Source organism: Microtus pennsylvanicus, chromosome 2 (assembly GCF_037038515.1).
Source record: "Microtus pennsylvanicus isolate mMicPen1 chromosome 2, mMicPen1.hap1, whole genome shotgun sequence".
In the NCBI taxonomy this organism is placed as follows: Eukaryota; Metazoa; Chordata; class Mammalia; order Rodentia; family Cricetidae; genus Microtus; species Microtus pennsylvanicus.
This window is the reverse complement of record NC_134580.1, coordinates 71,679,953-71,968,310: the sequence shown is the minus strand read 5'-3', so window position 1 is coordinate 71,968,310 and position 288,358 is coordinate 71,679,953. Positions and strand designations below refer to the sequence as shown.

Sequence of the window (288,358 nt, the reverse complement as noted above, 5' to 3'; positions counted from 1 at the left end):
AGGTACACTGGATGAGCCTCTGTCTCATGAAACTTTAGCTCCACTCACTGGCTGGCTGTAAATTAAACTCTAAGAAAGCTTAGTGAAGCCTTCAGGAAGCCTCAAAGTTCTTGTCTGGCCTCATATGAAGTTCAGAAAGAGAAAGGCCCCTTTCCCACCTCCCACTGCAGTGGTTCCTGGCTCAGTGTGCTCACAGCTGCCTATCCCGTCTACTCCTGAAACTTCACCTGTCTAAAGAAAAGACAGCTCCCTGCTGAGCTGCGCCTACTCTCAGGCTGGGCTTGGGCTTTCAGGTGACCTCTTCAGACATTCAGCTGTGGGGACTGGGGTGATGCCGCAGTGGGGAACGTTCTACCCCGCAAGCACACAGGCCTGATTTTGCTCTCCTAAGAACCCACATAAAAAGTGTTGGGCAGGTAATGTTTTTTAAAAAGTGTACTCATGAAATCAGAAGGAAAGATGGCGGAACTGAGCTGTGCACCTGATGTTCAGTGTCCTGGAGCTCCTGCAGAAATAGGGTATTACTGAATTGGGCCTGGGAGACGGAGAGCAGGGAGCAGCAATGCTGCCTTCAGGCTGCAAGCACAACAGTCAGGCCCAACCAAAGATAGGGTGGGTGATGGGTGGTGGCCTAGAGCTCCCGTAGAAACTTGTCAGTACTGAATAGGGTTAGTCCAAGGCCAGCTGGTGACTACAAGCTTGAGCCACTGCTCCCTGCTGGGAAACAGAGAGTGTGGGACAGCAGTGTGGGTGTGGCTACAAGAACAAAGATCATGCCTCTCAAGCCTGGGGCAGCTGACAATGAGGGCAGGGAAGTGTGCAGAAGCCCAGAGCTCAGAGCTCATGCTCTGGAGAACAGAAGGATATCTGAGACCAGTCTCAGTGATGGTCCAATATTTAAGATGCTTCAGAAACCAGAAACCAACGACTCATTGCAATGAATGTTTGCTTGTAAAGATGTTTGGGAGGAAACATACTGTGTGACACATTATAGTTTCTAATGCCATGGAGACGAATGAGTAAGCAATGGAGAGGGAGGAGGGAAGATGGACAGATGGAATGGCACATGCTCTGTGAGAATGCAGGTGTAAGGAATGGTTCCCGTCGACAGGGGAGTACTTTATTTTCTTCTGAGTAAGGCCATCAGGGTGGTGGGCAGCAGCCTGGAAGTAGTGCAGACTCAGCCCTTAAACACACTGCCCAGCCAAACAATTGTCCTGGCTCTGAGCAATGGCAGGATGTCTGAGATGACGGTTGGACCTCCTAGAAGGACCTCCGTGGTCTGTGCCACCCCCAGAGCCATACTGGTAACTGTGGTCTACGCTGCTGTCCTAAGCCAAGTTGAGCCTGAGGTCTGTGTTGATGTCCATGGTTTGGGCTGCTCCTGGAGGCCACATCCATGTAGAAAACCTGAGCTGCCACCAGAGACCATGATGATGTGCATGGCCTATACTGCCACCTAAGGCCATGTCTGTGGTCCATACTGCTGCTGAGGCCCTTGTTGGGGTTCTGTTGCATCAGAAGCCATGTGATTCTGTGACCTATGTTACCACTGAAAGCCATGTGGGTATCCGTGGCCTGTGCTGCCACTGGAAGCTAAGTTTATGTTCGTGGTTCTGGCTGCCACGAGGGATCATATTAGTATCTGAGGTCCATGTTGCCCTGGAAGCCATGTTGATTTTGCCCCATGCTGTGGCAGAGGGCTGTGTTGATGTCTGTGGTCTGTACTGGCACTGGAGACCATTCTGAGGTCTGTGGCACATGTTGATGCCCGATGTCATGTGGATATCTGTGGTCCATGTTGTCACCAGAAACCATGTGTAAATCCATGATCCTTGTTTCTGCTGACTGTAGCAAGCAAGCCTCTTTTAAAGTGGTATGGCTGACTGCAGTTGAGAAAGAGGGACATAGAAAGCTTCTATGACAACCCCAACCCCACCCCACCCCTCAAAAAGCATCAACCTAGACAGAAAGCTACTGGAGAGAACTCTTTAAAATTGTGATAAAGATGCTGAAGTGTAGCTCTCCACAACTGGTGGCTTTTGGATGGGGAAGGACTCAGTTTTCTTTAAGGGGTTGGCTATTAGGAGTTTGACCATGCTCCTATGAGTATATGGCAACACAGATTGGACTTGTCTGGCATTTTTAGGGGTTAACAAGGTCCAGGGGTGATGACTTGGAGGACTAGACAGTATGATCAGGGTGCATTATATCAAATTCCCAAATAATCAATAAAATTATTATGTTAGGGGGAAAGATGCTGGGTAAGATGTCATGTGCTTTAAACCCAGAGCTGGGAGGTGAGAGACAGACTTGTGGGACTCTTTAGTATGTTTTAGGACAGTGAGAAACCCTGTGTCAAAAATAAAGTAGAGGGTATTTGAGAAACTGCAGCCAGGATTGTTCTCCAGATTGTGAATGTGCACACACTACTCTAACCCATCTATCTGGACTTTCCTGTTCTTCAATCTGAGTGAATGAACCTACTCAACCCTTACCGATTAGCTATATTGATTAAAGGAAAATAGATCTTTAATGATGGATGGAAATAAGGGAACACCTTTGACAGATTGTGACAGGCTGAGTACTTAAGATTTGCTATCTTCTATGCTAAGCCTTGTTGTCCTCACTTTGTAGATGAGGAAACTGAGGCTAAAAGATGCCAAGCACTCTATTCTGAATCACAAAACATCAACCAGAAATCTCTTCTAATTCAGGCCTTTTGCTCTACAATCCACACTGTAGCAACTGCTCTACCTCATATCTTCTGTAACTGAAAACTCCCATTTCCATTAAACAATGGTTGTGATTTTTGAGGAGGTATCCCTCCTCAAAAAATAAATAAATAAAAATAAATAGATTGCAAAAATACCCTAGCCATTTTTCTATTTATTTGTGTGTTTATAAAAACTAACACACTTTGATACACACCATCTCCTTGGCAGTCACACAAATTAAAAAGAAAAAGGAAATAAAGCCTTGTCCATCATGCAAATTTTCCTGTTTGGAAAATAGAGCAGAAGTGATTCAAGTGAAAGCTCCTGGACTGGAAGAATTACCCCCAAAGGACACTACCACATTGTGGCAGGGCTGCAGGACCAAAGTTCTCTAGTCAGTGCTTGTTTTGATGCATACATTTCTGAAAAGCATAGTTACAAACACTATAAACCAAGCCTGATTTCCAGCAATACAGGACAGTAAAGAATGTCTTGAGTTTGGAAACAACACAATGTGTTCAAGTTCTTAACTAGTTGGGCTGTTTGGATTAAGGAAGTGGTGTGTGTGTGTGTGTGTGTGTGTGTGTGTGTGTGTGTGTGTGTGTGTGTCCCTCATGTCTCTACCTCCCCAGAACTGAGATTATGGCATACATCACCACACCCTGCTTTTATGCAGATTCTTATAATCCAAATCCAGATCCTCATGCTTACGCTAAGACACTTTACCAAGTAAACCATGTTCCAAACCCCAAGAAAGAGACCTCCCTTTGCTCATCTATAAATTGGAAAAAATACTAATTTCTCTGTCCCAGGACTCAATGTAAAGGAAAGTATAAACCCCATTCTATAAGTTGCCGATCCTTAATGCCTATAAGAATCTAGAGCAGTTTCTTCTTGCTAGGGGTGCATGTATTTTAAATGAGAAAGCTCAAAGGTGATAATGTTATGGGTGTGTGTTAGTACACACAGATTTATTTCAGCACTTAAACTGTAGTGATTGGGCAACATCTGAGGGTTGTCTCTGCACACCATAGATCACAGTGACAAGTGCATCACTTACGGTTTTATTTCTGTAACCAGATACTTAGCAAAAGCAAGTTTTAAAAGGTGAGTTTGGGGAGGGTCACTGTTTAAGAAGCTGCTGTTTGTCATGGTGGCTGGAGTAGCTCTGTCCTTAGTTGTAGCAACTTGTAGCACCATTTTATTCTATAATGCTGGCCAGAAGGCAGGAAGCCTGGCAGCAATCCAGACCAGGCTATCACCCCCAAAGTTCTATCCTCAGTTATCCACCTCTTCCACCTGGGCCAAGGAACCACAATTCCCCCCATAACCAGAGCACACGTTGAAGGCCAAATATTCAGCTCTATGAACCTGTGAAGGATGTTTCACACTGAAAGCAACAGAGATAGTTACTGATCAAGATGAGCTTTAAGTATGTGTGAAGTCACTGCCATAGTCACACAGCCATGGGCCTGTGCACTTGCTTGTAGCACCATTCATAGGAACTATCACACTATGCTACTTGCTGGGCTTGGGCAGTGAACAACTTTCACAAGCAATGACTGCAGATCTGGCCAAGCTTGTTAACACCAAATTAAAATGGATTTCCCTGTGACTGCTCATGATAAAGTATCGTTGTTGAAGGCAGGAAATGGATCATTTTCCAGTCTACTTGTGTGAACCCCTCTTCTAAGTAGAACAGAAAGCTGTCTGCCTTTATGCAGAGCTAGGAAAGAATTGGTTTTGTGAAATGGAGTCAATAATCATTGACCTCACAGGGCTTTTGTTTAAAACAAAATCAACAGCATCGAGACAGCACAAAATCTATCCACAGGTAAAAACTTGTCATTACTAAGGGGAAGAGACTTATAGAGGGCCTCTCAGAGGTTTATAGTTATGGACCCAGCCCCAGTAGACAGGTAGAACACATGAAAACATAGCTTCCCTTCACCTCATGTCCTAGAAGAGCAAAATATGACAAAGACAACAAGAGTAAGAAATCACCAGGGTCGTGCATGGCTCTCAGACTTCCTGTACATGAGAATATCTATAAAACTTAAAGAAAGCAGTGAGACAGCCATGGTACATACTCCCAGATACTTCAGGAATGGGGATACGGGTATCATTTGACTTTGTGAATTTGGTACCAGTCCTAATAACACACCTTAAAATAAATGCATCTAGAAAACAGTGACAAACATTCTCCCTCAAAGATTCTCTCCAATCATCTGGGGATAATGCGCAGATAGTAGTTTTTAAAACTGTCCAGTGGGTTTAATGTGAAGACAATACTAAAAGGTTGTTTTCCTAGTTCTCACTTTCATCTGAGCCATGTTTATACCATCTTATTCAAATTGGAGCCCATCACAGTCCCGCCACCGGAGTAACAAACGCAAAGTTCTTCTGACATCAATGGAGAGCATCTCAGTCACCAGACATTTGCAGTTCAGCATCATTTGGTTTTCACAAGAGGGATTCTCTTATTTCCCTTTTGAAAATGAGAAAATGATCCAAGTTCTACATGTCCAATTTCATCAGATAATTCGCCTGAATAAGCAATGTAGACCATGCTTCCAGTGATAGGGATACCTCTGGGATGGGGAAAAGTCTCTAAGGAATGGATGGAAAAGAGTTCCAGAAAGAGTATGAAGACCTGAGTTTCCAAATCTAGCACTCTATTCTCAAACATACCACATGGCCACTGTGAGACATTTTGACCTGTTGATGAAATACAGAATCGACTGCCTGTACTCTACAACCTTCTATAGTAGTAGTTTCTCAGTACCACCAGCCAGCTTCCAAATAATGACATGGAGACTTCCTATTAATTAGGAAAGTTTGGCTTTAGCTTAGGCTTGGCCCACTAACTCTGATACCTTAACCCACTTACACTAATCTATGTTCTTTCGAGAGGCTTGTTACCTCGTCTTTCTGTGCCGCCCATTCTGCTTCCTCCACATCTAGGTGATGACTCTGTCCTTCTTCCCAGAGTTTTGTCAGCCCCTGCAAATCTTACCTAACCACTTTCTAGCTATTGTCCACTCAGCTTCTTACTGCACCAATCACAGCAATATATTTTTACACAGTGTACAAATAGCCCACATTTCCCCTTTCCATCTAAATAGTATGAAAGGTTTTCACTCTAAAACAGTAAAATTAGATACAATAATAACAATTATCAAGTAAGAATTACATTTACAATGCCCAGTCCAATTTTATTTGACAATTAGAGAATTGCTCTATTACCTATCCTATTCTGATGAGTCAAAAGCTTTATACCTAAGTCATTTCTATTATAACTTGTATTACCATCCTAAAAATATCTTTATTAACCTTATAATATCTTCTTAGATAAACAACTTAAGTATTTTTTGTTTCTCAATCTTATAAACTTATGTAAGTTTTTTTAATTGGCTAAAATAATCTACAAAACTCTAGTCTTTAGCTCCGTCAAAGACTCTAGAAGAATATAATATTACCTGAGTAAACAGGAAGTGTAGAACAAACAACTTCCAAAACTACAGAAATAACAGAAGCAGCAGGCTTACTGAACAGTAACAAGGTTCCTCTGAAACATGGAGATATCTGTCTTCAGCCTACAGGCCTAGACTATCTGATAGACTATTCTGTGAAGCAGGAATTTTTAAAGGATTTCTATCTTTTCTGGGAAAAGTTTGGCAGTCTTTTACTTTTAAGTCATGGTTGTTCAATTTGAACAGCATACTGTCAACAGTCAAGGCAAGGGCAGTTTCTTACCTAGTGGCTAACTTTGCCATAATAAAATCAAATTCTATATGGAGGTTTTTCGATGCCCATCAACCTTTTTTGAAGTAAATTGGTGTTGCCAAGAGCAGATGTGTATTACTGTCAGGGAAAGCCTTATGCTATTAAAACATCTTAAATGGCCGGGCGGTGGTGGCACATGCCTTTAATCCCAGCACTGGGGAGGCAGAAGCAGGCGGATCTCTGAGTTTGAGGCCAGCCTGGTCTAGAAGAGCTAGTTCTAGGACAGGAACCAAAAGCTACGGAGAAACCCTGTCTCGAAAATCAAAAAAAAAAAAAAAATTTTAAATGCCCTATTTTTTAGGTCTCTGACATGTTCAAAGACCATCTATTTAAACTATTTCTATGTTTGACCTTGAAAACATATCTAACATGACTATAAGTTTGATTGTTATAGATGACTAATTACTGACCTGTCTTTATTATCCTAAATCATTTTCAAGGACTAAAACTTTATGTTATGTTTTAAATAAGCCACATAGATACAAACCTTAAACAAGAGTAGAAACATATAGACTTTATAATAAAAATATCCTTAAATTTGTACCAAATTACATATATTTATATACCAATGTAAAATATTCGAGACTAGTGGTTGTTCAAAAGTAGAACCATCCTTTTATTCTATCATTTTTATACTATAGTTCCCCGTTTTTCCCTTCAGAAAGAGAACCCTGAGTCTAATCTTTGTTCATCTTTTTCTTGGCCTTGACCAATAACAGCTTGTAACCACCACCCCTCAAATGATGACAAACATCCATAACTCTCTGAATGACCAGAAATCACCCACATCACCTCTTGGGAATATGGGGTTTTTGTTCTCTAGACTCTTCCTATAGTCTGAGGATGATGGTTTCTTTAGGGGACCCTGAGAAAATTGGTATAATGGTCAAACCCTAGAAGAGGTAGCTGTATTTTTTGTTTGTTTGTTTAGTCTCTGTGTGACGGGAAATTGCACAACTTATCTGAAGTCTTGGCTGATGTAGTCTGTAAGACTAGACCGTCTCAGCTAGCAGCTTCAAAGTTGTTCTGGATGCAGAATTTTGAAGAAACTGTAACAGGCATTCTGGAAGACTGGATCACTTGAGCTCTTGCCTTTATTGGTGTTTAGTCCTTTTTTCTTTCTGAAAACACAATTTTTTTTAAATTTTTATTTTATGTGCATTGGTGTTTTAGCTGCATGTATGTCTGTGTGAAAGTGTTAGATGTCCTGAAACTGAAGTTACAGACAGTTGCAAGCTGCTATGTGGGTGTTGGGAATTGTACCAGAGTCCTCTGGAAGAGCAAACAGTGTTCTTAACCTTTGAACCATTTCTCCAGCTCCAATACACAAACTTTTATTGATAGCATATATATCTGCATTAACACATGTATGGAATGTGTGATGTGCACAAATCAGTTCAAGATGTGTTTTGTTCTATAGTTAAGCAGGTGAAAGGCATCTGTTAACTTTATAAGTCCATTTGGACTATAGAATCAAACCTCTGTCCAAGCTATATAAAAGGAGGCATGTAGTAATAAGTCATTAGGACTCTTAGTAAACCAGATTTATCATGTCTCATTCAGTCTCAGAGATGTTCCCATGTAGAGGATTAACACATACGTCACATGTCCTGTCATCTTTCTTGGTTCTGTTTTAATGTCTATGGCCAAGATTTTCAGGTCTCCCATGATCAAATTTCATTTTCATTAATTTTGAACAGAACCATAATTTTTTGTCTCCTGTGGAAACAAAGACATAACCTTTTTTCCAATGCAACATATTTTGACTTTCACTTTAAAGTTAAGATATTCTTAAAATGCATAGGTTGATTTAATTTAACAGCTTTCATAACCCAATGTCTCACAGCAGCTATTGTCTTTTGTACATTAGCATTTAAAAAATTCAAAGTCAAAAAACACCATACAGGATCTATGCACTGTGTATTTCCCATCTTTGTGTGACTTTTTTGTTTTCTATTACTTTACTCTCTCTTTAGAGACTATTATATTTAAACTATTTATTTTTTCTACGAATGTCTGTACCCATTTTCACTGTATCTATTTGAAGGTTTACTTGGTCTGGAATGCTTCACTGTGCACCTGCAGCATTCTCAGACTACATGTACCAAATCTTAAGCTGCTATCCGCATGGTTCCCATGGCATGCTGGCAACTGGCTCTGCCCCCTCAGTTCTGTGAGAACCTAGCCTCATGCCAGCTAGTACCAGCTCCAGAGCTGGGAATTTGCTGCATCTGCCTGTGGCACGTGTTTGTAGACAATGCAGGCTGCTCAAGTGCTCAGCTGCACAGTAGGGCCTCTTAAAAGAGCCATGCCCCTGCATACTGAGCCTATCTGAGAGACCGCTTTCTCAGACCCTATGTGGGTATTCAAGCCTACACATTGAACACCATATATAGTAGTAGCTTCTCTCTCTCACACCAGCCAGCTCCCAAATAATACCATGGGGACTTCTTATTACTTGTGAAAGCTTGGTCTTAGCTTAGGTTTGTCCCACTAGCTCTTATAACTTAAATTAACCGATTTATATTAATCTACAATTTTCACATGACTGATTATCTCATCTCCCTATACTGCCCATCCTTCTTCCTCTGCATCTCGCTGACAACTCTGCCTTTCTTCTTCCCAGAGTCCTCTCTGTCCCTGGAAGTCCCACTTAACCTCTTTCTAGCTATTAGCCATTCAATTTTTATGACACCAATCATAGCAATACATTTTACATGGTCTATAAATATGCCAGAACAGCCTTCCTCCAGAAGAGTTTAGGCCAGAGTTTGTCATCAAAGGCTGACTTTCGAAATGTCAAATCCAGAGGTGGAAATGGACTAAAAAGTGCAAAATCAAACTTTCTAATGAAAATTGTGTGTTCCCTCTCCCTGTGTCTTTGTCAGTTAATAAGCCACTTTCCAAGCATGTTTGGCGGACACTATTGCCCACCCCAACTCCACTGGCTTCTCCACAGATGAGATCTGAATCATACAGCACAGGACGTGGTAACAAACAGTTAGTCTTCTGTATTAGTTACTCTTCTGCTGCTGTAACGAAACTCAGTGACCAAAGGCAACCTAACAACTAGAAGTTTATTTTGGCATACTATTCCAGACAGATAAGTGTCCATCATACCAGGAAGGCATAGAAGCCAGAAGGTATGATAGCCAAAGCAGGAAGCTGACAGATCATTTTCTCATCTGATAAAAAAAATGTAGCAGAAAATTGGAGTGGAATGAGACTATTAACTCTCTAAGCCTATTCCGGTGACAAACTTCTTATGCCAAGGCCATACCTCCTAAACCCCCCAGACAGCACCAGGACTTGGAGACCAAGTGTTGAAATGTCTGAGCCTATGGGAGACATTCTCATTCAAACCTCCAAAGCACATTTCACACACCCTCATTTGAGGGATGTGAATGTTCTATACATCCCTTGAACTGAAGAATCTTTTTCTCCTTCATTCTCTATATTCAAGTTGTGCAAGGTGACTGCCTTTCTCATAGACTCAAACTTTTTCAAATGCAGGTCCTAACACCAAGCTCCAACAGAGATGTTGGCAGAGTGTGAACGAAGAGATTTAGCCAGAGATCTAGCATGACATCAAGTCCAAGCAATAAACTTGAAATAGGAATCCCTGACTACACTATATATTTTCCTAATGATACAATATTTCAAAGATGAAGAGATCTAATTAGCCACTGTAGTCCTAAGTCAAATTTTCCCCACTATATCTCCAAAGGGTTGTAAAATATGCCATTTATAAAAGGAGGCATGAAAATCAGAGGATGCTTGAGTAGTTCCAGTAAGGAAGGGAGGATGAAAAAGGGGAAGGGGACATAAATGACTAAAATTCATTATATAAATGTATGAAACTTTCAAGCAATTAAAAACTATCTTTAAAAATCTGAAGAGGTAATCTGAAGAACAAATGAAAAGTTCTGCCTTCTCATCATTCCTCCAATGAGAATGTCTTCAGCACTGTCCCCACCATGCACCAAGACAGAAATGAAGAAAGAGATAAGTTCCGGGAGTTTTCATATGTAGGCAACTTTATGTTTTAAACATGAGTGTCAAGAATTGCATAATTATCATGGCATTCTACCTCCCTCCTGCCATTACTGTGTGCCCAGATTGATAATTCTAAGGAGAATTTCTCTTTCCAGCTGCTTCACTCTTGGCCTCTCAAGAAGATGTTTGAAATGGTTTGGGTATTCACTCTAATTCATGGTAAAGCAAGAAAGAGGTGTAGGAGAAATGTAGGGGCCAGATTATATAGGCCCATATTTTTACATTGTATGGCAGTTAGAATTTTGAGTGAACTGTAAGGCACAATTTTTCCACATAGGTGGTTGTTTAGCCTTTTGATAGTGAGGCAACATGATGACACCCTAAGCAAGTGGTCAGGATATGTTAATGTTATTTTTATTTTAATTTAGGAGGTCACCAAGGGAAGAGGTAGTTTTTTTAGTCTACATAACAAAATGAGCATGGGTACCGATGTGAAAACAAACATACCTATGGATGTGATCTAAGTCATTTTTTTTTTTGCTTATTATGATTTCTCATTTTTACTTTTTTGTTTTTGTTTTTTTTACTTATTTATTTATTTATATTTTTTTATTATTGAGAAAAAAAATTTCCACCTCCTCCCAGCCTCCCACTCCTCCCCCCTCCCCCCATCCCTCCCCCCATTCCTCCTCCCTCCCCCCTCCCCCCACTCTTCTCCCCCTCCCCCTACTCCTCTCCCCCTCCCTCTCCAGTCTGAAGAGCAGTCAGGTCCAAAGTCCTCCCCCCTCCATCCTGGTCTAGGAAGGAGAACATCCAAACTGGCTAGGCTCCCACAAAGCCAGGACATGAGGTAGGATCAAAACCCAGTGCCATTGCCCTTGGCTTCTCAGCAGCCCTCATTGTCCACCATATTCAGAGAGTCCGGTTTTATTCCATGCTTTTTCAGTCACAGTCCAGCTGGCCTTGGTGAGCTCCAATAGATCAGCCCCACTGTCTCAGTGGGTGGGTGCACCCCTTGTGGTCCTGACTTCTTTGCTCATGATCTCCCTCCTTCTGTTCCTCATTGGGACCTTGGGAGCTCAGTCCAGTGCTCCAGTGTGGGTCTCTGTCTCTATCTCCATCCATCGCCAGATGAAGGTTCTATGGTGATATGCAAAATATTCATCAGTATGGCTATAGGATAGGATCATTTCAGGTTCCCTATCCTCAGCTGCCCAAGGAACTAACTGGGGACCTCGCCTTGGGCACCTGGAAGACCCTCTAGGTCCAAGTCTCTTGCAACCCTAAGATGTCTCCCTTAATTAAGATATGTGCTTCCCTGCTCCCCTATCCAAACTTCCTTTATCCCAATCATCCCATTGCCCCAAGTTCTCCCCATCCTACCCTTCTCACTTTTCTCTCCCCATCTCCCCTTACCCCCTCCCACCCTACCCTTAAGATCCCGATTTTTGCCTGGCAATCTAGTCTACTTCCCATACCCAAGAGGATAGCTATATGTTTTTCTTTGGGTTCACCTTCTTATCTAGCTTCTTTAGGATAACAAATTATAGACTCACTGACCTTTATTTATGGCTAGAACCCAATTATGAGTGAGTATATCCCTTGTTCATCTTTTTGGGTCTGGGTTACCTCACTCAGGATACTATTTTCTATTTCCATCCATTTACATGCAAAATTTGAGAAGTCATTGTTTTTTACCGCTGAGTAGTACTCTAATGTGTATATATTCCACACTTTCTTCATCCATTCTTCCATTGAAGGACATCTAGGTTGTTTCCAGGTTCTGGCTATTACAAATAATGCTGCTATGAACATAGTTGAACAAATGCCCTTGTCATATGATCGGGCATCTCTTGGGTATATTCCCAAGAGTGGTATTGCTGGGTCCAGGGGTAGGTTGATCCCGAATTTCCTGAGAAACCAAAACCATCCCTGACTTCAAACTCTACTACAGAGCTACAGTATTGAAAACAGCTTGGTATTGGTATAAAAACAGAGAAGTCGACCAATGGAATCGTATAGAAGACCCAGACTTTAACCCACAAACCTATGAACACCTCATTTTCGATAAAGGAGCTAAAAGTATACAATGGAAGAAAGAAAGCATCTTTAACAAATGGTGCTGGCACAACTGGATGTCAACCTGTAGAAGAATGAAAATAGACCCATATCTATCATCATGCACAAAACTCAAGTCCAAATGGATCAAAGACCTCAATATCAGTCCGAACACACTGAACCTGATAGAAGAGAAAACGGGAGGCACCCTACAACAGATGGGCACAGGCGATCGCTTCCTAAGTCATTTTTTTTGCTACCTAGGAAACAAAATGTTAATAATGTTTTTAATTTATATTTTGAAATAAAAGATGTTTGGATAATTAACAAGGGTGATTTTTAGGATGTAAATTTAGGATTTTATAAAGGATCCCCAAAAACTCCCTTCTGATATAGTAGTGTGAGTTGTGTTTTTATTTTACACCTCCACTCTGATACGAGAAATGGTTTGTGTCCAGGCTGGTCCCTGACATATTGGTGCCCAACATGGGGCAGATTGGTAAACCTAAAAAACACAAAAAAAGCGATCAGACATATGGAGGATAACATAAAAAACCCACAAAAAAAATGACACCACAGGTAAAAAGGTAAATAATAGGCTGTGTGGTGGTAGCACCTGCCTTCAATTCCAGCTCTCTTGGGAGTCAGAGGCAGGTGGATCTCTGTGAGTTCAAGGCCAGCCTGGTCTACAAGAGCTAGTACCGGGACAGGCTCCAAAAGCTACAGAGAAACCCTGTCTTGAAAAACCAAAAAAAAAAAAGGTAAATAATAAATGCTCAAAAATAAGGAGTAAAATTTTAAAAACATAGAAAAGCAAAAAAAAAAAAAACCAAAAGTAAAAACTTATAAATAATAGGTTATATATAAAGGACAAGGAAACAGTATTCAGTTATATATGTTAATAACTAAAAAACTTAAAGTAAAACAAAAACAAAGCCAAAAATATTTGAAGACTATAGACATTATTATGGTCACAAAAATGCAACTTTTATCACTGCTAAATGGGTAGGAAAAGTGACAGAAATACAGCATTTGGTCCAAGAGTTGCCTATATGAACATCAGAGACAGAATGAGACTGTGGATAACACAGCAGTGTGAGAAGGAGGGTAGCATTAGCTTTGGATGCAAGCAGGCTGGGCCTGAATCATTGCTCAGCATGAACTGATTGACTCTAGCAATGTGTTTCATTCCCAAGTCCTCTCTTTTCTTAGACCTAGCATGAAGATAAGAATAGTACATCTCTTCCTCAACAGTTGAAAGCCTCCATAAGACACCATGTACCTAGCATCTGGTACAACACCTAGAAGATGTTACCAAGCAATGGGCTTAGCCACTGTTGGAGTTTCCACTTGGGTATCCACTCATATTGGGCAATATGTTTATCCTTTTTGAGAATCAGTTTCCTCTTTTAAAAATAATGATAATAATGTACTTTACCTTAGGAAGCAAAAAAAAAAAATGAAAGACCTGTGCAGAATATAATGAGGTGGAGACTGTATGAATCAAATGGTTCTTTGAAACGACAACATGATTGAAAAATCCCCTAACCAAACCAACCAAAAGAACAAGAGAGAAGACCAATGTAATGAAATCAGAAATAAATATTACAACAGATATTGGGCAAATCTAGACCATCTTTAGTAAAAATTTTTTAAATTATATTTAAAAACACTGGAAATCTATAATAAATGGATATATTCTAAATATGCATGACCTAAAAAAATTAAATAAAGAATGTATAAACAAGCATTAAGATTGAAACAGTTTAGTTCTGACCTCAGTTCTCTAAATATATGTAAATATGTTATGATTGTGTAGCCTAGTGTTCTTCTGGGGCTCTTAATGGTGGGAGTGTGTAGGGTAGGTGTCTCTGACTCTTTTGCCTGCTCTTGGGACCCTTTTCCTCTTACTGGGCTGCCTTGCCCAGCCTTGATATGAGGGTTTGTGCTTAGTCTTATTGTAAATTGTTACGCCATGTTCAGTCGATATCCCTAGGAGGACTGCTCTTTTCTGAAGGAAAATGGAGGAGTAGTGGATCTCAGGGAGAGCAGAAGTGAGGGGGCTTAGGAGGAGTCGAGGGAGGGGAAACTGGAGTTGGGCTTAACATTACTTAAGAATAAATAAAATTTATTTTAAAAATATTATAACAGTATGAAAAGATTTCCTACAAAGAAAAGCCCAGGAAAGGATTCACTGTTAATTTTCACCAAAATTTTAAGGAAAAGCTAACACTAATACATCTCAATACTCCACAATACACAAAAGGAAAGAAAATGCCATACTCATTCAATGAAGCCAGCAGTGCCTGACACCAAAACCAGAAAAAGATACAACCAAAAACAAAAAGAACTACTAACCAGCTTCCCTGATGAGCACAGATGCAAAATTTCTTAATAAAAATACCTAAACTCGAGAACCATAATCAAGCTGATTTTATCCCAGAGGGGCAAGGATAATTCAATATACACAAATCAATAAATGTAATGCAGCATATAAATAGACTTAAGGACAAAAAAGTCACTAGATAAAGAAGACGCCATTAGCAGAGCTCAGCATTTCTTCATTATAAATGCACTGAGCAAACTAGAAATGGAAGGAACTTATCCCAACTTAATAAAGGCTCTATGCAGCAAATCTACAGCCAGCATCATACTATGTGTGGTGGGGGAGTTGAAAGCCTTGTCTCTAACATCAGGAGTGAAACAAGTTTGCCAACTCCCTCTGGTCTATTCAGTATAGTGCTCACGGTCTTTGCTAGGGCAGTGGCAAGGACAAAAGTAAAAGAGATACAATTAGGAAAGAAAGAAAAATTGTCTCTCCTTGCAGATAATGTGATCCTGTGCTTAAAAGATCCTAAAAACACCACCAGAAAGCATTTAAGATGTATAAAGTACTTTCTTCAATAAATACAGCAGAATGAGAAATCAACATACAAAAACAATCCTTTCTACACACAATGGATATGCCGAGGAAGGAAACCCCAGTTATAACAGCTTAAAAAATAAATAGAACATCTAAGGAGGTAAGTGATCTCTATAATGAAAACTTGAAAACTAAGGAAAGAAATTGAGGAAGACAGTAGAAGATGGAAAGACCTCCCATGCTCCTGGGTTGACAGGATTAGCATTGCAAAAATGTCTATTTACCAAAAGTGATGCCGTTCCCATCAGAATTTCAAGAATGGTTTCCACAGAACTAGAACAAACAATCCTAAAATTGCTGTGAAGGCACAGAAGACCCTGAATAGGCAAGGTCAGTTCTGAGCAGAAACACAGTACTGAGGCTGACGAGATGGCTTAATGGGTAAGGGTGCTTCTGCTAGGACTGAAAGATGTGTGATCCCTGAGACCCTGAGCAGAAGAAAACCAATGAGAACTTTTGAAGACTACTTTTATTAGCTCATGAAATAATGCCGAAAATCTGACAAATGTGATTTCATTAAATTAAAACTTTTCTGCCCAAAGTAAACACCAGAGTAAACAATCTACAGAATGGAGGGAAGGAATTTTGGTAAAATGTACTTCAGAATGGACACAAAGAAGCATATAAATTAAATATCCAAAATCTCAAATTACCCAATCAATAAACGGGTTAATGAACTAAATAGGCAATTCTCAAATGTAAGAATAAGTGACTGATGTATACTTCAAAAATCATTCAACATCATTGGTTATCAGGGAAATGCAAATGAAAACAGCCTTCAGATTCCATCTGGCCCCAGTCCAAACAGTTATCATAAAAAAGGTAAATGACATCAAATGTTGGTGAGGATGCTGGAAAGAACCTTATTGACTGTTTGTGGGAGTGTAAACGTTTTGAGCACTGTAGAAGTTAGTATGAGGGTTTCTCAAAAGAACTGAAAAGAGAACATGATCCAGCTGTATTATTCATGGATATATAAAACTCTAATTCAACATGCCACTGAGATTCATATATCCATTGGTTGCTTCTCTGTTCACAATATCTGGGAAGCAGAATCAGCCTAGATGTCCAGGTACAAATGGATAAGGAAATGTGGTGCATTTAGAGAGTGAAATTTTATTCAGCCATGAAGTGAAATGAAATGTCATTTGTAGGAATATGGGTGGAACTGGAAATCATTAAACCAGGCAAAATACGCCAGACTTAGAAAGACAAATAGTGCATGTTTTCTGGATGTGTGTGTGTGTGAGAGAGAGAGGGGGGGATGGGAGAGAAAGAAAAATAGTACATGTTTTCTTCCGAGAGAGAGAGAGAGAGAGAGAGAGAGAGAGAGAGAGAGAGAGAGAACTACATGGGGGACCAGGGGTAGGGAGGGAGGGCATTGAGAAAGAGGACAAACTAAAACAAACTATATTGACATATATGTATGAAAATAACATAAAGGGGGCCTGAGGAGGTGGGTCAGTCAGTACAGTTCTCCCACTGGAAGCATGACAGTCTGTGTTTGATTCCCAGAATTCACAATAAAAGACAAAAACAAAAAAAGCAGGAGGGTGGTGGTACACCCACATTCGTAATCCCAGTGCTAGGAGGCTGAGACAGGAAGATCCCTGGGGCATGCAGGCCAGCCAGCCTCTCCTACTAAGCAAGTTTCAGGTAAGAGAGAAATCAACAGTATCTCACCACTCTAAGTGGATGGCATCTCCTGTGTTTCCACCCTGCAGATAGAGGAACTTGACTTCTACCCTCATGTGAGCAAATTCCTCAAGGGTCAAGTGAAAACCGATCACAAGGGAACCTCCCAGGAATCCACAAGGATGATCCCAGCTAAGACTCCTGGCAATAGTGGACACATAGCCTAGCCATCTCCTGTGACCAGGAAAGACTTCAAGTGGAGGGAGTGGAAAACTAACTCAAACACATAACCTTTGTCTACAGTCTGTCTTGCCTATACCACGTGCTGGGGTAAGGGTGGATGAGAGATTGAGGGAATGGTCACCAATTACTGGTCTAGGTTAAAACCCATGCCAGGAGAATAAGCCCACCCCTGCCACTGCCCAGAGCACCAGGACCCAAGGGCTGAATGATCCAGAGACCTAAATAGAACTAAACGTGACTGCAAGAAAGTAACATCAATGTAATAATGCCTAATGCTATCCATCTATACACATAGATTGGTGGCTAGCCCAGTAGTCATTAGAGAGGTTTTGTCCAGCAGCTGATGGAAACAGATGCAGAGACCCACAGCCAAGCGTTAGGTGGAGCTCAGGTAATCCTGCAGAAGAGGGGGAGAAAGGACTGTAGGAGCCAGGGGGGGTCATGACACCACAAGAAAATGCACAGAATCAACTAACCTGGACTCATAGAGGTTCACAGAAAAGGAACTGGCAACCAAGGAGCCTGCAAGGGACTAACTCAGGTACTCTGCAGGTAAGTTACAGTTGTGTAGCTTGGTCCTCTTATAGGATTCCTAACAGTAGGAACAGGGACTGTTTGACTCTCTTATTGATTTTTGAGACCCTACTCCTCATAGTGGTTCACCTTACCTAGCCTTAATACATGTGGAGATGCTTAGTCACACTTGATATGCCATAATTTGTTGATAGTCATGGGAGACCTGATCTTTTCTAAATAGAAATGGGGGAGGAATGGATTGGGAGTTGGAAGAGAGGGATGGGGAAAGGGACTGAGAAAGAGGAGGGAAGGGAAACTGTAGCCAGGATATAAAATAATAAGTAAATTTTAATAAGAAAAAAAGATTCATTTTATTCTCTCCTCTCTTCTTCTCTCCTCTCTCTCTCTCTCTCTCTCTCTCTCTCTCTCTCTCTCTCTCTCTCTCTCTCTCTCTCTCTCTCTTTCTCTCTCGATATGAGAGTGTCTTTTGACTATCTGTTGCTTTCATTGGTCAATTAATAAAGAAAACTGTTTGGCCTGATAGGTCAGAACATAGGTAGGTGGAGAAGACAGAACAGAATACTGGGAGAAAGAAAGCAGAGTCCAGAAGATGCCATGATTCTTTGACCCAAGACAGATATAGGCTAGAATCTTTCCCTGTAAGCCACCACCTCATGGTGTTACACAGATTATTAGAAATGGGTTAATCAAGATGTGAGAATTAGCCGGTAAGAGATGGAAACTAATGGGCCAAGCAGTGTTTAAAAGAATACAATTTGTGTGTTGTTATTTTGGGGCATAAGTTAGCCAGGCGGCCGGGAGCCGGGAGAGAAGAAAAGCAAGCCTGCCCGCAGCTCCTTCAACTCTCTCTCTCTCTCCCTCCCTCCCTCCCTCCCCTCCTCCATCTTCTTCCATCCTTTCCCTGACTGCATCTTTTCCCCTCTCTCCCCTCTCCATCCTGCTACTCTGGACAACCATGACTAATTCAAATGTGGCTAAAGATGAGGTGGTTTTATCTTGCAGCATGTGGACAAGGAAAGTAAGTCAGTAAGCTCACAGCTATCCTCTCTCTAAAATCATTCCCTTCCTATCTCCTGCCTGACCACATAAACATCTTGGTTACTGGATCTCCATGGGATCATGGTGCCTAAGCCCAGGTAACCAACTCTGTCATCCACCGCATTACTTCATCTGACCACACAGACGTCCATCATCTTACATCAGCCTCATAAGAACAGCAATACTACGTAATGAGATACTTTGTGAGAGAGAGAAAGCATAGCCAAAAATTTCTCTCTTTTATGGTACTAACCTCCTACTACATCTAATCCGTAAGCTAAGAGCTATCACAGGTATGTATGTATGCCACGTATGCATGTGGAGAATAACATACACATGTATGAATTTAGTACTATCAGCACTTTTAAAAAGATTTGTTTTATTTAGTTTATGTTGATGTGTGTGTGCCTGGGTATGTATGTACATCACGTTTGTGCAAGTGTTCACAGATGACAGAGTGATTAGAGCCCCCTGGAGCTGGAGCTGTCTGAGACCGGTGCTGGGAATTGAACTTGTGTCCTCTAGAAGAATAGCAATTGCTCCCAGTCGCTGAGCTGTCTCCAGCTACTTGCCAGCACTTTTAGACATCTACTCAGGGTCTTTAAGTATCTGGACTACTGTATTTTAATTACCTAAGGGCAATTATTCACCAAGTACAACGATGTCCTCTGTCAATGCACCTGGAAAGAGCTCACCCACATTGGCTTGAACAAAAAACACAACAAAAAATCCACCCCTATGAAATGTAGTCCAAACCTACTCCTAGTCACTTCTTTAGGAAATTTACATTTGGGATGCATGAGATGGCTCAGCAGGTACAAGCACTGCCCTGCAAGCCTAGTAAACTGAGTTCAATCCCTGAAATCCCATGTAAAGGCAGAAAGAGAGAATCAGCTCCACAAAGATAACCCTTGACCTCTACTGGTGAGCCAGGGCACAGAGACCCCCAAACCTCCCTCTTTCTCTCTTAATAATATATATGTATATGTATATATGCATATATATACAAAACACATATATTAGCATGTGTATATATACATAAGTCTATGTTATTGCATATGTGTGTGTGTGTGCAATATATAATCTTGCATTTGGTCCAGGTCTATCTCTCTGTAGCATCTATTCTTTTCTTTTTTGTAGATTTGTCTTTTTCAAACCCACAGTACAGACTGCTGCTCCCCCCAGCACCGCAGATGCTAACTTTAACTCACCGCGCCCGAGTGTCCTCTTACCACAGTCAGATTAGGAGCTTCTAGCAGGCAGTCTCCTCTCTAATGTCCTTTATGCCCAGTAGATACTTAATGAACACATGCTAAATAAAGGCTGGAAACACCTCTTTGCTGTGCGGCCTACTTTCCCTTGGTCAGGCTCATCCCTCTGGGGGCATCATAAACAATCCCTTTCTCCCCACAGGTGCTTAGCAGCAGAGTCACGTACTGCTGAGTAAATGGGAAGAGAAAAGGAAGGCGGCAGAAACATTTCTTTAAAATTCCATCTTCGGTGCACTGGGAGGCAATTTTCTTGCACAGACACACAATCTGCAAGCTTGACAGTCACATATCAAAGTAAAGACCAGGCTAAGTGCTGTCCATTTCCCTCCCGATGTGCAAGAGGGCTCGCACTGTGTTCCATGGAGCTGGGGACAAATGCTGAGACAAAGAATATATCCCTGATTGCTGTTTGCCTGGGTTGTTTTGAAAGTGGTCACAGAGCCTTCCGCTTTGCTGAGCACTCTGTACAACACATCCAAATTTTCACTGAATATTTAAATGTTTGGTCCGCATTCAAGCACTTGACAGCTGTTTGAGTTTTCATTTTAAAAAAAGAAAGAAAGAAAGAAAGAAAGAAAGAAAGAAAGAAAGAAAGAAAGAAAGAAAGAAAGAAAAGAGTCCCATGTTTCCTGGAGACTACTGAGAAAGGAGCTGTGTCACTAACTTGATGCTGCCCAAAGCAAAGGAACTTAAACCAGGTTAGATCTTAAGACAGTCTGACCTTTTTAATATAATGACAAATTATTATTTTGTATGGCGCTGGGGAAGTAATAAGACTGGAGACTGTATTCATTAAGATTATGCAAATAAGGGCATCTGGTCACATCACTTTTCAAGAGAATATTAAAACGGTGCTTCTCTTAGAGTTTCATTAAGAACCGTGGATACCAGCAACATCAGCCCTATAAAGCCAGGTACTGAGTTTGCAGAATCCAAGTCCAACCTTGCACATCTTAGTTTCTGGGTTGCAAGTGGAGGCCTGACTAGGAAACCGCCGGTGAGTTCTCAGGCATGTCCGTGTCCAAGGCAGCTTTACAGGAAACGGTTCTAAGCTTGTTCACTGAGCCTTGAAATGTGGAAGAATGCGAAATGGGACCTGAAAAAAAGGGCATCTAAAAGTCAGAGTTTTGCCAGCATAATGACAGAGTGAATAACTTGAGGCTGTGTCGAAAACCAGTGCCTTATTGAAATTTGGTGAGAATTCTAGTCATCTGCCTCCTCCTGCAATCTGCTTCCTCCCACAGCCCCAAGCTTCCTTGGGAATAATTTCATCCAAAAATGGCCCTTTGGGTAGAAGGTGAGCCCACCAGAAAGAGGCTACACATGAACTGACTGTGTACGGGGGAGTCCTCAAAGCCCAGCAGAGGTGACCTACTGGCCATAAGGGGGCTGTGAATGCATCAAGGCAATCTCCCAAGAATGAGACAAACTCATCTCTCCCTTGCAACCCAGAACATTCAGTGGGCAAAGAGGAGACAAGAGTCAGTATTCAGAAACAATTGGCCTCTCCCTCCCCTCCTCAAAGGGATGTGAAAAGACTTAAAGGAAGGAGAACTGTTTGGGGTGCTATGGATGGACTGCAAGGCCGCCAGCAATCCTAGGCAAGCAGTAACCACTCAGCTACTTCTCCAAGCCCAACATAGAATGTTTAGTCAGCTGAAATGTGTACACTTTTAGTGTTCGCCTGAGCTAGATATTTCATAACCTTAAAGGGAGAGAGATTCATTTACCTCTATAAGAAGAAACAAAAAAGAATGTGGCCCAGCTAAGAGCTCGTGTAGAATTTAGGGAGAAATGACTCTGTAGGAAGAGAAGACGTGTTAAGAGAGAATAAAGCTGATTTCCATGGTGCCCCACTGAGTCCAGCTTTAACATGTGCCAATAACAAATGTCCCACTTAAAAACATAACAGAAACAGAGCACTGCCCTAAGATAAAGCCCACGGTCCTCACATACCAGGTACATGTATTCCTGGTCCCTGCCGGTCTTCCCTGTTCCCTCCTTCTTTAACTCCAGCTATGCTGCTCTGAACAGAAGTTCCCAGGAATAAACTCAGATTCCACTAAGCCTTCCACAGGAACTGTTTAGAACTCACCAGCATGGAGAGGTTGATATTGTGCAGGTCCAGAGCCAAATTATCTTGGACAACCTTTAATTTTCTTAGTAGCCATTATTGCAAGCCTCTGTGTGTGACCTAATGTTCCTGTGAATATTGGGTAAGTCCTTGTGGAATGTATGGACGGACCAACTCAAGAGAGGACTATGAGCCAGATAACATTGAAAATCCCAGCAGGGACTGCTCCACCTTATTGTAACATGCCTACCTGATGCATGAACAAGTCTATTCGAAAGGTGTCTTGATTTATGATTCTTTTTCTTTGCAACTATAAAAACTTTATGAAACAGTTACCACATGGGAACATGAAATTTAGGGTAACCCAGTTTTGTGTTTTCCGGCCATGGCAACTCATATTTGGTTCCAGGACAATCTCTTATCCCCTTTGAGGTGAGGACTCTGTTTCTTCTGTCAGTGTGGCTCTTTGGCATCTCTTAAAAAATATGAACTGTCTTTCACCAGAGGCACAGACTTCGCCCTCTGCCTTGAGTGGCTCAGCTCCTCACGGCATTGCCTGGCTAACCCCTGCTGGTTCTGAGAGTGCTTTGATCATTAGACAGACATCAGCAGAAACTTCATCAGAGCAAGAAGGCATTGGGAGGACAAATAGCTCATGCAAACACGGTGAAGAAAATAATTACTTAAAAATGGATTTTGGTAAAAACAGAGGCCAAGAGAGCTCATAGAGTTAAAATTACAGGATACAGGGGGCTCTTCCAGAGGGCAGGCCAGCCTCAGTGTTTTGTTTTACTTTGCTTGCTCACTGGCAGACAGTGGATTCACAGTCAGGTTCCATGTCCACTCCTTGCTGGGAAGAGACTTCGAATTTGGGTGCCACAAGGAAGTAAAACTTTCCCCCAGAAAAGTCAAAAACACAATTAACATCATAATGGAAGGCTTGTAAAACAGTCCAGACCTACTAGCTTGAGGATTCCATTCAAAGTTTCTTCCTTTGCAGGTTAGTAACCACAGCCCTCGAACAGGTTGCTGACAATATCTGTGCTTTGACTCTTTCATTTTAAGACAGTAAAGGTAGCTTCCTCTTAGGATGGTGGTGGGATTAAACCAATGAATGCCTTAACTCACTGTGCACAGTGCACACTGAGCCTACAGAGAATCAATGCTACCATACTCTGCTGTAAGACATTTCCCATGACTTTCCTGACTGTACAGACAGATACATCAACTCAAGCCACAGTGGCTAGAGTTTCTTAAGAGCTATAAAACACAAAGGTTAAAAAAGTTAGCACTGAGCATGGGTAGGAGGCTGCCATCCCGCTCAGACACTAAGTGGGCACAGGGAAGATTACCTAAATGCTGGGAGGAAGGGAGGATTGAAGTGGGGAGGAACAAGAGATGACTGCATGCTGCTGCCATCATAGCCAAAGGTTACAGTGAGCTCACTTCCAAGCACCCGAATTCACAGAATTAGAATGTGTAGTCATGGATCTAATGACCTCCTGTGTTCAATCACTTCTAAATTCAAATTAAAGCAGGTAACTGAATATGGAAGCTGTTGAGATTAAATATGTTCTTGAAAATCTCTAGATGTAATGAAAAATCCCCCAAGGAAAGGAAGAAGGGGAGAGAGATGTGAGTGTTTTATATTTGAGTATAATATGTGCAGGATGTGCGTGCTTTAAATTTGTGTATACATACGTACAGGATGTGAGTGCTTTAAATTTGTGTATACATACGTACAGGATGTGAGTGCTTTAAATTTGTGTATATATACGTGCAGGATGTGTGTGTTTTATATGTGTGTATAATAAGTGCAGGATGTGCGTGTTTTATATGTGTGTATAATAAGTGCAGGATGTGCGTGTTTTATGTGTGTGTATATATACGTGCAGGATGTGTGTGTTTTATATGTGTGTATAATAAGTGCAGGATGTGCGTGTTTTATATGTGTGTATAATAAGTGCAGGATGTGCGTGTTTTATGTGTGTGTATATATACATGCAGGATGTGCGTGTTTTATGTGTGTGTATAATATGTGCAGGATGTGCGTGTTTTATGTGTGTGTATAATAAGTGGAGGATGTGCGTGTTTTATATGTGTGTATAATAAGTGCAGGATGTGTGTGTTTTATATGTGTGTATAATATGTGCAGGATGTGCGTGTTTTATGTGTGTGTATAATATGTGCAGGATGTGAGTGTTTTAAATTTGTGTATATATACGTGCAGGATGTGTGTGTTTTATATGTGTGTATAATATGTGCAGGATGTGCGTGTTTTATATGTGTGTATAATAAGTGCAGGATGTGAGTGTTTTATGTGTGTGTATAATATGTTCAGGATGTGGGTGTTTTATATGTGTGTATAATATGTGCAGGATGTGCGTGTTTTATATGTGTGGATAATATGTGCAGGATGTGCGTGTTTTATATGTGTGTATAATATGTGCAGGATGTGCGTGTTTTATATGTGTGTAATATGTGCAGGATGTGCGTGTTTTATATGTGTGTATAATAAGTGCAGGATGTGCGTGTTTTATGTGTGTGTATAATATGTGCAGGATGTGCGTGTTTTATATGTGTGTATAATATGTGCAGGATGTGTGTGTTTTATATCTGTGTATAATATGTTCAGGATGTGCGTGTTTTATATGTGTGTATAATATGTGCAGGATGTGGGTGTTTTATATGTGTGTATAATAAGTGCAGGATGTGCGTGTTTTATGTGTGTATAATATGTGCAGGATGTGTGTGTTTTATATGTGTGTATAATATGTGCAGGATGTGAGTGTTTTATATGTGTGTATAATATGTGCAGGATGTGCGTGTTTTATATGTGTGTATAATAAGTGCAGGATGTGCGTGTTTTATGTGTGTGTATATATACGTGCAGGATGTGTGTGTTTTATATGTGTGTATAATATGTGCAGGATGTGCGTGTTTTATGTGTGTGTATATATACGTGCAGGATGTGTGTGTTTTATATGTGTGTATAATATGTGCAGGATGTGAGTGTTTTATATGTGTGTGTATAATATGTGCAGGATGTGTGTGTTTTATATGTGTGTATAATAAGTGCAGGATGTGCGTGTTTTATGTGTGTGTATAATAAGTGCAGGATGTGTGTGTTTTATATCTGTGTATAATATGTTCAGGATGTGCGTGTTTTATATGTGTGTATAATATGTGCAGGATGTGGGTGTTTTATATCTGTGTATAATAAGTGCAGGATGTGCATGTTTTATATGTGTGTATAATATGTGCAGGATGTGGGTGTTTTATATGTGTGTATAATATGTGCAGGATGTGTGTGTTTTATATCTGTGTATAATATGTGCAGGATGTGGGTGTTTTATATCTGTGTATAGTATGTGTAGGATATGCATGTTTTATATTTGTGTATAATATGTATGTACAGGATGTGCGTGCTTTAAATTTGTGTATACATACATGCAGGATGTGAGTATTTCATATTTGTGTATAATATGTGCAGGATGTGCGTGTTTTATATGTGTGTATAATATGTTCAGGATGTGTGTTTTAAATTTGTGTATACATATGTGCAGGATGTGAGTGTCCTATATTTGTGTATAATATGTGTAAGATGAGCATGTTTTATATGTGTGCATACATATGTGCAGGTGTGCGTGTTTTATATGTATGTATACATATGTGCAGGGGTTTTCTCTCTTGCCTGTGGTTTTGGAGGGCAGGCGTTCCCATTTTCTCTATCACTCTCCATCTTACTTGTTGAGATGGCGTAGGATCTTACTCTAAATCTGAAGCTCACAGTGTCAGCTAAACTGACTGGCCAGAGAGCACCTGAACCCGCCTGTCTTCGCCTCTGCAAGACTAGGGTTACAGGCTATGCAGCGTTCAGCTTTCATGCAGATGCTACGGATCTAAACTCAAGTCTTCCTAATTTTGCAACAAGCACTTTGCCCACGAGCCATCTTCTCAGATACACTTACCTTAGAAATTTTAAAGATGGATTTTTAAATCGAATTTTAAATGACATGATCAACAAAGAAATGCCTGCTTTTGTTTCCTTTCTGCACTGTCTTATTGGACTAAGTTAAACCAATATTAGCTGCTTGTCAAAATAATAAAAATATTCTCATATTGAGGCAATCAAATGTCTAAGATAATGGTCGCTATTGTAATGGATTTGCAGCTGCCTGGCAGGCAGGGGGCATTGGGTCCCGAGAGCAGCCAGTCTCAGGCAGGGCCCGGGCGCACCACACAGCAGATCTCCAAAGGTGGCTGGTCCCTGGGCGTCCCCAGTGGCTAGTCATGTGGGCAGCAGGTGAGCAAGGGGCAGACAGATGGGTTTGCTGCAACCTGCCGGGGTCCTGAAAGCAGCCAGTCCCAGGCAGAGAGAGCACACGAGACCATGCAGCAGATCTCTATGTGACTGCAGCAGGCAGGTGAGAGAGACAGATAAAAATACCATACAGAGTAAAGTTAGACATTTATTAGGTGGGTTATGGAGGGGAAGGAAAAGGGGAGAGAGAGAGAGAGAGAGAGAGAGAGAGAGAGAGAGAGAGAGAGAGAGAGAGGAGAGAAAAGGAGAAAGAGCGAGAGAGGGAGAAAGGCTGCCTCTCCGAGAGAGGGGACAGGAAGAAGAGAAAGTGGGGGTCTGAGGCTGCAAGCAGGAAGGGAGTGGGCATGGCTTGTCTCTTAAAGAGACAGAACAATCATTACAGCTATAATAAAGGAAGTTTAAAAAATCCAAGGTTGGAAATGTCTCTGAGCTATCAAGGATTCAAATGCCTCTGGGATATCAAAGATTTGCCTAAAAATAGCTATAATTAACATTTTTCCTTTTCTCTATATCAAGCAATGTGTTAAGAACTGAGGGGTTTGGGGGTATTGGGTTTTTTGGGGGTTTTTTTTGCTTTTTGCTTTTTTTTAGGTGTTTTTGAGACAGAGTTTCTCTATGTAGCAGCCCTAGCTATCCTGAAACTAGCTCTGCAGACCCAGCTGGCCTCAAACTCACAGAGATCCACCAGCCTCTGACTCTGAGTGCTCAGATTAAAGACAAGCACCATCACAACCCAGCCAAGAACTGAGGTTTTTATATATTATTAAAAAGATCTTCCAAACTGCCTAGGCTCCCCCAAAGCCAGTACGTGCAGTAGGATCAAAAACCCACTGCCATTGTTCTTGAGTTCTCAGTAGTCCTCATTGTCCACTATGTTCAGCTAGTCTGGTTTTATCCCATGCTTTTTCAGACCCAGGACAGCTGGCCTTGGTGAGTTCCCAATAGAATATCCCCATTGTCTCAGTGTGTGGGTGCACCCCTTGTGGTCAGTCCTTGGGCTTCCCACAGGTCAGGGAACCCTGATTGCTCTTCTAGCTGATGAGGGAGGGGGACTTGATCGGGGGAGGGGGAGGGAAATGGGAGGTGGTGGCGGGGAGGAGGCAGAAATCCTTAAATAAATAAATAAATTAAAAAAAAAATAAAATAAAAAAAGATCTTCCTTCTTTAGAGTTTGAGCCAGCCTCATCTACAGGGCAAGTTCCAGGATAGCTAGGACTACCTAGAGAAACCTTATCTCAAAAAAAAAAAAGAAGGAGGAGAAGAGAAGAAGAAAGGAGGAAGGAGGAGGAGAAGGAGGAGGAGGTCTTCCTTGGAAGACTTCATATTCTACCTAGGGGTACTGCAGGAAGCTGGCTCAAAATAAAAAATACAAGATGTATCTGGTGCTTAAGTAAATTTATTATAGCTTGGACTGTGTCTGTTCCTCATTCTTCTATTGAAATCTAATCCCAGAACTTCAGACTTTGTTCTTATTGGAAGTAGGTTCAACTGAAAATGTCATTCAGGTAAGGTCAGATGGGAGTGGGAGCATGGGTGAATGGACCTCCTCATCCAAGAGACTAAAGTCCTAATTAAAAGAATGGCATCCCTGCTATATAGGAATGTGACTGTAATCCCAGCACTTGGAAGGTGGAGGCAGAAGGATCATGAAGGAGCTCTAAACCAGCCTCAGCTACAAATCAGTGTGACAGTAGCCTGGGTTACGTGAGATTTCTTCTCAAAGCAACAACAAAAGGAGCACCATGTGAAGAGACAGAGCCACACACGAACATGAGGGTGGAGACCTGGTACCATAATCCAGGTCTCTAAGGAGCTATGAGAAAGACCTGGAGAAGACCCTCCCTGGCACCTCCAGAGTGAGAATATCACTGCCAACACCTTGGATTCTGAGCCCCAGAACCAGGAGAATAAATATCCACTTCTCTGAGCCACTCAGCATGTGATACTTTCTAGTGGAGGCCCTAGAAAAATGATACAAATACACAGGTTAAATGCTCTCTTACTACAATGAAATGAAGAATTCATTATGCCTGGGACTGTAAGGAGGTGAGCCCAGAGAAGGGCACTATCGGTGGCATGTATGAAAGTGCAAAGGCTTTAGAGTGGTAGGGAACTACAACCCAAGCAAACACACCTCTCCGGAGGGAAAAGATGAAGGAAAATTTTCCAGAGAAAACCTCTTGAAAACCAATTTAAGATCCATTGTAGATGTCATGCATGTAACTGTTCTCCATGACCTAAAAAAACCTAATATAATGAAGAATCCTTCACATCTGATAAATACATAATTTAATGTATGACATAGAAACTGAAATGTGGAACAGGAATAAACACAAACAAAAGAGGACATAGTCCAAGTACTTATACCAGAGAATATTATCAGTCGTGAACAGAATTATATTAAATTTTCTCTTCCTGAAAAGATTCTACATTTTTTATTTCTTTTCTCTGTGGGGCAGTATGTGCACAGGTGCAGCATGCGTGCAAAGGGCAGAGGGCAGTGGTCAAGAATGAGCTCTCTCCTTTTGCCATGTGGGTCCTGGGGACTGACCAGAGTCTTTATCCACTCAACCATCTCAAGAAGGAAACTTTCATGATAACAAACCCCAAGCATCTAACATCTGAAGACATGGTCCATCATTTTCAGCAACAGTAGAAATGACAACGAACCACTGAGGGAGCTGAGGCAGGAGGGTTACTGTGAGTTTGAGATCACAGAATGAATTCCAGACCAGCATGGTCTGGAGAATGAGACTCCATTTCAGAGTGAAAAAATATTAGCATGAGCCATAACAAAGGAGCATATAAAACACAAAATGTTTTGGTTTTAATCATTATGATCTAAGCATTCTTGTGCTGAAACTAGAGCTTCACACCAAATCATGAAGGGTGTTTTTAAAATTTGGAAATTTTATAGCAAATGAAGTTCACAGAAACACATTCTGAGCTGGAGAGCATCTGAAAGTATCCACAGATGCTCTGTGCACTAACTACACAAATGGTTAGTAAGAGATGCTGGCATTAAGTGTTGGTCATGACAACAGACAGCTTTACATTAAAGTGTGGTAAAGTAATGGAGATAGATTAGTTATACATTAGCTGGAAATCTTTATGCATTTAAACTGCTAAGAAAACACCTGATTCACTTTAACTTTAAAGAGTTAGCTGTGGGAACAGTGAAATGGCTGATCAGTAAAGAACTATTTACTGCTTTTGCAGACGATTCAGTTTCCAGGACCCATATCAGGTCAAAATGACCTGTAATTCCAGTTCTAGAGGACCCATTGCCGTCTTCTGACCTCCATGAAATAAAGCATGCATGTATTGCATAAACATATATTCAGACAGAGACGCGGTGGACACCTGCGCACAGACGCGGCAGACACCAGCACGCAGACGCTGCGGACACCAGTTTGCAGACATGGCGGATGCAGGATAGTCCAAGCATGAAACAGTGAAGCCCACACTGAGAGCAGATCGCCACATGACAACTAAATTAAGTAGGTTTTTGGGGGCCTGGCCTGCAGAGTGGTAGACCTTTTATTGGCGAGGTCCACAGGCGAACGGGGAGCCTGGTCCTGTCCCTGAAGACCACCCTGAGTCGGGAGAGTGTTCTTCACCCGCAGTGGGACACAGGAAATGGAGCGGGGCATTCCCCAACCCCCTTGACCCCCCAGTTAGCCTGCGAGGGCTGGTACCCTCTTCTGGGGCTGCTCCTCCTCTGCTGTGACCTCTCTCTCCCTGGCATATTCCAGCTTGCGCCCAGGGGCCTCCTTCACTCCCTCTCCCTTCCACGGGGCCACAGGATCATCCGGTCTAGCCTGTTTGGGCTCTGGATAGGGAGCTCAGGGCAGAGGGCAGCGGGAGTTCCTCTGTTTTGGTGGCTGGCCTGCAGAGGGGTAGGCCTTTTGTTGGTGAGGTGTCTGGCGAACGGGGAGTTTGGTCCTGGTCCTGAAGACCCTTCTGAGTGGTGAAAGCGATCTTGGCCAGCGGCTGGACACAGGAAACGGAAAGAAGGCATTTTGAAAGCAGGGCCCCTGGCCAGCAGGAAAACCTGTTCCTGTTTAAAAGACCCATTAGATAGCATCGATAGGAGGAGATGGGGAGGCGCCAAGGCAAGAATTTACCCAACAATCTGAAAAACAACATGAAAACACCAGAACCCAATCATCTTACAACAGAAGGACTTGAACACCCTAACACAGAAGAAGTGGAAAAAAATTGACTTTATGAAAGCAATAGAGTCCCTTAAACAACATGTAAAAAATGCCCTTATAGAAATGGATGAGAAGTATAACAAAAAGTTTGAAGAAGTGAGTAAATGCATAAATGATACCCAGGAAAACCAGAAAAAATGATCAAACAGGTAATGGATACAGTTCAAGAATTGAAAACTGAAATGGAAGCAAGGAAGAAAACACAAACTGAGGACCAGCTGGATATGGAAAATCTAGGTCAACGAGCAGAGACTAAAGAAACAAGCATAATCAATAGAATACAAGAGATAGAAGAAAGAATCTTAGATTCTGAAGACACCATAGAGAAAGTAAATGCACTGATCAAAGAAAACAGCAAAGCCAACAAATTCTCATCACAAAACATTCAGGAAATGTGGGACACAATAAAAAGACCAAACCTAAGAATAACAGGGATAGAAGAAGGAGAAGAGTCACAGCTCAAAGGCCCAGAAAATATTGTTAACAAAATTATGGAAGAAAACTTTCCCAACATAAAGAAAGATATTCCTTTGAATATTCAAGAAGCATACAGAACACCAAAGAGACTGAATCAAAAAAAAAACCATCCCCTCGGCATATAATAATAAAAACACAAGATATACAGATTAAAGAAAGAATATTAAGAGCTGCAAAGGAAAAAGGCCAAGTAACTTATAAAGGTAAACCAATCAGACTTACACCTGACTTCTCTATGGAAACCATGAAAGCCAGAAAGTCCTGGATGGAGGTACTGCAGAAACTAAGAGACCATGGATGCAAACCCAAACTACTATACCCAGCCAAGCTATCATTCACTATCAGTGGAGAAAACAAGACATTCTAGGATAAGAACAAATTTAAACAATACATAGCCACAAATCCAGCACTACAGAAAGTAATAGAAGGAAAATCGCAACCCAAGGAATCCAACATAGCCAACACTGCCTACAATAACTCAGGCATCTAGCGACCCTTCACCAGCACAACTCAAAGAAGGGAGACACACAAACTCTACTATCAAAAACAATAAGAATAACCAGAGTAAACCAACCACTGGTCATTAATATCACTTAATATTAATGGTCTCAATTCACTTATAAAAAGGCACAGGCTAAGAGATTGGATATAAAAACAGGATCCAACATTCTGCTGTTTGCAAGAAACACATCTCAACCACAACGACAGGCATCTACTCAGAGTAAAGGGTTGGGAAAAGGTTTTTCAAGCAAATAGTCCTAAGAAAAAAGCAGGTGTGGCCATACTAATTTCTAACAAAACTGACTTCAAACTAAAATCAATCAGAAGAGATCAAGATGGACACTTTATACTCATAACAGGAACATTTCATCAGGATGAAGTCTCAATCCTGAATATCTATGCCCCAATACAAAAGCACCCACTTATGTAAAAGAAATATTACTAAAACTCAAAGCAGACATCAAACCACACAAATTAGTAGTAGGAGACTTCAACACACCTCTATCTCCAATGGACAGGTCAATCAGACAGAAACCTAATAGAGAATTAAGAGAATTGTTGGAGGTAATGAATCAAACAGACTTAACAGACATCTATAGAACACTCCACCCAAATAGGAAAGAATATATCTTCTTCTCTGCAGCTCATGGAACCTTCTCAAAAATTGACCACATACTCGGAAACAAAGAAAACCTCTACAGAAACAAAAAAATATCAGTGTCCACCTTTGTCTTTTCGGATCACCATGGACTAAAGTTAGAAGGCAACACCAATGCTAACCCCAGAAAGCTGACAAACTCATGGAAACTGAACAGTCAACTACTTAACCACACCTGGGTCAAGGAAGAAATTAAGAAAGAAATTAAAGTTTTCCTTGAATTTAATGAAAACAAAGAGACAACATACTCAAACCTATGGGACACGATGAAATCAGTGCTAAGAAAAAAGTTCATAGCACTAAGTGCCCACTTAAAGAAAACGGAGAAAGCATACATTGGGGACTTAACAGCACACCTGAAAGCTCTAGAAAAAAAAAAAAGAAGCAGACGTTCCCAGAAGGAGCAGAAGACTGGAAATAATCAAACTGAGGGTGAAATCAAAAAATAGAAACACAGAAAACAGTCCAAAGAATCAATGAAACAAAAAGTTGGTTCTTGGAGAAAATCAACAAGATTGACAAACCCCTATCCAAACTAATTAAACGACAGAGAGAGAACACGCAAATAAATAAGATCAGAAATGAAAATGGGGACATAACCACAGACACAGAGTAAATTCAGAGAATCATTAGATCTTATTACAAAAGCCTGTATGCCACAAAACTGGAAAATGCAAAAGAAATGGACATTTTTTTTAAATAAGTACCATATACCAGAGCTAAACCAAGACCAGATGAACGATCTAAATAGACCTGTTAGTTGCGAAGAACTAGAAACTGTTACCAAAAATCTCCCTTCCAAAAAAAGCCCAGGACCAGATGGTTTCAATGCAGAATTCTACCAGAACTTCCAAAAACAGCTAATACCTATACTCCTTAATGTATTTCACAATATAGAAACGGAAGAGTCATTGCTAAATTCCTTTTATGAAGGTACAGTTACCCTGATACCAAAACCTCACAAAGACCCAACCAAGAAAGAGAATTACAGGCCTATCTCACTCATGAATATAGACGCAAATATTCTCAATAAAATACTGGCAAACCGAATCCAAGAACACATTAGAAAAATTATCCATTATGATCAAGTAGGCTTCATCCCAGAGATGCAGGGCTGGTTCAACATACGCAAATCTATCAATGTAATCCACCATATAAATAAACTGAAAGGAAAAAAACATATGATCATTTCATTAGATGCTGAAAAAGCATTTGACAAAATTCAACACCCCTTTATGATAAAGGTCTTGGAGAGATTAGGGATACAAGGGTCATACCTAAATATAATAAAAGCTATATACAGCAAGCCGACAGCTAACATTAAATTAAACGGAGAAAAACTCAAAGCCATCCCACTAAAATCAGGAACACGACAAGGATGTCCACTCTCTCCATACCTCTTCAATATAGTGCTTGAAGTTCTAGCAATAGCAATAAGACAACATAAGGGGATCAAGGGGATTCGTATTGGAAAGGAAGAAGTTAAGCTTTCGTTATTTGCAGATGATATGATAGTATACATAAGCGACCTCAAAATCTCTACCAAAGAACTCCTACAGCTGATAAACACCTTTAGTAATGTGTTACAAGATCAACTCCAAAAAATCAGTTGCCTTCCTATACACTAAGGATAAGGAAGCACAGAGGGAAATCAGAGAAGCATCACCTTTCACGATAGTCACAAATAGCATAAAATATCTTGGGGTAACTCTGACCAAGGAAGTGAAAGATCTATTTGACAAGAACTTTAAGTCTTTGAAGAAAGAAATTGAAGAGGACACCAGAAAATGGAAGGATCTCCCTTGCTCTTGGATTGGGAGGATCAACATAGTAAAAATGGCAGTTCTACCAAAAGCAATCTATAGATTCAATGCAATCCCCATCAAAATCGCATTCTTCACAGATCTGGAGAAGACAATAATCAACTTTATATGGAAAAACAAAAAACCCAGGATAGCCAAAACAATCTTATTCAATAAAGGATCGTCTGGAAGCATTACCATCCCTGACTTCAAACTCTATTACAGAGCTACAGTATTGAAAACAGCTTGGTATTGGCATAAAAACAGAGAAGTCGACCAATGGAATTGAATAGAAGACCCTGACTTTAACCCACAAACCTATGAACACCTCATTTTCGATAAAGGAGCTGAAAGTATACAATGGAAAAAAGACAGCATCTTCAACAAATTGTGCTGGCAAAACTGGATGTCAATCTGTAGAAAAATGAAAATAGATCCATATCTATCACCATGCACAAAACTCAAGTCCAAATGGATTAAAGACCTCAATATCAGCCCGAACACACTGAACCTGATAGAAGAGAAAGTGGGAAGTACTCTACAACAAATGGGCACAGGTGACCACTTCCTACGTATAACCCCAGGAGCACAGACATTAAGGGCCTCAATGAATAAATGGGACCTCCTGAGACTGAGAAGCTTCTGTAAAGCCAAAGACACTGTCACTAAGACAAAAAAGCAATACACTGACTGGGTGAAGATCTTCACCAACCCCGCAACTGACAAAGGTCTGATCTCCAAAATATATAAAGATCTCAAGAAACTAGACCGTAAAAGGCTAATCAACCCAATTATAAAATGGGGCACTGAGCTGAACAGAGAATTCTCAAAAGAAGAAGTTCAAATGGCCAAAAGACACTTAAGGTCATGCTCAACTTCCTTAGCGATCGGGGAAATGCAAATCAGACAAAATATTTATACACATAAAAATAAACCTTAAAAAAAGAGTTACTTGGACTATACCTCAAATTAAAATAACCAATTAAGCCAAATAAAAACTATTTCTCCATTAAGTCACTTTTGTCAGGTTATTTTCACAGTAACAGAAGAGACTCCACTAATCAAAATCTCAATATAATTTTTCACTAAACTTATAAATCAAGTCTCAAATTGGCATTTAAACAAAAAAGACTAAGAAAAGCCAAGATGATTCTAAGAGTGAAAAATAAAGACAGGAGGTTTGCCTTTCTGGAAATTAAGATATACAAAGCAGTAGCAATTAGGACAGTATAGTTTTGCTTCAAAGAGCAATGCAGCAAAAGCATGCTGTCTTAATTACTGTGGTGTTACATATCTTCATGGAACAGAATGAAGATGTCAGAAACAGATCAGCCACATATGGGAACTTGACAAAACCTGCATGTTTGATTCCTGGAGAAAACACAGATTTGTCAGTACATTGTGGAGATCTTTGGCTTTCTATGAAAAAAAAAAAGTCCCTTTATCAGATTTTAGACAGATAGCTAGAAATTCCAGAACAGATGAGAGTCTGTTCAGTAAGCAAACTTTTGAGGAAATAATATAGGAGGATGTCCTTATTAGCTGAGGGTTAAAACAATGCGACTTTAAGCAACATGGACTTGTTCATTGCATCAAAATTAACTTAATGTGGGGCCTGCAGAATAAGCTCAGTCAGTGAGGTGCTTTCACACAAGAACAAAGACCTGAGTTCAGACATCCAGTATGAAAAACACATCAGTAATCCAATCACTGGGTAAAAGGCAGAGACAGGTGGATCTCTGGGGCTCACTGAATCAGCCTAGCCAATGGGAAGTCTCAGGTTCGATGACAAACCCTGTCTCAAAAGATAAGGTAAACAACGGCTGAAGAAGACACTCAATGTTGACAAAAGACAACGATAGTGGTTTGAATGAGAATAACCCCATAGGCTTATAGATTTGAATGCTTGTGCACCAGAGAATGGCATTATTTGAAAGGATTAGTAGGTGTGGTTTTGTTGGAGGAAGGATGACACTGGAAGTAGGCTTTGAGGTTTTAAGAGCCCAGCCAGGCCCAGTGTCTCTCTCTTTTGCTGTTGCCTCTGAGTCCAGATACAGAACTCTCAGCTACTTCTTTAGCACCATGTCTGCTTGCAAGCCATCAGGCTCCCCCACCATGATAAAAATGGGCCAAACCTCTGAAACTGTAAGCAAGGTCTAATTAAATGCTTTTTAAGAACTGCCTTGATCACAGTGTCTCTTCACAGCAACAGAACACTGGCTAAGACAGTCACCACACACACATATACACATAAACATTCCCACACACTAGTAAATGCATGTGCTCACATATGAATAAACATGCATGGGCGTGATAAATGTGTGTATGCATGCACAAACACACAGGCACACACATTCACGTATGCACACACAATTAACCTAATATGCAAGACCAAAGCCAAAACAAGCAAAATTGAAGCAAAGCAACCGATGGGTAATAGAGTCATGCAACATAAACAAGAAAGAATCAATTATTTGAGAAGACACTCATAGAAAAACCATAGCTTGGCTAAGAAAATCTGACTCAACGACTACACATTATGATCAACTGTCTGGGCTGCTCACTCCCTTAAGAACTTGCTGAGAGGGCTTTTCAGCAGATTTAGCACTAAAATCACCCGAGCCTCAAATAGATTGCTTTTTGTTTGTAAGTCGGGTTATTTCCTTCCTATCCTCTCTACATGAAAGAAAGAAAGAATGAGAGGTTCCCTCTTCTTCAAAAACTGAGGGAATTTAGGACTCAAGACAATGATTAGTAAACTTTAAAGATGTGCTCATACTGTTCCAAGAAGACAAGGATTATTTACTAAAAATAACGATAATGCAAGGCATAGGATGCCTCTCTGGGAGTAAATGGTGAGGGATATTTCCAAGGTCTCTGAAACAACACAAGCCATTGCCATTGGCCTTAGTTGCTTACTGTAACTACTTAAGACTCTACTGCTGAGGACACCACACACTTTGGCTGCAGGACATAGAAGATTCCATCTCAAAGCATTCAGAAGTTGTCTTCCCTGCTGCAGAGATTTCATAGTGCCAGAAAGGGCTGTGCAGGCTTCAGGGGGATTTTTTGGATTGGAAATCTGCTTCAGAGAAGGGAATTTTATTCCTGGTACTATAGTCCTGGTCAAATGCCCATGGATGGTGAGGTCCTGTGCTGCCAGGGAGAACTTGCTATTATTTTTAACTAAATGGCCAATTGTCAAGTTGTTTTTCAAATACTTGTGTTTATACTCAGACCTGGGCTGATCTCAGCCTTAGTCAGAGTGAACAACAGTCAATGCTGAGATACATAACTGGTCAAAATGCTGAGAATAAGGAACAGGGTGTTCAGTCCTAAAAAGAACCTCTTTCTCAACTCTCCCTTCCCACTACTACCAAGGCTCAAGGACTGTGATGGTTCGAAAGAAAATTGTTCTGAAAAGGAGTGGCACTATTAAGAGGTGTAATTTGTTGGAGGAAGTATGTCATGGTGCGGGTAAGCTTTGAGGTCTCCTGTGCTCAAACTATGCCCAGTGTCAGAGTTTAATTCCTGTTGCCTGTGAATCAATATATAGAATTCTCTGTTCCTTCTTTAGCAACATGCCTGCCTGCATGCCACCATGTTTCCCGTCATGATGATAATGGATTGAACCTCTGAAACTGTTAGCCACCCAAATAAAATGCTTTCCTTTATAAAAGTTTCTGTGGTTATGGTATCTCTTCACAGCAACTGAAACCCTAAACAGAAGTTGGTACCAGGCACTGGGGTATTGCTGTGATAGGCCTGAGCATGCTTTTGTTTGAAGGAATATGGACCTTAGGACCATGGATTTAAAAAGCAATTCAATGCTTTAAGTGCTGCTTATTGGGCCACACTAATAGGAGTGTGGAAGACAATGGTGCTGAGTGTGATCTGATGACCTGTGGGAGCCTGGACAAGAGGTTTCAAAGAAGACCTAGTGCGTTGTATAGAAATCATACTTGTGATATTTTGGTGAAGAATATGGCTGTTCTTTGCTATTGGCCAAAGCATCTGTCTGAAGCTAAAATGAAAAGGAAATTTTTATTAAGTCCATTAGCAGAAGAAATCTCAAAACAGCCTAGTATAGATTCTGTCCTTTGTTTTTTAGTGGTAACTCTAATGGAGATTTGTAATGAAAAGGAGCAAGCTGAGCAAGGAAAAGTACAAAGTGTAAAATCTGAAGAGGAAAGGAGTACCAGGAAGTGGAATGGAGCTAATCCTGTGTTCATGGAACCAAACAGATTAAGAAATGGAATAAAGGAAGAGGTGACCTAAGGACGAGATCCCACCCAGCTAAGTTTCCAACTTGTGAAAAGGAACTTTAAAAAGCTTAGAGCCAGGTATGGTAGTGCATGTTTTTAATGGCAGCACAGGGAAGGCAGGGGCAGGAAGATCTTTAAGTTTCTGGCCAGCCTGGTTGACAGATTCAGTTTTAGGATAGCAAAGTTTAGGCAGTAAAAGAAACCATCAAAAACAGAAAGTTGGTGAAGATGTAGTTGAATAAGGGAGCCATGTTCCAGCCCCAGCAAGGAGCAGAAATTGGCAGATTTTGCCATGGGATTCTGGCTGCAGAATCAAGAACAGAAGAAAAGGATTATGGAATATTCATCTGCAACTAAAAAAATCCACTGAGGCAAGGCATATGCCAGCGGTGTCCTTGAATGGAGGCCTAGACAGGCCATTGTGTGAAGCTGTGAGATTGAAGCCTAGATTTCCTTGGAGAACCCAAGATGTTGGGATATCTGCCAAGGAGAGCTACTAATAAGGAATGGAACCAACCCAGGAGAAAACAGTGTGTCAACAAAGCTGAAAGGAGTTGGAGATCTGAGAGCTTTTAACATCAGACATAGAGATGCAGAGTTTGGAGTTTGCCCAGGTGGTTTTCAGTCTTGCTTTGGTCCAGAATTTCTTCACTATGCTCCCTTCCCTATGTTTTGAAATGGTAATGCATATCCTGTGACATTATATGTTAGAAGTATATGATATGCTTTTGTATTTTGATTTTACAGGTTATTACAGTTAAAAGATTGTATGAACCTCAGAAGAGACTTTGCACTTAGGACTTTTAAACATTGTTAAGACTGTGAGACTGTGGGGACTTTTAAAGTTAGACTAAATGTATTTTTGCATTATAATATGGCTATGAGCCTTTGGGGGTCAGGGAGTGAAATGTGATGGTTTGGGGGGAAAAAATGTCACCCAAAGGGAATGGCAGTATTAGGAGCTGTGACTTGGTGGAGGGAATGTGTCACTATGGGAATGGACTTTGAGGTCTCCTATGCTCAAGCTATGCCCAGTGTCAAAATTCACTTCCTGATACCTGTTGATCAAGATGTAGAACTCCAAGTTCCTTCTCCAGCAACATGCCTGCCTGTATGCCAGCATGTGTCCCACCATGATGGTGACAAACTAAACCTCAGAAACTGTAAGCGACCCAAATTAAATGTTTTTCTTTATAAAAGTTGCTGTGGTCCCAGCAGCAACACTCAGGACAGCAGGCCCTGCACCTCACCTGGACAACATAATAGAGCCAATCCTGTTGGCAGAGGTGTGTGTACACCAGCCCTGGAGTTGTGAGCATGGGAGGGCTGTCCCCATTATGTATCTGTCATGTGGTGGAATAGGCACGAAGAGATTCCCCCTCCCCAGACAAAGCCACCCAACCCCCACCCATCAATGCCTGAGGCAGGTGGGAAACCTCTCCTGAGATCATAAGAGCTGTCCCTGGCCCTCACCAGTTGTAGCACTTAGGAGAGTAGCCCCTATGCCATATCTGGGCAAAATTATAGAGCTGGCCCTGGAGGTGTAGGTATGGGAGAACCGACCCTGAGGACACGAAAGCAGGAGAACTGGCCCCGCCCCTTGCTCATGGCTGCAAGGGGTGAACTCGCCAGGTAATGCAGGAAACCTGGTGATGAGCACAGTGGAAAGCTGGTGGGCTGACCAGCCCTGCAACTACGCAGGCCCAGAACCAGCATTATAGGCCCACCCCATCTATGATCTGCTGGAGCACATGAAGGGACCAGTCCTGCAGACCCAAAGCTGCAGGATCTCCATGACAAAGGGCAATGACAGGATAACCAAGAGAAGCATCAATGGTGTAGCAAAAACCAGAGGCCTTGAATCAAACCAATGACTCTCTGCAATAAACAGTTGCAAGAGAGCATACATGTATAAAAGGGTTTACTATATGAGTCACTGGGTCACACTATAACTTCCATGACAAGATTCTTTATTTTCCTCTTTTTTCTTTCTTCTTTTTTCTTTTAGATTTATTTTATTTTATTTTGGAGAATGAGGAGTATAGATAGAGGCTGCTCATTCATTACTGGCTGCCCAGACCCAAAATAATCACACAGAAACTATATTAATTAAAACACTGCTTGGCTAGCCACATAGGCGTTTGCTAGCTAATTCTTATAGATTAAATTAACCCATCTCTACTAATCTGTGCATTACCACAAGGTCATGGCTACCAGCAAGATACCAGTGAGTTCCCTGGGGCGTCTTTCTCCTTCAGCAGCTACATGGCATCTCTCTGACTCTGCCTTTTTTCCTCCTCTATCTACTTGGAGTTCCTGCCTTACTCTAGTCTGCCCTGCTGTAGGTCAAAGCAGATTTATTCACTAATCAATAAAAGCAACACCTATACAGAAGGACTTCCCACACCAGAGGAGGTTGCAAGGGCAGAGGGCAGATATGAAGGGACAGGAAAATGAGCAAGATGGAGATGCATGATGTGAAAGACACAAAGAATAAATTAAAAAGAAAGCTAAAAATAATAATAAAGTGATGTAGTTTCAAAAGTCATATTTTCTTTTAATTTCTTTAAATGATATATTGCTTTAAAAGCAGTGATATTTTGATGAGGCAGAAAAAATGTAGAGGAGTGCTGGGAAATGCTTTCTGAACCTGAGAAGGTCACCTGTACCAGACCTGAGCAAGACCAACTAGCCAAACTCTATCATAGAGAGGAGTTCACTAGAGCCCACACCCTTCTGAGGAGCTGTTTGTAGCTGATAGCTGCTGAGGGTGAACTATACCTTTTTGAATGTGAGGCTACTAGAATTTTCCAGTGACTGGTCCCACAAATGTACATATAAACATACAGGATGCTTATATACTTATATGCATACAGGATGTACATATATTTATAGACACACATACTTATATACATATATAATGCAGCAATTGGACTTGGTGAGTTATCAAAAAAAGAATATAGAAGTCAGAAAGGGGTTGTATTCAGGAAAATCTGAAGAGAGTTAGGGGATTAGAAAGTGGATATGATCATGTTTCATTGTGTACATGTATAAAATTCTCAAAAATAAAGAAAAAATAATGTTAAAAGAAGTTATGTGTTGGGCCAAAATTATCTCAGGGCCTATACCTTGAGGCCTGTAGGACAGAGAAAAGCCTGGCTTGAGTTTGAGTGAGGATGAGACAGCAAAATCTAGGTAGATTGTCCTCCAGCCAGAGCAGGGGCTTGGCTGTCTGTCTCTTATTGACTGGAGGCACCCCCACATCACAGGATGTCACTTAACATATATAAGCTGACACTCACAGTAATAAACTGACTTTCTAACTTGACTTGACTCCCTATCGCGTTTGATTGCCCTGCGTGGTGGGGTTGCAGAATGGATGGATAACATACTCATCTTTCCCCCTGGAATAAAGAGGCTTAGGAAGCCTAGCACTCTGGATAACCAATTTGGGTGCTTTTGCCTAGGGAAGACTATTTCTCCTGCTCTCAGCTCTCCTTAGCTGTCCATAGTTCTTTTTGTAGGGTTGAGACCTCATGAGTTTTACCCTTTCCACATTAGCATGTTGGTGTTAGCCCTGACATCATATATACATAACTAACATTATACTGACTGAGTCGGTTGTATTTATATATTTAGGAATATACATACACAAATATGTAATACATATATATTTTAATGTACATATGTATATATGTAACAAAAACTTAAAAAACATAGAGGCCATGAATCTGAGAAAGAGAAAAGTGAATGCATGAAAAAGGCTAGAGAGAGGAAAGCGAAGGGAAAATGATGTAATTGTATTTCAATCTTAAAAAGTTAAAAAATTAAAAAGTAACATAAAAAGCACCTGAGGAAAGTACCCAATATCCACCTCTAGCCCTCTCGTGTGCTTGTACAAACACTCACACAGAAGTTAATGTTTAAATATTAGATATTTACACATGTATGAATGTACCTCATGTATTAATGTATCTCATGGTACCCCATTAATACACACAAATCACCTAAAATGAATCAAACTTAAAAATATAAAAATGGCATCTGTAATTCATACTGATTTTTTTTATTCCTGGTAGCCAGTGAATTTGATGGTTCAGTTGGTACTATTGCAAATAGGAAAGCAGAGCCAAGTCAGTCAAGATGTGCTCAGAGACAGTAAGGCAATAGAAGAAAAGGGCTCTTCTATCCTATCCATAACTCAGATTTGTGGTTGCAGTCTTGCTGGTAACACTAGCATGATGAGACAAAGAAATATGTATATCAAAGACATCCTCCCTGAAGCTGCCCACTAAGGGCCAATAGAAGATGTAGCCAACCACCCAAGAGCACCCACTGTCTCTACTGTTTGTTATTTTTAATCAGTGTGCTCAGTATTAAGTTCAATTAAAATCTGTTGTGTTGATTCTCCTCCTCACCTCTTGTCTGCCATCCCTTTGACCTTCCTGGTTTATACCTTTCCACCAACCCCTTAGACTCCTTCCCACTTCTATGTCTCATGTGTCCTATTAGCCTCCTGACTTCCTCAGCACCTCTTTTTCTGCTTCCCATGGTTTCTCTTCTGCTTTCAAAGCCCATAAATTATACCCACACTCCCTCCCATTTACATACACACACATAAGCATGAACTTGGATCTATATATGAGAGTACACATGACTTTTGTCCTTTTTCACATGATGCAAGTGAGTGAGTCTGTCACCAGCTGAACTTGTTGGAGCCATGCCCCATCCTCTGAAGCTTATAGGCATCCATCTCAACAGTCATTAGGGCCAACTGAGGAAAATCCTAAGCTAGACCCCTCAGGAGCATGGAACCGGTCAGGCATTGGTTATCATCCCTTCCTGCCCTGGCATCCTGTGATGGTGACATTAGAGAGGAACACACACACACACACACACACACCACTCCAAATCCCCAGACCTGTCCGTAGTTCCTATTGAGAAAGGCTATCCAGGGTTTTTTTCAATCAAATATGAATTAGGTTTTAAGAAACACCGGATTGTGCCTCAGAAAAGTTATGGAGACAAGCTTGATAATGGAGGCTGGCAAAAAAATAACGGAGATGCAAGGTGCTGTCCTGGTGGGAAAAGAGCTTTTAATGCAGTTCAGATAAAGGGAAAAAGCAAAAACCTTTGGAGTTTACAGATTAATTGAGTAATATTATCTACTACATAAACAGTATTTTCACCTAGTGTGGTGGCTCCTGCCTGCAATTCTAGCACTCAGGAGATTGAGACAGAAAATCACCATGAGTTCAAGGTCATCCTGGGCTAGAAAGTGAGACTTTGTCTCAAATGAATTTTTTAAAAGTTCTATAACTAGCACACTTCAAAAAAGTCTTTTAGAAAAACTTAATTGTCTAAACTTAGTAGGATGAAAGTAATAATAATTTCTTACTTTTGACTCTAATTCTGAGTTCTGCAAAGCCATGTGGAAACAAGATGTCCATGCTCCATGTGATACTTGTTTGATGCCCAAGATGGCTTCTCGTGTGTGTGTGTGTGTGTGTGTGTGTGTGTGTGTGTGTTTCTGCTCCTCATAGTCTTTCCACATGGCTAGCTTATGCTTCCTCACAGCGTGGCACTTCCGAAGCAGTGGGCTCTCTTGCCGGTCTCCTCCAAAGAACAGAAATAGGACTCACATTAATTTCCTGGGTTCTTACTGCTTTGGTGTCAATTCTGCTGCATTCTTTTATTGTGCATCCAAGGAATGGCAAAGCTCTTCACAGCATCGTAACATCAAAACACTGGAAATCACCTCTATTTAATCAGTACATATATTCAATAGTGTTTAGTGTTTAGATGATTCAAAATGGATGAGAAATATAAGAATGCAACAAAAACATTTTTGAATAAAAATATAGCTTAAAATACATATACTATGAAATAAATTATGTTATAGGCTTGCTTTTGGTTTTTTAATTTTTTCTTATGTTTTGTAGTGTGTGTGTGTGTGTGTGTGTGTGTGTGTGTGTAACAGAGGACAACTTGCACTAGGTGGATCTCTCCTTCTACTATGTTGGACCCCAGGAATAGAATTCAGGATATTGGGGTTGGTAGCAAACACCTTTACCTAGTGAGACATCTCACTGGCCTGATATAATGTTTTAAAATATAAACTAGAAATAAATGCTTTTGAGAGTACATATAATGAAGGCATTATACTATAGATGATAATGCTTTTGACACATATGAAAATCATGGTAGTAACTGCTCCAGTAAGAGCAGTGGGAGTATTCTAGAAAAAGACAAAGCAAAATCTAACTTCATATCTCATATTCAAGGTATTTTAGTTTTTAAGTTGATAAGAATGTGATAAAACTTTATCCTGCATTGCTGTTTTTTATTATATTTGTTACTGAAATTTCTAAAGCTTAAATCTTTAAAATTTAAAAAGCTAACAATTAGCTTATCTTAGGACAAGTAATTTTAGTAATGGATCAAAGCAGTTTGGCTTGGGAGTTATTAAATCTATGAAGGGCCTAGCATTTTGTCTTCTTTGAAGCTAGCCATGCATGCTCATGTGGTTTCACGAATGCTGACAGCAGACATAAACCCTGGGTCAGGGGCAAATGCTTTATTATTCACGTCACTATTAGCAGCCGCATCTCTACCAGTTCTCTGCCTAAGTCTCAGAAGGCAATAAAGGGGAAGGGGGTGACTCCTGGAACAGTCATGCTAAGTTGATGGAATCTAAATCTTTGGAATGGGCAGTAAGACTGCTAGGCCTACAGTCTGACACTGACCTTGTCCCTCATGGCTGTAAGCCAATGTTCTCTTTGCTCCGGGGACACTACAGCTGTCCTCCCAGTCAGATCACAGAATGGAAAGCATGCTTGAAAGATGGTCCAGAATAAAGGTGGCAAGCACTTTGTTCATATGAGTTTCCAAAGCAGAGGCCTTTGGACAGTCCTCTCCAAACACAAACAATATATGAAGAGGGGCCAGTGTTGGAGTAATGTCACAGACCAATTACTTATATTCTAAGTAATCATTGGTCCTTTGGTATTATTGTGGCAATGTAAAGGTCTATATTTAAAGCTTTTTCATTTACCTTATGACTTTGCTTTTTCCTGACCACATACTTCTATGAGCTCAAACCATAAAATCAAAGAATGAAACTTTAGGACAAGCCAGGTCAGTAACAACTATGGGGGTGGGGTCTAACCTGTAACAGAAACAATAAAACAGCTTGCACCTCAAGTACAATGTTTCTTAAGATATTAAATGTCATTTTAAAATTTTATCAGCTAAGAAAACACAGCTCTGTAAGACCAGAATATTTAAAAGCATTCTAGCCCATAAATACACTACACCATAAACAAGATGCCACGATATAAAATAAAATGAGCTATAGATATGCTTTAGGATTAACTTCAGTGCACATTATGATGTATAATAGCCACTGGAATCTTTCAACAACTCATAATGTATGTTTTACTTCTTTATGCTAATACAGAGAAATTTCAAAACTCCATACAAAGGTTTTTTTTAAGCCTTGCATTGAAATTCCAAGGAAGCCAACCTGAATTCTGATATAAGGATAATGATAGGCAGCACCCGGGAACAGCCCGCCTACACTTCCTGGTCATCCTACAGGGGCTATACTGCCCGATACCCCCTCTTTCTTCCTATCCCATCCAGCTTACATCCAGATCCCCCCACCCCCAGTCTCCCTCCCTCCCTCCCTTCTTTGGCAGCATAGCACCTTTCTGGTCAGCCTGCTTGGGCGCTGGGACCGAACCCGAAGCGGAGGGCAAAGGGGAAGGCGGTAGCTCCTTTGTCTCCATAGCCTGCCTGCAGCAAGCAGGGTGGGCCTGTTGTTTGCGAGCTAACCAAGCAGCAAGAAGATCCGATCTGGACACCAGGAGAAACATCACTGGGGAGTGACATCACTGGGAAGGTACATCAGTGGGCAAGGAGACCTGATCCTGTAAAAGAAGATCCATAGGGAAGAATTCGGAGGAAGAGATGGGCAAGTGCCAATGCAAGAATTCACCCAACAACCTGAAAAACAACACAAAACCACCAGAAGCCAGCAACCTCACAACAGGAGGACATGAACACCTTAATCAAGAAGAAGTAGAAAAAACTGACTTCATGAAAGTGATTGACACCCTTAAACAGCATATAAAAAACGCCCTTATAGAAATGGATGAGAAGTATAACAGAAAGTTCGAGGAATTGAGTAAATCAGTGAATGATACCCTAGGAAACCAAGGAAATACAATCAAGCAGATAATGGAAACAGTTCATGACTTGAAAACTGAAATGGAGGCAAAGAAGAAACACAAACAGAGGGCCGGCTGGACATGGAAAATCTAGGTAAACGAATAGAGACTAGAGAAACAAGCATAACCAGCAGAATACAAGAGATAGAAGAAAGAATCTCAGATTCTGAGGATAACATAGAGAAAATAAACGCACTGATCAAAGAAAACAGCAAGTCCAACAAACTCTCATCACAAAACATTCAGGAAATATGGGACACAATAAAAAGACCAAACCTAAGAATAATTGGAGTAGAAGAAGGAAAAGAAGTGCAGCTCAAGGGTCCAGAAAATATACTTAATAAAATTATAAAAGAAAACTTTCCCAACCTGAAGAAGGATGTACCTATGAAGGTTCAAGAAGCATACAGAACACCAAATAGGCTGGATCAAAAAAAAACATCTCCTCGCCATATAATATTCAAAACACAAAATATACAGAATAAAGAAAGAATATTAAGAGCCGCAAAGGAAAAAGGCCAAGTTACTTATAAAGGTAAACCTATCAGACTTACACCTGACTTCTCTATGGAAACCATGAAAGCCAGAAGGTCCTGGATAGATGTACTGCAAAAACTAAGAGATCATGGATGCAAGCATAAACTACAATATCCAGCCAAGCTTTCGTTCACTATAAATGGAGAAAACAAAATTTTCCAGGATAAAAACAAATTTAAGCAATACGTAGCCACAAATCCAGCCTTACAGAAAATAATGGAAGGAAAATCACTAACCAAGGAGTCCAACAATGACCACAATAACTCAGACATCTAGAGGCCCTTCACCAGCGCAACTCAAAGAAGGGAAACACACAAACCCTACTACTAAAAAAGTGACCGAAGTTAACAACCACTGGTCATTAATATCACTCAATGTCAATGGGCTCAACTCACCTATAAAAAGGCACAGGCTAAGAGATTGGATACGAAAACAGGATCCAACATTCTGCTCTCTACAAGAAAGACACCTCAACCACAAAGACAGGCAGGTACCTACTCAGAGTAAAGGGCTGGGAAAAGGCTTATCAAGCAAATGGACCTAAGAAACAAGCAGGTGTGGCCATACTAATTTCTAACAAAGTTGACTTCAAACTTAAATCAATCAGAAGAGATGGAGAGGGACATTGTATACACATAACAGGAACAATTCATCAGGAAGAAGTCTCAATCCTGAATATCTATGCCCCTAATATAAAAGCACCCACGTACATAAAAGAAACATTGCTAAAATTCAAGGCAGCCATCAAACCGCACAAACTAATAGTAGGAGACTTCAACACTCCTCTCTCACCAATGGACATGTCAATCAGACAGAAACCTAACAGAGAAATTAGAGAATTAATGAAGGTAATGAAGCAAAGAGCTTAACAGACATCTATAGATTATTCCACCCAAAGAGGAAAGAATATACCTTCTTCTCTGCAGCTCATGGAACCTTCTCGAAAATTGACCACATACTCGGTAACAAAGCTAACTTACACAGTTATAAAAAAAATATTACTAAAAACCTGTGTCTTATCAGATCACCATGGATTAAAGTTAGAATTCAACAACAATGCTACCCCCAGAAAGCCTACAAACTCATGGAAACTGAACAGTCAACTACTGAACCATACCTGGATTAAGGAAGAAATAAAGAAAGAAATTAAAGTCTTCCTTGAATTCAATGAAAATAAAGAAACAACATACTCGAACTTATGGGACACTATGAAAGTAGTCCTAAGAGGAAAGTTCATAGCGCTAAGTGCCCACTTAAAGAAAACAGAGAAAGCACATATTGGAGACTTAACAGCCCACCTGAAAGCTCTATAAAAAAAAGAAGCAGACACACTTAGGAGGAGTAGAAGACTGGAAATAATCAAACTGAGGGCTGAAATCAACAAAATAGAAACACAGAAAACAATCCAAAGAATCAATGAATCAAAAAGCTGGTTCCTGGAGAAAATCAACAAGATTGACAAACCCCTATCCAAACTAGTCAAACGGCAGAGAGAAAATTTGCAAATTAATAAGATCAGAAATAAAAAGGGGGACATAACCACAAACACAGAGGAAATTCAAAGAGTCATTAGATCTTACTACAAAAGCCTGTATGCCACTAAACTGGAAAATGTAAAAGAAATGGACACTTTTTTAGATAAATACCATTTACCAAAATTAAACCAGGACCAGGTGAACAATCTAAACAGACCTGTCAGTCGCGAAGAATTAGAAGCTGTTATCAAAAATCTCCCTACCAAAAAAAGCCCAGGGCCAGATGGTTTCAATGCGGAATTCTACCAGAACTTCCAAGAAGACCTAATACCTATACTCCTTAATGTATTCCACAATATAGAAACAGAAGGGGCATTACCAAATTCCTTTAATGAAGCTACAGTTACTCTGATACCAAAACCACACAAAGACTCAACCAGGAAAGAGAATTACAGGCCGATCTCACTCATGAATATCGACGCAAAAATCATCAACAAAATACTGGCAAACCGAATCCAAGAACACATCTGAAAAATTATCCATTATGATCAAGTAGGCTTCATTCCTGAGATGCAGGGCTGGTTCAACATACGCAAATCTATCAATGTAATCCAGCATATAAATAAACTGAAAGAAAAAAAACATATGATCATTTCATTAGATGCTGAAAAAGCATTTGACAAAATTCAACATCCATTTATGTTAAAAGTCTTGGAGAGATTAGGGATACAAGGGTCATACCTAAATATATAAAAGCTATATACAGCAAGCCGACAGCTAACATCAAATTAAACGGAGAGAAACTCAAAGCCATCCCACTTAACTCAGGAACACGACAAGGCTGTCCACTCTCTCCATACCTCTTCAATATAGTGCTTGAAGTTCTAGCAATAGCAATAAGACAACATAATGGGATCAAGGGGATTCGAATTGGAAAGGAAGAAGTTAAACTTTCGTTATTTGCAGATGATATGATAGTGTACATAAGCGACCCCCAAAACTCCACCAAAGAACTTATACAGCTGATAAACAGCTTTAGTAATGTGGCAGGATACAAGATCAACTCCAAAAAATCAGTCGCCCTCTTATACACAAAGGATATGGAAGCAGAGAGGGAAATCAGAGAAGCTTCTCCATTCACGATAGCCACAAACAGCATAAAGTATCTTGGGGTAAATCTAACCAAGGAAGTAAAAGATCTATTTGACAAGAACTTTAAGGCATTGAAGAAAGAAATTGAAGAGGATACCAAAAAATGGATGGATATCCCTGCTCTTGGATTGGGAGGATCAACATAGTAAAAATGGCAATTCTACCAAAGGCAATTTATAGATTCAATGCAATCCCCATCAAGATCCCATCAAAATTCTTCACGGATCTGGAGAGGACAATAATCAACTTTATATGGAAAAACAAAAAACCCAGGATAGCCAAAACAATCCTATACAATAAAGGATCTTATGGAGGCATTACCATCCCTGACTTCAAACTCTATTACAGAGCTACAGTAATGAAAACAGGGTGGTACTGGCATAAAAACAGAGATGTCGACCAATGGAATCGTATAGAAGACCCGGATTTTATTCCACAAACCTATGAACACCTCGTTTTCGATAAAGGAGCTAAAAGTATACAATGGAAGAAAGAAAGTATCTTCAGCAAATGGTGCTGGCACAACTGGATGTCAACCTGTAGAAGAATGAAAATAGACCCATATCTATCACCGTGCACAAAACTCAAGTCCAAATGGATTAAAGAGCTCAATATCAGCCCGAAAACACTGAACCTGATAGAAGAGAAAGTGGGAAATACCCTACAACAGATGGGCACAGGTGACCGCTTCTTAGGTATAACCCCAGAAGCACAAACATTAAGGGCAACATTGAATAAATGGGACCTACTTAAACTAAGAAGCTTCTGTAAAGCAAAGGACACTGTCACTAAGACACAAAGGCAACCTACTGAATGGGAGATCTTCACCAACCCCGCAACAGACAAAGGTCTGATCTCCAAAATATATAGAGAACTCAAGAAACTAGACTTTAAAATGCTAATTAACCCAATTAAAAAATGGGGCACTGAACTGAACAGAGAATTCTCAACAGAAGAAGTTCAAATGGCCAAAAGACACTTAAGGTTGTGCTCAATTTCCTTAGCAATCAGGGAAATGCAAATCAAAACAACTTTGAGATATCATCTTACACCTGTCAGAATGGCTAAAGTCAAAAACACCAAGGATAGCCTTTGCTGGAGAGGCTGTGGAGGAAGGGGTACCCTCATCCATTGCTGGTGGGAATGCTATCTTGTGCAACCACTGTGGAAGTCAGTGTTTCGGTTTCTCAGGAAATTCGGGATCAACCTACCCCTGGACCCACCAATACCACTCTTGGGAATATACCCAAGAGATGCTCTATCATATGACAAAAGCATTTGTTCAACTATGTTCATAGCAGTATTATTTGTAATAGCCAGAACCTGGAAACAACCTAGATGCCCTTCAATGGAAGAATGGATGAAGAAAGTATGGAATATATACACACTAGAGTACTACGCTGCAGTAAAAAACAATGACTTCTCAAATTTTGCATGCAAATGGATGGAAATAGAAAACACTATCCTGAGTGAGGTATCCCAGACCCAAAAAGATGAACATGGGATGTACTCACTCATAATTGGTTTCTAGCCATAATTAGGGGTCACGGAGTCTACAATAGGTGAACCTAAAGAAGCTAAGTAAGAAGGTAAACCCAAGGAAAAACATATAGTTATCCTCTTTGCTAAGGGAAGTAGACAAAATTGCCGGGGAGAAAATTGGGATCTTGGGGGTGGGGTGGGGTGGGATGGGGGTAAGGGGAGATGGGGAGAGAAAAGGTAGAAGGGAAGGAGGGGGGGCTTGGGGAAACAGGAAAATCGGGATAAAGGAAGGTTGGATAGGGGAGCAGGGAAGCACAAATCTTAGTTAAGGGAGCCACTTTAGGGTGGGCAAGAGACTTGACCCTAGAGGGGCTCCCAGGTGCCCAAGCTGAGGTCCCCAGTTAGTTCCTTGGGCAGCTGAGGATAGGGAACCTGAAATGACCCTATCCTAGAGCAATACTGACGAATATCTTGCATATCATCCTAGAGCCTTCATCTGGTGATGGATGGAGATGGAGACAGGGACCCACACTGGAGCACTGGACTGAGCTCCCAAGGTCCCAATGAGGAGCAGAAGGAGGGAGAACATGAGCAAAGAAGTCGGGACCACGAGGGTTGCACCCACCCACTGAGACAGTGGAGCTGATCTACTGGGAGCTCACCAAGGCCAGCTGGACTGTTACCGAAAAAGCATGGGATAAAACTGGACTCTCTGAACATGGCGAACAATGAGGGCTGATGAGACGCCAAGGACAATGGCACGGGGTTTTGATCCAATGCAATGTACTGGCTTGGTGGGAGCCTAGCCAGTTTGGATGTTCACCTTCCTAGATATGGACGGAGGGGGGAGGACCTAGGACTTACCACAGGGCAGGGAACCCTGACTGCTCTTTGGACTGGAGAGGGAGGGGGAGAGGAGTGGGGAGAGGGGGAGAGAGGTGGGAGGAGGGGGAGAAGAGTGGGAGGAAGGGGAGAAGAGTGGGAGGAAGGGGAGGGAAATGGGAGGCTGGGAGGTGGTGGAAATTTGGGGTTTTTTTTATTCTCCTTTTATCAATAAAAAAATGAAAAGAAAAGAAAGAAAAGAAAGGGTGGGGGGAGGAAAAACTCCCTGTTTGGTTCGGTATCCGGTACAATTTAAAGAGAGGTTTTTGAAGCTCTGAAAGACCAGCATTCAGCTTCTGATTAGGGCATTCCTTCAGCATAATTCGACAACAATACCTTACTGAGCACTATGTTTAGATACTATACTTGGCACTAGAGACACACAGGAACATAGCAGGGGCATGGTTGCGAGGCTACACCAGCAGAAATGAAGTCACGTGGCTTCTTGTGCTCTTGAGATACAGCGGATGAGGAGAGCATGAAAGGGAAGCAAATTTGGGGCCTGGGAAGAGTTCCTTAGAGTAGTAACGTCGGGGGCTGGTTCCGAAGGGATTCCCTGGGCAAAAACAGAATGAAATCAATGAGGAATGAGACTGATGTGGAAGGATGTCAGGGATGAAACCTAGGAAAGTGGAGGGAAAATACCTGCTTAGGCAGCTGAGGGATAACAAAACATTCAAAGGGAAGTTATGTGAAGGGAAGTTCAATGCATCGAGACAATGAAAGATTATTCAGCACTAAGATGATAAGCTAATTAGCCACGAAAAGAAGGGTAGGATTGAAATAGCTGGAATTGCCACAAAACAGATGAGGCAAGTTCAGTAATTCTAACCAATGCTCCACTCTGACTGGGCCCTCCCACATCAAACACTGACCACGATCACCTCACACATGCCCACAAGTCCACCTCACAGAAGCAATTCCTCTCTTGAAGCTTCCTCTTCCCAGATGACTCTAGTTTGTGGCAAGCTGACAAAAACTAACCATGAAAGTCACTAGTAAGTTGTTCTCATAACTTCAACATCAGACAGGCGCATACAGTTTTCAGAACCTGCATAAGTGCACCATGTTTCTGAGCTGGTGTTGATCTGTAGGCTATGGGTGGGAAATGGAAGCTACAAGGGCACCGTGGGCTTAATGTGTTTCCAACTGAGAAAAAAATTTAAACTTCTTTACTGAATCTTTGGCGGTTTCACATCATGCACCCCTATTCTATCCACCTCCCAGTCCCCCATGTTCCCCCTCATTGCTGCATCCCCCCTCACAAAAGAAAACAAAATAAAGTAAGCGAACAAACAAATAAAAGCAAGAACAAAAAACAAGGAACAAAAACCGCTAAACCATAAGAGAACCAAATTTATATGCGAAACAGAAAACGCTCTGCTTCTCCTCCTCTCCTGCCTCCCCATCACCTCTTCATTCATCCCAATGTCACTGGAGGCTCCGGTGTGTCATACATATAGTATAAGGTATAACTTTAGCCTCGTTTTGGTGCTCTGAGAATAGTCGCTACCTCCTTTAGCGACTATGGCCTTTAGATCTCACACTAGGAACAAACTAGCATGAGTAGCCTTTGATGGAGGTTAGAGGAAGAGGCTGAGACTGGTCTCGATCGGCAACTGTTCATTGCAATGAGTCACTGGTCTGTCTCAAGGCCTCAGGTTTTTAATACACCATCCTCACTGGATCTTCATCAGAGCTCTTCTGGGGTATCCTGTAGCTTGGAGATCTTGTGGGTATCATTCTACGGAACCAGATCCTTCATGAGTTTCAGCAGGACCTAGATGGGGTAGATGCTAGTCCTCATGAAAACCCAACACATACAGGTGATGTGTGCTCAGACTTCACACAGAACACACACATAGTAGCCTAGACCAAGTTATATGACAAGGGTTTACAGTGTGCTGGGCCAATTAAAGTTGAGTTTAGAATCAGGGTAACAGATCCAGGTCAACATTAGGGGCTCAGATTGCAAAACCGAGGTGCTGCCTGTACCCAGGGAGCAGTAGAATAGGAAGCACCTTTGTATCTGTGTCAAGTAGTGCACCTGGGGGGGGGGGGGGCCTAGGAGACTTTTGGGAAAGCTCTGTGTGAGAAGACTCAAGCAAGGGGACTCCAGGAGTGACCTCACTTCCTTAAGAATGACATCACAATGCAGAACCCTGCAACCAGGCAGCCAACTGCCTAGAGACAGCCAAGTAGGCTCACTTGTCGTCAGACAGGAGAGAAAGCAGGATGTTCTCCTGTTGTTTTCCAATTTGTGGAGCCTCAGACGTCAAGAACGAGAAAATTAAAGGTCACGATGGAGACCATGATGGTGCCTGGAGAAGCCGGGTTTGCTCCTGGCTCCACTGCCTCTGGCCATTTGGCCAGAAAGAAAAAACCTTGAGTCAGGACAGCCAGGACCAGGACAGCTCAGACCAGGTAATCACTCTGAAATCTCCGTTTTTCCAAATTTCACTCTTGGAATTTGGCAGTGTAAAGGATCAGGAAAACGTGGAATGATAATAACCATAACATTGCAGTCCTGTGCCTGTTTGAATCATCCTCTTTGGTCTCTCCTCAGGTGGAGAAGGAGCCTGCACCAAAGGAGTCTGCCCCAATTGTCCTGAAGAAGACTGCCCCAGAGGAGAGGAAGGAGTCTGTTCCAATTGTCCTGAAGAAGACTGCCCCAGAGGAGAGGAAGGAGTCTGTCCCAATTGTCCTGAAGAAGACTGCCCCAGAGGAGAGGAAGGAGTCTGTCCCAATTGTCCTGAAGAAGACTGCTCCAGAGGAGAGGAAGGAGTCTGTCCCAAATGACCTTGTAGAGTCTGGTCTAAGGGATGCGAAGGAGCATGGTCCAAAGGAGCCGGGGGTGTTTGCCCCAAATGAGCCAAAGGAGTTCTGCTTCAACACGCTGGATGTGCTGGTGGATAACATGTTGACTGCTGTGCAGGACGGGGACCGTAATTCTCTGATAGCCTTCCTGTGCGTATACCCGATGTGTGCCACCATCCAGCAGATACTCAACGTAGTCTTCAGGCGGTATGCATACTTCCGCCCTGAATGTGAAGAGGATGAAAAAGTAAAGAACGTCATCTGTACCCTCCTGCGCACATGGATGGACGAGTTCCCTGGGGATTTTTCAAATACCACAGACCTGTCCCTTCTTAAGAAGGTGAAGACCTACCTGATGTTGAACATGCCATACTCAGACCTTCTTGTTCGTTTCCATGAGATCCATATGAATTTGGAAGCAGAAGTGGACAGTGACTCAGAAGATAGTGAATGAGTAAGCCCAGATCCGCAGAGCTGCAGGGAGAGCCACACATGGACAGATCTAGACCTCCAGGCTGTTAACCAACATCAAAGCCTGTTAACCAGCTACTTTCAAGCCTGAACCACCTTGTGCACTAAGCCGGAGAGCGGAAAACCCATGAGAAACATCTGTGCCACGTGTGAAGCTGGAGCAGCAGTTGGGTCCCCACTCCTGCCATCAACCATGGATGCTGCAGCTGCTCAGCCTCTCACCCTGTCAGCAGACAGTGCAAGTTCTTCTGGGGGAGTTAACTCCCCCAGGAGCAGCCCAGCCCCCTTGCTCCTCTCGGCATCCCTCATCTCTCTGCTCTGCAGACAGCACCAGTCCTGTTGTTCCCCCACAGAATCTCCCCTGATTTCAGCCCAGCTGCACTCCCAGACACCCCAGCCAGCTTCCCCTCCCCTGAGTCATTGTTTTCTTATTCTTAAGGATGTTTTCTATTTGTGTTAGTTTTAATATTGGTTTTAATAAATGGTTCTTGTTTGTTGTTCATTGTAAAAAAAAGGATAATGATAACACATAGTTATACAAAACTTTTTGTCTATAAAAATGTGTAAACACTTTTACAAGCAAAATATTAAAATGCTAATTCACAATCTCTAATAAAACATTATTCAGACATATACAATGCTGCTTTCTAACTGTTAAGGGCTTCTTAGAATCATGGTGGGTGTTTACTGAAGTACCAAGATTAGGCTGCCCTAACCCTGACAGGAATTTGAGCTAAAAGCACAAATTTTGAAGTTCATCTTTGCCAGGTGTGAATTTCAGCACAGTCACCATAAAATTCTATGTCCCTGAGAAAGTCTCAATTTGTATTACCCTCTATTTTCTTAAATGCAAAATGAAAACATTAAATCTGAGGCATGTGTCAAATTGTTGGTGCCTTGCCTTGACATCCCTGTGTTTGGAACCACTCCATGTCATAGCTAATAATTCCAACGAATAAGAGAGTCTCCCAAGATCAGGGTGGGTTTGTCTGTCATTTTACCCATAATTGTGGCTAACTAAATCAAGGATCACGGTTGAAACATGAAAGGCATCTCCCTTACTAAGCCTGAAGCTAAATCTCCAAAGCCTAGGAAATGAGTCGGTCTATCTAGACATAGGTTACAGGAAATAAGTCAGGGTGTGGTTTTGCTAACAGGACGAACTCTAGGTTGGAGTGTAACACAGATTAGTTTAGGTCCATTTATCTCCTAACCAGCTGTGTGACCTTGAGAAAAATCAAATTTTTTTATCTCTCTCTAGACCTAAGTATATCTATCAAAGAGAGTTTCACTCATTTTCAAGTTTATAGATTGTGTGTGTGTGTGTGTGTGTGTGTGTGTGTGTGTGTGTGTGTGTGTGGTGAAGCTCTGAGATTTTTCAAAGACTAAGACACAATTCCTACCCATAACCAGCATTATTAATTTCTTTTCCTGTAGATTGTTCCTGAAATTTTTCAGATTTCACACACACACACACACCTCTACCTATTCTGATCAAACTTGAATGTGTTCAGATATACAAGATAAATCCTGATTTCACTGAATCAACTAGGAACATTTCCTTTTCCTCTGCCAAATACTCTCTTTCCAGCTCAGCTGTGGTCAGTAAGACACAGAAAACACCTGATGGACTTGGGGCAGAACTGCTCACGTCCTCCCTACTCAGAGGCTATGGGAGACTCCGTTCCTAGAACTATAGCAGTCATCTTTTGAGCATAAGGTTACAAACGCACAAGGAAGACGAATCAATCCATTTGTGGCTATGGAAATGCTAATAGGTCTTCAATAATATCATCCAGTCACTCGCTGCTACCTTGGAACTTTTTCCTCGATAATGGATGTCATTATGATTAAACTGCTATTACTTAGGTAGCTATTACCCCCAGGTAACTATTCCAAACTTACACACTGCACTCATGGGAGGTTTCCATCTGGTAAGAGGAGGCAGACAGAAGTGCTGTAGAATTAAATAATTACTATAATAGAGGTGGAGATAATTATTTCTGTTTTAGCTAGCTGACAGGTTACTGCAAGGACAAAGCAGAAAACGGCTATGAAAATGCCACTGAAGAGCACGCAGTAGAGTGTAGGAAGTCATACTGGCATTAAAATGTGGATTATTTCAAATACCCAGAATACCAAGGCCCCATAATTATTGGAAATAGCCCTCACTGACTGCTTCCTCTGACCTGAGTCCTATTCCAAAATCACCACATCTATTAATCCCTTGATTCTTCCAAACAACCCTGGGAAGTCAGGGCTCCAATCGCCCACTACTTGCTGTGGAAGAAAGTAACACACTGGAAGCAGAACTTGCAGGCAGTAAAGTAGCTAGTATTTGAAGCCAGCAGCTGAATCAGACCTAATGCCCCAAATGTCAAATTGCACTACACTCTGTTCAGCTTCTAGAAAAATCAATCATCATACTTATTCTTTATTAGCATTCAAAGTAATGTGTCATCTTTACACATGCATGTAACATGCATTTGCTCATGGTCACACCCAGCGGCCTTTGTTTCTCCACACTCCTTCCTCCAAATTTTCTCCCTTTTGCTTTCTGTTTATGTTTTTTCTAAATCTGGGAGGAAGCATGTGATGTTGGCCTTTCCCAGTCTGCTTTGCCATGCTCATTTCTCAAAATGATGCAAATTAGCTCTAGAGGACAAGAATCTCCCGGTCATCTGATGTTAATTATGGGACATTCTTGACCCTCTCATGTGTTTGTAAAATTGTTCTGGATTAAATTATAAAGAGTAAATCATTCTGCCTTTTATTAATCTGGAATAATACACATTCTATATGTCTCACAAAGAACTTATTCACTGCAGGAGAAAGAAAAAAAATCAATGAACATAAACCATGTGTGTAAGGAGGTGAAAGAGAGAGTAGATGAATGGGTAGAGGAGGGAGGGAGAGAAGGGGGAGGGAGGGAGGGAGGGAGGGAGGGAGGGAGGGAGGGAGGGAAAGAGGGAGAGGAAAAGAAAGAAAGAAAGAAAGAAAGAAAGAAAGAAAGAAAGAAAGAAAGAAAGAAAGAAAGAAAGAAAGGAGAAACAGAAAGGAAGGGAGGGAGGAAAAAAGGAAGGGAGGAAAGAAGGAAGGAAGGAAGGAAGGAAGGAAGGAAGGAAGGAAGGAAGGAAGGAAAGGAAGGTAGGCAGTCAGATTCTTAACTTGGTCATCAAGTGTTTCCAACAGTACTCTAGAACAGTGAGGCACACCCACTGCTGTTCAATGAAGAAAAGAGGCTATCATTAATTAAGCATCACACACAATATAATCTATTATTTCACATTATACTCAGAATAACCTGATGATATGGGAACCGCTTAACCCTCAACTGACAGACGAGCAAGAGAAAGCCACTTTAAGCAATAGCCTTTGGGTGACCTCGACTGTAAACTGCAGAACCAGAGCTGGAGAGTGTTTTCATCAGAGTGTGACCTATGTGGAAAAGGCCAGGAGCACTCTCAGCCATCCCATCAGACTTGTCTATTTAAGCATCTTCATTGGATCTTAGCTCCAGGCTTTGATGTCATTTTATTCAAAGATGGTGCCTGGCTTGCCCTGCCAACCCTTTGGCATGGTGCATTGGTAAAGGGGGGAAGCACACTATGAAGTTAGATATGACTATTGTAAAAGATTTAATAATAGTCATGACTGCAGAGAAAGAAGGAATCCTAGTCATTTCTACCTTAAAGAAAGTGTGGGTCAGGAAATAGCTAAGGTTAAGCTAAGTCTGGGGCTCATCATAATTCAGCACCATGGGCAGCAAAAGAGGAGTTGTAAAACTGAAATATGAGACAGACAAGAGATAACGGGGAAAGAAAGAAAATGCTTAACTCCCAGGTTCCTCCACAGGAATTTGAAACTGTCGAGCGTTTTATTCTCCCTTTCATTCATGGATATTTATCTTCCTCCTGCCATCTGGACTCCTCCTGCAGAAAAGCCATTCTCGCTCATACTTGGCAGTGCCAGCCACTGCCTCCAAGGGATTCAAACCTGTTTGTTTAGCTTCTATTGTCGCATCTATATGTCACACCACTTCTCTGAGAAGCATTTGACAGGCATGACCACTTCTTTCTGGCAGAGGAAGCCACACCTTGGACCTAGAGAAGACAGCGCCAGGCTCAACTGCATTAGAATTATGTAAGGAGACAGTATTTCACACTTCCCATCTGTGAAGTGGGGACTCTGAAGAAAGCTCTTAGGAATCTACATTCCTCATGAAGTTATCAAAAGAGCCAGGGAATGACTAACTCTGAGAAAGCGGAGTTAAGAGCAAAAGACTTGTGAATCAGGGTACCTTACAATCAGACAATGGTGTACTTTGTGCAAAAATACACCTTGGAGGCAAACATGAAAATGTCACAGTATGGAAAAGTGTAATATCAATTCTCTAAGTACTTTATAAATACATTCAATCTATTGTTAAGCTAAGCTAAATACTTGTAAGAATATACTCATCCACATACTAGAAGCACTCATTGAATTCAAAGGGGTTTTTAAAAATACATGAAGTTGAGAGGGAAGGTATCTGAAAAGATAGGGAACTGGGAATCAGGGTATGATCTGTATATGAATTCATATATGAAGCAGAGTATATATACATATTTATATGAAACATTCAAAGGATAAATAAAAAAATTAAAGCATATAGGTATATCCATTTAGAAGTTTCTTGAGCATGCCCATGCCAATAGATTCCCACATTCTCCATGACTGGGCCACTCTGTGGCCTTCAGCTCTGCAACTTTTGCCATGTCACCTTGCCCTGTGCTTACACTATTCTTTAAGAAAATTAATTTTACTGGGAAAGGGTACTACAACCTCACATTTCTAAGAAACTTGGAGAAGTATTTCAGAATCAAATCCTTATTTCCCAAAGGTGATAGTATATTTGAATATTATTAGGAAAAGAGAACAATCTGTCCACTATTTCCAAAGAAAAGGCTTTCTCTTTTTTCAGAAAGTCATTCTCCTCAAGGAATAGAAAGGAATAATGAGGAACTAAAGAAGCAGGTCCATGGTTAAGAGCATTGGCTTCTTCCACAAAAGACCCAGGTTTGATTCCCAGCACCCACTTGGTGGTTCACAACTTGCAGTTCACAACTGCAGAGAACTCAATGCGCTCTTCTGGCTTCTCTGGGCACCAAGAATACATCTGGTGCACAGACATATATGCAAGTTAAAAAAGAAACCCGAAAGCCATAAAACAAAATAATAGTAGACATTTTTTAAAGTTCCATCTAAGTACATACAAAGAACAGACTGCTTTCTAAACTCTCAGATAAGTAAAGTAGCCACTATGGTTATCATGGGGTGGCGGCCATCACAGTTGACAGGTACCTTCACCCCTACCAAATCTCAAGGCGATTTATGAAGACTGGGAGAACCTATATTGAATAGCATCCTACTGAAAATGTTCAAAAGTCATCTAAGCTGGGGAAATTTTAAGCTAAGAAAGAAAATAAATAGCTCTTCAGGGGAGTTCTTCCAAGACACTTTGGCCTGTTTGTATATGTTATGGACTATTGGTGAATGTTACGGACTTCCCAGAGTACTAAGAAAACAGGCACAACTTTCCAAATGTAACAGCTTAGAGGCTGTTAACACAGAGACATTTTTCAGATGAGTTTCCTGGAGATGAATGCCCATGATCCAAAAAGAATATGTCTTCTTGAAGCTTGCACTTCACAATAGATATAATAGCAGTTGATGTACAATATTCATTGGCAAATACATTTATATGAAAAGATAGGAGCTAAGAGTACTTTTATCCCTATAATCTCTGTGGTTGATAATATTTGTTGATGTGTCAGGTGAAAATAGTATAATATTTGAACGAAAGATAGTTTAACTGTAAGAAAAGCTTCAAAGACTGTAACTATAATTTGGAATCATCTGAAATTGACTAAAAGGTACAGAAATTACAGCCTTTAATACAGAAGATAAATTGGGCCACTTTTGTAAAACCTGCTAGACTGAAGGCTTTGACGAGATACTGCTACATGCATTCAAAGATGGAAAGACATGGTTCATGATAGAGTTATTTTAAGCAAATTATTCTTTTCAGGAGATCAAATAAAATACAACTATGCCTTAAGGTCCCATTCTTCTTCCCTAACTTTGCTTCAAAATTATGGTTTAAACTTTTAAACCTGAATTACATATCCACCTATGGAAATGAACAAGTGTTGTGTTTGAATGTGTCTCCCAAAAGGTCACAATAGAAATTTAATCCTTAACTTTATATGTTGATGGTATTTGGAGGTGGGATCCATAAAGAGTAATTAAAATTAGCTTAGGTATTGTGTGTTTAGACTTAAAATGTTTTTCAAGAATCACGAGCTGAAGATTTGGTACCAATACAAAAATACTTAGTATCTTAGGGTTTATAATGCTATCATAAAACAGCATCACCAAAAACAACTTGGGTAAGAAATTCTTCATTTTGTATTAGAAGGAGTCAAGGCAGGAATCTAGAGGCAGGAACTGATGCAAAGTTCATGGCTTAATGCTGCTTACTAATTTGCTTAATAACTTGTTCATTCTGCTTTCTTATCCCATCCAAGACCGCCCACCCAGAGGTGACACTACCCACAACTGACTGTATCCTCCTGCATCGATCACTGGTTTAGAAAATGCCCTACAGGTTTGCTTACAAGCCAGTCTTATAGAGGCATATTCTCTATTATAGTTTCCTCTTCTCTGATAAATATAGCTTTGTTAACTTGATTTAAAAAATGAAAATAAAACGTGGCACTCAAAGACGAGGCTTTGTGAGAGTGATTGGATTGTAAGGACTCTAACCTCACCAATTGATTAACCAATCAATGGGTTCATAGTTTCGAGGCTACAGGGAGGTGATAGAAATTAAAGAGGTGAGAAAAGTAAGCACTGGGAAGAGTTCCCTTGCAGCCCGTACCTTGACCCTGGCCCCTTCTCCATTCTCCCCTCTTAGTCTTACAGCCAAGTACTTCCATAGTCGTGATGTTCTGCCTCATCACAGGTCTAAAAGCTGTGAAGCCCACTAGCAATGACCTGAAACCATGTATATAGTTCTTCCTTTAAACTGGTTTTCTCATGAGACCGGTGAGATGGGGCCCTCCTGATAAGGATGGTGGTCTTTTAAGAAGAAACAGCATCCAGGATTGCATGCTATCCTAATTAGCTTTGACTGTCAGGTTGACACTAGTTAATGCCACTTAAGAAGGGAGTCTCCGTTGAAAAACTGTCTAGATCAGATTGGCCTGTGGGCATGTCTGCAGGAGGTGGATTGATTGTTAGATAGCTGTAGGATGGCTTAGCACACTGTGGGCATTGCTGCTCCCTGGGAAGGTGTTCCTGGACTGTATAAGAAAGCTAAAAACAAGTCAGCAAAGCAGATTTGCTCCATGTTCTCTACTAGAGCCTCCTTCTTGAGTTACTGCCATAACTTCCCTCAAGGATAGACTAGAACCCAAAAGTATAAGCCAAATAAAGCCCTCCCTCTCCTGTGTTGCTTTTGGTCAGAGTGTTTTATCACACAACAGAAACAAACGCATGCTTGCACTTCTTGTCATGTCATGCCTTATGACGTAATGATTCAGTATGAAGGCTCTCACCAGAGCCATGTCCTGTCTTTGGACTTTCCAGTCATGAGAACTGTGAGCCAAATCCATCTATTGTTCATATATGACTCGGTATGGTGGGTTCTGTGATAGTAATGTAAAATGAACTAAGACATCAAGCTGAGGCAATGCACGTCATTGTTAGCAGAGAACTACTGTTTATTCAGATAGCCAACTCAGATTATCACCTAGAAAAAAGGGAAATCAAATAGCACCAGTACTTGCAAAGCATTTCGCTAAGTGTGTTGCATGTGCACACTATTAATTTTTTAAAGGAGAAGAAAAATTTCCCATAAACCAATTTGGATTGTGTCACATAACACACACATACCTTCTCTGATTCAAGTGAAATTCTTCCATAATAATTCCCTCATAGAAATATATCAGTTCTGATGTGACTTCTTTCTAATGTTCTTTTCTCTGATATGCTTAAATACATATTAAATATGGCAATGTGGACTCTTTGATGAAGAATTGCTGGACACCTGAGAGTATTATAGAATAATGACATAGCACCTATGCTGAGAGTGTTATAGAATAATGACACGGCCCCTAATGCCTTCCTATTTGGAAAAGGCTTTGGGGGCATTATGTGATGCTCTGTGGTGACCAGAATGAAATGACCATGAAATGAATCAGGTGAGGTCCCACAAAGATCTCTGCTTCACAGACCTCATCGTCCTTAAATCATAACTAGTAACTGACTTTAACATCATCCTCACGGACAGAAACAGCATGTTTCACCTCCACGTTAAAAGCTCTTCTACCCCCTGCAGATTGCCTTTGCTCTAGTCTGAAAGAAGTTCTGTGGCTATAAGCCCCCACTGATGCTCATCTAGATCTCCAAATCTAACTCCACTTTCCTCTTGTTGTTCTGAAGCAGAGTCTCACATAACCCAGGTGGGCCTTGAGCTGGCTGAAGCTGAGGATGAGAGTGGGATCCTGCTCTTCCAGCTTCTGAAACCTCCTGGGGTAACCAGCACTGCTGTGTGTGTGTGTGTGTGTGTGTGTGTGTGTGTGCGCGCACGCGCATGCGTGCGTGTGTGTATGCCTCCACAAGATCATCTTGGGTGATGCTGGCATTGAAACACAGGGTCCTGGATGTGCCTCCTGAGGCACATTCACAGCGCCAAAACTACAAATCTAAATCTTTTGACTACATTTAGAAGACATCTTCAGAACTCAACAGTCCGAATTTTGTGTGCTGTAGATTGATTATGGCACCTTGTGTAGTGCTTTGCATGTAGCATTAAGTATAAGTTTTCAGAATGAAGGACAATACCAGAAAAGGGAGTAGTGCCACCAAGGATAACTAGGTTCTTCTTTATTCATATACTTAAGGAATGTTTATTGACCAGAGCACTGTATCAGGCTTTAGAAACAGAGCCATGAGTAAAACACAGTACCTGCTAAACTACCACTTTTAAAGAACTAAAACATGGCAACATGGAGACGATGAGCTCAGTGAACTGATACACACCTGCAATCCCAGAGCTCAAGAGGAAACCAGATTATCAAAGGTTCAAGATCATTCTCCTCCACCGTGTAGCGAGCTTGTGGCCAGCTGGAGCAACTTAAGACTCTCTCAAAAGAGTACAAAGAAATAACAAGGGGATGGGAATGCCAGATACAAATATTTGCTCATTACACAAAAATATACATACATTAAAACAATACACTGTGCCCCAAAAGTATATGCATGTGTTAATTGGAATGAAAATAAATAAAATAGCCAGGAAAATAAAGGTGAGGAGCATTCCAAACAAACATGAACATATCAAACACTGCCATATTAAATTGCAATGCCTGTTTCTAGGGATGTGAGTTGTGACTCAATGTTTCTTACAAATAAGATGGAAAGAAAGAAGTAAGGGAAGGGTGGTGAGCAGGAGGAAGGAAAATAGAAAAGAAAGCAGGCAGGCCACTATATTTGGGCTGGAAATAATAATGGGGACACAGATGTCTTGTGATTACAAACCCTCAAAACTGTGTCAATCCTGGGCCTTTGTCTTGATGTTTAAAAAGTCTATTAAATGTTTTTTTTTAAATAAAGGAAAGAAATATATGACTTAATTTGTATTTTATTATATATTATAATTTGTATAACTTAATTTGTAATCATTGTGACAAACTTTGAATTTGGAGGGGAAGAAAAGGTTGTCAGTCTGAGTCCTCTAGGTTCTGTGTCCAAAGTGCACAAATCCACATGGCATGAACCCTACACAAAGAACTACAAAAACAACTAAGCAACGCTGGGAGTGGGAGGAATACTCCTTCCCAGGGAATAACACACCAAATACTTATCCAACACCAAATGGTCAACCCAAAAACATACACATACAATTAACATTATATGGACTGAGCAGGCTGAATTTTTAAACTTAATTTGTGAGTATATAGCAGAAGTTAATGGAAAAAGAGGTCAGAAATGTGAGAGAGAACAAGGCGGGTAACATGGGAAGTTTTGGAAGGAGGAAAGGGAAGGAGAAATTATATAATCATTATAATTGCAAAAAAAATTAATGTGCTCTTTTAAATGTGCCAACTTCCAGCCATTGCTGATCTTTTCCACTGAGCAGGGACTCGGGGAGTTCTATGTCACCACTGACAGGCTCTTTGAAAGTCTACTGAGTGATTTCATGGGCACCAGGCTAAAACCTCCTCTTCTACAGTGTCTGTAATCATATTAAACACAAAGGGCTTGTCATTTTGTGACTTGACATAAAGTTCCTCTTCAAACATTCATGGGAAAATGGTTTGAGAAAGGAGGGAGAAATAAGGAATTGGTATTTCACAGGTGGAAAGAAAAAAAATGAATGAAGTGGAGGGTGCTCTATAGGTGTAAAGAAAAGATGTGAAGTGGAGGGTGCTCCATGGGTGGGAAGAAAAGATGAATGGAGGGTGCTCCATGGGTGGGAAGAAAAGGTGAATGGAGGGTGCTCCATGGGTGGGAAGAAAAGGTGAATGGAGGGTGCTCCATGGGTGGGAAGAAAAGGTGAATGGAGGGTGCTCCATGGGTGGGAAGAAAAGGTGAATGGAGGGTGCTCCATGGGTGGGAAGAAAAGGTGAATGGAGGGTGCTCCATGGGTGGGAAGAAAAGGTGAATGGAGGGTGCTCCATGGGTGGGAAGAAAAGGTGAATGGAGGGTGCTCCATGGGTGGGAAGAAAAGATAAATGGAGGCTGCTCCATGTGTGGGAAGAAAAGATGAGTGAAGTGGAGGGTGCTCGGTGGGTGGGAAGAAAAGATGAGTAAAGTGGAGGGTGCTCCACAGGTGGGAAGAAAAGATGAGTGAACAAGAACAATGACAATGGGTTTTTGATCCTACTGCACTTACTGGCTTTGTGGGAGCCTAGGCAGTTTGGATGCTCACCTTACTAGACCTGGATGGAGGTGGGTGGTCCTTGGACTTCCCACAGGGCAGGGAACCCTTATTGCTCTTTGGGCTGACGAGGGAGGGAGACTTGATTGGGGGAGGGCAAGAGAAATGGGAGGCGGTGGTGGGGAGGAGGCAGAAATATTTAATAAACAAATAAATAGAAACAGAAAAAAATTTAGACATGCACAAACCTGCATTAGAACCCAGCCAAAATCCCACATGAATTGGGAAAGGACTCATGAAGCCTCATCCCTATCTGAGGAGCTATGGGCAGCTAATGGCTGCTGACCGAAGAAGGGTCAGTTTACCTCAGCTCCATGTTACAGTAGATGGTCTCACTGACATGCACATACAGGCACCTTTTGATGGACTCTGCATTTATCTGGAGGTAAATAAAACATATGAAAATTGGAGAGAAAGGTGGGAAGGAATGGGGCAGAATTGCAAGGGAGGATGGATTTAGTCACAACACATGTATGAAATTCCCAAAGAATAAAAAGCAGATACATAGCTTTTATTTTGAGATGTACTTCTATTGCCTATCAATAAAACTATTCTAACAAAAAAAAAGAAAAGAAAAGAAAAGAAAAGATGAGTGAAGTGGAGAGTGCCCCGTGGGTGGGAAGAAAAGATGAGTCAGGTGGAGGTTTGACAACACTGCCTCCAGTTTTACACAAATCCTGCCCTGGTTCCTTCAGCCATATAGACTTCTGTAGCTTTGAAGAAAGAAATAATAGTAGTAGTACAAGAACCAAAAATACCTTGGCAGGCCAAAGTCCTCATTTCTTCAAACCCCCAGCATATGTTTTTTTTTCATCTCTTTTCTGTTTGATTACTTTTGTGAGTTGAGACACTTTCATTGCCTATGAAATCACATTGTTCTAAACACTATAAAATACATTTATGCCCAAAGCAAAATTAATAAACCAACTTTCATGGATATTAATTCGTTGGAGTTCTTCTTCAGCTTTTCATTGTTTCTAATGCATACATAAATATAATGTAGAGATCCCTCCAAAGGAAAATTAAATAAGTCACTTTAGATTTTTTCCAGTTATCATGTACCATACAAAACAATTTCTCTTTAATAGGCTGTGACTTATGACTTATGTGGTGAGCATGCGTCGGGACCCCTGCAAGTTCCCTAGAAGTGTGAAACAACAAAATAGTCTCTCAGTACAGGGTGACCTATCTGATATGGGATCCATTAAACTTGGGTTTTGTTTTAAATGAGCTAGAGGCACTTCAAGCAATCAATTATTTGTTCTATTGCAGTTGAGCCAGTGGCATTTGGATTTGGCAATAGACTGCAGTTGCTTCAGCACCGTGGACAGAGCCTTGCTTTCGCCTTTGGTTTCATGCACCCTATACTCCAAGGTAGGCTCTAAGAAGAGTGAGACTAATTAGCATGTATGTGAATGAGTAGCGAATAATTAAGAAACTAACTGACCTGTCTTTGTAAGTAATAAATCCTGATTTATTTTGTTTCAGAAAAGAATCCACAACTTCACTGAAGCCTACTAAAACAGGATGAAAAATGTATGCTCCTCTGACAGCACATCTAATATCTTTATGGATATTAGGATGTTCATAGATGCTGTAAGCCTACGGAGTTTCTTTTCTCCACCTACTGCCACACTGACATCATATTTATGTATATTGGTTTACCTTTTTAATATGTGTGAAAGCAGGTGAACAAATAAATGTGTCTGTCTGTCGTCTGTGTGCCTGTGTCTGTTTGTGTTTGCATATGGAGACCAGAAAACAACTTCGGGTGTCATCATCAGAATGTCATCCACCTTCTTTGAGATGGAATTTATCAGTGGCCTGGATCTCACCAATTAGACAAGACTAACAGGTCTGTACTCCCAGGGATCTTATATCCATCTCCAGAGGGCTGGGATTACAGATGTGTGCAACCATGCCCAGCATTTTTACGTGGGTTCTGGGGATTGCACTGTAGTGACTGTTCATGTGTATTTTAATAAATAAAGCTTGCTTGAGGATCGGAAAAGTAAAACAGCCACACAGATCAGGCAGCAATGGCACACACCTTCAATCCCAGTAGCCACACTAGTTGCCATAAAAACTGGTCAGTGGTGTTATAATCCCAGAACTAGAGGTGATTATAAAACATGAGGTGACAACTCTCAGACACAATCTCATTCTGAGATTCCTGGAGACAAGATCGTCATGTTCAAACTGAGGTCAAGGTAAGACCCTTAGGTTGAACCCCAATTTCTGTCTCTGGGGTTTTATTAATAGTGTTTCTTTGGACCTATAAATTAATGCTTGTGAGGCAAAGATTTTGCCATTTGGGCTATTTCTCCAGTCCATTCATTAAAACTCACTGAGTTCTAGGTTTCAAGACCTTTGCCAAAAACTCTAGTAGTGAGGTGGCTCGACAGGTAAAAGTACCTGCTATGAGGCCTCATGACCCGAGTGAGTTCATGGTGAAGAGAAGCATTGACTCTCACAAGATGTCCTTTGACTTCCATATATGTGCTATGTCATGCATGCCCACACATATGAACACACAGGCACATGAAATAAACAAGTAAAAATAAAATTTAAAAGAAATTAAAAACTCTAAGGCAAATCCCAGGTTACTCTCATAAATCTATAATTCATGTGAAAATAGATCCTAGTTGAGAATCTGCTGCTGTTATCCTACTAAATGGGCATAGTGGTAAACTGACTCCTGGTAACTTGTTGCTATGCATTAGTGCATTACTCAGCTCTCATCAGAGAGGATTCATTTTGCAGTAGAGGGTGCTTAGCACAGAGACCCACAACTGGTCAGCTGGGTCCTCTGGAAAAGAAGCAAGTGCTCTTAGTCACAGAGCTATCTCTCCAACCCTAAGAAAACAATCTTTAGGACTTTTCTTTTGTCTTTGTTTTTATTTCCTTATTCTCAAACTTAGAATAAGAGATCAGAGTGCTCAGTCTCAAATGGAATATTTGTATCACACTCCTTCCACCCAAGGCCCAGGGGTCATTGTGGAAAAGGTGATAAAAAGCTTGGAAGAGCCAGAAGCAGGAAATGATTACATGGGAATGGTGTTTCCAGACACAACAAAGAAGATGCACATAGAAACTCACAGTGTTTGTCACATCATCATACAGAAAACCCATACAGGCTCAGGCCATGGAGACCCCCAGCATAAGCGGAGAAGGTGAGCATGAAGTTTCACCCTTAGCTGAGGAGCAATCAGTAACTGAGAGCTAAAGGAAGAGGGAAAGTCAGTTTTCCTTAAGGAAATGACTTCTGGACGGACAATCACATTCCAACAGATGGCTCCACACCTAGGAGAGTATAGACAGCCCTAATTGGTTATTTTTTAAAAGAATACATTTGTTTTAGAAGTAGAGATATGAAGGGATCTGGGATCTGGGAGGAGTTAGGGGAACAGAGGAAGTAAATATCAAAATATATTGCATGAAATTCTCAAACAATTAATTAAAATATTTTTTAGGAAATAAAAACAAAAACAAAAGAAAATTCCTAAACATTGTTTTCTTAGGGCTGGAGAGATGGCTCTGTGGCTAAGAGCACTTGCTGCTCTTCCAGAGGACCCAGGTCAGCTCCCAGCACCAAAGCTCCGCAACTCACAATAACCTATAACTCCAGCTCCAGAGGTATCCTTTGACTCTGACATCCACGGGCACTCACATGCACAAAAACACATGCAGACACTTGCACATATATTTAGCTAAGGACAATAAAAAAACAAGCATTTATTTTAAAGACATATTTCCCACTGGCTCCCTATGATATTAAGGGAATAAACCAATACAAAAATACTTTCATATTCACCCATTCTGAAAGAAGGAAAGAATATAGGCTTAAAATCCTTACCAAAAAAAATCAATGATCTAATTCTCAGAATTCAGAATAGTTTTCTATTTTTTGAAAAGGTGTCATATAACCTAGGCTGGTATAGAGCTCACTATTAACTGAGGCTAGCTTTGAGAGTCTTATTTTTCCACATCCTAAGTTATGACAGAAAGGTGTGCAGAATCATGTCTCATTTATGCTGGGAGGATTGAACCCAGTGTTTCATGTGTGCTAGGGCAAGCCCTCTCCCAAACAAGCTATCTCCCAAGCCACTGTTCCACACTTTAGAAAAAATCAAATTGTGCATTATATAGCATTGGGCTACCACAAATAATTGAATACATGCCTATTTATGAACCAAGTTCTACTAAAATACACACAGACTGGGAAAAAGACTATGAGCAGCTTCACAATATCGGGAAAAATTTCACATGAGGTCACATCATAAAGAAAGTTTCAGGGAACCAGGTATGTCCCAGGAAACCGTTTTCCTGGTCTTTGGATTCCCAGATTTTGAATATGAAACTGTGAAACTGGATTTATTGAACAGGCAGCATTCTGCATACATTAAAATTTAATCTTTACACTAAAGCTCTGAGGAATGTTTTATTAGTTCCATTTTATACATGAACAAATGTAAGCTCAAAGAAATTAAGGAACATGAGTACAGTTATGCATCAGCGAGGGTGTAACCAAGGGTTGAATCAAGACTTTCTACTTCTGCCTGCCTGTGGCTCTAACTAACATTGCTTCTTCCCAAAGAAACACCACCGTGGCATGACTTCTGTCCCTATTCCATCCAGGTTCATAGATTAGAGAAAACAAATGTAATATTATTCTCAAACCCAAAATAACTGGTAGCTGGAGAATGCTGAATCTTCCAGAATGTGGTTATGGCGGGGGATTTGACCTTATTCTATTATAGGCATGACCAATAAGCCCCGCCCCTTACAGCAGGACACCCTGATGCCTCTGGTAAAAAGCAGCTTCCTTTCTGCTTCTAGCCTGTCCTGACTGTTAACTTGCAGTTATCAATTTATTAAGATCATAAACTTCCACTGGCTGCAACTGGCAAAAAAAGAATTAACAATATTTCTAGGACTAGGCCTCCTTTCAATTTTTCCCATTGTTTTGAATGATGGAGGGTTTTTAAGAATTTGAGAGATGAAACAGGCTTTGTCTAGCATCTAACCAATTCTAAGTTCATAAAGGTTTAAAGATCTGATTCATGTATTACTTTGTAGGCCTTCAATTACATTTCATTTATAACTAAAAATAATAATAAACCAGGAAAATAAAATAGGTCTTAAAAACAGTAAACAACCCCCACGGGCAGGGACAGAATCTGGGAAACTACAAGAAAAATGGGAGGTAACCTGGACTCTACCCCGCCAAGCAATATGCAAACTTGTCAGTCTGAAACAATATGATTCCATTGTCATTAGGCTTTACAAATCTACATGACCTTACAGATCACTGAGCATTCTCTCCAAAAAGCCAATTTTCTGGGTATAGTGGTACATATCTGTCATCCCATGTCTCAAGAGACTGAGGCATGAGGATTACCACAAGTTCATGGCCAGCTGGAGCTACATAGCAAGACCTTGTCTCAAACCCTTATTTAGTAGGAGCCAATATGCCATGTATAGACATCAATTCTATTTGCAGCACAGGCTTATCCAGTGACATTTTTATCCTGAGAATGATTCTATCCCCAAAATTGGCTGCATGTTTGGCCAAGATAAGTTCCATACTGTTAACCTATGTTAAAGACAGATGGAACTATGCAAAACAAACAAAAGCCCTGCACTGAAATGTGCCAGTGTGTTAAACAGTAATGAATCTGACCCCATGGGTGAGTCAGCCAAAAGAGACTTGATTAGGACAAACAGCGGTCGAGAGCCTTAACTTTGCCATTTATCAAATCAGCATGACCTTGGGCAACCTATTTATCTATTATTACAAAATTGTGTATATTGAGTACGTATTACTCTCATGGTGAGAAAAAAATCTTGGCGGATTTCTTTAAATGCCTTTATATCTGAGGTTGAGTTATGCACTATACACATATAAGAATATCCAGAGGTCATGGAAAACCAATGCTTAGGGGGAAACTATCCCAGAGAAAGGGCATAAGCTAGCATTGCCCTTACAAATTTGTCATTACTGTTTGGTGCAGTTTCTTCATATTTCCTCATCAGAATGCCTGCCAGAAAGGTGAATATGAGATGTGTATTGTTTATTAATTCAACCTTGTGCTTAGTGCCAAATACATACTTATAAATAATAGCTATTGTTTTTATTATATGTATAGTGACTTTACGTTTTCTTTAAATCTGAATCCAAATCAGTTTATAATGGTAAGTAGAAACAACATTTTATTTTTCTGCAATCTATGGCTTTACTTTCCTGAAGACATTAAGTTCCAATTCTCTACTGTAGAACATGCCATCTGTTAACTTTGGATTCAACAGAATTGAAACAGCCTGTATGCAGGTGAAATCCAGGATGTCTACTCAGGAGGAACCCAGACACCAAAAAAAAAAAAAGCCCAATCTGGTGCTTGAGAATAACTTGGCAGGTTAAAATTATATAGGGTAGGAAAGAACTGCAGACAAAAAAAAGACTTTAGTGCCTGGCTGTATGATAAAGTCATAAAAGGAATAGGGACAGAATGAAATGATGATAACAGTGGTAAGGATAATGTTGTTGATGACACTGATGATGCTGGTAGGGGTGGTTATGGTGCTGAGGATGGCTGTGATGCCTATGATAGTGGTACTTATAATGCTGACGATGGCAGTGTTGATGGTAGTGGTGGTGATGGTAATAACACTGATAAAACCAATACTGTTGGCAGTAATTTAGATAAAGAACTTATTGGAGGAAAGATGACCTGATAAGACCATCTGCTGTCCACCATTAAAACAGAAGTGTGAATCAACCTATTTTACTCAGTGATAGTCTCTCATTCTAAAGTGTTTGGTTCAGGGACATCCTTGACTTGTTTTCAGGGTAATTACAGTCCTCAGCTCCAGTGAAGCAAAAGCTGAGGATAAGATAATGTTTTGTTAACGATAGACAATGAGCATATATGTGCATGATGCCATAAAAACTGATAGACATGCCTGTCCCTGTCTGTAGAAAGACAGAGAAGACAGGTTTACTTCGAAAGTCCATCACTTATCATATCAAGGATTACTGCAAGCCCTGAATTTCTATTGCATGAGAAATGGGTTCATTTAGAGGAATTGCACCCACAAAGGAATGCTGGTAGAGTAGCATCAGTTACCTGGGAGTAAATTAGGAAAGAACTTCTGTCTATACAGATGAAGACAACTTTATGACAGGGTACATGGCTCTGTGAGTGAGGCACAGAGTTAGTTCTCTCTTGACTCTTGGTTAGGTGCCCTCGTTGAAGGCAAAATCTAAAAAGTGCATGCAGTGATCCCAGCTGCGATATCCAGTTGCCTTGGGGATTAGTCATCCTGGATGGCATGGTGCTCTGTAACACAGTGCTAAGAGAGGAAATGCTGACAAAACCACCCTGAGATACAAGCTCTCAGCCCTTCATTTGGTGTCAGAGACAGTGACTACCCAAAGTTCATGAGGAAAATGAGACCCAGAAGAAAAAAGGATAGCATCTCAAAAATATTGGAAGTCAGTTCAACATAGGCAGATGTATTTAGTTATAACCCTAATGTGTGTCATTATAATTTTTTGTAGGAACCTGGGAGTGTTATTAAAACTACAGGGAACCAAAGAAAGCCAAGAACTAGCCCAGTTTCTAAGGTCTAAGAAGGCATTACATATAAAACAATTAGGAGTATTAAAAATAATCTCTCCCTCTTTCTTTCTCTCTTTGTGTGTCTGTCACTGTCTATCTCTCTGTCTCTCTCTCTCTCTCTCTCTCTCTCTCTGTGTGTGTGTGTGTGTGTGTGTGTGTGTGTGTGTATGTGTGTGTGTGTGTGTGATGATAATGATCAAAGATCAAATTTCTTCTGGCATACTACAATATTCCCTTGGCTTTTTAAAACAGTCTTCCCCCTGGCTGTCATCTCTAAGGAACAGAGGCTTCGCTGTTTTAAGTTATGACTCCAAAACCCTCTCCTGGATTGGCCTTTTCTGAAATGTGGATAGCAACTTCCATGACATGATTCACAGGATCCCACTAGGTCTTGTCACCAAAAGCAATCTTAATTGCCATGTAAAATGTCATTATTAAATTTTATTTCTTCTAGGTGAATAGCTTTTTCTGCCCTGTGTTCTGGCAAAGATCATACATCATATTCCCCTTAAATGACTGCACACAATGTCTTCTTCAAGGCTCCTAAAATTTGCTCAAATGTCAACAATTAATTCTGCCCAAAGTCAAACAATTGGGTATCTACAATGAAGTACTGCAGTGCTGCAGTGTGCCTTTTGTAGATCAGAATGGGGTAATTTCCAAACATTTCCCATACATGGTCTAAAACTAACACCCTTGGAAAGTACTGTATTGGAACCAACAGTCTGTAAAGCAACATCTATGTTTTCAGCAAGAACTGAACTAATAGATGCGGTTGGCCTGCCCTGCAGGTAAGGTACACAGAGAAGCACAAACATAGTGGAGGAAGATGGGCTGCCTGCAGACAGCTGCTTTCAAAGTAACTGACTTCAATTTGAAAAACACATAGCAAAGAGACTCTTTCCCATGTCCCTGACTCTGTCAATGTCTTTCCCCTAGGTTTCTACAATGTCTGCCATTCCTATCCCATTCAAGATTTTAAAAGTTGGCTTCGACTTTGTAGCTCTATCATAAAACTATAGAGATGGGAACATGGTGAGACTGAGTCCTCTAGGAGGTAACAAACACATTGCTACAGAATGGTGCTGGTACTGCAGTAAAAAGTTATCAGCATTAAGAACTCTATTTTAGTCATAAAAAAAGCAGATGATTGAGTCATGAGCTGAGCTGACTTTGGTTTTTAGTCTGGCTTGTGACCTAGTAGTTCTATGCTCTTCTGAACAAGTTACTTAACTTCTCAGAGTCTTCATTTCCTCAGATAAAAATAAGAGTCCATCACCAAATATAAACTGAATGGTGATGGTGAGAATTATTCACACATTTGAAGTACCTAAGCAGCACCTGTCTCATAAGAGGATCTTATTAATAGATCAGCTCTCAGACCGCACAGAGTGCTTGCCAGGCATTTCCATTTTAACATTTACTACATGTTTGAGTCCTGTAGGAAACTGCCTTCCAAAAAAGAAGAGAATATTTATGATGTGAATATATTAGAGTTTTATAAAGCAGAATGAAGCATGCAAGGGTTTCTATCAAGAACTATAAATAAGCCACCACACATGTATTATGCAGTCAATTCTCAATTATTTATGTAAGGCAGGAAAGCAGATCGGGATAGCCCAAATGAGAGAATGATTCAAAAAAGATCTTTTAGATTTGCCTTGACACTTGCCCTGAACTCAGATGCATATGACATCTGGGGAGTTTGTAATGTATTCTCTATGAGGAATTCTGACTTAGGACAAAAGCATTCCTATACAAGCACTAAGCAGCACTTCAATGGACTCTGGTCCAAGGAACAGTGCAAGCCAAGCTTCACACACACAAAGGGACAGCGTTGGTGCTGTCATGTTTATTTTATTTATTTATCCGTACTTTCTGTGTTGTCGTGCACAGTAGGTACAAATAAAGAGTCTATAAACAAGAATTGCCACGGATAAATCAAAACTTGGGTAATTAGATAATGGAGTTTGAGTGCATTGACCTCTTGGCAGTAGTTCACAATATAACTTTGAGGATGGCAGAAAGCCTAGTGGTAGATGGGACTTGTGTAGGATCTAGGAACACAGCTCTACAAAGCACTCGAGATGAGAACTGAGCTGATAACCAGAGATCAATAAAGTGTTTCACTCAGTCCTGTGGAGACTAACTCTAGAGCTGTGTATTGAAGCTCCTAAAAAAAATCAGCATAGTATTTTCTTTGGGTCTACAGATAATAAAGCTAAGCCTTTGCTGACTTAAAAGGGGACCTCAAAAAGAAAAAAGAAGAAATATTTGAAATAATAATGGCTGTGAATTTCCATCTAAATCATGCTGGACAGCAAGCTTGGAGAAAAAGGTAAGAGGATTCATGCTGTAAGGAGGAAGAAGGAAGAATGGTTGTTTTCAGGAGAATGGATGCAACTTCAGTCAGCATGTTAGGGAAATCAAGCCAGACTCCAGATACCGTCACTGCTTCTCTCTTCTGTGGTTAGGATACATGCATGCATATATGTATAATATATGCATATATGACATAATAGAAATAAAACTCTTTAGAGGAACAAATAGGTGTTGACACAGGTTTCTGTCCTGCCCAGTCCCACAGCCATTCACTCCCAACAAAACACACAGAGGTCTACATTAATCATAACCTGGTTTACCTATTAGCTCAGGCTTCTTATTAACCAATTCTTACATCTTAAATTAGTCCATTATTCTTGTCTGTGTTAGCCACATGGCTTAGTACCTTTCATCAGCGGATATTCTCTTCTTGCTTCCTCTCTGTCTGGGTGACAACTGCAGACTGAATCTTTCCTCTTCCCAGAATTCTCCTGTTCTCATTGCCCTGCCTCTACTTCCTGCCTGGTTGCCCCACCTATACTTCCTGCCTGGCTTCTTGCCAATCAGCATTTTATTAAGCAAGTACAGGAAACAAATCTTTACATGGTGAAACCATTGTCCCACAGCAAATAGGGATTAATGGTGGGGAATGCAGAGGAAATATGTTCAACAAAACATATGTCAATTGTATAAAAACATCTCCTCATATAAAAGAGTACCACACAAATAATATATATAATGAAACTTCAAAAATGAATTTTAAAAGAAATACTAAAAGTGCTCTTAATTGTTTCATCCTTCTGTCTGTACACATTGACATGTAATTTTATAGTTCCCCCCACAAGAGATGGGGCATATTCTCTATCCCACCAACCAAACTGACACTAGCCTCACTTTGAAAAACAGGGTGTGGCAGCAGAGTTGGAGCCAAAAGAAGGTTAGCAGCTTCCACTCCTGCTCAGAATCTTGTCCAGTGGCCATGTGAAAAGGCCTGGATAATCTGAGTAGGATAAAAATCCATGCAGCATAAAGGTGCTTCTATCAAAACAATCCTGACTAATCAGCTGCAGCACTGCCTGGCAGTTGACTTAAGAAAAATGAATTTGATGTAGACTAAAAACATCAACTAGTTATAATAAGCACAAATTTCCAACCAACAGAATTAAAAGGCAAATAAATGATGGTGATGCTACCATGTTTTGGAATGATTTGACTTAGAAGAACTGGTTAATATGCACCATCTCAAGAAAGGATATTTGGAAAACAAACTTCAACGCGCAGCAGAAAGAATCTTGAGTATTTGAGAATTTGTGAAGGTGGGTTAAGCAATGTCTAGGAGTAGTGGCATTTTCATTGTATTTTAATAAATAAAGTTTGCCTGGGATTAGGAAAGTTACTCTGGCCAGCCTTACAGACCAAGCAGCTATGACATGCACCTTTAATCCCAGTGGTGCACGCCTTTAATCCCAGCCCTAGGGAGGATTATAAAACGGGAGGAAATAGCTCTCAGACACAGTCTCATTCTGAGATTCCTGGAGGCAGGATCGCCATTTTGGACTGAGGTTGGGGTAAGAGCCAATGGTTGACTGTTTTGTTTTTTGGATCTTCATGCTGAACCTTAATTTCTCACTTTGAGTGTTAATTTATTGTGCATCACCAAGACCTCATCTCATGAACCTTCCATAGTGTTTCTCCTCACCATCCAGCAACCCTTAGATTTCTGAAGTCCCTATACGCCTCCTAAATGTCTCAGTGAACCACTGTTGTGACTTAAAAAGAGATGGGGTGTAATTCTACCATCTCCGGGAAAGTGATTGCAGCTGACTCAATTATGCTGATGGCTTGGGCAGGTCTGATGGGAGGCCCGAGTTGTGCACACTGAGACCTGCCTTAGGTTCGACAATTTCTGGGAAATATTTAAGTCCCGAATTTGGGAACTGATCTAAACTGTTTCCAAACTTCAGTCCTCATCTGTGGATTTCCCCACAAGAGAAAGAAACTGAGTTTGACAGCAGCAGCATTTCGCAAAGCCATATGTAAAAGCAATTGAATTCTAGATTTTAGTGACAATTTTAAAAAGCGCCCTCATAAGATTGACCACCTTTTAGAGGTGACAGCTGCACAAATTACATCACAGTGTCTCTGGTCTTTAAATGTCACTCTGGATTCATAGAGGAGTCAGACAAAGACTAGACAGACGGGTTTTTGCAAGTGGGGGACATGAGTAGGATGGGAGGAAAATGAAAAGTTCATTTTTGCTGGGACAGTTCTGAAGGTAGCAGGAGCTCAAAAGGGCTAGTCTGGGGCCAAGAATACAGGTGCCTACAGATGAGGCAGGATCCTTGTGGCAGTTATAGGTTGACCGTTTTTCTTTCTTAAAATTGAAAAGAAAGGTGAAAGTGGCTGAAGAGACATAAAACTCTTTAGTTCTGGGGTGGGGATATCGCTGTAAGCCTTCCCACCACAACAGGACTCAGGCCCTTGCTCCCCTGCTGGGACACCTTACAGAGTGACAGAAGCAGCCTTTCTGATGGTGGCTGCAACCTCCTAGCCCCGTCTGGTCCTTCCCAGAGAAGAAGCACTCAAGCTGGTAGCTCTCAAATAGAAGCAGTGTGATGGGAAGGGAAATCACTGGAGAAGCTGTGCAGTCGATATCAGGCTCTCTAAGGCAGGGGGACAATGGGCATTTGACCTTGCAGCAGCTTGCTCACTGAGCATCTCCCATCTGAGCATCAGGTCTCGCCTGCTCTCTGTGAGTTAATGTATCGTAAGAGCTCTCTGCTCAGCAAACAGAACAAAAACAGCCATCTTCTCTTGACAGCCATTCTTCTCTGCCTCACAAGCCTCTGCCACTGTTCTTTCTGCAGCTGCTTCCTCTGATGCACGTGGACTTGACTTGTAGGAGGAATGGAGAATTGCCATGTTATGAAATGTCGCTCATACATGCAGAATCCCGGAACGAAATAACATATCATAGCTAGACAATTCTGTTGGTTAGCTCGCCTCTGTGGTTAGATCCCAGAGAAAATACAGTGGAGAGATTGACAGTGGTTCCTCCATCTGGCATCCTACCATAGCAGAAGCATAGTACCATTCCAAACAAGTACTGAGGATGAACAGAATGCCCGTGGGAAGTCACCTTAAAGATCATTGTTACAAAGCATCTCACCTGTTCCTCCATTCAGAAGTCACACCCTTCTCTGGGGCTAGGATGTAGTTCAGTAGTAAGAGCTCTTGCCTAGCATGCATGAGACTCTGAATTCAATCCCCAGCACTGAAAAGGGAGGGACAGAGGGAGAGATGGGAAATTCCCCAGTGGAAATGTTATGGAGATACCCTGCTAGAGTCCTGGATTCCCTTTGCTGAATTTTCACCTACAAGACTTGAGAATGTGTCACCACATAAAGCAAACCTTCAAAACAGCAAAAGAGGAGCTGCTCTCTCACTTGCAAGCTTTTCTGAATGCAGCAGGAAAGGCCCCTGGAAACAGGCGTTCTTAGGAACATTTTCTCAGTGGTGAAACTGAAGACAGTAATTCGAGCCTGTGCCTGCCTCCTGAGGTAAGCCGTCTGGGCACAGTAACTGAACTGTATGTGGTGGGTGTGGACTTTGTGCTGGAAAAGAAATTCTGCCAGAGTGGCGGGCATTTTCTTTTAAATCCCAATCCTGTCCCTTGACTACGTGTCTTAAAGTCTCCTTGCTGGTATCCCATACTGCAAATGTCAGTAACAGTTCTCTTGAGCACCTCTCCTTGTGTAGTGGCTGCTACCTGCCCTCTGCCCTCTACTCGGCAGCTGCTGCTATCCAGCCCTTGCTGTATACCTGCTGCTTTCAGAGGCTTTATGTGTCGTTTCTCATTCAATCAAAAGTTCCGTCTAGTCTCCATCCAAAGCCCCCCCTCTGTTTCCATCCTCATTCCCCCTTCCAGGTTTAGGCTGTTACAGTTGGGTAACTTGGTCTTCGTGTGGGACTCTTAACAGTGAGAGTAAGGGATGTATGTCTCTGATTCTGTTGCCCACTTTGGGGACCCATTCTGTCTACCAGATTGCCTCATCCAGCCTTAATAGAAGAGAAGGCGCCTAGTCTCACTGCAACTTGGCTGGCTGTTATTCACGGGATGCCCAGCAGTGACCGAAAGCCATGGAAGAGAGGATGGAAGGAGGCTGGAGAAGAACTGGGAAGAGAGGAGGGAGGGTAACTTTGGTTGGGATGTAAAAACAATTTTTTTAATTTCACCTAAAAAGAACAAAAACAAAACAAATCAGCTAGCATGTAGAATGGCGCAGCTATATTCTTTGGATCTTGATTCACTTCCCATAGACCCTAAGGAGCACAAAAATAGCTGTAGCTTGCCTAAGACCACAAGAAATAGCAGAAATCAGGACTCAAAATGTGGTCAAAGTGGTTCTAGAGCCTACATTCTCCTTGACTATGCTACGCCATCTCTTTGCCCTTGCCCTCATGACTGACTCTACCAGAGGCCCTGGGGTACAAAGCCTACCTCTATTTAAACCAGCCATTCTCATACCAACCACAACAACACCATTTTCTGAAATGCCTAATCTTTTCTTTTCAAAGCTCTATAAGCTATTCTAAGCAGAAAGTGTGATGACCGAATTCAAGTGTGTCCTATCTTCACAGTTCTCACTACGTTCCCATGAAACCAGAAGCAACAGGTGCTCCGGGTGCAGTCTGAATCCTTCTCTGATTAGAAGCTCCATTCTTTATTATAATTTGGCTCAGGCAGGTTCCTTTACATCACTAACCTCATTTTATCCGTAGGTCAAAAAAGCGAAAGAAAAATATGCAGTGTCCCATCTTCTCTTATGTGGTATGGATGGTACAAGGAAACAACACAAATGTTGGTGTTTGGTGGCCAGCCCTATCACTGCATGAAAGCCTGGCTAATTACTCAGAACTAAGGAAGTTGATGTGAGGAGTCAAAGTCACCATTTTTACACAGAGAAAATCAGATATGCAGAGAAAACATCAGTGTTCTTTTATTTGGTAGTTTCATTCAGGTAGCTTCATGCCATCAATGATTATGGAAATATGAAATGAAAGAGTGTTTTTCCCCATGAGTCTCTGAGAGCAGAGCTTCTAGTTGCCCTGTCTTCTGAGATCACACCTTCCTTCATCCTTGCTTGGCAGATATAGCTCCACACAGCCCCTGGCCTCTTGTCTCATGTGGCACTGGAGTGGCAGAACCAAAGAGAGAGACAGACAAAAAGAAAAAAAAAGGCTTCGTAATGAAGCTCTTCAAGTCAAAATGTCTTTCATAAACAACTTTCTTAAGAAATTCTGTTTAACACTAGTAATGAGCTCCCTTTTATGCTTATTAAACTGCACCATTTCACAGTCTGGGTGAAAGGAGTATTATAAAGGAGGAGCTGTGGGACAGCCTTCACATGGATGAAAAGTACAAGTCAGTTATAATCACCTTCAAGAGTGACCCGCCAGCACACAACGCTGGCCCACCTCTCCAACCCTACCTGAGAATTGCTCTTCGCTGTGCTTAGAATGTCCCTGCAGCTATTCATTACCACTATACCTAATTTTTAAATGAGAATCCATTGTAATTTGCATATTTGATTTTTAACATATAAAACCATTAGCCTTTTTAGAAGTTACTTCTAATACAAATGAAGATTGAAAGTACATAAAATAATATCTTAATGCAATACCTGTATTTTTCATAAAATAACTTACATCTATAAGAAACCACACAAGGCCTATAAAGAAGACTCAGAAGTTAAGAGCCCTTACTGCTCTCCCAGAGGACCCAAGCCAGCACTCATGTCTGGAAGTCCACAACCTGTAAAACAGCTCCATCACACACACACACACACACACACAAATAAAAATGAATCTTTTATGAAAAGAGAAAGTCGGGCATGCGTGGTGACACACTCACAACTCTGTAAGCACCCTTAACAAAGCTTGATTCCCTTTCACATTTAAAAGCAGGGGACTCTTTCGCTTGAGCATGCTCACAAATGACCCTTCAACAAATTCTCACCTACTTTTTGATTGTTGCGGTAGGGTTGAGCCTAGGGCTCTGTGCATGCTAAGCACGCATTCTGCTTTCTGTATTCCTACCCCTCCACTTTGCTCTGTAGTGAACATTAAGCTAAGCAATCCTCTCAGGGTAGCCATGGCTTGCTGTGTTTAAAACAGAGCTTGTGTAGTTGGCAGGGTGATATCACATCATCCTCTCCCAAACTCAAGGGGCCTGGGAAGGGAATTAAGATTCAGCATAAAATGACTAAAAGGATAAATAGCACAGTGTCTCCCACACTGGGGGTTGGAGTCAGGTGGCTTGTGTTTGAGATCTGACTATACCACTAACTAGCTTTGAAACATTAAGTGAGATAATCTTCATGGGCCTCAGTTTCTCCAAATGATAGTAATGGCACTTGCCCCAGGATCATTGTGAGTATTAAATAAGATAGCTGTGGAAAGAAGCAAGAGCTCTGGCTAACACCCAACAACTGTAGCTACTTTTATTATACTTTCCTCCACCTGTATGACAGTATGAACCAGGCTGGTCCCCAGTCAAAGTCTCTATAAGCGCTCGCTTAGAAAAGACTTGGGAAATATGTAATTAAATATAAATAAGCTCATACATCATTGAATGCTTTGTTGTATATGTATATATACCAAACATATGCATAGATTAACAACTAAAGTCTAGAGAATGCAAAATTCTGGAATATGACCCATTTTACCTAACTCTAAGACTGTGTTCCAGACGACTGGCTAGTGTAGTCAGAATGGAAAGATCAACTAGGCTCAAGAAATTAACAGTATTGTTCTAGATCTATTAACTCCTCTATGAAGTAAAACATTTCAACTCCTGGAATCTCCAAAGGCATGTTTAGAACACAGGAATAACAGTAGCACAATATACTATATATAGTTGTGGTATAGATAAGAAAGAGCATTGTGCAAAGAAGTTTAATACTTTGTAAAATGCTATGTAAATTTTAGTCAATCATTGTTATGACTCTGAGTACTTCTTTACTTGAGATACTCCATTAAAATGATATATACACGTATATATAATTATATATTATATGTGTGTGTATATATTCTATTTGGAAACATCATCACTGGATGGAGAAAGGGTCAAGGGACAGGGAGTATGGAATAGGAAATAATAGATGGATGGCCAACACAGAATAAAGCTACATGTCTGGCCAGCATTGTAGGTAACTGATTTCTGGGGACCTTTCTGGACATTTACCAAGTAAAAATAAAAACCGTAAAAATAAAGAGGAGATCTTTAATTTATCTGTTTCTATCTTCTGTGTGTGACACATGGGGCACTGATTTATTGGCATTTGAGGGTTGTAAATTCTCCCATAGGTGGCCAGCATGATGATGTCAGGCAGGTACATGAAGGGGAGCCTTTGATTGCTTGACTTGAGCTAGTAGATCTAAGACTACACTGAATTGGTGCAGTGTATCTGGACTGAAGGACCCTTCAGGATAAAAGTGGTTAGTGATCGTGGCATGTTCTGCGGAATATCTATTGAGAACCCAGCAAATCTTCATTATCCTCTCTGAATAAAACAGCCATTCCTGTTTGCAGATGATTCCAAATCCTTCTTGTTGGTCTAGGTATGTAGCTCAATGGCAGAGCACTTGCCTGGCATGTGCAGGACCCTTGGCTCTTGATGTAGCTTAAAAATAAGTATGTTTGTTTGAAATCAGATGGCAACCTGAGCCTATTTTAACAAATTTTTTAGTCCTGCTTTCTTTCTTGATCTCCCCATTGCCTTAGTTTGAGCTCTAAGGGAAATTTAAGGTGACACCCACAATTAAAACACCTCATAAAAACATATCAGGCTGCTTTTCTTTTCTCTCTGTGTGTGTTTGTGCATGTGTGTGTGTGTGTGTGTACAGATGCCCTCACCTGTACATGTGTATGTTGTGTGTATGTGTAGATGCCCTCGTGTATGTGTGTATGTGCATGTGTGTATGTTCATGTGTGTGCAAATGCCCTTGCCTGTGTGTATGTGATGCCTTCATCTGTGTGTGTACATATGGCCGTGTGTGTGTGTGTGTGTGCGCGCATGTGTTTGTGTCAACACCAGGAGTTTTCTTCTATCTCTTCACTTACTTTCAAAAGGGTCTCTAACTGAACCTGGAGCTCTCTGTTTCAGAAAATTTGGTATGGGCGAGAGTCCCCAAGTTTCTGGTATCCGCCTCTTTCATCCCAGCACCTGTTGGTGACCCAAATTCAGGCTTCATACTTGTGTGGCCAGCACTTTCTCCACTGAGCCATCTTTCCAGCCCCAGGGTTCTATTTCTTGTTGTGGCACATGCATCTGAGTGATTTTAACCCATAGGAGCTTACATTTTCTCATCCATAAAATGAAAGTGTAGAAACCTTTGTCACAGTTGTTTGATTTGAAATTAGAAATGATGCGTGTTCTCACGGAAAGCAATGCTTGGGAAATGGGAGGCATTCAGTTAACAGACACTTTTACTGTCAAAAATGCTATTGTTATTAATATATAAACTTCTAAATGCTTTGTGCAGAAATTGCAAGGTGCTGTTGCAGCTCAAGATTTGAAAGCAAATAGAAGTTGGAAAGGAAGGTTATATTCACAAAACAGGAGCTCTTTCAGTTCAGTAGCATAGTTCTCAGGCCTGTGAACTCAGAAAAACATTTCTTCTGCACACTATGTGCCAGGCATTATACTAGGGGTCACAAATGACACCAGTGTGACTGAGGACCTTAATTCAATAAACAGACACACAAATAAAACCAGGATTCCTAAAGTATAAAAAAAATGAATAGCGTTTATATCAAGTGCAAAGTGTTACTTAAAGAAATTTTGATGTTATGTGCAGCAGGAAGTCATTAAAGAGACAGGATCAAGCCAAAGAGAACTTTTTTAACACACCAGAGCCTCATAGTTATTCTCCAGTTTACAATTTCAGGCCTGATATGAAAGAACACTATACACTTTCTGCCTTCCAGCTACTTTTAAACAAAAGAACCCTTGCGTTAAAAGGGGTATGAAAATCTGTCTTTCAGGATGTGTGTCTTGCGTCACTGTAACAAGTACCAGAGAAAAGCAGTTTGAAGAGAGGACATGTTTATTTTTAGCAACAGTGGCAAAAAGGTTTCCGAAGCTGGAGGGCAAATATTTGTAATCAGTCCTATACTAACAGGCAATCCTATTGCTATGAGCCACTTCCTGCCCCTCATCAAAGGCCCCCTTACATGTTCTCTAGTCTATTCCTGTTTGGTCTTTTCTCTTACTCTTATGATAGAAAACTTTTAGGTCAAATATACCAGGATGTGGACTTGACCTCACTTGCTAAATAGCTTACCAAAACCATCTTGACTTTATAAAGCTTGGCTTGACATTACCATTGGATGATTAAAAATATCTACCTGGTAGGGATATTGCAAAACAAATATAAAAAATGGACTTATGCTGGGATCTCCATTTGTTCCAGTTATCCTCCAACATCATCATCACTTTTAGTAATCTAGATGAGGAGTCAACAAACATTCCGGTTTTGTGAAATCCAGCATCACCCAATTCTTTAGTGGTTAAATTTGCACTAAAACATGTAATTGAATATTTACTCTCAATGAAAATATGGCAAGCAAAGTTGCCCTGGATTTGTTTCTGCTTCTTTGACGACCACTCAGACACAAGGCAATATAGAGGCAGAAAGGGTATGCTCGGCTTGTGACTGCAGGTTGCAGACCATCATTTTGGTGATGTGAAGGCAGGTGGCACCTGCAGCGCCTCATCTACAAGAATAGCAAAGAAAATAAATGACTGGAGCTTTGCTTCCATGCTACTCAGCTCGCTTCCTCTGTTCGTAGACAGTTCAAGGCCCAGCCTTTGCATGGTGCTGACCATGTCATGTTGGTTGGTTCCTACTCCATCAGTTGACAGTCAAGACAACCCTGTAAAGAAAATTCCACCATCCAAGCCAATCTAGACAATTCCTCAGTTGAGATTGTCTTTGCAGATGATTTTAGTTTGTTCAAGGTTGATAGGCAGCACAAAAGCCTAAAATATCTTCTATCTAGCCCTTCATAGAAGTTTTCCAATCCCTGAAACAGTCATTGTAACAAGTATATCTGTGCCCATTGCCCATGGCTTTCTAATCCCAGTCATGTACCTGTCTAGGCTAAATTACCAAGAAATGGCTAGCCCAGCTTTAGCAGCAGACTTTATAATAAACAACAAATCTTCTGGAATAGAAATGTCATCTTCAAGTACTGCATTGATAATTAATTGATTCTATATACACCCACTCATTGTACAACACACATAGCACACATGCACACACACAAACACACACACACAGACAGAGAGAGAGAGAGAGAGAGAGAGAGAGAGAGAGAGAGAGAGAGAGAGAGAGAGCTGTAAAGAAGTTAGATGTTATATCAACAGTACAGCATAAGGGAAGCAACTACTGAAATAAAATATATTTACCTCCTCAATGGTTTTCAATCAGGGCTATTCTCCTCTACCAGGAGACACTTGGTGATGACTAGAGAGATATTTGGTGCTGCTATAGGTGAAAGAGGTACAGCTGGCATCTGATTCTTCTCCTAGACCACCCTTGACACATAGGTTAGCTTTCCATAGCAAAGACTCGGTACCCTAGCCAGTTTTATGTCAACTTGACACAAGCTAGAGTCATCTGAAGGGAGGGAAACACAACTAAGAAAAATGTATCATAAGATCTAGCTGTAGGAATTTTCCTAATTAGTGGTAAATGGGGAGGTCTAGCCCATTGTGGATAGTGCTATTCATGGACTTGTGGTCCCGAGTTCTATAAGAAAGCAGGCTGGGAAATTCATGTGAACAAGCCAGTAAGCAGCATCCCTCCATGGCCTCTACATCAGTTCCTGCCTCCTGATTCCTGTTCTGTTTAAGTTCCTGCCCTGGCATCCTTCAATGATGGACTACAATGTGGAACTTTAAGACAAATAAACTCTTTCCTTTCCAACTTGCATTGCAGTCATAGTAATCCTAACAAGGACATATGACTAACCCCAATGTCAATCAGTAGTGTCAAGACTAGGAGTCCTGTCTTAGGTCAAAGTGATGTTGGAGCTTTCCAAAGGATTACCAAAAGAGAGGGGTGGGGAACTTTAAAACCACCTATGCTCAGAGAGCAGACAGCTAAGTAGACACAACCAGATCAAAGTATTTTTAGCCTCTTTGACGCTCCTGCCTGCCTGTTTCCACCATCTGTCCTCAGCACTGCCGTGCCACGGTAGACTGACTCTGAAAGCCCAGCAAGACAGGAAGGTGGGAAGGATTTATATAAAGAACACAACACTTTTCCTACTGAAAAGTAAATATTATTAAAGATGTCTGAAATTTACAATATTCTACAGGAGTGGACATTAGAACATTCCCTGTAATAACCTTAGGACTCCCTGACGTGACCTGAAATGACTTGGGATATACATGTCGAGAGCATTTCAAAAAAATTGAGGTGAACCTTAAAATAAAGTTGCTGATTTTATTCCCCGGGTCCTGTTTGCTTTATAGTCTCATTACCTCCACAGATCCAAAATAGCCAATGTAAAAACTAGGAGCTATCCTATATGTCATCTCATTTAATCATCAGAATTCTGGGGCTAAACCTTGGCCTCTCAGTGTTTGAAGCAGTATGCTTGTTTTTACTTTGCAGGGAAGCAGTCTGGGTTAAGAGACGTGAAGCAACCTTGATTGTACGTCAAGAGGAGTTTGGATGGTGGCCTCTGCTGGGGAGGTGCAGGGGTGGTTTCCATAATGTCTGTCTTGTTAATAGCCCAACATGAATCTCATCTCAGCTGGTTGAGCCAATCAGACAGGTGTGCATCTTCCTGCCCAGAGGGCCAATTGAAAGGCTTCACCAAGGTGCTCCATACCAACCTGGGATACAGACCCCATCACACTGTTTCATAATCATTATTTTTCATGGTCTTTTTCTTGCCTCGTAGATAAGCTCATAAAATCTGAGACTTTTTTTTACTTGGTTCATTTTATATCTGATAGCACCTGATACATAATAGATACTAAATAAGCATGGAATGAATAATTTGTTGAAACTAACTTCCCTGCCTGGAAGGAGTTTCATTGTTGCATATGATTGATTTCTAAATGAGTCAGCATGCAGCAAGCACAATAGGGTTTCAGGTGAAGCTCCAGGCGGTGGATTGGGGATGGGGAAGGTGCCAGAAGAAGGGCTTTGAATTTTACTCATTATTAGGGGCTCTGAACTCAATTTCCAAAAGTCCTGACCATCCCATTTGATCTCAGGATCTCGTTGCATTTGGAAAAGTCAGCACCATCTGGTTTTTTTTTTTTTTGGAAGTTGGCACCCATACACAGCTGCTAATTTGGACTCCTAAACCACTTTAAAAATTAATGGCTTTATAAAAGGTCTGCAACTCCCTCTTAAGAGTTTAATATCATATTTATAAACTCAGTCGTGTTGAGTTCCAGCATATTGCAAATAATTTACAGTGTTGTCCTGCTCAGAGCATAACTAATGCAGCTCCGCAGCTGGGAAGATAACTTTTCCTATCAACAGATGATAAACCAGAAGTGGCTCCGTGTGGATGTGGGGAAATGGTCCAGATTTTTAAAACTGGGAGGGAAATTTGACAGCAATGACTTCCCTTACCTGGAAGTCATTTCACGGGTGATGAACGCAGTCTACCTCTTCCCTGCTCATTCATACCTAGGAAGAAGGGCTGCTCATGGAGTCTACGACTCTTCTGCGTGCTTGCTTGAACACTGTTCCAACCAGCTCATAGGTAGTTTGGAAAGTGGGCCAGCCAGCTTGGAGGCTCTGAAATCAAAAGGAACACAATGGAATAGCTGAGCAGCATACTCAGGCCTTAGATTCAAATCTGGTCCCTAAGAATGAACTGCAGTTAAGGGTACTACTGACCTTTTCTATACCACACGGCTTCAGTGATCCCTGGAAAGCAGCTCCTCTTCCCCCCTTCATCTCTCTCCCTCTCTCCCTTCCTTCCCTCTTCCTTTCTCTCTTCTTCTTTCTCTCCCCCCACCGTCCCCCTTCCTCCCTCCTCCTGCCCCTCTCCCATTTCAACAAACCAGGTATGAAGTTCCACCTCTAAAGCTATGGTCCCTGCACAAAATTACAGGATTCAAGCTATTTCTGCATCAAAAGCTCTTGTTCCCTTGACTCCATTGATGTCTTTTGGGGGGAAGACTAAAAGGAAGTTTGTGATTAAACTAGAAATGACCATGAAAATTTTACCCAGCATTCTACTTGGCCAAGGCACTGTTAAATCTTGTTTTCACTATGATCTTTAAATTATTTTTTTATTTCTATTGTATGTGTATGTAGCTATGGTATGTGCATATGTATACGCTAGTGTATGTGTAAACTTGTGCATGTGGGTGCGTACATGCGTATGTACACAGGCATAAAGAGGTCAGAGGTCAATATGGAACATCTTTCTCAATTGATCGCCACTTTGTTTCTTTGATGCAGTCTCTCACTGAACCAAGAACTTCCTGGTTTGACAAAAGTAGCTGGTCAGGGAGCTCTAGCACCTCATTCCTATGAGTCCAGGTGCATAGTATTGCAGCGCTGGGGAGGCCCACATGCCTTCATAAGGGACACTTTACTGACAGAGGCCCCCCTCCTTCATTCACATTTTCAAGCACGAATTAATAAATACGTGTGTGTGTGTGTATGTGTGTGTGTGTGTGTGTGTGTGTGTGTGTGTTGAACCAAAAATAAAAATCTTTTTAAGCAAATTTTTTAACCTAGGATTTCCTCCCCACTGGTTCTTTGGCATATCCAGGACAAACATAAGCACTTGTTTTTACTATAAAAGTATGTCCTTCAGGGCTTTAAGTGCCCCCAGAAATGCACAGGAAGCAGGCTAGAAAACTAGGGTGGTTTGTTGCAAGTTTCAACTCAGGCAGCTGCAGTTCTCCTATCTCATGTGTGGATTCTCTGATTGATTAGGTTATTCAGAAGCCAGTACTCATTCCTTTCCTTCACCCACCTCCGTGGGAGAACATTTCCCCATACACAATGCAATCTTAGCCGTTGTTTTCCTTTGGTAGTGGAATGTGCACACATGTGACAAAATTCCATTTTTTGACCTTTGACTCTAAAGAGACAATGCTGTTTCTACTATTCCTTCTGGGAGCTTCTGAACACAGTCATGAGGCTAGGTCATTGCTGATCCTCCAACCTGATCCCTGGTGTGGGACAATGGTCTGAATTATGTCAATTATATTTTAAATAAACGCTGATTGGCCAGTAGCAAGGCAGGAAGTACAGGTGGGAAAACCAGACAGGAAGTAGAGTGGGTCAATGAGAACAGGAGAATGCTGGGAAGAAGGAAGTCCCATCTGCAGTTCTGATCCAGCCATAGAAGAAACAAGATATGATTGCCTCACTGAATAAGGTACCGAGCCACGTGGCTAACACAGACAAGAATAATGGGCTAATATAAGTTATAAGAGTTAATAAGAAGCCTGAGCTAATGGGCCAATCAGTTTATAACCAATATAGACCTCTGTGTGATTTCTTTGGGACTTAATGACTGTTGGAACAGGGCAGGACAGAAACCTCCCAGTCAACAGATCTCTAGAGTGGGTTCCTTTGGGCAGACACGTGCTAAGAAGCACTTGCTGTATCACATGGAAATACTTGATCCTGTGGAAAGTATACCTGTTGGTTGATATGACTTACAACTAGGATCATTTAAACTGAGATTTGCTCACTCAATCATTCATAAAACAACACCTATAATCTCAGCACTTAGAAGCTGAGGCGGGAGGATTGTGATGAATTTGAGGTTAGTTTGGGCTACAAAGATTTTGTCCCACAACAAACCAACTATCTACTCAACCAGCCAACAAACCAAACAGTTACCTGCCCTACTATATACTGGATAGGGAGAAAGACAGAGTCTTAGAATTTATACTCTTAACATGTACTTCTTACATTTTTAGATAGTCTTGTTCTATTGCCCAGACTGGCCCTGAGCTCATAATAGTCCTTCTGCCTCAACCTTCTGAGTTTTCAAATTATAGGCATAAGCCACCATGCCAGTTATATTTGATGTAAAGATATTTGTATTCTTTTACAATATACAGTCTGATTCTTGTACCTTCTCTTGGGTTCTTTCCCTTTTGCTTGTCTCATTATATTTTATTTTGTTACATTTTATTATTATCTCTTGCAAACTTGTTTGTTTCCTAATGAGATACAGAAAAGGAGTGTATTCAAATGGGAGGGGAGGGGAGGAGGAGCTGGGAGTAGTCGAAGAGGAAACTGTAATCAGGATATAGTGTATAAAAAATAGTTTTAATGAAAGAAACTTTCTTAAAGAAAAGAGGTTAAGATATACAATGCACAGAGGAAAAAATGTACTAAAACATCAATTTGAACAGTGATGAAGAATTCAGAGTAAATAGCAGTTTAACAAGAATATAAGCAAACCATATGTGCATGGAATTACTTGAAATTCATTTGCAGACAAGATGTCCCAGGATCAGAGGGCTGGATTTCAAGGTTTGGGGAAGCCCTGAGAGACTTGGGACAAAGGCAGGCTGATATCACAAAACCAGGCTTTCCTTTGTCCTGCATGAATAGCGCCTATTTTTCAGACCCGGGGAAGGTGCCAGGGCTGATCAGAATGTTTTTTAAATGAATCTTCTTAACGAGCTGTCAAGTTCAGTGGAATTGCCAGACGTGGCTTTAAAAACTTCCTGGGTTTTAGTACCTGAGCCTATAAAGATGATATACAAGCCACAGTGGATGCAGAATGGTCAGGGATGGGTGAAAATTCGGAGAGGGGGAAGTTGGGCATGCAACAGAATTGGTGGAACAGGTGAAGCCTTCCATCTGGGTCTCTTGGTTACACACCTGTCATTGCAACTGGAAACAAAGGGATGGAGTGGAGAGAGGAGAAGCCACGAGGAAAGAAGCTAGGAGCACAGCAGAGCTCAGTTACAGAGCCCCCAGCCTTCTACTTTTATAAACCCGGATCCTGCCTCTCTTGCCTTCATCCTAACACCATCCCCCGCCTCTTCTGCATATCTGGTTCCCTTTTCTCAATAGTCACTGCTCTCCCAATTGCCTTTTAAGTCAGTGTTTTAGGACTCTGTGGTGTCATAAACAGTACTGAGGCAGCAGCGTTATTTCATAAGAATTTGAGACCGAAAGCAGAACTGACTTCAATATATTGCCCTGCTGGTCAGTGGCAGACCCGACTGAGTGTCTCAGCTTCAAATGACATGCTTCCCAGCTCAGGAGGAAAGTAATGCTTGCCAAAAGTTTGAAATACCATCATCACCTTGATTATTGAAAAGCAAAACATAATAGATTCCAAATACATAGATCAACACAACCCAATAAAAATATAATTTGAGCCATATGTGTGACTTAAAGTTTTCTAAGAGTTACATTAGCAATGGCGAAAGCAGACGGATGAAATTAACTTTAATTTTAATAAAACCTTCACTACAACCTAATATACTCAAGATGTTATGATATTAAATTTAGTTTTTCACTAATTTTAGTGGGAAATTGAAATAGAAATTAAATTAAAAGTAATGCCTCTAGAATATCTGGATATCTGCTTTGCAATCGATGCCAGTTCATTCTTATTCCCCTCGTCTCTGTAATTTATCTGTAAGCTCTACTTTTTAAGGCATCATTTTCTTTGACCTCCCTAGTTCCAATCTTAGAACACAGATGGCTTTTTTTGTCACTAAATATCTTTCTCTTATAACTTTATGAGAATCACTGAACACAGGGTAGAGATGGTATCTTGCGGATGGAGAGGGTAATAAGCAATTAATCTTATCCACTTAGTGTCCTGGCCAGCGCAGTAGCCTTGTGACCCATGAGTCGGAATTTCCTGAGTGGCCTTAAGACTGATTCCACTTTATATCTAGTAATGTTCAGAGTCTATTGAGCGAGTCAGCCCCCAGATTTCTATACATTCCCCAATCCCTTCAAAGCGAAGAAAATCAAGATTTCACTGAATGTTTACATGCAGTTCCTTTTCTTGGCCAAGATGTTCTCATCCCTACAGGGACAAGTTTCATATTGCTAATGTATCCTAAAGAAACCATCAATACATTAAAAAAAAAAAAAAGATCTCGGCACAGTTCACCTTCAACTGTAAACCCAGCTCTTCTGGAGCTTTGGGTTGACTTTTCTCCATTGAAGGGAGAAGAATCACCTGGTTTGTTTATAGAAATCAAGGCTTAACATTGGACGGTGAACCAGTTCAGCTTAATAGTGTCCTTGACCCTGGTAAAATTCAGAGTTGAATCAATGTACAGATAAGTATACATTATTTCTTAGATATAATATTAAGGGCAATGTAGAAAGTCCTAAGATAGAACAAATATTTTTTTTAAATTTTTAATTGATCCACCTATTGTGTGTTTGTGTGTGTGTGAGTGTGTATGTGTGCGCATATCACAATAGCACGTGTGGCAGTCAGAGGACAGTTTGTAGGAATCGGTTCTCTCTGTATGTTGATTCCAGGGACCTAACTCAAGTAATCAGACTTGGAGTAAGTGCTTTTACTTTCTGAGCCATCTTGTTAGCCGAAAAATATGGAACAAATACAAATCAACGTGTTAACTAGTACACTGAACAGGACACTTAGATATTGACCAGATGCTGTGTTCCATGTCTACTTGTTTATTTAAAAATCTTGAAAATAGCCGGAATGCATTTGATATCATCTTCACATTTACTGACAACTCTGTACTTCAGGCAAGTCTCCTTCCTTAGATGGGTGGTTTTTTAAGGATTCTGTAGGATCTCTCCTACCTTTGAAGGATCTCTGGTTATCAACAGATCAAGTCTCTTAGGAATGGCCATTCATTCTTCTTGTTGGCTGGTCAACAGGCAAGGGGCTGCTGCAGATGAAACAAAGTTCCCTTTCTTTTTGAAACTACCTTTGATACCAGTACTCCTGTGATAAAAGGTCTTTATTGAGTCAGAGGAAGGTGGTTGCTCAGCAAAGACTTCTATCCAGCATAGCTCCTGGGATCACACATCACAAACTTACATCTTTGCAGAACTTTGCTTTGAGTGGTGGGGATGAAAGGAGGGCACATTGAATGGTCCAATACCAGATTAAGCACTGCAGACCACCCTAGATGCACAGTGCTCCTGCTCTTCCCCCCAAGCCAGCATCGTGCTCCCAGCAGAAACACACACACACGCACACACGTGCGCGCGCGCATGTACACTTTTCCAGTTTAATGCGTAGCTGTGAATACCTGGCATCATTAGCACCTGAAGAAAATGCCTCAGTGTTAAAACAAGCAAATAATAAAATATTAAGAATTACTTGCATTCCTGGAGAAACATCTTTTTTTTAAGAGAGGATGAGCAGCTGTGGGAAGAATGGGTGATCCTCCCTTGGATGGGCCCTTGTTTGCCCCTTTCATAGAGCTGAAACTGAAGCTTATATAGCATTATTCCTCACAAATGGAGAAAATGATAAAATGCAGATTAAAATGTGATCTTCTGATTTTACAGTCACACTATTTCCAGTGGACCAGGGCAAATGGCTCTTTGGTCTGCCCTTCACTAATGAATGCACATTTGTGAGCAAAGAAGAGAAAAGGAGGCCATTTTAATTTAACTTGAAATGCAAGGGTATAAATGGCATGGGGTACTCACGCAGGAGAAGTCAGAGTGCTCTCCCGGCTTCCTATTGTCCTTCTCCTCCCCTCACATGACTGCCAGGCCCAGAACCCAACCATGGTTGAACTTGGAAGAGTAGGGGATGCAAGCCACATGGTCAAGGCAGAGATGGTTTCCAGCTCCATTAGAGCGCACATAAAAGCACGTTACAAACTTCGAGGGAATCAGAATCAAGTGAAAGGCAGTTGCCAGGTCCTTTGCTTATTTCTTGAAAGCCAGTGTCCCATGAGGGAAGGAATGCGGGTGCTTCCACAATTACAGATGCTGCTGAGGAAGATTCCTGAGCTGCAGTCTGTGACCACATATGTCTCCTTTTAATCACCTTGTTTGGGGTCTGGAGAGATGACTCAGTTAAGAGAGTGCCTGTGGCACCAGGATGAGATCCCTAGTCTATTGACTGGATTTGTGTGTCAGCTTGACACAACTAGAGTCCTCAGAGAAGAAGGAGCCTCAGTTGAGAAAATGCCTCCATGAAATCCAGCTGTAAGGCATTTTCTCAATTCATCATCAATGGGAGAGGTGGTGTCTATGGGGGTTGCCACCCCTGGGCTGCTGGTCCTGGATTCTAAGGAAGCAGGCTGAGCAAGCCATGGGAAGCGTTCCAGTGATTAATACCCTCCAAGGCCTCTGGATTAGCTCTGTCTCCAGTTTCCTACCCAACTTGAGTTCCTGCCCTGACTTTCTTTGATGATAAACACCAATGTGGAAATTAGTGCGGAATAAACCCTCTCTTCCCCATCTTACTTTTTGGTCATGGTATTTTTGCTGCAGCAATAGAAACCATAAGGCACACCACCTGTTGAGGTATTTGGGAGGGAAACAAGAAGACCCTGGGGCTCACTGATCAGTCATTCTAGCTGATCCAAGAACTCTGGATTCAGTGAAAAATCCTGCTTCAAAAAGCAAAGTGAAGAGCAATAGAGGAAGGCCCAACATACTGTATTGCCTCCATCTACACATACACGCACACACACACGCACACACACACACACACACACACACACACAAATAAACTTTGGAAGCTGCCAAATACATTGTTTTCTTCATCTCAATTCAAATTTAGCTGTGGGATTAAATGATCGCTTAATTTAATAAACAATAATTATCTCAGGAAAGAACTTTAAAAGTTAATCCGAGACCCAACAATCATCCCAATGGCTCCTACAGGAGTGACTGATAGATATTTAATCATCCACTTGCTGTCTTGTTTTCCAATGGACAAATCTGTGCCCTTGGCAATGAGGTACTAGGTCAGTGTCTCCAAAAAGTTGTTGCTCTACCTCTGTGAGTGCCGCAGCTGAGGGTTTGACTGATGTACTACCTAGGTCTGGGGATTGACTGTACCGAACATATACAAATTTTCCTTGTCACTATTTCCTAAACAATACAACCAGCTACATAACATTTACATTGTATTGGGTACAACCAATAAGAGGCGGGTCAGGTATTAAGGGAGGGAGCATACAAGCCGTATGTGAACACTGGATCATCCTGAAGTGGCACTGAGCGTTTTGGGGTTTGGGTATGGTGTTGGTATCATGGGACAAGAGGCAGTTGTATGTGGTTCGTATTCCCCTGCCTCCTTTTGTCACTCTCAGATAACACAAGGCTGAACAATTTTAACAGGGTTTTAACTGTGTTAGAAATTAAATAGAAGAGATTCTATAATAGAGAGAATAAACCATCACATCAGATTCATAGTTCCTTATCACTTCCTAAAATTGGATAAAATCAAATTTATAGAAACTAGTAGTTATGGTCCTAGCCATTCTGATGGGTATAAAATGAATCTCAAAGTAATTTTAGTTTGCATTTTCCTGATGACGTCAAGGTGATGATCATTTCCTGTTTCTCGGCCACTTGAATTCCCTCTTTTGAAAATTCTGTTTCGATCTGTGCCCCTTATTAACTGGACTATTTGTTTACTTGATACCCTGTTTTTTATTTATATACTTTGGCTACTAGTCCTCTATCAAATGTATATTTGATAAAAACCTTTTCCCATTCTCTATGCTGCTGCTTTGTCCAAATGACAGTGTCATTTGCCATACAGAAGCTTCTCAATTTCATGAAGTCCCAATTATTAATTGTTGTTAATCCTTGGGCCAATGGTGTTATATTCAGAAAGTCTTTTCCTGTGCCTTGAGTTAACAGCCATCCCCTACTTTCTCTTCTATTAATTTCAGTGTACATGTTTTTTTAATATAATTTTTTATTGAATCTTTGGGAATTTTACATTATACACCCTGATCCCACTCATTTCCCATCCCTCCACTCTTGTAACACCCCCACACCAAAAGGAAAACTTAAAGAAATAATAAAAATAAAATAACTTTCATTTAAAATTAAAAACACAAATAAGCATGTTAATTAAGAAACAAGAAAAATGACAAAAACAAAATACTTTAGTCAAAAGAACTAAAAAAAAAAAAAAAAACACTTGGCTGCTTTATCTTTCCCGCCTCTCCAACGGCATTGGGAGCTGCTGTGTATCATCTCCTTTTGTCCAGGCTGTTTTCCTTGCAAATGTCCACCTATGACCTGCTGGTCCTGCAGTACCATAGCTACAGGATCTCAGTGACTCAGGCCAGCAGCAGGACATCTGAGAACTGAGTTGAATCTGTAGGTTGCTTTGTGTAGAATGGCCATTTTGACTATATTAATTCTATCAACCCATGAGCATGGGAGATCTTTCCATCTTCTTATCTCTTCAGTTTCTTTCTTCAGGGTCTTAAAGTTTTTATCATTGTAGTAATAGGAGCAGCGGGCTGAGTTCCCGCCACCCGGCTAGCTTTACACCAGAAATAACAACACACAAACTGTATTCTTTTAAACACTGCTTGGCCCATTAGCTCTATCTTCTTACTGGCTAATTCTCACATCTTGATTAACCCATTTCTATTAATGTGTGTAGCACCACGAGGTTTACCAGAAAGATCCTAACCTGCATCCATCTCGGAGAGGAGAGCTATGGCGTCTGCCTGGAGAGGAGAGGCATGGCATCTGGCTCACTTCCTTCTTCCTCCCAGAATTCTGTTCTGTCTACTCTGCCTATCTAAGCTGCTGTCCTATCAAAGGCCAAGCAGTTTCTTTATTAATTAACCGATGAAAGCAACCAATAGATAGATGACACTCCCACATCATATCATACATGTTTTTCATTTGCTTTCTTAGAATTATCCTCAAGATATTTCATATTTTTGAGGCTATGATGAAAGGCATGTTTTTTCTCTGATTTATTTCTCAGTTTGTCATTTGTTCATAGAAAACTACTGGGTTTTGCAACTTAATTTTGTATCCTGCTATTTTATTGAAAGCATTTATCAGCTGTAGGAATTTCTTGGTGAAATTTTAGGATCACTTATGTACAGTATCATATCATTTTCAAATAAAGATACTTTAACTTTTTCCTTTTCAGCTTGTAGCCCCTCAATTTCCTTCAGTGGTCTTACTGCTCTACCCAAGACTTGGAGTACTATATTGAATAGATGTGGACAGAGTGGACAACCTTGTCTTGTTCCTGGTTTGAGTGGAGCTGCTTTGAGTTTCTCTCCATTTAAGTTGGTGCTGGCTAAGGGCTCGCTGTAAACTGCCTTTACTATGTTGAGAGTTGAACCTGTTTCCCTAATCTTTCCAGGACTTTTATCATGAAGAGGTAGTGGATATTGACAAAGATATTTTTGAATCTAATGAGATAATTATGTGATTCTATCTTTCAGTTTGTTTATATGGTGGATTACATTTATTGATTTATGTATGTTGAACTACCCCTGTATCTCTGGGAGGAATCCTGCTTGATCATGGTATATGATCTTTTTGATATGTTCTTGGATTCAATTTGCAAGTATTATTTATTATATTTTTATTATTTAAAATTATTTTTAATATAAATATATTTTGATCGTATTCTTCCCACATCAAGTCCTTTCAGATCCTCTCCCACTCCCTACCCATCTTACTTCAAGTTCTTTCTCAAAAAAAAAAAAAAAACAAAACCTTAATGTAACAACAAAACTCCACAAACAATGAAAGCAATAAAACTACACCCAAAAATAGAAAAAAAACACCAAACTGTAGTCAAATAAAAGCACATTTAAAAAATTAAAAGACCTGTGGCATCCATTATATGTTGGTCAACTACTCCTGAAGATGAGGCCTGTCCTGAGGGAACTCAGTGTCGCTCTGCTGAAGAAAACTGATTTTCCCTCTCCTGGCAAGTATGAGTTCAGTTGTTAGCCTTTCCCTTTGTGACCGAATTTTCATTCATTTATTTATTATTTTTAATATGGTGAAATAAAATTTAATAAAATAAAACAAAGCCTATCACTTCAGAGTTGGACAAGACAAACCAACAGAAGGAAAAGAGCCAAAGAGAAGGGACAAGAATAAGAGATCCATTTATTTGATCACCCATAAGAACACTAAGCTAGAAGCCATAATACATACATACATACATACATACATACATACATATAAGCAGAGGACCCAGTGCAGACCCAGGCAGGCGCTGTGCATGCTACTTCAGTCTCTGTGCGTTATAGCTGCATTACTGAGATGACTTGCAGGGTGAGGGCCTTGTTTTCTTGGTGTCCTCCTTTCCTCTGGCTCTTACACTCTTTCTGCCTCCTCTTCCTCCCCACACTCTGAAGGGAGGGAATTTGATGGAGACATCCAATTTAAGGCTGAGTGTTCCAAGGTCTTTCACTCTCTACATAATGCTTGGCTATGGGTCTTTATATTTGCCCCCATCTTCTGTAAGAGGAAACTTCTCTGATGGTAACTGAACAAGGCACTGACCAATGAGTATAGCAGAATATCATTAGAAGTCATTTTATCACTATTTTTTTAAATCAATATTATCTGATTTTCCCCTACACTCCTTGGGAAATCTGGTCTCAGGCTCTTGGTCACCCAAGCAGTGCCAGTATGAGTTCCATCTAATGGAGTGGACTTTTAGTCAGATCAGTTATTGGTTGGTGCTTCCACAAGCTTTGTTCCACCATTACTCTGGCATATCTTGTAGGCAGTTCACCACTGTAGATAAAGTGTTTGGGGCAAGCATTTAATTGAGAAATTTTTGCATCTATATTTATAAGTGGTATTAATTTGTAATTCTCTTTCCTTGTTGGGTCTTTATGTGGCTTAGGTATTAAGGTAACTGTGGCCTCATAAAAAAAATGGGTACTATTCCTTCTGTTTCTATTTTATGGAATAACTTGAAGAGTATTGACATTAACTCTTCTTTGAAAGTCTGGTGGAATTTTACAATAAAACCGTCTGGCCCTGACTTTTATTTGGTTGGTAGACTTTTAATCACTGCTTTAATTTTACAAGGTTTTATAGGTCCATTTAAATTGCTTATCTGATATAGAGTAAGGTGCTACAGGGTGGGGGGACAGATAAATTTCCCTTGGAAAGTAAAATAGAACTGATAGTTATGAACAGGCAGGGTAGGGGTGAACTGCAATGGGAGGACCAAGCAGTGAGAGGAAGAGAAGAAAGAAGAAACTTGGGAAAAGACAGACCTAATACAAGAAAAACTTTCTAATGTGTGTGTGTGTGTGCGGGCGCGCGCGTGTGTGTGTGTGTGTGTGTGTGTGTGTGTGTGTGTGTGTGTGTGTGTGTGTGTATGAAGGTTATCTAAATAAAGTTGCAAAATAACAGAGGAGACAAAGTCCCAACTTGGCATGTCTTGTCACCAAATGAAGCTTCCAGTATGAGAAATGTATTACATCTAATAGGATTGTTGACCAACAGGAAAATCTTTGGAGGTTCTTTTCATAATGACGTGATTGGTTTTTTTTCCTTTTGTCTTCTTTCTTTTCTGTCTTTTTCTTAATTTCATAATTTTTCGCTTTTGGATTTTATTTTTCCTTTTTGGGTTTTATTTTTTTCAGCTTTGGTTTTGGTTTTGGTTTGGTTTTACCTAACAGGTCCTTTGCATATATGTTATGTCTCCCAGTTTTGTGTTTTGGGGAATCCTGGGTGTGCCAACAAGTGGGTCTCTGCATCTGTATCTGATTCTTGTGCCTTTTCCTGGACTCTTCTGTTGGTTTGTTTGTTTTGTTTAGTCCTATTCCGATGTGTTTGTTTTTGTTTTATCTTATTATATTATTACCCTTTAGAAACTTCTTTGTTTTCTAATGAGCGACAGAAAGAGAGTGAATCTGGATGAGAGGGGAGGTGCGAAGAAACTGGGAGAGTAGAGGGAGGGAAACTACGATAAGGACAAATTATATGGAAAAATCTACTGTCTGCAAAAGAAAATAGCAGAGATGAGATTTAGCTATATCAAAAACTTCTAAGATGGATTGTGAAGGGCCACTCTCAAGGACTGGCCTTGACAAAAATACCTCTAGCCAGGGTAGGGGCATAGAAATTTAGAAATATTAGTAAAGAATATGAAGACAGATGAAAAATAACAGAACAGAACTATGTCTAGCTGAAGGAAGTAGAATGCTAAGGAAGTAGTTTTGAAGGGTGTTTTGTATTTGTTTTTCTGGGGTTTGTTTGTTTGTTTGTTTGTTCTCACCAGACAGGGTCCAATCAGTCCTTCCTACAGGGGTATTGACTTCCTACAGGGATGTTGACTTCCTACAGGGGTATCTTGTGCAGGTAACAACAGCTTCCGTGAGTTCAGAAGTGCTGTGATCATGTTCAGAAGACAGCAATTCCCAGCATGTCTCCATATCCTCTAGCTCACTCACCCTCTACCCCTCTTCTGTGACGTTCCCCGAGTGTTGGCATGGGGTAGGGGTTAATACAAATGTCCCATTTAGGGCTGAACACTCAGCGGCCACTTATTCTAAGCACTTCAGCCAGTTCTGAGTCCCATATTCACTGACACTCACTGCAGGAAGAAGCCTCTCTGAGCAAGGCTGAGAGCAGCACTAATCTACAGCTGTGAACGACATTTTGAAAGCTGTTTGACAGCATAACTTCCCGCTGCTAGGGCCTATGACCTATTGAATCATGGGCTTCTGAGTGAGTTTATGATACCAGGCATGAACTCCCACCTCACAGTCAATCGGTAGGACTCAAACCCAATCAGAAAGCAATTTATTACCCTCATAACCTCCATGCCAATATTACACCATGTCTTCTAGGAGAGAAACTGACTTATGTCTAAATTCTTAAAGTCTATCTTGACTTCCTGTCTCCTTTCTGCTTTCTGGCCACTATGACATAAGCAACTTTTCTCCCACAAACCCCAGTGTTCCACTGTGATAATCTGACTTACAACAACTGGGAAATGATGGTTCTGGCTCTTCATAAACTAAAACCGTGAGCCAAGAGTAACCTTTTCTCCTCTTAAATTGTTTCTCTAGATTACTAGCTAAAACATAAGATGAAATCTTTATTATCTCATTGCCTCAATGTAACAAACTTTTATCTTTGTACCATTTTCTTTCAATATTTTATGTGTGTGTGTTAAATATATATATATATATTTAACAACTTAATTGAATCTTTGGAACTTTCATATCATACACCCCAATTCTGTTCACCTCCCATAATGCCTCATAAGCTCTAGATCCCACTTTTCCCTTTCCCAGACCTGGACCCTGTCTTTCTTCCCAGTACTGGCATCAACTCTCTTCCGTGATTTTGTTCCTGTTCCAAAGCTAGAATGGTACCTGGCTTGATCCTGCGGTCTTGATCTGTGCTGTGAGTTTGCAAGGGCAGTGTTCCATTATGTTTGGTACTCCCCCACTTCTAGTGTTTACAGTCCTTTCTATTCAGCCCCTCTCCCAAGATAAGTCTCTGAGCCTTGGGGCAAGAATGCTATAAATTCCCATTTGTGAGTGAATTCTCCACTGACAATCCTTTTCAGTTTGATCAGTTGTGAGTTTCTTCCACTGCACAGACCCTTCTCTGATGAGTTCTGAACGCTTCATTAATCAATGGACCTGGATATATAGATTTAGAGGATGGTTTAACAGTAGGTCCATTTAGCAAAATAAGTTAATAATGCATTCACCCCATGGCATTAAGTCAGTAAACCATGTCCACAGAAGTGTGTATCTGGGACTCCTGATGCCACATCTTGGCAGAACCAAGAACATGAAGTGGATAGAAAGTGAGGCTAGGCTGTGCCATCTCCAGTCAGAACCCCAGTGATACACTTCCTCCAACGAGGTTCCCTCTCCTAAAGAATCAACAACCTTTTGAAAACCGTGCTACCAGCTGAGGACCAAGGATTCAAATACATGAGCCTATTGGAAGACATTTCAGAAAGACATTTCACTGTGAAACAACACTGACCCCTCCATCATCAATCATTCTTTCTCCTACATGTTAAGTATATGCATCACATGTGTGCCTGGTGTCTACAGAGGTCAGAGAGGGGATTGAATCCCCTAGAACTGGAATTAACAGGCAGTTGTGAACCACCATATGGGTCCTGCAGACTGAATCTGGGTCCTCTTAAGCACTGAGACTTTCCTCCTCCTGAGTAGCTGGAATCACAGGCCTGACCCACCAGACCCAGCCCGGAACTGTGGCAGAATGCGTAGCACTGAGAAGGCTGAATTTCTTTGTCACACCTGTTTCCTCACCAGCAAGAAAAGGGACTGAACTTGCTGGGCCACGACTTAACCTCAGGTTGTCAGGACTGGCAGCAAGCACCCTTGTCCACTGAGCCATGTGACATCCTGACACTGCTTGTTTATTTATTTATTTATTCATTTATTTTTAATAATCAGTCATCCCAGGGTCTGTGGCCTTGCTGAGGATGTTCTCCCTGGTGATGTTTTCATACACTGGAGTTTCCCAAAAGTGTCTCACCCTCTACTTCTCCCCAGGGAAAGCTTTACTGATTTCCTCTCTCCTTGAAATAGCTTGAGGGTTTTTCCAAGTCATGCATCTCCTTTAGATTGGAGTTAAGAAGCCTGGGTGCAAGTTAACTTACTATTGCCAGAGCCTAATGGAGAAGTCTGAATTTGCCAACTCTGCAGAGATCAATAAAAGCCTCTCAGGGTAAGGCTGGGGAGATGGTTCAGGTGTAGGGTTTGACACACAAGCACGAGGGGTCAAGATTCCATGTGACAAGGCAAGAGTGCGACCATTGTGATCTCAGATCTAGGAAGTGACGAGAGGCAGATTTGGGGCACCTGATAGCCAGCAAGCCTAGTTGGATCAGCAAGTCCCAGGCTCATGAGAGCTGCCTCAAAAATAAGGTGAATGGCTCCTTAGGAATGATGCCTGAAGTTGTCCTGTGACCTCCACACTTCCGTGTACACACATACACGCATGCACATACACATATACACACACAGCCTCCCAAAAGAGACTTAATATGAGTAGTGAAAACTCATTTGGAAAGGTAAGACCAATCAGTCCTCCTGAAGCCATGAATCCCCCAGCTCATTAATGGAGTCTGTGTCCACCAATGGTAAACTAAATTTTACTAGCCAGGGCTTCAAGGCAGAGGTCTGTACTGATGTCTTCAGACATGATTCTGTTCTGTTCCTCATCTACTCTGTTCTAGTTTCCCCATCACATAAATGAGATGCATTTAGGTTACAAGGATATCAATCAGAAAGGACACATGCACACTGTATGTCTATATGATACAATGAAATAATCAGAGCTATTATAACCTTACAAACCCATCAGGGTCTCCAAACCACTTGGGAAAAGCATTTTGTATGTGAATATAAATCAGCCATCTGCTGCTCTCCCTTCTTTTTAAATCAGATTACTGCCAGAGTCAGACAGCAAAGATACGACCATTTTCAGCTTTACCGTAACTTTGGGTGTCTTCACCTCACAGTTACTCAGTTGATAGCCCTCAAACACACTTCGTAGGGACAAGAGGTGGCTCGGGAGCTCTAAGCATTTGCTGCTCTTGCAGAGGATCCAAGTTCGGTTCCCAGAACTTACATTGGGTCATTCACAACTGCCTCTAATTCCAACTTCAGGGGATCTAATGACTTCCTATGACTTACACACAGCACGCAAGCATGCACACACACGTGCGTGCTCACACACACACACACACACACACATCTTAAACTCAGATACATTTCAAAATTGACTGACTTAAAAACTCTCTCTCTCTCTCCCTCCCTCCATCCCTCCCTCCCTTTCTTTCTCCCCACATGCTAAAATTGTCTGGAAATAAGATTTGGATTCTCTAGCAGGAAAGCAGGTAGATTTACAGAAATTTAGTTCTGAAGAAGCTGGTGAAATAAACAAGAAAATAAAGGGCTGTCCTCTTGCACAAATATGGGTAGCCATCTCTCTCCCCCTTTCTTAGGCTAGTACTGGAAGGCAATGGGAGGCAGTGGACAGAGGAACTGTAAAGTACCCATCTCTGCTACTGTCAAGCTCTATGCCTGTAGGCCAGTGGCTCATCACTCTGATCCTTAGCTTCTCATCTGGTAAATGGGATCATGTCACTCTAGAGAAATGTTCTCGGCAATCAATGGAAACATCTGTAAAGTACCTATCCCATTCTCTGTCATGTGGGAGCACAGGATATGCATTAGCTCTTCTCACTCTGCCCATGTGTGACAGTGAGAGGAGAAATGGACAGACACAGCCTGTCCTCACAGGGCTCCCCACCTGGCAGAGAGAGTTCCCTCTCAAGTTTTCTTTAAGGAGTGAGATCAGGGATATCAATGCCTTATCTGCTTCCAGATGACAGACACAGCTGAACTGCACAGAACAGAGGATCTGAGGGCTGCCGAGGAAGACGAGGCCAGCCCTGAAACGCAAAATAGCATTACACCAATTATCCCTGCTCTGAGCTGAGGTGCCCGGGTGCAGTGGTAATTAGCGGCTGCCCCAGTCTCCGCACTGACATGACTAGTGCTGTTTAATGTAATTACATTACAGCCAAATGCTGACTCGTCTCCTGATTGGTAGTTACAGCGTAATTGTGACTACACAGAATATTAACACCCTAATTGCTGGAACCTTCCAAAAGCGTCAGCTAAGGAAATAGTTCTCTTGTCTCTGGTCAGCAGAATGACAAAACCTCTCACCTCTGCCCTTGTTCGCCATCTTTCAGTCCGCTCACGTCTTTCAAGGATTTCCACTTTAACTGTAGGACTATCTCTCGTAGTTTCCACCGTCTTTTCCTGTTAAAATGTGCTCAGCAAGACAGAAAACATATATTATCATTTCATTTGCAGGTGTTCTAGAGAGGCCTTGCTCTGAGGGAGATGGGCCGAAGCTGAAGTCAGGTTTGCCCAGCCATTTCTACGTGATTCTATGAGTTCATTTTCTATTGTTGTGATAAAGCACCATGAACAAAAGCAACTAAGAGGAGGAAGAGCTTATCTGGACCCAGGGTTCCAGAGGGAGAAGACTCCATCATAGCCGGAAGGCAGGAAAGCAGGCAGGCGTGGTGGCTAGAGCAGGAAGCAGAGAGACTACATCTCTCAATCATGAGCATGAAGTGTGCACTCCCTCTAGCCAACCCCCATAACTTTTCAAAACAGTGTCACCCACTGGGAACCACGTGTCTGAATACCTGAGCCTCTGTGAGAGGCTTCTCATTCCAACCCTCCCAGTGACCTTGACCAAGCCACTGACCACATCAAAGCTTAGGTTTTTTTCATCTTTATAGTGAAGATTATAGCAGCCACTCCTTGCGTTAATATGCTGCCTAACATGGCCACAGAAGTAGTGTTAGTTACATTCTAGGATGAACAAAATTAGGTATCATTCCCAGAATGATTTTTATTTTTACTGTGCAGATGGAAATTTTGAATTAAGTCAACCAAGGTTATCATTCAACAGGCAGGTAAAGTGTTTGAGAAAGAAGGGGTTTATGCAAATATGCTGTCATATTGAAATCTTTGGCTGCATCACGTTGGTCACTGGCGCTGAGATAAAGCATTACAACAGAAGGTGGTGGATGGAGGAATTTGGCTTACAGTTCCAAAGGAAGAGTCCATAGTGACAGGGGAGGCATGGCAGCTGGCAGCTGGAGCAGGAAATGTCACATCTTAACCCAAGCAGGAAGCAGAGAGGGAACTGGAAGTAGGGTGGAGCTGTAAATCCTCAAAGCCCACCTCCAGTGATGCACTTTCTCCAGCAAGGGTGCACCAAGCTCTCCAAACAGTACCACCGACAGGGGCCAAGTGTCCAAGTGCCCACACCTGTGTGGGGCATTTGTAAGCCAAACCACCACATGCGTACACAGCAAACTCAGACAATCCAGATCCAAATTCCAATTTCGACACTTTCTAGTCACATGACCTTAGGCAAGCAAATGTACTTGTGAATATCATGGTCTCCATCTACAAAATGGAATCACAATAAACTGCACTTAAGCTAAATCCTATGAAGACAACAGCAGAAGGTGTGTTGAAAGCACCCAGTCAGTGTTGGTGTTATCACAATTATTGTTTCTATCTTCTACTAATCTGTCTTCACAAAAGAAGCAGAGGACAAAATCACTGGGTGGAGGTCCATCCCATTGCTTCTGAAAAGCCACAACTGCAAACCTGTAGGGAAAAAAAATGGAAGGTTTGCCACCTTAGGGAGACAATTTCTAAAAATCATTATGAAAAGAAAAAAAGAACAGCATTCCAAAATCTCACCAGTGGTATAAAAGTGTTAATAATGTCTGTTTGAAGCCTTTGGCCATTTTGTAGGGTAGACCATTTCCAGAGATGGACTCAGCTCCAGAAATGGAAAACCAGGACATGAGCCATGAAGAAGCTCAGCAGGAAGAAAGATGAAACAATTTTGAAACTCGAGGATTGGAAGAGTAGTTGAACTGTACCAGGGCAAGGCTCCTTTGCAGATGGGACCAATCCAGTGAAATGCTCCCAACAAGACTGTACTGCCTTATGTTTAGGTAAGTGGCTGAATTTGGAAAGCCACCATTTCCCTCCTAAGTTGTCTCAGAGGTAAGTAAGTATCATTTGAGACAAAATGTGTTAGATGAGAAGGGGCTGGGTCACTCGCAATGTCCCATCACTTTCTTCATCTAGCAGCCATTTTTTTGGTGAGCATATTACTCCCCTGCTTCTCTCCACATATGAAGTCCAACCGTGGGGTCTATGTGAAGGGAGCTAAGCTTTGGTGCTTACCTCGGGTGATTGACTGGTCCTAGACTGAGTTCCAGAATCAAATAATGCCAACGATAGTATCCCATCCTCCAGACTCAAATGATTGCCTCAGAGGAGGCCGCTTGAATCCTCCCATCATATCTAGGCAACCAGAAAATTCCCAGGGATTGAGGACATAAAGTGATCACAGGACCAAGTCTAACCTGGGCCATGTAGCAAGATCCTGTCTGAAACAAAATAGAAAAGGAAGGGGGTAGGGAAAAAGAAGAGAGGGGGAAAGGAAGGAAGGGGCTATAGACATTTCAGTACTTGTTCTAGTCCAGATTTGTATGATCCAGTTAGCCAACTTTCCTGAAATCATACCATCAGAAATTCTTCCTAACAAATTGTACTTTTGATTCCTGTAAGCAAAAGAATCAGGATTGAGATTTCCCTAAATCTGAGTATGCCAATATCTTTAAAAGTTGTATGAAGCTGACGTTGGAACAATGGCTCAGTAGTGAAGAGCACTGGCTGCTCTTGGGGAGGATTCAGATCGGGTTTCCAGCACCAAAATGGCAGCTCAAAATCAGTAACTCCAGTTCTAGGAAATCTGACACCCTCTTCTGGCCTCCACAGGCACAACATACAGGTGATACACACACATACACACAGACAAAACACTCCTACACATAAAACAAAATTTTTGGTCTTTTTTATTTTGTACATACATAAGCACTGGTACCACCATCAAAACCCTTGTTGGGGAGGTGAGATGATTAAGTAAATAAAGATACTTGTCTACAAGTCTGATGACCAAGAGACCCACTTGGCAAAAGGAAAGAGCTGACTTCCACAAAATGTCCTTTGATTTCACACATTCACCATAGCATACTCATCAAACACACACACACACACACCAAAATAAATAAATAAATAGAATGTAATATAAACGTCAGAACTTCTTAACTGCTTTTGCAAAAGAAGAAATGACCAACCATGGCTACAGTAAAGCCACTAGGAACCAGAAGAGTCCCGGACTTTCTCTACAGTCCCTGGTTAGTTACTAGAACAGCCCCTTCAGTCTCTTTAACTCAAACTCTGCCCATTTATAAAATAAAAGGATTCGATGACAGTGCTTCAGAGACCTATTTAAACCAGAAAATTCTGGTTTTAAGTTTCGCTTTCACAAAATCAATTGCTTCTGAGCTATCGAGATTCACTGGTATTTGTCTGGCGAGAATTGTTTTCCAAAATCTTCTCTTCTAGTCTCTTTCATTTAAGACTGGAAGCTGACAAACACTGTGCTGGCTGTGGAGTCTGGGCTGCTCTCAACCTTTCTTCAATTAAACCAGCACTTCCTGGAAACTAGCCTAGGAGGCAGAGAGGATTAGCAAGTGTTGCTCCAAGCCTTGAGACTACTGAAGGAATAGTGGGGGGGGGGGGGGGGCTTCTCTAGTAGAGAAGAGTTTAATGGGGGAGGAGTAAGATACCAGGATGGCTGGACGTGATGCCTATGGGAAGGGCTGCAGAAACTAGCCTGGGGTTCACACTCACTGATGGAGAGTCTTTGGTAAAGGCACTTGGAATGTGTTCATACCAATCTGTGGGGAGCAGATGTCACCAGGAGCTTGGAGCTGGGATATGATCCAAGGTTGAAGAAAGAGTCAGGAAAAACCTAGTGACAAATCAGTGGAGCCAGCAGCCCTGTCAGTGCTAAGACACCATGCCTGCATCCTGCCTTTGCAGCCAGCTTTGCCATGTTTGAAACGAGTTGGAAGGGAGGAGAAAGGATGAAGGTGCCAAGCGAGGAGACAGCGGCTGGCCCGCCATGGTGGAAAAGCGTGTTTAATCACAGCGACATACTTTCTCTTAGATGGTGGAGGGAGGTGCCTAATGAAGTCACTGCTCTACTGACTGAATTTTTGATTTCCTGGTACCAGGTTTGTCAATACACCATGCTGAGCGCTCTGTTTACTGAAGCTGCACAGTGGACACTGACTACCCAAGGTGAATGGGCTGTGGTTGTATGAACCCCAGGCCAGAGAGAGTATTCATACATTAAAAGAAAAAACAGTCAGGTAGTGGAAGCACATGCCTTTAATCCCAGCACTCAGGAAGCAGAGGCAGGCAGATCTCTGTGAGTCCGGAGGCCAGCCTGATCTACAAGAGCTAGTTCCAGGACAGGCTCCAAAGCTACAGAAAAACCCTGTCTCGAAAAACCAAAACCAACAACAACAACAACAAAACAATGGTGAGCACACAAGAGTGAAGAAGATGAGAAGTGTCTAAAGCAGGAAAGAAAGTAGCAACAGACAGATAAAGCCACTCGTGTCCCAACCCACAGCCTCCATCATCCCATATCCCGTGTCACACCCCATCCTGATCCTTCTCGCCTTCAGACCCGCTCCCATCACAAATCACAAACTTTAAAGTTACACTTAATGGGTTCAGCCAGTGGTGCAGCTCCAACAGTGATGGGGTCCCAGAATGCCTTGCTTCCTGTCACTCACAAAGGTCAGGGAGACCAGGTGGGAATTGAAACTGCTTTATTCCAAGGGCTGGCAATCTGAGAAAACAATGGATTAAGAGCCTGAAAAACCTGTCTTCCATCTCATCTGCAGCTGACAGACTATATAGGGAGTGAGATTAGAGAGGGACAAGGCAGTCACTCATTCCAGAGCTGCCACCCCCATGTTCTGGTGGTCAGCCATCAATTTGAGACATCTGTGCCTCTCTGGCTATCATCCATCGCGCTTCCCCTTCACTCTGTGGATGTCTGGGCTTGGGCACAGAGTCAACCTTGTACTCCTCCGGGGGCGTCTGGGTTGGGAGGGGGAAACGCAGAACAAACAGACCACCAGCAATGTATGCACTGAGCTAGTGTGACTTATGTATGAAAGTGTGTCTTTATGAGCGTGCCCATCAATACCATGATCAAATACGTTAGAGAAATGTGCTGTTTGGTTTTATTTTTCCAGAAGTGTCTTTGAAGAGCAGATACTCCCTTAGCAGACAAGCTCGCCTGTGTACTCAGAGTCATAGCTGCACCCCACTTCCAGAAGCTTCAGCTGCTGCCATCCGCATCTGAGTCAGTTGGAGAAGTACGGGCTTCAGGCGGTGAGGGAGCCTGGCTGCCAAATTACAGAGCAAGGAGCGCTTTAGGGCGGTAGGAGTGGGGAGAGAGGAGAAAGCTAACTAATAGCTCACGAGTGCGCCTTCAAAAGAGTGTGTTAACCAAACAAGCTGCCGTCTCCTAAGCCCTCCCACTCCTGCCTGAATGTACACTAATTGAAAATTAAGTTTTCAATTTGAAACCATTTTCTAATTCTGTCTCATTCAGGAGCAGTTAGAGCCCCGGTGTTCTGTTGAATTCCCAACATGCTTTTCCTGAACTCCCTCAGGAAACCAAGCTGAGACTCGTCAACACATAACTGAGAGCAGCAGGTGGGGTGGCAAGAGTCATGGTGAAAGCAGAAGACAAGAGGCCTGACCCTCCTCAGGGTTCCGCTGACCTGGACTGGACAAGGATGTGCTTCCTTGTCCTCAATCCACCTAGCTCATCAGAGTTGCGATACAGGAAATGGAATTCTCCCACCACCACCTTGTGTCCTACAGGCTCGGACAGCCCCAGGGCAATAAGAAGAATTTCCTTGTGGGCAGATTAATGAAGGAGCCCTGACCTCTAAGGCTCACTAGCTCTGGTAAATGACCTAGTTAAACAGAAGTAAAATATCTTAATGGTTGATAAGAAGTAAGCTTTTTTGGGGGGGGGGATTCCTTAGTTATTTTTGTCATTGCTATGACCAAATGCTTCATTAAAGGCACCTCAGTGGAGGAAAAGTGTGCTTTGGTTTACAGTTCCAGAAAGGCTAGGGCCCATCATGGCAGGGAAGCCACAGTAGCAAGAGCTTGCGATGACATACATCTCAAGTCAGGGGGCAGAAGCAGAGCTTAATCCAGAAACGGGGCTCCACAGTGGCCTCATCACTCCAGTGAAGCTCCACCTCCAAAACGTTTTCCTGACCACCAGTGTTGTAAGGAGGCCTCTTGTCGGCTCATCCATTCTGCCCATTACAAGGCAGTGTATGAGGACTGTGGTCATGGCAGAGGCTACTCAGTCTATTGAGTAGGGAAGAAAGAGGAAGAAAAGTGGGAAGGCCTGGGACAACACCCATCCTCTCCTCAGGCAAGCCCCACAAAGGCCCCTATCTAGGCCTCGTCTCCTAAAATGTTCAGAGTCTCCTAAAACATTGCTATCATATTCCACACACAACTGTGGGGATCTCATCACAAAACCGTAACAGGTATTCCTCATTCCACATCTTTCTCAGGGAGAGTAAACAAGAGATTTACTTCAGGTGCTATTCAAGGGTTCCTTGGTGTCCCCAAAGGCCTCCCTCCAGCATCTGATAGTTGCATCATTATCTCAGGCCTCCGCTTCCTCTTCTACCCCTGCAGTTCCCGGTTGCTTTCTCAAGGACCCACAGTCTTCCATCGTCCACTGACTTTAATTCTACTCCTCTTTGGTCTTTCCCATTTCTCTTTGCCTTGAGTTTGCCTTGCATGGTTAGATTCTCACTCCTCGTGAGCTTTCCAAAGCCTAGCACTCACCCACAGAGTCACTGGACACAGGACAGGACTGACATCAGAGCTGTTGTAAGTGACAAGTGGGTGTTTTCATTTGCAAAGCTTTTTGTACAAAATGTCATAGCACCCCCCCTCCAAATTTGTTCTTATTAATTTCAGTATCGACCACAGGTTGCTACCAAGTGGTGATTTCCAAATACTCAGTTCTAATCAGTGGGCGGGCTACTGGGAAGGAGAAGGAAGGAGGCTGTTTGGGAAGCTTAATTAATGAAGTCTTCCCAAGCATCACCGTAAATAAGCTATGATAAATGGCACAGCTACCCCTTTCCCAGTATCTGGGACAAACAAGAATCGTGCATGCCTTAATTTAAATGTAGGCCTGAAGATGCAAATTTTGTAATGAATCAGAACTTGAGTGGCAGAAACTTGAATGAAACTGGAGAAGCTGCCATCTCTGTGACAGACGGAAAGGATGCATCCTTCCTGGGAGCCCGCCTGGGGCTTGAAGAGCTGGAGGAGGAGCAGAGGCACAGAGATTAAGTAAAGCCCACTTCAGGTGGCAGGTAGAAGGGAAAAGATCTGAGGAAATCTTAGGCTTTGCTGGACAGGACAGACTCAAGGCTTCAGAGGTCAGTTCATCTTGCTGGGAAAAGCCAAGGACACCTGCTGTGAAAGGCACTACTTACCAGTGGAAATCAATGCCCCGTGGTTTGAGTGCTTAGACAGAATTCAGTTGCACATGAAACATGGCTGGTTACTTTTGGTCACCTTCTTCCTCCAGATAACTCTAGTTCTTTTAGTTCAAGTCGGCCTCAACTACTGCATGACCACAGTAAAGGACCTGTTTCTCTGACCTCTGGATCTTTATTAACAGCAACAACAAAAAAGTCCCTCTCTATCTCTTGAGTTTTGGCATTTTGAGGCTTGCGCTAAGAATCATGTTAATATATATAGTGTCCATACCTGGCACCTAGTAGTCAGTTGTTAATTGGCAGTGGATGGAGGAAGAGAAAGGGAGTATAAGTGAGGCTAAGGTATAGCTCAACAGAGCTGGAATCAGGCAGGGTGGGAATGCTAGCTGGTTTAACAGTAGTTACTCAGCCCAGATCCTGCTACTAAACATTCTTGGTTCCTATACAAGCAACTGTGGGGGGGGGGGGGTTTCACTGAGAAGCCAGACGTATAAAAGAAGCAAGGTGAAGAAGGGCAGCATGGTCAGGGGAGGGCTACTCCAGCACTCACACCTATCAGAGGTGGCCAGCGGTGGTGATGAAGACAGCTTCCTATGGCTGACCTTGCCCAGAGACCGTTGATGTGTATGGAGAAACCTTTACAGTTACTGACGTTAGAGGGCACATAAAGGAACGCTGAAACATAATGGCGGTACCAAACGGTGGGGAGGCAGAGGGTTAGGGAGGCAAACCCCCAAACAACTGAGAATGTCAACCATCTGAACCGTCACCGGGGGCCTTCTCTCAGGTTAGGTCCCCTGGAAGCAGGGCCACAGGCTGGAACTCAGCATGCGTTGCTTATGGATGCAGGGCTTCCAGGAGAAATCTCTGAAGCAGAGAGATAAGGGGACCATGCTCAGCAGGAACTTGGTCTCTGATCAAGCTGGACATTGGTCTCGACACTGGGAAGGGGAAATCCTGTTTCTTTACAAAGTAACTCACCTTAGGCAACGTGACAGCCATTGTGAGCTGTCAGCCATGCGGTGAACCAGAAGGTCAAGGAATCAGGGAACAAGCAGCTTCCACTACAAAATTCCTTTGGGTGTTCTATGCACATCAAAACAATCCACCCAGGTATAGCATGAGAAGCAGAGGCAGGGGGATCACAAGTACAAGGCCAGCAGGGCCCACATCAGTGTGGTAATGTGAGCTTCGGGTCAGCAGGGGTACAGCAAAAACTCTTCTCAAAATCAGAAAAACAAATCTGCGAAGCTTGGGTCTCTTGCCCTGAGTCATTAGATGGCAGAGCCAGGGCTCCAACCCTGGCATATGGACTCTCTCACCATGTATCTAGCCTATGTGCTGCCTTTTGGATGGATAGGATTATGGATGTCGACCCCCCAACAGCCACACACACACAGAGACACATGCACACACACATAAGAAAACATATAGTGGAGTTAGGACTATGAGACTGTGATGGTGTGTAAAAATCACTCATAATTAGCAAAGTTAGATAAGGTCATAGTGGAGTATGAACCCTTAATCAATGCAACTGGTAACAATATTGAGAAAATGGGACACAAGAGAAAACCCCATAGAAGACAGAAGCTGAGACTGGGAACTCCTGCTCTGAGGCGAGGACATGAACGACGGCCAGCATCCCCAGGATCCAGGAGGAGGCTGGAGAAGATGTAGATACCTACATCTTCAGAGACCAGTCCCGCTTATGTCTCCGTTTGTCATGACTCTGCTGTTTTCAGCAACCCAGTCGATCCATTATAGCTATTCAGGAAATTAGACACATACTCAGAGAAGGGACTAAGTGTTGAGCATGATTATTAACTTAATGCTGAGAATACTTACTCAAAAGTACATTGTAACTATATACAAGTGTCTCAAAATGCATGTGTGAGGAGTTGACCTGACCTTTCGGGGTTAACGCCGGGTCATAATTTTTGGTCAGTCATTTGTTCAGCATCCTTGTGGCCCTGACCAAGCAGCCTGATGTCTCTATCCTCCCGTTTCTTCTTTTATTTTATACGTATGAATGTTCTGCTTGCACATATGTGTGTGCATCGTGTGTGTCTGGGAGTATCAGATCCTCTTGAAATGGAGTCACGGATGGCTGTGAGCCACTGTGTGGATGCTAGGAAACGAGCCCCGGTCCCCAGCAGGAAAAGCAAGTCCCTTTAAACCACGGGGTCTCTCTCCAGCTCCAGTTTTCTCATTTTTGAAGGGAGAACAATGATATTTCATCCTCCAAGAGAATTAGATAAAATACAATACATTCCATGACTTCTATAGCACCTGACACACAGTAAGCACCGAGTGACTGTTGACCTGACACACAGTAAGCACCGAGTGACTGTTGACCTGACACACGGTAAGCACCGAGTGACTGTTGACCTGACACACGGTAAGCACCAAGTGACTGTTGACCTGACACACGGTAAGCACTGGGTGACTGTTGACCTGACACACGGTACGCACCGAGTGACTGTTGACCTGACACATGGTAAGCACCGAGTGACTGTTGACCTGACACACGGTAAGCACCGAGTGACTGTTGACCTGACACACGGTAAGCACCGAGTGGCTGTTGACCTGACACACAGTATGCACCGAGTGACTGTTGACCTGACACACGGTAAGCACCGAGTGACTGTTGACCTGACACACGGTAAGCACTGGGTGACTGTTGACCTGACACACGGTACGCACCGAGTGACTGTTGACCTGACACACGGTACGCACCGAGTGACTGTTGACCTGACACACGGTACGCACCGAGTGACTGTTGACCTGACACACGGTAAGCACCGAGTGACTGTTGACCTGACACACGGTAAGCACTGGGTGACTGTTGACCTGACACACGGTAAGCACCGAGTGACTGTTGACCTGACACACGGTAAGCACCGAGTGACTGTTGACCTGACACACGGTAAGCACTGGGTGACTGTTGACCTGACACACGGTAAGCACCGAGTGACTGTTGACCTGACACACGGTAAGCACCGAGTGACTGTTGACCTGACACACGGTAAGCACTGGGTGACTGTTGACCTGACACATGGTAAGCACCGAGTGACTGTTGACCTGACACATGGTAAGCACCGAGTGGCTGTTGACCTGACACACAGTATGCACCGAGTGACTGTTGACCTGACACACGGTAAGCACCGAGTGACTGTTGACCTGACACACGGTAAGCACCGAGTGACTGTTGACCTGATACACAGTAAGCACCGAGTGACTGTTGACCTGATACACAGTAAGCACCGAGTGGCTGTTGACCTGACACACAGTAAGCACCGAGTGACTGTTGACCTGACACACGGTACGCACCGAGTGACTGTTGACCTGACACACGGTAAGCACCGAGTGACTGTTGACCTGATACACAGTAAGCACCGAGTGACTGTTGACCTGACACACGGTAAGCACCGAGTGACTGTTGACCTGACACATGGTAAGCACCGAGTGACTGTTGACCTGACACACGGTAAGCACTGGGTGACTGTTGACCTGACACACGGTACGCACCGAGTGACTGTTGACCTGACACACGGTAAGCACCGAGTGACTGTTGACCTGACACACGGTAAGCACCGAGTGACTGTTGACCTGACACACGGTAAGCACCGAGTGACTGTTGACCTGACACATGGTACGCACCGAGTGACTGTTGTCCTGACACACGGTAAGCACTGGGTGACTGTTGACCTGACACACGGTAAGCACTGGGTGACTGTTGTCCTGACACACGGTAAGCACTGGGTGACTGTTGACCTGACACACGGTAAGCACTGGGTGACTGTTGACCTGACACACGGTAAGCACCGGGTGACTGTTGACCTGACACACGGTAAGCACCGAGTGGCTGTTGACCTGACACATGGTAAGCACCGAGTGACTGTTGACCTGACACACAGTAAGCACCGAGTGGCTGTTGACCTGACACACGGTAAGCACTGGGTGACTGTTGACCTGACACACGGTAAGCACCGAGTGACTGTTGACCTGACACATGGTAAGCACCGAGTGACTGTTGACCTGACACATGGTAAGCACCGAGTGACTGTTGACCTGACACACGGTAAGCACTGGGTGACTGTTGACCTGACACATGGTAAGCACTGGGTGACTGTTGACCTGACACACGGTAAGCACCGAGTGACTGTTGACCTGACACATGGTAAGCACCGAGTGGCTGTTGACCTGACACACAGTATGCACTGAGTGACTGTTGACCTGACACACGGTAAGCACCGAGTGACTGTTGACCTGACACACGGTAAGCACTGGGTGACTGTTGACCTGACACACGGTACGCACCGAGTGACTGTTGACCTGACACACGGTAAGCACCGAGTGACTGTTGACCTGACACACAGTAAGCACCGAGTGACTGTTGACCTGACACACAGTAAGCACCGAGTGACTGTTGACCTGACACACGGTAAGCACCGAGTGACTGTTGACCTGACACACGGTAAGCACCGAGTGACTGTTGACCTGACACACGGTAAGCACCGGGTGACTGTTGACCTGACACACGGTAAGCACTGGGTGACTGTTGACCTGACACACGGTATGCACCGAGTGACTGTTGACCTGACACACGGTAAGCACCGAGTGACTGTTGACCTGACACACGGTAAGCACTGGGTGACTGTTGACCTGACACACGGTAAGCACCGAGTGACTGTTGACCTGACACACAGTAAGCACCGGGTGACTGTTGACCTGACACATGGTACGCACCGAGTGGCTGTTGACCTGACACACGGTAAGCACTGGGTGACTGTTGACCTGACACGCGGTAAGCACTGGGTGACTGTTGACCTGACACACGGTAAGCACCGGGTGACTGTTGACCTGACACACGGTAAGCACCGAGTGACTGTTGACCTGACACACGGTAAGCACCGAGTGACTGTTGACCTGACACACGGTAAGCACCGAGTGACTGTTGACCTGACACACAGTAAGCACCGAGTGACTGTTGACCTGACACACGGTAAGCACTGGGTGACTGTTGACCTGACACACGGTAAGCACTGGGTGACTGTTGACCTGACACACGGTAAGCACCGAGTGACTGTTGACCTGACACATGGTAAGCACCGAGTGACTGTTGACCTGACACACGGTAAGCACTGGGTGACTGTTGACCTGACACATGGTACGCACCGAGTGGCTGTTGACCTAGTGCACAGTAAGCACTGAGCGGCTGTTGGCCGTTGCTTGCATGACTGCCTTGAAGTCTTATCCCTGTGGGTCCAGAAATCTGAGCTCACTTCTCAGCTCTGCCCTTGAACAATTGTGTCCCTGTGAGTTCCACTTCTTCAGCTGCACACGGCTGTATGCTAAAGGGGTCAGAGTAACCAACAAATAGGGCGATAGAGTAAAAATATCGATGACACACGACATCAAACCTAGCGTAACCTCCACTGACTTTGAGAATTAAAAACAGGGTGGTGGGAAGCATGGACCTCCTTGATCCCAAAGACCAACGTTATCAAATTTTAATGAGAGCGGCGGTCACCTGTGGAGACAATTGGCAGTGCAGGTTCTTCCTCATCTGGTCCAGGATAGGCCCTGACAGTCTGTTTCCAAGGGCTGACGGGTGATGCTCACACAGTGGATTCAGTGTTTATAGAGGCATACAACAAACACCATGAGTACCCACCATGGTGAGGCTAGCTTCCTAGTCATTAGGGCTCTGCCCCTCTGGGGGATTTAGCAATGATGTATCCTTGTTTGCGGAACAAAAAAAAATGAAGGTTTTTATTATAAATGTAAATTCTGAGTTTGTGCATCAGAGACAGCACCGCTGGTAGGACCGGAGGATATCCCTCGTGGGTGCTAATGGATGCCTATTTGTGCCCTGGGGGGATTCTTAGTGCTCTCCCAAAGAGTCCCCTCAGTCTGAATAGCTTAAATGGCTCCCAGTGGTCCAGTCACAACAGTGCCAGCTCTAGAGCTGAAGAGTAAATGGCTGATAAACAGTAATGGTGGAGAGTTGTCGCCACCTAGTGGAATAAGAAAGAAACGCATAGGGATGCCTGCAATAAAAAAACAGCCCATTGATTCCTGCTCTTAAATCTCAGAGGGCCAGAGAGATGGGCTGTGGAATTATAAAGGACATAGGAGGACAATATACTCCATTCTCTGGTCCCACAGTTCACCTATGAAACATAAATCATCTAATTCTTCTCCTGATTTACTGTCTCTGGCAGAAGTCATAATACAGTATTGGCGTAAGGTATGCAGGGGTATTTATTTCTATAATGTCATTAGATTGTTACAAACTTCAAGTTAAAACTGTCTTTGTGGGAAACTGAGGCCTATAGAACTCAAATAATTTAAGTTTGTCCAGGTAGCAGATTGAGGCATGAATAGAAACCTGGATCTATTTGCTCCCAAGGCCCGGACTTACTTTGTTGAAGGGGCCCTCTCTGTCATGTGCACAAGTGTGTGCACGGTGCAATTGTGTGTGCGCATCATGTAAAGGGGCCAGATACCAAAGCCAGCTAACTTCCACGGTGTTTCTGAGGCAAGGTCTCTCACCCAACCTGAAGCACCAATTGCCTACAATGGCTAGACTCCACCCCACTTCTGGTACTGGGAATACAGAAACACCCACACTGTGCTAAGAATCCCAGCTCAGGTCCTCAGGCTCCAATGGCAAGTACTTTTCCACTGAGTCATCTCCCCAGCCCCCTTTGAGTTTTGTTTTGTTTGTTGTTTCTTGTTTTTGAGACAACTCACTATGTAGCCCAAGCTGGTCTTGAATTCGAGTCAATCCTCCTTAAGCAGTATCCTAGAGGCAAGTATGGTGTGCTCATTCCCCGCAAACTGGCAGGGGCGGGGGGAGGGGAATAGTTCCTAAAGTGGGGAGTCAGCCCTCTCTTCCCCTTGTCCATCAGTCATCATCACGGATCAGCATCGGTCTTGATTTGGGGAGCAATTCCAGTGTTAACTTTGTGCTAAGCAAGACTAGGAGGCAGTCATTCCCCTCATCCCCGCCCCCATATGGATACCACTGCCTTTGCGTCAGGGTTCCTGTGAACAAGGCAGCATAAAACCGGAAATCACTGTCTCTCAGCTCTGGGGCAGGGCTTAGGCTAAAACTAGGAACCAGACTTGATGGGATTCTAATCCTGCCTTCATTGCCTGCTGGTCTGTGGTTACAGGAGGGTTACTGCACCTCTCCAGGTCGTACACACACTTTTCATAAGTAGAAGCGCAGTAACCTACTGGTGGGAAGATTATGACATTTTAGAGTTAGCTCAACTGTTGGTGTAAGACTTTAAGACAATCCTGAAGCCATTTTTGACAATTCTAAATCCTCTCAGCCTCTGTGCCATAGTGCTTCCCCTCCTCCCCTGGGAACCAAGGACCTAACAGCTACACTCGCACATACTCAGTTCCTGAACAATTACCCATATACGTATGTTTTGGTTCAGTCCCCTGGGAAACGGGGTCAAAATGACCTCTTACCTCATCTGATCTGGCAACAGCTCTCCAGTCAATTATTGGTAATAGCCCTTTTGAATAAGCCAATCAGAATAGTCTAAGAACAACCCCCCTTGCTTCTGTGGCCCCTTTAAAAGTAGACTGTACCCGCTATTCGAGGTCTCTCAGCTTCCCGAATGCTGGGGGACCCTGTCATGACAGAATAAAATCCTCATGCATTTGCATCGGCTGTGGTGTGTGAGATGGTCTCTGGGGGCAACTCCTTCTTGGTGTTTGGAGGCTAGAGTCCAACATTGGTAAGTAATAAATGCTTTTAAAATGTTGCTGAAGATCATCTGCCTTCAAGCTCTTGGGAAGAATTAAATGATGTAATCCTTTCATTCCCTTTGCCTTACCACGAGCTCAATCAATCAAATGTTTATTATCGTTATACCACAGTGCATTTTCACACTAGGCTTGTGGCAGGTGGGGTGGAAAGAGCCAGTGTTCTTCAAAGAAGCATCTGAAGTCACACTTAGTGACCTAAGTAGGGCGCTCCAGACCGAGCCTCCCAGGGCAACATTCATATTCTCCTTCCTCACTCAGAAGCCTATGGACCCAGCATCTTGGGGACACCCATTCAGTCCCCAGAGTCTGACCCCAGAGGTCTCTCTGTCCCCCAGAGTCTGTCCCCGGAGGTCTCTCTGTCCCCCAGAGTCTGTCCCCGGAGCTCTCTCTGTTCCCCAGAGTCCATCCCCAGAGGTCTCTCTGTTCCCCAGAGTCCGTCCCCGGAGGTCTCTGTGTCCCCCAGAGTCTGTCCCCAGAGGTCTCTTTGAACCCCAGAGTCTGCCCTGGGAGGTTTCTCCATATCCCCAGACTCTACTTTGAGGAAGGTGACTATCTCTGCAGAGTCCCTTCCTTTAGTCCCCTCCTCTTGAAGACTTGAAACTGATCGCTGTGAGGAAAATAAAACATGGGCCAGTGAGACGTTCCTCAGAGAAAAGCTTTTTTCTCCAAGTCACGTGATTTGAGTTCAGTCCCTGGGTCATATATGGTAGCAACTGCTGAGAGTCATCCCCTGACCTCCCTCCTGTGCTCTGGCAGGCACACACACAAGCAAACAGATAACCTGGGAAAGTGGCTGGTGTGACTTAGTTAAGTACTAGCACTTTATTCTGGGCTCATTTTTGGTCTGTTACTTTGGGTTCCCTGCTTCTGGGGATGCCCAAAAGTGTGATGTTGTCTTCCTCTCTTTCTTCTCTGAAATGCTGTGAGCTGACTGAGTCTGGCTGCCCCAAACCCCAAGCCTCCCTCCAAGCACACACAGCTTCCTGCATAGGCATTGAACAGAAGACACACATGAATAACTGACATTTGCTCATTCAGCCTAGAGAGTCAACAAATGTCAGGACAGAGTCAGGGAGGGAAAGGCTGTCTCTCACATGCTGTTCCCTGCCTGGACTCTGGACTTACAGCAGCAACAGGACAAGATTAAAAGCACAGACCTGCCAGACTCTGAGGCGGAAGCCTTGCTGTCCCTGAGCTTTGCCATGGGAGCAGACAGCTACTACATTTGAATTTATAGGACCTAAAATCAAATGAAAGCTAAACGTAGTTCCTTGGTTACACTGGCCACATTTCAAGTACTTGACACCTACATGTGAGTCTTGGCCACCACACTGGACAAGACAGATAAAAAGCCCTTCTAGCCTGGCAGAAAGTTCTGTGGTGGGCATAGGCGTAGACACAGACAGAGGTGCTGGGCAAGGCTGCAAATGTGCTGATTAGCTGCTTCCCCCAGCCCCTCCGAAAGGATGCTGCCAATCTTCAGAGTCCTCTGACCCACTCTGCCAAAGTCTTGCCCAGCCTCGAGTTACAGCTGTAAACTTGAGAGAAGGGAAGGGAAATGTAGTTTCTTAAGGGCTGCTCCCTGCCCAGACCCTGGACTTATACCAACACTTATATACAACACCATTCGCTGTATTCCTCCAGCCAAGGGAGCAGATGCCCAGAGAAGCCGAGCTGGAGAGAGGCTTAGCTGAAGTTACACTGAGCCAATACGGGTAGAGCCAAATTTGAGTCTGGAGCTGCCCCAAAACCTGGGCTTTCTCCAGCAGGCTAAGCTCACTGAGAGCTCTCAACCACAAAGCAGAAGCTCTCACAGAGAATCTTAGAGTGGATCCAGAACCTTCGGGCCCCACCATGGCTAAGTGGACCAGTACTCATCCTTTTGGTCCTCTGTCAGGAGCTAGGCTATGAAAGTACATAGCTATTATTGGCTTGGTGGTGATTCCATCCCTCTATCTTCTCACTTTTAAAATGGGCAAGAATACTTACCTCGCAGGGTCTTAGAAGTGCTAAATGAAGAATTTATAAACCCTTCACACCAAGCCTTCTATGTAATAAGTGGTCAACTGCCTTCTTCATGAAATTGTCTCACTGAGCTTTCTGTTTCTATAACCCAACACCACAGACTGGACATTTTATAAAGAAGGATGGTGCCAAGGATTAACCATGGTTCATGGTTAATTTTCATTGTTGATTTGATGGGTTTTAGAATCACCATGGAAACATATCTCTGGGGATGTCCCTAAGTGTGTTTCTAGAGCAAAGAAGACCCACCCTGGTAATGGAAGGTACCATCCCACAGGCTAAGTGAGGTCCTGCACTACACAAAAAGAAAAAAGCTATCTCATTCTCTCCCCACCTTCATGGCTGTGCATACAATGTGACCAGCTGGCCACCTCATGCTCCCACCGCAGTCCTCTCTGTGATGAACAATACCTTCCATCTTGCTTACTTTCCTGTTGCTCTGACAAAAACCACTAAAGAGGGAATGGTTTCACTGGGGCTCACAGTCTCAGATACAGTCCATCATGGGGGGCAGGGAAGTCCTGGAAGCAGGTCCTTGAGGCAGCTGGTTGCATCACACCCACAGTCCGGAAGGAGAGGGTGATGGGTATCCATGCTCAGTTCCCTTTCTCCCTTTTATTCGGTCCGGGGCCCAGGAGCAAGACCCAAGTTTAAGGTGGATCCCACCTGAGTTAACCCAGTCAGGATAATTTCTCGCCGGTGATATTAACCATTGCACCCCTCCAACTGTGAGCCAAAGCATCCCCCCTCCTCCCTTCCCTCCCCCACTCCTTCCCCCCCTTCCCTCCCCCATTTCTTCCCCCCTCCCTCCCCCACTCCTTCTGGCATCTGCTTTGGCCACATATTTTGTGACAGGAGTGAGGAAAGTCATTAGAGTGAGCAAGCAGTTTATCTCTCGTGCGTCTGGAAGCAGGGAGGTCCAAGAGTGTCTGGTGCTGGCATCCACCAAGGACTTTCTTTCTGGATCAAGTAAGTGCTCACCAAACAGAGAGTCTGTTTTTGTAGTAAAATCCTGCCAGGACAATCCCTTGATCGCTTAGTCCATTCAGATAAATGGAATGGCCCATTCGAAGAGAGGCCTCACAAGCCAAACACCAACAGGTCTCACCTCCAGTGCTGCCTATCAGTTGGCTTTTGGGGCTAAGTTTCCAGAATATGAAAGTTTGAAGACACATTCAAGCCATAGAAATAATGGCAAAGGAAGTGGTCAAAGGCAGACGTCAAAAACCCAAAGTCAGGGGCTAGAGAAATGGCTCAGAAGTTAAGAGCACTTTCTGCTCGTCCAGAGGATCTGAATTCAGTTCCCAGCATCCACACGGTGGCTCACAACTATCTGTAACTCCAGTTCCAGGAGATTTGATGCCCCTTCTGACTTCCACCAGTACCAGACACACAGTGGTACACAGACATACTTGCAGGTAAAACATCTACAAACATTTTTTAAAAATCCAAAATAAAATACTTATATGAAAGAAAGAAAGAAAGGAAGGAAGGAAGGAAGGAAGGAAGGAAGGAAGGAAGGAAGGAAGGAAGGAAGGAAGGAAGGAAGAAACCAAACAACCAGGCTGGAATAATCCTGGAATCCTGATGCATTTCAGCTAATTTAGCTTTGTTAATTCAGGGAATTTACTTAACCTCTTTGTAAATGAAGGAAACAAGAACCTACCTTAAAAGACTGTGGCAAGGATTAAATGAGATAATTTATGTAAAGTGCTTAACGTAGTAATTTGCTAAGCAAACAATGACTTCTCAATAACTACTGTATTCGCTATTAATAATATTATTACAGTGCAGAAAGCGCCAACAGGACACTCAAGAGTAGATGGTGAGCGCCATCTAGTGTCTGCCAAGCACAGTACATAGCACAGCCCAAGGAACCAGATTTTATTTTTAGATTTTATATTCCCAAAAAGACTCCAGTCCAGGCCCCCCACAGCCTTTAGAGGTTGATCCAAGAGCAAAACAAAAAGGAAAGAAGGAGTGGAAAAAGCAAAACAGAAAAGCAGCTTTCTAAAGACCTTGCTGCATCCATAGTGAAACACGGAAGTCGGACAGACCGCAACTGTGGGGATGTGTCTTAAAGCCCTGAAAATGCTTCAGGGCCAAGGTAACCAAGCTCAGAGACGGTAAGCTCCTTACTAAGCTGGCTTCTGTTGGCTCACCACATCGTGGCCTCTCTCATCTCTCCCGGTCTACAGTTTTCCTCATTTCGGCAAAGTAGCATGCTACCTAAGAAGGACTTGCGTTCAAGCCCCAGCTCTGTCTTCCTAGACTTTACCATCAGCCAAGTTCTTTGTTTACAGTCTCACACTCACTGCCCTCCCATCCCCCTCACTCCCCCACCTCCCACCCTTGGACTCCCTGGTGGGGAGCAGCAGCTCTGTCGGGATCAGGTCCCAAGGGCTAACTTAGCTTTCTAATCTTCTAGTTTCTCTCCGAAGCCTGCAGAGAGCTATGTCACCCATCTTCCCTTTGGACTGACATCAGTGTCCGTGATGCTTGTCAGTCAAAAATAAATTGGTGCAAATAAATAAGACAGAAATATGAGGACAGTTTAGAAGACTAGTCATGTACAGGAGGCTGAGGCAGGAGCAGCCCGAGTTCAAGAACAGCCTAGGGCACCTAGCAAATTCATGCCCATGCGTGAGTTTCACAGAGTGGCCCTATATGGAGGAACGATTATAACTAATATATTAGGCAACTCTATTGAAACGACTGACAAGGAGTTTATAATTACGATCACCACAATTTAGTGAATATTTGATATATTTGATCCTGCAATAAATACATGGATATTGTTTGTCACCAAAACACAAACATAAATACCACACGCATCACTGTTTTATAAAAGCAGAAGCTTAGGCTTGGAGTAGGAAATGATTTGTCTAAAGCCACAGGGTCCCTCAAGGAAGAACTGAAGGACTGTGGTTCCACCGCCAGCCTCAGGCAGCCAGGGTTAGGGCTCGCTCTTTCCTGACGATTACCTAGTTGTTGTGCCCTGGTTCTGGTTGGTTTTTGTTTTTAATTTACTCCTGAGAATTCTGAGAGTCTTAGCAGGAAATGTGAGCTGTTCGGCAACGAGTGAGCTGGTGGGGTTATAGTTGTCACAGGGACAACTGATGACTTCCAACGATAGAATGGGGCCGGGAGACTTAGTCTTCTGTGTCCTACAGACTCTCATGCCTCTGGAGCAGAAGAAGAGAGCCTCTACCACAATTTGGAACTTGGGAACTGTCTTAGTCACTGTTTTATTGCTATGATGAGGCACCAAGAAAACCTTTAACTGAGTGCTTGCTTACAGTTTCAGAAACATGGGCTTTTGAACCACAAAGCACGCCCCCAATGACAGGACACATCTCCTCCAACAAGGCCACACCTCTGCATCCTTTCCAAATGGTGCAATTCAAACATAGGAGCTTATGAGGGCCATTCTCATTCAAACCGCCACAAGGACTGGCACCCTCCCTACTGGAGGAAGGAGCATAACTATTTTTCCCTCTAGGAACCTTCTGACAGGACAGCTAAAAACATCCGCTGCTGACTTTTTAATTTTCCTGAGGCCAGGCTTGAGAAATGAGGGCATTCCACACCAGGGAGTCATCAGGAATGAAGTCATATCTGTGGAGTGTCCTCTGGAATGAGGACACCTTGAATAATGACGAGGAGACGGCAGGTTGTTTCAGTTATCTGTTCCCACACGTTAGTGGCTAAAACAGAGCTGTTCAACCACAGTCTGTGGGCCGAATTAGGGTTGCCACCTATTTTATGAAAATAAGTTTTCTAAATAAGACTGCCACATGTACCCGTTTATAAAGAATCTGTGTGTGTGCATGTGTGCGTGTGTGCGTGCGTGCGTGTGTGTGTGTGTGTGTGTGTGTGTGTGTGTGTGTGTGCTTTCATGCAAATATGATCTAGGGGGTTGTCTATGTAGGGGTGTGTGTATGCGTGTGCACATATATGTGTGAGTGTGTGTATTCATGCAGATGTGATAGAGGAGGCTGTCTGTGTAGGTGTGTATATGTATGAGTGTGTGTATTCCTGCAAATGTGATAGAGGGGGCTGTCTGTGTAGGGCTGTGTGTGCACATGTGTGTGTATTCATGCAAATGTGATAGAGGGGGCTGTCTGTGAAGGAGTGTGTGAACGTGTGTGTGTGTGTGTGTGTGTTCATGCAGTTGTGATAGAGGGGGTGCACATTTGCATGCAGGCAGAAGCCAGAGATCAATATTTCCTGTCTTTCTCGGTCATTTCTCCACCTTATTTTTTGAGGCAGGGTGGCCAGCAAGCCCCAGGGATTGCCCTGTCCCTGCCTCTCTAGCACTGGATTATGAATATGCTCTTCCACTTCTGGTTTTCCATGAATGCTGGGAATCCAAACTCAGGTCTCCTCAACCCCTACAGCTGTTTTAATGGCAGGAGTCATTATAAACCTACAATATGTTTATTGTCTGGCCCTTCAAAGAAAAAGGTTGCTGACCTCTGCCTTACACCAAGATTCCCCATATCTTACAGTTCTGTGGTCTGGCTGGCTCACATCACTGATTTATCCCAGGTTTACTCTGGTACCTACACTCGTCTCAGGTGATATATGGATCAACTAAGCGTCTCCCTTTCTGGGATCTTTTCTCCTCAAAGAGTCTAAATGTGTGTACAGCTGCTAATTGCATTACACTTGCTGCTGGTCCCATGGCCAAAGCCACTCATATAAGAACAGACCCGGGATTCACGGTGGACAGTCATTCATAGACTGTGACTACCAAGAGGTATGAGAGACGGCGATCCACCAAGAACAGAACTCAATTTTGTGTTGTATAAACATGTGACTGGAACTGACTGGAGAACATTGTCTCATCCAACAAATATTTAACAAGCCCCAACCATGGGTAAGACCTGATTCTATGTACTCAGATTTTTGTCTACAAAATCGGTGATCTGGTTTTCACAAGAGCCAAAGTTGTGTTGATTCATTTCCCAGGGGATATATTGAACTTTGTGTTTTACATATGTAAGTATTTAATGCTTGCTAAGACTTTTCAGCTCAATGGAGTTAAAACTCTTCTGAAAAGATAAACATGATATGATTGTGCCTTTACTGTGTCCAATTTATTAAATGAAGCTACTCTTGTGTGACTAGAGAGAAAGCATTGCCCCTCGCTATCATGAGACATACTCTGGGCCCATGTTGATGTGCCCTTGCTTCAAACCTCAGAGTCTTCGCAAGTGTCTGGTTGGTAAACCCTGTGTGTTAGGAGGGTTTCTGTTACTGAGTTAATCAGCTGATGGACAGAAATGTCTATCTGGACCACCTGTCCAGGGCTGACATCACCCACAATGGGATGAGCCCTCCCACATCAGTCATTAATCAAAGAGATGCTCTCACAGACAGACCTCAGGCCAGTCTGACAGAGGCAATTTCTCAACTGTGTTTCCTCTCCCTAAGTGACTGTAGTTTGTTGATAAAAACTTGGTAAAATAAAAAACTAACCAGTGCAGATAAAGAAAAAAGTAGTTGGAAAGTCCAGAGATGAAAACAAATCATTTGTTCTAAGAATTAAATGACAGAAAAGGAACCATTTACCTCCCGATGTCTCTGTTTCCTTATCTGTTAAAACAAGATAACAATAGACCCTACACTGAAGGCAGTGATGAGAGGATTAAACGGAAAGGCCATTGGTTGGCACTAGTAACTACTTCACGAGTGGGTCTAGTGGTGGTCAGCAATGTTCTCAAGCATTTTTTTGACTCCACAACTTCCTCTGCCTCCAGTTCCTGTGACTCGCAGCATGAGCTCCCTCTCTCCTCCCCCTCCTCCCCTTCCCCCTTCCTCCCACCCATGTCAGAGCATGCCTTGAAACTCCACCCCTTCACTGGCTTCTACCCAATTTAAAAACAAAACCTCTAAGCAAACAAATGAACAATAAACACAAGCATATTAATAAATGATAGAACAATTATCTTCTTACTAGGTATTCATAAATGTTTCAGGACTCTGCTTCTGGGGACTGACAAGATGGTAATGAGGGATTATATTAGCATACAGACAACCATAGTCTCACTCATTTCCATTTTGCTTCCTTTTCTTGATCTCCCTGTCTGGCACAAAATGGTTTTTCTCGTCTTATACATAAATATGTTTAGGTTCCGTTTGGTTGGTCAAGCATGTCAGAGAGTCTTGTTTGTTGCGCCAGAGAGAGATGCTATGCCTATGCTGGCTTTCCTCACAACATCTCCTAAGGCTTGGAGACTTAAAGCAAGGAAGGTTGGTTTCCCACATGCACAAATGCTCCAGTGGCTTGGAGTGACTTCTGAGGGCAGCCACCCTTCAAATGACAGCTCAGTGTAGTTCTCCTTATTATGTGTCCAGATCATCTCAATAGCTGAGTGACACAGGGAATTAGCAGCAGCCACAAGTACTTCCAACAGAAGTGACCAGTCACTTTCTCTCATAATTTACTGGCTAATGCCATGGCTGAAGAATAAATGTCCCTGCCCCGAAGGCACTTGTTTGGAAGGCTTGTTTATTGATATTCAGAGGTGGGGTTTGGAGAGGTGATTGGATCATGAGGATGCTGGATTCATAAGCTGATGACATCATCAGGAGGTGGGACATAGCTGGAGGAAGTCATCACTGAGTATGCCCTTGAAGGGTATGCCTTGTCCTGGTTCCTTTTGTCTCTTCATCCCAGTCACTATGATGTCCAGCTTTGCCTCAGACCCAAAGAAATGGCGCCAGCAGAACTAAACTAAAACCTGATGTGGTACAATAGTTTTACCCTATAAAGATTTGTTTCTTGTACTTCTTTAATAAAATGTTGATTGGCCAGTAACCAGGCAGGAAGTAGAGGCAGGGCAACCAGGAAGGAAGTAGAGGCGAGGCAATGAGAACAGGAGGATTCTGGGAAGAGGAAAGAATTAGTCTGCAGCCATCACACAGATACAGAGGAATTAAGATGTGACTGCGTTGGTGAAAAAGGTACCAAGCCACGTGGCTAACATAGACAAGAATTATGGGTTAATATAAGTTATAAGAGTTAATAAGAAGCCTGAGCTAATTAGGCCAATCAGTTTATGATTAATGTAGACCTCTGTGTGTTTCTTTGGGACTGAACAGCTGTGGGACTGAATGGGACAGAGACCTCCGTCAACAAAAACCTCAGAGCCATGAGCCTAAATCCTCCAGCCCCTTATTGGCTAACATATTAGTTTAACCCATCTCCATTAATGTGTATTGCCACTTGACTGTGGCTTACCAGTATGAGTCTAACCAGCACTCATCTCAGGCAGGAAAACCATGGTATCTGCCACACTACCCTTCTTCCCAGCATTCAGTTCTGTCTACTCCACCTACCTAAGTCTGCCCTATCAAAAGGCCAAGGCAGTTTCTTTATTCAACCAATGAAAGTAGCACAAATACAGAAGGACCTACTACACCAGCTAGGCTTCCCTACCCTTATCTGCCCAGACTTTCTAGCTGCCCCAGAAACAGTGAACAGATACATAGAGTAGTTGCCCCACAACACTGACTAGATGTGTCAATAGCTCTGGGAGAAAGGTCCTCTTGGAGTCCACACTGGCAAGAATGTGGAGCAACAGGAACATTCCTCCACTGATGGTGCAAGTGCAAGCTTGTATAGCCACTTTGGAAATCTATATGGCAGTTTCTTGGAAAATTGAGAATTGATCTCCCTCAAGACCTAGCTATACCACTCCTGGGCATATACCCAAAGAATACTCCATCCTATCAAATGGACACTTGCTCAACTATGTTCAAAGCATCTTTATTTATGAAAACCCAAAAACTGGAAACAACTTAGATGTCTCTCAACAGAGGAATGGATAAAGAAAATGTGGTACATTTACACGACAGAGTGTTACTCAGCTGTTAAAAACTATGGCATCATAAAATTTGCAGACAAATAGATGGAACTAGAAAAAAAATCACCCCGAGTGAAGCAACCCAGACCTAGAAAGACAAACATGTTTGCCCTACCCACAGAGTGTTCTGGGACTAGAACCTAACAGAATCTTCATCAGAGAGACCAGAGAGACTTCATCCCACAGTTGATGGCAGCAGGTGCAGAGTCCACAGTTGTTAAACATTAGGCAGAGCTCAGTGAGTTCTGGGGAGGAGGCGGAAGAGGAAGAGAAGGGGGACGAGGGGGTGGAGGAATTTGAGGGACCAGAGAGGTCAGGGACAGACACCAGGAGAACACAGCTCACAGAATCAGTTGACCAGGACTCATGGGGACTTGCAGAGATCAGGGACCCTATAGGAGTCTGACCAAGTCTTATATATATGTTATGACTGAGTTACTTGGTGTTCTTGTGGGATTCCTAACAATGTAAGCAGTTGTTGTTGCTGACTCTTTTGCCTGTTTGTGTGACCCTTCTACTACTACTGGGTTATCTTCTCCTCTGCCCTGGTCTTATTGCAACATGTTATACCACATTTGATTGGTGTCCCTGGGAGGCCTGCTCTTTTCTGAGGGGAGACAGGGGTGGGGGGAAAGTAGATCTAGAGGAAGTGGGAGACTGGGGGAGAGAATGGGGGAGGAGGAGAAATTTTGGTCAGGGTGTAGTATATGAGAAAAGAATAAAATTAAAAGAGGGAAGGTCTCTTTAGAGTACCTTTTCAGCATCACCAGGAAGTATTTCTCTTTTGCAAGGTTGCCTGTCTGGAGGTTATCACCAACTTAGTCACTGTGTTTTTCACACTCCTAATGAATGTCTAGGAACCCAAGCTGGGTTCCTGAGTTTTATGAATTAGTAGTCTCTGCACTGGTGTTTCCAGAATCAGGTGCTGACCTCTGTACCAGCTGATTTTCTGTATCATTTGACTGGGCCATGTGGAGTTGCCCAAATATGTGATTGAATACTATTGTAGTTACTAGTCACATTTAGACTATAACAAATATCTGAGTGTTGTGGGGTTTTTATTTGTTTGTTTCCTTGTTCCTTTTGTTCTTTTGGTTTTGAGATGGGGCTTTTCAGTAGTTCTGGAACTCACTTTGTAGTGGTGTGGGAGGTCCTTCTGTCTATGTGTTGCTTTTATTTGTTAATGAGTAAAGAATCTGCCTTGAGCTGTTGATAGGGCAGAACTTAGGCAGGAAAGATGGAACTGAATGCTGGAAAAAAGAAGGGTGAAGTCAGGGGAATACCATGGATCCAGAGATGGACATGCTGAAACTTTGCTGGTAGGCCACGACCTCGTGGTGATGCACAGATTAATGGAGATGGGTTAAATTAATATGTAAGAGTTAGCCAATAAGAATATAGAGCTAATGAGCCATGCAGTGATTTAACGAATATAGTTTCTGTGTGATTATTTTGGGTCTAAGCTAGCTGGGTGACCAGGAACCAAACAAGTGACCTCCTTACTACACTGTAGAACAGGCTGGCCTCCAACTCACAGAGTTCTGCCTGTCTCTTTTTCCCAGAGTGCTGGGATTAAAGGTGTGCACTGCCAGCTCTGAGTATTGTTTTCAACAAAATCTCAATTGTACAAATTTATAAATAAAAACTTGGGAGCCAGATTCTGGGGTGAAACCCTACTAGCTCAGAGGGGTAGAAAAAACATTTGGCTGACCTTCCTCCTCCTGCAAAGTCAGAGAAAGAGAGCTTGTTCCTATGCTCATACAAAAGTCTTCAAAATGTCTCTCCCTTCTGCTTCCGGCCTGTCTCTCCATCCATTCCTGACTCCCTCTTACTCTCCATGGTTTTTTCCAACCTACTGGTTACTTGCTTGCTCCCCCTCTTAACCTATAGTTGATTTTAGTTAATTCTGTTTACAATATTCAAGCAGCAAGCTCTTGAATTAAAGATGGGTGCTAGGACTGAGTCACACCACAACTAGAAACAGGTTGTTCCAGTAAGTAATGCAATCTTGTGGTTCATAGTGTGATCAAATATCCTGCAAAATCTGAGGTAATCTACTTAAAAAGACCAACTGTGTGGCATAATTTGCAGTCTGTAGAACTAGTGCTAGTGCTGGGAAAAGGAATAAGTAGAGGGCCAGGGGATCCCTTGGCTTTGCTGTCTAGATGAGCTAATGAGTTCCAGGCTCAGTGAGAGACCTACCCTGTCTCAAGAAATAAGGAAGAGAACAATTGATAGATGCCTAAAGTCAACCTCTAGCCTTCAGTCATACATATATACACATACACACTCATGCACACAAAAAGAAAGGATTCCATCAGCCCTTCAAGTGCATCCCACTGGTGACACAAAGACTTCTCATTAGACCCCCAATTCTTAAATTAGATTCTCAACAGCATGGCTCTGGATCCCCAAGTCTTTTCCCTGAAAGCACAATATTGAAACCACAGCTCTGTTTCTGCACAGGTATTTTTGGATGGCAGAAACATGATAATAGGTGTGATAAGAGAGTTTCCTGACATGGTGTGGCTGTAATCATCCTCTGAAGATGGAGGACGCTTAAAAGAAATCCCACACTAGCTCATAATTGAGAAAAATAGACAGTTATTTAATTAGGGGAGACTCCCAAGTCAGAATCATCTGCTGGAATGGAGAAAAAAAAAACAAATCCCACAGCCAGAAAAAAAGACTGCACACATGCTCTACACTGTCAGAAATAGTATAAGAGGCCACGCTCTAGTGGGCGGGTAACCACTGGCTGAAGACTTCCTACAGCACCTCCCCCTTTTGTTTAAATAAGAGAGTTCTAAGTCTAATACAAAATTATATGCAAAAAGAACAATATTCAGTAATTATCCTATCCTACTAGTTTAAGTCTTGTATAATAAATAATTTGGCCAAGTCATGAGAGGAAAGTAACTGTAACTATCCAGTCTTCAACCCCATCAAAGACCCGAGAAGGGAAATAATATTACTTGAATAAGCAGGAGGTGCAATCAAGCAACTTCCAAAATGTGCAACAAATGACAGAGACAACTGGCTACCTGGGCAATCACCCACAGTCTCATTTGCAATGTTGAAGCAGCCAACTTTGGCAAAGGCCTATAATAACTGACAGACCATTTTCGGAGGTAGGAAATTTTTCAAAACCATCTTACAGTCCTTCCTATTCATTTCTGGATACCATGTACCTTGTCAGTGGTTGAGGTGTCAGCAGTTCTTTGCCAAAAGCCAATTTTGCCAAGAAGAAAACAACCTCCAAGTGGAGTGTCTTCGGTACTCAACATTCTCTCAGGAATAGACCAGTGCTGCCAGGAGCAATTGTGTCTCATTTCAACAGAACCTTAATTATTTAAATGCCATACTCTACACCTCTTTGAAGTGGTTGAAGATTACCTATCTACGCAGAATATAATCTCTATATACCTAAAGAACCTGATTAGTCTAATTATAAGTATGACAAACATAGATGACTATTGATCTATAATTCTTAATACTTATATAACTTAAAGGTACCTCTCTCCCTTTGCTTTCTTCCTCCCAGAATTTAGTTCTGTCTACTCCACCTACCTAAGTGCTGCCCTATCAAAAGGCCAAGGCAGTTTCTTTATTTTACCAATGAAAGCAACACATAGACAGAAGAACCTCCTACACCATATATCAATGTATAAAAATGTTTAAAGCAGAGGTAGAAGCATGCATGAATACAATATTTAATGTAATTTAACTTTGTATCAATATACAAGAATTTATACTAATGTAATTGCCTATAAAAAATAACTCACAAGTATTCACTCTATTACTCACTATTATTATTAGTGTGAGTAAGCTCACACTAATCTATTATCCCATCCAATATTCCCTTTTTTTTTTCAAAGAGATCCCTGAGCCTATAAAATTTTCCTGTAACCCCCAACCCTATACCAATTATAATCAACCCCTAAATGATGTCCCTAACCCTGAGGTCAAACTTTGTTGGGAGAGGGGATGTCGTTTTCTAGAATTACTTCCAGCTGTCATGGGGGCAATGTTTTTTGTGTGAAAGTAAAATGATGGTTAAGTTCCAAGATTATTGTCTGGTATAATTGCACATAGTCTCTGAGTATTTGGTAGGGTTTTTCTGAGGTTCCTATTTGGAGGTCTGGCCAGAACGTTGTAAAAATGTATAACATTTCTGCTAACCAAGTTGGAACCATCTTGAGCAGCTGGTACCCAAAACAGGTCTTATAGTAGCACTATCAACATCATGGAATTATATTAACCAGGTGGAGTTGTTGTTGTGGGACCCCATTTTCTTCCTGGAAACTTCAAAGCTAACTGCAGGAAAATTCATTGTTCATTGTGAAAAACTTAAACATTATTAATATAGACATATACAGGCATATATATTCAATGAAAGGTACAATAGAGATAAAAATAGATATGAAGAAAAGTAAAATTTTTCTAAATTCTTTTTTCTTTCTGTCCCATATCATGGCTCCTAACATGAGACCGAAACTCTGAATTTTTGTTTTAACAACATGCTTGAATTTAGAGAAGGACAGAGCCAGTGTCCAACGCCACAGTCAGCTCTATATATTCATATATAAACATATATATATATATATATATATATATATATATGTTTAAATGTGTGTATCAATTACCTGACATCAAAAATTGTGATCCTTTTTCTCAATGATCCTTAGTGGATAGTTATTTTTCCATCTATCAGCATTCAAACATCCAAGGTTTATTGAATTTTTGAAAATGAGTATTTTTTTGCAAAGACAAGAACAGAACCCTGCCCCAACCCTTATGGGGTTTCCTTACCATCTATATGGTTGTAACCATTGTAGATGAGCTATCATTTCTCTTTTTCATGAGGTTTCTCCTTCTCAAACTGAACCTTTATTAATTTTGATTGTATCCATAGTTTTCTTTTCCTGTGGAAACAAGAACAAAACCTCTTCCCCAATGCAGCACATCTCCTGGCTTCCATTGTGAGGTTAGCACATTTTTGAAATAAACCAGCTGATTTATTTCAGAAGACTTTTCTACTATCCAATGTCTCTCTGCTGCTGTTGTTCCTTTCTCATTAGCGTTAAGAAAATTCAAGGTTAATAAAGCATTATGTAATCTATTTCTGGGGGCATTTCCAACCTTTTCTGTTTGTTTAACATATCCTTTATAGTTCGATTTGATCTTTCTATAACTGTCTGACCTATAGGATTGTGTGGTATGCCTGGAATATACTTAATATTAAAATAAGCAAAAAACTGTTTCACTTTATTAGAGACATATGCTGGACCATTATCTGTCTTTATTTGTGCAGGTATACCAATGGTGGCCATAACTTCTAATAAATGTGTGATTACTGAATCAGCCTTTTCTGAGATTAAAGCAGTTGCCCACTGAAAACCTGAATAAGTGTCAATGGTGTGGTGTACATATTTTAATTTTCCAAATTCTGCAAAGTGGAACACATCCATCACCAGATTTCACTCCTTTTACAGGTAGCAGTGTTTGGTGATAGAAAGAGCAAGTAGGGCATCTCTTTATAATCTCTTTAGCCTATTTACATGTAATAGAAAACTCTTTAAACCTTTGCTATTGGCATGATGTTTTTATGAAATTCTGAGGCCTGCAACACGCTTTCAATCAATAATTGATCAATTTCTGCATTACCTTGTGCTAGATGACCTGGCAAACCTGTATGGGATTAGATGTATGTTATGTATATAGGACAAAGCCTATTCCTGATTATGTCTTGCACTAGGATAAATAATGAAGTCAATTCTGTATCATCTGGTATAAATTCAGCAGTTTCAATATGCAAGACAACTCTTTCTGCATATTGTGAATCAGTAACTATATTAAGAGGTTCTTTAAGAAGACAGAATTATAAGGGTCTTGTTCCTCCTTACTTAATTCTTCTGATTTGTAACCTGCCTTCCCTGATTTATTTGTACCAGTATAAAAGGTATGGGCTTCAGTTATTGGAGCATCATGTACAGTTCGGGGAAGAATCCAAGAAGTTCTCTTTATAAGGGTAAGTCTATCACTTTGGGGATAATTCCTGTTAATTTCTCCCCCCAAAAAAATAGCACAAGCTCTTTGCCATGATTCATTTTCTTCTCATAACTTTTTTATTTCATCAGTAGTGAAAGGCACTATAATCTCTGCTAGGTCTATACCTGTTAATTGACGAAGTCTCAATTTACCTTTTATAATTAATTAAGAGACTTTTTCCACATACATTTTCAATTTTTTACTTGGTTTATGTAGTTAAAAAAAAGATCCATTCTAATAAAATATCATCCTTCTTCTTTAAAATTTCTGTAGAAGAAATTCTCAAAGGCAATATAACTAGAATACAATTAAAATTTGGATTCACCCTATCTACTGGGCCACTTTTGGCTTGGGGACCTTCAAGAGGCCCGTCAACAAGTTTCCCAGTGGTATTGGGTTGTCTTGTCTGTCTTTTGTTGATCTGCATTCATTGATCCAGTGTCGGCCTTTATCAACTTCCTACATATACCTGAAGGCTGAGTCCTCCTATTCTTGCCATTCCCAGAGGAGATATTATTCCTAGGAATTTCTTGTCTACAATTTCTTCTCAGATGTCATATTCTACCACAATTAAAACATTTGGCATTTTGATGTCTCCTCATTCCTTTGAAAACTGCTTCTACCCAAGATTCAGTATTATACTCAAATGTCTCAATGTTTAGTGTATGCAGGATCCATTCTTCCGTAGGTGCTGATCTAACTTTTAAAGGCCCAAGTATCTTTTTGCATTCTAAGTTGGCATTTTTAAAAGCCAGAGATTCAATAAGTACTCATCTAGCATCTGGGTCTGTTACTCCTATTTCTACAGCCTTAGTTAATCTTTGTAAAAAGTCAGTAAATGGTTCTCTCTGGCTCTGTTTAACCCTGGTATATGATTCAATTTATTTTCCTAATTCTTGAATCCTATCGTAAGCATTTAAGGCTGCTTTGTGGCATGGAGACAAGATTTGTTCATTGTAAAGAGCTTGAGCCTGTGAGTCAGCATAGGTGCCCTCACCAAGAATTTGATCTTGAAAAGTCTCAAGGCCTTTTGCTTTTCCCTGTTGTTCCAAAATTTTTGACTCTTCTCTGAAATAAATTCTAAACATTAATTGAGGCCCATCATCCAGGACTGCTGAAACTAACTGAATCCAGTCTTGTGGTGTTGCTTTTATGCTAGAAGACCATGTCTTTACCATCTCCCTAACAAATACAGAATGTAAACCATAAGTTATAATAGCTTGTTTAATTCCTTTTAGATAATTCATTCCTATAGGTATACATCTATCTTCTTTGGATCCTTTGGATCCTTTAGACCTTGATGCTTTGTCAGAGTAGATTACAGGGTAGGAAGCTAAAACCTTGGGCCAGTCATTTCTGAAAGCTACTGGCAATGTTGAATTCTGTCTCTGTGCGTTCTTTCTCTGTTCATCAGCTCCAACAATTTCCTCAATTATTCCAAATCTTTTTACTATTGTCTTTTGTAAAGCCTGAATCTCCTGGCCTATATATATTTCTAGTGATTTCATTGAGGCACCTGTTCCTCATTCTGCACATGTGATTCCAAGGTCTGAAGTTTCTCCTTAAAGATAACATCTTATCCTTGGACATGGCTTGAATAGTGTGCAGATTGCCATCTTAGAGAGAAACTCTATCTGCTAACTTATCATAAATTTTTAACAAATTTTGATTGTCAAATTCAACAGTATTAATTCTTTCAAATAACTTCTTAGTACCCTTATATATAGATTCAATTTTGTCTGTCAAACTAATTTATTCTTTTTAGTAGTATTACTTTTTCAGGTAACTTCTGATTTTCGATGGTATTAATCCTGTCAACTAGCTGTTTATTATTAGTCTGTAAAGATGGTACCATTCCTAAAAGTGCCATATTGTTTCTGAATAATAGAATATGGAAAATAAAACTGAGTCCCAATAGCCAATAAACTGAAGTATCATCATAACCATATAAGCCTCGCATAATACAATCCATAGTATTAGCAAAAAAGTTACTGAAAGTTTCGATATTAATGTCGTCTGCCGTACTGATTTATTAATTACCTGTTATGTGATCCTGTAAACTGTAATCTCTATTGTCCAGCAGATGTCATGGTTGTTGAGTTGCTACTAGAAGCAATGCAACCAGTGGCGACAGGAATGGTCCTGGACCGCTTTAGTTTTCCACCTTGGTACTGGTGAAATACTGAGAAATATGCTCGTTTGACACATTAAGAGCAATTAAATCAATTCCATAGATGGAGCAAGAAACCCAGAACTCACAGACAGGGAGCAGAAACCGGAAGCTGCACAAGTCACCACCCGGCAAGGAGCCATGCCAGGGAATGCAGCAGTCATGAGTGTGCTTGGGAAATTTCCAAGTTGCCACAGTAAGCTCTGCTGTGACGGGGGGTTCTATGAAAAACCACATAGGCAAAAGCAAGCCAAGCAGGCAGGGGTGGGAGACTGCCTGGGCCGTGGACCAGCTAGGCTGTTAGGCCATCCATCCAGTAGGCATGGAGTCCAAATTCACATGGGCACTAGGTGAAGATGAAGGATGCTTAAAAGAAATCCCACACTAGCTTAGAATTAAGAAAAATAGACATTTATTTAGGGGTAGACTCACAAATCAGAATCATCTGCTAGAACAGAGAACAGGAACTGAATCCCACAGCCAGAAAAGAGGCTGGACGCATGCTCTACATCGGCATAAATAGTATAAGAGGCCATGCCCCAGTGGGCGGGTAACCACTGGCTGTAAGACTTCCTACAGCCATTCTCATAGTCAAAAGCATGAATAAATTAAGACTGGACCTCCTCTGAGCTATAAAACCTCCTTCAGAAGACTGCCTAGGGTTCCACCTACAACACTGTCTCTCCTTGGTCAAACGATCTGGCTTTCATTGTCTGGGATATAAACTGGCCTTCAAAAACCAACGTGCAATGATCAAGAATAATATATTCGTGATATTTAATTTATCTGAGAATGGTAAAAAGAAAGAGAGCAAACACTGACTGAGTATTGGTGCGAACTGTCTGTCCTGGGCACTTCTACAATTCTACTTAATGTACAGTAACTAATTCTATAAGGAGACACAAAGAGCATGTGTGTGAAGTTCCCCTGACAGGGCCCAGGTCAGACTAGGAGGTTGGTAGTACTTTGATAAGGAATTGAAGGACTCTGGCCTGATTTATCAGAAATAAGCACACTAACCAAGAGGCAGTGTAATACAGGAGTTAGGGTTGCCACCATCAGGGGCTGAATAGACAGAAGGTTCTGTCCCACCTGGTCCCATAGTCATTCAGTCCCAAAGAAACACACAGAGGCTTATATAAACTATAAACTGTTTGGCCTATTAGTTCAGGCTTATTATTAACTAGCTCTTACAACTTAAATAAATGCTGGTACACATGGGTGGTGGCAGATATCAGGAAACCAAATATGGAAAACAGGAAAAAGCCTGGCAGGAAAAAAAATCATTCCATGAGATTTAGCCATTATTCTAACACACACATTATCAAGCATACAGTAAACACCTAAGGAATGTTTGCTATTATTATAATTTATCCAATTAAGACCCAGGTAGAGGACCAGCAAGATGGCTCCATGAGTAAGTAAGGGTATCTAAAACAAGTCTGACAGCCTGAATTTTAAGCCTGGACCCACACGGTGGAAGATAAGAATTTACTCCCTCAACTTGTTCTCTGACCTCTGCATATGTATTATGATACACACATACACACTACAATAAATTTTTAAAAAGTAAAAAGTCAGCTAAACCTTAATTTGGAAGTCCTTATGATAGACTTTTTAAAAAAATTGTAAAGACCCAACTAGACCACAATTTGAAAAACTTTTTCTAATTTCTTATTGGGGTCATGGAACTTTTTCCCCATTGGATTTTAGAAAGAGACATCAGACTAAAATAAGACCTCTTACAAAGCCAGAACATGAAGTAGGATCAAAACCCCGTGCCATTTTTGTGGGAGGCTCCCACAAAGCCAGAACATGAAGTAGGATCAAAACCCCGTGCCATTTTTGTGGGAGCCTAGTCAGTTTGGATGTTCACCTTCCTAGATATTGACGGAGCGGGGAGGACCTTGGACTTTCCACAGGGCAGGGAACCCTGACTGCCCTTTGGACTGGAGAGGGAGGGGGAGAGGAGTGGGAGGAGGGGGAGAAGGGTGGGAGGAAGAGGAGGGAAATGGGAGGCTGGGAGGAGGCGGAAACTTTTTTTTTCTTTTTCTCAATAAAAAATTAAAAAAAAAAGAAGTAAACTGAGAACCTGGGGTGAGGGAGGTCGCTTCAGTGGCACAGTGTTGACCTACAATACACAAGGTCCAGGATTCAATCTTAGCAAATACAGAAAGTCAAGGTTGAGTGAAACTAGAAATGGGAGGTGTGACAATTTATATTAGTCAAGACTCTGGAGAGCCACAGAGCTCTGTCTCTCTGTCTCTGTCTCTCTGTCTCTGTCTCTCTCTCTCTCTCTCTCTCTCTCTCTTTCTCATATGAAAAGTCCAATATACATATAAATAAATTCCAATAAATATATGGAATTTATTGGAACGACTTGCAGACTGCAGTCCAACTACTCCAACAGTGGCTACATATGAGTGGAAAGACCAGTCTAGTAGTTGTTCAGTCCCTCGAGGCTAGATATCTCACTCAGCTGGTCTTCTGTGTATGCTGGAATCCCAAAAACATGGGCTCTAATGCCCGTGAAGGAGTGGATGTGCTGGCAAGGCAAGGGCAAGCAGGCGAAGAGCAAAAGCTTCCTTCTTCTAAGTCCCCACATTGGCTCCCAGCAGAGGGTGTGGCTAAGATTGGAGGTGTCTCTTTCTGCCTCAAGGTCTGGATTAAAGGTGTGTCTTTGCCTCAAGATTCGTGTCAGAGTTGTGTATTATCCCTCCTCAAGATCCGAATTACAGGCCAGTGTTTTCCGGTCTCAAGATCCGGATCAATTTCAGTTGGTTCTCTTTTTCCGTGCAGGTTCCAGGGACTGAACTCAGGTTGTCAGGCTTACATGGCAAGCACATTTACCCTCCGGACTATGGCCTCATAACCTTAGATTTTGAGGCAGGTCTTTTAATGAATTTGGAATTGCCTGATTTGAGCTAGGCTGGCTCTCCAGCCAGTTCCAGCAATCCATCAGTCTGCACCTTGCAGGTGCTAAGATCTCAGACCCACGCGCCGCCCCATGCAACTTTTTACTGGGTTCTGGGGAATCTAACTCAGGTCTTCAGCTTGTCCCACAAGCTGAGTCATCTCCCCGGAACCCCTCTCTCTTTTTAATCGCATTTGAATGTTTTCCCTTATTGCGACCCTCCTGGATGAAAAAGAAATGGAGCGTGTGAATTCTCAAACATCGTGTGCTTTCAACTTCTCTCTGTATCTTCTTATTTCTGGTAAATGTAAGAACTTTGCGGAGCAGAAAAAAACAATTCCCACCAACGGGTGCCAGCTCCTTTAGTCCTTGTTTCTTTTCGCACCGCCGAGCGGTAGGGGGCGATAGATCCCGGGACGATGCTCGGCTGCCGCCGCGGGCCCCTCCCGACGCGTCTGTGTCTGCGTAGACGTTGGGGGCGGGGCCGTGCTGTGCGCGGTGACTGGTGGCGGCCCCGGCGGCAGCTACCGGCGTAATAGTGCGGTCGACGGCTTAGATAAGTTCCGTGGAGGCGGCGGTGGCGCCGACTACGTGTTGGGCGGCGGGAGCGGGCCCGGAACTTGGCGCTCAGCATGCCGACGGTGGAGGAGCTGTACCGCAACTACGGCATCCTCGCCGATGCCACGGAGCAAGTGGGCCAGGTGAGTCCGCGGCCTGGAGGGCCCGCCGCTCGGGGAGTTGGGCTCCCGCCGCACTGGGCCGCGTCGCGGGGCGCGCACTCGGGGCGGGAACGCGGCCTCGGCCTGCTCGGGAGCGCGCGGTCCCGCAGTCCGGCCTTCCCCCGGTCTCCCGGGACCCGCGTCTAACCGCGCCGCCTTTCGCATTTCCTGGACTGTGATGAAATGGAAAGTTTTCCTCAAGAGACCGAAATTGTCGGTTCTGGAGGCAGAAGTTGTGAATGATGTAGAAAGAGTAGGATACAGGGCCGGTGCAACGCGCCGGCGGGTCCCTGCTGCCCGGACTTGGATAGGAGCTCGCGGCGGCGGCGGCGGCGGCATTCGTTCCCTGCGCGTTCGGGCGCCTGGCGGGCACCCAGCTGAGGCGGGCGTTGGAGGCGCGGTGGCAGCTTCGTGCTCCCCCGGCGACTAGTGATGCGCGAGGAAAGGACAAGCATTTTGTGTTGTTTCTCACTGGAAGAATTTTGTGAAGAAAGTCGCAGGCAGGGCTGTGGAGAGGGAGGCGATCAAGCCCCAAAAAGAATGTTCTATGAAGTGCTCTCCGCTCATTTTCCCCCAGGCATAGTTTTCAGTACTCTGCTGAATTCCCCGTCTAGGCCTTGAAGCTTTGTTTTGAACTTGAGTTGTTAAGGTCAAGTGCTTGTCCTCTGGGAAAAAGAAGCCAGGCTGGCAAGACGTTTTAGAAGTCCACGTTTTCAGTGCGTAGACGCCTTAGTGATTTCTCAGCGTCCTCATCCCGTACCAAAGAAAGCGTAGCGTCCTTGAGCTGAGCCTTGGAGGAGTCCTTCCTGTCCCGTGGGATGGCTGCAGTTCTAGTAGAACCTTACTAAGTTTGCGGGGAAGAGGGGCGTGTTAGAACTTAACTCAGTATTGCGAACGTACCAATTTCAAGTGGTTTTGTTATGCCCAAATCCGCGGGGCCCCCACAAAAGCCAACAAAGGAGACCGAGTCCCATATGTAAAAGCAAAGAGCCTTTATTTTAATCAAGTTTGCAAACTCTGTCTCTCCGCACGTCCAGCGTATTGGAATACCCGGAGAGCCCCGAGCTCAATTAATTAGAATAGGGTTTTTATAGTAGTAGAGATGGGGGTGAGGGGTTTCTGAGGTTTAGGGCCCCTGATTGGCTGACATTTGTCTTGGGGTGTCCTGTTGAGATACGCTGGCAGGTGTCTCTATCTATACAGCTCTTTGAGTGACCTGCCCAGACTTAGTTTATCATTGCTGGCCCCCACTGTTTTCCTTCCCTACTTTCATGTCTGTGGGGGCTTCATTGTCAGAATGTGAAGGTTCACCCTGACAGATGTGTATACACTGTTAGGCCCCTTGTAAAGCAGACTTTTTCTGCCTCCTACATAAGATGCAAAATACAATGGTCAGTCATAGAGGAATTCGTTGTTCCTAGGAAAAGTGATATGGCAGCTTGGCCAGCGTGCTTTTTTGTTGGTGTTTGTAACTGAGTTAGGGAGGAGTGTAGTGATACTTCATTTGTATTTTAATGAATAACGCTTGCATGAAGACCAGAGAGTAAGGCAGCCTCACTGGTCAGCCTCACAGACCAGGCAGTAGGGACACACACCTTTAATCCCAGTAGCCACACTAGTTTGCCATGGAAACTGGTGGGCAGTGCTGTTGCATGCCTTAAATCCCAGCACTAGAAAGGAATATCAAGACGGAGGAGTCAGCTCTCAGTCTCATCCTGAGGAATCCTGGAGTCAGGATCTCCAATTTCAGACTGAGGTAGAGGTAAGAGCCAGTGGCTGGCTTTTTTTGCTTTTCTGACTTTAAGATTGAACCCCAGTATCTGTCTCTGAATTTTTATTAATCGTGCTACAGAGGCGTGTAGCTGACTGTTCTACCAAAAGTTAAATTTGTCACACATCAGCAAGAGGGGCCAGGGATCGAGCCTAGAATAGGGATTCGTTTCTGGTTCTAGAATGGTGCTCTTCTTTTTTAGATTTTAGGGGTTTTTGTTGTTGTTGTTTGTCTGTTTTGGGTTTGTTGTTTAGCTGTTTGAGACAGGGTTTATTTCTGTAGTCTTGGTTGTGCTGGAACTTGCTCTGTAGAGCAGGCTGGTCTCGAACTCACAGAGATCCACCTGCATCTGCCTCTGTGCTGGGATTAAAGGTGTGTACCACCACTGCTACGTCCAAGAATGGTGCTCTCCTAAAGAGATAAATTGGGAATTTTCCAGGGAAAACTTAGAGACTGTGTACTTGCTGCTGTCCCATTCCCCACTGATTTTTGCTGAAGTAGGGAAAGTATTTTTTGACAACCACCTATTAGAGTACATTAGGGCAGATGGAAGCCAAATTCAGTTTGTGTGGAGAGGGGAGGTATCCTTTTCTGAAATGCCTGAAACCACACATATGTAAGTTGTTCCTTAACTTTCCATTTGACTTTGGAATACTGTAGACGGTATAGGTTGATGAAGTGCCAGGCCCCAGTGTGACCTGGGTTTGAGAAGTGAGAGTTGCATAGATCTCTGTTATCATTTAATTTTTCTATTTCATTTTTGCTGGGTGTGTGTGTGTGTGTGTGTGTGTGTGTGTGTGTGTGTGTGTGTAGATATTCGTGTGTTTATACCTGTGCACACACAATGTGGCAGCCAATGTTAAGATCAGGTGTTCTCCTTATTTACCATTCACCCTATTTTTTGTGACAGATTCTGACTGAATCTGGAGTTCACCCCTTCTGCCAGTCTGGCTATCTAACAAGCCCAGAAATCTTCTTGTTTCTGCCACCCTAGTGCTGGGATTGCAGGTGCACAGTGTGAGCCAAACTTTAATGTAGGTTCTGGGGTTTGAACTCAGGTCCTCATCATACATATCGTAAGCATTTTACCTGCTGAGTCACCTCCCCAGCCCCCCTATGTTATCTTTATGATAAAAAAAATGTTGAATTGATAACAGGAGAGCAAAAATGGCTTTCTCGAGAAAAACCTGCTGTTTGGGAAGAGGGGAAGAGTGCTTAAGAACCAGAAAGTGAAAAGGAAGAGTTTCTCTGGCTCAGGTGAGTGCTGGCGATTTCAAGGATGCTGTATTGTTTTTGAGCATCTGCCAGGTTCTAAGCACTGGGCCTTGGGACCCAACATGAGGGCTGTAGATAGTGGGTAGTCAACCCTTCACGACACTGTAGTGACCACAGTTAAGACACGGACCACTGCATAACCAATACAGTGAGTTCTGTCTGTCTGGTACTTCTTCCCTTTTAGAGAAGATGCCTGGAAAGGCTCTCCAAAAAACATACTGGGCTTAGGATGTTGCTGCAGTTTTAACTAACAAAAGCCAAGTGCTAGCTGAGACACATAAACCATTGCAGAAAGAGAAAATACCTGTTGTGTTTAGTAAAATAAAGTTTCATGTTACATTCTCTAGCAGATTGCTATGTGGACCGTTATGAAACCGACTTTGACAGTTTTTGATCTGTTGTCTTTAATTTGATTTTTTCAGCTCTGCTACTGCAAACCACTCTTTCCCTCTCTAGGTCTCTCTTTCAGGGCAGAACCCCCAAATACAAGGATACACACAAGTCCTCTCAGGCCTAGAAGGACACAGTGGGCACATATGTGTGTACGTGCATATAGAGGCTAGAGGTCACGTCTGTGTTCCTCAGGAGCTCTCCACCTTGTTTGATGAACTAGTCTCGCTGGGACCTGGAGCAGCAAGCTCCAGGGATCCTCCTGCCTCCACTTCCATGGGGGTTACAAGCAGTACCATCATGCCTAGTCCCCAGACATCCTGGGTTTTGCACTAGAAAGTGGCAGTCACTTTCTAGGCAGCAGTCTCCGCAGACACCAGCCTCCCCCAGATCTTATTAGCTAGTTCCCCTCAAGCAACAGATCCTTTCTTTCTCTCTCTCTCTCTCTTGAAGTTTTTTTTTCCATGAAATTTTTATTATTTTGTGCGAGTTTTTCCAGAAGAGGGTATCAGATTGCCTGGAACTGGAACTATAAGAAGTTATGATCCGCCACGTGGATGCTAGGAATCCATCTCCTCTCTGGAAGAGCAGCCAGTGTCTTAACCACCGAGCCATCTCTCCAGCCCAGATTCTTTGTCACTCTTTCTTCATTTATTAATAGTACTTCATGTTTGCATTTTATTTTATGTATAGATTTTTCTTATTCCTTTATTGAATTATAAAGTTGTGGGGATAAATGTTAAATCCTTGCACTGTATCTTCTAGGAAATAATTTCTTAAAGTTAAATAGATACAAAAAAGGAAAAAAATTTACAAGGTCTAACTGATAAATGAAGAGAGCTTTACTTTATAGACAGGTGAGAATCTGTATTTCTAATAAGCAGATTGCAGGTGATAAATTCTAAATAACTTTTATTGTCTCAGAATCTATCATTCTCCTGTCACTGCAGGTACTACACGTGCCTCCCCCATTCCAACTCCACTCCTTCAGGTCCTCTCCTCTGGCTCTCCTCACTGCATTCTGACTCCAGCCTCCGAGTAACCATGATAGAACAATGTGTAACCCACCTTTATTTCACATTTTAACTTAATTTTAAAATGTAAATACTTGTCTAGTGGAAACCTCCATATTCCCAGCACTCTGGAAGGAGAGGGAGAAGGAGGAGCGCTAAGCCAGCCTAGACTGTATAGCAAGTTTTGGGCTAGCCTGAACTACATGTGATATTCTACCCTGTAAAAACTTATTATCTAGCGTGGAGAGATGTCACCTGTCATCAAGCCTGATGACCAGAGTATAGTTTCTAATACCTACATGGAAGAAGGAAAGAACCAACTACCTCAGGTTTTCTTTTGACCTTCCTAAGCTGCCTTGGCACATGTGTCAAGACAGCGGTTAGAGACTGGCAGCAGGCCGATCTGAGGTGCTGTATAAATCCCAAAGCTCTGATTTGTGCATTGCCTCCTGGGGTGGAAGAGGCTTGACTTGCTGACTTGTGATCATGAAATACCACTCTTTTAGTAGCTTTATTCTGTATGATTAAACTACATTCAAGGACCAAGTTCAAATTCTGAAAAGTATATGAAAATACTAGCAACCTAAGTGGTATAAATGCAAACACTCTTGAGTCAAGGAAGAAAGCAGTAATAAGGCTGGGGAGATGGCTCAGTGGTTAAGAGCATTGCCTGCTCTTCCAAAGGTCCTGAGTTCAATTACTGGCAACCACATGGTGGCTCACAACCATCTGTAATGAGGTCTGGTGCCCTCTTCTGACCTGCAGACAGACTATTGTATATGTAATAAATAAATAAATGTTTAAATTTTTTTAAAAATAAAAAATTTTTTAAAAAGCAGTAATATAGTTTAGCTGAAACCCTTTTTTCTTTCAGTGTTTAGTTGCATTTGAGGTTATTTTGCACTGCTAGGCATGGAACCCAGTGCTTACTGTGTGCTAGGCAAGGGTGGCGCCGCTGAGCTGCACCCCAGCCCCTTCATCCTTTTCTTTACTCAAAAAATATATTTATGTGAAAGTCCCATCTTTCACATAGTCTCTGACCAGTTCATGCATACTGCCTATGTTTTAAACATCGCTGCTGCAGCTAATTTTGTTTTATTGGTATATTTTACATAGTGGTTTCATTATATTTTTATATATGTACATAATGTATTTTTCTCATACCCTGTTCACTCTCTCTACTGACCCCTTCCTTTTTCCAGATAGTCCTACTTTCATGTTTTAATTTTGTTGTTTATGACCCAGGGAGTTTGATCCGGATTACACAGGAGCATAGATGAGGGGTTATTTACAGAGCGTGGGTACTTTGCTAGTGCCTCCACCACTGAAGAAAATGTTTTTCCCTCCCCTGGCAGCTAGTAAATACTTAGAGATCTCGGGGAGGGGGTGCAGGGAGGGCTACGGTCTCATGAGTTCCTCCCACTCTGTCAGGACGTTGGCTGGCCCAGTCTTGGGCAAGTATCACAGCTGCTGTAAATTGAGGATGCCGCAACACTGCTCTCCATCCTCGGAATCTGCTGTTCTTCTGTCTTCCTTTCTGGGTGTTCCCTGAGCCTGGAGAGGGATGGCCTATGTCCCACTTTGGCTGTGTTTGCAAGTCACTTATTCTCAGTACTTCGACGTCTTAAGAGTCTCTGACATTCCTTTCTCCACTGCAAACAAGTTTCTCTGAGCAGTGCTGGCAGCAGCACTAACCTAGGAGATAAGTATAATTATTTAGATGACAGTTTGATGAACACATGTCCAATTTAGCAAAATAACAGCTGTAGTTTCCCCACTTGCCCCTATGACCTTTCTGGCCGCAGGCTTCTGACCATATTTACAGTACCAGCTGTGAATTCCTTCATATGGATTGAGCCTCAGTTCCAGTCAGAAAGCAGTTGCCTACTTAACATAACAGAATCACCACTGTTTCTCCATATCTTGCCTCATGTCAGAGTGCATAGCTGAGTAAGACTGTTGCTGACAAGGCCCCCCTGCAGCCTGCAGAGTACCTCAGACATTCTGGCCATCAGGAATGAAGCGTCCAGCTTATTTTCAGCCTGATTTCTCTGTGTCCCACAACCAGAGCATGTAGTATCTTTGTCAGTAAGGTCTTACTACCTAGTTCTGATGGGCAGCCAACCACAATGGCATTACCTGTTTTGTTTGGTGATAGAGGCGTCTATCACCAAGAATGCATAGGGAAGGAGCCCACTTCTGGCACTTGGGTTTTTACTTAATAACCTACACATTCTGGAAATGCCCAGAAGGCACCTCTGTTCAAACTCTTATTCTTAAATTAGCTTATCAATGGCCGGGCTTCCTTAGGCTTTCCTACTTGTATTCTACACTCACACACACACACACACACCTCGCCCATGCACACAATTCTTTTCAGTAGAATACATTGATGAAAATGATTCAAATTGTACCTTATATTTTTCTTGAAGGAACACCTTTAGAGTTCTGTTTTATTATTGTTGAAAACATACCAAAACATGGTTTTAGAAAAGCATCAAAAATATTTACAGTTGGGCTGGTCAGGTGCCTCAGTGACTAAAAGCTCTTGTTGCTCTTGCCAAGTGAGGACCCAGGTTCAATTCCCAGCACCCACATGATGGCTCACAACTGTCTTGTTGCTGTAGTTCAGAGGGTCTGCTCTTCTGGCCACTGTGGTCACTGAATATACAAAGTTCTTAAGTTAATGCTTCTGTTGTTTTGAGACAGTGTCTCACTATGGAACTGTCTGGCCTGGAACTCACCTTGTAGACACCAGGCTGGCCTCGAACTCACATGGAACCCATAGCCATGCTGGGAGAGAGGTGGATAGAGCTGTGCACTATTTGGAATATTTTATGCTGCTGGCAGTCCAAAGTACCACTAAATAATAAGTCACTGATTCCTGGAGATGCTGCTTTATTTTCTATATTAGTAATTACTGAATTTCAGAAATGGATTTCTTTCAACTTCCTCAAGATGCTAATTAGAACCCATGTAGGTGGGAGGCAGGGTAAGACAAGGTCTTGCTATGTAACTTAGGCTGTCTCAAACTTACCACCTTCTTTCTTCAGCCTCCTGAATGCTAGCTAGCATTACTCTATGCCTAGCCAAGGCATCTTTTAGTAAATGTAACACCGCTGTGAGACTTGTCTAATATCTTTCTCCATTTTTAAAAGCATGACAGAATCAAAAGGCCTGGTGATACCTAAATGACGGGATGTTGAGCTATTGAGCAACTTACTTGCTTTTTTCTACTTAAAATTAGGGTCATATTTCTCTCTTTCCTAATTGACAAATAAAACAGACTCGGCAGTAGGGAATGGGGAAATAGAGTAAAAAAGGTCATGTCCAATTTAAGCACTAGTTTTGGAACTAGTGTAAAACTCTAGTGTTTCTAAATATTGGAAGCATCTGTGCATGTGTGGTAAATCTTCCTGTTGCTTCTAGTTCTTAAGTATTGTTTCTTTTTTGTCTTCCTTCCAGCATAAAGATGCCTACCAAGTGATCCTGGATGGTGTGAAAGGCGGCACCAAGGAAAAGCGATTAGCAGCTCAGTTTATTCCAAAATTCTTTAAGCATTTCCCAGAACTGGCTGATTCTGCAATCAATGCACAATTAGACCTCTGTGAGGATGAAGATGTGTCAGTAAGTTTATGACTGACACCTCATTAAGCTTTCTAGTATTTGTGTTTGTAAGAGTAACATGATCAAAGTAGTGATCAGTCCATAATCTGCTATCATAATATGGTTACATTATACCAGACCCAAAAAATACTAAGTTTATTATCTTGTATTTATAAAAAATGCATGGAATAACAATTTTTTGTTTTGCTTTTTCATTATCCACTGATAAAAATGGAATGTAGCTCACATCTTAAATTGTTACTCATATTTTGTATATTAGACTGTTAATGGAATTTTTGTACAGATAGATGTAGTATATGTGTCACAAAACAATAGTTGGTTGCTGTAATACTTGTAACTGATTACCAGATTAAGCATTGACCCTTTTCTCATGGTTCATAATTTACCATTAGCATTTCTAGTTAATGGTGTAGGCTTCTAAAACTTTTTCGGCTATTAGCTCTTAACTTTCTAAATGAAATCAATCAATCACTAGCATTTCATGCAGCAAATGACAGGTATAAACTCTGAATCATTTTTGATGGAAGAGCTAGTAAATTGGAATCTTTTTTAATTCAAATTAAGTAGTCATTATAGAAGGCCCTAAAATAATTCTTGATGAGGACTCCATCATGGTTGCTGTTCTAAAGGAGCAGTATATTAACATACCTAAAAGTCACAGCCCATCAGTTGTATATACAAGTGCCATACAAGCATGTTTGTTACCAATGAACTCTCTGCTGCAGTCCAGTATTTAATATCCCTTCCAGCTGCATTTGTCTTATTTATTCTGTGAAACCTGAATAGTAAACTGAGCCAGTGGCATGTATCTTAGTCCCAGCTACTCAGGAGGCTGAGACAGGAGGATCCATTAAGCCAAGAAGTTTATGGCCAGTCTTGGCAACATAGCAGTATCATGTCTCAAAAACAAACAGGGCAAATTTTGTTCAAACTGTTAGAAACAGGAAGATGGATCAGCAATTAAGAACACCCGTTGCCCTTCTAAAGACCCTATCGCAACACCCACTGGTGCTCACAGTGGCCTCTAACTTCTGTTCCATTGGATCCAGTGTCCTCTTCTTTCATTCTGTCCTTTCTGTGTAGTAGCGCACGCACACACACACACGGGGGCGGGGGGAGTAAAGTAAAAATCTCCCCCTGCCCCACCAAAAATTTTTTTTAGCCTGGCAGTGGCAGGCAGATCTCTGTGAGTTCGAGGCCAGTCTGGTCTACAGAGTAAGTTCCAGGACAGGCCCCAAAGTTACAGAGAAACCCTGTTTTGAAAAAAAAGAAAGAAAATAAAAAACTCATCTTTATGGCTGGTGAGATGGCTTTATACATAAGCCTAACCTAAGTTCGGTCCTCAGATCAGAACCCATGTAAAGGTGGAAAGAATGAACCAACTTCACAAAGTTGTCTTCTGACCTCCACGTGTGCATTTGGGCCATATGTACTTCCCTCCCCATCCTCCACAAAGGTACACACTAATTAAAGTATTTTAAGAAAAAGCATCTTGCATTTTATGATTCATGTGCTCCTTAATATGGTTTCTTAATATGGTTTCAGTTGTCTTAAACAATGAGTTTGTCATTGCTTTTTTATGATGAAGCCATTTTAGTTAATTTTTGTTTGTTTGAAATCATGCTCAGATACGACGCCAAGCCATTAAAGAGCTGCCTCAGTTTGCCACAGGAGAGAATCTTCCAAGAGTAGCAGATATACTGACCCAGCTTCTGCAGACAGGTGAGAGGTTCCTTTGTCACCTTTGCATCTCAATATCCTCTGGAATAGTTGCTGTTCTTGACTCTGCCATGCATGGGCAATGAGCACAGAGGCCCCGCCTCAGCCAGATGACTTGGAACTTCTTTCTTTCATTCAGTGTTATGAAACTCACTGACTTCTGAGTCCGTGACTTGTCTTGTTTAAAATTGTGTTTATAAAGGCATAATGGTAGGCTTCTCTTCAGACTTGTAACATTATCATTTCACCTGTTTCCTGTGGTGCTGTCCCAGGCATGCCCCGTGATGTTCTCTGCCGCTGTAAAGGACTGATGTGTTCCCGATCCTCTGAAAGAGTTGCTTAGTGGCCGTAGGTTGTTTGTTCCATCACCTGTGTGAAACTTTGTTGAATCTTAATTTTGAAAATGAAGGTGTTATTTTAAGTTTATCCTTTATTCATCATGTTACTGTTCTCTCCCCAGATGACTCTGCAGAATTTAACTTGGTGAACAATGCGCTATTAAGTATATTTAAGATGGATGCAAAAGGTAAAGCCAGTTCTATTTCTGAATCATGCTTGGAGTCTTAGGAAACCAGGAAGGAGGCCTGGGCTTTACTCGGGTCTTTTTCATAAAAGTGATGACTGTTCTGAAAAGGGGCCTCCCAGCTTAGATGTTTGGGACTAAATACTAAGTACTACTTAAAATTACTAAGAAGTAATTATAAAATAAATAAATAAAACAGTTCAAATTTCCCCTCAAAATGTGTTAGAAAAGTTCCTTTGGCAACTTTAAAGAATTTTCCCAAAACACTTGGACTTTATGGATATAGTTGGAACGAAATGCCAGTCATACTCAAGCTGATGCCCTGGGAGCCAAGCATGTGGCCTTCTGGTTTGAGCTGTAAAGATTTCAGACTGACTTTGGCCAGCATTGATAGTATCGGGGTGTTTATTCCTCATTTGAACAATGATGAGATAAATGTAAACGCTTCACACTGTACAGTTGCTCTTTTGCTTTACAGGAACATTAGGTGGTTTATTTAGCCAGATTCTTCAAGGAGAAGACATTGTTAGAGAAAGAGCAATTAAATTCCTGTCCACGAAACTTAAGACGCTCCCAGATGAAGTGCTAACTAAAGAAGTTGAAGAGCTCATACTCACTGAATCAAAAAAGGTCTGTTGTAGTCCCCTTGAGATTCACTGGTAATTGTCAGTGTTGGGTGTGCATGAGAGACGTGTCTCACTGCAAAAGTGTTCTTTACCTGCTTTTACCAAAACTCCTTCACACACTTTAATGACTCAGACTAATCTAAAGGGTGTAATCACATTGAAATCCTTGGTGGTGCTATACTAATGGCTCCTTATTCTTCTTTCCCATCTTGAGATGGTAAGAGTATTCTGGAGCATTTTAAAATGAAATAGCATAGTGAAATAATGGAAACAGATTTTTTCCTTGCTGCCTGTAAAATCTTTCAAAAGTATAAAAGCATTTGTATGAGCTGCTTAATTTTTGTTGTGGCAGTAAACAGACTTCCACCATGTTGGTCTATATGAAGCAAGTAGGCAGTGCCTTACATACCCTAGTAATGCCGTGGCTTAAGTTCTTAAGACGTGCTTAGCATTTTAATGAGCACTCCTGGACAGTAGAGACTTACAAATACACAATAGGACAGAATTGCTTAATCATTTCTATCACTCCCCACCCTCACCAGGAACATTTTTATGTATTTTTCTTACTCATTTTGGAAATTTTAATCTGAGTTATACTGTAAAACTGTGGAGTTCTATGTGTTTGTGGTGCTTTATATGTCAAAAAAGAAAATTTTTCTTTAGAATAATTTTGGTCCTCTTAGAGAATACAGCTTCCCCTTCCTCTGAACTTAAAACTTATCCTTTTGTCATACAGAAGCATTAGGATGTAACTGAAATAATGCCACTCTTGCTATTAAGCTCTCTCCCTTCCTCCCTCCCTCCCTCTCTCTCTCTCCATTCCTCCTTCCTTCTCCCTCCCCTCCCTCTGCCCCTCCTACTAATAAAAATGCTGTTCTTCTGAATGACTTTTTTTTTCAGGTCCTGGAAGATGTGACTGGTGAAGAATTTGTTCTGTTCATGAAGATACTGTCCGGGTTAAAAAGCTTACAGACAGTGAGCGGAAGACAGCAGCTGGTAGAGCTGGTAGCAGAACAGGCTGACCTGGAGCAGACCTTCAGCCCCTCAGACCCCGACTGTGTGGACAGGCTCCTGCAGTGCACCCGGCAGGCCGTGCCTCTCTTCTCTGTGAGCTTTGTTCCACATAGCTGATACTTGGGTTACTCTTAACTCTGTCCATATTTACTTAAACATTCCCCAGACTTTTGCACGAAAGCATTCTTAGTGTAGTGGAGCACGTAGAAGCAAAGTGACACTGTCGGAACCCAGAGCAGCAAGAAGTAGCTCTGAGGGGTTGCTTAGAAACTTTGAGAGGTGTGAGAACTTACATTCTGTCTCCAGCTTTGTTTCCCTTGGATGAGTTTTCTGAGATGTGTATGCCTTACTTTGAAAACCATAAAGGATCTGTCCTTATTGGAAGACAATAAGGACAGTATGTAATACTACTATGTGGTGTGTAAATCCAGCACTAAAGCACTAGAGAGTGAAAAGGGAGATCCAAGATATATCCACGTCCCAATGTTCCAGGAGACCTTGCAAGGAAGGTCACATAATGGTGGGATACTTAGTTCACACTTTTAAATGGCAGTCTACTTACTATTATAATCTTTGAAAAAGAGACTTTTTGTTTGTTTTGTGACTTTTGTTTTTGCATTGTTTTTACAGAAAAATGTCCATTCTACGAGGTTTGTGACATATTTCTGTGAGCAAGTGCTCCCTAATCTCAGTACCCTAACTACCCCAGTGGAGGGTCTTGATATACAGTTGGAGGTAAGAGAATATTGCTGCTTTCAGCACCAAAAAGCTTTCCCATATTTCAGTAGAAATGTGACTCACTGGCTTAGATCTAATTTCCAAGGGGGTAATTGAAATGTCTGGCAGTGCTAGCCAGTAATCTCCTAGGTCAGAATTAATTGCATAGGAGTGATTTATGGATCCCATTATAGCTGCTGCGGTGGGACAGCACTGAACGGAGTTTATGCCTTTGAAGCCTAAATATTTTTAAATAAGGTACTTAATTCATGACAGTTTGCCAGACAGTTAACCTATATTGGGCCAGTGGGATGGTTCAAGCAGATAAAGGTTTTTGCTACCAAGCCTGTCCTCCAGGGGAGCAAGCAGCCTCCTGCTTTGGATCTCAATTGTACAGACACAGTTCTGTGGCATCTGTTGTTTCGTGTGTTTACTGTGTCACTCCTCCAGCATTTCTTTGTACTCCTGTGTCACACTGTGTGGCACAGAGCCAGACTCTGAACAGCCATAATGGTGGTGAATTGACTGAAACCTGGGAATGCATGCCATTTCCTTCAACATCCTCTAGAACAGGGAATATGGGTATATATTGCTTCAGATGTCCTAGGCTAAGCTGGTCAATCTGAGATTGGAGGGAACAGGATGAACTTCCAGATACTGGCAGTTACTAGCATTTTCAGATAGTACTAAAGTCTAACTTCAGTAATTAGTAAGAATCCACCTTAATTAAATTTGAGAGACTGGCTGCTGTTACACATTTTAAGTGATGCTTGGTGGTTTAATGTATTTATCAATTTTCAGTATACTTAACACTGTTACTATGAGCCTATAGTAGAAAGGGTCATGGGTATTCTCCTTGCTTCCCACAGATGTATTGGGAATTAGGGGTCCTGGGTTTGCTCAGAAACGGACCTCATGACTGTACTAAGGGCCTTCATTTTCTTGAATGTTTAATTGTAACATTTCATCTCTAGGGACATTTCCAGTTCTAACATGATTCTGAAAAGCATAATTGAAAATAAGCACAGTCTTTTAAAGGTGTACAGAATCACTCTCATTCCATAGCCCTTGCTCATTTAAAAATAGTTCTAATGGGAAATTTGTATGTTTTAGGTATTAAAATTGTTAGCCGAGATGAGTTCATTTTGTGGTGACATGGAAAAACTAGAAACAAATTTAAGAAAACTATTTGATAAATTACTGGTAAGAGCTTTCTTCTTTCCTTGTGGGGTGGTCCGTTTATAGCCTTAAAGACTTCATTTACTGTTCATTTTGACATGGTGAGAACTTGGCTTTTGAAATGTACTTTGAACACTAATTCTAATGAGTGCTCAGACCTCATGTTTCCTCCTGTAAGGAAGTCTCTTTCCTGATGTTGATGCTTTGTGTAAAGATCACCCATGATTTAGAAACTAGATCATCCCCTTGCTCCCAAATCAAAATGATAGGTCCATGAAAAAGAATCACTGGTTCTTCTGATTGTGCTAAATAGTCTACAAACTCTAGCTGTAGCTGGCATGGGAAGGTCATTTGTTCCAGGCCGCCAACTAGGTAGCTGCCTTAGGCCAAGTAGCTTTAGCAACCAGGAAATAGTCTGTCAGTTAAGTTGTAATTGTGGAGAAAATAGGCCATCTGATAAAAATCATTGTCAGCATCATTGAGTGACTCTTGTATTTGATGTGGGCAGTTACATAAATGACCAGAGGTAAGCCTTAGGCCCTTGGCATATATGGAGACATTGAACATCTGCTATTTCCAGACTTTGTGGGGTAGACCGGTTGATGTAAGGCTGATATTGAATGTCTGTGTCACACTCTCAGTGTAAAGAGTATGGACTTCAGGAAATACTTTTTTTAATTCATTAAGATTATAAAGTCTTGGTGTACATTGAATCTTATCTCTGAGCTTTGGTGCCTAGTGCCTAAAGTTATCTATTTCCACTTTTGTTATTAATAATAGCAGCTGTAACATAGGTTAATAATGATAGCTGATGTGCCAGAGCGTTGGTCCAATAGGTCCTAGCTCAATTCTAGTCTGTTTTTAGTGTTCCATGTCTTAGAGCCACGCCTTAGGATTACATGGGTATTTATAACAAGAGGCTTTAGAACATCCTGCAAACATCTGGTCTCTCCTGTCTTAGGAGTATATGCCTCTTCCTCCAGAAGAAGCAGAAAATGGAGAGAACGCTGGCAATGAAGAACCCAAGCTGCAGTTCAGTTATGTGGAATGTTTATTATACAGTTTTCACCAATTGGGCCGAAAACTTCCAGATTTCTTAACAGCCAAACTGAATGCAGAAAAGCTCAAAGATTTCAAAATCAGGTACTATATGATAGAAGTAGTTTAGTCCTTGGCAAAGATGAAAAAATCTTCAAGCTCCTTTAGTTTTGATTGTGTTTTATAATATCTGATTCTCCCCATTCTTTATATAGTGGAATAGGATGAGAGTCCAGAAGACACATGTTTGTAGCATTTCACAGATGTGACATTACAGATGTCTGGTGGGAAGGGAACTTTCAAACAAATGAACTCTGATTCTTCTCACTTGCCCCAATTCCTTGGGCAACCACTCTACTCCTTAGATTTTTCTCATCTGTTATATTTGAATGACTGTAGCAATGTGAGTAAGCTAGTCCAATGCCCAGCACCTAGGAGGTGTCGGATACCTGTGTCTGCAGCGGATGATGTGCAGCAGTGGTGGAGCAGCAGTGCTAGGAAAGTTAGTGCCTGGTTTTCATAGGACACTTTCAATAGAATCATTCCATTAACAAACCTGCATCTTACATTTTGCAGTGTTTGAGCCTCACTGTCACCTGCTAACTCTAATTTTTCCCTGGGAGTGGTTTACTATGATCGTACGGGCATCATGGCTCACAGACTCGATAGTCAAGAAGCTAAGGTTTAATAATCACTTGGGCACAGTAGAGGCCAGCCTGGACAGCATAGTGAGTATCCATCTCAGCATCAAATGCTTGATGAGATACTTGATCAGAAACAAACTACTTAAGAAAGTGCCTTTTTTGTTTGTTTGTTTCATGTAGCCATTTTTTTTTTTGCACTGTGGATTGTTCTGCGACAGTAGATTATTTAAGAACAAAATTGAAGTGATGAATTACTGATTAAATACTTTGTCATTTAGGTTGCAATACTTTGCTCGAGGCCTTCAGGTTTATATCAGACAACTTCGATTGGCTCTCCAGGGTAAAACAGGCGAGGCCTTAAAAACCGAGGAGGTAAGAATGCTGGTAGCTGATGACACAAAAGTTGTCAGTCCTATGACAGACTTTGTGGGTCCTTGCTGGGATTTGGGTCTCTCTGATCTTCATAATAAAAGCCAGCTTCATTGCACTCCTAACAACACTTTCCTGTTTTCATTAAACTTCCTATAGTTTATACTGGTTTCCTTTAAGATGATTCTTAGAAACTATATGCCCTGTGTGTTTATCATATGAATTGCAGGTCGTCCTTTGTCTAGCCTGCCAAAGAAGCATGGTTGATTTGCTTAGTATAAGAAATGGGGAAGGAAGAAAAACAAAAACACATTCTGTAGATTTAAACCTCTGCCTAGAAATTCTCTACCTAGCGATGTGAATCTGGTTGCATGCAGAATGGGATGTATACATAGAACTTACTGATTTTTAATTTTCTGCTCCCTTTACATACAGAACAAGATAAAAGTCGTTGCCTTGAAAATAACAAATAATATCAATGTTTTGATCAAGGTAAGTCCCTTTCTCCCTGACCTGCCAGCTAACTAGAGTCAGTGCAAAAGGTTTTCTGTGTGTCTGCAATGGGGAGATGTCATTTCCTTCCTAATATTTGCCTTCTGATTTTAAAAACTTTATACTTCTTTGTAATACTAACTGATATTTCTTGAGCTAACCTGAATTTAAAAGGTTGGAAAAGATGAGTGAGCCATGCAAAGCAGTCAGCAAATAGAGATAGACTTAGAAATTTCAGTAGCTTAAAGTTCTGGTGTGTTATTTTTGTTTTGTTTTGAAGACTTGACTTTTTTTTTAAGAATGATGTATTCATATTTTGTGCACGTTGGCTTTTTGCCTACATGGTGTCTGGGTGAGGGTGTTTGCATGATCTGAAACTGGAGTTACAGACAGTTGTGAGCTGCCATGTGGGGGCTGGGAATTGAACCCAGGTCCTCTGGCAAAGTAACCAGTGCTTTTTACCAGTGAGCCATCTCTGCAGCCCCCAGTTCTGGTGATCTTAATGTTATTGGATCCTTTTGAAGTCAGTGAAACTTGGCATTGCCTGTTGTAATAATGGGCAGTGCTGTGCAGCACATGAAATGTTTTCCTGTGGCCTTCCTTATCTGTGTAATTCATTTGATTTTTCTGTGCTGCAGGCTAGTGGTACCTTGCCTTTAAGTTATAATTACTCTCCTGTTCTTTTTCCTAAATAAAGCCAGAGCATAAAGCCTGACAGTGAGGACAAGTATGCTGTCAACTAATGTATAAGAAAGTGCTTTTTATCTAGAACACAGCATTCCAGAGAAAACAATAGTGTCATTAGACATGAAGGATGAGTGTCACATTGCTAGGATAAGAAGTGAAAAGGCATTCAGAGCAGAGTCAGTGAATGTGTGGTGTGCTTTATAATTCTACCACTCAAAAGGTAGAGGCAGGAGAATGGCTACAAGTTCAAGATAGACCTGCCCAACGAAGTGAAACCATTCCTCCTCAACACCCAGCCCTAACCTACTCCTTTCAAAGCTTTATAATATATAAAGCTACTATTTATTACCTGGGTTCAATCAGTGCCCATGTAAAAAGTCAAGCAAAGTGTGTGCATGTAATGCTAGCACTGGGGAGGCAGAGACAGGAACCCTTGGAACTTGTTGGCCAACCAGTCTAGTAGATTCTCTGAGCCCCACCCAGCTCACATTTTCTCTTTCATTGTTATGTATTATACCCAGGGCCTCACACAAAACCATTATTTAAAATGTGATGTGTCTTCCTAGCCAGGAGGTGGTGACACATGCCTTTAATCCCAGCACTTAGAAGGCAAAGGCCTGTGTGTAGATCTCTAAGTTTGAGGCTAGCCTGGTCTACAAAGTGAGTTCCAGGACAGCCAGGGCTACACAGAGAAGTCTCAAAAAACCAAAATCTTCCTGCCCCCTTCCTCGCCCAGTATTTTCTAACGTTAGCACATCCATTAGAAGTCTTGACTGATTCTTGTTTTGTCTCTCCAGGATCTCTTCCACATTCCTCCTTCTTATAAGAGCACAGTAACATTGTCCTGGAAACCTGTACAGAAAGTTGAGATTGGGTAAGAAATGGGTTTTAAAGAGATTCAAGAGTAAACAAATCCTGAGTACACTGATAGTGAAATGATTCTCAAGAAATTGTTAAAATATGATGTTCAGAAAGAGGATTTAAAGTACAAGTCTTATGCCAGGGCTTTACAAGAGAGGGTGGTAGTGACAGCCCTGGAGTGCTTGGTTATGTTTCCTGTCACATTACTAGACTTTGTTGGTAGGTTTGCACGGTCAACACTGCATATGTCTTTGAAACCACGTTTCAAGTAATGTGAATGCTCTTTGGTAATTCCCGTATAACTGTATAACCCAACAGTTACTCTGATGGTATGGAACTTTGTTTACTTTCTTATGTGACTGTCCTCTTTAGCTCACAGAATAATTTAGGACTGTGTTGTAGCTTTTGGCATAATACAGTGCTTTTTAACTATTGCTTTTCCCACTGTTATAGGCAAAAGAGAGCCAGTGAAGACACAAGTTCAGGTTCACCACCCAAGAAATCTCCAGGTGGACCAAAAAGGGATGCCAGACAGATTTATAATCCTCCCAGTGGGAAGTACAGCAGCAATTTGGGCAACTTTAATTATGGTGAGCGTTTTCGTTTGGGTACAAGCAGTCCAAGAGATTAGGTAGAAAGTGGTACGTGCTTTTAATTGTGAATTATATATAGTTCTGTTAGGTTGCTTTTCTTGAGTTAGCCTGGAAAAGGGAGCCACTGGAGAAATAATCCCATTTCTCTATAACTCTTGTGGGCTCACTGAACCAACATGTGACACCTAAGCACTTGAAAAGGAAAATATGCCTGCTGTAGTTATAGGAACCAGGAAGTTGTCATGAGCCATCATGTCCACTCTCCATGAATGGAAAGATACAACTCTGGCAAATGTGGTGTAGAGGGTCTCTGGACTTGTCAGCCTGTTGCTGAAAATACTCAGGTTTTCTGTTGCTAGTTGGAAGAGAAGCCATAGAAATGGGGGCAGGAGGTAGAACATTGTGTGGCTGTGAGGCTGCTGTTATACTGCCTTCTTTTGCCCAAAATGCAAATTTCCTGCCACTACTTTATACTCCCCCTTGGCTAGGAGAACTTCCCACCTGTCCATTCTCTCTGAAGGCTTATTGAATCAGTAATGAAGTCTGTCTCTTACTGGCTTTTCCCCATATAAGTCCTTTTTTGAAAGAATGAATAACAGGCCGGGTGGTGGTGGTGGCACACACCTTTAATCCCAGCACTTGGGAGGCAGAGGCAGGTGGATCTCTGAGTTCAAGGCCAACCTGGTCTACAAGAGCTTATTCCGGGACAGCCAGGACTGTAAAACAGAGAAACTCTCGTCTTGAAAAACCAAGAAAAAACAGAATGAAGAACACATGGGGCATAATGACATATACCTATAATCCCAGTGCTCAGGAGGGTGAGATAGAAGGATCATAAGTTCAAGGCAAGCCAGAGTCAAAATGAGCAGAAGTAGCCCACCCAGCCCCGTTTTTGTTTAGGAAAAGCTTAATACTAGAAACCCCAACTCTAGAGAGGCAGTCAAGGTCATCATCTGGATAGAAGGTTTGAGGTCAGCCTGAGCCACTAGAGCGTGTCTCAATGATAACAGTATCAGCAACATCATAACAATAGCAACCAAACATTAATGTGATTGATTTTGATTGCTAAATATAATTAATTCTGCAGTATTGTTTTTTTAAGTATATTCTGAGCCATATTTTACTTTATATTCTATTTCTGTTTCCAAGTGACATAATGGTGACATTAAATAAATTCCTCTATTGAAGAAAGCCAGCTTTATAGTCTGAGAAAAGAACTCTTCTATGTAAATGAGCTCTTGTTTGTTTGGTTGTTTTTTTTATTTTCGAGACAAGGTTTCTCTGTGTAACAGCCCTGGCTGTCCTGGAACTCACTTTGTACACCAAGCTGGCCTTGAACTTGGAGATCCACCTGCCTTTGCCTCCAGAGTTTAAAGACTTGCACCACTACTTCATGGCATTAAGTGACCTCTTAAAGACTTATTTAGGTGCTATATTGAATGGTATTTATCTAACTGGATATAAATATGCATCTCTTTGCTTCTTATCTGAAAAATAGGGACAGCAGAACTCTTAGGAGCCTCAGATAATATTTTTGAGAGCATTTTGCAAACAGAAAAGAGTCTCCATTGTTTTATTACATTGGATATTATCTTCTGATAATTTGGCTTAATGTGTTATCTGTACTAATCAGAAAATCAGCAGTTAGATGATATGAGGGTGTATATAGCATGAATGAAAGTAGCCATGAGCTTTTTTGCACAGTACATTAAAAAGTTTCTCTTTACTTGGGCAGTCACGTGCCTACTATGAGTTTCCACAAAGATTTTTGTCTCATAGAACTCTCTGTGTGCCTGATAAAAGTTCGAGAAGAAATGCAGAAAATGTAACACCTTAGCTTGTTTGCCAGTAAACCAGGATGTGATTATATTTTAATTTTAAAATCTGCAAAAAATAAAATCCGGTCTCAATAAATAAAAGTGGGGTATGGTGGTAAACACCTTTAATTAATTCTAGCACTTAGGAGGCAGGGACAGACAGATCTCTTGAGTTCAAGACCAGCTTGATATATATATATATATATTACAAGTTCCAGAACATCCAAAGCTGAGATAGACAGAGACAGACAGAGAGATACAGAGGGGGAGGGAGGGAGGGAGGGAGGGAGGGAGGGAGGGAGGGAGGGAGGGAGGGAGGGAGGGAGGGAGGGGAAGGAGAGAGGTATTGACTAGATTGGAGAAGTCTAGTTAGTTTTCTGTCTCAGATTGAATTACTTTTTCTTCTTGGGAAAAGGAGAGATTTCATCAGAAAACCATCTGATAAGCAATACTGTCAAAAATTTTAAAATGGATTGTAAAATTGACCTAAAAGGTATTTTTCAAGACACCAAAATTGTGGATCAGAAAGATAAATGCCAGCCTTTATTGCTGCAGTGAAGAAGTTCAACACAGACTGATTTCATTTGCCCACGATGAACAGACAGTTTCTTCACTGGAGAGAGTCTTTTGAGCTAATTCTTCATGATCTTGTTCTCCTGTGTGCCTTGACTTTCAGCAAAAGATGTACTATGCTCACTCAGAATATATGTGTGTGTAACACACAGCTTTCTGACAGTTCTGGGGAGCTCATAGAGCCCATGAAAGAATGAAAAGGCTCAGCACTAAACCTGCACTTACCGTGAATGCCAGTGCTGTGTAGATAGTGAAGTCACAAGGAAGGACACTGCCTTTGTGTCACATACAAAAGGGCAGCCTTGTAGTAATAAGAGCGGCGGGGCTGCGTCTCCAGCTCCCCAGCTGCCTCACTAGCTTATGCCCCGAAATAATTACACGGACACTGTATTCTTTTAAACACTGCTTGGCCCATTCTGCTCTAGCCCTTACTGGCCAATTCTGATATCCCAATCAACCCATCCTTTCCGGGAAGATTCTAGCCTACGTCCATCCTGGGTTGGAGCTTCATCGCGTGTGTCTGCCTGGGAGTAGGGCATGGCATCTCTCTGAGGCGTCTGCTCCCGAGAGGAGAGCTGTCGAGTCTGAGCTCACTTCCTCTTCCTCCCAGCATTCTGTTCTGTTTACTCCTCCCACCTATGTTTTAACCTATGAGGGCCAGCCAAGCAGTTTCTTTATTTTTTTAACCAATGACCTTCCTCCATCACAACCTCATTGTCCAAATCGATAGTTTAAGATACTTCTCGTATATAAAGATCAAAGATGTTTTTGTTGCATTGTTAATTCTTTAGTAAGTGCAGGCATTTTAATAGTTTTATTCTTTGATAGTAATGGCACCAAAATAAAAACTTACAAGTATGATTATCCTAGCATTGTCGCTTTGCAACAACTTTGCTATGAGAAGCATTTAACCAAACTGTCTGGCACTCTGCTTGCTGTTTACCTCTCTGTTTCTGTAAATGTTGTCCTGGTTTGATGGACAGTGAATTTGAAGACAGTAGGAGAACACCACTTTAGCTTTTATAAGGCCTGCTGCAGTTTTCAGAACTACAAGCTGTATTTTTTCTACTTGCTGAACCATGAAATTCTGAGCAAGACCTAAACCATTGTTCGCTTTTTCGTAGAGCAGAGAGGAGCCTTCAGGGGAAGTAGAGGAGGCCGTGGTTGGGGAACACGAGGAAATCGTAGTCGAGGAAGACTCTACTGAGTGCAACATCACATTCTTCAGCATTGTCATGAGCTTAATATTCTTAAATCTACTACTCATTGGATTGCCGGGGATGTCCCTTTAACAGGACTGCTGCCTTCAGCTGAAAACGTAATGTTCTTTCTACCTTTGTATGTATGATCTACTTTTGTAACAGACCATGGTTGTGTCCAAGGTAAAACCACAACAATATTTTTGGATGCTTTATCTGCAGCTTTGACTTCTTTTCAAAATAGCCTCATTATTAGATTTCATTTTGTGAATCTTGCTTTTAAACATCTTCATAATTTGTTATTAAGAACTGAATCTAATGAAAAATTTCAGTCTAGCTCGTGATCTGGTAAAGCCAATCACTTTTGAAAGGTTACTTATTTTCCTCCCCAGTCTGTTCCAGTTTTTTGCCCAATACATGGAGAAGAGTAATGATCAATCTTAACCTTTTGCTAATGAAGCTGCTAGGCAGTGTGTAGCATTCCTACTAAGACTCGTAGAAATTAAACACTTCTTACAGTGTACAAGTGACATTAAGTTTTTAGGAAGCAGTAAGTTTTGCATTGCTTCCTTCACTCTTCTCCATTTTTGGGGATATAGCTTTTGAACACAGGGTCTTATTTGAATAGGAGTACATATGCATAATATACATATAAACATAAGCATATGTTGTGTGTGTATATGTGCGTGCCATGGAACTTGAGTGTACAACAAATCACAATTTAAATTCTAGGAATGGGTCATCTGACACAGTGATTATCCTTTTGAGGCTGAAATGAATCCATTACTAACTTGGTATCCAGGTTTTCAATCCAGTAGGGAGGAATTTGAGTCATACTTACATGATTAAAATTGTTTAAAACTGAAAACAGAGGTCGTATTTTCAGTGACAAATTTGAAGATCTTGTTGGTGAAATATAGCCAGATCTGGTGTACATACAGGTTCTCACAGGATGGATAGTATAATTTAGGGTTTGGAAACTTAACCAGGGCTACCCAGGAAAGTGACTTGATGACATACTATCATTAAATAAGAGATGCTCACTCCGTTTGCTTTTGCCACTTTCAAAATTTAACTTCTCAGGTTATTAATCAGATTATTGTATAAGTTAGCCAGTAGTCTTTAGATTAAAACAACAGATGGGAGGTCTGTGGAGTGCCTCATATCGTGGACATTTTTAGTGGCTCAGACCCTTTGTTTTTCATTTGAATGTTTCATATATTTTTGTTCCAGTTAATCTTCCTTCCCTAAATTTGCTATTCAAATCAAATATCCAGATGTCATTGCTAGTAGTTTTGTTGTTTGTTGGGTTTTTTTGTTTTGTTTTGAGGTTTCGATTCCTACACAGGTGTCCTCGTTACCATTACTTCTACACTGGGAAAAAAGCAAAACCCCTTTGTGAGAATTACTGCATATAATTTATGGAGGAAATATTCTAGAAGTCTAGATGATACAAGTGAGCACAACAAGTTGGTCAGCTTGACTATGGAGTGCTGGCAATAATCTCTGAACATTCCACATGATTGAGCTGAACCTAGGCTCCCTTGGAATCTGAACAGATGTAGGAACATGGGATTGCCAGTTGAAAACTGACCATCTAGTATGGACCTCAGATACATCAGCCATGGTCTAACACCATTTTGAGTACAAAAATGAATTGGACTACAGCAATATAATTTTGAACATGGTGTAATTTTTCCTTTCTCTTGTCTGAGTGTATTTGTAAACTCAGCAGAAATAACTTGACCTCATGTCTGATGCAGAGCTCACTGCATTCCTCCCTCTTCCCTTTGTTCCCTTTCCCTTGCCTAGGCAATAGTGCATAACTTACTGTTCTTTTGCTTCAGAGATTTGAATGAAAATCTTCATGCCATAAATATGTTTTTTCTTCTTCAAGACACCTGTTTATCCCCTTGTTTAAATGTAAATGTTCCCTTATGCTTTTGAAATAAATTTCCTTTTGTAATTTTGTTTTGTGTCTTAGTGTTATAATTATAACATAAGATTCTTGGATATTATTAGCATTTATTGATTGCTAATGGTGAACTGATAGATCTTAAATATAAAGATGAAAAACGTGCTCTGTCGTCAAGGTCAATTTTGATTCAGTCTTGCAAGCCATCTGTTTTTATTATATTTTTATAAGTAAATACAATCTTCCAAAAAAAGATTTGTTTCTTTTTGTTGAAACAGTGTCAGCAGAGTTGTAACATGGTCCCTTGCCTGTAATCCCATCAGGAAGCTGAGACATGAGAATCACAAGTTCTAGTTTAGGCTGCATAGTAAGACTCTTCTAGTATTTGAGGATGGAAAAATATCAGCCAGGTTCCATGACAAACACCTGTAATCCCAGCAAACGGGAGCCCGAAGCAGGAGGATCACAAGTTTGAAGCAAGTCTAAGCTAAAGAGATCTATTCTTTAAAATAAAAACCTGGTCCAGCCAATGAAGGAGCTTCCTTCCAAGCTGGACAACCTAAGTTCAATCCCCTAGCTGGTGGAGAGAACCAACTCAGTGAAAGTTGTCCTATTACCGACCACAAACTCACACTTAATATAATAAAATTTTAATAAAAACCCGCATCAAATTCTTAAGAAATCATCATAAAATCTGTCCTGACTGCTCTTATAGAGAACCCCAGTTTAGTTCCCAGCATCCTCATTAGGCAGTTATGCCTGTTCCTCCTCAATAAGCATCTGTGTTCATGTGTACATACCCACATTCAGAGATAAATGCATAATTTTTTTAAAAAATAAACTTTTAACAGTTACTGTTACATACTATACATTTACTGTTACATACTGACCTAAGAATTGATTCACAGTGTGAGGTATTGTCAGTTCTCCCATTAGCACTTTATATTTTCTCTAAGGAAAGAAACACATGTAGAATGGAAAAGAAAAAAATAAGTGCATTGAACAGGATTTTTTAAAAGTAACATGACTACCTGGATATAGAAACTCAAAACAATATTTTAGAGCCATGGTTTGAATATGAAAAGTCTCTTAAAGGCTTGTGTGTTGAAGGCTTGGTCTCAAATACAGTATTCAGGGGTGGGCTTCAGTGATGTGGTCGAATCATGAGTTTGCAATGGAATGAAATTGAAGGTGTAGAAAACTGCAGGTCTATTGTGTCCCTAGTCAACTTTCTCTCCTCTGATTGACCCTCCACTGTCACATTCTCAGCACTATGGGGCCAGCATGAGCTGAAACCCCTGCAACTGGGAACCACAATAAGCCCTCCCTTTAAAGTGCTTGTCTCACGTAATTAGGGAAGAGAAGTAAATAGCACATTTAGGTTGAGATTTATAATTATTTTACTCACTTTAAGTGGGGAAAGCTACTTTTGGGAATTGAAAAACCCAGCCAAAAGTTAAGTACGGCTACTCAAGAAGACTATATATGTAATATGTATAAATATTAATACATAAGAAATTCCTCCCATTTTTATCTAGGTTAAATAAGCAAAGAATTTTAGGACAGACCCCTTAGATGGCCTTAGTCAGCCCAACTTCTTCCAGTCCTGCTTGTACTTCTCAGAACATGCCAAGAAAGAACTGATCTAAGCTGGGGACAGAAACCTTCATAAGGGTTGTGTCCTTGTTCTTTCTAGAGAAGTATGTTGTACATGTTTATGCTCAGTGATACCAGTTTTACCTAGAATACAATACCCAGAGTGCTTTGGGATCTTTCAGATGTGGTATTACATAGGATATTGCCATCTGCTCTGGGCAGCTTCCCTTACCTAGGAGAGAGTTTATTCGCTCTGCTTGTCTTTGCTGACTACCTGTATTGTATTTTCTTTTCCTAGTTTTACTGTGTATTGTGTCTCACTAGAATAGACATAAGAACCTTTACAGAAATTACTAAAGTGTTTCAGTGCTCAAAATGTAGAAAGTATATCACAAAGTAGTATGGTGTGTCATTAATGCTACAAAATTTAGACCTAGCAAGAAAGTTGACATTTTTATTTTTACAAACTAGGATTTGAGCTATACCTTAAACTGGAGAAAAGGAAGCATAAGTAAAGGTTGGGAAGAAATAAGCAAACACTCTTCTCTGCATTAAGAAAGCCTAAAGCAGGAATGGTGTTCATAGACATCCTTGTACACTAAATATATACAGTTTTTTTACACTTGAATAAAGACTGGGATTTAAGAAGATCCACCTGGACTATGGAAAACACATGTAGCTATGTGAAATTTCCTGAAATACTATGTTATTTGGCCAAAGGTATTTTTGCAAATGTCATAGTCACAAACTAATTTGGGGTTAAGTAAAAAAGATTATTCACTTGGAAAATCTTATCAAAAATTCATTAAATCTAGACTAGAGATGTAGTGAGTCAATTTCAAACACTGAAGACATTCTCTTGCTGACCTTAAAAGTAATGGCCATGTTGAGAGTTACATAGCAAGATATAGTGGGTGTTTTGCATATTAATGGCTTGTCAGCAGCCAGCAAGAAAACTGACCTCAGTCCTGTAACAGCAAAGAACTAAAACCTGCAGGAAGTTGAATGAGCTCGAAGAGGACACCTCACCCAACCCTACCACCAAGCTTCAGAGTGTAGCCCTGATACCAGTTGTGTGAGACAGTAGGTTTTTTCCTTAGAAACTACGTTTGTGAACATTAGTTACACAACAGAAAACCATGGAGAGCTCTCACTATCTTGTCTCAAAGGACAAGGATTATTTATGATCTATGAAAAACAAATGGATGATCCATTGAGTTCACAGAAGCTAATTTTGCCTCCTTTCCAAAGGATAAATGCCAAAGAAATTGCTAATAGTTAAAACGTGATATTAGGGGTTCTGAAGCCAAGTAGGTGTATTAAACACAAGTTATTAAATGATGGGCTAGAGATACATAACTCATTAGTAGTGTGTTTGGCTAGGTATGCAGGGTTCTGGATTCATTCGTTAGCACTGTAAAGAAAAAAATGATACCACCTTATTTTACAGTAGATGACAATACCTAAAAATAAGGTGTCACTACTTTAAAACTCAGTTATACTCCTTATTGTCTACATTAAACTCAATGACACACGAGACCCTAACAATTGGACACCAGCATCACCTTTACCACACTTTACCTGAATCATTTGTGCCAAGCCTTTTTTCACCTGGTTGTAGCACTCTTTTACACACACACCCATTATCTATATTTTAATTAACTAGTCAAACATCCTGACTTATTGCTCAATGTTCATGTTTATATGCCTAGTCTCCACTGTCATGCAAAAGGCAGATATGTGTATGGTGTATGTGTGTTTGTATATGAGAATTGTGCCACATACATAAAGATGGATTCCCCCAGAGCTGGAGTTACAGGTGAGTCCAACATTGGTTCTCTGGAACAGGAAGAAATGCTCTTCAGCCCTGAATCATCTCTACCCCCAAGTTGTACCTTTTTAGTAAAATGAATGTTACAGTACTTTAAGAAAAGCTGCCCTTGGGGCTAGGCCTGATGGTTCATGACAGCAATACCAGCATCAAGAGGCTGACAAAGGAGGACTTCAAGGCCAGCCTGGGCTAAATAATAAATCTCAGACAACTTGGGCTGCATATGGGGACTCCATTTCAAAAACAACGACCTGCTGTCAGAATTAAACAATGTCATGGCCCCAGTGCTCGTAGCATGAGGCAGATGTTTGTTTTTCTGCAATACAATAAAATAGGGAGGTGCCAGGGCACTATTCTTATCCTTTTCCCAACAGAAAAAAGAAGCATAACAGCGACATAATAAAATGATACGTCATATTATTGGCAGTCGTGAAATATCTGTAAGAGGGGTGGTGGTGGCACATGCCTTTAATCCCAGCACTCGGGAGGCAGAGGCAGGCGGATCTCTGTGAGTTCGAGGCCAGCCTGGTCTACAGAGCTAGTTCCAGGACAGGCACCAAAGCTACAGAGAAACCCTGTCTCGAAAATCAAAAAAAAAAAAAAAAAAAATCAAAAGAAAAGAAATATCTGTAAGAACATAAGCTGGTAGAAACTGGAACCTAAGCTAGTTCATTACTCGGCTACCTGTTGGTAGTAAGCCTCCAACTTGAATTTGCAAATCAGTCATCTGAGACTTTCCTTAAAACCCAGCAGGGCGTGGGGGAGGGAGGCCACAAGTGCTGAAAACTTGCGTATTTAATACAATCCTTGGAGATGCCAATATCTGGGCTCTACACCTAGACCTTTAGATTGGAGCTGCCCACCAAGGTCCTTCTGGGCCTTAACAGAGGTGCCTGATCTGTAAGTACACATCGCTTTCCAAATTTCGGAAGACACTAAGTATCTACACCGGACATATATGCAGATCTTGAACTGCTATTTTATATTTGGTAAGTTAACCAGAGCGATTTTTTAATTCCTTACGTCACGCGCATTACATTAGGAGTGGGCCGCTTGACACTCCATTACGAACCTGGTAAAAACAATGCCTCTCTTAGGTAGTTCGAAAGCACATCTTTTATTGCACTGCCGGAAATAATACTTACTTTTTAAAAAGAACCACCAGCCAGTCTTCTCACTTCTGCTCAAGCTCCACATAGTCTACTATCACTATCTCTGCTCTGGTTCCCACGCTTGGAGATCACGGAGATCACGTAGCCTAGAGGACAACTGAAGGCAGTTTCCAGCTCCGAGGCATAGCGGGACCAATTGCCCCAAGCGACGCTGAAGGGAACGGTGGGGAGCCCGCTACACCCTGCGGGCTCCTCCTCCTGCTCCAGAGGCGACCTCCCCAAGATGGCGGACGGCGACGAGTAGCTTCCGCTTCCGGTGTGAGCGACCCGGCTGGGGGGGCAAGATGGCGGCGGCAGTAGGGGTCCGCGGCCGGTTCGAGCTGCCGCCTCGCTCTGGCCCAGGGTGGCTTCTCAGCCTTTCCGCTTTGCTGAGCGTGGTGGCTCGAGGGGCCTTGGCCACCACGCACTGGGTCGTCACGGAGGACGGGAAGATCCAGCAGCAGGTAGCGGCCAGGGTGCCCCTCTCTCCCCGTCAGGGGCATCCCCGAGCCGGGCCCCTGGGAGGCTCCGCGCGGTTCCGCCCCCAGCTCGCCTCCCCGTGGTCCCCGCGGGCCGCTCGACCCCGCGCCGCCCCCTCCCCCCGGGTCTCCCTGCCCCGGCTCTGCCGAGGGAAACTTCTCAGCCTTCCACCGTGGGGCCGCGCGCCGTCCCGGAACCGACCCTGGGGAACCTGGACTTGAGCTGGGGGGTTTAGGAATCACATAGGCATCGTTAGTTCTGCGTTGGGAGCCTGTGGGCCGGGTCCCGCGCGCCCCCCGCTCTTCCCGAGGAAGTAGAGAGCAGGTGGCAGTGCCGGGGAGTGCGCGAGTCCCAGGCCGGTGACAGCCAGGGTAGCTTTAGTGAATGGATCAATCACTTAAAGCGACTCCTCCAGTCTTCTCTCCCACCTGGTGGGATTTGTTTCAGGATATGGTGGTTTTAGGCTTTGCCGTTAGCCTGGTCTCAGGCTCATTAAAGACAACCCATTCTTGCACCTTCCGAAGGAATGCCAGAAGATGCCTCTGGTGGCATTGTCTGCATCATTCAGCTCTTAAGTGCCCTCATTTCATTGCGTCTTTATTTTTCATTGCTTCTTTACCCAGTTCCTGTGACCCAGCCCTGCACGCAGCATATGCAGTTAGTTTACTAGATTATTGTATGCTTGAACTGATTTCTCAAAGGGCACACTGCTTTTCTTATGTAACTTTCTAATGCCCGCAGTTGCGCTTATACTGCTGATGCTTAGAGTACGTGTGTGCGCGCGCGCGTGCTCACGTTCCACCACAGACTCTTGTAAACTTAATGACTTTCAATGCTTGACAACAATCGGAAAACGTCCAGCAGACGTTTAAAAAGTGAAGTGTATACTCCGTGCAATTGAAGCATAGTAACTCTAATGTTTTAACTAAAGTCGCGTGAAATTAGTGATCCTTCGGGTTAACTGTAGAAACACTAAATCTAAACAAATAATTTTAAAAAGTCAGCCCGTCTTTCTATTCTGCTGTTTACTCGCGTGTATTTATAGCTGTCTCCCATTTTAAAAGGTTTCTTTTCATGAATATTAAGCTCCAGCTTAATTTTTATTGAGCTCCAGCTGAGGCTTAAAAAGGTTCTCAGAAACCCTAGAAGATACAGTAAGGCAGTCTTTTCGACATAAGATTAGAAATCTTGTATCCATTTGTTGTTTCATCTTTTGTCTGCTGTTGCTGGTTTTCTCTGAGGCCCTCATGAAGGGAGACATTGAATGAGTACTTACACTGCAATTTGGGGAGCTCTTCTCCTATTGGCTCTTTCGCTATATTGTTTCTGGCCACAGCTATTTATACTCTATGACATTGACTTCTCCTTCCCATTTTGGTGTCCTGCCACTTGGCTGAAAAAGTAGCCCATCTGAAAAGTGAAGGCTCATTGATGGATATGGATTGTTTATGTGCTGAAAATGCAATGGAAAAGTTAAATTGGATTTGGCTTTGTTAACAAATGCTGTCTTTGCACACTGGATCTACGTTTTAGAAGGGAAATCGAGGTTTTAGTAACTTGCCTCAGAAAAGGGCCAAATCTTCTGACTGCCTAGTCATCCCTTCAGTAAGTAGTTAGGCTTAAAGTTAAAAAAGCAAGTCTTTTTTACTTGTGTCTTTTTAAATGACCCCCTTTCATTGACTTTTCCAGTTCTTCTCTGCACATTAAAAGTTGCAGCATTGAATTCTGGCAGCCATGAAATTTTATTCTATAAAAAATAAAGTTGCACACAACAGTGTAATAACTGGAGGGTAGGGATAGAGAGAATGGAGTTAATCTAAAGGGAAATCAGTACAAATCAATAAAATAGAAATTGAATATGGTGGGCAGCTTTTGTTTTGCCTAACTCCTGTGTCCTTTCCTGGCAATAAACTTAATTCAGGCAAAACCTAATAAACATAGTTTAGATTACAGTCAGTGGTCACATTGGGTATATATTAGTACACAGATTTGGGGATACTGTAGTTCTGTTCGTAATTCGAAACATAGTTAGGCCTCAGTATATATACTGTACCCTAAACAGCATATGTAATTCCCACTGCTTGGTTCTTGCTTCTGTCACTCAGCCGAGAGCAGAAGTGTGGTTTCAGTTTTAAAATGGCCTACTATCAAGAAGGAGCTATGGGCAAACTGAAGTAGAAAATTAGAGTGGCAAATCCCTCTCGGATTATTTGAATTCTTATATTTAAACTTTTTCTAGTTATATGTAAGTCCATATTTTTTACAGCATAGTCATTTTTTTCACAGCAAATGTGAAGATGTTTATATGAATTAATAATCAGAACTGGAGCCAACTATGGTGGCACACAACTTTAATCCCAGCACTAGGGAGGCAATGGCAGGTGGATCTGAGTTTGAAGCCAGCCTGGTTTACTTATTTAGCAAGTTCTAGGCCAGCCAGATCTGCATAATGAGATCCTGTCTCTCAGGGGGAAAAAAAAATCAGACTTGCCCAAAGCGTATATTTAATTAAGGGCATTTCCATCATTGCAGTTAGTTTTAAGTACAGCATGGAGTCTTTACCGGGAGAAGTGCATATTCATTGGGTTTATATCTCAAGCCTTAGCAGACCCTAAAGATCAATACCCACCAGTTCAACACTGCAGGCTTGTGACTGGGCAAGTGTAAAAATCCTCTTAGGTGGGTTGAGTTGGGGCTTCAGTCAGGCAGATCTACATTCCTGCAGTCAGCCTCTTCACAATAAAAACGGGTTGCTGCTGGCTACAGCAAGTGCCCAGTGCATGCCATGGAAAATCAGAGTGTTTCTTTTCTACAATCCCTGCATTAGCTAAGAAGCATACTTTCCTACCACTGAACTCCAGGAACGTACTCGAGGGAGTCATGGAGTTGGATTGTGAAGCGAATGCTCCATTTGCTATGTTTCTTCCCACCATAGACAGACAAAGATTAAGAAAAAGGCTGACCACAATTGCGAGCTTTTTCTCAACTTTGGGTTCTGGGATACCTTTTATCATTCATTGCCCCCGTGCCTAGAAAAGAGAAAGACCATCTATCTGTCTTCATTGTCCTTCCTGCTGCTCTGACCAAATACCCTTACAAAAACACCTTAAGGGAGTTCACCACACCATGTTACAGTCCCTCATAGGAACATGCAGAGATGTCGGGGTAGCAGGAACTTAAGGCAACCACTTTGAAGCAGTTATTCACATTACAGCCATAGACAGCAGTGAGTTAACACATATAGGCCAGTGTTCCCCTCACTTTCTCCACCTTTTTACAGTCCAGGCCCCAAACCCAGGGAATACTGTTACCCACAGAGGATGGGTCTTCCCATCTCAATTAATAAAACCAAGACAATTCCCACTGGCTAATTTAATCTAGAAGTCCCTCATTGAGACACGCCAGTGGTTCTAGATTGTGTCAGACTGACAAAACTGATGATCCTACTTTATATCTCTTATTTAAGCAAGGGTCCGTAACTTGAACTCAGTCTGTGGATTAGATGAGTGTGTGCTATTCACCAGTTAGTGTGAGGATCTACTGTGGTTTCTTTTTTTTTTTTAGGCAATTAGGTTAAAAAAAAAAACACCCCTTACATCATCCTAAAGTGTTTAAATGGGCTTCAGAGTTAGGTTTAGTGGTGCACATCTGTAATGCCAGCACTTGGATATGGAGGCAGGATGGTCAGTAGTTTGTTATCCTTGTCAGTAGGTTATAGCAAGGTAATGGCCAGCCTGGGCTATGTAAGATCATGTCTCTAACACAGACTTGCGCTTGTGACACACAGGCACACACATTCACTTGGAAGAAGGAAAGCAAGCATGCTTCAGCTAGAAAATGTAGGCAACTTCTTTGTAATCATAACTGGGGCTGTTGCTGGGTGGTTTTGTGAAGAATAAGCTTCTAGACAATATTTTCAAGTATTTCTTATTTTTTAATTAAAATATAATTACATCATTTTCCCTTTCCTTTCTTCAACCCTTCCCATATAACCCTCTGCTCTCTCTCAAATCCATGGCCCCTACTTCTTTAATTTCAGTTAAATACTTTTGCTGTTTGCTGTTAATTTTGATGTTCTTTGCTTAACCATAATGTAGCAGCTTTTCTTTCCCCTCCCTTCTTCTCCTCCTTCCTTTTTCTTGTTCTTTGTTTGTTTGTTTCTTGAGACAAAGTCTCATGTAGCCTAGGCTTGCCTCAATATAAAAGTCTCATGTCAGTAGACTTACCTCAAAGTAACTGTGTAACAGAGGCTTGTCTTGAACTCTTTGATCATTCTGTTACCACCTTTCAAGTGTTGAGATTATAAGAATACCCATCAGGCCAAGGTTTTTCTCCCCCCCCCCCCCCCCAATACCTGCTAAATAAGGAATGTTAAGTAAATTTTTGAATTAGCCTACAGACCCTCTGCAGTCTCTAGTATCCTGTTTAGTTTTGGGGAGTTGTTTTGTTTTTCATTTGTTTTAGAAAGGTTCTCATGTATCTCAGGCTAACTTCAGACACACCATGTAGGATGACTTTGAGCTTTGAACTTTGTAATTGTAAGGTTACAGGTGCATGCTTCCATGCCTGGCTCATCTCCTATCAAGTGAACTCTTGAAATGTGCTAGCTAAGTCTCTGCCTTCGGGAAGAATCTCTGTTGTTACCCACTGTCTCCACAGTGTAACATTTGTTTTCTTTCTTTCTTTCTTTCTTTCTTTCTTTCTTTCTTTCTTTCTTTTTTTCTTTGGATTGAAGTTTTCTTTTATCATCTCACTTCCTAATAAAAATTCATATGGAAACAGAAAAAAAAGCCCAATATAATCAGAATAATCTGGAACAACTGAAAGACTGCTTGGTGAATCACTATTACTAATTTCAACTTATACTACAGAATTAAAATCAACATGTTTTTGGCATAAAAACATAAACATTTGTCAATGAAGTAGAATTGAGTGCCTACATTTCAATCCATGGTTCTACAGTGGATTGATGGGGGGGATGGGGGAGGGAAGTGGGAGGAGGTGGAAATTTTTAATAATAATAATAATAAAAAGTTAATAAGAAGCCTGAAAAAAAAGCATTTGTTTTCTTTACCACTGTTTCCTTCTCCTCTAAAGTTAGAACCATCAAGTTTTAAATTTAGTGTCAGGGGAGTATTTTCTGTGGGGAAGGAATTCTTAAAGAAAACACATTACAGGGCTAGAAAGATGGCTCAGTGAGTGAAGTGGCTCACTGTTAAGAGCACTGACCACTCTTCCAGAGGACCCAGGTTCAATTCCCAACACCCACATGGCAACTAACAACTGTCTGTAGCTCGAAGACCTGACACCCTCGCAAAAAACGTACATGCAGACAAAACACCAATGCGAATAAAATAAAAATAAATTATTTAAGGTAAAAAAGAGTACACGTTACAACTTAGTAACCTTTTTCATACATCTAATGAGTATCATTTAGTAGTGACAATAATTATATGCATATTCTTCTACAGTAGCATGCATTTTGTGCTGTTGGAAGTACACGTTTTTCTACTCATCACCCAGTAAGTGGAAGAATAGAAAGAAACATAAGAGCAAATGTGGAAATAAATGAAGGTTCGTCCAATCTGTTTTTCCATTTAGATTATTTCAGCCAAGTATTTCATAGTACATTTAGGCTAAGTGATAATGAGAGGAGAGGGGACTCAAATGTATGAGTTTATTTGGTGACTGTGATCCTCTGCCTTCAGCCAAGCAGATGTCTAGGAAGCACAGATGCTTTCCCTTGCTCACAGTGAAGTTCCTCACAGTGCTGATGCATGAAAACTGATCCTTTTGGCAAGGCATACATGCTAAGTGACTCTCAGCAACTCTTGCCCAAAGAAGAGATACACCACATGCAGTTGACAAAGAGGCCAAAGTCCCTATGGCACTGCTCTTCAGTAGGTTAGAAGTGAATGGACTATTTGATTTTGGATCCGATGGTGATTTAGGCAGATCTAAGAGGAGTTTCACATGCACAGTGACTCAGCTGAGTTTCGGTATTTTTTTAAGAAAGGAGATCACCTGGTTATGGTGTACCCAGGATATGACCCAAATTCTTCCACAACTTCTAGCCTAACCCTTCCTTCTCTCTAGCCCTTATATAATCATCCGTCAGTACCTAACCCTCCAGCATCACACCCACACACACACACACACACACACGCACGCACGCGCATTTTGCTGTCTTTGCTACAAGCTTCCCTAGGTATGTTACACTCTCCTTGCTTCTGTCCTCTGCACATGGTGCAACTTTGGTGTCATTTTCTTTGTGTTTTCATAGCATGCTGAATTTCTTTCTGAAAGCCTTTACTGTCCCATGTTCTGTCCATTTGCTTAATCTTTTTTTTTCTTTTTTGGTGGGGAGGTCTTTCAAGTCAGGGTTTCTCTGTATAACTGTCCTGGAACTCACTTTGTAGACCAGACTGGCCTCGAACTCACAGAGATCCGCCTGCCTTTGCCTCCCGAGTGCTGGGATTAAAGGTGTGTGCCACCACCGTCCGGCCCATTCACTTGTCTTCGGTTCCTTTGGACACTCACTGCAGTGGTCCCAAGAGGGTCTGAGTACATCCACCTTCACCACTTCAGTCCCTCCTGTGCTGTCAGCTATGGGTGTAACTCTTGACCGCCTGCTGGGAATAAGCGTGTGAGTGGACTCCACCTCTTGGACATTTACAGTTGCCTTTATGAAGCTGGTGCTCACTAGTCTGATGATCATCTGGAGACAGCCTGTTGGAAGTCTCAGACTTGTGGAAATTTTTGAAAGATACAAGTTGATTCAATTGATGAGCCCTTCAGCTCTCAGGCCTGTGGAATAGACGAGGACTGTTAACCTCAGAGACCACTTTTGCCCGGCTGTTGTTGATCAGGTTATGCTCTGTAAGGGATAACATCCTCTCTTTCACTAGGGTTACATACAAAAGATCAGCTTTATTGCCCAGACATGTAAATATGTCAAGAAGCAATAAGAAAAACAGTGAACAAGAAAAGTAAGAGGAGAATGAGAAAGCCAGGCGGTGTAGACATGGGCTGACAGCTACACTGCTGAGCAGGGGTTACAATCAGCTGTGGGCCCAGCAGCTGTTGTAGTTTGGAAGCAAACAAAGGCATGCTGGCAGTGAGGAATATGAGGTCTTGCCAACAGACCAAGTCAAATATTAGGTCAGATTTGCACTCCAGAATATGGAGAACAGTACCCGTGTCTCAGTGATACTCCCTGATGGCAAAAGCTAAAACAGCAGAAGCTCCTGTGTGTGGTTCTGCAGCAGATAACTCAAGAGTCATGTGTGTATTCTTTGTTCTCTTAAAGCCAATCCAGTCAGCCCGTTATCCCTACAGCTCTCATAAGGACACCCAGGACTTCTCTCATTGCCACACTCAGCTCTGAGAAACCTCAACAATCGTACTTAACCTCTTAGCAACCCAGTGGCCTCCTCCTACCTTACTGAACTGTTTACTTTCATGATTGCCAAAACACAGACTCTATTTTTCTTCTGAGCCCCTTGTCCATGACTTGTTCTTTTCTGCTTGATTCCCCTTTCCTTGATGACTTTTACTGGCTGGTGTGCTGTCTTGCTCCCACCTGATGGTCTCATGCAGCCTCCTGCCATAAAATTTGACCTGTTGAAGCCTTCCAAATCTCATCTGAGATCCATGTCTCCTGGGAGTCTCCACTCAGAGTGGCATATGCCTTAAACCCACCCCACCCCAGACCTGTTCCATTCACCAGATTCCTGAGACACAAAAGACTGGTGTTCTTAACTTTTTCATTCTCTACTTCATACCCAGCCTGAAAATCAGCTGCCACTGTTACTTCCAAAATGCTTCCCAATGCAGCCATGTGTTTCCACTTCACTTCTGTAGCCCTAGCCCAGACTAACTCTGCCTTCCGTCCTGCTCTGCTGACAGTTCTTAGCTGGGCTTCCCACTTCTCTTGTGCCCTAGATGGTCTGTCTGTTCTCCCCAGAATCACTGAAAATGTTTTTTGTTTTTTAAATACATGTGGCCACATCAGTCACTCTCAGATAGGACAGAAAGGAGGGAATCAGAGAACATGAGAGCATTGGTTTTCCAATCACACATGAAGATGAATAGCTAGGTTCTGCTATAGCTTACAAGGCCTGAGAGACCAGAGGCCTGCCCACCTCTCCAGCCTCAGGTCCCACTGCCCATCTTAGGTGAGGTACTGGGTTTCAGCCTTCAAAGCTGAAATAGTCTTTGGGGCAATTCAAACCTAGCAAGTTTCTGCCTTTGGACCACCCTCTACAGATGCCATCATAGCTCAGCTTGCCTCTTTTTTCCAGGTCTGTTCAGATGGCATCTCTTACATACTAAAACATTTCTTCCAACACTGTCTACTTCCTCTGCTTTATTCTTTGTAGCACTCACTGCTGGCGCTATATTATAGCATTTATGTTTTATTTCCTGTCCACTCAAGAAGGCACCAGCTTTGTCCTTTTCAATGAAGTAACCTCAGAACTAAAACAGTGCCTGGCACATGGTATGCCCTCAAGGAATACTGAATAAGTGAGAAAAGCATGTTTGCATACAGTATTTTTACCTACAATATTTACACGTGTCAGCATACTCATAGGCCACCATCATTTTACTGGTCTGGAGCAGGGAAGGTGTGCTTACTTGAAGGTGACAAGATGGTTCCTTGATTCCTGTTACAAATGAAAAACTTGGACAAGCTAAATCCTAAGAGCATAGTGTCTCTGAATAAGAATTGTAGGATGTTCCCTGGCCACATCACAATGAGTGTTCTTCCTCAAAGTTTCTTGTATTTGCAAACACTTTTATGACTTTCTCTTGTAAACATACAACTGGGAACATTTTGTCTGATGACTAACTTGCTAGCTTAAAACCACAATAAAGTAAAAAGCTTCCTTCTTGGTTAAGACTTGATAGTAACCAGTTGAATGAGTATTCTATATGTATTTATCCAGTGTTCTTGGCAGGCTTTTAGAGTCTTCAGGTTTTTTTACTGTCAAATAATGCTATGGCAAGTGAGTGTGTCTCTTTGTATCCTGCCCATGAGTATTTGTAAGGTGAATTCTTAGAAATGGAGTTAACTGGTTTAAAGAATGTGTTACTCTTAATTTCCTTAGGTATTGGCAAATTATCAAGCTAAAGGAGTATGTCAGTATATGAATGTTGTGATTGCTTTGGCTCTTACTCTTTTGGCTCTTTTGAGGGTCACACCACCCAGCTCCCAAATAAATCACACACAGAGGCTTATTCTTAATTACGAATGTCCAGCCTTCACTTGGCTTGTTTCTAGCCAACTTTCCTAATCTTAAATTATCCTAACTCTTAAATATTAAATTGTCTATCTTTTTGCCTCTGGACTTTTATCTTTTCTTACTTCTACATATCTTACTTTCACTCTGACTCCTTGGCTTGCTGTATAGCTGAGTGCCTGGCCCCCAATGTCCTTCTCTCCTTGTTCTTGTTCCTCCCTCCCCTTCTCCAGATTTCTCCTTCTATTTATACTTTCTGCCTGCCAGCCCCACCTAACTTTGCTCCTGCCTCACTATTGGCCGTTCAGCTCTTTATTAGGACCAGCAGGTGTTTTAGACAGGCAAAGAATCACAGCTTCACAGAGTTAAACAAATACAGCATAAACAAAAGTCATATACATTAAAATAATATTCCCCAACAGTTGAAAATGCCCAACAGTAGTTGGGATATGCAAAACCTTTGTTCATAATTTCACTTCAGGAAAAGATCATGCATTGCCCTGAGTTAAACAGCACTGTAGCATCAGTAAGAGTGACAAACAAAAAGCCACCTTCAGTTGCATCTTCGTGTCTTCCCAGAAAAATTACACTTTTATCATTAATGTGTGTTTCCTACTTGTATTGCAGTAAAAGAAAGCTTCATATTGGTTTCATCCCCTGACCAGTGGGTTAGTAATGAGGTGAACTACATCCAGTTACTCTCTTTAGGATGGTGATTTCCAGCAAAAACTAGCAAAGTTATCCCCAGGCCATTTCCTTTCACCTCAGTAACAGTATGGCCCAGTGTCTCGCCCTGATTGTAATGTCTTTTCTAGGATTTGAGTAACCCAGTTATTGAACTAAGAATTTTAGAGCTCAAATGTGGTATTATATCTAGGCATAGTGAGTGCTTATATTATTTTCTATTGTTGCTGTTTAGGAAGAGAAGGGGGAAGAGAAGACCACAAACTTAATGATTTTAAACAACCCAAACTTATTGCCCTCCAGTTAATAAGGCTGGAAGTCAGCCTGAGACTCACAGGCATAGTCCAGAGGACAGCAGCACTGTGCATCTTTCTGGAAGCTCTGGGCAGTGCCCACCTTTTCGAATGCCTGTGGCTGCCAGTATTCCATGGCTCTTGGCATTGTATCTTCAAACTCAGCAGCAGTGCATGCCTCTGACTTTGTTTTCTTTCCTTGTCTGTCTCTCTGCGGCCTACTGTGTGTGTGTGTGTGTGTGTGTGTGTGTGTGTGTGTGTGTGTGTGTGCGCACACATGTGCACATTCTCCCTCTTCCATATAATTTCACAGTACCCACCTGATATCCAAGCTGTGATCTCTTTCCTAATTAAGACAGACTGATTAGCAACAATTCATCTGGTTAACATCTTAATTCTCATTTGTCATACAGCATAATGTATTCACAAGATTAGGGATCTGAGCATGCGTTGGGCCATTTTTTGCCTGCTGTTATTTGTTCAGTACTTATTTACTGCTTGAGTTAAAGTCACATTTGAGTTACATATAAAACAGCTATCTATAAACAGCAATTGGGAGGAAGAGGCAGGGATATCAGGGGCTTCACATTTGACTTCAGCTACATAGGAGTTTGAGACCAGCCTGTCTCAAAGGAGAAAACAGCAACAACAGAATCAGCTACATTGCTTTCTTACATGTTGACAAGAGCTTCTTGACAAATACACGGAGAAATAATGTACGACTCTTGTCATCTCATCCAACATTTTAGTTTCTTTTCTTGGAAAGTTACAAATAGTCTAGCTGAAAGTACATTGTTTATACATATTCCCTGTGTCATAAATTCTAATTCCACTGTTGAAAGGGTGAAGACTGGAGAAATCCTGGAACTAGCCAGCCAGCCTAGCCTAATCAGTGTCCTTAAGAGAGAGTTTCTCCCCTCTAAAAGGAAAAAAAAAGGAGAATGGCTGTCTTGGGGAATAGCCTTCCACTGTGCAAATGCACACACATGTACCACACACACATATGCACAAATGTGTGTAAGTTTTCATGGTTATAGCCAGGAGCCTAAGTAGAGCTGGACTGATATTTCAAACTTGCAGTTCTCTGAACCTGAAAGAAGGTGAAAGTCCGTCATGGCTTAACTTGAAGGGTAGTTGGGTGGAGAGTATTGACGGCAGACCTGCCTGTCTCAGCCCATCCCCTTAAAACTCATCTGGACTACCATGGTATGACCACAGCTGGCAGCACAGGTGCAAAGGTTCCTTGGCCAGTTCTTTGACAATGGCAATAAATTAGACTTCAGATAAGATTTAAAGAGAAAGGAAAGGTCCAGGAAAGAGATTTAGCTGGTATTTTGGAGTCCTTCTCCTTGGACAAGAAAGAGCTGTCTATTTGAATACTAAGAGAAAGCTACCCTCCTGACATTGACTTTTACTTGTCATTGTAGTTTGTTTAAAATTAAATAAAACAAAATTGTTTCCTAGTATGCTCAAGTTTGATGTTTACAAAGATAACATACTTATAGGTAGACGTTTTCATTATAAATTTAAGCAATGTGCACTCACTATTGAAAAGACAGGAAACACAAATAAGATAGTCACCTGAGTTCCATTAACTAGAGACATACTTTTAAAATATTGTATATAAACTATCAAATTTAAAGTGAAGCGGGAGAAATACTTTTAAGTATAAAAGAATGGCCAATATAAAGCCCACAAAGAGTTTGAGATTAAAATGTATTCCTGTGTTCCTCAAGGCTTATGGAAATTCACTGTTGGTAGAAATTTCAGTTGATTCAACTATTTTGGAAAATGTTAGCAAAAACCTCTTCAGAGAGAAGAACTTATCTGGACTGCTGTCCCGAGAACATGTGTGGAAAGATGCTCATCACAGTTTTGTTTTTTTAAGAAAAATAATGAGTAACCTAAATTTTAGGAATAAAGTAGGGCTTTGTTAACCCCGAGCTAGGTTAACATTGAGAGGCTGAGATAGGAAGAGCATGAGTTCAAAGCTAGTCTGCTCACACGGTAACAACCTGTCTCAAAACAAAATATTAACCATGAAAATTGAGGTTGAACTAGGGATACAGTTGGCAGAATGCTTGTGTTCATCCCCAACACTGCATAACTGGGTGTGATAACGCACCCCTGTAATTCTAGCACTTGGGAGGTGGGTCAGAATTTCAAGGTCATCCTCAGTTTAACAGAGACTCTGTGTCAAAAATAAATTGGCAGGTGTTGGTGGTGCCCGCCTTTAATCCCACCAATTGGAAGGCAGAAGCAGATGGATCTCTGAGTTGGAGCCAGCCTGGACTACAAGTGAGTTCCAGGACTGCAGGGCTAGACACAATGAAACCCTGTTTCAAATAACCAATAAACAAATAAATAAAAATATGTCAGGATTTGGGAAGATGTCTTCATAAATAACGTGCTTTCCCTTCAGTCCTAGAGCCCACAGAAGAAGTCCAAGTGCAACGGCACATGAATATAATCCCAACAATGGGAAAGCAGAAATAGAAATCTTGCTGGCTTGTCCATCTAGATGAGTTACTGAGAGACTGTCTCAAAACTTCAGGTAGAGAACAGCTGAGTAGGGCACTCTGGCCTTTGTGCATATGTGAGTACACACACGCTCAACACAACACACACACAAATAAATAAATAAATGATGGGGTGGTAGCTTGGTCAGAAGTGCTTGCTGTTCAAATATGAGGACCTAAATTCAGTCCCCACCACCCACATAAGAAGCCAGTAGTAGCACATGCTTCTCATCCCAGGGCTGCAGACATTCCAGAGCAGAAACAGGAGGCTCTCTGCAGCTTGTTGGCCAGCCAGGCTAGCCTAATTTGCAAGTCCCAAGTTCTGCTAAGAGATCCTGTCTCAAAATAGAGTGACAGATGAAGCTGACCCCTGGTCTTCACGTGCACATGAACACAAACACATATGCCTGTATATACACATAATAAGGAGATAAGATTAATGATCCAACTGTATTTACTGGGAGAGACTTTCAATAAAATGGGCAGAGGAATGGGCAGGGGAAGGACTCAATACACTAGAAATTCTTCCCATTTAAAACATTAGGCAGTGGTGGCTCATGACTACAATCCCAGTATTCAGGGAGGCATGGGCAGGTGGATCTCTGTGAGTTCAAGACCAGACCAATCCACAGAGTGAGTTCCGGGACAGCCAGAGCTACATAGAGAAACCCTCTCGAACTCCAGCCCCCATTCCTATTCTCCTAGTTTTTAGACAGGGTCCCTTCCCAGACCTGGTTGTTTGCTGCTGACACACCCCAAGGATTCACATGTCACCACTCCCAGCTTTCTCCGTGTAGGTTCTGGAGCTTGAATTCAGGCCCACGTGCTTACATAGCAAACATTGTTCTGATGGGGTCATCTCTTTAGCACTAGAAGAAGCCTTTAGCTGCTACTGTGAAAATCATCCTTGCTCCAAGCAAGTAAAGATTAGATGGGCAAATTGAAAATGTGCCAGTCTCATTCATTTTAATATTAGAAGTTTTCCACAGAAGTATATTCAGGCTGATAAAAATGTGATAGAGGTCGTGTTTAAAAGTTAGAAGAACCTGGAAGTCATCTAATTGGGTCTTCTCAGCTGATAGACAGGGAAGTACCTCAGGCAATTTGATTCAGTTAGTCAGGGACAAACAGTGAGGGGCATACTTGTTCTGACCTCTGGAGGGCTAGCCATTGTACCTCCAGTGGAACATCAAGCAAATGCGGCATCAAGACAGTGTCCTCAAATAGCCAGCGTTGTGTTGTCTACATACCATACACCTCAGAACATATTACACACGAACAGTAGAAAGAGAAGTACAAATGGCAGTTAAAGAGTGTAATGCCTGATGATGCAGGAGTATGTGTGCTTAAAATGCTTGATAATACAGGAGTATGTGTGCATGTAATACCTGATGATGCAGGAGTATGTGTGCATGTAATATCTGATGATACAGGAGTATGTGTGCATGTAATATCTGATGATGCAGGAGTATGTGTGCATGTAATATCTGATGATGCAGGAGTATGTGTGCATGTAATACCTGATGATGCAGGAGTATGTGTGCATGTAATACCTGATGATGCAGGAGTATGTGTGCATGTAATACCTGATGATGCAGGAGTATGTGTGCATGTAATACCTGATGATGCAGGAGTATGTGTGCATGTAATACCTGATGATGCAGGAGTATGTGTGCATGTAATACCTGATGATGCAGGAGTATGTGTGCATGTAATATCTGATGATGCAGGAGTATGTGTGCATGTAATATCTGATGATGCAGGAGTATGTGTGCATGTAATATCTGATGATGCAGGAGTATGTGTGCATGTAATATCTGATGATGCAGGAGTATGTGTGCATGTAATATCTGATGATGCAGGTTATGTGTGCATGTAATATCTGATGATACAGGAGTATTGTGCATGTAATACCTGATAATACAGATATGTGTGCATGTAATATCTGACGATACAGGAGTATGTGTGCATGTAATATCTGATGATGCAGGAGTATGTGTGCATGTAATATCTGATGATGCAGGAGTATGTGTGCATGTAATATCTGACGATACAGGAGTATGTGTGCATGTAATATCTGATGATGCAGGAGTATGTGTGCATGTAATATCTGATGATGCAGGAGTATGTGTGCATGTAATACCTGATGATGCAGGAGTATGTGTGCATGTAATATCTGATGATGCAGGAGTATGTGTGCATGTAATATCTGATGATGCAGGTTATGTGTGCATGTAATATCTGATGATGCAGGAGTATGTGTGCATGTAATATCTGATGATGCAGGAGTATGTGTGCATGTAATATCTGATGATGCAGGAGTATGTGTGCATGTAATATCTGATGATGCAGGTTATGTGTGCATGTAATATCTGATGATACAGGAGTATTGTGCATGTAATACCTGATAATACAGATATGTGTGCATGTAATACCGGATGATGCAGGAGTATATGTGCATGTAATACCTGACGATACAGGAGAATGTGTGCATGTAATATCTGACGAAACAGATATGTGTGCATATAATGCCTGAAGATACAGATATGTGTGCATGTAATGCCTGATGATACAGGAGTGTGTACACATGTAATGCTTGATGATAACAGGAGTATACAGTTTAATGTTAAATCAAGAGGAGGATGGTTGGCTTCACAAAAGAAATTATTTTTGGTTCAGTCATCTAGTCCCTGTCAAGTATGTGCCGGGTAGAGGAAGCACCATGTGCAAAGTCACAAGAGTCTTGTTTTAGTTGAGATTTCTTTTTTTTTATATGATTTTTTTTATTGATAAAAGGACAATAAAGAAAGAAAAAAACAAATTTCCACCTCCGCCTCCCATTTCCCTCCCCCTCCTCCCACTCTTCTCCCCCTCCTCCCACTCTTCTCCCCCTCCTCCCACCCCTCTTCCCTTCCCCCCACTCCTCTCCCCCTCCCTCTCCAGTCCAAAGAGCAGTCAGGGTTCCCTGTCCTGTGGTAAGTCCTAGGTCCTCCCCCCTCCGTCCATATCTAGGAAGGTGAACAGCCAAACTGGCTAGGCTCCCACCAAGCCAGCAGATTGCGTAGGATCAAAACCACGTGCCATTGTCTTTGGCGTCTCATCAGCCCTCATTGTTCGCCATGTTCAGAGAGTCCAGTTTTATCCCATGCTTTTTTGGTAGCAGTCCAGCTGGCCTTGGTGAGCTCCCAGTAGATCAGCTCCACTGTCTCAGTGGGTGGGTGCACCCCTACTGGTCCCGACTTCTTTGCTCATGTTCTCCCTCCTTCTGCTCCTCATTGGGACCTTGGGAGCTCAGTCCAGTGCTCCAGTGTGGGTCTCTGTCTCTATCTCCATCCGTCGCCAGATGAAAGTTCTAGGATGATATGCAAGATATTCATCAGTATTGCTCTAGGATAGGGTCATTTCAGGTTCCCTATCCTCAGCTGCCCAAGGAACTAACTGGGGACCTCAGCTTGGGCCCCTGGGAGCCCCTCTAATGTCAATTCTCCTGCCCACCCTAAAGTGGGTCCCTTAACTAAGAATTGTGGTTCCATGCTCCCCTATCCAACCTTCCTTTATCCCGATCCTCCTGTTTCCCTAAGTCCCCCCTCCTTCCCTTCTACCTTTTCTCTCCCCATCTCCCCTTACCCCCATCCCACTCGGGATCAACCTACCCCTGGACCCAGCAATACCACTCTTGGGAATTTACCCAAGAGATGCTCTATCACATGTCAAAAGCATTTGTTCAACTATGTTCATAGCAGTATTATTTGTGATAGCCGGAACCTGGAAACAACCTAGATGCCCTTCAATGGAAGAATGGATGAAGAAAGTATGGAATATATACACACTAGAGTACTATGTTGCGGTAAAAAACAATGACTTCTCTAATTTTGCATGCAAATGGATGGAAATAGAAAACACTATCCTGAGTGAGTTATCCCAGACACAAAAAGATGAACATGGGATGTACTCACTCATAATTGGTTTCTAGCCATAAATAGGGGTCACGGAGTCTACAATAGGCGAACCTAAAGAAGCTGAGTAAGAAGGTGAACCCAAGGAAAAACATATAGTTATCCTCTTGGATAAGGGAAGTAGACAAAATTGCCGGGGAGAAAAGTTAGTTGAGATTTCTATGGCTGTGATAGAAACTTAGGAAGGAAACTTGAGGGGGAAAGTGTTTATTTCATCTTAAGACTAGAGGTAGCAGTCCATCAGTGAGAGAAGTCAAGGCAGGAATTTAAGCAAGGCAGGAGCTGAAGCAGAAACCATGGAGAATTGCTACTTGTTGGCTTGGTCCTCATGGATTCTGCAGTCTATTTTGTAATAGCATCCAGTACCACCCATGCAGGGACACACCACCCACATTGGGCTGGGCCCTCCCATATCAATCATTAATTAGGAAAATGCCCTACAGCCCCATCTTATGAAGGTATTTTCTCAGTTGGGGTTCCCTCCTCTCAGATGAAGCTATCTTGAGTCAGGCTGGCCAAAGAAGACAAAAAAAAAAAGCATAGTAGGCAGCAGGCAGCAAAAAGAGCAGAAAGATTCCCTAGCAAGGTCTTTTAAAATTAGGTCAAGTTGGACCACTAAAATGACTTAATGGCCTGACACTTGAATTCAATCCCCAGACACCCACATAATGGAACGGAAGAACCTTTAACCTCTACTTATGGGGCACATGTGTACATTCTTCCATACTTAATTAATTAAAATGTAATAGAGATTAGGGAAATGTTTAATATAACATGAACACTTTCCGAATTATAAACATGTTACTGGCATATTGGACAAACTGCACATGCTGCATGAATGGTTTGTCCCAGGGTATAAATAAAGGTAGGTTTTTGTGCTGCTTCAGCCCCATTGTCAGGCCCCTGGAATGCAAGCTGGCTGGTCCCCAATGGCCCAGACAGGAGTTCTGGATTAGTCTCTGTAGTACCACCTGACCTCACCTGGGAAACCCTATCTCAGAAATAACTGTATGAGTAATAGAAAGAAGGCACTGGCCAGATCTTGCGGTGGAGGAGAGAAGCCAGCCATGTAACTGTGATAAAGAAGGAAAGTATGGGTCCTAACCAGGAAAGACTAGAAGTGGGCAGCAGGTAGAGCCATATTAGCTTCATGTGGAGGTGAAGTAAGAGTGTCTTAAGAGGTTTCAATGTGATAGTCTTAATGTAAATAACTTAAAATTCTGAATTAAAAATATTCTGCTTCAAATTATTAAAGGGAATATTTTTAATCAGTGAATCGTTACTGTAGGATTTTGTTCGTAGTGTGAGCTGTGGGCTGTGTTCCTGCCACCCGGCTCCCGGCCACCTGGCTAGCTTATGCCCCGAAATAATTACACGGAAACTATTCTTTTAATCACTGCTTGGCCCATTAGCTCTAGCCCTTACTGGCTAATTCTTATATCCCGATCAACCCATCTCTAATAATCTGTGTAGCACCAGTCTTTCCAGGAAAGATTCAGCATGTCTGACCTGGTGGCATGCTTCATCGCGTCTGCCCTGGAGAGGAGAGGCATGGCGTCTGCCTCACTTCCTCTTCCTCCCAGCATTCTGTTCTGTTTACTCCACCCCACCTATGTTCTATCCTATCAGGCCAAGCAGTTTCTTTATTAATTAACCAATGAAATCGACAGATTGATATATGACACTCCCACATCATTTGTTAATCAGTTTTCACACTGCTGCTAGAAGAAGAGGTCTCCATGTACTTTCATATATTAAAGTGAGTACCGTGAAGAGGTTAGAAAAATCACTATGTATGAATTAACATCGCTACAGAAATGTGTCATTTCCTGCTATAAATGACCACTGACAATTGATTGGCTCAAACTTGCCTTCCTAGAACATCAAACATGTTTGTACCCTAAGCTGGTTATTTTGTTTATGATGTTCACCCTTATCTAACTTGGCAGTGGATCAGTTTCCATCTGTTGCTGTATGGATTTACTGAATGCACCATCTTAGGGCCCTGATTGGAGATCAGACATTCACAATGTCTGGATTCAGGGCTGAAGAGATGACTCAGCAGTTAAGAGCACTGGAGGCTCTTCTAGATGACCCAGGTTTCAAATCCCAACACCCACGTGGTTCACAGCCATCTGTATCTCTAGTTCCAGGATATTCGGCATCCTCACTCACATAGACATACATGCAGGCAAAACACCAATGTACATGATAAAAATAAATCATTTTTAAAAGTCCTGGTTCATTAGAGAAAGCAACAAGAGAAATCTATAAAAGTACACTTGATAGGAGTAAAACATTTACTGCTGTTTTATATTATTAGGTGTGTGTACTCATGCACTCTAAGGAAAAGAAAGCTGAATTGCCTGGCATATTTTGTCTTCTTTGGTGGAGTGGAACCTGTAGGCCCAGAGAATGCATCTTTTCCTGGCACAGAATTAAGTCCACAGTTACATTTCAAATGCCAGCTCTGTTTTTCCCTGTAGTATAATTTCTCTAAAAAGAGCAGGTAAAAACGATTCTGCCTTTTCTTTGTGATTCGGGGCCTATGAGCATCTTTTGCATTATCAGGAAATGGAAATTGGTAGTATTGGTAGTTTCTTTTTTCTTTTTCTTTTTTTTTTTTTTTTGAGACAGTAAAATGTAGCCCAGATTGGCCTCAAACTCATAATAATCTTGCCTCCTGCTCTTGAGTATTATGATTAAACTTTCTCTCTCTGAGACCTCTTGGTTTTGATCCTGAAGGTCTTTAAATGCTTTAGATTATGCCATTGTATCATTCCTTTCCCCACTGCATAGAGAGAGTGTAGGAGTATATAATTCCAAGTGTCCAGTCAGTGGGCCAGGCCTATAGAGACTCGTCCATACATGGACGAGTGTATGCTCTGGTATTTACAAGACCATTAAGCAGACACTCGTTTATAATTTTCTGAGGAAAGGAACTCAAAAGGAGAGGTTTCCATGCTTGGCACCAAGATAATTGCCATAACATTTTACAATTTAAGACCTTGACATCACTGCAATAAAAATATGTGTCAGGTCATAAGTCTTCCCTTACTAAACCTTTATCTGGCAAAGATCCACACCATTTGCTGTCACCTCAAAAAGAGAAACCCAGCTGTCAGCTACCTTTTCTGTCAGCTAATAATTTCATCCTGGTGTCTCTGCATCTTCACTAGACCCTTCACTGCATCTTTACTAATAATTTTATCCTGGTGTCTCTGCATCTTCACTAGACTCTTTACTGCATCCAAGGAAATGCAGCACACTTCCCTCACAATGGAATGAGAAGTCTGGTACAACCATGTCTATGTCAGCACTTCTAAATCTAAAAGTAAGGTTATTTATCCTCTAGCTCTGAAATGTTAAGTCTTCATCTCTCTTAATATTCCTGCAAGTCATTCAGATAGCAGGTAAACAATGGACTTGGGTGTTTGAGACAGAAGGACTGTTCCCCCACTTCCTGCCCCTCTTGCTTCTTAGTTTTCTGGAAACTCCATTGAATAGCTGCTGCTTGAGGTCCAGGCAAATTGCAAGTAAACAAGCACTCTTTGCTTCCTATGCAAAGCTTTTTATATTCAGGCCACAGGCTATAGCTTTTACGGGTTTTTTTTCTTTTTGTTCCATTCCATAGGACAGTGTCCCTCTCTATTGCTTTATTGATAAGATTAGGTATCTGAAATCCGTTCAGCTAAAAATGTTGTGGTGAGCGTCTTGTATATAGGTTTGTCTCACTGTTTCAGAGTACCTCAGTTTCCTGGGGTTTGTTTTGCTAAGTGAAGGATCATGTAGTAACGGGGAACATGTTGGTGTATGTTGTAGATAACCCTGAAAAAGTGAGAGCAAATCTCTAAGCCTACTATCAGTATGTGGGGTTCATCTTCCTACATTTGCAACCATATAGTCGCTTGATCTGTTGGTCAGAGAGCCCACACTAAGTAATAAATCTTATATCATCTTTGACTTATGACTTCTCCAAATGGCCTTACAAAAATGTATTTTTAATGTCTTCTTTTTTTATCACTTCCACGTCTATTCAGATATGAAATGTGCTGTCAAAACTAGGCAGTCTGGTTTTTGTTTTGTTTTGTTTTTTGCTATTACAGGTATGAAAAATATTTAAAGGAAATTAATTTATTATTTGATATGGGATTCCCCTCTGTATGCTGTGAATATGTTTTATTGCTATTGATTAATAATGAAGCTGCTTTCTGCCAATGGCTTAACAGAGTAAAGCGAAATGGAAAATCCAAACAGAGATATATAGAGAGAGAGTAGGCAGAGTCAGAGAAATGTGGTTGCCAGAGGAGAAAGACGCCCAGAACTTTACCAGTAGGCCACAAGCCTCGTGGTAAAAATATAAAATAATAGAAATGGGTTAATTTAGCTATTGGCAAAACAGTATTGCAAATAATGTAGATTTTGTGTGATTATTTTGAGTCTGCGCAGCCAGGAACGAAAGAGCTGTCTCCGCCTACAATTGTTTGTTACCAAGTACTTCTCTTCCTTAGTTTACTCAAGGCGCTGAAAATGAACCCTAGGACTCTGCATGCTGAGCTCACCTAGCAGCCCCTCCTGCCCAGATTCAGTCACCTCCACCTACAAAGCAATCACTATTGATATGCTCTGTAAACTTACTGAGCAACTGGCACAAACTAGAATTGTGATAGGACAACAGTTGAAATCATTAAATGGAACTTTATTAGTCTAAATAGACATTAATGAGTTTAATTTACTTATTTACTGCTTTCTTGTAGGTGGATTCACCAATGAACTTGAAGCATCCCCATGACTTAGTCATATTAATGAGACAAGAAAATACAGTTAACTACCTCAAAGAATTAGAGGTGAGGCAACTGGACATAAGATGCACAGCTGAAACGTCTACCTCTTAAGAGCCGATCATGTTCAAAGAACTAGAACATTTCATTAAGCCCAATTCCTGTGACTTATAGGAATACAGTTTTAGAACTTGCTTTGAGGTGGGGTTTTTCAAAACAATTAATTTCTCAAATTACTTTATCAAAGCGGAGTGTGTGTGTGTGTGTGTGTGTGTGTGTGTGTGTGTGTGTGTGTGTGTTATCAGGTAATTTGCCCCACACAGTTTTACACATGTATGTAATACATACTGACTACTCCCCCCCACACTACCTCTGTCTACACTCATTCTCTCCATCAAAGTGATTTGAGTAATGGAGGCACAGAATATCCTGGTGGAGGTATCAACCTAGTTCTCCTTCACTTTTCCTGGAGTAGGGTCTATATCATTGCTCCCATCCCCACCCCAGTATGTGCTAGGTGCTCTCTGGAGAAGAGGACTGTGCTCTCTGTTATGGTCTGAAAACAGTTGGAGGGGGGGGAGATAGGAAAAAAAAGAAAGGAGCTGGACATGATTGCTCACATTGGGAATCAAAGAAGCAAATAGCTGTCTGTGACTTTGAGGTTAGCCTGGTCTAACTAGAGTTCCAGGATTATGCAGAGAGACCTTGTTTCAAAAAGAAGAAACCAGGCAGGTAGCGCACACCCACTATCCCAGCTCTTGAGTCCCGAGCCAGTCCAGAGTGCATGGAGAGCTACTGTATCCAAAAACAGAGAAAAAGTTCTCATGAAACCTAAAAGTTATCATTTCCATTCATTCTGAAGAAGTAAAAACTAGGGTGCACATAAAATAAAAATAAATAAATAAAAATCTAGGGTCTCATCTGTGGTCTTTTCTTGTTATGAAGTCAAAAAGTCTTAAACAGTTTGTACCATGAAAGCTTGAAAGTTATGGAAAAATAAAATAGAGTTTTGTTTAATGAACAAACCAAGCAGCATTTTTAGACACTGATTTTTACCATTTATATCTATGAGCTGGGTTTGCTCAATAACGTGCAATAATTGGAAAAACTAAATTTCCCCCCCATAAACTATCTACTTGAAAGTAGTAAATTATATCTCAATCTTAAGGAAACTAAGTTATAGAAAAGTCATGTGCCAGGTGAGAGAAAGTATTGGGAGTAAGCAGAAGGAAATTGTGTGGAGTGGAGTGCTGTACAGGAAGGGACCCTAAGGACCAGAAATTGTGTGGAGTGGAGTGCTGTACAGGAAGGGACCCTAAGGACCGGCTCAGTTTAGCCGGAAGAACTAAAACAAGACCCGCTCAGGTTCTCAACACAGACAAAGCAGAACTAGAGGCAGAAGACTTGTGACTTGTTCTTTCTTTTTTTGGTTTGGGGAAATTTTGTTGTTTTTCTCTCTTAGTTTGCTTTCTATTAAAAGCAACATGACTTCCCCTCCAAACTTGGGAAGGAAAGGGTTTATTTGGCTTGTGCATCCACATCACAGTCCATTGTGAAAGGAAGTCAGGGCGGGAAGCTGGAGGCAGGAACTGAAGCAGAAACCATGAAAGAACATGGCTTACTAGCTCATCGTCAGTGCCCCTTTTTATAACTCCCAGAACTGCCTGCCCAGGACTGGCACCTCTCAGTGTGCTGGACTCTCACCAATCATTTTAATAAAGGAAGTGCTCCCACACACTTGCCTGTGGACCAGTCTGATGGAGGCATTTTCTCAGTTAAAGTTCCCACTCCCAGATAACCTTGTGTCAAGTTGTCAAAAGAGAGGAGAAAAAAAAACCACTTCACTAGTACAGTCTTGTGGGCACTGAACCCAGAGCACACCCGGCAAACCCCATCCTACTGAGCTGTGTCTGTGCTCCCAGTGGCTTACCTCTTACCTTGAAAGTCAGATCCTGTTAAAATAAGTCAGTAATTCATTTTCAGACCACACTAAGCCCTGAATTTCATTGACATAAATTCAGACTGGTACCTCTATTAGCATATACTTGTCTATGGATATTTAATTTGTGTGCAGTAAAAGGGAAAGGCTTTTGGTACCTGTGAACTTTTACCTACAGATATAGTGTTCTTAGAACATAGAACTCAGTGTTGCAATATTTTAAAATAAATCTCTCACCCTGCTACTACCAGCTTTGTCACTTATAACTTCGGAAATGTTGATATTTTTCCACTAATATCAGGAATACAACAATAGAATTTTTGTAGGGTTTCATGTTTTTAAAAAAATATTTATTTATTTCTATATTATGTATACAATATTCTGTCTGTGTGTATGCCTGAAGGCCAGAAGAGGGCACCGGACCTTAATACAGATGGCTGTGAGCCACCATGTGGTTGCTAGGAATTGAACTCAGGACCTTTGGAAGAGCAGGCAATGCTCTTAACCTCTGAGCCATCTCTCCAGCCCCCTGGTTTCATGTTTTGAAGTATGACCTCTTTTTACTCAAACACAGTGTTCAAATAAATGGTAATGGTTCAGAAGTTAGTTTTTACTTTTACATGTATAAAGAAAGACATTATATCTACTTACTGCTGTTACTTTTTGAGTGACATAAATAAAATAATTGAGTTTAATGATAGATAGGGGAACATGTAATTAATTCATCCAATGAGTGAAATGCGAAGGAAGAGCACTAGATCCACCCTTTTAGGAGTAAGTGTAGTGTAGGAATTTATGCTTACTTCATACAGACAGGAGTGATGGTGAGATACAAATACAGACTAAGTGAATGAATGGTCACACCGAAAAGCAGTGGAAGCACCACCCGTGAAAGCGGAAGGGGACCACAGCCACCAACAGGCTGGAGTGACCGTGTTTCAGCTCTTGAAGCTAAGACACTGACCATGCTCTGGGTAGGGTAAAGGGCAGGAACAGGCTTACTTCTTCAATACGGGTGGAGTCAAATTCTGCTCTTACAGAGGATCTGAGGAGAAAATTACCTAAAGGTCAAGTAAAGGCTGGTAATACAGAAGAAAACAAGTCACCCAACAGTTCCCATTCTACCCTCTCATATTCCCACCAAATTTCTCCCTTCCAAATTCACGTTTGTTTGTTCATTTTGATAACCTACTAAGTCCAGGTAGGTTATCAGTGTGCTCATGGATGTGAGACTATCCACTGAAGGAGGGAAACCCACTGTGGACCATATCCTCAGTAAAGAGTGACTCTCCCTCCCCAGCAACAACCACTGCCATAGCTCCTCAGTATAAAGTAGGAGGATTCTCTCCATGCTGGGATTCTGGTGCCTCAGTGTGCAGGGGTCACAGCTCTCCTCCCCATCCTCTGGCTCTTCCATTCCTCCTGCCTGCTCTTCTGCCATGTCCTTGATTTTTGGTGTGGTGAGCATTGATAGTGATGTTTCACTTAGGACTGAGCGCTGAGTCTCTTATTCTCAGCACCTTGGACATGTCTCCACTGAGTGCTGCCCACTGACCAAGGCTGAGAGCAGCCCAGGCCTAACTGCACTGGAAGCTGGGCCAACCTGACCAGTGGGATTCTAATGCAAGCAAGGATTTAAAATTGGATTTCAAAAGGAGGGAAGAAAGGCACAGTTGGTCAGGTATTTGCTTTTTTTTTTAAATTTATTTATTTATTAAAGATTTCTGTCTCTTCCCCACCACCGCCTCCCATTTCCCTCCCCCTCCCCCAATTAAGCCCCCACAGCCCGAAAAGCAATCAGGGTTCCCTGTCCTGTGGGAAGTCCAAGGAACCCCCACCTCCATCCAGGTCTAGTAAGTTGAGCAGGTATTTGATATTAAGAGATTATTATTTTAAATATATGGCAACAACATGATAATTTAATGCTTCTAAGTTATTTTGTTTTAGAAATAAAAATATATACTGATAAAAAAATTAAAATGGGGTAGGTTGGTTACTGAAGAGATGGCTCAGCAGTAAGAGTATTGCTGCTCTTCCAGAGGACCAAGGTTCAATTCCTGGCATTCACATGGTGGCTCATAACTTCCAATTCCAGGAGGTCCAGTGCCCTTTTCTCCCCTCTCTGGGCAGCATGCATGAATGTGGTACACACACACACACACACACAAAATAAAAACAAATGAATCTTTAAAAAAAAAATCTCAATGCTATTCTCAGAAAGATGGAAGCCCACAGAAGAATAGCCAAGCAATATGAATGAACCTGTTTAAAGTTTCCACTTGGCAAGATGGCCCAGTAGGTCGAAGTGCTTGCCACATGGGCCTGAATTGATACTGGATTTGATCTCCACATACATGCCAGGGGAGGCACTTATATACACATAATAATAAATAAAATTCAAATTTTTTAAGTAAAAAAGTTCTTAAAAGCAATCACATGTCTACTCATCATTCCATTGACCAAAGAAAATCACATGGCTAAGCTTAGGAAAAGTGGGGTGGGAGGAGCGCATTGGGAACAGATCGTAACATATAGAACATGCTCTTTTTAATAAGAAAATCTCTTTCTTAAAATACTTATTTTTATGTTTTAATTGTGTATATGTGTTGTGTGTGTGCATGCGTGCATGTGTGTCTTTATGGGAAGGTGTACACTTGCGTGCAGGTGCCCCCAGATACAGGAGAGGGTCAGATTTTCAGGAGCTAAAGTGCCAGGCCTTGTGAGACCCTGATTGGGGTGCTTGAGACTGAACCCAGGTCACTTTATACTTTTCTTCACTGGGGCATATTTCCAGCCCCTTTTGCTTTTTGAAGCAGGGTTTCATGACGCCCTGGCTAGACTGAAACTTGCTGTGTAACTGAAGCTGTCTTTGAATTTCTAATCATCTTGCCTTTGCCTCCCAAGTGTTAGGATTACATGTAATCTCTCCTGACTGAATCATAAAAACTTCATGGCTAATTATTTGGGGCCTGACTTTCTGAGCTACTTACCAAGTCCCTGATCCATAAGGTAGGCACCAGGCTGTCAGAGAAGCCACTGCCTTTATAGTAACATTCTCAGTACCTACTGTTAGCTTGCCTACTAGAGAGCCACAAGATTTTCAACATCATGTTGTGTAGGCCGGAGTCCAAGGAGCAGTGGTGTAAAATTATCTTGTGAGGTGCAGGAGGACACAAAGGAGTATGATATAGACAATGATAGTAATGTGATCTCCCATGATAGTTAAAACCTATATGTCATACCCATCAGAACACATCAATAAAAATAAGTTTAAGGATATGGACTGTGTTGTGGTCTGCTGGTAGCATTTTTATAATCACCAGGAAGAACAAATTTGACAGTGTAAATCAGATGCAGGACTGGTAGGATGGGTCAGTGGGTAAAGATACTGCTCAGCCTAGGGACCAAGTTCAGTCTCCAGAACCAACATGATGGCAGGAGAGAACTGACTCCCACATGCTGTCCTCTGACCCGCACACTTAGTTGTCCTCCCACCAGAACGCTTCCACTGAACATGCACGAGTCTCTTAGGGGAAAGTAAACTGACTCCCTAGTAGCCATCAGTTGCCAATAGCTTCCCTGCTAGAGGTGGGGTTTGTGAGTCCTTCCCCAGTACTTGCTGGAGTTTTCCCTTGGCCTTGTGAATGCTTCACAGTGCTCTGAGTTTATGATGCAGCAGCTGTCGTGTCTGTGTGACACTGTCCTCTGCCATCTCCTGCGACGAGAGCCTTGGAGGGAGAGTTTGGTATCGATATCCCAAATAGGGCTAAGCACTCCACAGTCTCTTGTTCCCTGCACTTTCATTAGCTGGAGCTCTCTGCATTACTCACCATGCACAGCAGAAGGAAGCTTCTCTGATAAAGGTTGTGAGATGCTAATCTATGGGTATAGTAGTGAGTATTTACAGTATAGTTTAAGCTGAATACTGGTATTGAATTTTCTTCTAGGACCTGTGACCTGCCTAGATATAAGTTTTTGGTCCAGTTAACCATTATTTTAGTTTTAAAGTTTTAATTAAAAAAAAATTGTGTATGTGGGTCAGGTATATTCAGATGAGTGTGGGTGTCCATGGGAACCAGAGGAGGACGTCAGATCCCTTTCAGTTGGACTTATAGAGTGTTGTGAGTCACTTGGTGTGAATGCTGGAAACTGAACTCAGGTGCTCTTAACTACTGAGCCATGTCTCCAGCCCCTAACGTTTTGTTGTTTTTAAAGTAAAGAAAAAGTTTAGAGAAGCAACCTAAGCATTGACCAAAAAAAAAGATATATTTGTATATACATTCGTGTAGAAAATGTGAAGCTATAACAACTGATAAAGGCAAATCTGAAAACACAGTGCTAAGTTTAGCAGTATGTACAGCAGCACATCAACATAAGACCATTTATGAAAACAATTGAGTTTTTTATTTTGGGTCAATACATACATTAGCAAAATAATATTTTAAGAGAGTAACAGAACAAATGAATCATGCATATGGATACCTTTTAGAGAGACTGGTGTGTGTTAACTAGGGTAATTTAGGACATTTCAGAATCTTCGTCTTCCTCTAACTAGTTCAGTGCTCATTACATTCTCCTTTCATTTCAGTGGCATCTAGCTGAAATTTTTAAGCCATTTTTTCTTTTAACTTACATTTATTTGTGTGTGGAAGTATGCATGCATGGTCAATTATGTCTGTGTGTGTGTGTCTATGTGTGCGTGTGCACACATGTGCTGAAGCACACATAGGTACATGCAAAAATGCATGACAGTTAGAAAGCAACTTGCTGGAAGTTCTTCTGTCCTGTCATGTGAAATCTGGAAATGGTCAGATCCTCAGCCTGGTGGCAAGTACCTTTACCTACTGAACCATCTCACTGGTCCCCTTGTGTTTTTATTTTCTTACTAGAAGCAATTAGTTGCTCAAAAAATTCACATAGAGGAGAATGAGGACAGAGACACAGGACTAGAACAGAGACACAATAAAGAAGACCCTGACTGCATCAAGGCTAAAGTGCCCTTGGGAGACCTGGATCTGTACGATGGCACATATATAACTCTGGAGAGCAAGGACATCAGGTAAAACGGTTCTCTTTCTAAGGCCTGAATCAGTAAGAAGTTCCTGAAAGTTAAGATTCATCACTGATGAGTTGATTGGAAGTTCAAAGTGCAAAATCTAGCAAGCCAGTTAGGATTTATTTCTCCACAATATAAAGCAGAGCTATTTACGGCAAAAAGTAAAAGACAAGTGCCCAGCAAACATGTGGAAATACTCTGAATTTATCATATGAGTGCAGGTTAAAACAGTTTCATCTACCACACTGCAAAAATCGCCCTTAAAGATCAGTATCTATAAGAACGTGAAAGGCTATCAGTGGCTCTCTCGCTTGGTCTGACATTTCTAGAAAACATTTAGTCATTATTTACTAGTCTCGAAAGACCACCATCTTAGCCACTACTATTTTCTGATTTTTGCTGTGTCTCTTTTGACTTGAAGCCCCAAATATGTGACTTTTTATTGCAGCTGTGTGGAAAGGTGCAAGTGTTGGCTGAGTACTGTTGTTTACAAGGTCGAGGTGCAGGGAGAATGTGAGCAAATTAGAGTTCCTCAAAGCAATGTTTTACCTCTTTCATTCCATTCATTCATTGCTTCTTGATTTTAGCCCTGAGGATTTCATAGACACAGAATCTCCTGTCCCTCCAGATCCGGAACAACCCGATTGCACTAAAATTCTTGAACTTCCATATAGTATACATGCTTTTCAGCACTTACGAGTAAGTGGAGAACTTTAGAGTTTGGGGAGGGGGGCCATACTCTTTTTTGGGGCGGGGTCCTATGTTTATAACAAGTTTTTGTTTGTTTACTTGGGGTTTTTGGTTTGGTTTGGGGTTTTTTGGTTTTTCAAGACAAGTTTTCTATGTGTAGCTTTGAAACCTGTCCTGGAACTCACTCTGTTAGACCAGGCTGGTCTTGAACTCATAGAGATCTCCTGAGTGCTGGGGTTAAAGACATGTGCACCATTGCTGGGCCACCTACAAGTCTTATATCTTTCAAATAAATGCTACAGGGTACTGCGTTCCTTATATCTTACATTCTCTACTATTACTGTGTTTTTTGAATTGCCTCCTCCTTTAGGGTGTGCAAGAAAGAATTAATCTATCTGCCCCTCTTTTACCTAAAGAAGATCCAATCTTCACATATTTATCTAAACGCTTAGGAAGGAGTATCGACGACATAGGTCACCTCATTCATGAAGGCCTGCAGAAGGTGAGTCACCCAGTGACTGACTGAGCCAGGAGGTGGTGTGTTCCTCTCGGGATACTTGCTTTGCTTCTTCCTCTGGAGGAGGATCCAGAGTTATGATTACACTGGTACAAAAATACAGCATTGTACAGGAGAGGGCCTTAGGTAGAGTCATTTCCCTTACCAGAAAGAGATATTGAAAATATTTAAACTAATACAAGAAAGTAAAAAAAAGCAGTAGAAGAAGCAATGGGGCTTATAAACTAGATTCTCTCAGTTAGGTGCATTTGTACACAGCACACATTACCACCACTCTCTTCCCCAGTTACACTCATGTCTTTGTCATTTGTTCACAAGAACTTCCTCCCGAGGCTGAGCTGAGAGACTCTCTCAATCCCACCAGCCCAAGACCAGCATGGGCAACACAGAGTGACCCCAGCTCCAAAAAGTAAAGGAAGAAATAACAAAAAGGAAGTAGGAAATTATGTAAAGTGAGCCAAGAATGTGCGGGGATTCCAAAGACACTTGTTGCTCTTTTCTTCGCTGTCCTAAGGAGCACCAGGCTGGGGTGTATAGCTCATTGGTACACTGCTTGCCCAGCCTTCGTAGGGCCCTGACTTCCAGCTTCAACATTACATAAACCAGATGTGGCAGGTATATGTTTGTCATTCAGTACTCTGGAGACAGACAGGAGCATCAGAAGTTCATGGTCATCCGTGTACTGCATAGCAGCTTAGAGGCCAGCTAGAACTACATGAGACCTCATTCTCAAGAAGAAAATACAGTTCTGTGTCTAGCAGTATTGATTATTAAGATATATTATTACAACATTATAATAATATATTGCTGTATTATTTATTCAGATACATGGTTCTATATATTGAGAGAAATTTTTAAATAAAAGTAAGAAAACAGTTTTATTTTCTAATGCATTTCCAATTTTTATAGAAGTTAGCCTCTTTACCTTGTCTTTCCAAAGACAAGTTTGCATTCTCAGAACTTGAGGAATCGGGAAAATTGGGAGGGATGCTCCCTCACTGACAGTGACAGGACTTTGTTGCTTGCTCATTTGTGTGTTTACTTGCTTGTGGTCTGCCCTGAAACTCATTGTGTAGTCCCTAACAGCCTCAAAGTCTTAACAGTCCTGCCTCAGCTCCCACCGTGACTCCACGAGAGTCTTTGGATGGGTTGGTGTTCTGTGCTGGACCCTGTGTTCTTATCAGTGTAGCTCGCCTTTCTTTATCTTGAGTTCCAGAAGAGCCAGTGTTTGAGTTGTGCTCATTTTGAACATCCTCAGTCAAATAAACTGTCTTCTCTTGTATGTGACTGTTGTTTTGCTTCCTCCTAGAACTCTTCCTCATGGGTGCTGTATAACCTGGCTTCATTTTACTGGAGAATAAAAAATGAACCATATCAGGTAGTGGAATGTGCCATGCGAGCACTGCACTTCTCTTCCAGGTGAGATTCCTCCTCTCCAGGACTCCTGACTAGCCACATCACTGAAGACTGTTAAAGGGTAACACATAGGGAACAATAGAAGCATTGTTGTAATTACACACTTCACCATCTCTTAAAGAAATTAGTCTCATCTCAAAAAGAGAAAAATCACAGATGTCAGTAAGTTCAAAGTGAAAACTATGTAATATACTTTTCATTAAGTTTATAAGGTAAGTAGGCTGTAGCTCACATGAGAAATTAGTGCCAGGACATACAATGGAGGAATTAGCATGAGTTGAACTGCTTTTTTTATTATACGTGTAGACATATGCACGTGGGTGCCTGTACCCACACACTGCATGTATAGAGACCAGAAAGCAACATCAGGTGTCTTCCTCTGTCTCTCTCCACCTTATTTTTAGGATACAGTCTCTCACTGAACCTGAAGTTTAGTATTTTTGCCAGATTAGCTGATTGGTCAGCAGGCTCCTGGAATCCTCCTATGCTTAAAAAAATGTGAGCACTGAAGGTCCGAGCCCTGAGCCATTTCCCCAGCCCCGAAAATGGGCATCTCTTAAAGCCAATATAAGCCACAAATGAATTTTTTTTTTTTTTTTTGGTTTTTTGAGACAGGGTTTCTCTGTGGTTTTGGAGCCTGTCCTGGAACTAGCTCTTGTAGACCAGGCTGGTCTCGAACTCACAGAGATCCGCCTGCCTCTGCCTCCCGAGTGCTGGGATTAAAGGCGTGAGCCACCACCGCCCGGCCACAAATAAATTTTTCAATCATAAAATGCCCATAAGATCTTAGTTTTGTGGCAACATGTGTAGCTATGAAGTTGAGGAAGGATCGTCAGTAATTAAAACTGAGATGTGGAACATGAGTAGATACACAGTCATGGACAATGGTGCCCTGACCTCCAGCTGCACTCTTCTCTTGTAGGCACAATAAAGACATTGCTCTGGTCAATCTGGCCAATGTTCTGCATAGAGCACATTTCTCTGCTGATGCTGCTGTCGTGGTCCATGCAGCTCTGGATGACAGTGACTTCTTCACCAGCTACTATACACTGGGGAATATATACGCAGTAAATACTACTTTTCTCTTTGCTGAACTAGAACAGTTGCTAGAGGGGAGTGCACTTTGTTTATTTATTTCATCTTGTTTTCTCTCAGAAGACTGCTTTTTCATTTCTATTTTTGTCTGAACAATGGAAATAAAATAATTGGTGGGAGGGGGAAAACACCTCAATACTGTGTCATAATGTTCTTAGCTTTGAACAGAAATATAATTGAACTGAAATTCTAAACTGCAGGATAAACCTCTTAAAAATAGCAGGTCTCTCCAGCTATGGTATGCCTTGCTGTTGTGGGATTCATGAAAGCAGTTTTCACTGCAGAAAAAGTGAATCATGTGGCTTTAGACGGATGCAACCAGCATGGTTAACATTTCTTCCACTGTGTTATGTATGTGTGTGTTTGTTTTGTCTCCGCAGATGCTCGGGGAATATAACCACTCAGTACTCTGTTATGACCATGCTCTGCAGGCCAAACCTGGGTTTGAGCAAGCGATAAAGAGGAAGCATGCTGTCCTCTGTCAGCAAAAGCTGGAGCAGAAGCTAGAGGCTCAGCATAGGTAACTAGAAGCAAATGTACTGAAGCACCAGCACCACAGACCCTTGGGTTAAAACCATCTTAAGCGGCATCACCTTAACGTGTTCAGATCAATTGAGGAGAAAACCTCTTCATACTGCAGGGCCATCCTGTTCACTAAATCCAAGTGACTTAGCACTGTTCAGTGACAGGTCAGCTGACTCTCCAGCATCATCAGTGCCAGGAATAGAGAACATTTGTAATGAAAAGCTCCCAGTTTGGATCTTTATAAGTTGTTTGTTTTGGGGCACAGTTTCATTCTATAGCCCAGAGTCTTAGTTACTTTTCTATTGCTGCACAGAGACAGCATGGCCACAGCAACTTATGAAAGAAGAGAGTTTAGTTGGCCTTGCTTACAGTTTCAGAGGGTTAGTTCAGAACCATCATGACAGAACATGGCAACAGACAGGCAGTCATGGTTCTGGAGCAGTAGCTGAGAGCTTACATCTCATCCACAAGTAGCAGGCAGAAAAAGAGAGACTGAGCCTTTTGAAACCTCAAAACCCACACCCAGTGACATACCTCCACCAACAAGACCATACCTCCTAGTCCTTCCCAAAATGTCTCCACAAACTTCAGACCAAGCTTCAAATATGAGACACATTCTTGTTCAAACTACCCCACTCAGACTAACCTAGAACTCACTATGTAGCTCAGACTAGCTATGAGCTCTCAGCAGGCCTCCCATCTTAGCCTCCCAAGTACTAGGATCACAAGTGTGAGGCACTAGCCCCAGCATCTTGACCTCTTGTTGCTATCATGACACGTGGTGCTCTTAGGGAGGTTCTGGGTATGCAGGAATTCTGCTGATCATAGTTTTATTTTGACAGAATATAGTGTGTCAGTAAAATCACATGTGCATACAGTATTTGCTCTTTCTTTAAGCTTTCAGCTCCTAGGGTCAGACATTGCTTTTGACCCACATTTTAACTGGGTATATGTTAGGTTGAACAGCAATGGAACTCTTTTCTACATGATCCTATCAGGATTCCTGGCAAATATGTTTGCTTTCATAGATAATAAGGCCCGCTAAGAAACTTGATATGATTCAGAAGAGAAGTTTTTTATTCCTCAAAATTAGCCTTCATGTTTTGGGTCTATTTTGGTTATTAAAGAATTAAAGTGGAATTTAGGACCCATTAAATGTGTGTATTTGCTCATTTCCTAGTTTGTTTAAGGCATTATGTGGTGAGACAAAATGGTAGCTTGCTTCCTTGTAACAGACTTCTATTCCACTGAATCAGAATATGCATATGTCCTGGCTGAAGATCTTCCAGTGTAATTCTTAGTACCCGAACTCACTCCCTCATAGTCTTTATAGTCTAAATTCCCATGTTATAATGCAGTCTATAATAAAGTTCCAGTATTTAAATGTAATCAGGCAGCTGACTCACTGGAGTCAGATGACGATGAATATTTCTAAACAATATTTCTCTATTTTAAGGAACTAAAATATGAGACCAGGACACTATGGCCAATAAATATGAACATGAGAAAAGGATTCTGAAGTGATTTTGACTGTCAGTGGAATTTACATTGCTATGATAAAACTTCATGACCAAAACGAACTTAGGAAGGAAAGAGTTCATTCCATTTTCGAGCTTACAGTCCATGATTGAGTGAAGTCAGGGCAGGAACCTAGAAGCAGGACTATAGCGGATGCTTGCTCAGCCTGGTTTCTCATAGCACCTAGGACCATCAGTCCATGAGTGGCACTGTCCCCTATGGGGTGGGCCCTCATATGATCAGTCATTAAAAAAGAAAATGCCCACAGGCTTGCCTGAAGCCCAAGGAAGCATTTTCTCAGTTGTAGTTCCGTTTCTTAGATAACTCTAGCTTGTGTCAAGTTAACATAAAACTAGCCAGCACATGTACAGCTTTTAATTAACTTATATATTTGTGAATCCTCTGTCTATGATGCAAAGGAGTAAACGTAGGACTTGTACATGCTAGGCAAGTTCTCTGACATAGACTCAACCCTAAATTCATTTTAGCTGATTTATAGAGACAGAAAGATGTGCTGTACTATATGAAATTTCAATGCATGAATCTATTGTCAAGAGCTATCTCTTGCCTGTTCACCATAATGAGGTGTAAATATTTGAGGAGATAGTGCTTTCAGCTCAGGCAGCTGGGTGGTATGGGTGGCATTGCGATTTTACTGTGGAGACAGGGAGCATAAGGGGAGAACACATCTTACAGGTAGTCCAGTTCAGTTGGGGCTCGCTGCGGCTGCCCTCTGCTCTACCTCAGTTAGAAGTCATGGGCAAACAAGGCAGATGATTCTGTTTCTTATGACATCTGAAAAGCTCAGCACATCATTTGGTTTTCAGAAGGCCTTTGCATTTATGTTTTTTCCCAAATAATAATTTAAATTTTAATGTTTCTCAAGTATCAAGTTTAAAATAGCATTTATATAGAATCATTATTCTTCAACTTGTGGTATAGTTTTTATTAATAACAATTATTGCTGGTAACCATAAAGTTTATATATTTAAGCAAGTTTTTAAAATTTATGATTTTTCAAGGTCTGGCTTTTTCTGATATTAAAAAATATTTAGGTCCCTCCAGAGAACACTGAATGAATTGAAAGAGTACCAGAAGCAGCATGACCACTACCTGCGGCAACAGGAGATCCTAGAGAAACACAAGCTGATTCAGGAGGAGCAGATCTTGCGCAACATCATCCATGAGACTCAGATGGCAAAAGAGGCACAGTTAGGTGAGTAGGGTCCTGAGTACATGCAGCTAGGAAGTCTACTTCCAGCATGTTTGACTGCCAGACTTTTTGGTTAGCCTTAAAACAGTAAGAAGTTATATTTATGATTTTTTTTCTGGATCTTTTTAAAAATTGTGTGCGTGTGTGTGTGTGTGTGTGTGTGTGTGTGTGTGTGTACAAGAGTGGGCCACAATGTATGAGTGGAAGTCAGAGGATAAACCAGAGGAGGGGAAGTTTTCTCCTCCCATCATGTGGGATCCACGTATCAAACTCAGGTTATGAGGCTTAGCAGCCAGCATTGAGCTATCTCCCAGCCTGACTTTCTTAAATATTTTTGCTTGTTTATTTTAATCTTAGTGTGTGTGTGTGCACGCGCATGCGCTCACCTAGCTGCTCGTAGGTACCTGCAGAAATAGGCATGGGATCTCCCAGTGCTAGGCAGTTGTGAGATTCCTAGTGTGGGTGCTAGGAACCACTCCTGTGTCCACTGCAAGAGCAGCAAGTACTCTTAACAACTGAGCCATCTTTAATGTACATATCATTCTCCTAGAGATCTTGGTACAGCCCAATTTCTGACTCAGGATGTATGAGATGGAGCTGAGCTCCTGCCCTCATAACAAACACTGTACTGCAGGCAGCAAAGGTAATGGTTCTCAACCTTCCTAATGCTGTGACCCTTTAACACAGTTCATGTTGTGGTGACCCCAACCATAAAATTATTTTCGTTGCTACTTCATAACTAATTTTGTAACTGTTATGAATCACAATATAAATATCTGATATGCAATTCCTATGAAAAGGTTGCTCAAAGGGTCATGACCCATGGGTTGAGAACCACTGCTCTAAGCCAACACAGAGAAATGCTAGAAACAACGTGTGTGTACTCTACCAAAGGAAATGTTGGTTTTCCCTTGCTTCCGTAAAAACAAACACTATTTTAGAAATAGGAGTTTAGACTAGAATTAGTGGGAAATCGTAGCCTAGGTCAGTAGGTAAGCTGCAAGGGAGTTCCAAAGTCATTTCCATAGTTGTCTATAGGATCACACATGTGTGGTCTGTCTGTTTCTACAGTTGTCCGTAGAATCACATGTGTGTTGTCTATCTGTTTCCACAGTTGTCCATACAATCACACATGTGTGGTCCGTCTGTCTCTCTTTAGGAGAAGGCAATGCATCACTTTGTTAGCCTCTCTTGAAGTCTGTCTCCCCCAAAACAGAGCCACTAGTCTAGAACTTAGGTTGGAAAGAGATCGATGATTTGATTATATCTAGAATATTTTGTTTGTGATTAAATCCCAAGGGAACATATCTGACAACTCAGCAGCAGAGAACAAAGGCATAGACTGCCTTCAATTATTCCCTCCTCTCTTACAAGTATGTTCATCTCGAAGGACTCAAGCATTGGACCTTAGCTGTGACCATTTGTCATCCATTTTACAGTCCCTCTCACGGCTTCTCTTTGCCATTTTGAGAATAAAGAATATATTCAGGTTTTAGGATTATTTAGTGATCAATCTGTACTAAATGAAACCTGAGCTCTCAGATAGGCATTTGAAACAAAATTAGGAACTATATGCAGCAAATTCTCTCTGTACAGATAGATGGTCTCTTCAAACCATGTAATCAACGTGGACAGAATGTAATTGCTATGATAATTAACTAATGGGGTTAATCTCTCCTTGTTTTCTATAGAGAGAAACCATGATTTAAAGATTTGTTTATAATTATGTGTATGTGCGGGGCAGTATGAGCAGCACATGAATACAGGTGTTCTCATCAGCCAAGGTGTCGGATCTACCTGGAGCTGGAGAGCCAGTGGTTGAAATGATGGAGGAAGGTCATTGGTTAAATAAAAAGAAACTGCTTGGCTCTCATTGGTTAGGAGATAGGTGGGAGGAGTAAACAGAACAAAACGCTGGGAGGAAGAGGAAGTGAGGTCAGACTCGACAGCTCTCCTCTCGGGAGCAGACGCCTCAGCAGAGACGCCATGCCCCGCTCCCGGGCAGACACACGCGATGAAGCTCCGACCTAGAATCTTCCCGGTAAGACCGGTGCTCACAGATTATTAGAGATGGGTTGATCGGGATATCAGAATTAGCCAGTAAGGGCTAGAGCAGAATGGCCAAGCAGTGATTAAATGAATACAGTTTGTGTGTTGTTATTTCGGGGCAAAAGCTAGCCGAGCAGGCGGCTGGGGTGTTGGGGACGCAGCCCCGCCGCCCCATATTACTACATTGAAATCCACTTGGTATGAGTGGTGAGGACCACTCCGGTCATCTAGAAAAGCTGTATGCACTCATAACTGCTTAGCCATCCCTCCAACCCTGAGCTGGGACTTCTTTAATTATTTCATTTAATTACCTATTAATGAGTGTTTCTCTGTGTAGGTAGCCTGAATACTCTTAAGGCTAAGAAAGGGCCACAATAGTAAAACTCCGAGACTTACTAAGAAAAAGCTGTCACTGTGCAACCTTGCTCATCATTTGTGTAACTTCTTCTTGCCCCAGGAAATCATCAGATATGCCGTCTGGTCAACCAGCAGCATAGTTTGCATTGCCAGTGGGACCAACCTGTGCGCTACCATCGAGGAGATATCTTTGAGAATGTGGACTATGTTCAGGTCCTTTTCTTCGTCTCTTCTAGTTCTTACTGACTCACTTATGTATAAATATATCATGTTTTATTCCTTTGACTTCTTGTAAATTCACTTGCTAAAATGTGTGGCTACCTTTTAATGCTTTTAAGATTTTTATTGTCTATTAAGTGTATGAAGGCAGATTTTGTTGTGAATTATCAGTTGCATGGATAACATTCCATTTTTTATAGTACTAGCACTGTGTCTCCATTCATGTGCATTTGATTCTTTTCCTCTTTGTTATGGGAGTTAGACTTGACCATTACTACTGTTTGACTCAGTTTTAATTTATCCCCTGAGCCAGTGATTTTCAACCTTCATAATACTGTGACCTTTTAATATACTTTTTCATGTTAAAGTGACCCCAACTATAAAATTATTTCATTATAACTTTGTAACTAATTTTGCTGTCATGAATCATAATGTAAATAGCTGATGTACAACCTTGTGGGGGGGCGCGACCCACAGGTTGAGAATCACTGTTGTTGTTTTTTTGTTTGTTTGCTTGGGTTTTTTGTTTTATTTTGTTTTATGAGGGGGAGGGTGTTTGAGACAAAGTTTCTCTCTGTAGCTTTTGGAGCCTGTCCTGGAACTCACTCTGTAGACCAGGCTGGCTTTGTACTCACAGAGATCCACTTGTGTCTGCCTCCTGAGTGAGAATCACAGTTCTAAGTTATGAGTACATAAAATGTGGAAGAGAAAACCATCTCTTTCCTAAAATTCCATTGTATTGCCCATCCAGAAATACCAATGAAGTTATATTGCCACTAAAAAAAATACTTATTAAGTACCGTTGCTAGGAGTATGCTTTCTCTAACCATCTCTGTATGCATATATACACAACACACACAACTCATCCACACATGTGTAAACATTCTAGCCTGTCTGTTTTGCAAGAGAGAGTATGTAAATACAATGAACTCTTGCTGGGAGAATAATAAAGGGTGCAGCACAACCAGATTAATAATCATAGAAAAGCTATAAAAACAAAACCAGCATTTATCCTGTCCTTCGTAAGACTCATTGTGCACTATCCTAAAGAAATTTCCAGAGACAAACTGTTAAAATAAGAGTCAGGAAAACATTTCTAGGGGACAAATCATAAGCAAATTTGATCCCTTTAATTTGAAAAACCCCAGATAACATTAATAGGAATAGTGTCTTAGTTAGGCTTTCTATTGCTGTGGAGAGACACCATGACCACAGTAATGCTTATAAAGGAAAAGATTTCATTGGGTGGTTTACAGTTCAGAGATTCAGTCCATTATCATCATGGTGGGACATGACAAGATTCAGGCAGACATGGTGTTGGAGAAGGAGCTAAGAGTTCTATATCTTGATCCACAGACAACAGGAAGTGAACTGAGACACTGGGCATCACTTGAGCATATATGAATGAGACCCAAAAGCCCACCTCCATAATGACGCACATCCTCCAACCAGGCCACACCTCCTAATAGTGAGCTCACGGGGACCAGTTACATTCAAACTGCCACAAGTAGTAAGAAACTAAGATATATGGGCCTTTCAGGAGGGGCAGCAGCATTGTGGAGCAAATGCTCCTCTGATTTCCACAGACCAGTCACTAGCACTCCTCCATGTTTGTCAGTGAGTAAAGACTCATACCATCCTAGAGTGTATCTCACTGTTGTCAGCCCAAGCATTCTACAGAGGAAAGAAGGTTTAGAAATATGACTAAAATCCAGTATGACCTTTGGATATCCTGGTAGATTCAGTACTGCCCTAGAGCAGTGTCCTTTCAGGTATATCACTTCTGTATAGCAGAAGATTGTGTTTCTATTCATGAGACCTGGAAGTACAAAGTTAGCATGCTTGCTCCTTTCTCTCATGTCTTCCCTATGACTTCCATCTGATGGTCTTTTCATCATTCTCTATATGACACCAGTAGAACCAGGATGTCTTACAAGTGTAGCAAATAATTTATCTTTGTTTGGAGCAGAACTGTATGTGTGTGGTCCTTCAGTTTTAGTTTCCCCTCTGTAGCTCTACAGATTGTATAGAATTGGCAACAGTTTATAATCTCTAAATGACAGCTACGTAAAAGCCCTAAGAATACTTTTAAAAATTGTATTAGTAGTTTTTATGTGTATGAGTGCTTGCCTGCATGTAGATAATGTGCATCATATGTGTGCCTGGTGCCTGCAGAGATCAGAAGAGGGTTTAAGATTCCCTGAAGTTGGGGTTAACAAAGGGTTGTGAGCCACCATGTGTGTGCTGAGAACCTAACCAGGTCCTCTGCAAGAGCAGTAAGTGCTCTTAATCTCTGACTTGTCTCTCCAACTCCTAAGAATACTTCCTTCACCTTCCTTGATTCTAACTGTAGAACTAGTTTTATAGAATAATAACCATTTTAGTTTTGGCATGGGAGAGAAGTAAATTGCCTAATTAGTTAACCGTTGAATCTAAACTAGGAAAACCATAAAAAAAAAAGGAAGTGAAAGGACAGGAAGACAATTCATGCTTTTTCTCACCTTCTATGGCAAAGTTGCATGAAAGTTGCTAACTGCAGTGCACATCCATGAGAATACTGTCGGGACATAGTTCTAAGGAGTAAATGATCCTATTGCTTATTGCTGACCTGCTTTCTGAATTTCTGTTGGACTGCTGATGAATGTTCACTAGGTTTTTGGTTTAAGTAAAACCTCCCTCATAATTCCACTTCCACTCAGAATTGATTTAAACTTTTTATTTTCTAGTTTGGTGATGACTCATCAACCTCCAGTATGATGTCCGTGAACTTTGATGTCCCTACAAATCAGAGTGATGTCAGTGAGTCTACCAAGTCTTCCCCTGTAGCCCATTCTGTCCTCTGGGTATGGGGCCGTGACTCTGATGCATACAGGGTAAGTGTGTAGAGAATGATAAAGGTATTTTTTCCAGCAGACGTTGTAATATGAGGGCTGGGCTCGTTGGGGTTTTTGTCCCACCCGGTCCCCCAGCCCTTTAGTCCCAGAGAAAATCACACAGAGAGTCTACATTAGGTCATAAACTGATTGACCCATTAGCTCAGGCTTTTTATTTACTCTTATAACTTATATAGCCCATTCTTCTTATCTATGTTAGCCACATGGCTCGGTACCTTTTTTAGTGGGGCAGGTCACATCTTGTTTCTTCGGTGATCTGGGCTGGACTCTGGAGGAATGGGCTTCCTCCTTCCTAGCATTCTCCTGTTCTCATTGTCCTGCCTCTACTTCCTGTCTGGTTGACCCCGCCTATACTTCCTGCCTGGCCAATCAGCATTTATTTAAAACATGATTGACAGAATACAGACGATTCTCCTGCACCACTTCCCCCTCTTTAAAAAAAAAAAAAAGAAAGAAAGAAAATATCCATAGTCAATTTTTTGGGAATGTGGGCATAGTATTAAGATGTGGCTGTCTACTGCAGTGGTTAGTGTGGCCCCGACACTGTCCAGCCTCATGTAGCACACACTGAGTAAACTTACTATTAAATGGAAGGCATTCTGTTAGGGAATTGAGTCAGGAAGATCTTTGCTGAGTTCCTCATCATCCACTGGGGCAGATAAAAACCCTGATTCCAGTTTTATATGCTGGGTATAATTTCTAGCCTGTGTCTTCTTTACTTATTCAGTCAGTACTGGATGCTAGGCTGATACTAGGACATAGTAGATACCTTCTTGCCCTCTTGAAGCTTTATGCTAGTGCAAGATGCGTACAGTAAATGCATTGGTAAATATATTTCTAGGCTACCATGAAGAAATTGTATGTTATCCAGAACATGAGGACAAAAATGTGTATGTTTTATTCACCACTCAAATTTCAGATTTAATTGGCTACTTTTTATTCTAACAATTAATTCAGTCATTAGGTTTAATCATTATATAATACAGAATCCTTAAAATTTGGATTAGTAGGCCTTTACTATAGTCATTTATATGTAGAAAAATAAACATTTTACAAATTTCTAAAGGAATTGTTGGAAAGCTGAAACAGGATTATCAAGTTTTGACATTTGAACAAAGATTTTTGGTTGGGGTTTGTTTGTTTTGCAATATTAGGAGATTATATATGCTTTCAGGTGCAAGTTACAAGCTGCACCTCTAAAGCATGTACCATTATTATACAGAGTCCGGAGATAGATAGGCTAAACTTCAGGCTCGGGTGACCGTAAGTGACCAGTGACTTTCCTAGTGACATATTTCCTTCCTCTTATGGTGCCAAGCACATTATTGGTTTCATTTGAAAATTTTATGGGATCCATCAGCAACTGGAACAGCAAGGCTTTCTGTTCATATGAGGCTGAGTCTTGCTCTTCTCTCTAGTAATGCTGCCAGTCTGTCCTGTGTTTCAGTGCCTTAGCTGACATACATACGCCTGCCTTGCATACAGTCAGTCTGTGGAGAAACAAATAGAATAAGTCAGACTACAAATCTGGTAGAAGGACTATTGTAAAATCATCCAGAGTGCCCACATTTATTTGAAAATATTACTTCTTTGTTCAGCCATTCTTGTATACTGTCTTAGTTACTCTGCTACTGCTGTGAAGAGACACCATGACCAAAGCAACTCTTTTTTTTTTTCATTTATTTATTTATTATGTATACAATATTCTGTCTGTGTGTATGTCTGCAGGCCAGAAGAGGGCACCAGACATCATTACAGATGGTTGTGAGCCACCATGTGGTTGTTGGGAATTGAACACAGAACCTTTGGAGGAGCAGGCAATGCTCTTAACCACTGAGCCATCTCTCCAGCTCCCAAAGCAACTCTTATAAAAGAAGACGTTTAAGTGGGGGCTTGCTCACAATTTCAGAGATTTAGTCCATTATCATCTTAGGAGGGAGCACGGCAGCAGGCAGGAATGGTGCTGGAGAAATAGTTAAGAGTTAGCATCCTAATCCTCAAGCAGAGAGAAAGACACTGGGCTGGCATGGGCTTTTAAAGCCTCAAAATCACCCCCCTATGATATACATCCTTCAACGAGGCCGTTAATCCTAATTCTTCTAGTCCTTTCAAATGTCACTACCTGGTGACTAATCATTCAAATATATGACTCTATGGAGTCATTCTTAGTCAAGCCACCACATATATCTAAATTATTTTTTAATATTTTTAGATTTTTTTTCTTATTTTTATGTATATGAATGTTTTGTCTGCTTGCATATATGTGCATTACATGTGTGAAGTGGCCTATGTAGATCAAAAGAGGGCTTCAGATTCCCTGGAACTGGAGTTAGAAATAGTTGTGAGCAGCCATGTGGATGCTGGGAATGAAACATGGGTCCTCTGAAACATTGTTCCAGCCCCTAGAATGCCTGATTCTTTTGACAGTTCATTTACCATGTAGAAATGGTGAGTCTAAAGTAATCTATGACAAGATTTGTTTCTTTCATAGGATAAACAACATATTCTTTGGCCTAAAAGAGCAGATTGTAGAGACAGCTATCCCAGAGTCCCCCTTGGTGGAGAATTGCCAACATACTTTCTGCCTCCAGAAAACAAAGGACTCAGGCAAGTGCTGGTGGATTTGGCAAAGCACCTGATTCTGCATGATTGTCTCCTGGCGGTTCTTTGAGAGCACCAGCCTTGGACTTGAAAGGTTAAGTGTTTGTCTTGAACTCACCCAAACTTTGAAAATATGAATCTTTTTCCTTTTTCTTACGCCAGGATCCACGAACTGACCAGTGCTGATTATTCTTCAGAAGAAGAGGCCAAAACCCCTGACTGTTCCATAACTGATTCCAGAAAAAGCCACACTCTGTCCTACTTAGTCAAAGAATTAGAGGTCCGCATGGATCTGAAAGCCAAAATACCCGATGACCATGCCCGCAAAGTAAGGCTCACTTAGGCTGCTGTTTCTTGCCGTCCACTCTGGGTGACTTTGGAAGCCTCTTAGATGGAACAGAAACTTGAAGGAAGGTGCTTAGTTTTCAGTCTGAGAAACTAAAGTAGCATTCAGAATTTATGAGATGACTGAGATGTCAGCCATGCTTCTTAACCACAGAGCAGCAAGAAATGCTCCCTGGGGCAGCAGTGTATGGAGTCCGGCTGAGCACTGTCAGTGCCTCTAACCAGAGAGCTCTGAAGACACGAGACATAGAACTCTGTCCAATGGAGGCCGTCCTGACTAGTTCAGCTTAGCTTTGTGCCCTCTCAGTTGCCTCGGGAATTAAAAGCTTGAAAGTTCTCCTGCTCTCTAACGTTGTCATTTGCCTCGGACCTACGTGAGGTCCTTGGGAATCTATTAATTTGATAGCCATCCAGCAAAATTATGAATAAATTCTGTTAATACTATTTCCTTTAGATCTTATTAGTTGTGTATGACTAAGAGTACTTTGTTAACATAGATGTATTCTCCAGAGATAATATGTATATTATCATATTTTAACAAATGTAACTACTCTAAAACTACAAATCAAAGCAGTATCTTTCTGTGGAAAAACAGACCGTGGCAACTAATTTGGTGCCGTCGTTTTAAACTGAGTGCACATTCACTAGAGCAGAGAAGTGATCGTTTACCAGGTACTGTTGTTGGTTCTTAGAACACAAAACATGCTTTAAGGCACAACGTTTCTTTAGAGTGGCTCACAAGTACACAAACACTGCAGAAGATAAAGTTGCTGGATTGAGCTCTGGTCCTTTCCAGCTTGGGACGAGTGCAGAGTTTTAGTATACCCAGTAGTGCCTGTTGTTGATTCTGCAGAATTGCTCCTTAGATTCTGTACACTTACTAGAAAGAGAGACAAACAGACAGAAATAGAGAATGTATGTAAATCTTTTAACTTTCATAATTGGCGGACACTAGAGCATATATGTGAGCTGATGATTACTTGTTGTATGTTAATAAACTCCTGCATATATGGTTATACATGAGTAATGTTCTTGGGGAGACGCCACAGTGGGTTTAGTGTTTGCCGCACAAGCATGGGGACCTAAGTTCAGACTCCTGGACCTCCATAAAACACTGAGTTTATAATCTCCCATTTTCTAGGGATGGGTGAATGCAGCAGAACTGGCATTTACTGGTCAGCTAGTCTAGCAAATCAGTGAGTTCCAAGTTCAGTAAGACTGAAAGTGACAGAGGAGAGGAAGACGCTCTGCATCAACCTCTCACCTCCACATACACATATATGTACAGGAACACACACAAAACATATACACAGTCATGCACAATGAATAAATAAATTCATTTTATTTATTCATAAATAAAATAATAAATAATATATAAATAAATTTATTTATTTATAAATAAAATTTTGAGGCACTCATTTAAAGATTGCTATCATAGAGATTCTTCCAAATGCCTTCCCTGTTATTTTCAATTGAGTCAGTCTTTCTTTTGATATTTTCAGATTTTGCTTTCCCGTATTAAAAACTATACTGTCCCAGAAGAAGAAATTGGGTCCTTTTTATTTCATGCTATTAACAAGGTAAGTCATTTGTTTACAATATCTAAAGCTTAAATACTTACTAAGTGTAATTAAAGTTTTTAATGTATTTGTTAAAGATTCCATTTAGAACGAGTACTGTACTTTGACATTCTCAGCCAAATGCTCCGATCTGGCTCATTCTGAATGAAGCAGGATTGTACTGGAGAGCTGTGGGAAACAGCACTTTCGCTATCGCTTGCCTTCAGAGGGCTTTGAATTTAGCTCCGCTTCAGTACCAGGACATTCCTCTTGTCAACCTGGCCAACCTTTTGATTCATTACGGTCTTCATCTTGATGCTACTAAGCTGCTCCTGCAAGCACTGGTTGTCAACAGCTCCGAGGTGAGACACTCCTTTCTTACCATCTTACAAGCTGTGAGAACAGCTTGGTTACAGAGTGCACTTTGTTTGTGTCTAGGAGGGGTATAAAAACCGTCAAGTTTGCTTTTCAGGGTAGAGTTTGCATAGTTCAAAAAATATATATTTTACTTTGATATTTATTTATTTTGAGACAGGTCAGACTATAGCCAGAACTCTCCTCAGTTCACAATTCCCCTGCCTCATCCTCGTGACCCAAGATCACAGCCATGTACCATCATGCTAGCTAAATGAATGAAATTAACAATTCTCAGTTGGCTTTTTTTTAAGCTTGCATGTAAATAAAAATTCTGCAGCTATGAAAATATACTGTCACTTTCTATGTCAGTCTGCAACACCTGCTCTTATTTTATCCCCTCATCTCTGAATGTACCTTGCTCAGTGTCGTGCATTTTACAGATGGAGTTTTTGATTTATAAATATATTTATGGCATCTGAGACAAAGTACAGCTAAACAGTTGTTTTGGTAAGAAATAATACGGGATTGGAACTGGAACTCAGTGGAAGAGCATGCCCAATATGACTGCTTTGTTATTTTTAGTTCTTATTTTTAAGGTGCCACATTATAATTCATCTTATTGATTTATCACATAAATTTTTGATGAAATGCAGTTGTAATACACATACACACAATTAAGTTGCCCTTTCCTAACACCTAAATGATTATATATTTTATCTCCAGAGAATCCTTTACAAGACAAGGGTATAAATAGCTCAGATTTCTTTAAGGTATTCTAAAACTAAATTTCTAAATATAGGATGTTACCTATTGAGTGTTCATAAATTTACAACTGAATTTTAAGCATAATTTTTTAATTTCTATACTTTCCAGCGGGTCAGGTTGCTAGTAAGTCCATCAGTTATTATCCAGTGCTTGCTCTGTAGCAGACAAGGTACAGTGAGAATAGATGATACGCATGTGCCAGGGTGTGATGAAGAAGGCATACCCATGGAAGGCCTTGTGCTCCTGTGGTCCATAATTCTGCCTGTGTTCACTTGCTGCTGCTACCAGCTAAAGCAGCTACGGAACATTTTTCTGAAGAAAAAAAAACACTTGTCTTTCTGTATTTAAAATTATAAGTAAATTTTAGTTATGAAGTGCTATGGTACTTCTACAAGATAAAGAGAAAATCAGTGAATCAGAATGAGTGTAGCAAAAATATACCTTACCAACACTCCCAACCCAGCGTCAGCATTTGGGAATACTCACCTAGAACCAGGAATTACAAGTATTTCATAGTGAACCTTAAAGCTTACTACATTTAAAAAACTGTCAATATCTAGTTTTAAATGGTTTAAAAAAAAAAAGACTAATCCATAGATTGGATTGCTACCATGACTTACTAGGTAGCTGACAGTCTTAATAACTATTGTTAATAATGGTTTTTACCAGAGTCTTTTCTGTATTCCAGGTAACTATCTTAGCACTGAAATTAATTAATAAGTCAGTGAAAGAGAAAATATCTTGATAACTGTGGTTATCAGTTACATAGCCAGAGAGTCCAGCAAAAAGTTTGGGCCCATACATATGATCGTAAACAAGAGCTACAAATCCTCATTATGTCTTCACCCGAACTGGGCACATCATTTGCTTTCTTACACGAGATTTTTTTTTCTCCTAGAGCCAGGTACCCCCCAGGTGTTTACATAGAATAGTCCATTTTATCAGCAGAACAGCTTAGGAGGTGGATTTCTCCCTTTGTAGATGAGTTAATGTTCCCAAAGACTGAAAGGCACCAGAGCCTACCAGCTCAGATTTGAGCCTGGGGATGCTGACTGTAGCGCTCACACTTTACTAATGGTGTATTGCCTCAGAACTACCATTTATAAAACTGGTTACCTTATTTCAAAATGCCACTTCCTTGTCTTAACATTTTTTAGTCTTTTAATAAAAATGTTTTGTTTTCTAAGATGATCTCACTGTGGTAGTCCAAACTGGCCTCAAAGCTCACAATGCCCTCAGCCTCTGCCTTTCAATTACTGGGATCGTAGGCATGTACTATAGGCCCAGTTTAGGAACATGAACTAATCCTAGATTAAGCAAAAGAAGCTGCTATGAGCAATATGTTTTGTATGTACATGTTAGAGAACTCACTGTTTGATTCCATTCCTGTGAACTTCACGAAGGGCAAAGCTGATGTGTGGTGGTAGAAGTCACAATATCTCAACAATGGTTTCTTTAGGTGGGGAACCTCTGGGATACTGGAGACATTCTATTTGTTTTATATATTGGGTTGAGTAGCAGTTACCAGGATATATTAATATGTAATATGAAATTCATTACATTACATTTAAGACTAGTTAACAACTTTTAGTAGTTTTTTTTATCTTTTTTTTATTGATAAAAGGAGAATAAAGAAAAGAAAAAAAAACAAATTTCCACCTCCTCCCAGCCTCCCATTTCCCTCCCCCTCCTCCCACTCTTCTCCCCCTCCTCCCACTCTTCTCCCCCTCCTCCCACCCCTCTTCCCTTCCCCCCACTCCTCTCCCCCTCCCTCTCCAGTCCAAAGAGCTGTCAGGGTTCCCTGCCCTGTGGTAAGTCCTAGGTCCTCCCCCCTCCGTCCATATCTAGGAAGGTGAACATCCAGACTGGCTAGGCTCCCACCAAGCCAGCACATTGCGTAGGATCAAAACCGCGTGCCATTGTCCTTGGCGTCTCATCAGCCCTCATTGTTCGCCATGTTCAGAGAGTCCAGTTTTATCCCATGCTTTTTTGGTAACAGTCCAGCTGGCCTTGGTGAGCTCCCAGTAGATCAGCTCCACTGTCTCAGTGGGTGGGTGCACCCCTCGTGGTCCCGACATCCTTGCTCATGTTCTCCCTCCTTCTGCAGTAGTTTTTAATCTTTGTTAAGGATCCAGTTATGTCTGTTGCACAGTTTAGAGTGGACTGGTGTGAATAACATGGACAGGTTAGCAGGAACCTTTACAGAGCAGCCTAAGAAAGGCTCAAAGAAGTATACTGTGAAGGTTTTCTGCTTCTCAAAACACAGCAGTTCATTTACATTCTGCTGATTTCTTTTTTCTTATCTTCTCAGCCCCTGACCTTTTTGAGCCTGGGAAATGCTTACCTTGCTCTGAAGAATGTCAGCGGGGCACTTGAAGCCTTCAGGCGGGCCTTGAAGTTAACTACCAAATGCCCAGAGTGTGAGAGCAGCTTGAAGCTGATCCGCTGCATGCAGTTTTACCCTTTTCTGTACAACATCACCTCTTCTGTCTGTAGTGGTAAGCACCTGTTAAATGCCAGAACAATTAGGAGCTCAACCAATGCTTTTGTCATGATTGCAAGAACGGAGATGGTTTAGAAACTTCCTCAGTATTTTAGAAAGCTAATTCCGGGTTAAGAAATGCTGGCTAAAATATACAGTAAAATTGGTAGGTTATGTGTCTTCTCTCTGTTTAACCATAAAATTTCTGTTTAACCATAACTGATATTCATAGTAAAGGAAACTCATGAAGCTCAGCATGTGTCATGAGCACAGTTCTACATACTTAATTCCTGAAAACAGCTCTTACCTTTTAGAGTAGGCTCAGTTTTCCTGCACTTTCACAGTAACCACTTAGTAGTACATCACAGTGTCCTTTCTCTTTAAGGTTATCTTCCTCAGTAGAACTAGCATGAAACCTTTCTAAAAGTTACATGAACTCCAGTAACCTTCACTATAAGGAGAAGATTGTTTATTTCACAGTCAGTCTTTGAACTATGACAGAACTAGTTTACACGTGTGTGGATCTGCAGCACCTAGCAGGTGCTGGGTAGAGCAGCAATGGACGTCCACTGATGTCCAGATTATAGTGTAACGCTTAGGCAAAAGGCTGCCATTCCAGTTCCTTCAATTTGGATATTAAAAATTGAGCAAATCTGACACCCAGTTTATGTGACCTGACTTAGATAATTTATAATAGGCTTAAGACAGAAACTGATTTCCCTGATTCTCTTTACCAGACTGCCTCCGGATGGTAATAGAATTGGGAATAAATGTCCTTGCATTATTAAATACCAAACTCTGTCAGCAGCATAATAACATAGGTCAGATGCTTATCAGTGTTGGGCATGGTATGAATTGGAGTTCTCATGAATACGGAAGGCCTGAACAATATTTTAGTAAGGAATAGTCATGTGGCCAACACTAGAATTACACAGATTCATGCCTGGGCCATACTCTGCCCTACAAAAAAAAAAAAAACATATCATTTCCTTTGCAATGAAAGACAATAAAAACTGTCACATACTTGCTGAGAGAATTAAGTGAGATATTTATGTTATAATAGATAACTGGGTAAAAGTAAGCCTTTAGAAATTTATAGTAAGACCATTGAGATGGCTCAGTAGGGAAAGACACATGCTACCAATCCCAAAGACCTGAGTTCAATGCCTGTAACCCACATGGTGTAAGAAGAGAACCAGCTCCCACCAGTTGTCCTCCACCCTCCACATGTGTAACCACACACACACACACACACACACACACACGTGTGCATTAAATAAAAATGTAATTTAAAAGAAATTTATAGTAAATACCAGGTATTCAGAGCTTTCTAAGGGAAAGTTTGGTTCTTCTTCATTTACTAAGGGTCTTTTATTAGGAGAAACTCATGTCCTTGCCTTCTTCTCTCACCTCTCTTAACACTTTGGTTCCTGGAAGTTTATACATATTGGTGGCCTTCCTCTGAAAATTATTTCCGTTTGCGTTAATGATACACACTTGTGTTCAGGTTTTTGTTGGTTTTGTTTTTGTTTCTTACACTTTATTCCTCTGTCACTCTTGTAAACAGAAGGAATTTAGTTGTGATGGCCTTGTCCCCCAAGAGCCTAACTTGTCCAGGAACAAGTGATGTGAGACACATCTTTATCAGATGTGGAGCATCTGCTAGTCTAGATTATCTCCATGATATCCTCAGGTTCAATATAACTATGAAAGAAAACAATTTAACTTGAAAGATGAACTGCTATTGTTCTTTCAGAGAGAACTCATGAGCAAAAACTGGAGAAGATTAATCCTTTTCCACTAAGTAACTAACTGTGTAAGTCATGAAGCCTTCACCCTGATTACTAGAACAGGCTCTCCCAGTTAGTCAGTATTGAGATGGTGAGCCTGTGAACAAGAAAATGTCTAACCCATGGCATTACCCTAGTATTCCTAGGTGTGAATCTCAGTGATCACACTGAGTGAATTTTACTACTGAATTTTTCCTTGTGTATTATTTTAACAAACTCACTTCAGGTGTTTTATAAAGGAAGACTTAAAAGGTTGGATTTTTAAAGGTTTTTATTATTTCTTTGAGAATTTTGTAAAATGTATTATGATCATATTCACCCTCCCTCCTCCAACTCGTTCAGAGCCACTCTCTCTTCCCTTTGTGCCCCATCCCACATCAAGGCCAATTTATGCTGTCCACATATTCTTGAGTGTGTGTCCTTCCACTAGAGCATGGCCAACTTTTCAGCGGCTATACTCTTAGAAAGAACTGACCCTTTCTCTCTGAGCAGCTCTTTGACTAGGAAGTAGAACTTGACGCCCAACTCCTCTCCTTATGCTGCTATTTGATCTGGTTTAGGTTTGCACAGATCTTGTGAATGCTGTCACAACCACTGTTAGTTCAGATGTATAGCTGCCCTGCTACATCCAGAAGACACTGTTTCCTTGTAGTCATCTACTCTGTTTGACTAGTACTCTTTCCACTCTCCTTCCACAATGATCCCTGAGTCTTTGAAGCAGGGAGTATAGTGTATGTGTCTCGGCCAGTTGTAGTTCTCTGTGTTGATCATTACGTACTGTAAATAGAAGTTTCTCTGATGAGGGTTAAGAGATACCTTCGTCTACAGATACAATGATAAATCTTTAGGAGAGGTTTGACAATGTGTCCATTTAGCAGAATAATAGTACTAGATTCTCTCCTAGGGCCTATGGTCTACTTAGTCATAGGGTTTTGGCCCAATAATTGTGCCAGGTTTGGGTTTCATTGGATCAGGCCTTAAATCTAATTGGAAAGTGGTTGGTTCCTCCCACAACATTCCTGGCACCATTGCACTAGCAGGCATGTCTTACCAGGCCAGTCATTGTGGTGCACAAGGTTCACAGCTTAGGAGGACTGAGGACTACTTCTCTCCTCTGGAAGCATGCATAGCACCTTCCAGAACTATTTAAGCTAGCCAGCAGTGTTGATGCTTCCACATCAGTACTGTTCTTTGACCCAAGTATGTGATGTCTTCAACAATGGCTTACCACCAATGCACCAAGACATGTGTTTACCTAACACTAGATATTTAGAAGCTGTGAATAGATATTCTACAGAATCATTCATACATAAAATCAGCATATCTTAAAATTTTAGGCAAGCTTCTTTATAATACATATTCAGTAGTTGTTGACAGAAGGTTTCTGCTAGGGCCCACAGCCGTTTAGTCCCACACAGAGGTCTATATTAATAATAAAGTTGTTGGCCTATTAGCTCAGGCTTCTTATTAACTCTTATAACTTATATTAGCCCATAATTCTTGTCTGTGTTAGCCACGTGGCTTGGTACCTTTATAAGCCAGGCAGTCTCATCTTGCTTCCTCTGTGTCAACTGTAGACTGACTCTTCCTCTTCACGGAATTCTCCTGTTCTGGTCATCCCACCCATACTTCCTATCTGGCTACTGGCCAATCAGCATTTTATTAAACCAGTACAACTTATAAAACTTTAAAGAGTATAAGATCATTGTCTCAATCCCAGCACTTGGGAGGCAGAGGCAGCCGGATCTCTGTGAGTTCGAGACCAGCCTGGTCTACAAGAGCTAGTTCCAGGACAGGCTCCAAAACCACAGAGAAACCCTGTCTATAAACCAAAAAAAAAAAAAAAAAAAAAAAAAAAAAAAAAAAAAAAAAAAAGATCATTGTCTCACAGCAACCCCTTCTTTTTTTTAAAACAAGAACTCTGAATCGAATCTCATATGTTTAGCTTTTTTCGTAACCATTGTCCATAACAACTTGCAACCAACATTTTAAACAAAGACAAACATCTATAATCCATTTTTTGGGAATGTGGGCATAGTTTTCTAGGCTACTCCCTGCTGATTGTGGGTGCTGATAATCTTATAGGGACCTAAAGAAAATTGAGTTTTTTCCCTTTTTTTTGTTTTTTGTTTTTCGAGACAGGGTTTCTCTGTAGCTTTGGTGCCTGTCCTGGAACTAGCTCTTGTAGACCAGGCTGGCCTCGAACTCCCAGAGATCCGCCTGCCTCTGCCTCCTGAGTGGTGGGATTAAAGGCATGCGCCACCACCGTCCAGCAAGAAAATTGAGAGTTATGATCAAGTCCTGACCGTATTCTGTGAGGTTTGATCATCTCAGCCAGCAGTCTTGAAACTGTTCTGGAAGTAGAACTTAGACATCTGGGCCATCTGCTCCTATCGAAAATTTCTTCAGGGGGTCTTCCTTGATCAAACCTGATTCTTCTTAACCCAGAATGAATCCACAGCCTCTCATTTCCTGTGGAAACAAAAGCAAAACCTCTTCTCCAAATTAACATATATTTTGACTTAAATTTTGAAGTCAAAGCACTTTCAAAATATATATGCTATATTAATCCAGCAGCATTTGTAATCAAATGTCTTAGCAGCTGTTCCTTCCTCAGCCATCAAACCATTCAAAGAAAACACGATAACATACAGTATCCAGATTCTCTGGGTATTTTCCATCTTTGCATGGCTTTATTTTAAACTCTATTTCTTTTATTTTTATTTTTAATTTTTGGTTTTTTGAGACAAGGTTTCTCTGTGTATCTTTGACTGTCCTGGAACTCACTCTGTAGACCAGTCTGTCCTTGAACTCAGAGAGATCTGCCTGTTTGCTTCCCAAGTGCTGGGATTAAAAGTGTGTGCCACCACACCCAACTTCTCTCTCTCTCTTTCTCTCTCTCCCTCCCTCCCTCCCTTCCTTCTCCCTCTTTCTCCCCCCTTCTCTCTTTTTAAGGACTTCATCCTTTTTCTTTTCTCTCCCAAGCCTACATATATTTTTAATAACACTCTAAACCATTTAGAGGTTTTTTTTTCTCATCTGACTCTATCTTTACTGTATATCTCTCTTTTTCTGACCACATGATCTTTAATTTGCTAGTTGATATGGCAAGAATTAAAGCCATCAGTTTGACGACTGGATTCACCCCATTCTTTAGCTTTCTGAGAGAGCCTAGCCTCATGGCGGAGGTACTGGCCATGTTTATTGCCAGAGCTGTATGGAGTTTCAAGGTTCCTGCCACCACCAAGAAGCATGCTATTGGCTATTCATCAACACCATTTAAGTGTTTGCTGGTGGGTTCTCTTAAAAGGGCTGCAAGGTTTTTGCAGCTAAAGCTGAGTCAGGAAGTCTCTCTTAAATGAGACACACTTGCCTCTTGCAAACAGAGCCCATGTGAGAAAATGCTGCTACCAAGAAACCGTGCTTAACTCTGTTCTTTTGTGTCTAGAATTACTTCCCAAACTCTCTCAGGTTTTAAGTGGGTTTAGCTGTCCATGCTGGTGCCATTTTTTGGACGGAAGGTTTCTGTCCCTCTAGAGCCTGTAGCCATTCAGGCCCAAAGAAACACACAGAGGTCTACATTATTCATAAACTAGTTGGCCTATTAGCTCAGGCTTCTTATTAACTCTTATAACTTTATTAGCCCATAATTCTTGTCTGTGTTAGCCACATGGCTTGATACCTTTTACCAGCCAGGCAGTCTCATCTTGCTTCCTCTGTGTCGACTGTAGACTGACTCTTCCTCTTCACGGAATTCTCCTGTTCTGGTCATCCCACCTATACTTCCGGTCTGGCTACTGATCAATCAGCAGCCAGAATTTCTGTAGATTTATGGCTTGCTGTGCACAGTGTTCTATAATTAAGATTTTAAAGAAAGCAGTGTTGCAAGTTGCTGCCTCCTGCAGACTCTGCAGCATATGCCACCTGCAGTTGAGAGCCTCTGCTTCACCATCTCTTCACAAGGATGGCTGGAAGTGTGTGTGTGTGTGTGTGTGTGTGTGTGTGTGTGTGTGTGTGTGTGTGTGTCTTTAAGATATTTTTATAGATCTAGTTTGGGGAGAACTTCAATATATATTTAGGCCACCTCCATTTGTTTTCACAAAATAATTTAAAAAATTTAAGGACTCTAGTTAGTTACCAGATAATTCTTTTGACATGCATCCATGTGATAAGGAAGAATAAGAAAAAGTCTGTGAGTTTATGGGTCTAGAAACAAAGGTTATGATTTGCCCAGGTCAGAGATCAGTCAGTAGAACTGAAACTAACCCAAGCGGTGCCTTCCTGCCCATCTGACTCATTCGTTAGTTTTCGTGCTTTTAAACACACAATAAACCACCGCCACATCCATGGTAGTAGAATTCATGTTTGTTGACTCTTAAGATGTTTAATAAAAGTAATATAATCCCTGCATTTTTGTTGCCATCCCTTATAAGAAGTGTGTGTATACAGAAAAGTATGGATTTCAGTAGATTATGAAGATTATGGAGAACAGCTCTAACCACCCTCCCTACAAGCATAAACAAGATGCATGTTTTTCAAGACTTGGGCATTAGTTTGCTGCATGTGAATTGCTTTGGGTTTTGCATGGAAACTAGTAACTGTACATGTGTTAAGTCAACAAGCAGTGCTTTTCTTTGGATATTCCCAGTACTTAGATTTTATGAACAAAATTTTTATCTTTGGGGCCGGCAAGATGGCTCAGTGGGTAAAGGCAGTCAAACATGATGCTCTGAATTGAATTACCCAAGACCTGCATGGTGGAAGGAGAGATCCAACTCCCAAAGTTGTCCTGGTCTACACACACACACACACAGAAATAATTCAGTTAAATCTTTTAACATATTTTTGTCTTTTAGGACACTGTATAATTATATTTTGTGGGGTTAAAACAGTGAAGATATGTGACACAACTAGGTTTATGTCAGCTTGACACAAACTAGAGTCATTTGGGAAGAGGGACTCTCAGTTGGGAAAATGTCCCCTTAAAATCCAGCTGTAGGCAAGTCCGTAGGGGCAAACCCATTGTGGGCATTGCCACCCGGGGACTAGTAGTGCCAGTGCAGTAGGAAAGCAGTCTGAGTAAGCCATGTGGAGCAAGCCAGTAAGCAGCACTGTTCCGTGGTCCTTGCATCAGCTCCTGCCTCCAGGTTTCTGCCTTGAATTCCTGTCCTGATATCCCAGCATGATGAACTACAAGCTGTAAGATTAAATAAGCTCCTTCCTCCTGAACTTGCTTTTGATCCTGGTTTTCATCACAGCAAAGTAACCCTAAGACAATGTGTGAATACCTCCTGACTGTTTAGTCTTAGGCAGGGCCTTGCAGTATAGCTCAGCCTGCACTTAAGCTTGTGATTCCCCTGGCCTTATCCTCCTGAAGGCTGGGCTTACAGGAATGAACCACCATTCCAAGACTTCTTAAATTATAATGAAAACCTTTTGTCCTACATGTAAAAAAATTTTATTTCTTTTGAGAAAGTAGCCTACCGACCCTTATACAAGTTCTTTCCACGACCATCCATCCTATCAGTATAGATTACTAACCTGGGCTGGGAGTGTAGAGTGTCAAAGGGCCTCTCTAGAATGTGCAAGGCCCTGGAGTAAGTTCCCAGCAAAAGGAAGTGGAGAAACAGAGTCCTAGCCAAATAATACCTAAGAAAAATTGAACATGATAAATTATCTGTGGTGGATGTGTCTATAATCTATTGCTCCCCTTATCCCCACACAGTGCTGGGAATAGAACACAGGCTGTCATGTGTGCTCAGCAAATGCTGGTTCCACAACAGTGATGGCAAACATGCTCTTTTTTTTCTTCAAAATTTCATTTATTTATTTGCTATTGTGTTTGTGTAATATGGTGGATTGGGGCACATGTCCCATGACACCCATGCGGAGCTCAGATGACATCATTGGATGAGTTCTCGGGATTAAACCTAAGTCACTATGGTTGCATGTCAAGCATCTTTACACATGAGCCATCTCACCAGACTGTGAATATAATCTTTAAGCAACAGAGTAGCATTTGATTTCTTTCATCTAAAGAACTTGCATGTGGTTTATTTATTCATTCAGCTAATACTTTGTGCCAGGAAATATTGTAGGACCTGGAAAGCAAGCACCAAGGCTTTATCTCGTATGGACTTGCATTCTAGTTGTAAGAAATGGAGAGTGGATGGCGAGTGTAACTATTTAGGATAAGAGTGCTGCTGCGGGGGAACAGCACAAGCACGTCAGGGGATCCCACCCAAGAAATGGCATGGTGGCAGAGACAAGGCAATGCCCATACACAGCAGGAGAAGACTTCAGACAGAGAGACCAGTCTTTGCAAAGGCTTGGCCAAGGAAGACACAGTTTATAAGCAGATTTCTTTGCAGTAGAAATGAAGGGAAGATAAGAGCCTCGTGTTTATTGTGTGGCAAATTGTTTTAATAACTGGAGGATTCATTTCAAAAGCAAGATGTTTGGAAGGTTTTGAACAGTGATAAAGTGACTGAATTTACATTTTAACGAGATTCTTCTGCGAAGAATAGATTGTGGTGGGGTTGAAGATCACTTAGGATGATACTTCCAAAGAATCCATAAGAGACGCTGGGAGATGGCTCAGAGAGTAACTCCTTGCTTCCTAAGCCTGAGGCCCTGAGTTCAGATCCCTACCACCCATATAAAAGCCAGGTGCTGTGGTGTACATCTGTTAACTCTGGCACTGGGGGCGGAGGGGGGTGTTGGAGCAGATATAGCAGGATCCCAGAGGCTCACAGGCTAGCCAAGCTAGTAACCAGTGGGCTCCAGGTTCAGTGAGAGACCCTTTCTCAAAAAATAAGATAAAGGGGACAGAAGTCTCTCTCTGTTTTCCACCTCTACCTGCACAGCAAGCTCAGGGTTGTACATATGCACGCACACACACAGAGACACACATACCCATGCACGCACATGTGTGCACGCATGTTCCTAAAAGTAATATTGGCCTGAGTCAGACACAGGAGAAATGATCATGTTTAGGATAAAAGAACATCCATAAAAGGAGATTGTGGAGAATGACAGAGAAGGCAAGGAAGTCAGCTCCCGAACAGCTGGTACGAGTTCATGGAGGCGTGAAGATTGAGTGAGCAGGCTGAGGGAGCAGAGCTGTGTGTCTAGACAGACTATGCTTGCATTTCCTCAGGAATTACCAAGTGGAGATGAGATGTTGACAGTTGGCTATATGAATATTATAATGGTCAGTGAAGGACAGGCTAGAAACCATGATTGTGAGCCATAGGCACCTGGGTTTTTTTTCATAACAAACTTCTATGGAAGTGCCTGAGTAACTGATATAGAATGGAGAATGTATAAACAATTACTAGTAAGGCATTTTAGCTTACATTAGGCAAGGGGAAGATGCAGGAGAATTGGAAAGAAGTAGACAGTACAGTAGGGAAGAGTAACGGTGAGTATTTACCCACAAGTCAGGAGTATTCAGAAGAGCAATCAAGACACCAGTAGGAGCATCCTGGGGTGCTGAGTCAGGTGAAGGCAGGATAAATCCAGCATTGGAGGTTGTTGGCAATCTTTTAAAACTTTCTATGAAATGGGGTTTGAAGAAAGTGAGAAAATGGAATGACAAGCTTTATGAGGGTATAAAAAGTAGGGTATAATTCTGAGATTGAGGATGTTTGTTTTGATTGTATGTTTACAAAAATAGAATATATTGCAGCATATTTGCCTTAGGAAAATCAAATAAAAGGGGAGAAATGAAAGATGCAAGAAAGAGCTCACTATATCTCAAAATACTGAGTTCTCTATAGGGAGAGAGTGTGGAAAGGAGAGCAGGAAAGTAAAGGAACCCAAGACGTCTCTAGATGGGACAGGGACAGTATACAAGTAAACATCCAAGTATGCTTGCTCAAAGATTTAGTGGGATAACAGTGGTTGCTTCTCAGCACAATAAAGAGTTGAATTGTCAGAGCACAGTGAAAAGGAGCTGAGAGTGGCAGAGATGCCATGAAGGAAGAGGGACTGAAAATTGTTGTTTAGAATGTGAGTTGACAAGAGAGGTTTCTAACTTTGCAAGGTAGGTAGATGTTAGTGTCACTAATCAAAAAAAGGAAGCTCAGAGGAGAAACGAGCCAGCATTGGTATTGTACTGGAGTAACAAGTTCGCTCCATGTTCATTTACTGCCTCAGGTTCCCATGGAGAGGGGGAGGGAAATTCAGGGTGTTAAATGCCAAGAACAGAGTCTCCAAAATGCTAACATTTAAAAATAGACACAGGCAGGCAGCGGTGGTGCACGCCTTTAATACTAGAACCTGGGAGGCAGAGTTAGGAGGATCTGTGAGTTAGAGACCAGCCTCATCTACAGAATGAATTATAGGACATCCAGTGCTGCACAGAGAAACCCTGTCTTTAACACACACACACACACCCAAAAAAAAGAGAGAAAGAAAAGAAAAATGAAAATTGAGTTGTCAAGGTGTCACAATAGCCAAGGAATGGGTACTGCAGTTCTGAGGAACGGATTGAAAGGAAAGATCAATAGTAGTGTAGCCTGTATTGTTTCCCACAGTACAGCATGGAACTGATGGGGGTGGGTAAGCAGACTTTGGGAAACACTTGCAGTGTGACTTGTCTTGATATGAATGGCTAACACTGAGAACAAGGGCAGCCGGGATGGATGGCACTGCAGCTTTGCCACTCATAGAAAGCATAATGTTTATTAGTAAGACACAAGTTTGTATTCTCAGAAAGATGAGACCTGAGACATTGGGAGCACAAGCAGCCGGCACCGTTAGCGATGCTGTCCCAAGTTTCTAAACGAAGTATTGTTAGGGAGCACTAAGTGAGCTTTGCATCTCAGGTCCTCCTTTCTGCACCACATGTATTATGAAAGTTGTTGTTATCGCAAAGTTAGACAAGATCTTCATTTGTATTTGGGCTCTACTCTGCAATAGGAGCCTTGGTGACTTCTTGAACACACACTACTCAGGGCAAACTGACTGCAGAGCAACAGCAAGGAGTGAGGTGAGCAGGGTGCCTGGGCCTGTGTCCTCGCCCTCCTGTGACTCTGAGTAAGTGTCAGTGCACTTGTACCCAAGTCTCTTGGCTTCTGCTTCTGTGTACTCAGTGTTTATTAGGCAAGTTCACTGGGCTTTGACTCATCTTATATCTTAAGGTTTCATTCACCTCTGGTGTTTTTTGGAGACAGCTAAGCTCATGTGATGTTAAGTTTCTTAGTTTGCTTTCTGTTGCTGTGATGAAGAACATAACTAAAATCAACTTGGGGAGGAAAGTACTTTTTTTCCACTCATGTGTCCTGATCACTGTCCCTAATGGAGGGAAGTCAGAACAGGAACTTGACTTCCCAAAGCAGAGTTTTGTTAACTGGCTTGCTTCTCCTGATTTTCCCCGCTTGCTTTCTTACTCAAGCCAGGACCCTGTGCCAAGGCTGAAATTGTCTTCAGAAGCTCACCTTCCTATATGAATCACTAATCAAGAAAATGCCCTGCAGATTTGTCTACAGGCAATCTGATAGAAGCATTTTCTCTACAAGGGTTCCCTCTTCTCAGATAACGCTAGCTTGTGACAGTGTTGACAGAAAATTTAACCAGGAAATAAAACTTTGCTGTCACACAGTGGCATTTGCATGAGTCTTCCTCTTTCAGAAAGGTTATTGACAAAATACACACACTACACATACATGCAGTATCCATCCCTCACTGGCAGAGGGCTCTTTGACATTTTTTTAAAGTGACTTGTACCTTTGGCAATGCTTTTTGTATAATAGGAAACAAATGAATTTCTAGTTTGGAGACCTTTTAAAAAATTGAGTGCTGTGTATTTAAACCCAGGTTTGATTATTGGATGTCATCTACTGAGTTCTATGGTCTGATGGGAATAAAACATTGAATCTGTTAGGAAAAGATATGGATAAGATTTTCAAATACAGATGACAAAGGAATATGCCCTGTGGGTGCTCCTGTCTGTGTAGGTTTGGATATGTGTACCTTCTCTGTCAGTGCTGATGCTCAGCCTTTGTGCTTCCTGAATAGGACAGTAGATAACGGAGTGGAAGTAAGACACTGCAAACCCAGTAAGGATACTCATTGGTTGTTGGTACCCAAGTAGGTAGGCGTGCCCCAAAGCCTATCTTCCCCACCTCCAAATCCAAAGCACTTGCAAGTGGGATCTGCAGTGAAGGAAGTGAAGAACTCTGTCACTGAAGTCTACAGGACTGTGCTCTAAACACTCTATTATAGAATATCTTGAGTGTCTGTTTGTTGGAGGAAGCCGCTTGTTGGTTCCCAGCCACTCAGCCCCAAAATAAATACACAGAAACTATATTATTCTCCCAGCATTCCATTTAGTTTTCAGCCTAATTTAAGTTCTGCCCTGCTATAGGTCCAAAGCAGTTTCTTTATTCATTAATGGTAATCATAGCATACTGAGGGAAATCCCACATCACCTCCCCTTTTCTGTTTAAATAAAAACAGGAAGGTTTTAACTTTAACATAATAAAATTACATATAACAAAACAGGTATCAAGCAAGAATCACAGTTACAATATTTATATCTACTTTATCTTTTATCATAGCTAAGGAAAACTATATAACTTCTTCAACGCCATCAAAGACTCCAGAAGGATATAATATTACCTAAGTAAACAGGAAGTGCATTGTAAGCAACTTCCAAAACTCTAGAACTGACAGAGACATCTTGCTGCCTGGACAGTCACCCAAAGTTCTTCTGTACCATTGGAGCATCCATCTTTAGCCCACAGGCCCATAGTATCCAGCAGACCTTTCCATGAAGCAGGAAATTTCAAAGACAGTTCTGCCTACATTAGCAGTAGCAGACTCTTTCATGAAGCAGGAACCCCAAAGGATCGTCTCACCCTTAGGCAAGTTCAGCAGTCATTTCTTTGTGGGTCCTGCATGTCCAGTTCATCAAGCAGTCCAGGCAAGAACAGTTTCTTGCCAAGATGGCTAGCCAACTCCATAAGGAGCCTCTTTGATGCCCATCTTTCTCTTGAAGTAGCTTGATGCTGCCAGGAGCAGATGTGTCTCATTGTCATGAAAAACCCTAAGTTATTAAACATTTTAAATGCCATATTCTGTAGTCTTTGAAAGGTTTGAAGAATACCTATCTATCTGAAATACATCTCTGTACATCTAGAAAATCTAACTAACATGGCTTCAAGCTTGACTATTATAGATGACTTTCTATTTACCTATATTTCTTAATTATACGTTACATTTTTAAATGAGCTGCACAATACCTTAATCAAGAGCAAAAATATATATACACAGTATAACAAAATTGACCTTAAATTTGTATCAATAAACCAGGATCCAGGCCAATGCAAATTTCTATAGCATATCCCCCTTTAAATGTAAACAAACATTTATAAACAAATTTGGGAATATGGGTGTAGTTTTTCTCCAAACTGCTTCCTGCTGTTATTGAGCAAAGTAATTTTTTGAGGGATATTCAAGGTGACCTTTCAGGGGCTCTTGGTCTATCAAACCATGTTAGTCTGAAAGCAATCCACAGGTTCTCATCCTCTGTGAAAACAAAAGAAAAACCTCTTTACCAAAGCAGCATACCCTTAGGGCCATATTTTGAAATCAAAATACCTTTAAAATATATATGTTGGCTTAGCTTAGCAGTCCCCAGAATCAAATGTCTCTCTGCAGCCAAAAAATTCAAAGAAAACACAATAGTATACATAATTCAGACTCTCTGTGTATATTCCATCTTTACATGGTTTATTTTTTTCACTTCTTTTAATCTATGGCTGTCTGTATTCTGTCTCTTTAAAGACTTTGTTTTATTTTTTCAAAACCATTTACTTCTTTTTATAACTATACTCTTTTTCTTTTCTCTCCCAAGCCTATATACATTTTTTAACATACTGTGTCTTATTTAAAGGTCTTTTTTTTATCTGAATTTGTCTTTATTGTGTATCTGTAATCCTTTACTGTCCAGGAGCACTTTTTAAGATGCTAAGCGCTTCTTAAAAACTTAAGCTGTGGCATAGCTAGGTCAAATACGGCACTGCCTGTTTGCCCCGCCCAGTCCAGCATGGCAGAGTGGAACTGTTTGCTGCCTCCAAGAGCCATGTACATTGCCCCATTTTCAGGCACAGAGCCAGTCTATGTTGCCATTAAGCAAGTTATCGTACTCTGTTCACAAAACCCATTTAAATGCTCATTTCCCAGACCTCCCAAAAGAGCAAGAGCGATTTGTGCTGCTGAACCAGGAAGCCGCCACTTTTTTTTAAAGAAGTCTCGCAGTATTGCGCCCTGCGGCACCTTGCTCACTGCAAGCCCAACTAGAAAAAAAAATTGTGGCTACCAAAAGCCATGCTTAACTCTGTTCTTTTGTGTCCAGAATTCCTTTTTAAGCTTTCTCAGGTTTTTTAATGTGGATATAGTTCCCCATGTTGGGTGCCAATTTGTTGGAGGAAGCCACTTATTGTTTCCCAGTCGCTCAGCCCCAAAATAAACACACAGAAACTATATTATTCAAATCACTACTTGGCCCATTAGCTCTGGCTTCTTATCGGTTAATTTATATCTTAATTTAACCCATTTCTATTCATCTGTGTATTGCCACATAGCTGTGGCTTACCAGCTAAAGTTCCAGCATCTGTCTCCAGCAAGGCTATATGGCTTCTCTCTGACTCCCCCTTCTTTCTTCCAGCATTCCGTTTAGTTTTCAGCCTAGCTAAGTTCTGCCCTGCTATAGGTCCAAAGCAGTTTATTTATTCATTAATGGTAATTACAGCATACAGAGGGGAATCCCACATCAGCTGTTTAAAATTTAGTGGGGACAGAGAGCTGACCTAGTGGTAAAGGCACATGCTATCAAACCATATGACCTGAGTTTTTCACCAGAACCTATATGGTGGAAGGAAAAAAATAGACTCCCAAAAGTCTAACCCCTACACAAGCTCTCTGCATGCACAAACACACATGTACGTTATAAAAAATATAATTAAAGATTAAAAATTAAATTTTTTATGATTTATTTATCTTTATGTGCATTGGTGTGACGGCGTCAGATCCCCTGGAACTGGATTTTCAGACAGTTGTGAGCTGCCATGTGGGTGCTGGGAATTGAACCCCAGCCCTCTGGAAGAGCAGTCAGTGCTCTTAACCGCTAAGCCATTTCTCCAGCCCCAGGAAGTCTGGTTCTTGTTGTACCCCTGACTATAATCATGCCAAAAGCACCAAACCATCTTATCTGTGACACCAGCTAGAGTCACTTGGCTAAGAGTTCCAGAATCTTGCCCCATAACTTTGCTGGCCTCATTGTTGGTGCTCATGCCTCAGCGTTTCTGATGCTGGAGTTATGTGTGTGGAATACCATACTCCCTAAGATTTATCATGTAAATGATAACTCTTGTTAGGAAGTGGAACGTAATCTTCTAGGAACTTGGTAAACAGAATTAATGAGAAGAAAAAAGGTTTGTCTAACTTTAGAAATGACAGGAGCTCCCAAGATCTTAATTTACTCTGGAAAAAATCTATCCACAAATCAGTTATATCTTTTTCCCTCAAATTACTTACACTTTGACAAAGAGTATTAGCTAGTTCTTTTTTCCACAACACCCTCATAACCTAGGTCAGTATTAGTAACCCTGGTATACAGCAGACACTCCACACAAAGAAGTATTAATAACCCTAGTATACAACAGACACTCCTCACAGAGAAGAAGGGTTGAATTGCTGAAGCTCCTACAGCAGTTCCCAAAGCAAAAGAGCCCTTCTTGGAGTTTCCTGCTTAGCTGGGATTGCAACAAGGAGATAGAATTGATTTAGATGAAAACGCTTTGTAAGCAAGTCCTGAGTGTTATGCATAGAAGAATGTTTGTCTTTCACTTGGGACCTTGTTAACTAAAGCATTTCATTTAAATCATGAGGTCTTTGTTAAAAATTATGGCATATGTCTCAAGGGTAGCCTAAGCCATATAGAGTATCTTCTACATCAGTTCAGGGTAGATGTTGTGTATAGAAAATGCTGTTGTTACTTTTCATGCATGCATGCATGCCTATCTGTCTGTCTGTCTCATCAGAGTCTAACTATGTATCTCATGCTGGCTTCAAATCCTCCTGCTTCAGCATACCCATCTATTTTGAGTGTTGTTTTCTGGTATAGATCCAATACTTTCTTATCTTTAATAAGAATATAATCTATCAGGAAATTAAGTAACATGTTTCAAGGCTTGTCAGTTCTGCTCTGAGTTGGAGCAAAAGTGTACTGTGGTCTAGAGAACACAGACTTTAGCTCTTTCTAAAGTATTTCACTAACACTCTCCCTTACCACACCCAGACGTCTGGAGATGTAGTTTTAAAGTTAGGCAACTTAACTTACCAGTAACCCAGCTACTTAGACAGATCACAGTTGACTCAAAACCAGTCTGTTTTTAACTTTTGATGTAAAAAAGTTAGCATTAATAGTTCCCATTTTTGAAGATTTTTTTTAAATTATGCATATGTTGTGTCTCTGTGTGGGTAGTGCTGGTACCCCATGGAAGCCAGAGACCTTAATTCCCCTGGAGCTGGAGTTATGGGTGGTTGTGAAGTCACTGGACATGGGTGCTGGGAAATGAACTCAGATTCTACGCAAGATAAGTATGTATTCCTAAGCACTGAGCCATTTCTTCATTTCTTAATATTTAAAGCATTTAGTTTTCACTGGGCTGTTCCGATGCCTTGTATTGCTAAGAAATGCCTCATACAGAATAGCTGCCTGTTCTTCTTTCCCTCCCCTTTTCGGTTTCCCTCTGAGAGCTACTGGCCTGGGTTTATGATTTGGAGGACAAGACATTCATCAGCTTCACAGATGTTGCTTCCCGAGAGGGTCCAGGTCTGAGGCTATTCAGGAAGACCAATTTTAGCTTTGAGGGCTTTTGAAGATCATACCTTACAGGTTCCTCTGAGACATTTTAAATGATGATTTTTTTTTTTTTTTTTTTTTTTGCAGTAGGGAAAGGGAAAGAGAAGAGAAGCAAGGTGATGTGACAGATCGCATCAGAAAACTGCACCGGCCTATGCTTTGATACTATTACAGTTTACACAGCCTGCATCAGGGGAAAAGTGATGTAATCAGTCCTTAGCATCAGTATTTCCTCTCTGCTTTTAACAGCCCTTCTTATTTATATCCCAATCAAGAACTGTCTCTAAGAAGTATACATTCAAGTCAGTTGGGTGTGGAGAGCTGTCCATGTTGTTTTATTTCAGCGTTGTTGAGCTTAGTTCTCTGTGTTTCGTTGTTCGCACCAGCTGGTGAAGCACAGGCGGGCACAGATCAGGACCCTCTGTCCCCCGGTGGAATGTAGGGGGAGACTGCAGCTCCCGTTGTTCGTGGCTCCCATTCCTTCTGCCCTGTGTGGACACATGTGTATGCACACTGTGTCTGTCAGTTTGTGTTCCCCATTGCCTCCTAGACACACGTCTGCTCTTTACCTATGGTGTCAGCAGGCTTCCATCCTCTCTGTTCAGAGGACTTCTGAGTAAAGGGTGACAGGGCCAACTCAGATTCCAGTTACCGTTTAACTTAGTTTGGATTATTATTATTTTCACTAATAATCAGTCTCCTTGTGTCTAAAACAAAGATATTTAACAATTTTTATAAGGGTTAAGGGGAAGGATTTAAAAAAAAGAAACACAAAGCACACCATAAATATTGGCACCTTTCCTTGCAGCACCCTTCTGTAGGCTTATTGGATGCTTCAGAGTTGAAGTTATGCCCCAGAGTGCTTTCTTGGAAGGACTTACTTGGCACACGTGCCGCCTCAGCATTGTTTGCCTTGTATTTGCTGTCTTCCCAAGCTGCTTGTAATTTCTGAAAAGCAAGAACTCTTGAAACTGAATCCTCAGCTTTGGCAGTATCTTTGCTTTGAAGCATTCCTTTGGAAAGTGACTCCCTCAGTCTGCAGTCACACTTAAATGTCCTGGTATAGGAAAGAAATTACTTACATATTCTTAACCAAATGGTTGTCTCTACTAAGAAATCTGTGGCCTTCCAGTGATTGCATCTTCAGTGACTTCCAGTGATTCATCTTCTGTATACTTACAGAGAGCAGAAAGGAGGAGGAAAGATCCCATTCAGTGAGCCAGACCATCTGAGACAAACAGTGACAAAGGAGAGATGTCTCAGCACAGCAGACATAGTATTCTCTGGCCCAGACCATCAGGTGGAACTCAGTCCTGGGAGTGTCAACAGATATTCCTGATAGGGCCAAATCCTTTGACTCCCAGCACAACTGTAGTGAGATCAGTCCCACTGTGTGAATGATGAAGGTAGCAAAAAGTGCCAGGGTCTCATTCAAGATTTAACATTTTGTTCTTAGAACATCTTTACCCAGGCAGCCGGAACATGCTGTCTGAAAGGAAATCAAGCAACCTTTTCACACTGCAGTCTTAATGTGGGATTGCTGCTATCGTTCTCCTTTAATTCCTTGGGTTTAATGCATATAACTTAAGTAATTTCTCACCTTTTGGTATGACTCATATGAGCTATATGAAAGACTAGTATATTTTTCTGTAATCCATTATTCTCAGACATATCCAGGCTCTATATTTCCCACTTTTTTTGGTTTTTCAAGACAGGGTTTCTCTGTAGCTTTGGAGCCTGTCCTGGAACTAGCTCTTGTAGACCAGGCTGGTCTCGAACTCACAGATATCTGCCTGCCTCTGCCTCCCGAGTGCTGGGATTAAAGGTATGTGCCACCACTGCTTTTTATAGTGTCTTTAGCTTCAAGGGGATATTTTACAGTGATGAATAAAAACAAGATCTTGAGGCTTGAACTTTGTTGCCTACCAGCTTTTCACCGAAATACTTGATTCTTACAATACCATAGCAGCCAAAACTTGAATTTCAGTAAAAGTCATGGGTCACATGCATATGCCTATGTACTGCTTTCTGCACTGTCTGCATTGTCACCTTTTGCTCTTGATGTTTCGGGACCTTACATTATGAGGCAACGTGAGAGATGTTTCTAATGTGTGTATCTGTATCTCTTGTCATTGAGGTCATTGTCATGAGAAAGCCCTGGACAACAGCCATGACAAACAGAAATATTTTGGCAACCCACAGTCACTGGATGCTGCTGAAGAAGAGCCCTCTAAGCAAGGAGCAGAGGAGGACCCTGTGCTTTCTGTTGAGAACTCAGGGAGGGGCTCAGATGCCCTTAGACTTGAAAGTAAGTTGATTTGACCTGAGCTATGCTTCTGTGGGAAAATCAACTCCCAGACATCAGGCTTGCACTCCTCTCTCCTCTCAAGAGTTTGTTTCCTTCTTGTGACACTCACAGAGTCAGGAGAGTGGCTCCAAATGACGGGGAAGCGCTCTTCACACGCTTCCTTCCTTTTCCGTCCCTCTCTTGCTAGAACAGACTTGATTCATGCATGTGCCTCTTTCTTCTCAATGCTCTCAGTCTGTGCAGTGAGTCACTGCTGAGAGGAACATCTCCGGCTTCTGGCATCCTTTGCTCTTGACCCTGGCCTGTCCTCAGATGCTCTCCCACTTTCCTCACGTACTCTGTCCTGTGTCAGCAGCACACCTGTATCCTGGCCTTGCTCTTCGTCCTGCCCATGCAGTGTCTTGCCTTCGGTGGTACAGATTCCTATGAGTACACCAGTGACTCCCAGGCTGTGCTTGGCTTAAGGCTTCTCCACAGCTCCAGCTAATTTTTGTAGGCTCTTTCTCTTGATGAATAGGGTCGGCATTTGAACTGAAGTGTTTAATTCAATATCCCATCCTGTGGTTGCAGTTCAACCCACCCAGGTCCCCTTTATCTCCTCAGTCTCTAAGACCTATTGAAGCTCTCATTTCTTCATCTACTCTCCCTGCTACTAACTGACTCAGCCCATCTTCACTTTCTGCCCTTCCTCTTAATCTGTTTCCTAACTATACCTTTTATCTTTTACTTTGAATATGCGCTATCTCTCTGTGTGTGCATACATATAAGTCTATATAGAATTAGAAATATATATAGTGTGTGTGTGTATGTGTAGAGAAGACCAACAAAGTTCATTGTTATGGATTCATGGTGGGCCCCAAGAGTTGTTTCTTTTTTTTTTTTTTTGAGTTGTTTCTTAAATATACTTCTAATCAGGTAAGTTTCCTAAGCCTAAATTTCTCAGGAACTCTCTATTATGATTCAGAAGAATCTAAACTAGTGTGGGCCATTAGGCAGCTTGGCCTCCATTCCTTTTGTAACTATACCTTAGCAGGAAGTACAGTGCCCATTCCTCTCTCAGGCCTCTTTTGAGCCTCCATATCCTTCACACAGACTTATACTGACCTCTGCCAATGCTTTGCTACCTGGGCATGTAGCTCAAATGGTAATGCTTTCCTGGCAAGTACAAAGTCCTGGGTTTGTTCCCAGTATTGCATGAGCTGGGTGTGGAGGGTCACATATCAGCTACATAGGGAATTCAAGGCCAGCCTGGTATGTGTGAGACTATCTCAAAAAGGGAGGGAGAGTGGGAGGAAGAAAGATAGATCCTGTACATTTCCAGTGTTGCCTCCTCTGTGAAACATTCACAAAGGTTTTCAAACATTTAAGAAACTCCATCTGCTATCTTTATTTTACATTTTACAAAACACATTTTATATATTGAAATTTGTTTGTGTGTCTTGGCTTCCATCAGGTTATGAGCTTTCATTAACTCTTTGTTTTAGATTTACTTATTTTATGTGTGTAGGTGTTTTGCCTACATGTATGTCTGTTACACCACATGCATGCAATGCCCGTGGAAGCCTGAAGAGGTCATCAGAATCCCTGGGGTTACAGAGGCTTGTTAGTTAGCTGCCATGGAAGTTAGGAAGCAAACACAGATGCTGTAGAGGAGCCCAAGTGTCCTTAACTGCAAGGCCATCGCCCCAACTGTTAATATTCATTTTTACTTATTGTTTTATGTGTTAAGTGTTTGGCCCGCATGAATTTATGAGCATCGCATGCATGCCTGGTGCCCCTGGAGGTCAGAAAAGTACTCTGAATCTCCTTAAACTGGAGTTACAGAAGATTGTGGGCCACGTGGGTACTGGGAACTGAACCTAGGTCCTCTGCAAAAGCACCAAGTACTCTCAACAGCTGCTCTAACTCTCCAGCCCCATCGTTTTTGTTGGTTTGTTCTTCCAGAGTCAGGGTCTTTCACTCCATAGCCCTAACTGTGTCCTTGAACTCTCTATGTAGATCAGACTGGACTTGAACTCATAGAGATTCAACTGTCTGATAATCAAACGCTGGAATTAAAGGTCTGCCCCACAATGCCCAGCATACAGTTGGGTAATAAAAATAAATATATTTGGGGATTAAAAAAATAAATATATTTTTACTATTTTTTAATTACTTGTGTGTGGATATGTGCACATACATGCAGATGCCCACAGAAGCCAAAAGGAGTGTCAGATCCTCTGAGCCGGCGTAACAGATGGTTGTCATCCACTGGACATGGGTCTTAGAACTGAACTGAGATTTTCTGCATGAGCACTCTACCAGGCCTTCTCTTCAGTGCCCAGTCTTTCTACATGCCATGACCTGTGAAATCTTACATTTGTTAATTGAACATGGTATTTGTCTTATGTAGGTTAAATTAACATTTAGCAAGTAGCAATATATACAGTGGTAGTAGGTATGTGTGATGATCTGAGTCTATTCCCAAAATCCACATGATACAGTGAGAGTACTGACCCCCACACGGTATCGTTTCATCTCCAGACACATGCATGCACACATGTGTACACAAACACAAATAAATAAATAAAATGTCTAAAGTAGATACTAATACAAAATCTTTTTTCCTACTATTAAACATTTAAAAGCTCCTGTATAAAAGAAGCAAGTAAGTCCTCACGGAGACCACCACTGGTGGGAACAATTGTGTCTTTTCTGCCCACTGTGACCTTCACCCTTATTGATTTAGAGAAATAATCAGTTCTATTAGAAAGTATTAGATTTTAAGGAAACTAAATCTCCCTTACCAACTCACAGGAATTAATCCTTAAACTGGACAGTCGGTTTGCTCATTTAGTCAGGATGACTCCTCTCTGGAGCCTAGCCATCTCGTGTCTTTTTTGACACCATTACACCCACACAGTTCCCTGATCATCCTGAGATCCTTGGGCTTACAGTCATCAGAAAGGACACTGAGTCATGCTAGAGTATTTCACCCATTTATAGAAATGGTCCCTATTCCATTACAACTCTCTAGTATCTAGGATATTTATGACTACTACATTAATCACTGTTTTTCTCTAGGACAATTTAGAGTAAAACCCAACCACAATTTTGCACCATCTCTCTTTTGTATAACACATCATTGCTTGAGTCAGCAATCACCTGCTCAGCATATCTGTATCTTCAATTCCATGTTCTCCATGTGTTTCTATTCAGCCCCCATGCTTAGGATGAGCCGTACTTACCCTGACTGGGGCAGGGAATTTCTCGAGCCCCTTCAGCGTCATGCAGACTTACTGAGGCGGATTCCTTTTGTCTCCGATAATTCTGCTCAGTGTGAGGAGTGAACACTTTTAGGCACTCACTTTTCTTGGCCATGTGTCAATCACCTGGAGTTCTTTGTCTTATCTTCTGGGTACCATTAACATGTCCACAAGAGAACAGTCCACATGTTTTTATCAGTAGGCTTTCTTTGCTGTGATTACCAGTTGTAACAAGTCCTCCTTTTTACCGCAAGCATATGATAGTGTGTTTTCATGGACACAGCCAAGCATAAACATTAAAGACATTTTGAGAAGTCTAGTTTTGGGGGGAAATTTAAAGAAATACAAATAGTTAGGTCCTCTCTGGTGACTGTTAACCGTGATGGTAATTCCTGCCTTTTGGTGGCATTTTGTAACTTACACGGGATTGTGCATCACTAACTTGTGAAACAGATATCCTTAAGCCCACTGTATAGATAGCCAATTAGGGCTCAGGAAAGTTAGATAACTCCCTCAAATTCTCAGAAGGTGGCATATCTAAAATTATATTTAGCCTCATGATGCATGTGGTCTCATTATTAGTGGACTTCAGAAATAGAGGTTTGATGGGTGAGAACATCATTTTTAGTTGGTAAGTCAGTCCTGATCAAAAATGTACATCCAGACACCTTATCCACCAACACACATTTCCCTAGAGAAGAAAGAACTTTACTCATGTGTCCTTTCTTAAAAATTTCACTTTGCTGATAGTGAAGATGATGCCACTGATTGACATCTTCAGATCACTGCTCAGTACCTGTTTCCCTGGTCCACAGGTCCTCAGTGGCAAGCCACCACTAGAGAAGGAAGATGTAGATGCTGTACAGAGACAGTGGTATCATGACCTACTTCCACCACCACTGGGTGTTAAAGCTTGAGCAGGTCACCTCCCTGAGCCAAGTCCTTAACACACAGGAGCACCTGTTAGTTGAAGGAGCCCTCATATTGGTACCAGAGCCCCCTAGGGAAGATTCCCATTGTCCTCTGAGTTGTTGTTCCTGCTGTACTGACTCACACAGAAGAAAGAGCACCACTGCTTTTTTTTTTTGTTTTTGTTTCTCTGCTCAGAACACATCAAACCTCCCTGCCCACCTTGGTGTGAGTGCTTAACTCTAGGCCCTGCTTTCTGATTAGCATCCTTATGGTTTACACCAGTGCTTGTGACATAAGTCCCCAGCAGACCTTCAGCTTTGCAGCCTGACTTGCAATCAAGGAGGATACTGGAGCACCAGACAGTATTGCCCAGGGCCCTAACTGGTCACATCCTAATTTGAAACCAAGTTAGTCTGTGTCCTGTGTTTGGTATCATTAAAAGTGAGTATTCTCCACTGCCCTTCGTGATTCTCACTTGGAATCCCAGTACTTGGAAAGCCGAGGCAAAAAGGATCAATGAGCTTGAGGCCAGTTCAGGATGTATAGCAAGCTCAAGGCCAGACTGGATGGCATGACAGAGCCTGGCTTCAAACAGACCATAGAGGGGGTGTTTTAAGTCAGACCTGAAGGTCTTGCCTTTAGGCTGTTTACTATGCATGTACTTTTTGTGAATCTATTCACATCTTTCTAACCTTTGCTCCTTAAAATGCTCTCAAAGCTGCTCTTCTGAAACTATAAATGCATTTCTTACCTCCTCACCCCCGCCAAAAGAAGATAATCACATTCTTTTTTTTTTCGTTCTGATGTATCTTTCCCTCCCAATAGTGCCCCTAGCAGCAAGTCATCCACTGGTTCCGTGCCTACCCTGGGCATCTGGACCTCCCATCTCTACTTTGATGATCCATTCCATTATTCATTGATTTAAACCTTTCTAACACTGAGCTGGAACACAGTGGTCTTGTTTCCTGTTACTGTCCTGCCCTCTCACTCTCCACATCAGTCCAGTGTGCTCATTTCCTTCCAGTTCTTCGCTCCAGGTCTCACCATCCTTAAAATGCTCTCACTGAGAGTTTTCACAGCTTTCCTAGCAAAGCATTTGTTCAGCTGATTGTTTCTGAGTTGTGTGTCAGCTACCAATCTCAGCATTGTGTCACCAAGACTCTATTAGCATAGTCTCCTTTGGAATCTCTTACACTAAAGGCCTCAGACTTAAGCCTGAATGTCCATGTGTTTTTGAAACATTGAGAAATCACACTGAGCTGTTTTCATTTAAATTGGGGCACATATGATAATCTGCATTCTCAGCACCCCTACTCTCTGTGACTCTTGACAGAATCCCTAACTTGACTGAAACCCACTGTGAACCCATGTGACCCTCACTGTGGGTGCTCATGTTCTCTCCGGCGTCACAATATTTATCCTCCATTTCCCATATGAAAATAGCGCCTGCTAAAGGAGATGAAGGGAAACTGGAGGCGTGGGTGTCAGTCTCTGTTTCAGTTTATATCACACCATCTGCCCCACGGGCTGCAAGCCTAGAGTTACTCCTGCTGCTTCCAGCGTTATTTAAAATCTGAGATTCCTCCACAGTCCAGACCTGTCACCATACAAAAAGGCTGTATTTCCAGCTCTATCGGACATTTGTGCACGACAGTGCTCTACCTGGGCAGTATCTGCAGATCACTGCTTCTTTCCATTCTAGTCTAGTCTCTAAGCTCCATGGGTTATGATATCCCAGCCCTCGTCACACTGCTCTGCACCAGCAGACATGTTTATATGAGCTATCTGATAACTGCATTAAATCCTAACTCTCTCCTAACTCCACTTCTGTAGACAGTATTCCGTTTTCATACTCAGGTTGGAAGCTGACATCCACTCATAGAAGCCTACTATTTCACATGAGACTTCAAAACCATCTTTAAGCTCACCCTAGTTCTCTTTGCAGTCCCAAAGTCAACTTCCTCTGTTTCATGAAATGCCTTTCTAGTCCCATTTCTGTCCATTCTTGTCCCTTGCCACCCACACCTTCACCACTGACTCAGTACTCCTAGACCTGGGCTGTCATCATCCTCACGGCCTTCACATACTTTATTATTATTCTACCTAAAGAACAAGTGATCCCTTCTGTAGGAACCCCTTTTCTAGACTCCACCAGAAAATATTAATGCCACAGCTTCTCTCTGAATTGCCTTTGCTGATTGCCTATTCACATGCTTTGTTCTAATCAACGTGCAAGTAGTAGCACTTTCGAATGTCTTCTTTATTTCTGCATACATATCTACTTTGTTCCATAAGTACCTGAGCCAATGCACATATGCTTTTTAGAAAGTTTCCCCAAGACTGTTTCTCTGTCTAAATCCTGCTGCAACTCTATCTTTTCTCTGGGAAGCACTGTGTGATTGCATTCAGATAATTTTGTCTTATAAAAAATTTTAATTGTTACAAACATATATAGCTTTGTGTTTCTAAGTTTGTTATTGTTATATTTAATTTTCCAGAGTCAAAATCTTCATGTGTTTTTTGCTCCCATCAAAATAGTTTATGGCAGAGATAGATACATACATAGGAAAAGCTAAATAAACAAACTGGTTTCTCTCACCCACAACGTATAGCCCATTTGTGAACCACCCATCAGAGGAGTAAATATAAACAGTGTATATGTTTAGTGTTCCCTAAGAACTGCTGTCACCCTGGCTCAAACACCCTCTGGAGTGGCTCACTGTATACTAGCCGCAAAAGCCTGAAGTAATTCCAGGGCCTTTCTTCGCTCGAATACTCGCTTCCATTATGAAATGCGCTCTCTCCCCCTCCCTCCCCCCCCCCCCCCTCTCTCTCTCTCTCTCTCTCTCTCTCTCTCTCTCTCTCCCTCTCCCTCTCCCTCTCCCTCTCCCTCTCCCTCTCCCTCTCCCTCTCCCTCTCCCTCTCTCTCTCTCTCTGGTAAGTTTAAGTTATGTATTTCTATAATACTAACTGTGTCCATATACACATGACTGAAGCAGTGGGAAGTAATAACCTTGAAAACTTAGACATTTTGCAGGTAAACAGCATGGATGCTTTCACATAACGGCCAGTAATGAAAGAAAGAGTTCCTAGCCACAGCATGTGTCCTAGTTGGGGTTTCCATTGCTGTGATAAGCGCTGTAACCAAAAGCAAAGCTTATTTTACATTACAGTTCACAGTCCATGATGAAGGGAAGTCAACACAGGAACCTGATGCCAAGAACTGAAGTAGAAGCCAAAGAGAAGATCTGCTTACTGGCTTGCTCTTTATGGCTTGCTCAGCCGGCCTTCTTAGGGGTGGCACCAACCCACACTGAGTTAGCTGGGCCCTCCCACATCAATTCCTAATCAAGAAAATATCCCACACACTTGCCTTTAGGCTAATCTGATAAAGGCATTTTCTTTTTTTTTTTTTGTTTGTTTGTTTGGTTTTTTTGGGGTTTTTTTTGTTTTTTTTTAATTTATTTATTTAGTAAGGATTTCGCCTCCACCCACCACCGCCTCCCATTTCCCTCCCCCTCCCCCCCATCAAGTCCCCCTCCCTCATCTGCTCGAAGAGCAATCAGGGTTCCCTGCCCTGTGGGAAGTCCAAGGACCGCCCACCTCTATCCAGGTCTAGTAAGTTGAGCATCCAAACTGCCTAGGCTCCCACAAAGCCAGTACGTGCAGTAGGATCAAAAACCCACTGCCATTGTTCTTGAGTTCTCAGTATTCCTCATTGCATTTTCTTAACCAGGGTTCCTAGAAAACTTTAGCTTTTGTTAAGTTTACAAAAAAACCAACTAACAGAGCCTCCTTATACAATCAGACTAAAGGTTGAAAAGTAGTTGGTAGTCTCCCTTTGGCCAAAGCCACGTTTTGTAAACCCATATGTTTTCATAGATGAAATTTATCAAAGACTGTCTTGTTTCAGAATGGGGAAAATGAATCATTTGGGAACCATAGGAGGAGAAAGAAAAAGAACCTGAAAATCAGAAAACGAACAAGTAGCGACAACTCTGACAACTTAGTCAGATGCCAGACAGCTCTTCCATGGACATTGCTTTGAGGATTCCCAATGGCAACTCTCTGCAGCTGTTTTCCTGGCTAATATGAAGCTTAATTTTATGTTGCTTGCCATTCAGCTGGATTGAGCTGCAGGTTTTTGTTATGTGACCACCTGACAAAGGAGACCATGAGTTTAGTCTCCAGCTGTCTGCAGGCATGGCGAGACAGCAACAGCGGGACCTCAAGCACGTCAGAGATGAGATTGCTCTGTGCTCCTGTCTCTTCCACAGCTACTGGGGTCTTCTTGTGCGGGCCCAGGGCTGGACATTAGGAATATAACAAGCTAGACCCTAAACTTAATCCTTGTTGGCTGCATTTATACTCCTGGCCATGAGCTAGACAACAACCAGCTGCTTTTGTTTCAGGGTCCTGAAGAAGGGGCTTTGGCAAACCCACATCCTTTTCTCAAAGTACAGACCATAATCATAAAAAAATGTAGAAAGCAGCAGCTGACATAGGAAATCTAAGAGGAACTTACTTAAGTGACAGCAGTAAGGTTTGTAGTCACGTGGTCATAAATAGAACCTCCAGATTTCTCAAGGAAGAAGCACAGCTTGACCTCAGGCTCGCCCATGTTGCACACTAGAAACTGGAAGGAGGGCAGAGGTGCCAGCAAAACAGAGGGCGACACCACTGGCCTTGTGCAAAGTTGTTTTCAGCTGTGGTCGTCACTCTCGCTCGTCCCCACCCCCGGAGACGACTAACATTCCTTCTGTGGCTAAAGATCTGGTCATGTATACGTGAGAGTCCTGACACTGGCCTGTTAACACGATGTTCTTAATCTCTGAAAAAGCTAGGATTGCCAGCTGAAGGAATAATAGAAATGGAAAAGGCTGTCAAGCCAATGTTCTCAGGCTAACCAGTGGGGACATGCTATAAAAGGAAGCATTTTACTCTTTGTTTCTGTACCCTATCCACTTCTGGAAAGGATAAGACATGACATTTATGAAAAACACAATATAAGGTCTGGTGATTAATTCAGAATAAAGAGCAAAGATTGAGTAGTCAGCGATTTAGCAAAGGAAAATATGCTAAGAAACTCAGAATAATCATTCCTGAGCATCCTCATAGTCTAAGCATGGGATGGAACTTAAAGGTTGCAAGTTTCTTAGGAAAATAAGACAAACATGCCAGATTCTTGAGAGAAAATTTTTGCTAGCAAATTCCATTGAAAGCCACTGTAGGAGCCCTTAAATACTTGAGCAACATAAGTACCTGTTTTAAAGAAATTAAGATAGCATATGCCTATTTTATAATAACCATTATTGAAAATGGCCTTCGTGTAGAATTAGAGTAGTTTTTACTGAATCATTGTTCAGACAACTAAGCAAGCAATGTGGACTGGACACATAACTGTTTCATGGTAACTGAATAAAATTTAAAAGGCCTACACGTTAAATAAATAAGAGTAAACATCATCTTTGCCTTCTGTGTTTTATATAGAGATCAAGTGATCTTTCAAAACAAATCATGGGAACCACAGCTGTCCTGTTGCTAGTGACACCATTCCTGCCTGCCTGCCTGCCTGCCTGCCTGCCTGCCTGCCTGCCTGCCTGCCTGCCTGCCTGCCTGCGGTTTCTGTCATTTGCTTTCCGGCAGGGTTTGGCAAAGGCTAAATGGCAGAGATGGTGCTCTGATGTGATATCTGAAGATGCTGAGTGGTATTCTATAAGAATTATAGCTGAGCTGCTAAGCAGAGCCAAGATGTCCGTAGAAACAAGGTTTGAGTCACATGGAACTTGAGTAAATGCTATGAAATTATTGACGATACGAACCCTTGAATTGCAGGCACTGTGGTTGAGGAGAGCAATGGTTCTGACGAGGTGGAGAAGTCAGATGAAACAAAGATGTCAGAAGAGATACTGGCTTTGGTGGATGAGTTTCAGCAAGCCTGGCCCCTAGAAGGCCTTGGGGGAACACTGGAAATGAAGGGTCGGCGTCTGGACCTGCAGGGCATACGGGTACTGAAGAAAGGCCCCCAGGATGGAGTAGCCAAGAGCTCTTGTTATGGTGACTGCAGAAGTGAAGATGATGAAGCAACAGAATGGGTAAGAATTTGCCAGCTCGGAACCGAGGAGAAGGCCCAGTCAGGCAAGAACAAGAACCTCGGTTCAGTCCCCAAAGGCCACAAACCAAGCATAGTGCCACGTGCTTGTCGTGCCAGCACTGGGGCGGCAAAGGCAGGAGAATCTCTGTGGCTTGCTGGCCAGCCAGCCTAGCCTTATCGGGAACCCCAATGAAGACCCCATCTCAAAAATAAAATAAACAGCTCCTGAAAGTGTATACTTCAAGTTGTCCTCTGACCTCCATACCCATGCATACCAGTATGTTCATAAACACACATACGTGCACATGAAGAGTTCACCATCTCAGTCCTCATGAAATAGACCCAGCTCTTTGGGGAACTCCTAATGGACAAGTGTGAAGTTTTTGGGTAAATGCTCTACTGGACTCCACATTCCAGGACACTCTTCACACCAGACTTTTCCAGGAAGCATTTCATTTGTATAAACATTGCTGATGTCTGGGAAGGGAGAGGAAGGGGAGGGGTATGAAGCCCCTCAAAGCCACAGACTTGGGGCAGATGCGGTGCTTCTCTTAGTGTCTGTGTGCTCGTAAGGACCAGGTTACTTTGTCATTTCACTACCAAGTTTTCATTAGATCTTTAAAATTAAACTTAGCCAGATGCAGCACGCACCTGTAATCTCGGCACTCGGTAAGCTGAAGCAGGAGGATGACATAAGCCCAGGAATTCAAAATTAACCCGGGCAACATAGCGAGATTGTTCAGACTAATACTACTAATAATAATAAGCTTAAGGGAAACTTAACAGGACTGGCTTTTGGAAGGTATTTTTCTTTTTCAAACTATCTAAATGTTTTTAATTGGAAGCTAGGGCATGTGTCAGTGTATAGAAGCACTGTCTGTTCCAGTGCACGCATGAACCCTCTGGAGTGCTCACAGCCCCTGGAGCACAAATGTCTTCTCCCAGCATTCCCGCAGGGAGAAGGAAGCAGAGGCAGAAGCATCCCTGAAGCTCTCAGACCAGCTGGCCTATGACGAGACCCACACAAACATAAATGAGCACACACATGTACTCACATCTCACACACAGAGATTTTTAATTGATCCATAATAATTACTCATATTTATGGTAAAATGTACATATAAACATTTATTTTTATCTCCAGTGGCTGTTTCCACACATGTACACAGTGTGAATGTGCAGCACCCAAACTGGGTAATTAGTGTATGCATCCAGGTTATTTTTTGAGTATAATATTCTTTGAAAATCTCATATGTATATATTTTTTTATTGTATTTACCCCCTCTAACTCCTCTAAGACCCAGAACTCTCAACCTCTTTTTTCTCCCTAGTAACCTACCCAGTCCCATTTGAATACACATAGAAAAATGAGTATGGGACCATCCACTGCAAAGTTCAGCCCACGTGGTGCCTTACCCTTACCCCTGGCTCTTAGTCTTTCTGCGCTCTCTTCCTCAGCTGTCCTGAGCCTGTGAGGAGGGGTAAGATATAGCTGCCCCACTGTGGATGAACACTCTGTGTCTTGGCCAGTTCTGAGTTAACCACCATTCACTACACAAAGAAACTTCTCTGCTGCAGTCTCAGAACTACACTATCAATGAGTATATAGGTACAGATTTCAAAGGCATGTTGATACTGTGTCCATTTAGCACAATAGTAATGGGTTCAGCCCACCCTACCCCCAGGAACCAGGCATTCATTCCCTCCTATGGAGCAGATCTTAAGCCCAGTAAGGTAGCAATTGGTTACCCCATCGTATCTATGACAATATCGTACCCATGAACATATCTTGCCATGCAGGTTGTTACTCAGCTGAATAAAGTCATCAGTGACTTTTTTCCTCTAATAGCCTGCATTGTCCTTTTTGGTGCTAGGAAAGGTAGCCAGTGAGGAGGAAGCTTTCCAGTCAGTATCAACTTGATTTTCCATGTCCTCTGACCAAAGTGTGTGGTGTCTTCAGAAGTAGAATCTTATCAAGTTCTGGTGCACTGGGGTATCCTTAAAACCACTGAAATATATAGTGAGAGACGGATTCACTCTTTGGTCTCAATTTTTTTTCTAACATTTTTGATTTCCAGATCACATTCCAGGTCAAACGTGTAAAGAAACCCAAAGGGGATCATAAAAAACCTCCTGGGAAAAAAGTAGAGTCCAATCAGGTGGAAAGTGGACAGCGTTACCAAGCAAACTTAGAGATCACTGGCCCGAAGGTGGCATCTCCGGGACCCCAAGGTAAGTGAGGATGTGTCAGATCTCAGTTCTCCTTTCAAGCCACTGTCTCTCTCACAAGGAATGTGTTCTGTGACTTAGAGCAGTTCAGATGAGACGATAAAAGGACCATATCAGAAATTCTTTGATTTTTAAGCATTAACTATTTTGGTTAAAGGCCACTGTCATACACTCAGGTGACTCTTTTATCACCCAGTAGTTAAATGGTGGTGATAGAATTCTTCTTTTAAAAACATAATATTTCCTCTTAAAGGAATATTTTTACTATCTTAGACTGAAATTCAATTCATTAAAATCTGTCTTATTTATCTGGTTAAATGTGCTGACTAAAGCAGAGGGCAATAGTAGAATATATAGAATAGAATATATTGTCCAAGCCCAGGGTGCACCTTAGTAAGATATGTCCAGTCAGTAGCAACTATGGGAGAGTAAATGTAGACAGCTGAGACTTGTGCTTGCCACATTTCTCTAAATAAAAATTAGCAGAGCAACCCTGTGGTTAGTTTGGCTAGATGAGTCAGAGGAATTTAGAACGTACCAATTATTCTTCTTCTGTTAACACACTCTAGGAAAGTTGCCTTGTAGTCACCAAAGACATGTAAACAGAGATGTTGATTACAGGGGGCTCCTTATAGTAACAGCCGATAAGCAGCCTAAATATTGCATGTCTGTGGCATCTGCTGTATGCCAGAGAAACACAACACAGCAAATGAGTAAAGACAGTTTATGAATGGCATAAAGATGTTTCCAATTTGAGAGTTAAACACACTGTGTTTCATCAACTGGTATTTTTTCATATTCCAATATCTCTGATACATGAGATGCTTATCACAGTATGTATAGTTGTATGTGTATATCACTGACTATCTGTAATAGTTGGCAGGATTTTTCTGTCATAAATTGTCTGAAGTAGTCCATCCCGTGGAGTTGATGGCCTCTTAGATCAACTGCCCTTGGCCTATCAAGCAAGTGTGTTGACACGCGTGTAGAAGCAGGTGACCAGAGCCCGGCAGATGTTCTCTGTGGGTCCTGAGAAAACTGTAGACCATTTGTAGTTTTCTTCCCTGTGGCCTGTTCATTTTACAGACATTTTCTAATGATCCTGTATTACTTTAAAGAAACCTTCTTACAAAGGGAATTTTAAAGCTGATATGGCTGAGATTATATGAGAACATCTGGGCAGGTGTGTGCTTACTTACTTGCTTGCTTGCTTGTGGTGCTTGGAGATTGAAGTGAGGACCTTGCTCGTATTAGATAGCTCCACTACTTCGGAGCTACGCCATGGTCCCACTTAAGCAGTTTCAAATGATCTCAGCTTGGTAGGTTCTAGTGGAACATTGAAGGTACTTGCAAATAATGAAGGTACGTACTATTCTTAAAAGAGAATGCAGGATGGAGAGGGTGCAAAAATACTACAGGGGGTTAGTAGCCCAGTTTAAATCAGTATGGATTCTGTCTACTGCCAGCTAATAGCCTTCTAGTAAATCATGTCCAAGTTCTAAAGCAAATTATTGAGCAAATGTCTGTAAACCTGTGGGGAGGAGTGGAGATCATTGTGAGCCATAGTAGATACACTAACTGCTAATAATAACATTGAACTCATTTCATTTCCTTTTTTGGCTAGGGCTTCTAAACTGGAAGACCAGGGAAGTGCCATAGACATAATGTAACTGGATTTCAGCAAGGCATTTAGCATCCTCTTATGATATCCTTGTGAACAAGATGGAGAGATGTGGGCTCAAAGTTTCCCACTGCCTACAAGATAAAGTGCAGACTTCCTAGTGTGGCATTCAAGACCCTTTATAAACCAGCCTCTCTCCACCCTTCAATGCTACCTATGAAACAGCCACGCTCTTATTTTATCTATGCCTTTGTACATGCTGTCCCCTCTACCTTTATGCCCTTATACCACCTCTGTGGCGCTCACCCTTAAACTTTAAAGTCAAATGCCATTCCTCCCTTGCTACCTTCAGACAGAATTAGTTGCTCTTTCATTTGTGCAACTCTTGGGTTCCTTCTCAGGCACTGCGCTGTACGGTGTAACAGTGTGCTCACGTTTGCCTTCCTCACTAGCCTGTGAGCTGCAGAGCAGGCTGCCTCTTCATATGTGTACCCCTGTGTTACACAGTTCCCAGACCCTTATAATAGGTGCTCAATAAATAGTTTTCAAGTGAATTTCTTAAATACAAAAAGAAAATGAGCTTTATTGTGAAATGTATTCTTTATTTAAAGTTAATTTGAAATTCTTCCAAACTGTTCTTTTTTGCTTTATTAAAATCTGAATCTAAAATTCCTGCCTGAACTTCAGATGTTTTCTCTTGCTGGTAAACACCTACAGTGTAAAAAGTGCTAAGTAGAATTAAGGTTTTCCATCCTGTTGCCCCCATCAGAAGCCTATCAGATAAGACTTGGTTTTGCTCGGTCTCGGGGCATGATGTAAAGTGAATGACTCAGGCTAAAAAGGTGGTGACTTTACTAGCACAGGAACTGGACTCGTGTGTGTTAGAGTCAAGTAACTTGTGTCTAGGTTCCAGCTCTGTCCCCCCCCCCCAGCCAGAGAACTGTGGCTGCTTCCTCCTGTGAGTTGTAAGGAACAAAGTCTAGTGAGGTTAAGAGTTGCAAACATAGAATTCAGCTTCTGAACACACACAAAAAACACTCGTGGAATAAATTATGACCTTACACTGTCGTAGATCCCATCCTGACACTTTTCTTTGTAGCAGTGAGTCTACCCGGGGCAGTTTTGCACCCATAGAACATTTGGCAGTGTGTGACGATATTTCCTGGGGAGGCTGTGCTACTGAATTCTCATGGGTTGATAGGTGCTGCTAAAATGGCCTCCAGTGCACTACAGTATCCTTACAACAAAGCATCCAGCCCACACTGCCACAGTGCCAGGGCTAGATGCCAACTCTAAAGATACCTGTTTCCATTAAGTCAAAGTTATCCTCATAAAAATCCAAACCCAGAAGGGTAAAAATTAAACGTGATAAGATTGTTAGTGTCTAAGAGGATCTTAATTCGTACTTCATGTTGACCAGCTTCAAGTACAACAAAGGAGACAAGTTTTATTTCATTATCTTTGAGAAGACTTTATTCAGAGAGGATTTTTATTTCCATTGCCATGAATAATAAAATTTTAATTAGATCTGTTTGTCAGTGGTACCCATTCTAAAGACAAGAACTAAAACATGCCAATTTGGGTTGTGTCATCAATAGGGAAAACGGCATTCCTTTGTACTATGTCCATTCATGACATCCTTTCCTTCCAGGAAAAAAGCGTGACTACCAGAGTTTGGGATGGCCCAGTCCAGATGAATGCCTCAAACTTCGCTGGGTAGAGCTAACTGCCATTGTGAGCACCTGGCTGGCAGTTTCTTCAAAAAACATTGAGTGAGTATCTTTGATGTTCATGGAATTTCCTTACCCACGAACCACAGCCGTGAACCACAGGGTGATGTCGTCTGTGTCAATGGTAGCTGGCAGAGCCATCTTTCCAGCACTGTGGTCAACAGAGAATGACCTTTACTACCCGCCCACAGCCTAGATGGGCTCAGTCCATGCAGAGAGCAGTGGGTGAAGCGCAGGCCGTCTTCATCCGCACTTTGCAAGCTACCAGAAGTCTCGTGTAGCACAGGTCACATTGAAGACCAGATCCTTCTCTCTAGGAATACAGAGCCCACTGCACAGATGTGGTGCATGTTCAGGGGAAGTGGGGCAAATGGAGATGTCCCAGCACCTGTGAAGAGACAGCAAACAAGGGGACTTGAGCAGACTTCCTGTCCTGAAGTGTTGCTCTGCCCTAGATCTGCTCCCCTTCTTGTTTCTCAGTCACAGTGACTGCTCCTAGAACTTCCTTCACCACAGATGGCGATGAGCCCTCCCAAATTTGTATCTCCAGGCCAGACCACTCTTCAAAGCCCCAGACTTATTTATAGCCACCACCTCAAGAAAACACTTTTCTTGCACAGCATCCATCGTTTTAAAAAAAAATTGATTTTGTTTCTCCATTTCACATTTTTTAACGATTCATTTTTATTTCTTAATAATGTATATGTATGGATCTGTACATGTATGAATGAAGGTGGACATGCAGTTCAGACAACAGCATAGAGTCCCTTGGAGTGGAGATTGCAGGAGCTTGTGAGCCACTTGGTGTGAGCTGCTGGTGTGTGCTCCTAACCAGTGAGTGCTGGTGAAGGCTGCTGGAGGTCGCTTGTTCTTCCCAGCTGCCCGGCTGCTTAGACCTGAAATAACCACACAGAAACTGTATTCATTAAATCATTGCTTAGCCCATTAGCTCTAGCTTCTTATTAGCTAACTCTTACATATTAATTTAACTCATTTCTGTTCATCTGTGTATCACCACGAGGCTATGGCTTACCGGGCAAAATTCCCAGCATCTGTCTCCAGTGGCTCCATGGCTTCTCACTGCTCCCTGCCTCCTTTCTCCCAGCATTCATTTTAGTTTTCCCTGCCTAGCTCTGTTCTTTTGCCCTGTCACAGGCCAAGACAATTTCTTTATTCATTAGCCAATAAAAGCAACACATTAACAGAAGGCCTTTCCACACCAAGTGAGCCATCTCTCCAGCTCCTCCATTTCATATTTTTCAGAAATAAATTCAGCCATTTCAGGCCAGAAACCTGGCTATCATCCTTAAAATTATTACCCTTCATCCCTCAAGCCTTGTCTATTACCAATTCTTACTATTTTTACTTCCCGATAACTTTTCAGAATTGCTTTTCTGCCTCCACACTGCTCTTCCAGAGTGACTCTGCTGCCACACAGGTGCATGCAGTCACCTCATTAGGCCTCTTGCCTGGCAATCTCTGTCCCTACTGAGAGTTCTTCTTGCTCTGCCCATGCCCCTCAGTCATAGGCTTCACACAAAGACTTTTTGAGCTCTGCTGTCTCAGGAAAGCTGTCGTAACCACCCTCCTCATGGTACAGAGGAGATAAATACCTTCTCGGGCACATTTTCATTATTGCAGGTCTTATAACTTGTCATAGCTGTAATCCTACCCCTTCTAAGACATGAGTAACATAACAACTGGGGCTGCTTGTGTTTGCTTAATTGCTGTACTCGCGGTATCTGATATACAACAGGTGTGAGATAAATAATCATGGAGCAATAAATGTTTCCCAAATGTAAGTTAAAATTTTTAAATTTAAGTTGCAAAGTAAACTTTGTTAGTGCCAAATTACCATGTGTAGAGCATATGATTGTATATTTAAGAGCATGTACTTCTTTTCTAGAAGGCCAGAGTTCAGTTTCCAGCATCCATATTGATGGTTTACAGCCACCTGTAACTCCAGCTCCAGGGATATCTGTGCCCTCTGGTCACCTGCACACGTGCACATACCCCTCCCCCATGTATATATACATAATTTAAAATTATAATTTAAAAAATAACTTCTTGAGGTCATGAAGTGAAATACTTGTATTTGATACCGAATACAATGAGTGTCCATCTGGGTCTGCATAAAATTTACTGTCTCATAAATGACTTTTTTTTTTTTTAGCATAAGTGTGCTTATGCAAGTTAAGGAAAAAGCAGGCTGGAGGAACCATTGTGTGTCTTACTCTGTTTCCTAAAAGGAACACCCACTAATTCCAAGCCCTCCCTGGTGAGGGAGTGCCATATAGAATTAGATCCGCAGATTGTTAGAGCTGTCTCTACCTACTTGGATTTTCTGATGTGGTCATCTTCATTTTCCAGCATCACAGAGCACATAGACTTTGCCACACCTATACAGCAGCCAGCAATGGAACCGCTGTGCAATGGCAATCTCCCCACGAGCATGCATACCCTCGACCACTTACATGGAGTGTCCAACAGAGCCAGCCTGCACTACACGGGTGAGAGCCAGCTAACAGAGGTGAGTACTCAGCCTTGTTCGGGCTGTTGAAATGTTAGCCTCACAGTTTTGATGTGGCCAGGGCTCTTTTTGCTCACTCGCTCTTTCTTTTTGGCGTTCTTTCTTTCTTTCTTTCTTTCTTTCTTTCTTTCTTCCTTCCTTCCTTTCTTTCTTTCTTTCTTTCTTTCTGTCGTTTGTTCGTTCTTCCTTTCCTTTTTAAATTTTATATATATATGGGGAAGGGGTATGTGCACGTGTCTTTCTTCCTTCCTTCCTTCCTTCCTTCCTTCCTTCCTTCCTTCCTTCCTTCCTTCCTTCCTTCCTTCCTTTTTTGGCCCTGAATTGTGTGGCTTTTGGCTGAGCCCAATTCCTTTCAGTCCCTAGGACGGAGCTGTGATGACTGCTTTATGTGTCTATAACTTTTATTACATGGGAGAGGGCCACGGGCTGTCAGTCACCTGAAGAGTGTCTTTCATAGACTGGCTCCGAGCAGATGCACAGCAAGGTCCCAGAAAAGTATTCTGATGTTATGCTCCACCACCCATCTCAGAAGCGCCAGCAGCATCCACATCTGGTCTCATTTTAGCCCTGTCACCTGCCATCTCCTTCTGTTCCAGGTACTGCAGAATCTCGGCAAAGACCAGTATCCACAGCAGTCACTTGAACAGATCGGCACCCGAATCGCCAAGGTGTTGGAAAAAGTAAGTCTCCCAAGTGGCTAGTAGATTGTTGGACTACTAAGACTTCTTAGTTGGTTCCCACATGTCTCTTGCCTCTTTTATCTGTGACTAGCAAGACCAGAGGCCCAGGGTGAAGTATCCCCACTCAGGCTGTCTCATTCACTTTCATAGCTTCTCCATCACCACTTTCCCTCTCTTCCACCCGTCTTTACCTTCTGGGATGAGGTGTGCCCCGTCAGCAGTGTCTCCTTTCCTCTGCCTGGGTGGAGAGGTGCTGTTGGGAGCTCGGGGAGCTGGCACAGGAAGTGAGGCCGAACACACTACTGACAGGAAATACCTTGTAAAGTAGCTTTTTCCCTGCAGTCCTGAAGCACATTTGCAGTACTGCTTCCCTACAGCTCAGAGAAGGTGGCTCAAATCTCTAATCTGAAGAGATGACTTTTCTACCTTAAGAAGAAGTTATATTTTTAATTTGATTACTTTGTAGCTAAGAATCTCTCTGGTGCTGTCTGATATTAAAGAGGTTATTTATAACAGTGATTAAGAAAGCAAGTCACTTGAGTGTGGATATGACAGATGTAGCAACAACTGCCTTCCTTTGCGTATCACACATGGGAATTGTCCATTTGTAGTGAAAGTGGGGCACAGATGTGATATACAGACCCAAATGTAAAGAGTAATAAGTAAAAATTGCAAAAGTGTTTGAGATCAACATAGAAGGCACATGGGAAGTGGAAGCAGAAGGCAGGCTCAGATAGTCATTTCCCAATATGTTCACAGAAGTAAGTCCTCTACCTGACAGGAAGGTAGACAGACTCAGGGCTGCCACACAGGAGTGGCAGTGACCCAGACTCGGGGCCACCACACAGGGACAGCAAGGCCCAGCAGAAACCACGCAGCAGAGAGATCCTGCAGGGGTCAAAAACATGGTTTAGTCTAGCCTTCTTGGCATGAATCTAAAAAATAACATGAAACACCTGACTCTGAATCAAGATCACAGCAAAACTAAAAATGCAGGGAGAGGTTAGCAAAGGGTGTGAAAACAGGATTCTCACCCTGAATGCTAGCGAACAGAAGAGATGGTGATAGATTGGGGGAGAAAGGAGGTGCAGGAAGGAAAAAATATGAAAGAGATAATCAAAAAGAAAACATGACAGGATAAAATTAAATAAGACTTAGCAAGTTCTCATTTTTCTGTAAAACATGTCTAATTAAAATGGCATGTTGTATGACAAAGAAACTGATTCAAAAGAGTTAGCAATGATACTTATTCAAGCAAATTATTCTGTATTAATAAACAAGAGAGAATCCTGTTACTTATCTCCTAACACAGCAGTTCAGTCTCCAGGAGAGATCGCCCCACTTCAGAACAACTCCATCCTACACATGCTTCTGAGTTACTATTGGTCCTACACAAAGCAGGTGTCCACAGATCTTTGTATTCATTTAGAGACACTCACAAGTGTGAGTGTGAGCTCACTGAGGACAGGACTAGAATCTGCTGGTCTAGAGGACGATGAGGAGCCCAGGCCGAGCCCATGCTGGGGTCTGGAGGGCAATAAGGAGCCCACAGCTGGTGGAACTGAGCCTTGGACTCCCACTGTGAACCAGCAAGTCTGGAAGAACAGGTTATCTAGGCTTGGGAGAGCTAGAAAATGAGATTGCTGGCAAAAGGGGGGGGAGGGTTGAAGGATAAGCAATGGCATATCCAAAAGAATTCCAAGTGAAAGAAATTATTTCCAGATGAAGACAAGAGAAGACACAAGCAAGCATGCTGGATAATACCCAAGAAAGACAGAACACAAACAGGATCATTCTTTTCATCAAAAGGAGGCAGAGCTGCAGGTGGAGAACCACAGGCTTGCGAGCATTCTGGGCTACATAGTGAGGTTAAGGCCAACATGAACTAGACAGTAAGCCCTTGTTTCAAAAATACAAACCAGAAGCACCACCCCCAACGCAGAAAATGCCAAAAAAAAATTTTTTTAAATAAGAAATAAAGTAAAAGTTAAAAAGCTAGCTATAAAAGAAAGAAAAAGACTCATTACCCATTAAATAGGAGTCCTAAAGAAATGAACCAAAGCAAATACTAAAATTATAATTTATAAAAACATTCCTAAAAGAAAAAAGTTTGAAACTGTATTTTGAAAGGCAAATCCACTAGGCCAGCCAGAGCTTATGTAGAAAGATCCTGTCTCAGTAAGTAAACTACATAGAAAGAGCCTGTCTAATAAATAAATATAATTAATAGAATTAAATAATAATAAAAGCTAAAATAAAAAACTCCCATCTACTTTTGGAGTTTAAGATAGCCAATTCTAAAATATATTCTACTAGCATTATATTTTTAATTACTAGTTTCTCTCTCTCTTGTGTTTGTGTGTGTGTGTGTGTGTATTTTGAGTTCAGACATGTACACCATACCTATGTAGATGTTAGCAGCAACTTTCTTTAGGAATTGACTCCTGCCACCTTGTGGGGTCTTGGGGTCAAACTTAGGTATTCAGTCCTGTGCACAGTGCCTCTTTCTACTGAGCCATCTCACCTATCTCTAAAAGTATTCAGAATAGACTCGTGTTGCTGGGTTTTCAACAAAGACTCAATTCCAAAAGTCAAAAGAATAAAATTTTTAGGAAAAAAACTATGAGCCTTGAGTTGAGGATGAATATAAACTCCGCATGCAAATGGTGATGAGCTTTCAGAGACTGTTGTTCCCATGTGCCCCGTCTGATTGATTGTGCTCTGGACAACCTCGATGACCATAGCAGCACTGGTAGAAGGGCCTAGTGTCAAGCATGGTGTCTACCTGCACAGCTAAGATGCTCTATGGAGACCCTGCCATCCCCTGAAAATACAGGTATGCTACACTGTCAAAAAAATAGACTGGGTAGGGGCATATATAAAAGGTAAGATCAGTGTACTGATTAATTAATTTGAAGATCTTATGCTTATATAGAAGAAGAAAGGAATGTGAAGAAAAATAAGAAGCTATTACAGTGCTGCATAAAGAAAGTGGCAAGCCCAGAATTCTGTGCCAGCGTAAGCACCCTTCAGAAGCTGAAGAAAAATCAAGATGTGTTCAGTTATCAAAAACTGAGGGACTTCTCCACTAGTATATCTAAACTGAAATAAAATGTAAAGGGAGGTCTGTATAAAAATATCTCAGGTAGAAATATGATATGCAAGAAATGAACACCAAAAGTTAAGATGGAAATGCACAATGAATATTCAAAACAATGACTGTAGTACCTGAGCAACTCACTCTTGTAACCATATAAAATACACAACAGCAGTTCCATAGGGACTGAATGGGGTTCAGAGTACCACAGCTTAACTGGTGTCAATCAGAGTATAAGAGTAATGATTTACATGTTTTTTAAAATGTATGTTTTAAGTCATAGGCTAACTACCAAAATTATTTTAAGATACATTTTAGTAGAAAGAAGATGCAATAGCATAAAAGTATCTGATTAAATTCAAGGAAGTCAAGAAAGGTAAGAGCACAGAAAGCATCAAACATAATAATACAGACACAGATGAGTCGGGAGGTGACTGACAGATGCATCGGGAGGTGGGTACAAAGACAGACATGTAAGTCACATGCATATTGGCTTTTAAACCCAGCCATGTGCTACTTAGAAGAGATACTTTAAATATTTGAATATGAAAAGTTGAAAGTACAGGAAAATGATATCATACAAAGTGACAAAAAAGAATTAGGTATCACTGGATACTTATATCAAAGAGACATTGAGATAAAAAGCATTAATGGAGTTTAAGTGGTATTTCATAAAAATAAAGGAATGTATAGTAAACTGGACCATAATCCCCAAAAGATATGTATGTCTGAATTCCAGAGTCTATGAAAGTTACCTTAGATCAGAGGAGGTATTGGCAGGTAAGATTTTCAGAACTGAGAGATGGAAAGGTTTTCCTAGTTTATATAGGAAGACTTCATGCACCCACAGATGGTCTTCCAGGAGGGAGGATAGAGGAGCCTGTGCTACCGTGACCACAGGGACATAAGTAGAAGTGATATGATCCCCAAAGAGTGCTGACCACCACCAGAGGCCATAGGAGGCAGGAGATGATCGTCCCCTCAGTCCTATGTGGGGAGCTCAGCCCTGCTGATCACGTATTCGCAGTAATACTGATCTAGGATTCTTGTCCCCAGTACTGTGCAAATAACATATTTCTGTTTCATTAAATTACTAAGCTCGAGTCAATTTGGTACAGCCATAGGAATCTAACCAATTCAATGTAGATGAGCCCTATTAACTGTATCTAATTCACATAGCTCCAAAATATATACCGTGACTTACCTTTAAAAAAAAAAAGTAGCTGTACTTCTCACCTAGGTAGATTTTAATACATGTTACATAATAACTGTAAAATGAGCAGGAAAATGAACAGTTGTACACTTGACCCAGGTGACCGAGGTGCAGAGCAATCTGTCTAGCAATGACAGGACCATGTTCTTCTCAAGTGCATAAGAAAGAGGGTCATGTATTGATTGAACAAAAAACAAAAAAAAGAAGCTTCAACATCTACAGCATTCTGAAGTTTGAAATCACTTAGGACATTAGGGCTAAACTAAAGTAAGTAAAAATATTTAAAACGGGGGGCTGTCATATAGATATGAAGAAATTGCAAACTTATAAAAAATTTCTAAAACTGAGGGAAAATATAAAACAATGCTGAAAGATATAACAAATGGAAAAATATAGCCATAGTCCTGAGTGTAAAGTCCCTAAAGCCTAAGAACGTTCGTTCTTCCTAAGTTAATTCGTGATTCTAGCACTAACGATAAAAGTGCTGTGTTTTCCCCAGCAGCAGACAGGCTAATTGTAAGTTTATCCATAAGAGTGAACAATGAAGAATTACCAGGCAGACTGTGAAAAAGAACAGTTGGAGAAGAGCAGGATTTAACCTCATATTAAACATACATGAAGTCCTTAATTAAAGCTGTTTAATGGTGGTGCATGAATATGCAGACTGATGAGAAAGGACAGAAAGCTAATTGCATGTGGCAGCTTAGCATATAAAGACACCCCCTCCCCAGTGCAGAGAAATACATGTTTTATGCTGGGTAGGAAAAATGTAAAAATTAAATCCATTTCTTACACATACGCCAAGATAAATATTAAGTGGATCAGAGACTTAAACTCATCTAAAAACGGATCTCTTATAAGTACAAATAGAATGTAGGGTCTTTGTGTGGCCTGAATGTGGCGAACATTTCCAGATTGACTCGGAATTTGCGTGCAGTATGGGAAGAGGTTAACAAATTCACGTGAACACTGTAAACAAAGTGGACGGGTATAGTTTCAGCTGACACTAGAGGGAAAGATTTCAAACGTCATTTCTAAGGCGCTCCTAAAAGGAAGAAACGCCGGTATCTCTTGGCTTAGCATAAATGTAACAGAAGAAAGGGTTAATGAAGGAGCAGGGAAAATGATAGAGATATTCAGAAGGGTCAGAAACTATAAAGTATTCCATTTTAACTACTGTACAGGAGGGTGGTGAGGCAGACAAACCCACAGGCTCGGGAGCCCTCTGGCCAGAGAGAGAAACTGGTGCTCTCTGGGAGAAGAGTGGGTTCCTGGTCTCAGCGCTCTCAACAGTTCTCTGGCAAACTGAACAACAAAGCACAAGGACAGGAAGCTAAGACAGAATCCATGGGAAAGTTTGAGATGATCTTGCCAACTATGGAGGCAAGAATTTGAGCTTTCAATCACCATTGAAGTCAGGGGCTCCTGATAAATATCCCAGGATTTCATTTGGACCATCTGAAGATTTGTGCCTTTAAGAAGGACCCAATCAGAGAGGAGCCTTTGCACTGTGGTATAGAAGCCAAAACTCAGCTCCCAGTGATTGAATTAAGCAGGCCAGCGCTCACACACCACGTGAGAAGACAGAAGTTCTCTGTAAGAAGATAACCTTGTGTCAGCACAGGCCACCAAGCCTGATGGCCTGAGTTTGACCCCCCCCCCCCCGCCCAGATCCCACATGATAGGGGGAGAAAACCAAGACCTTCAAGCTGCTTTCTGACTCCACGCGAGTGTTGCAGCGTATGTGCATGCATACAGACACATTAATTAAATCGTGAACACATGAATGGATGAATAAATGCGAAGAAAATGATATTTTCAAGTATGAACATTAAATCTTATAATAAACTTTGTCATTTGAAAAAATATCAACTCATCTGGAGCTCCTCCACTAAATCATACTAGCTGTCCATGGGAAAGGAGAGACTGTGGACGTACATCTGCAGATGATCTAGGCTCTGGAGTTAAGACAAGGACTTTAAAAATCTCAGTAATCAGTATGCTCAAGAAGACAGAAGGAAAGTAGAATAGGATTGGAAAATTTCCTCTATGGAGAATTGGAATCTGTGAGAAAAAATTAAATGGACTTTTGGGGACTGAGAATCATAAAAACTGAAACTAAGAATTTACTGCATGGTCATAAAATGAGACCAAACAATGGAAGCCCAGAAGTCAGGTGACAAATGGCTTGAAGAAGATGGTAATCCACATGGGGAAAGCTAAAGCTCAACTCTTACATATAGCTGAACTCAGAGTGACTCAAAGGCCAAAACTACATGATTCTTGGGAGAATCCATGGAATGCTGATGCTGGGCTTGGCAAAGGGTTCTTGGTTGTGACACCAGGAGCACAGGAGTCAGAATAAAAGAGAGCCCAGGCTCCACATGACTAACAGATTTCGGTGTGTCACTGGCATGGGAAGCAGGCTGTGAAATGGGAGGCAATACTGTCAAATCATCCATCTGATAGCGTAATGTCCAAAGCATATCAAAAAGTTCTACCATTTGATGTGGGAAGTCCTTCTGTGTATGCGTTGCTTTTTATTGGTTAATAAAGAAGCTGCTTTTGGCCAATAGCTTAACAGAATATAGCCAGGCTGGAAGAGATATATACAGAGAGAGTAGGCAGAGTCAAGGAGAAACCTTGTAGCCCCACAGAGACAGGTGCCGGAGGGAACCTTGCCAGTAAGCCACAGCCATTTGGTGATACACAGATTAATAGAAATGTGTTAAATTAAGATGTAAAAGTGATCCAATAAGAAGTTAGCATTAATAGGCCAAGGAGTGATTTAATTAACAAAGTTTTTGTGTGGTTATTTCGGGGCTGAGCAGCCAGGAACAAACAAGTAGCCTTCCTACAACACCATTCAATAATAAATACTAAAAATTCAACCCAAAAATGTGCACAGGGTTTAAGTAGCCATATCTGAAGTGCTAGTATGCAATGGCTAAAATCATGAGAAAAGTGTGCATTACCAGTCAGAGAAAGGCAAACTCTAACCAAAGTGTGTAGTTGATTTTTTATTTCCTCTTTGGGGGCCCACCACCCAGCTTCCAAATAAATGCAGAGACTTATTTGTACTTATGAATGTCTGGCCTTTATTTGGCTTGTTTTTAGCCAGCTTTTCTAACTTAAATTATCCTGTTTCTCTTTAACAGGTTTGCCTCTGGGCTTTTGCCTTCTTTATTCTATATATCTTTCTTTCCTTCTTACTCCGTGGTTGGCTGGGTGGCTGGTGGCTAAGTAGCTGGTGGCTGAGTGGCTGGTGGCTGAGTGGCTGGTGGCTGGTGGCTGAGTGGCTGGTGGCTGGTGGCTGGTAACTGGCTCCTGGCATCCTCCTCTCCTTCTTTTCTCACTTCTCCCTGTTCTTTTGAGTCTAGAGTTCTCCTATTTATTCCCTCTGCCTGGCAGCCCTGTCTGTCCCTCTCCTAACTAGATATTGGCTGTTCAGCTCTTTGTTAATGTTTTAATCAGGCAAAGTAAGACAGCTTTACAGAATTAAATAAATGCAACATAAAAATGCAACAATTTTTGCATCAGATATTCCAAAGCACAAACAAATGCAACACATTTTAAACTAATATTCCACAATAGAAGTGGCCTCACATCCTTTAGGAAAAATTATAAAAATGAAATGTTAGTAAGGATGAAGAAGAATTGTAAAAAATGCAGGTGGTATGAACATAAAATCTTCCTGTTGCTGGGGTGGGGGGGAGAGTATCATAGGTCTTCTTAAAGACAGAAGTGGCCAGGGAATCAGCAGCTTCACTTCTTGGTACATATTCAAAGCAATTGAAAGCATCATTTCAAGGAAATACTTGTGCACTCGTGTTTGACTGTTCTCTTCTATGTAGCCAAATAGTAGGATCATTATAAATGCCCATCTAAAGATGAGTGGACAAAGGAAATGTATATAAATACAATGAGTCAGCCGTTAAAAATGAAGGGATTTCTGCCACATTCTATGACATATGTAAATCTCAAAAGTTTTGCTACCTAAGCCTGCTATAAAAAGTCAAATCCAGAATGTTTTCACTTCAGTATCAGAACACTCACACTCATATAGCAGACAGTGTAATACAGTGATGGTTGCCTGCCGGAGACCGGGGTGGGGAGCCGTTGTTTAACGCAGATTGGGTGTGCAGATGAAGCAGTCCTGAAGATTGATTGTGCACGGTGTGAGTGCTTTAGCACTGCCAAACTGTACATTTATAAATGATGATCATCCTAAATTTGAGGAAGTCAGAATAGTCAGTGGAACATGAGATTAGATGTAGGAGTGGAAATGAGACACATTAAGATGGATTATTAGAAAATATTCAACCTGAAGAATAAAGAGGTGAAGGAAGTTCACATAAGGACTTAAAAGACAAGAGACACATCCAAGAAAAGAACAAACAACAGCAAAGAGTCCAGCATAATCCAGGAAAAAGAGAGGACAATGCAGAAGCAACATTGGAGAAAGAAGTAAGAGCTAAGCATTTCCTAACAACGATGAAGGATATTATTCCATAGATTCAAGAACGTCTGTGGCCCAAAGAATTGTTTGTTATGTTATCGTAATGACTATGGACAAAAGACTAAATAAAATCTTAGAAGACAGAGAAAAGGGTGTCACTTTCAAATGAACTCCAGCCAACTTCTTCACAGGAGTCACACTGGAATGCAAAGGAATCTCAGCTACTGAAGGAAAACCCTACACTTCCATCCCCTGCAGATTCCTCACACAACGAAGACTCTTCATTGTGTGCAGGGTGAGCAAAGATGGGTAAATGGAGGCACAAAACAGAAGTAAGAGGCCACAGATGACCATAGTACTCAGTGTGAAAGTGTGTTGTGAATAGATGACTATTAAAATAAAGGGGAGCCCACTGTACCTCATGTAGTCCCTAAAGGGCAACTGGAGGTGAGTTATGAATGTCACTCTCAAAGCTGAAACAGTACATCTTCTGCCTGTTCCCTTCTCTACCAAGGTCCAAAAGAACAAACAAATCACATGATCCATTGTAACTTAGGTCTCAAGTTCCATTTAAGGGGTTTTCATGTTTTGTTACAGTTACCCAGTCCGGGTACAGTTCACCAACCACGGTCATTTTCACTATAAGCCCTGCTGCCTGTTACCACCCGTTATTAGGTTTTCATGGATGAAGAGCTAAAACATTAATCTAACATTGCTTTCATTGTAGGTTCGCAGACTAAAGTCCTGAGCTCTGAATTGGTAGCCTTCTGTAGTACTCAGACTTCAGGGTACACTAGAGGCATAATCTTGTTAAAACATAATGATGGGTCCGTGTGGCCCTCCCCCATATTCCATAAGTCTGGGATCAAGCTTGGGATTTTTGTTGGTACTATATTCTCAGATAATACTACTGGTCAAAGGACCCTTCTCAGAAGCCAGTACCTTAGCATGGGGCTGAGGAACAGCAGGTGTGGTGTGCTTCCTTCATGATGGCCATAACAAAGCATAACAAAGACCTCTGTGTTCTCTTGCCTTCAACTTCTAGGATAATTATTACCCATTAGTATTCTTCAAGTGCCCCTCAGTAATTATCTCCTTGGGGAATTATTGAGTTTGCATTGCCACTAATTATCACCAACTGCCAACAGATGACATTAATTAGACTCCACTCTAGGTTCAGATCAATAAGCATCATCAGATGCCTCAGCACAGGCCCCTCTGTGCCACCACGCGTGCACCACACCAAGCTGCCACCATCACCCTGCATCAGATACTAGGTTGCCACGTGGTCCTGTTGGACCTTGTGAGATGGCACAGGGGAGTTCTGTCTCCGTGTGCCCCATTTCACAGGTGCAGAGTCCATGCCATCTGGGCAGCCAGCAACCCCACTTGTGACGGTGTGTCCCTTCACAGTGACTGTTTCCTTTGTCATACAGAAACAGTTGAGTTCCGCATGATCTCAGGCACCTGACTTCCCCTGTCACCTGTGCTTTGAAGTTCTCACTCTATATCAGTTACTGTCAATGTCAAGAGCTGTCTGTCCTCTGCTTCTTCTGATGCTCTTGCAGATTTGGGTCTTGCAATCATTAATAACAGGTTTTGTAGGAAAGGGGCTGCTAAATGTCCTGAATTGGAAATATAAGTGAGGGCTTCTGCTACACTGTATCATTTGTAAAATAAGCCTTACTGACACTGGAGGCTGCAGCAGCGCCTGGCCTGTGCTGAGGAGCACCTCAGTGTCTTCAGCTGTGGTGTCCAGGCTCCCTGCTACACTGCAGGGAGTGTATTCCTTGGACAAATTGCCTTTTTAAAAAGACTCCTTTATTCTATGTGTACATATGGATTCCTGAGTGAATCTGTTTACCGTGTGAATGCAGGTACCCATAGAGGCCAGAGAGGGCATAGGATCCCCTGCAGCTAAAGTTACAGATGGCTGTGAGCTGCCCTGTGGGTGCTGGGAACAGAACTCAGATCCTCTGCAAGTGTAGTACATGCTGTTGACTACTGAGCATCTCTCCAGCCCCTGCAAATAGCTTTTACCAAGTCTGACAACACAAGGAATCACCCAAAGACAGGAAGTAGGTCATGTCAGAAGAACTCAGAGCCAGTGTAAATAAGCTCCCATCGTCTAAGAACAGGGTAAGGTGAGTGACGACATTAGTGACCATGGTGATTTGAACTATCACTTGTATTTAAACTAATAAATGTGCTGTAGTAATTTTCATCTAGGGTGCATGAGAACAGCTTTTTTATTGAAAATGTAAATAGAATAACACATGCATTTTTCTTACTAAATTCACTGTATCTTGATATAAACAAATAACTGATGTGGAAACTATATAGGATATTCTAACTGAAACACTAGGAATGATATCTCTGGTGTGTTAATGGGTGTAGCCATGCTCACAAGTATATGGCAGCCCCTGGGGACCAGTGGCTTCATAAACAGAGAGTGGTACTGTATGTGAAGTGTTGAAAGCTCACATCACCGTTAAAAATAATCCTGCCCTCACTCTCCCTATGAAGTAAAATCTGAGTCCAATCCAGTCCCTGGTAGCTGTTGACGGACAATGTTGGGGACAGAAGAGCATGCTGGGCAGAGTTATTGGGAAGCATGCAAGAGCTCAGGGATGGCTACATGTTGTGTAGCGCTGCTTCTTCACAGAAATAGTTGCCGAGGAAAGAACTAGGTAGACTCCAGAGACTGAATGAGGCATAAGGAATGTGCCAACCAATTGCAGTGTATGGACCTCACTTAAATTATTATTCAACCTGTAAAAGCAAAACAGAACTTTCATAATCCAATTGGGGGAAATATGCCAACTAAATAATGGATGGTATTACAGAATAAGTTGCAGTGTTTTAGACATGATCTATTAATCATGGGCTTTAATATGAGTTTTTAGCTCAGCAGTACTCTGAAAAATTTATTGGCAAAACTATGTAAAGACTGGGATTTGCTTCAGTTTAATGTAATTGAGGGTGTAGACAAGATGGAAATGGACTGATCAGCAAAGCTAGTAATGAACACAAGGGGGCGTTACACTGCTTTCCTATTCCATGTGTGCACTGTATTTTTTTATTACAAAGTTGTAATTGTAATTAATGTATGCACATGCAGGGATTCACTGACAACTTGGTGGTTGTTTTTCTTCTATCATGTGGGTTCCAGGGACCAAACTCAGGTGGTCAAACGTAGCAGCAATTTCTTTACCTGCTGTTCGTCTTTCTGGCCCATGTTTGTACTTCCTAAACACCCATTATAATATATTTTAAGCAAATTTAAACATGATAAAGTAAAAGAAAAACAGTTTAATAGCAACAGTGACGATCAAATGAAATGAAAAGGAATGAATACAGGCTAATTAGGAAGAAGGGTTTGGGGAGTGGTATTTTTGAAACCGAACCCAGTGTAACCCAGGGTTGCCTCAGACTCACTGCATAGCTGAAGGTGATCTTGAACTCCTGAATTCCCGCCTTCACTTCCGCAGTGCTGGGGTTACATGTGTGTGCCAGCTGTAAGTGGAACACCTCAAGCTAAAAATGTAATTATTTAAGGATTTTAGTCACACAGTACGTGGATGTGTTAGAAGAAGCTAAAGAGTGACTTAGAAGCTTCATGTAAGAAATGACCTGGCTCCTGTGCCCAGAGAGTTGATGGATCCTGGGACCTGCTGCCCTCTGTCACGCCTCTGTCCACGGTGCTCCTCCTCACCAGCACACTGGTGACTTTGCACCTCCACATAAAACAGTGGACTTAAAAGCAAGAACATTAAATAAAGAGACAGGGAGATCAGTCAGTCTGTAGACAGGACATGTGATGTGTCCCAAACTGGGTACAGTATTACGGAAGCTGCCAACAGCAAAGACCAAGATAACCTTAAAAGCATTTGTTCAGTCAGGGTGCCATCAGGAGACAGAAAAGACACCACATGTTTCAGAAGAGCAAACTTCGTTTAGAAAACCGATTGCATTGTTATAGAAGGTGAAAGGGGAATAGGAAATACTGAGGTCAACCAGGAGTAACAGCTGTAGGGAGTCCTCCCAACCCAGAGGTGGGAGAAGGTGAGCGCTGGGCCTCTCCTAGGACAGATCTGCAGGATGAATTCTGAAGAGTTGAAGCCTGTTTCTAACACAGTCTGGCTGCTGATGAGGACCAGTGAGGCTAGTTCTAGGGGAGTGGGGGGGCAGGGGCAGCCCTGTGTGCTGTTGCTGGTATGAGTCTGAGTGGCATTACATTTGAACAGGGAGAACAACTTCCCTTGCCCCACAGACCCTTCAGTTTACCAGCGCACATTTGCAGAACGTAACAAGAAGCCTGCTCACAACAGAGCAAGGTGATTTGCAAACTCACAGCCACAGGACCATGGTGCAGATTATGAAATTAGGCTTTGGCCTTGAGGCAAAGAGCTTAATAAATATGAAAGCAGCCATTCATTCATCTACTCGTTGAGCAGATATTTACTGAGGGCTTAGTTACCGCGTGTCACTTTTCAGTGCTCCAGATAAAGCGGTGGAGGGAAATGAAGGACTTCTGACATTGTGGAGACTGGGGAGGACAGATCAGCTACCGAGGACGGTGACTGAAATGACAGCCTGTTTGATAACACCGTCAAAGCCAGATGACAGTTTCGAAAGGACACAGACCCCCTTCGGTGAGGAAGGGAAGAAGACATTTAAAGATAAAGAGCTAAGAAAAGTTCACATCCAGGAGTCCCTCAGGAACTTCTCTATGTAAAGACACCAATACGTTATCCCAAAACACAAGATTTGCTAAGAAGTAAGATGATAAAGTTACAAATACAGACATAACCTATAAATAATGATTACTTATTTTAAAAGAAATAACAAACCTGAAACCCTATTGAGTTAGCCTTTTGGCACTGACCAAATACCTGAGGCAAACAGGTCACAGAAGGAAAGGTTGGCATGCTGGGGAATGAGCTCAAGGCCAGCTTGAGCTACAGAGGAGAGGGAGAAAGAGGAGGAAGAAAGCTTTGTTTGTCTCACAGCACTTCTTGTATTATAATGCTTTTGTTAAGTTCGGAGTCAGGATAATAATGACCTTGTGTATTGAGTGGAGAAGTATTCCTCCCACCTTAGTTTTCTGAGACAGTTCTTGGAGAATTGATATTTTTTCTTGAATGTTTGTTACAGTTCACTCAGGACAGGAGTTTTCTTTCTAAGGGGGTAAACTATAATTCAGTGTTTTAAATAGCCATAATGATCTCTTCTTCAGTGATCTTTGGTAGTTGTATCTGTGAAAGAATTCATACTTTTCGTGTAAATGATTGAACTGATTTACTGATTTACCACCGTTTGACTATCCATAGGATCTGTAGTAATGTCTACCCACTCTTAATCCTGTAATGTTTTGTATCTGCTTCTTTTCCTGCTCAGACTACATAGAAGGGTGTCCATTTTATCCATCTTAGCCACGGTTTAATATGCATTGAGGTTGTTTTAGTTTTTCTTCTGCTTCCTCTTAAAAATCAGCTTACTTATTACCTGTATTTTTGCATATATGCACAGGGACACGTGTGTGTGTGTGTGTGTGTGTGCGCGCGCGCGCGCATAAAGAGTCCAAAGAGAGCATCAGATATTCTCCTCTGTCCTCCACCTGTAGGTTTCAGGGTCCTGAAACCTGGGGCTCACATTTTCTTACCTAGTCTGGAGATGAACAACTGTCCTGTTTCCGCCTGACCCTCCTGTCTCCACTTGCCTTGGAGCTAGCGTTATAGATGTACTCAGCTGCTGGGATCCTAACTCCAGGCCTCCTGTTGTGCAGCCAGCACCCTTGACTGTTGAGCTACCTCTCCTGACCCCTGCTTCCATGACCACCTGCCCTTTATAGTTTCTCCTGCTTGATTGAAATTAAATTGGAAGTTTGTAATGTGGATTTTTCCCTTTATTCTAAAGCTAAATAGTCTCATTAAATTTATAGCAAATTTCATTTATCACATTTTCATGTGATTAAGTTGATTTTACAGCTTTCTGTGGTTTCTTTTTTTACTAATTTAAAGGTGGTACCTGGTTTTCAAATAGGTGAGCATCTTCCAGCTCCATGCACACGTTGTTTATTGTGTAGTGGTAAATAAACATGTTAAATGTACTCAGATTATTTTATGGTCTAGAAGATGGCCTTGGGAAATATTTCATGCACTAGAAAGAAACAGCATCTGTTGTTAGGCAGACTAATCTAGAAATGCTGGCATACATTGATTGATAGTATTGTACATGTTTTCTCTAGCTTCAGTAATTTTTTAATTAATTACCAAGAAGCATATTAAGCATCCATCTATAATTATGAGTTTGTTTATATCTTAGTTGTGTATATTTTATTATTAGATGCAGAGATCAGTGCAAGTGAAAACAAAGAATATACTCATCTAGGAATGTAGTATAGTCAACACTGTACAACTGGATTTTGTTAACATTTAGAAAAACTTCTAACAAAATTAATTTTAAAAAATTATAAGTAACTAATATCAGGAGAAAAGAGAAAATAAAACTGCAGCTGTGTTTGATTAAAGAGGTTTTAAAAAGCTACAGCTGGAGCTGGGAAGGTGGCTCAGTGGAAAGAGCATTTGTGGCACAAACATGAGGACCCGAGTTCAAATCCCCAGCACAAACATAAGAAGCCAGTTGTGGCCACGCCCACTTATAAGCTACGTGCTGTGAGGACAGAGCCAGAATTGCTGAGGCTATTACCTGCCATTCTAGCTTCAGGTTCAATGAGAGAACTTTCTCAGGAGAATAAGGTTGAAAATAATGCCTCAGAACACCTGGCCTCAGTGCCCAGGTGTGTATACATGTATTTACAGAAACATTTATGCCACACTTATACTACACACACACACACAAATTAAATAATCAGTCAATAAATAAAGGCATACTTACATCTTTATATCAATCAATTTGAAAATACCTAACTTTAAATTCCTAAAAAAGAAAAAAATCCTGTAATTTATCTAATCTGATTCAAGAACAAAAACAAAATCTGAAAAGTCTTGAGCAGTAAGTTAAAAAATATGTCTTCAGCAAGAAATACGACACAGCTGGGTAGGGGAATTCTACCAGACTTTTGGTAAATAATTCAATCCCAACAAATAGGCTATGGAGCAAGAGAAAAGAGAACATTTATCCAGTTACTTCCTTGAGTCAAAAGTAATCTTGAAAACAAGACTACAGTATATAATGTATTATACATAAAATTTAAATTAAAAACTTAATCTTATGAACACAGCAAGATAATGACAAACTATTGAAAGACTGGATCCAACAATGTATTTTTAAGATTTATATTGACCAGTGTGGCTTGTCCAAGAAATTTAGAAAGAAGTAGAACCTTAGGAAAGTTCAGAATTTCATTTACCACACTGAAAGAGAAAATTCTGAAAAGTAGAGCGCATTTGAGAAATTGAGTCACAGCTGATATAAACTAATACAGAAAGAGCAGTCTGGGACCACCACGGTCTACACAGCAGGACTTGGGAGATGACTCCTAATGGGAAAAAGATGAAAAGAATTTTCTGGCTTCAGGAAAAAGTATGCCAACCCTACACTTCTCAGCCTTGCGTCTGTCTGAGTTCCTGTCTTCAGCTGTGGTCCAACACTGTGACCAGGAGTGCCTTGCAGAAGGAAGGTTCCAGGAAGTAGAGTCCTAATGGCAGGGAGGCATGGCTCAGGCCTCTGGAGCAGGAGCCCCAAGGTCACTTCCACTTCCACACACACAGGAAGAGAGAGCAAACTAGAAGTAGGCCAGGGTTCTGCTCAGAGCCCGCCCCAGTGACATTCTTCCTCCATCAAGGTTGCATCGTCTTCCCCAAATAGCACCAACAACTGGGGATCAAGAACTCTAATACTTGAGCCTATGGAGAACATGCCCCATCCTGGAAACAAGAAAATAAAAAGAATTAATAGTGTGTTAGGCAAAAATCAATGTTTCTCAGAAAGAATACTGCTGCCTATGTAGTACTCAGAAAATATAGAGTCAGATTTTTAGGAGTGTTTTTATTCGGTGGCTGCATGGAAGGGAAGTAAATAAAGATAAGTTGCATTTCCATTGCTGGAAAAATGTGTTCATAGCATTTGTTTTAACAACAAATGAAGCTGAATCTATGAACAGAAAGGAATAAAAATTGAAAGATATTTTAAAAGACCTACATAGGGTCAATGTTCTTGGTATATTAGTGTTTGTAGATATTTCTGTATTTACATACACCCTGCTTGCCGATCCGAAGACGCATATACTATTAGCCTATCAGCCTGACCCGTGGAAGCAGTGTGACAGAGTGAAAATGCCTGCAGAGCTTTGAAAGGAAAAGTGGAACTTCTGGGCTGCTCACAAAAGTTCTGGCACCGCCGAAAGAGGCGGCTTGGTGTAAGCCTGAGTTCCATCCCCAGATCCCAAGGGAGACAAGGGAGAACCAGCTCTCTAAAGTTACCTCTGACTGCAATCCTCGGCCATGACACACCATGGTTTGCCTTGTCATTTATTAATCTAACTTTTTATGCTAAAAATTTTGAGAAAAGCAGAACTTTGAATTTCTAAGGAAAGATAAAGATTAAAGAGTAGTTGGGGCCCTTTAAAGGGAGAAATGGCTATTGGTTAGCAATTTAATCCTTATATCTTAAAAAATACTTGATTCCAGGTAAATTAAGGGCCAAGTATCAAAAACATTACTTTGGGAATTAGAGTGAAATGTAGGAGGTGGATTTCCGAGCGGGAAAGGTTTGAGAAAGGTGCAGAAGTTCTAACCCTAAAGCTCGCAAAGCTAGGAGATGGTTGGAACACAGGTGGATGATGGGATCACGATCGTTGCGCACTCGCCCACAGAAAGCCGGAGCACAGCTCAGTAGTAGAGAACCTGGCCAGCGTGAGCCTCAGTGCTTCCAAAAGCAGAGGAAAACCAGGAAGAAGTGTTAGATAAACATGAAGTAATTCTTAGTTCTACTGATGGTCAAGAAATGAAAACTAAGACGCCAGTTAAGCACCCTTTACGGCCATGATAGACTCAGAACTAGGTCATGTACCTCCTTCAAAGAGCCCTTTTGATCCACGATAAGTGTAGGTTGGTAAGTGTGTAGGAAACAGTATAGAATTCTCTTGGGGTTTGACCATCTGCCTGTCCTGTCACCCAGCATGTCTCTTGATCACAGAAACTGTGTTTTATAAAGTTTTACTCTTTTAGCTCTTTTTGGGGCCTGCCACCCAGCTCCCAAATTAACCACACACACAGGCTTATTCTTAGTTATGAATGTCCGGCCTTAGCTTGGCTTGTTTCTTGCCAGCTGTTCTTAAATTATCCTGACTACTTTTTGTCTCTGGGCTTTTATCTTTCTCTATTTCTGTATACCTTTCTTTACTCCTGACTCCATGACTGGCTAGGCGGCTGAACGGCTGGCCCCTACAGTCCGCCTCTCCTTGTTCTCTTGCTCTCCTCTTTCTTGTTCTCCTTCTGTTTATCTTCTCTGCCTGCCAGCCTGCCTCTCCTTGCTCCTGCCTTGCTATTGGCCATTCAGCTCTTCATTAGACCATCAGGTGTTTTAGACAGGCAAAGAATCACAGCTTCTCAGAGTTCAGCAAATGCAACATAAACAAAAGCAACACGCATAAAATAATATTCCCGCACAACTCTGCACATGTTTGTGCATAGGGCATTAGAGCAGGAAGCCATTCCGGTGCCCATCTGGATAATAGGGCACATGCGCTGGAGGAAATTCTTAGTGTCATTTAATGTCCAGTGAAGACAGTGAGTGAGACAGAAATACATAGCGCCACATGGATGAATTGGATTCTGTGTGTGGCAGAGGCAACAACTGGAAGAGGTAACTTTTTCCTTTAAAACTGTTTAAACAACTGAGTGGCCATCTGGAAAGATAGTGAGTTGGATAAACATTTTATGTCTGGTTAAATTTTGAATGAATCAAAGATTTCCATGTGAAAATTAAATTTAAAATTTTCTTGGGGAGAAAAACACAGTAAAATCTTGGAGTAAAGGTAGCCTTTCTAAACTATAGCCAGAAACCCAGAAGTCATTGTAGATAAATGAAAGAAACCAAATTCTGCAGAAATAAGAACCCGTGTCATATGAGGCACTGGGACTCAAAAGTAGCCTTCATGCTGAGTTACCTGTCTGTGGGGTCTCAACTCATGAAGTGCTTTTTGCAGAAAACATGACAAAGACCTCAGGAACGTTAACAGAATGAGACAACTGAAGGTCTGAAGAAGAAAAAGAATTCAAAATACTACAGATATGCAACAGAAGTCAGTGCTGTTCTTAAATAGGAAATGCAGACAGAAGCTGGTGCTCACCTCTCCCATCGATACAGGGCCCTAGGGCTCTGCCGCCCAGCTTCTGGGAAATGGGAGCATTCATGTCTCTGGCAGAATGTCACCACAGTCCTGTGAAAAGCAGCATGGTAGTATGTACCAAGTGAAAAGAACGTACATCCCTTGCATTCCATGTCCACCTCTGAACCGTGCACACGTGCTCACACAGTAAGGTCACACCTGTGTACAGCTTTTTATCCCATTTAGGCAATAAGAGCAATAAAATATTGGGAAGAGGTATTCATTATTAAGAGTTTTGTGAAGGAAAGGACGGACAGCCACCCCAGGAAACCCTATGCGGCTATTGACGAGGTGACAAGGACACTTTCCTCAGGCCAACAGAGAAAGTCCTCAAGGCACACTGTTTCCCATAGTGAAACAAACACTGATTCGTATAAAGTCTTGTTTTTTTAAAGACGATAGTATAATTCCATATCAATAGTCACTTATATAAAGCATAAAGATCTGATGAAAAACTATATAGGAAACTAAAAGTAGTATTTACTTACAGAGAGGAGGGTGGGAAGGTATGCATATTAAGTATGCATATTGGTTCAAAGAAGTTAAACAGAACAAAATAGGGACACAAGTGCCACTCTGCTCGTACCCCAGTGACCTTGGACAAGGACACAGGCTCTCGCAACAAAGTGTTCTTGTCAGTAGAAAGTTGTGTGTAGTAGAGCCCAGCTTGTAGAACTGTCTCAAGGATCCACGAGAACACTGAGTGGCTAGCTGAGCGCCAGCACCTCTGACTCAATGGCAGCACTGAATGCGTGGTCCAGGGGACTCTGCTTAGCCCACTGGTGTTTTGCAGAATCAGACATCGTGGGTCCTTTCCAGCATGGCAGCCCTCTACTGGAGAGTGAAAGGCCAGGGGAAGAAAGCCATCGACTGCCTGCGCCAGGCCCTACACTACGCCCCCCACCAGATGAAGGTGAGCGAGGGGGGGGTGAGGGAGTATCTGTGTGTGCTCCTCTCTGGTGGCCAGTGGCTTCATGCTGTTTCAGTTAAGCGTCCACATGCTCAGAAGGTGGCACACAGAGGTCACAGTGGAGAGGTGGCCTGTGGCTAGCCCCACCTCACAGAGTTGGAGCATAAAGAAAGGTCTGAGATCGTGGTGACAGTCTGTCACCTCACACCTTCCTGTACTGGAGAGCCACTCCACATACAAGGTATCCTCTGGCTGGGAGTCTCTCTGGGGTTTGACCAGCTCCCAAGTGCTTGACTTCCAATCCCTTTGTGCATTATTAGCAAATTCTTTTCTCCTCCTCCGTGCACAGATGCTGCTGTAGCTCTTCCCACAGCCCCGGTGTTGGCACGGGCTGAGAGTATGACCGAGGATAATGTACACTCCCAGTTCACATTAGTCTAGGTGCCCTGCCTTGTACAGACCCAGCTCTGTGTGTTTGTCACGTGGCGCCCAGGCTGGCGGAAGAGAGCCACTTCACCAAGGGCAGCTCTGGGTTCCGAGCACAGCTGTGCTTTGCACTGACGTTCTGACCTGGGCTCAGACATTGAACACTGTTCTCATCTGCCCATTGAGGACAGAGATGTGTCCCTTTGTGTTGTTTGTCCATGTCTCCCATAGGACCCAGCACAGTGTGTGACAACCATGCTCAGATGGCATGCTTAAAGGGAAGAGATCTGTGGGAATTGGCTAGTGTTCTGTTCTTCTGTGCTTCACACTGTGGGCCGCAGACAAGGCAGACAGTAGGGCATTGTGCTGTGCCCGCCAGAGAGTCTCTGCACACCTGTGGTCTTGCCTGTGGTGTGAAGACTGCCACAACAGTTAGGGGGAAGTTCCTTCCAATCACCACAGAAACAGTGGCTGACTGGACCTGGCCTGTGGGCACGTCTGCCAGCTGCTACAAGTGACACACGCATTCCTGCACAGAATCAAGGCTGTAGCTCAGAAGAGCGCGTGCAAGCGCACTCTGGAGCACACTCTCATGTCACCGCTCATTGCGGGCTGTGGCTGTGTCCTGGTGTCTGTCCGTGGACTTTCCATTCACCGTCTGCAGTGACAGAGAGCACGCTCCCGTGGAAGTCACTCAGCGCTCACTTCTGTTTGCTGTTGTCTTCGCTTTCAGAAGTAGGCCTGTAGATCAATATAAGAGCATTAATAATGCTTATTATTATCATTATTAGTATTAATATTAAATCCTTTCATGGAAGGCTTTCTCAGTGACAGGGTTTTGTTGGGTTTCCTTTTGGTGCAAGCTCCTATTTTGTTCTTCGCTTAGAGACCAGTAGCAAACAGCAGCCTGTTTCCTTGTCACACTCTGTCATCTCCCGGGAACAGGGCTGTATTCTGCAGCACAAAACACAAAAACCCAGAGGCACATATTGGGGTTCAAACTGAAGATCAGAAAAGCAAAGCAATCAAGCCACTAGAGAGCTCTTACCTCTATGAAATCTTCAGACTGAAAGGAGAGCGACTTCCTGTCTCATCCCACCGTACATTCCTCACTGGTGCTGGGATTAAAGGCGTGCACCACCTCTGCCCAGCTTTTGTGACTAAATAGTGTGGCTGCTGGGATTAAAGGTGTCCACCACCATTGCCTGGCCTGTATAGCTGACTAGTGTGGCGAACTGTGCACTCTGATCTTCAGGCAACCTTTATCTATTAGATCATAAAGTATCACTGGAGTATTCTTCATGTTCACAAAGTCAGGAGAGAAGCTCAGTTCCCCTCTCTTTCTCCTCCTTCCCCAGGATGTGCCCCTCATCAGCCTGGCCAACATCCTGCACAACGCCAAGCTCTGGAATGACGCTGTCATCGTGGCCACCATGGCTGTGGAGATCGCACCACACTTCGCTGTGAACCACTTTACTCTGGGCAATGTCTACGTGGCAATGGTGAGGCTGGGGTGTGAGCCAGCTCAGGTCTGATACAGAGGACACCTTGGCTCCAGAGCTGTTTTAGAATATGTCACTGTGCTCCAGCTTCCCAGAAGTTTTATGTCCAAAATTACCAGCTACATCAAAATAAAGTTTATCCACAGGGGTTTGAGGGATTGGGTTGGGTTCTTGTTTTTTTTTTTGGGGGGGGGCGACTGGATTTTTTGCAATTTTATTTTAGATTGTATTTTATGTATATGACTATTTTGCCTGCATGTGTGTATATGTACCATGTGCTTGCCTAGTTCACTTGGAGATCAGTAGAGGGCATCAGATCCTTGGGAACAGACAGTTGTGAGCCATCAGATAGGTGCTGTGAAACAAACCCAGTCCTCTGGAAGAGAAGCCAGTGTTCCTAATTGTGCATCTATCTCTCTTTGCCCTTGGTTGCATTTCCTTAAATAGTACACGTTATGTATAATCTAAGCATTTACAACTCCATGTTCTTCACCATTGGTTTTTTAGCACAGTGGCATTAGCCCGATAATCTAAAACACTTGAAATGACTCAAGTGTTCGTCTCCCCCTCTGAGCCCCTTGGGACAGAGTTGCTCTTTTTCATGTGTAGAGCAGATTTGGTGCCCAGCAAATAAACACTCGCTGATGAAATCCAGTAGCTTTGCAGCTACTTTTCACCAGAGAGAATGAAAATGCCGCCCTCCAGTTTCCTCATCTAGTCAGAAAGAGGTCTGACTTCACGAGTGTGTGTGTATGTGTGTGCATGTGTGTGGTGTTGGGGAGCAAACCCAGAGTCCTCACACATGCTGAACAAGTAGTTTCTCATTGGGCTCTGCAACCCCAGCCTTGATTTCAAAACTTAAAATGTCAGACGTTCTACCAAATCTGTCATAACCATATATAACATGGGAACCAGGCCATCTGCTTTCATTAGAAGGAGAGGGTGAGGGAGCAGTTCCATGCTGCTCTCCTAACAGATAATAGAATGAGCGGCTCTGGGCTGGAAGCTGTGTGTGGGTCATCCCTTTCTTTTGATGTATTAGTGTGTCTGTCCAGGAGGGTACCATCCCTGAGTGAGGTGTTGCCTGCCTCTGGCCAGGCTGGTGTCATCTCTGACTTCTGAGGTATGACATATCTGACCAGGCTGGCATTGACAAATGTGTAACCTTCTTCTTGCTTCTTAAAACTGGACTGTTTTTATCCCAGTAAATGTGAAGTTGCTGCAGTGAGTGAGCAAGTGTGTCTCACTGAGCGAGACAGCCAGTGAGGCCTCCTGGTCTCCCCGTGTGGAACTGCACTCAGTGTAACAGTGCTCACTTCTAGACATCTTAAGTGTTTTGGAAAATACAAAGTTCTAACTTATACAGTGGCAAGAGATGCCTGAGTTCAGCTCCGTCTTGCCAGGCATGCTAGAAAAAAATCAAAGCAGATGCACAGTGAGCATTTGCCAGGCCTCAGTCCCAAGGCTTCGGAGCCTAAGGAAGGAACATCATAAGGCACCAGCACCATGCCAGGCACATCTCAGGGCTTAGTGGTGGTGGCTCTTAGGGGCCACTGCCACTCCAGACCAATACAGGCCAGTTTTCTGCTTTCTATTTGGTCTGTGGGCACAGCCACTGCTTGCTTTGTGGTTGTGCCTTAGGGACAGGCCACTGTCTCTTCCCACACCTCAGCTCTCTTTAGACTTAAGTCCACTGCAAAGTCATGGTGGGTTGTCACTGGTCACAGCGTGTGTAGTCACAGTGTTCCTTGTCCTCACAGGAGGAGTTTGAGAAGGCCCTAGTGTGGTATGAGTCGACACTGAAGCTACAGCCAGAGTTCGTGCCTGCCAAGAATCGGATCCAGACCATCCAGTGCCACCTGATGCTGAAGAAGGGCCGGCGCTCCCCCTAGCATGCCTCCCTTCCCCAGCTCTCCCAGCCACAGTCAGAGCAGAGCCCCACTGCCGGTACCCACGTGAATGGTGTGTGTGAATAACAGGACTTGGCCTGCAGAGCTGGCTTTGCTTGGTTCTTAAGTTCCTCCTCCCCTCAGAAGAGGCATCTTCAGAAACGGGGTTTCCCAGACACTGTAAATACTGAGCCAAGACAGCCGGAGCTCTGCTCTGTCTTCAAAACCTCCATGCCTTCAAGGCTCCTCTGTGGTCCAGCCTCGTCCCTGGAGAGGCTCGAGCCACACTGCCCATTCTCTGCTTCCTGTGTAGCCTCTCTTGTCCCTGGAACTGCAATGCCACCTGGGGCCGGTCAGTGAGGTTGTCCCCACCTGCTCTGGGCCCTGCCCCAGTCCCGTCCATTCCACGCTGCTATGTTACAAGCGCTCAGAGATCGTTTGCAGGGCAGGAAGGGGAAACAATTTTACAAACAAAGTATTTACAACAGCAGAAACTCTTAGGGTCATCTGACCTTTGTAAGTTATTTATGTTGGGGTGGGAGGGGGGCTGAGCAGGGGAGTCAGCCGTGTGCAACATCTTTATCATTTGTATTTTAATTGCAGATCACAAGGATACCAATACATTGAAATCCTATATAACAGGTTTATATATATAGATATGTGTATTTGAAGCCCTCTACAGACTGACTCTGCGTTACTAACTCCTTGTTCGCTGTGTTCCCCGTCTTGGACTAGGCGTAACTGTCAGCCCTCTCCCTGACGCTGGCACACCAGCTCCTCAGAGGAGAGCCAGGAGCCAGGGTTGGGTGTCCCATACAGTGCCCTCACCTTTGGTCCCTGGAGAATCAGAAACTCCAACATTTTGAAATATTTAAGGGCACATACCGAAAACAAAAATAAAAAATTGTTTATGAGCAAAATTGCTCCGTGGTGTAGTTTTTCCCTCAGATATGGGCTAATTTGGACTCTCTGATGACTGTGCCTCTGGTTGCCTGAGTTCTGGGTCATCTCACAGCATCAAGATGAGGAATGAAACCATCTATCGCTGCTGTACAAACCCAGAGCTTGAAACTTTGACCAGAAAGCTGCAGCGTCAGCAGAGCCGTGTGACTGGGCTTCTTGGAAAGGAAGCATCGTTTGTTAAGCCAGAGTCACGACTCCTCGGCCCATCAGATGAGCCCTGAGGCTCTTGTCTGCCCAGGAAACACATGCCAGGACAAAGTGAGGCCAGGATGGAATGGGGCCCACCAAGGGCAGCAGTCTACAGAGTTTTCCAGGACACGTCAGGCCATCCCTAACGATGGCTCGCTGCAGGTAGTCCAGTGAGTGGCATTTGCAAAGCAGCAGGCTCTTTTGTGACTGGATGTGGCAAGGCTGTGCTCAGGAGGACCCTCCAGTATGTGTGGAAGTGAGGTCCTGCCTCCCTACCTCACCACAGTCTGACAGTTTTCCAGAAACCTTCAGCAAATGCTTGTTGGCTTTTGAAACTTACAACAAAGTTTCTGGTGTATACTTTGAGCTTCCACGGGGGTGTAGAGTCCTGCAGCCGTGATAGCAGTCAGAATCTAAAGCTTCCACCATGGGCTGGGGGTTGTGGCTCTGTGGCAGTGCTTGCCTTGCATTTATGAGGCCCTGGGTTTGATCCCTCATATCACAATAGAAAATAACAATGAGTTTCCTACCACACACAAAGGCCTCTCCCACTGATGCTCTTCAGCCCAACCACCTCCGCCATTAACCCTTGACAGCCGCTGGCCTCCCGTTTGCCCCTGCAGCTGCGCGTTCCCATCGTGTCAGAAACGGAATCACACAGTGCGTGCATCTCATTCTGAGGCTAGCTTTTTCTACTACCCAGGTTGCCAGCTCCTCAAGGTCTTCTCTTTTGTGCCCACTTAATCCTGCTGGTTTTCTAGGGCACTCTTTACTAGATGTCATGTGGGAACAGTTACCACACTGAAGTGTCCCCTGCCAGATGCCCAGCTCCTTAGTCTAATCAATATCTGTACCCTCTGTTCTCACAACAGGCCCAGAACTTAGTAGTTGCTCAAAACTATTGAATTTGTGTTGAAATGACCAACAATAAAACTGCAGAAGACTATAGTGTACCAGCCTTTTTCTTTTAGGCCACCAACCAGCTCCCAAATCATGACACAGAGACTCGTTATTAGTTATGAATGCTTGGCCTTAGCTTGGGCCTATTTCTTACTAGTCTTATAACTTAGCCTGTTTCTCTTCGTCTGTGTTTTGCCTCAGGGTTTTTTGGTTTTTGTTTTTTTTTTTTACCTTTTTTCCTTCTTTTTTTTTTTTTTTTTTTTTTGGTTTTTCGAGACAGGGTTTCTCTGTGGTTTTGGAGCCTGTCCTGGAACTAGCTCTGTAGACCAGGCTGGTCTCGAACTCACAGAGATCCGCCTGCCTCTGCCTCCCGAGTGCTGGGATTAAAGGCGTGCGCCACCACCGTCCGGCACCTTTTTTCCTTCTGTATTATCTTACTTTCACTGCTTCTCCTGTCTGGTTGGCTGGTGGGTGCCTGTTCTGTCCGCAGGCTTGTCCCTCCCTTTCTCCCTTGTTCTCGTCCTCTCAAGCCTAGATTTCACCTACTTACTCTCTCTGCCCACCAGCCCTAACTATCCTTCTTTTGCCTAGCTACTGGCCATTCAGTTTTTTTATTAGACCAGTCAGGTGCCTTAGGCAGGCAAGGTGAAACAGCAGCAAGTCTTTACATAACTAAACAAATGCATCACAGACAAATGTAACACATTGCTACATCATTAGCAAAGGTAACACACCTTCACATAGTTAAAGTGATATCCCACAGCATAAACAAATGGAACACATTGTTACATCATTAGCAAAGGTAACACACCTTCACATAGTTAAAGTGATATCCCACAGCATAAACAAATGGAACACATCTTTGCCAATTTAAAATAATATTCCACAACACTATAATGACATCAGGGAGAAGAGACACCAGGGAACAGGAGATAGAAAGGATAGGGGAGTCTAAATCATCAAGAACAGCAAAGGCCTGGGAAAGCTGCGGCCATGCGCAGCTCCTGACTCCGCTAAGCCCTTGGAATAAATATAGCCATGTATTAAGCTATCAATAGGTGTGAGCTCTTCTTGTTAACACAGGCCTTCACTCTCCAACTAGGCTTTCCCCCAGTTCTGGAAATAAAAACATTTGCCTCCCTAGTAATCTTTATTCTGAAGTGTGACTGTTTAACACAGAAACTGTAACATGGAAGGTAGGAAATGCACTCCTGGGGAAGTGTTTAACAGTTTCAAGTTGATGGATTTCTTTCATTCTATTTTCAAATTTACTAACTCAACTGTATCTAATCTACCATTTTAACCCATTTGTGATTTTCATTTCACATCACCTTTTGCACTGAAAAGATTTCCAGATAGTTCTTTGTGCTATATCCACTAGACTGTGTTATATAATCTCTCATTTTGTGGGGCCTGGTCTTCCTTTTGGCCACTTGAACAGTTTCGGCGTCCTTATGTTTCAAATTGGCCTGTTTCTTCTCCATTAGGCATGAGTTCTTCTCGTGTTTGTTGAATACAGGTTATATAAGATAAAACTCAAAAAAGAAAAGAATCTATCCAAATTGGCTTGCTTCCTTGACCCATTACTCTCCCTCTTATTCCTCCCAAAACACACGTTCTGACAGTAGTAAAGCACCCTCTCATGCTCTGCCTCAGGAACATGTTTTTGCTGCTTCCTTCGCCTGCAATACTCATCTAAATAACTACGTGGCTCATCCCATGTTTTATTTCTCTGTGATCCCTCTACATCATATATAATTTAGGATAATGAATTGGTACATGTGATTGTGGGCATCTAGAAATCCCATGATCTTTTCTCTGCCAGCTAGAAAGAGCTGGATGTCACCAAGTCCCAGTAGGGTGACTGAAAAGCCAAGGATTAGGAGCACTGAGGGCAGGTAGGCAGAAAGGATTCAGCCTCCCTCCACTCTGTTCTGTGCAGTCCTCCACATATAAGATGAGGTCCACCTTCACGGGAGCAGCCACTACTTTAGTGTTACTTGGTTCATGTGCAATACCTCAGAGACATAGAACATATAAGCTATGTATCTGAACAGCCTTGGTCTTTATGATGGTTAGTTGTCCACTGGACACAATCTAGGATATACTGGGAAGAGAGTCTAGATGAAGAGTTGTCTACATTAGGTTGCCTGTTGGCATGACTAAGGGATTTTCTTAGTTATATTTATTGAGGTGAGAAGACCCACCATGAACGTGGGCAGTACCATTTCACAGTCTTGGCTCTGGACTGAATGCCGAGGAGAGAGCAAGACATGCCCCAGCGTGCATGCATTATTCTCTGCTCTTGGCTGTGCATGTGATGTGCTGAGCTTCTTGACATTCCTGCCACCTTGGCTTCCCCACAATCATGTCCTGAAACTGTGAACACAACCTTTCTCCTTTAAGTTGCTTTTTTAGAGTGTTCATCACAGCAGCAGGAACAAAACTAAGTCCCTGTCAAGACGATCTGTAAAATTATCTATCCTCATCGCTAAGGAAGTTGAGCATGACCTTAAGTGTCTTTTGGCCATTTGAAGTTCTTCTGTTGAGCAACTTCCATGGAGCTAGGCAATTGGATAGGCTAAGGGATCAATGCACTTCTGCCTGTTGTTCTCCAAATCCTGCAAGGCCACTGGGCACAAGGCTGAGGATCTGAGAACCAAGCTCTCTGCCCTTGGCAACTGTATATTTAGGCACAGTGGTGCTCATGGTCAGGGGGCCTTAGGTAGGCTTAGGCACCAAAGTGTTCACAGCTGCTAGCTAGCTGCACAGGAGGCATAAGTTCGAAAGGAGAGGACAGTGCTGTCCAGCTAATCACATCTGCCTGTTGACATTTGCACGTAAGTTCATTAAATTTTACTTACAATTCTCCTTTCTCTATACTGGACTCGTTCCACAGGTTAGCATGGTGTTAGACAATGAATTTTACCCATCTCCAAAAGCACTCTTAACACCAGTGGAGGCATACTGACAGATGCCCACTTAAAAGGCCAGAGCAGAGCCCTTGATGCCAACTACTCTCAACTTCTAGGGAAACAGCCACTGCTCCTCTCTCCAGACTGCACAAAACTTAAGAGTTCTGGAAGACTCTGGCTGTGAGATGGACCAGACTCTGGTCCTTCTGGTTAAGGAAGCACAGGCAGGTTGTGTTGAAGGTCGTGCGATGGCCTCCCACAGCTCCCAAAAGAACAGCGCCTCTAAATGTACGTGTTTC

The 288,358-nt window shown here is 41.9% G+C and overlaps 3 protein-coding genes across 10 annotated transcripts; all 3 read left to right on the top strand.

Annotated features, from left to right (window-relative positions):
* Window positions 1-54,516: 54,516 nt before the first annotated feature.
* Window positions 54,517-56,074, top strand: LOC142844250 (uncharacterized). The gene is made up of 2 exons (XM_075962581.1): window positions 54,517-54,705; window positions 54,848-56,074. The coding sequence occupies exons 1-2, from the start codon at window positions 54,517-54,519 to the stop codon at window positions 55,550-55,552; spliced, it is 894 nt and encodes a 297-aa protein (XP_075818696.1). The 3' UTR covers window positions 55,553-56,074.
* Window positions 56,075-142,801: 86,727 nt separating this feature from the next.
* Api5 (apoptosis inhibitor 5) lies at window positions 142,802-167,150 on the top strand. 2 transcript variants are annotated; one of them, XM_075961511.1, is made up of 14 exons: window positions 142,802-143,035; window positions 150,968-151,129; window positions 152,758-152,851; window positions 153,309-153,374; window positions 153,850-154,001; window positions 154,898-155,104; window positions 155,642-155,746; window positions 156,842-156,931; window positions 157,869-158,050; window positions 158,868-158,961; window positions 159,394-159,450; window positions 160,935-161,011; window positions 161,452-161,588; window positions 165,111-167,150. In XM_075961511.1, exons 1-14 carry the CDS (start codon window positions 142,967-142,969, stop codon window positions 165,131-165,133), a joined length of 1,515 nt encoding a protein of 504 aa, XP_075817626.1. In that variant the 5' UTR covers window positions 142,802-142,966; the 3' UTR covers window positions 165,134-167,150. The 2 variants fall into 2 exon arrangements, with proteins under 2 accessions (XP_075817626.1, XP_075817624.1); XM_075961509.1 differs by having other exon boundaries at window positions 165,106-167,150.
* A 4,798-nt stretch (window positions 167,151-171,948) lies between these two features.
* Ttc17 (tetratricopeptide repeat domain 17) lies at window positions 171,949-285,191 on the top strand. Of its 7 annotated transcripts, none has more exons than XM_075961503.1 (25): window positions 171,949-172,137; window positions 193,605-193,694; window positions 200,457-200,626; window positions 201,211-201,322; window positions 201,684-201,815; window positions 203,140-203,249; window positions 204,169-204,313; window positions 204,722-204,861; window positions 207,440-207,600; window positions 210,104-210,216; window positions 212,949-213,095; window positions 215,608-215,723; window positions 215,880-216,045; window positions 217,565-217,642; window positions 217,759-217,983; window positions 221,055-221,241; window positions 240,028-240,198; window positions 250,191-250,450; window positions 252,528-252,681; window positions 255,951-256,071; window positions 258,400-258,559; window positions 259,156-259,239; window positions 279,159-279,278; window positions 281,060-281,203; window positions 282,964-285,191. In XM_075961503.1, exons 1-25 carry the CDS (start codon window positions 171,979-171,981, stop codon window positions 283,093-283,095), a joined length of 3,597 nt encoding a protein of 1,198 aa, XP_075817618.1. In that variant the 5' UTR covers window positions 171,949-171,978; the 3' UTR covers window positions 283,096-285,191. The 7 variants fall into 7 exon arrangements, with proteins under 7 accessions (XP_075817618.1, XP_075817617.1, XP_075817622.1 ...); XM_075961502.1 differs by having other exon boundaries at window positions 215,608-215,718; window positions 215,875-216,045; window positions 282,964-284,009; XM_075961507.1 differs by lacking the exon at window positions 240,028-240,198 and having other exon boundaries at window positions 282,964-285,189.
* Window positions 285,192-288,358: the final 3,167 nt, after the last annotated feature.

Bases quoted from the DNA above. Each gene is read 5' to 3' on its own strand.
- LOC142844250 (XM_075962581.1), top strand. From the start codon at position 54,517: ATGTTCTCCTGTTGTTTTCCAATTTGTGGAGCCTCAGACGTCAAGAAC. The intron at 54,706-54,847 runs GTAATCACTCTG...GTCTCTCCTCAG, and splicing joins ACCAGGACAGCTCAGACCAG to GTGGAGAAGGAGCCTGCACC.
- Ttc17 (XM_075961503.1), top strand. From the start codon at position 171,979: ATGGCGGCGGCAGTAGGGGTCCGCGGCCGGTTCGAGCTGCCGCCTCGC. The intron at 172,138-193,604 runs GTAGCGGCCAGG...GCTTTCTTGTAG, and splicing joins ACGGGAAGATCCAGCAGCAG to GTGGATTCACCAATGAACTT. The intron at 203,250-204,168 runs GTGAGATTCCTC...CTTCTCTTGTAG, and splicing joins GCACTGCACTTCTCTTCCAG to GCACAATAAAGACATTGCTC.
- Api5 (XM_075961509.1), top strand. From the start codon at position 142,967: ATGCCGACGGTGGAGGAGCTGTACCGCAACTACGGCATCCTCGCCGAT. The intron at 151,130-152,757 runs GTAAGTTTATGA...AATCATGCTCAG, and splicing joins GTGAGGATGAAGATGTGTCA to ATACGACGCCAAGCCATTAA. The intron at 161,589-165,105 runs GTGAGCGTTTTC...GCTTTTTCGTAG, and splicing joins TTTGGGCAACTTTAATTATG to AGCAGAGAGGAGCCTTCAGG.